Source organism: Aotus nancymaae, unplaced genomic scaffold (assembly GCF_030222135.1).
Source record: "Aotus nancymaae isolate 86718 unplaced genomic scaffold, 86718_ANA_hifiasm-v0.15.2.pri h1tg000032l_0, whole genome shotgun sequence".
NCBI lineage: Eukaryota > Metazoa > Chordata > Mammalia > Primates > Aotidae > Aotus > Aotus nancymaae.
The window spans coordinates 10,727,433-11,009,548 of record NW_026988445.1 but is presented as its reverse complement, the minus strand read 5'-3'; the positions used below and the strand labels follow the sequence as shown (position 1 = coordinate 11,009,548).

General features: G+C 40.2%; 1 protein-coding gene and 1 non-coding gene across 10 annotated transcripts; one reads left to right on the top strand and one right to left on the bottom strand.

Annotated features, from left to right (window-relative positions):
- Positions 1-94,044: 94,044 nt before the first annotated feature.
- DISP1 (dispatched RND transporter family member 1) lies at positions 94,045-258,917 on the bottom strand. 9 transcript variants are annotated; one of them, XM_064383541.1, is made up of 12 exons: positions 249,590-249,640; positions 247,873-247,990; positions 246,570-246,625; positions 237,852-237,947; positions 168,577-168,717; positions 153,581-154,106; positions 118,435-118,464; positions 110,121-110,244; positions 109,195-109,322; positions 108,740-108,837; positions 106,161-106,258; positions 94,045-97,652 (listed from the first exon to the last, which is right to left on the bottom strand). In XM_064383541.1, the coding sequence occupies exons 6-12, from the start codon at positions 154,087-154,089 to the stop codon at positions 94,068-94,070; spliced, it is 4,572 nt and encodes a 1,523-aa protein (XP_064239611.1). In that variant the 5' UTR covers positions 154,090-154,106; positions 168,577-168,717; positions 237,852-237,947; positions 246,570-246,625; positions 247,873-247,990; positions 249,590-249,640; the 3' UTR covers positions 94,045-94,067. The 9 variants fall into 9 exon arrangements, with proteins under 9 accessions (XP_064239611.1, XP_064239607.1, XP_064239606.1 ...); XM_064383537.1 differs by lacking the exon at positions 168,577-168,717; XM_064383536.1 differs by lacking the exons at positions 168,577-168,717; positions 237,852-237,947; positions 247,873-247,990 and adding an exon at positions 258,870-258,905 and having other exon boundaries at positions 249,590-249,679.
- Positions 182,506-182,609, top strand: LOC135277665 (small nucleolar RNA U13). The gene has a single exon (XR_010345268.1). It is a non-coding gene; the product is annotated as a small nucleolar RNA U13 (small nucleolar RNA).
- Positions 258,918-282,116: the final 23,199 nt, after the last annotated feature.

The following is a 282,116-nucleotide window of genomic DNA, read 5'->3' as shown; positions in this document are numbered from 1 at the left end:
AGTAGAAAACAAACAGAAGAGGCACATTTTCTTCTTTTGCCATAGAACCAATGCTGATGTTGAGTGCAAGTCACATTTTGTCTTACAGAAGAGGTGTCCTCAAAGAAGCTGAGATGAATGAGAATAACTGCCTCTCTGTGGCTATACTTCATGCTCTTACCTTCAGCTTCTCCAGCTCTTGCCCTTGTGAGCCAGGAACTTTCCTTCACATGCCACCTTTATTTCAGCCTGGCCTTTAAGACCTTCCATGATTTATCACCAACCTACCTTTTCAGCTTTATTCCCTACCACACCTCATTTATCAGCTGCTCTGGACTGAGTTCTGATTCAGCTGTGGATTAGTCATGTAACCTCGGCCATGTGATGCCCTTGCTGGGCCTGTATTTTCTCACGTAACAGTATCTATATCATAGAGTTCCTGTGAAAATTAAGTTGGCCAAGGATGTCAGGGCCTCTCAGATCTTTTCCTTTGTTTCCCTAAATGACCACAGAGAACACATATACCGAAGGCCTTCTGAGGGCAGTAGCAATTTTACTGAAGTTGTATTTTTTTATCTTAAAAGAAATCTATGTATATTTTCCATTCTGTTCCTTTTTTCATGTTTATTAATATAGAAATGTGTTTTTGCAAAAGGATTAAGAACATTTAAAATAAGGAAAGTGTGCCAAAACTACCCCATGGCGTCACACACTGCCTCCTCCAAGTCCAGCATAAGTCCAGGTCAGCTCCAGCAGTTTGAGGGGTACACGTGAGTCTGGGACTCAGCACTCCAAATGGTCACCTTCTTCCTCTCACTGGGCCTCTCAATCCTGACTAGACACACACACACACACACACACACACACACACACACACACACACACACTCTAGCTAGTCTCATCCCACTTTCTTGGGCCACTTCGAATCAATGAGACTGAGCTTGTCCTGCACCCAGCGATGGAATTATTTTCACACACACAGTGCAGGCCCCACTCTACCTCTTTCTTCTGGATTCTTCTCCCATCTTTGCACATCCATCCCACATGTTCTTCAAAATCCAGCCCACGAAGCTCCCTGGGATCCCTCTAACCCAAAGTCCCGTCTCCCTTTTATGAAAACTCTTGGCACTTTATCTGGTCTTTTAAAAGTAGCACTAACTACAACTTCTGTCTCCTTTGTTCTGAGCCTGTATGGCCACCTGCCCCTCTGGACTACAAGCTCCATGAGGAAAGACCTTGTCTTTTGTGTCTTGCCCTCACTGGCTGTAGCAGATCTCTTATGGTTTGGGGACCATTCAAGGCTTTCCCACCTACACATCTGCCCATGCGTCTTCCTTCCCATGGAATTTCTTCTCCCCATCCCTATCCCTCATCTGCCTGGTGAATTTCCTTGATTAACATGACTGCCAATCCCACATGACCCCAGTGGCAGACTTTCTGTCACTGAGACATGACATTGTGTTGCACCAGTGTGTTATGCCTGTGTGTGGACTACGTAGTTTGTGAGACCCTGCCATCAGGACCTTGTCTTGTTCATCTGTGTATCCCAGGCCCAGTATGCTGCCTGGCCCACAGTATGTGCTTAATAAATGTCTCATGGATGAATGAAGTATATTGGGAAGCCCAGCCTCCCTCATGTCAGCACCTGCTGCTATTAGACTTTTCGCTGGAGGGCCAGGGAGGATGAGGGCCTGAGAGAGCAGGATATCCATGGAGGTGCTGAGTGGTGAGCTGAAGACGGCAGGAGAGCACAGGCTGTCAGACACCCCTGAACACCATTTCAAATGGCTGGGTGTGGCACAGGGCTCCTGGGTAATGGGAAAGTGGCAGCCTGGATTAGCAACTAGGAGTGGGGCTAGAGTGGAGAGCTGAAGGGTGGGGAGGAAAACAGAACCCACATGCATCTGCAATGAATAAGGTCTCCTTGAACCTTTGCTAAAAAATACAGTAAAACAAGGCCAGGCATTGGGGGCTCAAGCCTGTAATCCCAGCACTATGGGAGGCCAAGGTGGGCTGATCACTTGACAACATGGTGAAACCCCATCTTGTACTAAAAATATAAATATGAGCTGGGCTTGGTGGTGCACGCCTGTAATCCCAGCTACTCAGGAGACTGAGGCAGGAGAGATTACAGGGAGCCAAGATGGCACCACTGCACTCCAGCCTGGGTGACAGAGCAAGATCCTATCTCAAAAAATAAAGAAAAAGAAAAAAAATACAATAAAACAAATGTATACTATGCTAGTAACAGGTATAACCTCAAATCAGGAAGACTGTGGGAAGACCACTCTTCCTCGGTTCCTGCTCTCCTGTCCCGCCTGCCGCTCAGCCATGGTTTCCCCCAGCTCTTGGGGTGTGTGGGGCACCCAGGACACTGAAGAAATCTCCTGGTCAGAGCACCCTGTAAGAACAGGACTCCTAGGGAAAGAGGTTTCCCAGTTCAGCTAGGGGCTGGGGACAGCGCCACCCCAGGGACCTCCCTTGGTTTGGGTGACCATCGTTACGACTCTGTTTTCCAAACCAAACCTGGGACATGTAAAATGGCAAGTGCAGGTGTATTTACAGGGAAACACGCTGAAACACAGACAACGCTCGGCGCAGGAAAGGAGTCTATCCCACAGGCTTTTCTAATCTTATTTAAAACCACAAATTGCAGGTAATTTTCCTAATGAAACACATTTAAAAAGCACCTTTTGTGGTCTCTGTATAAAGTGTATGGGGTCCTGTTCACTTCTACATCCTAGTCACTGTTGGGTTCAACACAAACTCTATTTTGAAACTTCCCTTTTCTGGCAAAGATCCAACACTTACTAAAATTCTTTTTCTTTTTCTTTTTTTTTTTTTTGAGACAGAGTCTCACTCTGTTGCCAGGTGCCAGGCTGGAGTGCAGTGGTGCGATCTCTGCTCACTGCAACCGCCGCCTCCCAGGTTCAAGCAATTCTCCTGCCTCAGCCTCCTGAGTAGCTGGGACTACAGGTGGGAGCCACCACACCCAGATAATTTTTGTATTTTAGTAGAGACGGGGTTTCACTATGTTGGCCAGAATGGTCTTGATCTCTTGACCTCATGAACCACCTGTCTTGGCCCTCCAAAGTGCTGGTATTACAGGCGTGAGCCACTGAGCCCAACTACTAAAATTCTTTTAATGGTCTTCTCTCTTCCATGGTTAGGCCCAGCAGCTGGAATTCTTTTTGAGGCTATTTTCCCAAGTCTTCATCGTGTCACAAGAGTTGCTGCGTTTATGACAAAAGGAAGACCCAATGGAGCCACGTTGGGAAGTGGGCACTGGGGAGTCCGCTGAGACGCTGGTTGCTAAGTGACTGCCCTGCCTTCTGCTGCACAGCCATTCAAAGCTGGGCCTCAGGAAATAAATTCCACATAGCATGCTCTGGGGTCACGTCAAAATAGTGGGAAACTGCCACAGTTCAGTCTCAGAATGGCTAGAGCTTTCTGTAGTTGAAACTGAGACTATTCTGGAAAGATCTGGAATATTGACTAGGGCTGCTGAAAACTTCAAAGAGAATCCCACTCATGCCAAATACAACTGACTCTGAAAATTCCTTGCCAACCACATGCACTTGCAGTGAATGATGTTTCAGAGAGTCTTGCTATTATGTAAAGCAAATGTGGTTTGAAGTTTCAAATCATGAAAGAACCACATTAACAGGACAAGAGACTGTGGAGTAAACGTTTAATGTAGTTAAATGCTCATGTACCACAATATAATGGATAAATGTGTCTACAATATTAAATCAAGAAATCGCATTCTAAATATATAAATTGAGAAGTATGAAAACGCCCGAAGAAATAACCACACGAATTGATGATGACTGCCTGAGAGAGTTCTGCCCAGTTCTTCCATTGGGAGCATCTAGAAAAGCTGGAGAAACCATTTTTTAGAATCTATTTAAAGACACTGGGAAGCTGAGTAAATAGGGCCAAGAGGCAAGAGAAGAAAGAAATCAAGATGACTACACTGCAGTTAAGACCGTCTATTCACCAAAACAAGACTGTCCGTGAATGAAAAGGGAAACCTTAGCGTGGAGGGAGATATTTGTAATACACGCATCCAAAAAGGACTCACAGGCAAAATCTAAAAGAACTTCTACAAATCAATAAGAAAAAGACCACAGAAAAGAACAATGGACATGACACTTAAGAATTTCACAAAAGGATATCCAATGTGCAATAAGGAAATGAAAAGATATTCAACCTCCTTTAGTCATCAGAGACATGCAAATCGAGACCACATTGCAATCCCACATAACTCACCAGAATGGCTAAAATTCAGATGACTGGCAGTACCAAGTATTGGCAAGGCTGTGGAGCGACTGAAACTCTCCCGCGTGATTGGTGAGAATGTAAATTGGCGTACTGTAAAGCAGGGGTCCCCAACCCCCGGGCCACTGACCAGTACCGGTCTGTGGCCCTTTAGGAAGCGGGTCACACAGCAGGAGGTGAGCGGCAGGCCAGCGAGCAAAACTTCATCTGTGTTTGCAGCCACTCCCCATCGCTTGCATTACTGCCTGAGCTCCGCCTCCTGTCAGACCAACCGCGACGCGTTAGATTCTCATAGGAGCTGGAACTCTATTGGGAACTTTGTGTAGGAGGGATCTAGGTTGTTTGCCCCTTATGAGAATCTAATGCCTGATTATCCCCCATTGTCTCCCATCACCCCCAGATGGGACCATTTAGTTGCAGGAAAACAAGCTCAGGGCTCTCACTGATTCAACGTTGTGGTGAGTTGTATAATTATTTCATTATATATTTTAATGTGATAATAATAGAACTGAAGTGCACAATGAATGTAATGCTCTTGAATCATCCTGAAACCACCCCACCCCATCCCCCGCCAGTCGGTGGAAAAATTGTCTTCCACAAAACCCGTCCCTGGTGCCAAAAAGTTGAAGACTGCTACTTATATTTTATTTTGAGATGGAGTCTCACTCTGTTGCCCAGGTTGGAGTGTGGTGGCACAATCTCAGCTCACTGTAACCTCCACCTCCCAGGTTTAAGCAATTGTCCTGCCTCCACCTCCTAAGTAGCTAGTATTACAGGTGTGTGCCACCACACCCAGCTAATTTTTTTGTATTTTTAGTAGGGATGGGGTTTTGCCATGTTGGCCAGGCTGGTATTGAACTCCTGACCTCAAGTGATCTGCCTGCCTGGGCTCCCAAAGTGCTGGGATTACAGGCGTGAGCCACTGTGCCCGGCTGGAGACTGCTACTTTAAAGAACAGTTAGTCATCTACTAAAGTTGAACCACACATGCCCTGTGATGCTGCAACTCTACTCATAGGTATATACACACTAGCAATCCATGCACTTATGCACTAAAACACACCTACAAAAACATTGAGAGCAGCATTATTTGTAGTAGCCAACATTGGAAACAACCCATGTTCTGTCAATCACAAAATAGATCAATAAATTGTGGTAATTGAAAGCCCTATAGAAATGACAATTAGCCACTTATAGCTACATGTAACAACGTAAGTGAATCTTGAAACAAATGTTTAAGTCAAAGAAGCAAAGCATAATGAAGACATACGGAGTGGTTGCAATTTGAGAAATTTTAACAAGGCAGAACTCATCTGTGGTGATAATGAGGATAGTGGCCACCTTTGGGGAAGAGGGGTAGCACTGGAGGGGGCTTTTTTCTAGAATGCTGGGTATGTTTCATGGCCTCACCTGGGTGACAGCAGCAGCAACACTTTTGATAATGCATCTTATCTGCGCTGATGAATCTGTTCACTTTTCTGTGAGGTACTAGTTTTCCATTTGAAAACAATTTTTAAGAATTAGGCAGATTTTTTGGCTAAAGGAATAGAAACAGGTAGCAGACTAATTCATGTAAAGCTTATGGGACTTGCTTCCCAAGATACCTTATTTTTGTCAGGGATGGCCTCTGATCTAAATGTGTTTCCACGCTCTGCTCCCGCCAAAGGAAAAACACAAGTGATTATCCTGGAGGGCCTAGGGAGATTGGAGCAGTCGGAGAACTGCAAGCTTTGATTACAAGTATTTGGTATTATTTAAAGTTGAACTCTGTGCATGCATTTCATTAATAATACTTAAAATAGGCAAAAACAAAAATAAATATGCACTTAGATAAAATTGAGACAGTAATTTCTGCCCTAGGCAGAAGATAGAGAATCTAGAAATAACTAGCCAGAATTCTAAAATTAAGCCGCCAACAAATAAAAAATATTATTTCAACAGGTGAATATACATACAAATGATATATGTACACACACGAATATATAATATATAGATTATATCATATATATTACGTAAAATGTTTTGCCCAATTTTATTTTTCTTAAGATTAAAGGCACTTTTAATTTATTTTACTTAGCAATTAAATATTTGATTTCTTCATGGCCACAATAACTTCCATTTAGATAGAACTTTTAAGAAATTAAACATTTTTATTTCACAGAAAATTCCATGGAAAGAACTCACTAAGGCTCCCATGGTCCTCTTAGACGCCACAGTCCAGGAGAGTCTGACAAGGTGGCTTTATTCCTGAAACTCAGGGACCTGATCCAACACGCTGGAAATTGTGTTTCTTTTCCCAGCTCAGGCTATTCACCTCCTCGGGCCCCTATTTTCCTGTCTCCTCCCCAGGAAGGTTGCGATAAAAATCAATGACATCATGTCTCATCAGGCCCCAGCCACCCTTCAGGAAGCAGGTGCTTTGGCGGAGTGGAGGCTGGGGTATTTTTCCGCTGTGCTGGCCTGGGTCTGCCGTTCAAGTAGCCCTAGGGGCCTAACACTTGAGGTCACCTTCACGTTTTTTCCAGTGACCTTGGCCATTAATGGGCTCCCAGCACTTTCCCCAGCTGCAGCTGTGTTACAGTGCCAGAGTCCTCCAGGCCTGCAGGTTGTGCCAAGCCTGGAGGGATTTGCAAAAATAAGTCACCAGTGGTTTCTGCACACTGGTCCCTGTGAAAACAAAAGAAGCTTTTGGAAGTGGGAACTAGGGATTGCCACTGGTGCTTCTAAGGAAGACATTCAGGCTTAGTTGTGAAACAAAGGAGAAGCTAGTGTGGGGAGTTCCTAGCTGGCAAGGGACAACCCCAACATGAGCCTCGGGCCAGGAGTTCCCCAGCTGGCTTCTTCTGGGCTTGGAATGAGAATGCGGAGTTGCCGTCTTAGCTGTGTATTGTTTCACCCCTTGGAGCCTCAGGGTTGGGTTTGTTATTTTCCCCCGGGATTAAAAGGTGCTAATTAGCACAGTTTCCAGCACAAAATAAATGCACGTAAACACCTGGTAGTGCAGAGAGTGAAACCATGTTGTAGAAAAGTGGACCATCTAGGTTTTCCTGGGTTTCACAGGTCTGCTTCTCGTTCCCCTGGTCTGGACACAGTTCCTTGTCTATGGGCTGAATCTAATCTCTTTGGAGATCAAGGCAGTGCCTCTAGAAATCTGAGAAGAAAATCAGTAAGCTGGGGTTTTCTCAAACATAGAATAAAATGAATACATTCTAAGTGTACATTTCAATGTCTACACCCATGTAACCATTGTCCACACTCATGTACCCACTACCTCAATCAACATATAGAATGTTTCCTTTACTCCAGAAAGTTCTCTCTTTTCCTTTCCTGCCAATCCTTACCCCTGCCCCAACTCAGACAGCCACTGTTGTAATCTATCAACATGGATTGATCTGGGCTGCTCTAGAACTTCACATCGGTGGAATCATTCAGTCGACTTTTTGCATCTGTCTTCTTTTACAGAACGTAATTTTCTGAGATGCTTCCAGGATATTATAATGTCAGTGAGTTTTCCTTTTTATTGCAGTGTGGATATACCACAATTTATCCAGTCTCCTGTTGAGGGACACCTGGGTGTTTTCCAGTTTTTAGCTATTAGAAATAAAGCTACTATGTCCATTCATTTGCAAAACATTTTGTGGACATGTTTTCCTTTCTGCTGGATAAATATGTAGGAGTGAAATTGCCAGGTCATAAGGTAGGTGTATGTTTTCCTGTTTTATTAGTCCGTTTTCACGCTGCTGATAAAGACATACCTGAGACTGGGCAATTCACAAAAGAAAGAGGTTTATTGGATTTACAGTTCCACGTGGCTGGGAGGCCTCACAATTATGGTGGAAGGTGAAAGGCATGTCTCACACAGTGGCAGACAAGAGAAGAGAGCTTGTGCAGGGAAATTCTCCCTTACAACACCATCAGATCTCATGAGACTCGTTTGCTATCATGAGAACATCACTGGAAGGACCTGCCTCCATGATTCAATTACCTTTCACTGGGTCCCTCCCACAACACATGGGAACTCAAGATGAGATTTGGGTGGGGACACAGCCAAACCATACCATTCTTCCCCTGGCCCCTCCCAAATTTCATGTTCTCACATTTCGAAGACAATCATGCCTTCCCAACAGTGACTGTTGGGAAGGCATGATTGTCTTCAAAATGTGAGAACATGATTGTCTTTGAAATGAAAAGTCTTTGAATCATGAGGACATGATTGTCTTTGAAATGAAAAGTCTTCAGTCATTTCAGCATTAACTCAAAAGTTCACAGTCCAATGTCTCATCTGAGACAAGGCAAGTCCCTTCTGCCTATGAGCCTGTAAAATTAAAAGCAAGTAAGTTACTTCCTATATATAATGGGGCTATAGGCATTGAGTAAATACAGCCATTCCAAATGGGAGAAATTGGCCAAAATGAAGGGGTTACAGGACCCATGCAAGTCTGAAATCCAGCAGGGCAGTCAGATCTTAAAGCTCCAAAATGATCTCCTTTGACTCCATGTCTCACATCCAGGTCACACTGATGCAAGAGGTGGGTTCACCTGGTCTTGAGCAGCTCCAGCCCTTTGGCTTTGCAGGGTACAGCCTCTCTCCCAGCTGCTTTCATGGGCTGGCATTGAGTGTCTGTGGCTTTTCCAGGCACACAGTGCAAGCTGTCAGTGGATCTACCATTCTGAGGTCTGGAGGACAGTGGCCCTCTTCTCACAGCTTCACTAGGTGGTACCCCAGTAGGGACTCTGTGTGGGGGCTCTGACCCCACATTTCCCTTCTGCACTGCCCTAGCAGAGGTTCTCCGTGAGAGTCCCACCCCTGAAGCAAACTTCTGCCTGGACATCCAGGTGTTTCCATACATCCTCTGAAATCTAGGCAGAGGTTCCCAAACCTCAATTTGTGACTTCAGTGCACTCGCAGGTTCAACACCACACGGAAGCTGCCAAGGCTTGAGGCTTGCACCCTCTGAAGCCACAGCCCAAGCTCTACATTGGCCCCTTTCAGCCACAGCTGGAGCAGTTGGGACACAGGGCACCAAGTCCCTAGGCTGCACATAGCATGGAGAACCTGGGCCCAGCCCACAAAACCACTTTTTCCTCCTAGGCCTGTGGGCCTGTGATGGGAGGGTCTGCTCTGAAGACCTCTGACATGACCTAGAGACATTTTCCCCATTGTGTTGGGGATTAACATTCAGCTCGTTGTTACTTATGCAAATTTCTGCCGCTGACTTGAATTTCTCCTCAGAAAATGGGATTTTCTTTTCTATCTCAATTTCGGGCTACAAATTTTCTGAACTTTTATGTTCTGTTTTCCTTATAAAGCTGAATGCCTTTAACAACACCCAAGTCACATCTTGAATGCTTTGCTGCTTAGAAATTTCTTCCGCCGGATATTCTAAATCATCTCTCTCAAGTTCAAGGGTTCCACAGATCTCTAAGCCAGGGACAAAATGCCACCAGTCTCTTTGCTAAAACATAATAAGAGTCACCTTTGTTCCAGTTCCCAACAAGTTCCTCATCTCCATCTGAGACAACCTCAGCCTGGACTTTATTGTCCATATCACTATTAGCATTTTCGACAAAGCCATTCAACATGTCTCTAGGATGTTCCAAACTTTCACACATTTTCTTGTCTTCTTCTAATCCCTCCAAACTGTCCCAATCCCTGCCTGTTACCCAGTTCCAAATTAGCTTACACATTTTTGGGTATCTGTTCAGCAGCACCCCACTCTACTTATATCAATTTACTGTATTAGTCCATTTTCATACTTTGATAAAGACATACCAATTTACAAAAGAAGGAGGTTTGTTGGACTTACAGTTCCATGTGGCTGGAGAGGCCTCACAATCATGGCAGAAGGTGAAAGACACATCTTACGTGATGGCAGATGAGAGAGGAGAGCTTTTCAGGGAAACTCCCCCTTATGGTATCATCAGATCTCGTGAGACTCATTTGCTATCACAAGAACAGCATGGGAAAGACTTGCCCCCGTGATTCAATTACTTTTCACCAGGTCCCTCCCACAACACATGGGAATTCATGATGAGATTTTGGTGGGGACACAGCCAAACCATATCACTGGTGAAAGAAACTGCCAAATCGTTTTCTAAAATAATGGTCACATTTTATACTTCTACCAGCTATGTAAGAGGTTCCAGTTGCTCCACACCCTTGTCAACACTTGATATGGTCAGTCTTTTGTATTTTAGCCATCCTATTGGGTGTGAAGTGGTAGCTCATAATAGTTTCATTTGCATTTCCCTAATGACTAATATGCTGAGTACCTCTTCACAAGCTTATTAGCTGTTCACATATCTTCGTTTATGGAGTGTCCGTTCAAGTTTTGTGCTCATTTTAACTGAGTTCCTTGTCTTTTTAGTATTGATTTGTAGGCATGTTTTATATACTCAGATACAAGTCTTTATCAAATATATGTATCACTATTATTTTCTCACACTCCGTGGTTTGCCTTTTCATTTTATTAACAATCAGCAAAGCTTTTAAATTTTTTTCTTTTCAAGATGGAATATTGCTCTGTCGCCCAGGCTGGAGTGCAATAGTGCCATCTTGGCTCACTGCAACCTTCACTTCCTGGGTTCAAGTGATTCTCCTGCCTCAGACTCCTGAGTAGCTGGGACTACAGGCATGCACCACCATGCCCAGCTAATTTTTGTTTTTGTTTTTGTATTTTTAGTAGAGACAGGGTTTCACCATATTGGCCAGGCTGGTCTTGGACTCCTGACCTCATGATCTGCCTACCTCAGCCTCCCAAAGCACTGGGATTACAGGCATGAGCCACTGTACCTGGCCAAAGCGTTTCAATTTTGATGAAGTCCAATTTAACTATTTATTTTATGGTTTGTGTTCTTGTATCCTGCCTAGGAAACATTTGCCTACACCACGATCACGAAGTTGTTTTCTTCTAGAGTATTTCTAGTTTTAGCTTTTTATGTTTAAATTGAGGGGAACTAAATGTACGGTCTTAAGGAGTTGTTCCAGCCTGAACAGCTCCTTCCCAGCAGAAAGGAACTCCTGGGGTACCTCCTATACCCCAGCAGAAAGGAACTCACAGCACTGAAAATATTTTTCTCGGCCTTCCCTCATCCCTTTTCCTTCTTAATGGGAGGAAGGAGTAAGAAGCTGTTCTCTCCAGCTGAAAGCAAAGGCATACCCTAGTCCTGTGTGACAGCTGATGGCAGCATCTTTGTTAAACAAATGGGTTGTCTCTGCCAAGAAGGAGGGAAAAAACAAGCATTAATTGAGCATCTTCTACTTCATTCTCTAGGGCTCCATTCTAGAGAATTTACCCAAATCATCTCATTGAATTCACATAACTAGACTACGTAAAGGGTGGTCACCTCCCCATTTCACAGATCAGGAAACAGACTCAGACTAGAAAGGTGCAACTTGCCTAGCTAGTAAGTGGTTCCAGTCTGGGTTTTGCCGATTCTTGCTGAGATGATGCGTGTGCCACACCTTGCACGTTGTTTAGCACCTACTAGAAGTGCAACCAACCCTAGCTGTTATTGCTGGCTTTTCTCTTGCTCTGTCTCCATTCCTGAGATGCGCGTAGCTACTCAGTGTTTGGGGTTGTGAAGAGCTGTAGAGAGCCGTATTCTCCTTCTAAGAATGGTAACTGAGCTGCCCCCTTGGGACTGTCCAGGGCCAGCCCTTAGCCCCCACGAGGCAGCAACAAAACCAACAAGCAAGTGTGTTTACTCTTCTGGTCTGTAATTTAAAATGTGTTTGATGCTACTTTTTTTTTTTCGTTTTAGGACATTCTGTATTTGCGATGAACGACCCCTGCATACATTATATCTTTCGGTAAAAACAGTGGTGTTTCAGTAGTGTTCCTAGCCAAGCTGCTTAACTCTCGCATTACAGACATCAGTGACGCCCCTTGGCAGGTAGTGTCTAAGATTAGATTTATCTGCTTATTTACACACTTACACTCTGAACGTTGGGGAAAGATCAAGGAAAAGACCAGACCACGAGATGGCAGTAGCACACAAGAGCTTTATTTGGATGAGGCTTGGACAGATTGCATGGAAGGGGAAAGTCCCTCATGGCAGGAGACCTTCCAGGGGCAGTGGCAGGGCCCCCACCAGAAGAAAAGGACAAGGACACTCGCAGGGGAGAGGAGGATCAGGGAGGAGGTTACAGGTCTAGGGATGTCACAGGTCTAGGGGAAAAGAAATGGGGCTGGGCACAGTGGCTCACACTTGCAATCCCAGCACTTTGGGAGGCCCAGGTGGGCAGATTGCTGAGCTCAGGAGTTTGAAACCAGCCGAGGCAAACATGACAAAACCCCATCTCTGAAAAAAAAGATTAAAAAATTAACCAAGCATGGTGGCATGTACCTGAAGTCTCCTCTTCTTGGGGGGCTGAGTCAGGAGGATTGTTTGAACCCAAAAGCGTTCATGGTGGGGAGCATCATGGTGAGGAGTCTCCGGGTTAGAGAACTCCAAAGGACAGCAGACATTTGGGATCTTTCGTAGCTAGCCCTGAGTTTCGTCTTATCTATGGCGAGTGGGTGTTGGGTGTGGTTTTACAAATTATCAAAGCAGGCAGGCTGTAAATGGGCAAATAATATTTGGGCTAATGTAAAGCAATTGGATGTTCAAGAATTTGAGTTTGGTGCTGGCAGGCTTGAGTTAATGGTCCTGGGCTGTGGTGCAGAGCAAACAGCATGGGGACCAATACGCAGGGGCTATCTTGAACTCCTTTATACAATCCGTTTATAACCTGTTTATAACCCGTTTATAACCCATTTATACCACATACCCTAAAGCAAATACCTAGCAGAGAGCATGCGGGACCTATTTGCCTGGCCTCCTTCAGTGGTATCACATTCTCCACCAGCACGATGGTTAATACGGTCGAGCCCTAGCGGCTGCCCAGTGAAGTCCACACACTACAGCCCAAACCAGATCAAGTCCTTAGTTGTCATGAAAATAAAGTGAGTTCCCACAGCCGCGCAAGGAGAAGCAGCAAGAGCTGCCTGAGCATCCGCGGAACCCTGGGAACACTCATCAGGGTCATCTTCAGGATCATGTCTCTGCGAGCAGTTCTCAGGCTTCTGCCGAGGGTCAGAACAGAGCTGAAGTCACAGGGCATCCGGATAAGCCCAACCTCAGCTCACAGAGGAACTGCTCAGCTGACAGATGACTGTGTTATCTCAGTGAAGCCAGATGACAATGTACTTGGTTTCTTTTATGAAACTTCTTGAAGATGAGGAGCATAGCGACTGGCCATAGGAAGTTGACAGCAACCACATGAGAGCAGTCATCGAAGCTGATCCTCTGACAACTACACAGGGAGTTGCCTAAGAACTCAACGTCGACCATTCTACAGTGGTTCCATTTGAAACAAATTGGAAAGGTGAAAAAGCTCAGTAAGCGGATGCCTCATGAGTTGACCGAAAATCAAAAAAAATCATCGTTTTGAAGTGTCGTCTTCTTTTATTCTATGCAACAACAATGAACCATTTCTCAATCGGATTGTGATGTGAGATGGAAAGTGGACAACCAGCACCGACCAGCTCAGTAGTCGGACAGCGAAGAAGCTCCAAAGCTCTTCCCAGAGCCGAACGTGTGGTGCTAGACTAAGACTGTTCTGAGAGCTGACCCTCCGCACACGCCTGCAGGAGCCCTGCTCTTTGTCTGCTGGCTCGTCTGTTTCATCTCCACATTCTCGGTGATCAGCACAGCGCTGTCTGGCACATCCCAGAAATGTTTGTAAAGGAGCGGGAAAGGGGCTGGGCGTGGTGGCTCACATTTATAATCTCAGCACTTTGGGAGGCCAAGGTGGGCAAGTCACGAAGTCAGGAGTTTGAAACCAGCCTGGCCAACATAGTGAAACCCTGTCTCTACTAAAAATACAAAAATTAGCTGGGCATGGTGGCGGGTACCTGTAATCTTAGCTACTCAGGAGGCTGAGGCAGGAGAATTGCTTGAACCCGGGAGGCCCAGATTGCAGTGAGCCAAGATCGTGCCACTGCCTCCAGCCCAGGCGGCAATGTAATCTGTCTCAAAAAAAAAAAAAAAAAAAAAAAATGGGAGAGAGGGAAAGGGAAGCAAGGAAGCCTGGACTGTCTGCTGTGCACCTGGGGCTGCCCAAGGAGTCGGGAGAGCAGAGGTTAGAGTGACGGCCATGATCAGTTCCAAGCTGAGAGTTAAACTTTGACCTAAGGACAGCAGTGAGATGTTGTGGAAGGGTTTTAAAGTGAAAAGGACATAACTAGATTGCAATTTTGAAGAAATAATCCTGCTACAGTGAGGAGGTTGAGTTGCAAAGATATTACCTGAGAGCAGAGGATATTAGTTAGCAGACTTTTTTTTTTTTCTTTTAGAAATTCAGGAGCAAGGGATGAGGGCAGAAGAAATGGGGCCCAAGCAAGTGGAATCCCAGGGCTTTGAACTGGCTGTGTTTTGAGGCCAGGGCTGAGCACAGGAATGGGATGCCAGCTGCTCTGGGGTTGTGACGTGAAGCACACAGGGCAGTCAAAAGCTGTGAAGGGGCCACAGCAGGCTGGAGAGCCCAAGGGGTGTCCACAGGAAGGACTCGAACAAAACCCACCCTGGACCTCAGTTTTCTCATCTGTAAAATAGGATAATATGGGTGCTGAGCTCACAGAGTCTGAAACCCATGAGGCACGCAACAGGCACTGATTACATGTTAACCTCTGTTATTTAAAAGAGAAGAGGCTGCAGTTGGGGTCAGTAAGAAGCAGGGCAGGTCAGGGTGGGTGGGTCGGAGGTAGAGCTAGGAAAAGCCCTGATTTCTGGTATGTGGTACTGGGCTCCCTCATCTAGAGGCATGGGGGAGCCGGTAAGGAAATCGGGCTGTTCTGCCTGAATGGGAAAGATCTGAAGTTGACTAGAAGGAGGGGTTGGAGTCAAGGATGGCCCCAGGATTCCAGAGCCATTCCTGAACACAGTGGGCTGACGAGTGGGCTGCAGATAACATGGTAACTTAGATCGAAGCCCTGATCCATGAGAAGCCAGCAGGCCTCTGGAGCTTAGGAAAGAAGCCCAAGCAGCAGGTGCAGCTTTGAGAGCCAATCAACACAAAGTGAGAGGCAGGAGTGGAGCGGGAGAACCTGCAGATGAGGAACCGCAGGTCAAGGACAGGACCCTGGAAAAAAAGGCATCGAAGGGGAGAGTAGAAGAGATGGTAAAAGTGCGGACAAAGGAGGGGAGGCTGGAGGGTGGGGATGGAGCAGAAAACAGCAGCAGCACAGACGCCAGGAGCCCAGCTCCAAAAGTAAGTACCCCTCAAATAACCATGTGGCGAAGGAGTGGGTGAATGGGTGGACGGTCATTGTCAAGTGCTGCTTGAAAACCCCATAAGAGAAGGTCTGAGAAGCATGCCCTTGGCTTGGCTCTGTGGAGGTCACTGATAAACTCCCAGGGATGTCAGGCAGCTGTTTGGGGAATGTGTGGATGTGAAGGTGGAGACAACGAGTGTAGACAACTACAGTAAGCCTTTGGCTGTGAAGGGCAGAGAAGCTCTAGGGTGTTTAGGAGGGAGACATGGGGTTGAGAGGCTTCTGTTCTAAGGTGGGAGAGCCTGGAGGACGTTGAAGTGCTCATGGAAAGGAGAGAGGAAAAAGCTGAGGACTTGGGGAAAAGAGGAGGTCCCTGATTAGGAGTGGATAAGAAAAGAGGCATGGACAAGGGAGTCCCCAGAACACTACAGGGACCCCACGGGAGCGAATGAGTGTGGAGTGAGGGGAGGAGAAGGGTGAGGCAGGGACTCTCAGACCTCTACGCAAATGCCATGGCTGTGTTTATAGTCAAGGCCATAAGGATGCGTCTGCACTTGGAAGAAATAGAAGCCAATTCTGAATAGGATGAAACTCCACATCTTTACAGAGCTGGTGGCAACCTCGTTGCAGTAAGAAGCGGTTAAGCTGTTTTGCATCTAGACTATAACTCATCCCCTTTTAGCACAGAGAAAACTTATTCATGGCTGAATTGCTTCCTTGTTTTATGTGTTTTTAGGAAACTTTCTTCAGTGGATATTTTCAAAAAATACAGCTGTGTGTGTGTGTGTGTGTGCGCGCGCGCACACACACACACATGCACATGGGTGCATGCAATTTCATCTTGTTTAAACTTTCAGCTGGGAAAATTAAGCCATACAGATTTGTAATGGAAAGAAATGCTCACTCTCATAATAATCTGATGTGGCACAGGAGCAGCCAGTGGATCTGTTACACGTTTTATGTGTGTTTGTCAGGCAGCGCATAATTGACATTACAGTGAACACTGAGGAATTCTTTCTCCCACCAGATCTCTCCTCATTAATTGCACTTAACTTTTACGGAAAAAATGTTCCTTGAAGTGTTCCACGATTTGAGTCATACTTGGAGTGAATCTTTTGGGGGAAAAAGTGAGCTAAAATTGCTTCAACTGTTTTTGACTGATGGGATGTTAGAAAATACACCACACACACACACACACACACACACACAATTTTTCTCTCTTCTTTAAAAGAGAGGGAAGAAAAAAAAACACTGACCTATTTTTACACTCACACAAGTCACTAACAGTGGAGCTGTAAACTCCAAACTTGGCAAGGCTGGGGCTGACATCTTTGAAGAGGCAAACGCAGCCAGCTCAAAAGAAAAGGACCACAGACATCACAAAAGTCTAAAATCCTGCATCTGAGCCCACAGAGGGAAATATTTCCTATCCAGAATTTCAGCAAACCCTCATTATAGGAGCCTCACTAAAACACTTCAGGGATGTTGCCAACCGCCATTTCTTTTCATTAAAAACAAGCTTGGAAAAAAAAAAAAAGAAAAGAAAAAAGAAACAGAAACAGAAAGCAAAGCAACATTTATCACCCAGCAGCAGAATGAGAAAGTAGCAAACTCCTAAGCCAGAACTTCACAGACCTAAGCTCCCGCAGGCACCTTCACTGACTCTGGAGACAACTGCAATAGTTTTTCAGGATTTATGTGGGCATTTAAATCTGCATTTGAAGACACAGATAGTACAATTCCAGGCACGGGGGAGCTGAATATCAAGCATGTGAGAGGAGTAAGGAGAACAGAAGATCTTATTCCCCACAATGTACCTTAAAATTCAAACACAGCAGAGCTCCCATTAAAAAATGGCTCAGTTGGCTGGGGGTGGTGGCTTATGCCTGTAACCCCAGCACTTTAGGAGGCTGAGGCAGGCAGATCACGAGGTCAGGAGTCTGAGACCAGCCTGACCAACATGATGAAACACTGTCTCTACTAAAAATACAAAAAATTAGCTGGGTGTGGTGGTGTGCACCTGTAATCCCAGCTACTCAGGAGGCTCAGGCAGGAGAATCACTTGAACCTGGGAGGCAGAGGTTGCAGTGAGCCGAGATCACACCACTGTACTCCAGCCTGAGTAACAGAGTGAGACTCAGTCTCAAAAAAAAGGCTCAGTTGGCTGGGCGCAGTGGCTCACGCCTGTAATCCTAACACTTTGGGAGGCCATGGTGGGTGGATCACTTGAGGCCAGGAGTTTGACAGCCTGGCCAACATGGCTGGTCTCTACTAAAAATATAAAAATTAGGCCAGGTGCAATGGCTCACACCTGTAATTCCAGTACTTTGGGAGGCTGAGGCGGGTGGATCACGAGGTCAAGAGATCGAGACCATCCTGGCCAACATGGCGAAACCTCGTCTCTACTAAAAATACAAAATTTAGCTGGGCATGATGGCGTGCGCCTATAGTCTCAGCTACTTGGGAGGCTGAGGCAGGAGAATCGCTTGAACCTGGGAAGCAAAACTTGCAGTGAGCTGAGATTGTACCACTGCACTCCAGCCTGGGTGACAGAGCGGGACTGTCGAAGGACAGCTCTAAGAAAAAGGCTCAGCTATACCCAAGGACAAACTGTGACGCCAAAAATCTCACATGAAAAAGTTAGACTTGACCTGGCTTACCCGAACGGGGTGAGCTAGGTCCATGCCATCTGTGGGGCTAGAGGAGACTTCCCCATATGCATGGGGTTTGGAGTGAGCGACACCCTCAGGAGACAAAGGGCCAGGAAGTCAACAGAGGATAGGGTTTGGAATCGCAGCACCCAAGTTCAACATCCAGCTCTGAAAATTACTGCTATTGCAAGTTACCTCTCCCAGCCTCAGGTTCTTCTATGCAGGGCTGTGGTGAAACCTGGCACAAAGTATGTGTTCAATAAGCAATTCCTGCATGTAACGATAACAGTAGTAGAGGCACCTGAGCCGCAGGGTCGCCTCTGCCATTTCTTTCTTGTGCTTCAGGCAACCCCAGCTTCTTTGGGCCTTAATTCCCTCATCTGTAAAATGGGGGTGATGATGATGGTGACAATGATGATAGCTACTCTGTCTAAATCACCTCCCATACATTCTCTGCTGGTTCTTGGGGAAGCTTCCATTATATGCCACATGAATATGTAATGTGTAAAACACATAGTAATTCACATTGCATAAGTATTTACACATTGCCAATGATGTGAGTGTGTCGGGGGTTCTCTCTTCCAGCAAGCCAACAGCAGGGCTCCCCCGACCTTGTTTGAATATGGGCACTGACAAAGACTCTTGGATTTGACCAAAACTTTAGGCTCCTCTGAGTCCTCTGCTCAACTAGGTATGACTGTGGACTTCAATCTCTGTCTTTGTAGAATCCAGTTTGAGCAAGAATCCTACTGTCAGTTTAGGAACAAGCACCCCCGTTGGAGTCCGATCGCCCTGGATGTCTCCTCAGCCTGGCCTGCCTGCAACAAGAATTCTGTTGTCGGTCTAGCAAAAATGCCTCTTCTTAGTAATTTTCCATCCACAGACACCCACTCTGCTCCTGGGCTGTGAATCCTCACTCGTCCCTGTTGGACTCAGTTGAGTTCAGTCTCTCTCCACACTGCAAGACCCCATTGCAGTGGTCCCGATAGCTACTGTGATCCCCCAGCAAACAGAGTCTGCCTCACCATTTTTTTGTTTGTTTTCTTTTGTTTGAGATGGAGTTTCGCTCTTATTGCCCAGGCTGGAGTGCAGTGGCACAATCTTGGCTCACCGCAACCTCCACCTCCCGGATTCAAGCGGTTCTCCTGCCTCAGCCTCCTGAGTAGCTAGGATTACAGGCATGTGCCACCACATCCAGCTAATTTTGTATTTTTAGTAGAGACGGGGTTTATCCATGTTGGTCAGGCTGGTCACAAACTCCCAACCTCAGGTGATCCGCCCACCTTGGCCTCCCAAAGTGCTGGGATTACAGGCATGAGCCACCGCGCCCGGCGCCTTACCGTCTTCAACAAGTACCATGAATTATTTTTTCTTTGACAGCACCTCAAAGTCATGGGGATCTTTGAGGCCAGAGTGTTCCACAGCACCAAATCCCAAGGTAGCAAGGGGCCGTAATCGTCATCATTGGTTACTGGCCCACTGGGTTTTGTAATCACAGGACCCAAGTTCAAAGTCCAGCTCCTGGCAAGAGCTGATCTCCTGGAACAGCCTCAAAGAGGCCCCTCCCCAGCACCCTCCCCACTGCCCTTCCCTGCCTTTGAAACATCCCCTGGCCTCAGCCCTCCTCCACATCCTCAGTTCATGACGTGGCCCTGCTCCAGCCCTGGATTTTTCCCAAAATCTCCCTCCACCTAGACCAGCTGCTTGTCCTCCCAGGAGGACCCTGACTCAAAGCCTGCGGCCAGGTCTGGGGGTTGTGAACCAGCGGGTTCCCTAATCTCCTGTTACAATCCATCTCGAACACATTGTCCCTGAAGCCACTATCATCCATTTCAAACAGAATTTATTAAGTGGGAAGAGACGCTCTGAGACTCTCAGGCAAATTCCGTTTCTTTGGCATGAAAAGAAAACAGCCACTCGGGGCAGCCTGGTTTCCATCGGCTACAGCGCCAAATGCCTCCGCCTTCTTTCCTGAGGGCCTGAGATCAGAGACAGCAGCAGAAGGCCTTGTTAAACTCAGGCCCTTCTAGTAACTTCCAAACCCTCCAGGGGTGTGGCCACCGTTGTTGAGAACAGGAAAATCTGCAGAGGATCTTAGAGCGAGCCTCTCCAAAACCAAGAAAGTACAATGTGCGGGGTATGCTTTTCGTTTCCTTTCCAGCCCTCCACAGGTACACAGGGAGCCTTCTAAGGCTGGCATAAGGGAGCGCGATGGGCATTCCAAGGAGCCTTCAGTTTACAGGTGTGCTCTAAGCACCTGCTATGCACAATGTCACAATGTGGTGTATTAGGCGCCATGAGGTGGGGCTGGGGAAAACCAGAACTCAGACTGTGCACGTGCACGTGCACCAACTGGAGAGGGAGGCAAACGGACGCGCCACAGTGAATTAGCCCTACTAAGCAGCCCCGTCTAAGGAAGCGGTGCTGGAAATAATGTGTGCTATATATTTACTGTAATTTAGTTAGTTTTTGCCAGAATCATGCAAGCTCACACATGCCAGGGAGAGGGACGTGAGTTAGCCCTTGAAGGGTAAGAAAGATTTAGACGCACTGGGGCTCCCCGTGGGCCCCTCCACAGTGTCAGGGCGTCCTCACATTGCCCCTGACCCAACAGGTATCTCACTCCAGTCTAGGGAGAAGGTAATCCTTGCTAATGCTTTCCCAAGGAGATGGAAGAAAGTTTTTCTCACCACCAAAACAGCAAAAGCTTCCCCCAAACCCCTTCCACTCTACAGCCTGGCCGCCTCTCTGCACCTGCAGCAGGGAGCTCGTCCGCCCCCCACAACCTCCGACGACCTCCTCGCCTTCTGCAAGCTTCCAAACCATCTTCCACTTCACAATCCCACTCCCTTTAGCTTTCAGGTCTGTTCAGCAGTGGCTGGCCAGGCCAGAACTGGGTATTGTGGGTGGAATTGTGTCCATTACAAAAGTCATTTGCTGAAGTCCCAAGTTCCTCAGAATGGGACCTCATTTAAAGATAAGGTTTTAGAAAGGTCATCATGTTCAAGTGAGGCAGCAGCGGATGCTGGCGTAGGCTTGCTCTGAGCTCTCTGTCTGCCTAAAGACCGATCCTCCAAAAGGACTGCAATTGTCATGAATCCCCTCCTGGGAAATCCATGAGCCAGGGGAGACTTGCATCACAGCAGAGAGGACTGGAGGTCGATGTCATGCCCAGGCTGACTTTGTCACAAGCTACCCGTATTCTCCCAGAGGCCCATTCATCTTTCCCCAAATCACTCATTCTCCCATCCTCCATCCCCTCTCCCACTCCCCTGTGAGTAAGGCACAGAAGCTTCTAGGTCTCTCACTGGTTTGGGGATATTCACTTTTCTTTCCCATGATGCCTCCATATGTGTAATAAATGTGGTCACCCTTCCTCCTGCTAATTGCCTGCTGTCAGCTTATTCCATAGACTCTGTCACAGAGCACTCAGAGGGTAGAGAGAAAGTTTCCCTCTTCCACAGAGACTTGCTGAGCCTCAGTTTCCCTATGAGGCAGGCATGCTCAGCCATCTCCTTTCAGGTTGGATATTTATTCTAAGGCCTTAATTTCAGAAATATACACATGAATATGAGAATATGCAGGGCTTTCAGTTTGAATATTCTAAGAATCTTAAGTGATGGGTACCTCTTAGTGGAATCGTTGTTCTGAGAAACCAATGGGGCGGGGAGGGTGGGAAGTGGTGTTTTATGGTCACTCTGGGATCCCAGGCAAGGTAATCCCAATAGAAGCTCAGGCTTTTGGGGCAGGCTTTCCCCACCCCCACCCCCCCCGTCTACGGATGGAAACATGAAGCAGATTCGCAGTATCTTCCAGGGAACTGGACAGTCTACTCTGGGGCCGGCTCAGGAGAGATGACCCCTGACTGCCTCCCAGGGGCTCGGCTGCGGCTGGACCCGAGAGCGCGGCCACTCTCCTCGCCGCCCCCAGGTGGCGCTGCAGGACCACAGCCTCGAGGCTCCTCCACCCCAGGTTCCCGCCCGGCCGCCCCGGACCTCCCTGGATTTATTCCCACCAGCGGGAAGAGACACCGAGAGGCCGATGCATAAATTCCAGGCCCGGCCTTCTTCCAGCGCTCCCAAACCTTCTGGAACCTTCCAAATCAATAGACTCAAAGGCATCTAGCATGTCCCTGCCACTTGACGTGAGAGGTGACACGGGTCTGTGAGCCTGGCTGCTGGAATTCACACTCAGCCGACACCCAGCTCGGGGCTCCTCCCCTTGAGCTTGTCCCCGCCCGGAGGGGCCTCTGTCCCACATTCTTCCCTCTAGAAAGCCTAGACCCGGCACCCACACCACACCCAGAGGCGCGGGCCTCAGGGGAGAAACGCTGTGAGGTGCAAGCTCACAAAACACACGACAAACACAACGCCAACAGAAACCACAAAAACAGTCTTCACAGATGGAGCCATCTGACTGGTGACACAACCGACACCGGCACCTGCCCCTGCCGTCCTTCCCTGTTCCCCCACACCACTCAGGGATCCACACCCACACCACACGCCACAGCACACACCACACACACACACACGCAGCACACACATACCACTCAGGGACCCACACACCCACCACATGCCACAGTACACACCACACACACACATAGCACACACACCACTCAGGGACCCCCACACACACCACATGCCACAGTACACACCCCACACACACATAGCACAGACACCACTCAGGGACCCACACACACACCACACGCCACAGCACACCACACAGAGCACACTGTATACCCACCACACACAACACACATCTATACACCACATACCACATAGTATACCAACTATACACAACCCACATACACACAAACCACACACACCACACACACATCTACACACCACACACGATATACTCACTACACACGCCACACACCCCACATACACAGGACATACCCACACACTCCACCCACACAACTACACACCAACCACACCACAATGTATACCCACTACACACACCATGTACATACCACATATATTGCACCACACACACACACAGCCCATATACACACCACACATACATGTCTACACACAACATACCACACAGTATACCCACAACAGACACCACATATACACCACATACATCACAACACACACACCACACACATTCACACCACACACACAGCACACCCAACATACACACCCATACATCTACACACCACACATCATACAATGTGTACCCACCACACACACTACAGACCACACACTACACCCCACATACACAACCACCCGTGCCACACCTACACATGTATATGCCACACACCACATAATATATACCCAGCACATAAACCACACACACACCACACAGTACATACCACCATATGCCACCACACCCCACACACTCACACCCATGCCACACCCACATGCCTCCACACCACACAATACCCACCAGACTCACCATACACCACACCTACAAACACCCACACTTCACACCACACTCACCCACTACACAGTGTATACCCACCACACAACACACCCACATACACCCAACACCTCATGCCATATTTACATACCACCCACCATGCAATATACCCACCACACACAATACACATACACCAAAACACACAGTATACACACACCACACAGACTGTGTGTACACACACCACACAATGTACACCCACCACACGCACAATCCACATGCACCACCCCCTGCACACACATGCCACAGGTCAGCCTGGAAGCACAATCACAGAATGGGACCCCGTGGTGACATCCTCGCTGTGTGGTCGCCCTTCCCGGGGAGAGTCCCAGGCCCCAGGAAGAGCCCTGAGCCGCAGCCCGGCCTGTGCTCACCTGCAACCCTGCCACAGCAGCACACCTGGAGGCAAGAAGAACTCTGGAATGTGCTAGAAAGCCAGTGAGTGCACACCTCCTCAGAGCTTTGTTACTTTTGTCAAGAGTTCCACGCTACTTTATGAGGTCGTGAAAAGACGAGATAAAAGCTGAAGGAGCTCAAGCTACATCTTTTATATGTGAAGGACACTCACTGGCCCCTGACCCTGGCTACTCCCGAGGGAGACTTTTCCTCCCTCTACATGGGGGCCTTTGTGAGCCAGGCACGGAGCTTTGCCTGGGCACCAGTCCTTCCCTCCCAGGGCTGTAAGGGTGGGATTCACGGCCCTGGCAGAGCGAGGCTGGGGCTTGCATTGGAGCCCGCAGGGCAGGAGACCCCAGAGATCCTCCCCAGGGCAGCACAGGGTGGGCGCTGGGGTCAGAGCCCTTGGCCTTCAAGCCTGGCTGCTCACGCCACTGCTGCTCAGCACAGCCGAGGTGGTGCGCGAATAGGAGAAAATCTGTACAGAGAAGTGCCGTCCTGTGCGCCAACCTCAGGGAATGGGCCCCCTGGAGAACTGGGAGGCTTGAGCTCAGTCCTGAGGCTGGGGGCAGTCCAATCTGTGAGGCAGCAGATGCTGGGGGTCTCATGGAGGGCTCTGAACTGAGAATCCTTTCCACCCCTAGCCCAGACTCAGGGTCAAGAAAAGAAGGGGCTCAGTGACCATGCATGAGCTCTTTCCTGGGTGCACAAATTTCATCCAGTTACATATATATATATTTAGACAGAGTCTTGCTCTGTTGCCCAGACTGGAGTGCAGTGGCATGACCTCAGTGCTCACTGCAACCTCCACCTCCCAGGTTCAAGTGATTCTCCTGCCTCAGCCTCCCGAGTAGCTGGGACTACAGGCGTGTGCCACCATGCCCAGCTAATTTTTGTATTTTTAGTAGAGACAGAGTTTCACTATGTTGGCCAGGCTGGTCTCGAACTTCTGACCTTGTGATCTGCCCACCTCAGCCTCCCAAAGTGTTGGGATTACAGTTGTGAGCCACCGCGCCCAGCCATCATCCAGTTATATTAAAATAGAAACACTCAAAGCCGCTTGGACCCAGCTGACTAGCTGGGCATTAACATGGTGCCTAGATAGGTAGGGCCTTCTTGGATTCCACTGTTGGCCCCTGTTTCTCAACAGTGCTTACACAAGCAACTAGGGATTGGCCCCCGAAATGAGGATTACTGGGAGTTGCAAATGATAACTGTCACCAAATAGGGTCTGGATAATTAGAACAGAGGATGATTAAAAGCGTGAGGAATCTTGGGAGTTTAAAGAGTCCGGCCTCTCTGTGGGTATAGGAATTCATTCTCATTCTTCAGGCAGGGATGATCGGCTTCTGTGTGAGCACTTCTAGGGACAGGGCACCTCCTTTTGGAAATCAGCCTGCTCTAGTATTAAAGAGTTTATTCTTCACTCCTGCATGGGACTTCGGCCTGCGGGTCTGAATTCCGCCTCTGAACCTCCAAAGGGGAGCCTTCCCCTCCCACCCAGCAGGTCACCCATGTCTCCATCACAAACCACTGTCTGCAAAGGAGCTGTTGAAGAGGGCAAGGGTGAGCCGGCAGCTATTTGGATTGAGGTGACCTGCCACACTCATTCCAGAGAAGTCGCCAGAGCACGTGGCCCAGGCTGGAGGGCAGAACTTTGAGTCTGGCCGAGTCTGTGCATTGACAGAATCCAAAAGCTCGGGGCCACAGAGGAGCGGTTCGCAGCTGCCGGACACCCCTCCCCAGGCGGAAGGGCAGACGTGGGGCCCGTGGCCCTCACACAGCATGCGTGGTCTCCAGTGGTGGCCTTGGACCCCTCCTCCCCAGTGGTCCACCATGCTACTGCCCCAGCAAGAGGCGAGGCTATCTCCCTTCCCCCTGCCTCGACTCATAGAAGGAGCAGCAGTCCTGGGCCCAGCCTTTAGCAGTCCTGGCAGTTTCTTCTTTCTCTTGGGGGAAGCCAGCAACCACACTAAAGCAGGGCTGATATGAGCACGTACGTGGGGCAGAAGCCTCAACTGTCCTCTCCCTGACCATCTCAGTCATCGTCCTTGTCCCAGTGTACCACGGCTGGCGCCAGCTCAGTCCTGCAACCCTCCTGCTTCTGCTCAGGACTCCACTGCTCGCTATTCCTGAGCCCCTCTGCTGGCTGCACTGCCCAAGCCAGAACCCAGCTGGGGGCCTCCCACCACCCTCTGGCCTCTTCTCCCCAGCCTCAAATGGCCCAAGCCCTGATGAAGGAATAAACGTGCCAGCAGCCAGAGCTGGAGAAACATCTGAACAAGGTCACAGATTGGACTTGATGGATGGACCCCCAGGTTTCCTGAAGGCCTCATAATTTTTTTTTTTTTTTTTGAGACAGTCTCACTCTGTCCCCCAGGCTGGAGCACAGTGGTGCAATCTCAGCTCACTGCAACCTCTGCATCCTGGGTTCAAGAAATTCTCCTGCCTCAGCCTCCCAAGTAGCTGGGATTACACGTGCCTGCCACCATGCCCAGATAATTTTTGTATTTTTAGTGGAGATGGGGTTTCACTGTTGTAGCCAGGCCGGTCTGGAACTCCCAACCTCAGGTGACCCACCTTCAGCCTCCCAAAGTATTGGGATTACAGGTGTGAGCCCCGTGCCCAGCCTGACGGCCTCATAAATATTGATCCCATTTCCTCTCTGACCTTCGCAGCTCTGCTGAAGTATTAGCATGTTGTGGGGTCTGGAGGGAGAAACGAGGGTAACAGAATCCATTGCGGCACTGAGTGCAGGGCCTTGTGCAGCTTGGAGCGAGAGTCAGATGGGAGCCTCGCCGTGCATGTCCCATCCCCTCCCAGAGCAGCTACAGACATTACCTCATCTCTCCAAGAGTCTCTGGGACAGGAGGGGGAAAGTGGCTCTCCTTCCCCTCCTCCCCCCACCCAGCCCCGTGTGGTGCCAGGAAGACAGGCAGAGCCTGGCAAGGCAGAGCAGGCAGCCCGAGGGTGCTCACAGGACAGAATAGAACCCACCCCCATACACGGCTCCAGAGAAAGGGTCCCCTGGAGCCCCAGCCAGCCCCTGCCTCTTGGGGAGGCAAGGTGGCCCTCTGGGGCTGGCGCCTGCTGCACCCTCCCCCGCACGCCCAGGGCAAGGGTCCAGGGCCCAGAGATCTGCTGGCCTCACCCCTGTTCCCCTGCCCCGCTGGCCTTCGTGTCCAGCCTTGCTGTGTGTCTACGTGGCTCTCCCTGCCCTCCTCTGTAGCCTCGGAGGAGGAGGACTGCTGGATTCATTTTGGTGTCTCAGAGCTTCTGCTGCAGGCAATGCCTTTTATAGAATAGTTGCTCAATGAGTGAGAAGTGAAATAATTAGAGCTTTGTAGTGTGGAGTGATGGGGAAGCACCTTAACCTTGCCTAGAACCCAGAAGTTAGACTCCAGGCCAGAGGCCTCGCCACACCCAGCCACACCTTTCACAACCTCAGCCACAGACCCGGTGCTAGGCACAGACGACAGACAGCCACGAGGGGTGCCGCGACACATCCCCAGCTGCCCTCGGGTTGTACACTCAGGGTCGGGCCGGCCGTGTCTCTCCCTGTGGATGTGGACTGGCCCACGCAGTAGGATGGAAGGGAGGGGTTCCTGGAGAGGAGCCCATCCTTGGTGCAAGACATCCCCTGAACTGGCCGGCCAGGGGGTTCCTTCCTTTCCCCGGGGCTATTATTGGTATTTCCGACTCATCTTCAAGACTGAAAAGGAATCTCTGAAAACCACAAGAAGGGGAGGGGGTATGGGGAGGGGCTCCCTAAGCCAACTCCTTCTGGAAGTCACTGATCTCCCAACAGGAAAGCTGGTCTTTCCTGTTTAGACATCGTGTCTGGCAAGAGGAAATCAAGACCAAAGTAACAATAATAATTACATAAACCTATGATATGCTAACATCACTAGTATCAAAAATGGTTCTGTTTGCATAGGGCCCGCCAGGCACACCAGGGCCCAGCCTGACAGTGGCCGCTATGGTCAGAGGAGGAGCTGTGGCATTTGGAAGGCTTGACTAGGGTTGGGGGTCCTTAAAGGCTCCCCAGGACACGCACACCTGGGGTAACCTTCAGGGTCAGGGGAACATGACTGCAGGCAGAAGGAGAAAGTAGCATGAAACATCAGAATGAGCGTGGGCTTTGCTCTCTGCCCAGGTTCAAATCGCAGCCCCAGCTCCTGACAGATGTTGGACCTTGAACTAGCTTCACGACTTCTCTGTTTCAGCCTCCTTGTTGCCAAGAGGGAGGTTATATCCAGCTCATATTGGATCCCTGTGGGAATGAGAAGCTAGTAGCACGCCTGACGCATGTGTCCCCAGCCTTGGACGTTTATGAGCCGTGCCGAGCCAATGCAAAGAAGCACATAGGGCAAAGGCACAAGCTGCATTTAAGATGAGAAGAGGAAGGTTGGGACAACAAATGACAAAATGACTTCGTTTCCAGTGGAAGAAAACATCTCAGACAGGGACCATTTGATTTCCTGGCTTTGCCCAGAGAATCCCTCAGGCCTTCAGTCAGTGCCAGCAGGAAGGCGTCTGCCCGGGGTGGCCTGCAGTGCCAGCCTCACACAGCCCCGTGTGGGTGTGTGCCCAATGCAGCTTCACTCGGACACGTTAGCCAAGAGCGGGCTCCACACCAGGCAGCGTGCTAGGCCTGTGTCTGTATATTCCCAAGGAAGGAGGAAAAGAGAATGTGAGTGGCTTCAGGGAATTCCCTGGCTGGGAGGAACAATCTATCAGTTATTCCTCATCTGTAGAGAGCTGTCATTTCACTTGCATTTGACAGTACCCCAGAGGGACTGCTAGTTAAGTACCAGAAGGCACCCCCAGGGTGTTAGGGTTGTGCACAGACAGTCCGGTCATTTGATTTTTCTTTTTTTCAGTTCCTTCAGCATGTTTCATCTGAAATCATGTTTATAAAATGAACCAATAAAGAAGGAAACTGAGGCCAGGAGTGGTGGCTCATGCCTGTAATCCTAGCACTTTGGGAGGCCGAGACGGGCGGATTGCCCGAGCTCAGGAATTCGAGACCAGCCTGGGCAACAAGGTGAAACCTCATCTCTCCTAAAATACAAAAAATTAGCCAGGTGTGGCAGTGTGCGCCTGTAGTCCCAGCTACTTGGGAGGCTGAGAATCACTTGGACCCGGGAGGTGGAGGTTGCAGTGAGCCGAGATCGTGACACTGCACTCCAGCCTAGGTGACAGAGCGAGACTCCGTCTCCAAAAAAAAAAAAAAGAAAAGAAAAGAAACTAGGCACACTGGGAGGAAGACTGCCCCAAATTCACACAGCAAGCAATTTACAAATCCGAGCGTGAACTTAGAGAGCTTGTCAATGGCCGACTGATTCAGGCATGTCTCCTGTCCATTCATTCTGCAGGGCTGCCTTGGCTGAAATTGCCTTTGCAAAAATCATAACTGAGACAATTATGACAGTGAAAGACAGCAGGCCTAACTGACTCCATCTTGCTTCTAACCTCTAAATGGTCCTTGTTCAACCCTGGACATAGGCCAAACCAGCTTTGCGAAGGAATTTATTTTATAGTTTAAATAATAGCCCTTCCCCAAAGGGTAAACTACTCTTATAAAACAAATGAAAGGTCACCAGCCACCAAGTCAGGAAGAGAAGGGCTAGAATTCTAAATATTACCAGCCATTATTCCAGAGGTCATAAGATTTGCAACTCCCCCAATTACTTTTGGAAGTAACGTCACTATTGTGAATCTAAGATTGGCCTTTTGAGATGACTTTTCAGGTGCATGTCTAACAACTGGATGGCCCCACATGGTCCTGCCAGCCAGTTCTGTGGCCCCCAACTGACTCAGCAGAAGAGAATAGCTTCGATGCCCTGTGATTCCATCCTGGAGCCAACCAATCGGTACTCCCAATTCACTGGACCCCTACCCACCAAATTATCCTTGAAAATTCGGATCCCCAAGTTTTCGGGGAGATTGATTTGAGTAATAATAAAACTCTGTTCTCCTGCATAGTTGGCTCTGCATAAATTACTCTTTCTCTATTGCCATTCCCCTGTCTTGATAAATTGGCTCAGTTTAGGCAGCAGGTAAGGTGAACCTGTTGGTCAGTTATGTGGCTTTTTAATCTAACACTTGTTTTTATTTAACTGTGTCTGATATCTTCATGAGACAATTAAGACGTGGAAAAAATGTGTTTACTGAACCTAAGAAACTGCAAAAACAATATATCTGAACAAAAAACTCATTGTTGAACTATAAATTTCAACACACTGCTGACAAACCAAGAGCCTTTTTAACAAGGACAGTTGAATAAACAAGCAGTTGAGTTTGGAGCAGAGACATTCACCCAGGCGCACACTCCTCATTTGCAGGCTGCCAGTGGACACGAAGCATCACACCCCCACCCACATCCATAAATACCCGCTGCCCCCACAGGACAAACGTGTCACACTGGCCCTGCACAGCCCATGACTGTGCTGTCATTTGCTGCTTCTCAAGCCCACAGAAAGCAAAATATCTCTTTCTAAAGAAAGAAGTGACCGCCAAGCATGGGGTATTGGAGACTTGCTGCTCCTGCAGCTGTGGTCACCACTCCAGGTGCTGTCTGTGCCCCAGGATCTCGGTCACCTCTGGTCACTCAGGCTCCTCTCCACCACCACCACCTCCCGACCCCCCATCTTCCACACACACCCTCCAAACCCTGCAAACCAACAGCTTCATTCAACACATCAGGGGCTCCACCAAAGCCAGGAAGTTTGCTCTCCCTTCACTTCTATTTTGGGAGCTTGGACTCAGCCCTGGAATTTTACAAGCCTGGGAGGAATTGGCTGGGCCTTAGCACTTTCCTCCTCTCCCCACAAAGCCCCTTTTCCTCCGGATCCCCAGGACGGAATGCGCAGCAGGACATGGAATATGCAGCACCCTTGGGCAGCAGGCGGGCTGCAGAAAGGGGACAGGCGGGAGGAGCAAGGCAGCAGCCCTAAGCTTTCCAGGGAGAGTCTAAAAACTTTGTGATTTTCTGCAGCAAAAGTGTAAGGTCTGTAATCTCCTCAGCTAGAATATCTAGGAAGACTCTTTTAGCCAATATTAGGGCAAAATAACCTGCCTTCTTAGCTGGGAGTGGTGGCTTACACGTGTAATCCCAGCACTTTGGGAGGCTGGAGCACGTGGATCACTTGAGGTCAAGAGTTTGAGACCAGCCTGCCAACATGGCAAAACCCCGTCTCTACTAAAAATAACAAAAATTAGCCAGACATGGTTGGCAGGCACCTGTAATCCCAGCTACCCTGGAGGCTGAGGCAGGAGAAGCACTTGAACCCAGGAGGCAGAGGTTGCAGTGAGCCGAGATCACACCACTGCACTCCAGCCTGGGCGACAGAACAAGACTCTGGTCTGTCTCAAAAAAAATAAATAAGTAAAATAAATAAATAAAATTACAGGTTCACGCCTGTAATCCCAGCACTTTGGGAGGCAGAGGCAGGTGGATCACGAGGTCAGGACTTCAAGACCAGCCTGGCCAAGAAACCCCGTCTCTACTAAAACTACAAAAATTAGCCAGGTGTGGTGGTGGGTGCCTGTAATTAAAGCTACATGGGAGGCTGAGGCAGAGAATTGTTTGAACCTGAAAGTGGAGGTTGCAGTGAGCCGAGATCACACCACTGTTCTCCACCCTGGGCAACAGAGTGAGACTCTGTCTCTAAATAAAAAAAATATTAAAAATAAATAAATAAATGAATAGACTACCTTCCCTAGAGAGAGGGCTCTAGACTGTAGAAATAAATTGTACCATTATTACTTGTTTATTACCCGCTCCCAAACTTATGTGTGGTTTCCAGTGGCCCAGGGATGTTTGTCTGACTGACTCTGTGGCCAGCACAAGGAACAGAGTACCTGGACTATGGATTAAGCTCATAGTGGGTGTGCAATAAATGTTGAATGAATGAGTGGATGGGTGGTGACGTGGGTGGACATAGAGCACTCCTGTGACTGCATCTCACAGCTGTATTGTCCTCAGACATGGCACAAAGGGAAAGAATAGGAACGGATCTATGCCAAGCACCCCCTCTACCAAGACTTAAGGGGTAAAAGTCTAGCTCCTTCTGACCAAAACCCCAAGCACACCATCTTCACATGCTTGCTTTAGTTCCATAAACCATGTCAAGTCAGGATGAACTGAATCAAGAGGGACTTAAGCTAGACATTTAGAAGAATTTCTGGTCACTCCTCTAACATGGCTGCTGTGTGGGTGACACACGTTACCACTGACGGGTCCCTACAACCACCTCAGGGGGGTCTAATGGCAGAACCTTTGCATTAGGAGACGTACCATAGCCAAGTTTATAAAACCAAGTATTTCCAGCATCCCAGATTCAGACCGACTTATTTTCTGCTCAGCAAGAATCATAGAATTTTAGAGCTAAGAGGAAGGTTTTTCATCTATTGACATTGGGGCTGGATAACTCTGATGTTGAGGGCGTCCTACATGTTTAACAGTGTATTTAGCCTCTACCTACGACCTACAGAAGCACCTGCTTCCCCTCAGTTGTGACAAGCAGAAAATGTCTCCAGGCATGACTAAATGTCTCTTAGGGGAATAAAACTGCCTCCAGTTAAAAAATGAGTTATAGAGAATTTAAAGAACTTTATTTTACAGATGGAGAAAGGGAGGACCGGAGAGATGGAGCGAGTTGCCAAATGCCACAGTAAGCAGCCCAGGACCAGAACTCAGGGGGCCAGAGAAAGCACCTCTCCTTTGTGCCATAGTACCCAGGACATGGTGGATGCTAGAGAAACGCCTGTTGGCTGAATGAATGCAACAGTGCACTCACCAGTGCTGCGGGGCCTGTTCTCGGGAAATAGGATGAGAACATTTTTCCTTCTTTATGGATGGTTGGGGCAAGATGAGAAAGACAGGGCTTTCCCCTTAGTGGAGACACCATCACTCCCCTGAGGACTGTCCCTCACTTGAGATTATAGGAATGGGTTGAAGAGTGAATCAAACCAGCTCTAGGTCCATGTATCCCTTTGCTCCGGGTCTCAGAGGTATTGCTTCAGTTAGAATAAAACTGGACTGCTCCAGAATAAAAAATCTGTAGAACTGTCTTTTCTCAGCACACCCTCCTGAGATCTCCCTCTTCCCTGTTTTATTGAGAATCTTCCCTATTTTTCTACCCCATGCCAGGTGTTTCTAGGTGTGACAGATACTTCTGTTTCTTTCCCATCATGTAGCGGTGTTGCCAGGGCACTCACAGGAACTTCATTTCCCAGCTTCCCTTGCACCTCAGTAGCACCCTGCGAGTGTTCTCAGCTGTGGCAGAGGCATGGAAGTAACAACGGGCACCTTCAGCCCAAAGGCCACATGGCGATGTCTCTTCCCCATGGTGCCTCCCTCTACCCACTGGCAGAATGCAAAGAACACAAAGGACTTACAGAAGGCAGGGCCTCGTGATGGAAGGAGCCTGGATCCCTGAAAGACCATCTGGATGGCTGTCTGACCAGGCCTGACTGTCAGGCCTGACACAGAGCTGCAGCAGCTCTCCCAGATGACAAGGTTCCTGGGCCTAAAATGAGCTCCAAAGCGATTTCTGAGTGTATACTTCTAAGCAAGGAGACTTGTGAACAAGCCACTCAATGGCATGACCTTGTTTTGGGTTATTTATGGTTATTTCCTGATCATATGCTAAGTAAGTGGTGGAGTATTCATGCTTCTTCCTTTTAGACCATATAGGGTAACTTCCCGATGTTGCCATGGCATTTGTAAACTGTCCTGGCGCTGATGGGAGTGTAGCAGTGAGGATGACCAGAGGTCACTCTCGTGGCCATCTTGGTTTTGGTGGGTTTTAGTGGCTTTTTTACTGCAAGCTGTTTTATCAGCAAGGTCTTTATGACCTGTGTCTTATGCTGACCTTCTAGCTCATTCTGTGACTGAGAATGCCTAAGTGGCTAGGAGTGCAGTCCAGCAAGTCTTAGCATTATTTTCTCCAGCTCCTATTCAAGATGGAGTTGCTCTTGTTGAAATGCCTCTGACATTACTCTATAGAGAGAACTCTTCAGACTTCTCAATCCTTAAGGGTTTCATTCTGGTCTATACATCAACCTCTGTGAGCTTGGTTAATGTGAGTCTGTCTCAAGAGGCAGACATATTCTTGGTGTGCCAACAGCAAGTTTCTTGGTATATGAGGCTGAAAGGCACAAAGTGGAATTATCAAATTCATTGAGAAGAGGTCCCTGTGGACCTTCCCTGAGTTCATCCTTCCTCTTCACTTTGTACCTCCACAAACTGATCACAGTAGTCTCAGGACTATGAGGAAACACACAGGTCACTGTGGGGCATGCTCATTAATGTGCACAGACAGACCTCAGAGCCTTCACATGCTGATGGATTGGACCTGCTTGGCTCTGGCCTCAACTCTGAAGGTACTCAATAGATGTTTGTTCATGAGCAAAGCACTGATAAATGCCTGATTTAGAGCTTTAAAAAAAAACCCAGAAGGTTAATTAAAAGGAGAACATGGTTTCAATGACTTGAAAACAGTGAGTGCAAGACAATTAATCAGTCTCACTGTTTTTGTACTCAATAAAAGTGTTTTAATTCGATTACTTCTACTTCTCTATTAGCTCAATAGAAAGAGAGTTTTACAATAATTCATTTATTCTAGAAAATAAAATATCAGACAAAGACTGAGCAAAAAAACAATAAAGTGTGAAGTGGTACAGGAGAAGGTACCGAGTTTCCACACAGCTGTGCTTAGAGATGGGCCATCCGTATACAATGCGCTGAGATCCAGCGATGCTAGTTCAGTACAACAGCATCACAATGTTCTGTCTGTTTCTCTGTCTGCTCACTAATGGGCTAATGCTGATCTTAGCCAGTGCTTGGAGTTTAGCCAGACTCTAGGTTTAAGTGATTTTTAAAAATCATCCTTTTATGGAAGTTCCATTTCTTTTCTTTTCTTTTTTTCTTTTTTTGAGACAGAGTTTTGCTCTTTGTTGTCCAGGCTGGAGTACAGTGACACAATCTCACTTACTGCAACCTCCGCCTCCGGGGTTCAAGTGATTCTCCAGTCTCAGCCTCCAAAGTAACTGAGGTTACAGGTGTCCACCACTACACCTGGCTAATTTTTGTATTTGTAGTAGAGGCAGGGTTTCACCGTGTTGGCCAGGCTGGTCTCGAACTCCTGACCTCAGGTGATCTCCTCGTGGTGGCTCATGCCTGTTGGGGTTGCAGGCGTGAGCCACGGCGCCGGGTTAGAAATTCCATTTCTTATGCAAAACCTTCTTCTAAGGCCTTCCCCATCTCCTTGGAACTTCACCCCCTCCCACTGACTCCTCTCAGCCCAGGTCCAACTTAAGCCCACATCACAGATTCTCCTCCATCAAGAGGTAAATGATGCCAGAGAGGAGGTGAGACTGAATCCTGGGGCCGTCTGGTAACTTGAAAATGCTGCTTATTTTTCTTCTTCTTTGTCTTTTTCTCTTTTTAAACAGAGACAAGATCTTGCTCTGTCACCCAGGCTGGAGTGCAGTGGCGCGATCACAGCACACAGAAGCCTCAACTGCCCCAGTTCAAGCAAGTCTCCCACCTCAGCTTCCTAAGTAGCTGGGACTACAGATACACACCAGCTTGCCCAGCTAATTTTTGTATTTTTTGTAGAGCTGGAATTTTGCCATGTTGCCTGAGCTGGTCTCAAACTTCTGGGCACAAGCGACCGCCTTGGCCTCCCAAAGTGAGGCCAAGTGAGCCTCAAGTGAGTTCCCAAGTGAGCAAAGGCATGAGCCACTGCTCCTGGCCCGCTTATTTTCATAATGGTATGTTATATAGTAGCAAGACTGAACAACCCATGTCTGCATGACAAGGATAAAGCTAAGGAATTCATCCATCTACAACCTGACCCTGATCTCTCATGCCTCCTAGGAGATGGCATGGAAACCTAGGAGGTGCTTCTTGTGCACCATGAGTGCAGTGCTATGCCCCAGCATCTAAGTTCCTCTGTAGACTCCTTTCCCAGACAAGCGAGGCTGCTATTCCTGCCTGAACCAAGGTTCAGGTGGGGCCAGCCTAACCTTTGGTGATGACTCAGGGAGCTGGGGCTGGGGCTTATGGTGGAGGACCTGAGAACCAATAGGAGTTGTAGTTTCAGCTTTGAAGGATGTAGCCAGGGGGTAAAACACCCAATCCAGCGTGGAGTCTCAACCCAGCCAGTCAGCTCTGGAGGATGAGTTGGAGTCTAGGGGGACCTCCGGGCCCTTTATGGGGTACTTTATGGGCAGATGAGCAGGATGGGACCTGACCTGGTCCTACTGTTTTACTGCCCCAGCCAGAAGTTGCCCTGCGGCTGGGCCTGCTATGACACAAGCCACAGCAGCAGCCTGGATGAGGGCCTTTTCCCACAGCTGCCCTGCTGCCTGGAAAAACAGAATGAAGCTGTTTCTCTTGTGTTCATATTCAAATTGTCAGTGCTGGTGTTTCTTCTCCAACTAGATCATGAGCCTCTGAACAGCAGAAAACATGTATTATTCATCTTCACATCAACCACTCAATAAATCTTTGTTGTGCAATAATAATTACATTAGCAGGAAAAAGATGACAACTCCCCAAGTTCCAGGCGTTTGCATTAATGATCACATTTACTTCCATGGACAATCATTGTCCATGAGAATCAACAGCTCTGTTTCAAAGATGAGAAAATCTAAGGGTCAGAGAGGTTAAGCAACTTGACCAGGTCCTCCCACTGGTAAGTAGCATGTCTTGGCTTTTTAAACCAAATATATGTGACATTAAAATCAGGGCTTACTCCACAAAGGAATCTTATATCCAACTCTGAGCAAAAGGATAAAGAACCAGGCTATCTGGGGAAGTAAGAGGGGAAGTTAAAGGGAATGTGTCTTTTGAGGGGAGGGTCTGAGAATGTATGAAAATAGCCGTTCCCCTGCTCTGAGAAATGTCTAGAGACAGCAGTAAAACAGCATGACAAAGAGGGCCTCTCCTTGTCTCCAGGCCCCAAACTGCCAAGGGATGGCTCATTTATGATCCAATTGAAAGTCACAGAATCATTTACCTTCATGGAAGAAACCTACGTACCTGGAAATGGCAGGAGTGCGGACGGGAGAGGCTCCAAGCCACATACTCAGTTGGTCCCCACTTAGTCAAAGAGGGATCAGCCGTCTCTAGTGAGCAGCTGGGGAGCTAAAAAAAAAAAAAAAAAAAGAGAAACACATTAGTTCTTGGAAACCCTTTGTGAAAATAGGAAGAAAATGGCCCAACTGCAAGGTGAGCCTCCAGTGGTTCTAATTCTACGTGGAGACAGAGCCAGATTCCTGGCATATGAGCCAGGCATAGGGACAGATGGCCCTTAGAACTCAGGACAGCACCCTGGGGTTGCCTAGGCCCCTTCCAGTATCATGCACACCTCACAACAACCCTAGGAGGGTTATGATCATGCATATATTTATAAGACCATATTACCAATAAAAAAAATCAGACTCAGAGCACTTTCCAAGGTCATGCAGTTCTTATCTGGAGACAAATTCAAGTTTACTGGTCACCCCAGCACTCTTCTGAGACAAAGCAAGGAAGGATGTGGATTTGGTGTTGGAATTAGAAAGGTCTTCTAAGGTCGCCTAAGCCACCCCACCCAGCAGAAATCTCCTGGGCCTTTGGCTGAGAGGCATCACCCAGTGATCTTTGCTTACGAATTCTAGTCCTGGTAGATTTGCCCACCAATACGGCACACACCGCTTTGGGATAGCACTCATGATACAGCGCTTGTCCTCATGCATTCATCAGAAACAGGAGCTCCACTTGAATCTAAGCTAACTGAGTCATTCAAAGGCTCAGACCTGACTGCAAAGCTCCAGGAGAATGAGAGGACAGGCATCAAAGACTCTGCCAAAAATGCCACCGTGTCTCTTATGAGAGAGATGCTGAGGGAGGCTCACTGGTTTGCTTCCAAATGGCCCCTGTGGTGAATGGGGCATGAGGGGTGTGTGGCTCCTGTGACAGATGGAGGACATGTCTGCAACATGGATAGCAGGACCGTATACATACTGACCAGATGGAAAGCACTCCAAGAAATCAGCAAGAGGCCAGGTGCAGTGCCCCACCCCTGTAATCCCAGCACTTTGTGAGGTCAAGGCAGGCAGATCACTTGAGGTCAAGAGTTCGAGACAAGCCTGGCCAAATATGGTGAAACCCCGTCTCTACTAAAAATACAAGAATTAACCAGGCGCGATGGCGTGCGTCTGTAATCTCAGCTATTCAGGAGGCTGAGACAGGAGAATCGCTTGAACCCAGGAGGCAGAGGTTGCAGTGAGCTGAGATCACACCACTGCACTCCAGGCTGGGTGACAGAGCAAGACTCTGTCTCAAAAAAAAAAAAAAAAAAAAAAAAAAAAAAAAAAAGAAATCAACAAGAGATTTCTTGTTTTAATCCCATGGAATAAATTTCTTTTTTAATCCCATGGAATAAAAAACCAAAGATGTGATAAGCAAGTCACAAAAGAGGAAAAACAAATGGCAGGAAAATGTGCTCAACTTTTCCTATATGCAAAAAGAATTAACAGAACAATTAGCTATTATTATTCATCCGTTGGCAAAAATCAAAAGGTGTTGGTGAGAATGTAGAAAAACAGGCAGTGTTTGAAAATGCATGCTAATACAGACGTTTTGGAGTATATTCTAGGGGTGTGTGTGTGTGTGTGTGTGTGTGTGTTTTGAGATGGAGTCTCGCTCTGTCTCCAGGCTGGAGTACAGTGGCACAGTCTTAGCTCACTGCAATGTCCACCTCCCGAGTTTAAGCGATTCTCCTGCCCCACCTTCCCAAGTAGCTAGGACAACAGGCACACGCCACCACACCCAGCTAATTTTTGTGTTTTTAGTAGAAATGGGGTTTTACCATGTTGGTCAGGATGGTCTCCATCTCTTGACCTCAAGCTCCACTCGCCTTGGCTTCCCGAAGTGCTGGAATTACAGGCATGAGCCACTGTACCTGGACAGTTTTTTTTTTTTTTTTTTAATGTGCAGGGTCTTGCTCTGTTGCCCAGGCTAGTGTGCAATGGCACAATCACGGCTTACTGCAGCCTCAAACTGCTGGGCTCAAGTGATTCTCCTACCCTTGCCTTTCAGACAGCCGAGACCATAGAGGAGCGCCACCCACCTGGCTGATTTTTAAATTTCTTTGTAGAGATGGTGTCTCATTATATTGCCCAGGCTGGCCTCAAACTCCTGGCCTCAAGTGATCCTCCCACCTCGGCCTCCCAGAGTGCTGAGATTACAGGCATGAGTCACCACAGCCAGCCATGTTTTAGCCGTGCTTATTAAAATTTAAAATATGTGTTCACTTAGACCTGTGCTGTTCAACATAGTAGCTGGTAGCCATGTGTGGCTATTTAAATATAAATTAATTAGAATTAAAACAAAATTAAAATTTCAGTCCTTCAGTTGCACTAGCTACATTTCAAATACTCAAAAGTCATAGGTGGCTAGGAGCTACCACATTGAGCAGTGCAGAACAGAACACTTCCCTCATTGTAGAAAGCTACTGCACAGCTCTGCCGTGCACCCGGAAATTTCACTTGAAGGTGTTCAACCTGAAAGAAATGATAACACATGTCCCCAAAATCACATGTGCAAATGTGTTTCCCAGAGCTCTATTTGCAATGAAATCAAATAGAAAAATTGCAAACAAGGACTACTAATGAGGGAATGGTTACTCATGGTACACTCATACTGAGGGATGGTACATAGCAGCCAAAAAGAATGAGGCAGTTTTCCATTTAACTAACGTAAAAGATCTGTAAAATGTATCATGAAGCAACAAAAAGCCAATTAAAAAATAATAGCATTGGTGGGGCATTGTGGCTCATGCCTGCAATCCCAGCACTTTGGGAGGCCGAGGCAGAAAGATCACTTGAGCCTAGGAGTTTGAGACCTGCCTGGGCAACATAGTGAAGCCCTAGCCCTACCAAAATAAAAAAAGTTAGCCAGGCATGGTGGCACGTGCCTGTAGTCCCAGCTACTTGGGAGGCTGAGGTGGGAGGATTGTGTGAGACTAGAAAGTCGAAGCTGTAGTCAGCCAAGATCATGCCACTGCACTCTGGCCTGGGTGACAGAGCAAGACCCTGTCTCAAAAATAATAATAATATCATCCCATATGTATAAAAATCTCGTGAAACAAAATGCCGTATTTCCTATGACTGGCAATCACCGCTGCCCCCTTCACATCATCCATGAGTCATTGTCCATTCACTCACATATATTTATTAAGTACCTACATATGTCCTGTCCTGACACCCTGATAGAGACTAGTCAAACAAGTCCCTGTCCTCGAGGAGCTTATGGTCTAGAATAGTGAGACACCCAATAAGCAACAAAGCAAATCAATACGACTGCTATGATGAAAATGAAGCTAGACAATGAGATACAGAGAAGAAGAGCCGTTTTAAATAAGATGGTCACCAACCCGATGAGGTGACTCTGAGCAGAAACTTGAGAACCTTGCAGAGGGGGCCATGTGGATACGTGTTGGGGAAGAGCATTGAGTCAGGCAGATAAACCAGCAAATGCTCAAGGTGGCAGCATACATGGGATATCTGAGGAACAGCCAAGAGGCCAGTGTGGCTGTGGCATCACAGGGGGACGCTCTTCTGCAGGGCCTTTGAGTGAGTGGGAGACCAGCTCAGGGCTTTAATTTTGCAGTCACTCATGCTGGCTGTGTGTGGAGGGAAATGACAGCAGAAGCTGAGAAGGTAGTACAGGGATCCAGGAGAGAGATGAGAAGCTGGTAGTTGAGTCAAAGGTAGAGCCAACAGATGACAAAATGAATGGCTTTAAGACTTGCTCTTTATTTAGTCTAGAAAGGGACAGAAGACATAAAAACAGAGTCAGTCTCTTGACTCAGTTCTGCTTCCTACAGCAAGATCAGTTCCTGTTATCATGAGTGAGGCCAATGTGACGCTCTGGAAAGATGTCAGTGATGAAATGTCTGATTTTTATTAAATTTCATAAGCAATCTATTAAATCACAGCAGAAACAAAGGTATGAATACTACCATACTGCAAACAAATTTACTCCCTGAGTTCAGTCAAGAACCAGCTAGAAGCCCACCTGGGGATCTAATAGCAAAAATTACTGCAAGGGACCCGGGCCAAAAGTTGATGTTCCCATCCTGCAATGCAGTCGGAGAGGCCGAGTAGCCTCTACATTCCTCCTAGGGATGCTGAAGACAACACTCTGTGAAGAGAACTTTTGAGAGACTCTGAAATGGTGACTGTCACAAAAAGCAGACCACTTCAACTCAAAAGTCTGTTTACAGATTAGGCCTGAATCCAAGCAAAAACCCAGCCCAGTCCTACCCATATATGGTCTCAGGACTGCCTGGGCCAGGGAAATGAGCAGCAGGTCAGCAGGCAGGATATTTAGATTCTGGTCCTAGGTCTGTTTTGATTTAATGCTGTGACTCAGTTTCTCCATCTATAATTGTAGTAACATTATCTTCCCTTTCCTCCCTTGCTGGGAGACAAAGGCCCCAGCTATACCCAAGACACTATTGCAATGTTTAGCAGGGAATTTAACAATGCTGATTCAATTGCTGTCTCAATACAGGAAAGACAGGATTGCATGGGGTCAGATGCAATTATTTTACCTTGCACAAGAGAAGTGCTTTCATTTTCAAAGCATTTCCTAACGATTATTATTGAAAAAAGGCAAGAATGCCCACTGCCGTTACCTCTATTTAACATTGTACTAGAAGACACAGGAAAAATAAAACAGTTTCTATTAGCATATGACATGATTATATATGTAGAAAGTCCAGAAAATCCACAAACTATTAAAATTGATAAGTGAATTTAACAAGATTATTGGAAAGAAGGTTAATATAAAAATTAATTGTATTTCTATATACTAGCAACAAAGAACTTGACAATTAAAAAACATTTAAAGTCATTCACAATAACATCAAAAAAGCCCATCAAATATCTAGGAATATGTCCAACAAAAGATGTACAAAACCTCTATGCTAAAAATCTGCAAAACATTACTGAAAAAAAAATTAAAGACCTAAATAGAGATACATACCATGTTTATGAAAGATGTAATACTTTTAATATGTTAACGCTCCCTAAATAGATCTGTAGAGCCAACACAATCATAAAAAGATTCTAACAGATTTTTTGAAAACTGAGAAGTTTTCTAACAGATTTTTTGGGAACTTTGAGAAGCTGATTTAAAAATTTACATAGAAACACAAAGGATTAACCAAGAATGTTTTGAAGAGGAACAAATTTGGAAGGCATGAATTACTACATTTCAAAGTAATTAATTTCAAAGCTATAATAGTTAAGAGAGTATGGTATTGGTGTAAGGGCAGACAGACAGATCAATGGAACAGGAGGCGGAGTCCAAAAATACATATGATATCTTGGTTGATGACCGTAACTCAGTAGGGGAAAAGGATGGTCTTTCCAATATATAGTGGCAGGGCAATTGGGTATTTGCAAGAAAACATAGGAGCCTTAACCTCTACTTCACACTATATGCAAAAAACAATTTAAGATTACTCATAGGCCCAATGTCAAAGAAACAAATAAAACTTCTAGAAGAAAATATGAATGTATATCTTCATGCCCTTGAGTAGGCAAAGATTTCCTAAATTAGACAAAATGATTAATCTCAAAGAAAGACCAATTTGTAAATTGGACTTCTTTAAAATCAAGAACTTCTGCTCATCAAAAGTACTACTTAAGAGGATGAAAAAACAAACCACAGGCTGGGGAAAGATAGTCTCGATACATGAAACTGATAATGCATTCATATCCAAAATATACAAAGTAATCCTAAAAATCAACATCAATCAATAAAAAAACAAACTCATTTAAAGATGAGCAAGTCACTTGAATACACATTTTACAAAATATTCAGAGTCAATGACAATACGAAAAGTGCCCTATATAATTACTTAGTTAGAGAAATGCAAACTAAAACCACAGTAAAGTATCACCATATCCCAGCCGGAATGGCTAAAATTAAAAGGATTGACAGTACTAACAGTTTGCAAGGAATGTGGAGCAACAGAAACTCTTATCTATTGCTAATGAAAGTGTAAATTAGTAAATGCAAACTTTTTGGAAAACTGCCTGTCAATATCAAAGAAAGTTAAACACACACGTGCACTATGACTTGGCAATGTGACTCCTAGGTACATAACTAAGAGAAACACATGCATATGACCACCAAAGAGGAAAGTATAAGAATATTCATAATAGCCTTATTCATAATACCCCAAAATTGAAAACAGTGTAAATATCCATCAACAGGTAGATGGATAAAAAATATGTGGTATGTTCACACAATGGAATACTACTCAGCAATTAAAAACTACTAATATACATGACATGGATGAATTTCAGAGACATTATCTTGAGCAAAATCCAGACACGAAAAGGTACATATTAGATGTTTCCATTTATATGATGCCCAAAAGAGAAGAAGAAAGAAATTTAAATAGTGGATACCACTGGTAAAGTTTTCTTAAATCAAACACAAAATGCTTAATCACAAAAGAATGCTTAATAAATTAAACTTCATTAAAATTAAGAACTTCTGGCCAGGTGCGGTGGCTTATGCCTGTAATCCCAGCACTTTGGGAGGCCAAGGCGGGCGTATCACCGGAGGTCAGGAGTTTGAGACCATCCTGGTCAACATGGTGAAACCTGAGAATCACTTGAACCTGAGAGGTGGAGGTTGCAGTGAGCTGAGATCACACCACTGCATTCCAGCCTGGGTGACAAACGAGACTTTGTCTCAGAAAAAAACAAAAACTTCTGAGGCCAGGCATATGGCTCACAGTAAGTAATCCCAGTACTTTGGGAGGACGAGGCAGGTGGATTGCCTGAGTCCAGGAGTTTCTAGCCTGGGCAACATAGTAAGAACCCATCTCTACAAAAAATTTAAAACATTAGCTGGGTGTGGTGCATAGTTGTAGTCCCAGCTACTTGGGAAGCTGAGGTGGGAGGATTGCTTGAGCCAGGGAGGTCGAGACTACAGTGAGCCATGATCATGCCATCGTACTCCAGCCTTGGTGACAGAGCAAGGCTGTCTCAAAAATAAATGAATAAATTAATTAATTAAAATTAAGAACTTCTCCTCATCAAATGCACTACCAGGAGTATGAAAATGCAAACCACAGACTGGAAGAAGATATTTGCGATATGCATAATTGATGAAACATTTATATCCAAAAGATAGGAAGAATGACTAAAACTCCATACTAAGACGGCAAGCAAATTCATTTTTTAAAAAAGGGTTTTAATGCAGGACAGAGTATATTTACTGACAATGGGAAGGGGACATTCTTCTAAGGTGAAGCGCTCTAAATCTTGATCTGGGCGGTAGCTACACTGAAGTAAATATATGCAAACACTCAGGCTGTTCGCTTAGGATTTGTGCACTTTCTACACTTTACTGTATATGTACTACACCTCAATAAAATACATTCTACCTCAACAAAAAGCAAATCATAATAAGAATAAATGTCAAAAAAAAGCCTACTTCCTGAATCAGCTTTCCCACACAGTGTCTTAAGCCATTCTCACGCTGCATGGGAAGTTATTAGGCACATTAGGTGAAAGGAAGTCCATGTTTAAATAAGTTGGGGGGAAAATTGTTGCAAGACTTCTCAGAGCTTTTTTACATTCATATTTTTGTAAACTATCATAGGAAAAGAGGGGAGTAGGCAAAGCTTCCTGATGCTATCTGGTCTCTCAGAGCATGTGTAACACAGTTGTTCTGCAGAACACGGTTTTGGAGATGATGATGTGAGATACTATGATTACAAGTATAACTCAGATTTCAAGAAACCAAGGGACTCATTATTTTGTGAGTGTGTCAGTTGGGTCTCTGTGGGAGGCAAACTCTAAAATGAAGTTAGAAATGCAACGATTCCCTTGTAATGCCTGCAAAAGGTACAGAGTGTGATGTAGGGAGGAGATGGGGAAGAGAGGAGGATTGGGCAGGAAAAGCCACAGATTCAGATGCAACCCCAAGGAAGTCTTGGCCAGCCCAAGGGGAAACTCCAACAAAAAACTGCCATTAGTGGAGTCCCAAGTTGGACAGAAAGAGCCAGGCCCTAAGACCCCTACCCTGTTCTGTCCTTGGCTGGGATCTTCCTGGGAAGAGCCTGGCCTCAGCTAAACACTGCCCCAGAGGGAAGGGCAGCTACTACACTTCCTGTGGCTGACAGGCAAGTCCCTTCTTGGAGGGAGATCCAGTGGACACGTTTCCATGGTTGTGGCAGGAAGCCTACAAGTTCTTCAGGAAAGATGAAATTTCCTGCTATGAAATTCTACAAAGAAAGCATTACATGAGGCTCTTAGAAGGAACAGTGAAAAATACAGGAAGAGACATTGGAGCAAGGCATGACTTGGTGTTTATCGTAGCATTTGTTTTTGGTTTTCTAATCCATTTCATGAGTAACCATATTGAGTAAGGGATTCCCTTACTATTAGCTGGGGTATATCCTGTAAATTTTGTATTAATCTGATAAAGTCCATCTTTCCTACAGTCCCTTCAGCACCCACAAGCATTCCTACAAATACAAAACTATGCTAGGAGGACTTAAATAGCAGGGCTGCTGGCCACATAGAATCTGGGCCAACAGTGGCTTCCTGACATCACAGCGGGGAGTAAATAAGTCCATGGGAGCCTCATGCTTTCCCCAAGCCCTGCACAGTCTCCAGTCTCCCCCACATGTACACAGAGGATCACTTACTGCCTGCAGCTTTCCAAAGGAAGCATCCACAGTCCCAACCCTCTCGCCTCTGAGTTCCATCCTCTGTCCTGATGAAATCTAATGAAATCCATGGTCTAAGTCAAATTACCTATGATAATCCATCAATTATCAGTGCTATGCACCTAATTTGGAGAAACAACTGGTATTCGAGAGGACATAAGTCTAATGATAACTAAGCATAGACTCATAGGGCACCAGGACAGCCACTGTGTTCTTCCTGAGTCCTTAAAGCTTTTGTTACTAAAAGTTCTGCGTTCCATGACTCATCATGGAAAAGATAAAAAAATCCAAATTAAATATATTGGTGTGGTAATATAAATTGCTAAAATAGTTTATAACCAATTTGGTTTGTCAAACCCATATTCCTGGAGAAACAATGAAAGCTTGAGGTATGTTTGGTTACCTGATGGGCCATTTAAACATTTTATAAAAGGATTTTATTTAATTGTCATTTTCAATGCATGTTTTCTGGTTGTATAAAAGCTCTTCCATGCAAGAGGGCTGATGTTACGTAATAGATTATTATGCTACCTGTATGTGGCATAATAATACAATAATAATAAGATGTAGTAGATTATTATGCTGCAGTGTATTTTTACCAGGTAAAAAAAGCTTTTTATGGTTCACTGAGGACAGTCAACCTCTTCATAATCTGGAACCTGAAGATTGGATCTTCTGAAAACATCAGAAGAAAGACTCCTTGCCATTCACACTGCAAAAAAACTTCAGGATCTTGAAACTTGGGTTCATAATCTCACAACTGAGAAGGGTTCCTTTACACTCTTGGAACTGTATACCTATTGGAAACCCGAAGGTAAAGCTAACCAAGGAAGTCTCTCCTCAGACAAATATGGCATCCTTGATGTGAATAGCTTTTCCTAAGATCATGGATGAAGACTTCTACTGTCATAAGACTCTGATCTTTGAATATTTTTTCCTTGCTTATGCCTCAATGAACAATAGAAATGAAAAGGGGGTCTGCTGCATGCACTTATGGGGTATACTTTTATCTGTGAAGGATTTTGCAGCCAGACTTATACATGGATAAACTTACACTTTGACCGACAAAAGATGAAGGCCCAATGTAGGTGAGAAACTTTAATGGTACATACGTTGCCTCATAGTCAGAAACAGTACACTGGTTCACTCCTCATAACCCACATCATGGATTAAAGGGAACATTGCCAGGAGGTCTTCACTCTTGTTAGGTCCTTCTTCCATGTTTTGGAGTAAATGAGGCAATGATCAGAGATGTATCCCTTATGGTAGGCTGTATGGCAGAGTCTATTGCGAAGGCTATATTTACACAAAAGACTTTCAATTCTCTTATGAAAGTTAAGCTAAATAATAGAGCTGGCTAAACAGAAAAGTGTCTGTGTATCTGCTGGCACTTCTGGCCCAGGGAGAAATACATCAAGTATGATAGAGATTCAGTTGCAGGGGATTCATGAAAACATCACTCAGTTAAGTGAGTAGACTCTTTAACTCATGCTTTGATCTATTTGATTTTAGGTGGTTTGGTTTATGGGAATCCTGGGAAAGGAGCATACTCCAAATCTTGGTATTATCCTCCAGATGGTCATAATAATAGTCTCCGTGGTGCACTGTATTCTCTCAAAGGTTTTAATGTTTGCATGCAGCCATCTCTAGAATGTTAAATGGTCTCTATTCAACTGGAATGACAAAAGCTGAAAGAAATGTGTGACCAGGAGGATACTGTAACCTGTGAATGACACGCTGAGACTGGAAACCCAAAATGGTGGCATTTGAGTGGCACTAAAGCCCTAAGTTTTGGTTGCCATCTCACCTAAGTGAGAACCTGGCCAAAAGGGGCATTTTTAAAAATAAAATTATGGGAGGCCATTGTTTTGGACTGAGCTCATGCACTAGGCCTCAATAGACCAAACCAAACAAAACTAGGGTCACTCATACCAAAAATGACATAATCAAACTAAGACTTTAAGGAAACACATAGACCCTAGACCAGAACAGACCAGATTTTGTTTTTCTCCTATAAACAGGACGTTCCAGCATAAGGAGATACCCTCTACTCAGTCCTTGTTCCTACATTTGCACAACTCACTGTTCAACTGTTTCCCAGTGGGTTTCAGGACCAAACACCAAGTACGTTTATGATGGCGATAGTAACATCAAGGACTAAAGTTTTGGTCAGTCTCTCAAAATGGAGAAAATGACCAAAAGGGGGAAATTGTTAAAGCAAACTAAATATGGCCTGGGAAGGACTCTGTACTTCTATGTTTGAGTCTTCGTGAATGAACTGCAACTTAACTTAATAGGCAGATGAGATTGAAACCCTAACTTAGGAGTATGTGCCCATAACAATGACTGAGTCTTGGCCAATCCCAGCAGCCACACTTCAACCAGTCACAGACTACTGAGTGTTCGAACCATGTTCAAATAAGGCAAACATCGACCTGTAACTAACCTAGCTGTTTCTGTACTTCACCTCCGATTTCTGCATGTTGCTTCCCTTTTTTTGTCTATAGATTTGTTCTGACCATGAGGCATCCTGTAGTCTATGTGAACCTGCTGTGATTCTGAAGGCTGCCCGATTGGTGAATTGTTCATTGCTTGATTAAACGCCTTTAAATTTAATTCAGCTGAGGTTTTTCTCTTAACATATTTCTGGACGCCACTGAAAGAGAAAAATCCCTGAGGGGTTTTCAAGAAGAAAACAAAAACATAACAAGAATTACACCACAAAAAAACCAGAAACTTACTGGCACAAGATTTCCTGTCTCTAAGATGGGACAGTAATATAGTCAGTCTTTACATTTTCCTGGGAAAATTGAATTCCCCAGAGTTCAACACCTGGCAAAGGATCATTCTTTTTTTATTTTTTATTTTTGAAATGGAGTTTTTCTCTCGTTGCCCAGGCTGGAGTGCAATGGTATGATCTCGGCTCACCACAACCTCCACCTCCCGGGTTGAAGTGATTCTCCTGCCTCAGCCTCCTGAGTAGCTGGGATTACAGGCATGCACCACCACGTCTGGCTAATTTTGTACTTTTAGTAGAGACAGGGTTTCTCCATGTTGGTCAGGCTGGTCACAAACTCCCACCTCAGGTGATCCGCCGGCCTTAGCCTCCCAGAGTGCTGGGATTATGGGATTATAGGGGTGAGCCACCATGCCTGACCTTTTTTTTTTTTTTTTGAGATGGAATTTCACTCTTGTTGCCCAGGCTGGAGTGCAATGGTGCACACTGCAACCTCCACCTCCCAGTTCAAGCAATTCTCCTGCCTCAGCCTCTCGAGTAGCTGGGATTACAGGCATGCACCACCAGGCCTGGCTAATTTTATATTTTTTAGGAGAGATGGGGTTTCTCCATGTTGATTGGGCTGGTCTCGAACTCCTGACCTCAGGTGATCTGCCTGCGTTGGCCTCCCAAAGTCCTGGGATTACAAGTGTGAGCCACACTGCTCCCCGCAAGACCATTCTTATGCAAATTAAAATCATTAGACAAACAAGGACTCAAAAAGTTTTGCACTGGAAAAGTAATATTTCTAAGAGTAAATAGAGGATATCTTCCAATATATAGAAAAGTAAACACAAAATGGACAAAGAAATGGCATATCGTAAAGATAATAAACTATGGGTAGGCATGGCTAACTGTAAACATAGTATCAGAATGTCTAATGTACCTGGTAAGAAAGAACCCTTAAAAGAAGAAGCATAAAGAAAAAATAAGAACGATAGAAAAATAAGGAAATACATAAATTATAGACAAATAAATAGAGCGTTTGGAATGGTAACTCGGCAGGCTTGTGGAATTTCCTTAATTACAGAGGCAAGGGTGTGAAATGTTTAGAAGAATTTATTCTACTAAATGTAGAACGAATGGACCATGAATCAAAGAACATGTGATTTTCATTTCAACACCAGATTACCTAATATACTCCCCAAACAATATGGTGTGCTTATTAGATTTCAAGGATTAATCCAAGATAGGCTCCAAAATGTACATTTTGGAAAAACTGCATATGAAGGAAAACCCAATAAACTACAAGTGTTCCTTTGTTGGCACAAGAAATAGGAAAACATATCCACAGCTGGAAAGCACCAAATAAATTAAAGTCTCTATGAGTTCCACCACCCAAAAATAGTCAGTGCTCCCATTTGGACGTCTTTCCTTCGGGGCGTCTTCAGGGTACATGAGGTCCATCCATTCACACATCTGACTAGGCTGGGATCCCACCAGGGGCACTGGGCCACATGATTTCTCATCTGCGGATGGGTGGTCACCTTCTGCATCTGTGGGACACCTGCTGACTGTCCACCATGCTGCCACTCCCCTAAGTGTTCATCTGGGGTCCAGAAGAGGAGTTGCCTCTTGGGGTGGGGATGAGCAGGTATTGACTAGAAGGGGCAGGTGGGAGTTTTCTTGGGAGCTGGCCTTGTTGGATGTCTTGATCTGGGCGATGACTATGTGGGAGTATACATCTGTAAAATGTCATTGAGCTGTGTACTTAGGAATCAGGCACTTTACTGTATGTGTGTGACTATTCAAAAAAAAAACAGAAAAAGAAACAGGAAAGAGGTGGGGGAGAAGAATGGGAGGTGGCAAGTAAAGGCTCTCTGGAAGAGTTTTGCTGTAAGGGAGAGCAAGGAAATGGGTCAGTGGCTCGAGAAGATGTAAGGGAAAGTTGATGAACCATGGGAGCTATTCCAACATGTTTCTGTGCAATTGGAATGTTTTGGAAGAGAGGAGATATTGATTACGAAGAACGGAGTGGCACAATGGCTGAGTAAGGAAGCTAGTAGAGAAATGCAGCTCTTGGCCTTTGATGGAGAGCTCCTCCATAGCAACAGGAGGGAAGGCTGTGAAGTAGGGCATACATGAAGGAGGGGTCTAGACAGGATGGTGAGAGCATGTGGCATCTTCTTCTGATTGTTTCTCATTTCTCAGTTGTTAATACAGACAGTAAACTGTCTGCTGAGAGTGAGCATGGTGAAGGAGGCGTGAAGGAACGACAGAAGCAGAGGTGTGACATAACGCTCTGGGGAGTGGGAAAGTGAATGCACTGGGCTTGCTAGGCGGCACTCAGGATCTGTCTGAGGTTAATGGTCATGAACCTGAGATGAGACTGCTCCACATGGTGGGTGCCTGCTTCTGCCATGTGCAGTTGCTGCACAGAGTAGGCTGGGATTTGGCTTTAACCAGGGGACTAACACAGAAGGGAGCAAGGGAGTTTCAGGTGTTCGGAAATGAGGGATTCTATTGATGGGCCCTGGAGCCTGAGCTGGAAAAGGAGGTAACTGAACACAAAGGTTGGGTGGCAACTGTGAAAAGATGGTAGAAGGAACGGACTATAATCCCAGTGCAGCCACAAAGAGTAGGCACCAGACGGAGTTATCAGGAAAGTGGTTGGAGATACAACTTTCAGCTGAGATTCAGTTGAGATTATGGAGAAGGTGCTTTAAGTGGTAATGAATGCCAGGGTCTAGGATACGCCCACTGGAGCATGGGGCTGAAGCTCAGTGGAGGCCAACATGAGTGAGGAGAGACGTTCAAGGAAGGGAAAGGTCAAGGTCTAAGAAAAATCCTCCCAGTGCTCATTCAAGAGCGGTGTTGAGATTGACGGTAATCTAGGTACTAAACATCAAGGAATGAAAGGGAAAAGCTCAGGGCATCTGTAAATGACTGTCGGGGGCATTTTAGAAAGTCTCTCTAATGACACGAGTTTAACTTCTGAAAGGTGTTTTAGGGAAAAGCAGCAGCATAGCGGAGAAAAGAAAACCCCCATCTTTCCTCTAGGTTTAGTGGGACGATCCCATTGAGTAGAAAAGATTCACCATGTGAGGGGGTTTTAGGGAACCAGTGATCTTGGGGGAGAGCAGGTTTCCATCAAAGCAAGGAGACAACGGGACTGCTCAGGGAAGAACATCTGGGATTTGGGGAGTGCTGGATGGTGATTCCCAGAAGGCACCGTGTTGGGAGTGTGGGAGATGGAGTCAGATAAGGGAATGTGCGGTGCTTTATGTGGACAAGAGTCCCCAGCTGAGGGATGTCCTGGGAGCTGCCGCCCTCTGAAGCCCTGAGCAGGCTCCATTCCCAGAATCTGGCCTAGGAAGCAAAGGACATTCCCAGCGACCCTGGTAGGACCCCCAAGCCCCTGCCCCTGCTTGGGCTTGCAGACCTTCCCCAACCCCACCAGGCTTCGCCTCCCATGCCACCCCCATTCCTGCAGCTCTTCCTTCCATTCCCCCCACACCTGGGAGAATGCCAGGCAATCCTCCTGTATTCGTCCATTCTCACGTTGCTATAAGGAAATATCTGAGACTTGGTAATTTGTAAAGAGGCTTAATTGACTTACAGTTCAGTGTGGCTGGGGAGGTCTCAGGAAACTTAAAATCATGGTGGATGGTGAAGGGGAAGCAAGACACCTTCCTCACAAGGCAGCGGGAAGGAGCCGTGCCAAGCAAAGGTGGGAGGACCCCTTATAAAACCATCGGATCTCGTGAGAACTCACTCACTATCACGAGAATGGGAGGAAACTGCCCCCATGATTCAATTACCTCCACCTGGTCTCTCCCTTAACTCATGGGGAGTTTGGGGATTAAATTGAAGATGAGATTTCGGGTGGGATGGGGCACAGCCAAACCACTCACTTCTCTTGTGGTCTTGAGCCACAGGCGGCTGCTCCTGGGAGCGTGGGTCAGGAGCCTGTCTCTTCTCATCAAATCCCTCTCACACCAGGATAAAGTTAACTAGAGAAGTTTCCATTACCCAATGCTTCTGAGGTTGACTGGCATAAAAACAGCAGAAATCCAGTATTAAAACCTTGTTTTAAGTGTGACGGTGGACAACTCCCTTCTCCCAGTTTCCTTCTCTGTAAAATAAGGTGATTTCCAAGGTCCTTTCAGTTCTGATTTTCCAAGCCAGTGAGTCCCAGGATCAGCCTGTTTGGGCGCTGTGGACACAGCCAGCTTCAGTGGATGCCTGATGCCTGGCCGCCTGGGACTCACAGCCCCAGGACCAAAGCCCACAGCCACCAAGTTTGAGAATCGGTTTATAAATTAAGAACAGGAAGCGAACGAGCATTTGTGAGCAAGGAAGGACGCTGGGGCAGACGCTGGGGCCTGTGCTGTGGACGCAGCCAGGCGCAGGACAGAAGAGGAGCCCCAGAGAGGGGTGGCCTGCCGTGAGCTCAGAACACACACCAGAGCCAGCGGCCTCACCTGCCAGGTGGGGAGGAAGTGTGAGAAGGAACTCAATGGGGACTTTATTGGGTGTTGGGCTAGGGACTGTTTTTGTTTGGAATCTAGTCATAAATTAATCCTACGCGTAAGCATTCACGAGGAGAGAACCCAGGAAAAATATTTCAAATTTAGGAGAGATGGAATAAATCTCTCTGTTTCCAAGACCCAACAGAGTTCTTCTTGCTCTCAGCCTCCACTTCTCTGTCTCTCTCTCTGGTGAGATGCCCAGGGCCTGAAGACAGGGCCCATTCTTCCAGGAGGGAGAGGAGGAGGAAGCAGGAAGATCGGCAGTGATCAAGGCCAGGGAAGGCAGGAGAAGCTGTGTGATTCCGCTGCACCGGCCAGCCCTTGGTCTCTGCCCAGACCTTCAAAAATAGAACCTGCCAGGCCCGTGAAAGGAAGAAGACAAATGTAGGAACACACATAAACACATTTTAAAGAGAAATGTGGAGAGAACAGGTGGCCTGGGAAGGCGGCTGCTGTGCAGTGACTCCCTCCCCCTCCGGGTCCCCCTCACAGGGCCCAGACAGCACCCATCGCCGGGAGCTAGACTGGGGTCTCGCAGTCCCGACAGCACATGAAAGAGTTGTGAAGAGGTGGACCACCAGCCAGGCGACTTGAGGTGGAAGTGGAAGAATTGTATGAGTGGCATGGGACCCCAACCAGGGGCTCTGCCCTGCCTCTGATGGAAAAACTCTGCCGAGACCCTAGGCCACTGCCCATAGGGGTCACTCCCACTTTCTTCTTGTGCTGCAAGAGGCCTAGGGGGCCTTCTACCCTTAGACAAGAGGCGTTTCTGCCTGAGACCCATGCTCTAGAAGGCTCTCCCTGGTCCTCCTCAGGCCACAGTCCTTCTCCCCAGGCCAAGAGTCCATAGGACCAATGAGATGTTCCTGCTAGAATCCAGGCACAGCCTTCTAGAATCTAGACCATGTTTGGTGGACCCAGGACCCCCACATTCTCTACCCAAAGGGCCCTAAGTCAGCTTCCAGGCCCTGCATGAGACTCTTCTCCAGGTCTGTCTCTCCCAAGGGATGGCCAGAAAGTAGTATTTGTGTGAATGTGAGCAGAGCTGAGACATGTTTATATGTCTCAGGACCCAGGGTGCTGGAAAGAGAAGCTGGGAAGAGAAAGAGGGGCTGTGGCCAGTGTTCCTCGTGCCTGTGGCTTCTGACACAGAGCTCCAGGGAATCGACAAGTCTAAGCTCCAACCTGGCTTTCCAGGTTGTTTTTTTTTTTTTTTTTTTTTTTTTTTTTGAGGCGAAGTTTCGCTCGTTACCCAGGCTGGAGTGCAATGGCGCGATCACGGCTCACCGCAACCTCCGCCTCCTGGGTTCAGGCAATTCTCCTGCCTCAGCCTCCTGAGTAGCTGGGATTACAGGCACGCGCCACCGTGCCCAGCTAATTTTTTGTATTAGTAGAGACGGGGTTTCACCATGTTGACCAGAACGGTCTCGATCTCTTGACCTCGTGATCCACCCGTCTCGGCCTCCCAAAGTGCTGGGATTACAGGCTTGAGCCACCGCGCCCGGCCTCCAGGTTGTTACAAAAGCATATTTGAGCCCAGGTATGGTGGCTCACACCTGTAATCCCAGCACTTTGGGAGGCTGAGGCAGGCAGATTACCTGAGGTCAGGAGTTCAAGACCAGTCTGGCCACATGGTGAAAACTGTCCCTAGAAAAATACAAAAATTAGCCAGGCATAATGGTGGGTGCCTGTAATCCCAGCTACTAGGGAGGCTGAGGTAGGAGAACGGTTCAAACCCTGGAGGTGGAGGTTGCAGTGAGCTGAGATTACGCTACTGCACTCCAGCCTGGGCAACAGAGTAAGACTCCATCTCAAAAGAAAAAGCATATTTGCGCTTCCATTTGTAATCCCAGAGATTTCAGAGGCCAAAATCAGAGGATTGCTTGAGGCCAGAGGTTCAAGACCAGCCTGGGCAACATAGCGAGACACCATCTTAACAAAAGAAAAAATTGAAATATTAAAAAAATTATTAATTAATTAAAAATTTTAAAATAACTATAGGCATGCTCCTATAGTTCCAGCTACTTGGGAGGCTGAGGTAGGAGGATTGCATGAGCTCAGGAGTTCGAGGCTGCAGTAAGCCATGATCTCACCACTGCAATACAGCCTGGGAAACAAAGCAAGAGCCTGTTTTCAAAAAAAAAAAAAAGTGTATTCGTGAAGAATGGAGAATAGAACACATTATATTTAATGGTTTGTTGACTTCTTATAACTTTTAAATATTTAGACACATGGTATGGGGGCCCCTCTGTGAGCCCTTGCCCTGAATACCTCAGTGTAGAAAAAGTCTGCTAGAAATGAGTAAAATTAGGGCTGTTTCTAGAGCGTCAGCCGCAACCTCTGTTAAAAGAAAAACTTCAGCCAAATTAAATTTAAAGGAGTTTAGCTGAGTAATGAATGATTCATGAATCAGACAGCCCCCAGAATCACAGCAGATTCAGAGAGACTCCAGGGATGCCCCATGGTCAGAACAAATGTATAGACAAAAAAAGGAAAGTGACGTACAGAAATCGGAGGTGAAGTACAGAAACAGCTGGGTTGGTTACAGGTTGACATTTGCCTTATTTGAACAGTTTGAACACTTCTCAGCGTGTGAGTGGTTGAAGTATGGCTGCTGGGATTGGCCGAGACTCAGCAGCTGTTACAGGCACAAGCTCCTAAGTTAGGTTCTCAATCTTGTCTGCCTATTAAGTTCGTCCACAAGGACTCAAATATAGAAGTACGGAGTCCTTCTCAGGCCACCCCTTTGCGTTGGTTACTCCACAAGCTCACTCAAAGTGCAGACTACGAGAAGGCAGATTAGCGTGTGACCAGAGCAGATGCAGACCTGATGGTGTCATCGTGTGCTCAGAACCCTTCAATGCCCTGGCTTCCAGGTGACATGCTTTGGTGTGGCATTCAGGACCCTTTCCATCCTCCTTGTCTCCTCACATTCACCCCTCACTTTCCACCTACACCCACCCAATGTTCCGCGCAAATGTCCTGTCCCCTCTTCCTCCCACGGTCCCCATGTTGATCCTCCACTCCTGCTCCTTCACAGGCCACTTCCTATCTGTCCTTCCTGAGCCAGCTGAAATGTCACCTCTTTTGGAGTGTCTTTCCTGAGTCGGACGCCCCTCTCTGGTTCAGAGCACCGCTCACCCAGCCCTCCAGTGGTTTCTTAGTCTTTCTCTCTCACAGGCAGTGGGCATCTCGGGAAGATTCTTGTCCTCTCTGTGCCGCTAGGCTGAGGGCCTCCTTGGTTAAGGAACAGACACGGAATTCAGTGGAGGTCCCTGACCCACCCTGCGGGCAATGTCCTTCCTCTCACAGCATTTGGGACCTAAGTTTCCTCAGGGAAGAAAGATTCTGTTCCTAATGCACAGGAAGCTGCCTAGTCAAGATGTTGGAGTTTCTGGAATGTTCTTGGGGTCTATCCAAGGGACTTATAAGCACCAAAGGGATTTTCATTGATTGACACAGGCTGGCGATGCCTGGAGTCCATCATGGATCCCCCACGCTAAGAAGCACAGCAAGACCCCAGGCCTTTGTCCCTGCTAGTCTCTCTCAACTTGACTTACCCAGACCACAGTCGCACTCCTGTGGCCTCAGAAATAGACTCTCTAGTCTGGAAGGGGACAAGATCTGTGAGGCTTAACTTGAGACCATGCCATATTATGGTCAGAAAGCATGGTCCACACCCACAGCCTTGTGACCACTCCCAGAGCCCCCTCTTCCACAGGGCAGAGACCTATTCAAGTCCCATTGTAGAGATGCATGAAACAGGTAGGAATGCAGAAAAATGAAAGAAAGAGAGCAGTTCCTGGCTGAGTGTGGTGGTTCACCCCTGTACTCCCAGCACTTTGGGAGGCCGAGGCAGGTGGTTCACAAGGTCAGGAGTTCAAGACCAGCCTGGCAAACATAGTAAAACTCTGCCTCTACCAAAAATACAAAAATTAGCCAGGTATGGTGGTGCATGCCTGTAGTCCCAGCTACTTGGGAGGTTGAGGCAAGAGAATCATATGAATCCGGGAGGTGGAGGTTGTGGTGAGCCGAGATGGCGCCATTGCACTCCAGCATGGGCGAAAGAGCAAGACGCCATCTCAAAAAAACCAAAGGAAAAAAAAAACATGGAAAGAGAGCAGTGCCAAGGAATTCCAGGAAAAGTCAGGAGACGTAAAGCTCTTCTGATGATTTGCCCAGGGCTCCGGATGGCCTTGAGGAGACTTTCTTAGACGCACAAAGGTCTGGAAGTTTTCTATCTGATGTTCCTTCCAACTTTTGAGACAAGCCTGACTAAAATGGTGAAACCCCATCTCTACTAAAAATACAAAAATTAGCCGGGTATGGTGGCATGCACCTGTAATCCCAGCTACTTGGGAGGCTGAGGCAGGAAAATCGCTTAAACCCAGGAGGCAGAGGTTGTGGTGAGCCAAGATGGAGCCACTGCACTCCAGCCTGGGCAACAGAGTGAGACTCTGTCTCAAAAAATAAATAAATAAATAAATAAAAATAAAAATAAAAAGTGTAGAGAGTATTCTTCCTTTACAAATCGTAAGCACTAGTCAGTGTTCTATGTTCCAAAGAACAGAAATTGGCTCTGTTAACATAATAGCGAAAGGTCAGTAGCTCACAGAAAACATGCCGAGGCAGGAAATAGTTGGGAGCGGGGGAATGGTGTCAGCCAGAATGTTGCTACAGCAGCCAACAGGACCATGCTAACTGTCCCGGGATGCTTGCCTTGACACTGCAGGGCACCAGCTGCTGAGCCATCAGACCCTCCACTTGGCCACAACCATCATTTAAAAAAGGCTCTAACCTGGAGCCTTGGTTTACTTCTAAATTCAGAAATAGTGGCAGTAATGTCCAGTTGGCTGTGTTTAGGGGGCATCCTCATAGTCAAGCTGCCTGGAGTTGGGAAAAGATATCTAGTCCTGGGATGGTTACTATTAGGTGTCAACTTGATTGGATTGAAGAATGCCTGGATAGCTGGTAAAGTATTGTTTCAGGGTGTGTCTATGAGGGTGTTGCCAGAGGAGACTGACATTTGAGTCAGTGAGTCAAATGTCCACTGAGGCAGACCCACCCTCAGTGAGGGTGGGCACCATCCAGTGTGCTGCTATCGCAACCAGAACAAAGCAGGCAGAAGAAGGTGGGATAGGCTGGCTTGCTGGGTCTCCTGGCTGCCTTCTCTCTCCAGTGCTGGATGCTTCCTCCTGCTCCTCCTGCCCTCCAGGTTCTTTGGCCTTTGGACTTGTGGACTTGCAACAGTAGTTTGCCGGGGTCTCTCGGGCCTTCAGCCACAACTGAAGGCTGCACTGTCAGCCTCTCTGCTTTTGAGGCTTTTGGACTCACACTGAGCCACTAGTGGCTTCTTTCTTCCCCAGCTTGCAGACAGCCTACCGCGAGACTTCGCCTAGTGATCATGTGAGCCAGTTCTCCCTAATAAACTCCCTTTCATATATACACATAACCTACAAGTTCTGTAATACTAATACAAGTCCCATTGAGCTTTTGTAAGGATCAGTAGAGTCATCTCCCAAACCTTAGGAATTCCCCCATACAGAATAGAGGCTCGGATGATGGACAGCCAAAGTCACAAATGCCCACTGTATTCATTTCTGAAGGCTGCCATAACTAGGTGCCACAAACTAGGTACTTAAACCAAAACCAAAGAAATGTATCATCTCACAATTCTTAGGTGCAAAATTAAGGTGTCAACAGGGCCACACTTCCTCTGATACCTATAGGGCAACCCTTCCTTTCCTCTTCCTGTTTTCTGGTGGTTTATTGGCAGTCTTTGACCTCACTTGGCTTGTAGCTGCATCACTCCAATCTTCATCTTCAGAAATGGTTCTCCCTATGTCTCTGTCTTCACGTGGCGTCTTCTTGTAAGGACACCAGTCACACAGGTCCACTCTAGTCTGGTATGTCTTCATCTTAATATAGCTAACTACATCTGCAATGACTCTATTTCCAATAAGGTCACATTTTGAGGTACTGAGGGTTAGAACTTCAGTGTATCATTTTGACCCACTGATATGGTTTGTCTGTGTCCCCACTCAAATCTCATCTTGAATTGTAGTTCTCATAATTCTCATGTGTTGTGGGAGGAACCCAGTAGGATGTAATTGAATCAGAGGGATGGGTTTTTCCCTTGCTGTGATGGTTTTATAAAAGGGAGTTCCCCTGCACACGCTCTCTTGCCTGCTGCCATGTAGGACGTGGCTTTGCTCCTTCTTCGCCTTCTGCCATGATGGTGAGGCCTTCCTAATCATGCAGACCTGTGAGTCCATTAAACCTCTTTTTCTTTATAAATTACCCAGTCTCAGGTGTGTGTTTATCAGCAGTGTGAGAACAAACTAATACACCCACCAACAAGAGCTTCCTGTTCTGTGTTTTTTAACCTTTTTTCACCCATGTCCCATTTTGACAATCAGAAAAGCTCATACCTTCTTTTCATTTTTTTAGAGAAATGTTAAGGGATTCAGTGACAACCTCAATAGTAAGTTGGAAGTCTTCTCCTAGTCCACTTTTGCAAACTGTAACCACCGCCCCCTTCAAGGACACACACTGCTCCTGTTAGAAGCAACCTCCCTCTTAAGTAATCAAAGCCCAGAAACCAAGGGCAAAACCAAGACCTGACCCAGAACTGCTGTTTTTGCCCACTGATCTTTCATGACATGCCACAGCCAATGGCAGAAACCACAGCCACACCAACATCTCTCAGAGACAGGAAAGTAAGAGTGAAAGAGCTATAAAATGATTCAGGCTGGGCGCGGTGGTTCACGCCTGTAATCCCAGCACTTTGGGAGGTCAAGGTGGGCAGATCACGAGGTCAAGAGATTGAGACCATCCTGGCCAACATGGTGAAACCCTGTCTCTAATACAAATACAAAAATTAGCTTGGTGTGGTGGCACATGGCTGTGCTGACTACTCGAAAGACTGAGGCAGGAGAATCTCTTGAACCCGGGAGATGGAGGTTGCAGTGAGCCAAGATCATGCCATTGCACTCCAGCCTGGCAACAGAGCGAGACTTCATCTCAAAAAAAAAAAAAAAAAAAAACTGACTCACTGGCTGAGTTCTTCCTCAAGCTAAGGAGGTTCTCCTACAGCTCCAGTGTCCTTCCCCAACCCAACAGGCAGCTCTTTCTATCAAAGGCAGGAGGCAGCTCCAGTTTCCTGGAACTGAGGGCAAGTTCTGATATAATCTGCCTTGTAGCCTCAGACCCTTCCCATATCAGGAAATTGTCTCTTTCCCAGACCCTACTTAATAACCCCTAATGTGCAACTGTCTCTATTATTAGAGGTGGCTTCCAAGGAACTCAGAAACTTGCTCGTGGGAGCACAAAGCGGGAAGGGTCCCAGTTAGCAGACCAAGCGCTGGTGCTTTCATCTGCTGCCAAGTGAGCTGGCCTTGAACTAGGTCTCCTAATCTTTGACATGCATCTCCTCATCTGTCATAGGTCTTACCTTTGGCATATTTATAGACCATAAAAGACATCAAACAACATAAAATGCTAAATGAAAATAAGGTATCCTTGTTGTTGCTGCTGTTACTGAATTTAGCACAAGAATTTCAAAGGACATGAGTCAGGCGGAGGGGTCCTTGGCTGGCATTTGACAGACCTCCATAGTGCTCCACCCAGAGCATCTTAATGTAAACTTACTTATATTTATCCTGCTGAGGATTCGTTACTTCCTGAATCTCAGAATTCATGTCTTTCATCAATTTGGGAGCATTCTCAGAAAAAGCAAAAGTATCATTGAACACTGTCCCTCTCCCAATCTCCGTTGTCTCTTTATGGTACTCTAGTTATATGTATGTTTGATCATTTTATAATATCCACCATGTTTTAATTTCTTTTTCATATTTTCCATTTCCTTTCTTTTTCTTCTTCTTTTCTTTGCTTTTTTTTTTTTTTAAATAGGATCTTACTCTGTTGCCCAGGCTGAAGTGCAGTGGCATGATCACGGCTCACTACAGCCTCGACCTCCTGGTCTCAAGGGATCTTCCCAAGGAGCAGCAAAAGCATGTTCTACATGGAGGCAGGCAAGAGAGGCTGTGCAGGGGAACTCCCTTTTATAAAACCATCAGATCTTGTGAGACTTATTCACTATCACAAGAACAGCACAGGAAAACCCATTCCCATGATTCAATTACCTCCTCCTGGGTTCCTCCCACACCACAGAGGAAGGGACTCAGGCTACAGGCACATGGCACCATGTCCAACTAATTTTTTTTTTTTGGTAGAGACAGGATTTTGCCATGTTGCCCAGGCTGGACTCAAACTCCTGGGCTCAAGTGATCCACTCACCTCAGCCTCCCAAAGCTCTGGGATTACCAGCACAGCCACTGCACCAGCCACCGTCTCCTTTCTTCTTTGCACCAAGTTTTGAGTAATATTTTCAGATCTATCATCCAGGCAATTAAGTGTCTCTTCTGTTATTTACTCTTTCTGTTGTGTTTTTAAATTCCTCTGGCTATTTTTTTTTAATTTTTAGAAGTATTTTATTTTTCAATTGACCTGTTTTGTTTTTTTAATATAGTAAGCTTATTCTTTTCTCGTATTTTCAACTTTAAAGTTTCTGTAATAAGTTTAGGCATATCTATTTTATAACCTCCATTTGATAATTTGAATATTTTATTTTCTTAAGAATTTAATTCTTAGTTGTTTTTGCTGATTCTTATTCTTGGTGGCTTATTTTTGTCATTTGAAATTTTGAGCTGATATATATTTTTTTGATATGGGGTGTCACCATGGTTTCCCAGGTTAGAGTGCAGTGGTGCCATCTTGGCTCACTGCAGCTTCTGTCTCCTGGGCTCAAGTGATTCTCCTGCCTCAGCCTCCTGAGTAGCTGGGACCACAGGCACAAACCACCAGGCTAATTTCTTGTATTTTTGGTAGAGACTGGGTTTCGCCATGTTGCTCAGGCTGGTGAGTTCATATTTATAGGCTTATGGGGGGACTCCTGGCCTGGGGTAAAATCATCACCTGTAGGAGGGGATTTCAGTCTGTTTCTGTCAGGCACCCCAAGAGATTGCCAACCACTGTTCATCTTTTAGTTTTTGTTCTTAGAGATTACAAGGCTACATCTTACTAGTTCTCTCATTTATTAATGAGTGAAACAGAATCTTTGTTCATTTTACTTTGTTTTTTTTTACACACATTTTTATTTTTTTGAGACTGAGTCTTGCTCTGTCACCCAGGCTGGAGTGCAGTGGCAAGATCTTGGCTCACTGCAACCTCCGCCTCCCCGGTTCAAGCGATCCCCCAGCCTCAGCCACCAGAGTAGCTGGGATTACAGGTGCCCACCACTCCCGGATAATTTTTGTATTTTTAGTAAATACGGGGTTTCACCATATTGGCCAGGCTGGTCTCAAACTCCTGACCTCAAATGATCTGTCCATCTTGGCCTCTCAAGGTGCTGGGATTACAGGTATGAGCCACCAAACCCAGCCCATTTTACTTTTTAACACTTTAAATAAGTGTGATTTTGTGTGTGTTCATTAACTTGATTCTTAAAGCATCAGAGAACTAGAAATAACCTAACTATCCGTTGTAGGGAAATAGATAAGAAAATAGTACATCCATACTAGTCAGTTACTGAAAAGAAAGGTGATCTATATATGTTGATATAAAACATTCTAAAAAGGTAAAGAAAAAAAGATGCAAAAGAGCCTTATAATTTGCTGACATATTCATTTTTAAATATTTATTATATATGTATATCTATGTTTATATTTAATTATGCATAAACTATGATTTTTTTTGAGACAGGGTCTTGCTCTTGTCGCCCAGGCTGAAGTGCAGTGCTGTGATCTTGGCTCACTGCAACCTCCACCTCCCGGGTTCAAGCGATCCTTGTGCCTTAGTCTCCCAAGTAGCTGGGATTACAAGCATGTGCCAGCACACCTGAATGATTTTTATATTTTTAGTAGAGACAGGGTTTCACCAAGTAGTCCAGGCTCGTCTCAAACTCCTGGCCTCAAGTGATCCTCCTGCCTTGGCCACCCAAAGTGCTGGGATTACAGGCGTGAGCCACGGCGCCTGACAGCTATGATTGTTCATCCATGAAAAATGTCTAGAAGAATGCTTTTGTTACTGGTAGTTAACTCTAGGTAATGAAACCAAATAGTTGCAGGACATTTGAACTGTTTGAATTTTTTAAATGAGAATCGTATTGTTTAATCTCGGGGTTTTTGTTTGTTTGTTTGTTTAAACATGATAAGGTAAGAGAAGAAACAAAGAAGACCAGTTTACAACTATGTCATGTATTGTTGCTTCCCACCTTCAAAACCAGCAGCCAAATATAGGAAGCGGTACCAAAGGAACATTTTAATGCATCTTGGAGAAACACCTCTTCCCCATGCTCCTACATAAGCCTGCCCCTCTCTGCCCCTGCATCTTTATCTATCATTGTATTAGTTCTTTCATCATTCTCCCCACAAGGTCTTGAGAACAGGAGTAAGAACAGGTAATCTCCCTCTTGGCAAAGAGGAACCTGAACCCAGAGCTAGCCCTGCATCCTTGGGGAGCAAGCCAGGTGCAGCTGCTGGGCTCCTCAAAGCTCTGCCTAGACAAATACCTCACTGGGGGCTTTAGGAACTTCTAAGAGCCTGCTTTGCCCCAGTTGGTCAACCGGTGGGGTGTCCAATGACTTTGAGGCCAGGGCAGGTCCTATTTCCAGTGTAGCCTCAGGAGCCCTTCCACTCAAAACTACATATCAGAGAGCTCGCAACATGTTCTAAATTCTTGCATAGATGCGAGGCATAATGCCTGCCTTCAGGGCAAAATTAACCCCCTGATCTTCTCCAGCTTGATCAGATGCCAGGAAAGACTGTCAAAACCAGCAGTCACAAACCGCAGCCCCTGGGCACGTGGCAGACAGGTGAGCACTCCATCTCCTCCTCTTCCCCAACCCCCAAGCTTGGCCTCCCACAGATTCATGTGGACACTTCTCCAGTCAAAGGAAAGCAGAGTGGTGAAGGTGGAAAAGAGTCTCAGGGCCCTGTGCCCCACCAGACTTCATGAAGAAAGACCTCTTAGAAAAATTGAGAAGGAACAAAATCTCTTGTTATTTCCATTTGGAGATTCCATTGCTGTCTGGCTTTTCGTGGCATTTGGACTTTCTCAAGGTGAAAGCACAGGAGTCATCCTTGATTGCTCTGGTCTCACCTTCAACAAGCAATTCCTCTTCAAGTGTCATCGGGGCTACATCCAAAGTACTTCCCGAATGTGTTTACATCTCTCCCTTTCACTACCACATCCCCAGGCAAAGTCACCTCTCTCTCTCTGAGTCCTATAACCAATTCTACCAATAACCAGCGGGTAATCAGAGGAGGTCACCGTGTGCTACAAGCCCCTAAAAACTTGCCAACATGGCTCATGCCTGTAATCCCAGCACTTTGGGAGGCTAAGGCAGGAATATCCCTTGAGGTCAGGAGTTTGAGACCAGCCTGGACAACATGGTGAAACCCCATCTCTACTAAAAATACAAAAAGTAGCCAGGCATGGTGGTGTGTGCCTGTAATCCCAGAAGTGCTTGGACTCAGAGGGTGGAGGTTGCAGTGGGCTGAGATTGCACTGCACTCCAGCCTGGGTGACACAGCGAGACTCTGTCTCAAAAAAAAAAAAAAAAGGCAAAGAACTTCCCAACAGCACTCAGAAGCCGCCCCAGCCCCAGCTGAGTATGTGGTCCCCATGATTGTTCTTTGCTGCTCCCTCAAACCTTGCCCCTCCCCTACCCCTTGCCCATGACTCTGCAGCAACACACAGGACCCCTTTCTGTCCCCCAAGTATGCCAACTGTGTCTCAGCCCTGGGGTGTTCTCCCTCCTCACCTAGCTGGCTCCTTATCCTCATCCCATTCTCAGCTCAGGAGAGGCTCTTGACACCCCTCTGGCCTCCAGTTGCCCCTCCATATGCATTGCCCGGTTCTGTTTTCATCAAAGCACTCAGCGCCATCTGCAATTAACACATTATTTTATTTACATGCATGTCTGGGTCCCCCGAGGAGGTAGGCTCCAAAAGAGCAGGACCCTAACTGGTCTCCTGTCTTGTTCACTCCATGTCCTCGACAGCTGGGATGCTGCCTGGTCACATGGAAATGCTACTAATGAATGAATTGTCTTTCCAGAAGTGGAAGCAGCATGATTGAAGCCATCCACATCCTCTCGCTGCTGGGCCAGGATCAGCGTCTCTGCTGGAGTGAGCTTTGTACCTGTTCTACAAAGTCAGCTGGCCCAGACAGGAGGCTCATCAGGGGCTGTGGCTGAGTCGCTTCCATGCAGGGCAGTTTTGCTGGTGAGAGGTCTTGCTTATGTCAGACACAGGCATACTCTCAGAGCAGGGGAAAATAGTGCACAGAAAATCATGCACTGGCTCTGGAAGCTTCTGTCCAGTGGAGCGACACACATCATCTCCACTGAATGTTCATTGGCCAAGCCAGTCTTGTGACTGTGTGTGGCTTCATAGGGCCTAAACGAATAATCCACCTCTTTCTACTTTTCTGCTTTTCCTTGTGTTTCCCATTTATTAATTTTAGAGTCAGAAAACTAAGCTATACTCGATAAAGAACTGTATGGCACCCCTCTTCACCCCTCCAAGACTCATGGGGGAGATGATATCAGATCTGAGTTTTAGGAAGGCCAGGAATGGATTCAAGGGGCAGGACTGGAGACAGGGAGACCAGTTAGGAACCTGGCCCAGCTGTCCCGGTGGGAAGGAAAGAAGAGGAACCGAGTCCCAGGGATCTGTTTTGGGCAACTGAGTGAACGGATTCCCTTCCCTGACCCGAGGAAGTAGCTGTTGAGAACCTGTTGAGAGATCCCACTAGGAAAGGTGCCTAAACCCAGGTAGAGACACCAGCCAACCCCAGAGTCAGTGAACTCAGCCCATGGGTGCTGTTACGTGGAAGCAAAGGGGCAGCCGGCTGGGGCAGTGAAGGCACGACCTGCAGGGGTTGAGGGGAGGTGAACCAGGTGGCGAGGTGCAGAATTGAAGGAGGCTCCTCTCCCAGGTCTCGGGGTCATGCAAGGGTAGGCTGGCCCCAGGAGTGAGGCCTCCTTAGAGCTGACATCTTTGTGCCTCATTCGCTTCACCCTAATCTCGGCCCAACCACAGAATGTGTCAGGCCTGAGACATTCTTCGCAGGGGTGCTGTGAGCACAGTCTCCTACATGCTGGGCTGAGACAGCCTCTCCAGGGCCCCTTGCTTGATGGGATTGTGGACACCGACTTGGTCTGCCTGGTCCGATTTCCCCACCACCTGCCGCCTCATCTGACCCTGAGATCTTGCCATCTGGATTCCTGTGTCCCCTGCGTGGTCTGTACTAAGCAACCTGGACTTCACAGCGTGCTACCAGGCTCCACACATTCCTCTGTGCCCCAGAGACCGGGCCTTGCTGCTGCTTCTGAGCCCCCGCTCAGACCCGGCTCCATCACAGTCACAGCCTAAGAGCTCTGTGCAGGCTGCTAACGGTACAAAGGACCCTCTGTGAATGCCAAAGAAAGCAGGCAGCTCAGGGCAGCTGACGCCAAGCAGGGCCCGGGGCCGTGCGCCAGTCCCCGTGCCGATCCATGTCAGGTGAGGCGATCACGGCATTTACACAGGCGGGCTGCCATCCTCTCCGAATCTGGAAATGGGTCTGCCTGGTTACAGGAAATTTTGTTTGAGAGGAGAAACACCCAGTCCAAAGCCACTGAGCAAAACATGTGGTTCCCGCTTTAAACACTGCAGGGACTATGTCTCAGTGAGGAGGAGGCCCACGCGTGGTGGGGTTGGGAGACTCAGGCACGGAGCCCAGCCACGCCCCAGCGAGCCCTCCCTGAGCAAGAGCTGTTCTGCCCCAGGGTGTGGGCTTCACCTTTGCCGGCACAGCGAGACAGGAGGTAAAGTCACCAATGGCCAATCTGGACAGTCCAGAGTGATGAGATGTGGACACACAGCCTCGCGCACCCTGCGCCCGGGGAACTTCTCTGTCCCTAGAACTGCTTCTCTGGACAGAAGGTGTGAGGCCAACAGAACTCCTGGGTCCTCCTCTTTTCGATGGCATGAATTCCTGGGCTCATCTCAGAGCCCACACACCAGCAGGAATCTCCCCTTCTCCATCCTCTGCCCTGGAGGGTGGCCGTCTGGAGGCCTGGGAGGAGGGAGGAGGCACTATCTTCCCACTTTGGAATTTGTCACCACCGGCTCCTGCAAACAGCTGGACAGCTCAGCGGGAAGACCCAGTGGTGTGGACACCGGGGCAGGAAAGTGCTGGAGAGGGCAGGGCGGGGTCGCTGGCGAGGGCTCCACCCTCAGGCCTGTGCCTGCCGACCTAAGTGAGAACAAGCACTCCAGTTTCGCACCCAAATGTTGCATTTTCCAAGACCACTCTGGCCTGTCACATCCCCATCCTGTGCCCGTATAAACCCCAGATCTTAGCAGGCTCAGACACACAAGCGGCTGAACACAGAGGAGCAGAGGAACAGAGTGACAGAGAGTAGCGGGGCAGCATGGCAGAGAAGGACGGGGTCCTGAGAACAGCTGGACTTCAGGGGAAGACCGCCTTCCCACTCCATCCCTCCTCCCAGCTCCCCATCCATCTTGCTGAGAGGCACCTCCACCACTCAATAAACCCTTGCACTCATCCTTTGAGACCACGTGTGATCTGATTTTTCTGGTACACTGGACGAGAGCTCCAGACACAGAAAGTTGCCACCCTTTGTCCATTGAGCTAATACACAAGCCATCTGCAGACGGCAAATCTGAAAGAGCCTGTAACACAGGATCACTGGGCTTCGGGAGGCACCGACATCCACCCCTAGATGCTGCTGTGGGCCGGGAGCCCAAAGCACTGGCCCTGGCCTCTGTACCCGCCTGTCTGCCTCTGCATGCTCCCCCTCGGGGTTTGATCTGTAGGGTGACCAAGCAGGCAACACCCCTATCGCACGTTCTTCGAGGGGAATCAGGGAACTCTCCCATTTCCCGCAGTCCCTCGGCCCTCCTTGCCCATGATTTCCTGGTGTGGTAGACACGGGGCCGGTGGCGGCGGGGGGACACCCCTTCATGCCCATGTGAGAAGGCCAGGACTTCTCGTGTGGTTTTGGGAGAAGAGAACCCAGCTGCTCTCTGGTCTGTTGGCCCCTGGGCAGCGCCTGGACCTGAGGTGGAATGAGCAGGTGCAGGAAGGGGCAGCACACCCGGCCCTGCTGATCCCAGGTGGCCCATTCCTGTCTCTGCTGCACGCAGCTTCTCTCGCTGACAGCCTTTCTTGCTGCTGTTTCTTGGCGGCAGCAGCTATAATTTCCCCATATAGTATCTAATTTGAACTTCCACAGGCCTCCTCCCCTTAAAATGCTTAATTATTATGTTCTTCTAAAATATTGAAGGGAATCTTCCCAGCCATATGAATTTTCCTGGAGGAGAAGAAGATAAACCAGCAATTAGTGCCATGAACTCAGGTCCTGGAAAGTCCATGTGGGTTCAGGGGACGTGTTCAGCCCCAAGACTCCACCTGGGAGAGCGCGCCTGCTAGGAAACAAGGGCATGCTGACTTGCCTGAAAGGCTGAGGGTGGCAGGCATGGCGAGGGCTGAAGTGCACCTCTGCCTTCACTTCTGCTGCTTCCGACGCATGCTTTTCCCTGGGCGCCTACTCCCCTAACAGCACAAAGCCACTTTTGCCCCCAAAGCCCGCCAGGCCACAGTGCTTGAAGCAGGGTTGGCCCTTTACTGCTTTACTTCCTTTTCCAGAACATTTCCTTTACCTTCATTCAAAAATCTCATTTTTTAAAAAGTTCTAGGTCTCCTGGTCACGTTACGTCATGCCTTGAGTCACTTGCCTGTGGGACCACACACGGCCCTCCCCTTGCCCTTGACTTCCTCCTGACTAATGACAGTCCCATTCCATCTTGGCCACACTGTCCCCTGAACATGCCCCAGGTCATGTCATGACTTGCCAAGGCCACCAATGACTTCTCCAAAACTAAAATGTCATTCTCTGGGCTCTGAACACAATTCTCATCTCCTCCTTATCCTGTACCCTCGGTCCCACTATTCCTACTCTGGGATGTCAGTGAGTCCTGCGCACATACACACACACACACACACACACACACACACACACACACACCTTCCATTTTCACCCCAAGTAACAAGCCTTCTCTTGATAAGAACAATCCTAAGATCCCCAACCAGCTTGGACTAGATTTGATCTAACTCCAGGGAGTTAGATGCTCTGTCCCAGCTTCTGTGCAAGTGGCTTTCTCTGTGCTTCTACCACATGGCTGAGTTGGAGAAAATCTAACCAAAGCGTGCACTAGAGCAACTTCACACGGCGCCACTTACCAATCCCTTCATTCCTGTTTGTTTAGATACCTGGCATTGAGCCCTAGTGAGAGAGGAGCTAGAAAGAAATTACTGAGGCAGACAGTAAGGGTCAAAGACTCCTCGGCGAAATTTCCCTTTTAACAAAAAGCAGCCCCCAAATCATTTCTTTTCTAACAAAAAGCAGCCTGAAAAATCGAGCTGCAGACATAGATAAGCAAGCTGGAAGCTTGCACAGGTGAGTGCCGGCAGCTGTGCCAATAGGAAAGGGCTGCCTGGAAGCTAGGCGTGTTCAACATGGAGGCTCCATCTTCTCTTTTCTTTGTCACCACGTGTACAGTAAAGAAGCAGGCAACATGGCGCCTGCCAGGTAGAGAACCATCTGCATAATGAAAGATTAGGGTGGGGCAGCCAGCTTTTTCATGCACTATGCAAATGGCATGCCTAGTTCTAACCAGTTTTTTGTGCCTTAGGTAAATGCACGCCTGGTCCGGCAAATCTTTCATGCCCTGTGTAAATCAGACACCACCTCCTCAAGCTTATCTATAAAACCCCTTGCATTTTGCCACAGACCAGAAAACCTCCTAGGGACGCCTCCCTCTACAGGAGAGAGCTTTCCTTTTTCTTTTTCTTTCACCTATTAAACTTCCACTCTGAAGCTCACCCCTTGGGTGTCCACGTCCTAGATTTCCATGGTCATGAGACAACAAATCTTGGGTATTTACCCCAGGCAATGACACTGCTTCACTAGGACCATAGGTCAACCTGGGCTGGCCTCCCATACGGGCAAGGAGAGCAGTGCGGGGACCCCACTGAATTCCTAGGGAGAGAGAGGTGATTCCCAGGCTGGCACAGGCTTGTGAGAGCAGAATGTGAGTATCCTGTCCCAACCCAGGTCAGTACTGTCACACTGGTGACCTGAAATAGCCTTGGTAGAAATATTTACACCATGGAAATTGGCAGATGCTATGAACTGGTCCTGTATGTATTCCAGAGGGCCACTGACTAGCATGTCATTGCCAGCACCTGCCACAGAGGCCAGAACCCAAGGCTATGTCACAGTGACTGCCAAGGTTTGGTGGGGACAGACAGCTGCCATGGGCCGCAAGGTAACTGAGACTTTCTTAGGGAAAGAGATCGCACCAGGTGCTACAGAGGAAACCAATCACTTTTACTTATTTTGTTTTAATTTTTTTGAGAGACAGGGTCCACTCTGTCACCTAGGCTGAAGGGCAGTGGAATGATCATGAAACCACCTTTGCAAAAATTTTAACAGTGAGAAAATTATGACAGTGGAAGAGATCTGATCTAACCAACTCCATCTTGCCTTTAACCTTCAAACTGCCCTTGGTCATTCCTGGGCATGAGCCAAGTTAACTCCTTGAGAAATTTAGTTTATAGTTTAAATGATAATACCCTTTCCAAAATTAACTGTCTTTGTAAAACTAACAAAAGGCCACCAGGTTAGGGGATGAGAGGGGCTTGAATTCTGCTAAGATACAGACGTAGTTAAATAATTACCAACCGTTATTCCAGAAGTCACAACATTTACAACTTGTCCAATTACTCCTGCAGATAACACCACTATTGTAGAACCAAAGACTGGCCTTTTGAGATGTCTTTTCAAGTTTTTGCTGATGGCCTCACCTGGACCAGCCTCTTCTCCATGGCTTCCACCCAGAAGTGGCTCAGGGCTCACAAGAGCGGTTTTCCACACCCCTGATTCCTTCCCCAATGAGTCAGTCTTCCCATTCCCTCACCCACTGCCTGCCAAAGAATCCTTCGACAACCCTAACCTCTGAATTTTGGGGAAGGCTGATTTGAGTAATAATAAAACTCATCTCATGTTTGGCAGCTCTATATGTATTAAACTCTTTTTCTGTTGCAATTCCTTGTCTTGATAAATCGGCTCGATCTAGGCAGTGGGCAAGATGAACCCATCGAGCGGTTATAATCATAGCTCACAAGCCTCAAACTCCTGGCCTCAAGCCATCCTCCCTCCTCAGCCTCCCAAGTAGCTAGAACTATAGGCACAAACCACTATACCTGGCTAAGTTTTTTGTTTTTTGTAGAGATGGGGTCTCGCTATATTGCCAAGATGGTCTCAAACTCCTGGCTTCAAGCAATCTTCCCACCTCAGTCTCCCAAAGTGCTGGGGTTACAGGTGTGAGCCACTCCGCCTAGCCTTGAATATTTTAATTCTCTCTCATGACCAATACAATGCAAATGCTTTCGATATTTCATTTTTTCTCATTAAGAGGTACTTCAAACAGCCCATCAAAATGCCCAAACTCAGAAATACTGTCTTATATTCAGATAAATTAATTGCACTTGAATAGTTAATTCCTGCTGATAGCACAACTTATGTCAGTGCTTTAAAATACTCTGTTAATAAGGCTGATGACATGCCCCCTTAAAAGTGTTACAGGAGGCCCCCTTAAAAGTGTTACAGGCGCGGTGGCTTACGCCCGTAATCCCAGCACTTTGGGAAGCTGAGGCAGGCAGATCGTGAGGTCAAGAGATGGAGACCATCCTGGCCAACATGGTGAAACCCGTCTCTACTAAAAAATACAAAAATTATCTGGGCATGGTGGCGCAGGCCTGTAGTCCCAGCTACTTGGGAGGCTGAGACAGGAGAATTGCTTGAACCTGGGAATCAGAGGTTGCAGTGAGCCAAGATCACACCACTGCACCCCAGCCTGGCACCTGGCGACAAAGTGAGATTCTGTCTAAAAAAAAAAGTGTTACACGAAAGGGATCCTGATCCAGACCCTAAGAGAGGGTTCTTGGATCTTGCACAACAAAGAATTCAGGGCAAGTCCACAAAGTGAAAGCAAGTTTATTAAGACAGTAGAGGAATAAAAGAACGGCCACTCCACAGACAGAGCAGCCCTGAGGGTGGCTGGTTGCCCATTTTGATGGTTATTTCTTGATGATATGCTAAACAAGGGGTGGATTATTTATGGCTCCCCTTTTTAGACCATATAGAGTAACTTCCTGATGTTGCCATGGCATCTGTAAACTGTCCTGGCGCTGGTGGGAGTGGAGCAGTGAATCTGACTGGAGGTCACTCTTGTGGTCATCTCAGTTTTGGTGGGTTTTAGTGGCTTCTTTACTGCAAGCTGTTTTATCAGCAAGGTCTTTATACCCTGTGTCTTGTGCTGACCTCCTATCTCACCCTGTGACTTAGAATGCCTTAACCCTCTGGGAATGCAGCCTAGTAGGTCTCAGCCTCGTTTTACCCAGTCCCTATGTAAGATGGAGCTGCTCTGGTTCACATGCCTCCGACAAAAGCAATAATGTGGTGAGGCTTATAATGTCCCTTGTCAAGACACACTGGCCTTTCTAAGGGATTTTATAGAACCCCTGGGTCTGGACACTGTGGCAGACCAGAAGTTGAGGCCTAAGCACAAGGCTAAGTGTCTCGTTCAATCCTCTCAACAAGCCTGTGAGGTGGGCACTATTATTATCCCCACTTTACAGATGAGGAAATTGAGGTCCAGAGAGGTTAAGAAACTGGGGCAAAGTCATACAGCTTGTAAGTGGAAGAGCTGGGTGTGAGTCTGGCTGTCTGTTCACAGAATCTGCACTAGAATCCACAGTCCAGGAGGACTAAGGAGGGGAGAGCCGGAGCAATGCCTGGGCCAGGAGGCCTGGAGGATGCTGATCTTAACTTTCACTTTCCACAGTAGGGTGACAGCATTTGCTTTCAGGAAGGAAGGGTCTGGATGTAAGGTTTAAAAATACAAGGACTTTGCCCCCATTCCCAGGGAGGAAGAAAGCAGCAACCAAGTTACAGGAAAAGAGGTAATCAGATCCTGTTGGCCACTTGGATTTTTTCAGCAGCTGCCACAGGGTGGGGCTTATTCACTCCCCAGGGTCATCAGAGGATTTGACGACTTCCTAAGCATATGCCTCAGAGCAGGAGCAAGGCTGCCCAAGGATCCAAGAGAGGATTGCTGCCAGTGACTCACTCCCAATAGCTCGAGGCCCGCGCCTCCACCCAGAATTGATGAGGGAATCAAACCAACCCAGGACACCATCGTCAGCCCCAGGAATGGAAGTCAGTACCAGAGAGGACTTGGGCCAGCGGAGGCTGTCCAAGCTAACGATACTTCCATGCCCTTTTCTGCTGCTTTTTAACCAATAAGATGGAACATCTTTGGTGTGGAAAGAGAATGTTTTGTCCAACTGTGCCCAGAGGCAGAGAAGTGAGCTCTAGGGCTTCCAGCCCAGGACTCTGCCTAGGCCGGGATCCCAGTGCTCCACTTACTCCAGGCCAGCCAGGTCTCAAGGCATTTCCCATGGGGAGTTTCACTCCAGTGCCCATTTCCCATTCACCACAGCCCAGAAGGAGCAGTTATCGATCTACCCCAAGCAGCACCTCCCTTTTTGCTTCAAGGCAGAGTCCCTGCTCCCCCATTCACTGTCAGTCCACAGAGGCCACTGCATTGCTTTGGGGGCTTTACTATTTCTGTGAGTTGTGCCATAACATCAGTTGCTTCTGTTCTCTAGTTGTTTCTGTTATACTTGTTGAATATGCATGAGAAGCAAACGACTGAAGTGTTCTGATCTCTCTGCCTCCTCTAAAAGCTTCATCGGTGGTGGTGTTTACATGAAAGAGTGAGCGAGGGTACAGGTGAGCCAATGAGCTTGGATGGCATCCCCTCCTCTAGACCAGTGGTTCTTTCCTTGCCTGCATCAACCCTGGACTTTCAAAAACCCTGATGCCTGGGGCACAGCCTGACCCATTACGTCAAGATCCATGGGGGAGGGACCCAGGCAACAGTATGTTTCAAGCTCCCCAGCCAAGGCTGAAAAACAGCACAGGGGCTCTGCTTCTGAAGCCACCTTTGCAAAAAGTCTATCAGTGAGAAAGACTGTAACAGTGAGCTGAGCTAACCTACTCCCCATCTGGCCTTTCCCTTAATTATTCCTGGGCTTTGGGGCTAAGCTAACATCGAAAGACATTTGGGTTGTAGTTTCAATGATAATAGTCCTTCGCCTAAATTCAACCACCTTTGCAAAGCTAATGAAAGGGGGGATGGGCAGAGAGGAGCCTGTTCCTCCTAAGATACAGACATAAATTGCCAGCCATTCCTGCAGATAACACCACTATTGTAGATTAGACTTTTGAGATATCTCTTCAAGTGTTTTGCATGTATGACACTGATGATTCCACCTGAACTCACCAAACCACTCTTGTGGCCCCACCCAGGAGTGATTCTGGTCAGGAGGACAGCTTCTACCTGCTGTGATTTCATCTCTGCCCCAACCAATCAGTAGCAAGCTAGCCACCCCCACCTCTGTCCCACACTGCCTTCGAAAAACTCCTGACCTACAAATTTTGGACGAGGACTGATTTGAGTACTACGTCCATCTCCCATGTGTGATGGCCAGCCTCTTGTCTATTAAACTCCTCTTTACTGCTGTGACAGGAAAATAAATCTTGGGATGCCCAAGTCACTAAGCTAAAGGGAAAAGTCAAGCTGGGAGCTGCTTAAGGCAAAACTGCCTCCCAATGTATTCAGTCATCTCTCTACTCACTGAGATAGATACACATATCTGATTGCCCCTTTTGGAAAGGCTAATTCAAAACTCAAAACAAAGCAGCCATTTGTCTCTCACCTACCTATGACCTGGAGGCTCCCTCCCCACTTCCTTTACTTCCAGTTACCCTGCCTTTCCCTACCAAATTGATGTTCATCTTAAATATATTGGTTGATGTCTCATGTCTCCCTAAAATGTATAAAACCAAGTTGTTCATTGAACACCATGTCCTTAACCTTGGCCAAATAAGCTTTCTACATTGATTGGGACCTGTCTCAGCTATCTGGGGTTCACACTGCAATGCCACGGTCTTTATTTGTGCAGTGGGCAAGAAGAACCTGTTGAGCAGTGACACTGCTCCAACATTACTCTGTATGTAAACCCCACACCAATCCTATTGTAGGGAAGATTGTGATTCTGCAGGGAGGAAATGGAGCTGAGATTCTACATTGCAAACAGGCGCCCAGGTGAGGTGCTGCTGCTGGCTCCACAGGCCTCACTGTGAGTAACGAGGCACTAGATTACTTGGAACTTTTTGGAACTGCCCTGCATACCACCCCATCTTGGCCTTCTCACACATTTTGTGGTTGCTTGATTAACCTCCCAGTAGACTGAGAGCAAGGATACTTTCTGGCTCCCCACTCACTGTGTGCCGGGTTGATAGCACAAGGTAGTGTTCCATTATTGCATGCATGCATGCATGAAGTGATTAAATAAATAGAATGAATTTCAAAATGTTCCAAAACATGGTCTGTTAAATGCTCCCAGTCCAAATAGACCCAAGTGCCTATTGCTTGTGGACTGTACCCAGTATGCTCTCCCTGGGACAGCCCAGAGCCTACCTGGCTGATGCCTGAGCTGCTGACCACATGAGGCCAGGAGCTTAGAGACTCAGAAGTCAGAAAGGTACATCCTGGACTGAAATAGAAACCAGGGGAGGCTGCCTGAAGCTTCCTAAGGAAGGGTGGGGCCACCCAGCCCAGATGGGAGAGAGAGAAGACCAGAGGTTAGGCTGGGGGTGGAGGAAAGGGCAGGGCAGGAGGGCTGGCCCCAGGGGAGAAGGGCCTCTAATGACGGCAACATCTGATCTGCCTCTCCTTCCTGCTAATCCTAAATCACAACAGTGTGAAATCTGAGCAAGTGTGAATGCCTCAGGCTCCAGCTGTTTTTCATATCAAGCCCCAGTCCTAGCCTGTCACAGAGAGAAGACCCCATGCTGAGGATGCAGCCATGAGAGGCCACAGGGTTGGGGGCTAATCCCTGCAAAGGGGTGGGGAGACACCACAGGCTGGGGGGACACCCGTGGGGAACCTGGCCTGGACTCTCTAGCCCAGCTGCCACCGTAGCTCTGGGTGGACGGCCCCATTGCTGCCCCTGGGGACCTCCAGTTCTGCCTTCCTGCCCATGTAAGCGTCTCCCGGCCTCTGGGATGCAAACCAGGCAGGCAGGGGATGGGCAGGAGCAGCTGCCTCCCTGGGAAACTGCGACCCTGGGGGAGTCAGCCAGTGACAAACCCCAGCCAGGCCTAAGCCACAGGCCAGGGAATCAGCTGGGGGCAGCTCAGTTGCTGGGACTGGATTACCCAGAGGAGATGAACAAAGGCGGCTTCAGAGGGATTACCGGGCACATTAGACGGGCTGGGTCATTAACCCAGATGGAATTGCTCTCAGGGAGGAAGTGCCTACTGGCACCAGTGTCTAACTGTGGCACTGTGCAGAGGCTGGGGCTCCTGTTACCTTCTCTGGAATTCACTCCTTGAATAGGGAGGGGCCTGGGTGGGACTGAGAAGCAGCAGGCTGGGGCAAGATACCTTCCTGCTGCCTGTAAGGAGAGACAGGACCCGGCCAACTTGCATTTTCATTTATCTCACCTCAGTGCACTGACAGGTAAATGTAGGGAGGCGCTGTTCAGCCTCAGAGCTGTGGGGATGTTGGCCTTGACCTGCGACACATGCCTTTTCGAGGTATCTTCTCCACCTTCCTTCTGCTCCCTGAGTGATGTTCTCTTAGCTCTGCTCCTCCTACTGCAGAGACCTCACCCTGGGGAACTGACCCAGATGCCAGACTGGCCCAATCTGATTGCCACTCTTGAAATCTGCAACTGAGACTAAAAGCCTGGGTCAGTTTGCTGCTGGCGCTGGGTGATACGGACCCAGGGCTGAGGGTACCATTTTGGAGTAGCCCCGATGGGCCAAGTGCAAACTGAGCAGAGGAAGCCAATCCAGAGAGAGAGAGAGAGAGAGAGAAGAAAGTGGACACAGAGACAGAGAGACAGCAGAGACAGATACCAAGGGAGAGATTTCTTGCTTCCAGCCCCTTAGACCGCCTGCCCATGGGTTTCATGAGGCACTGCAATTCTTCTCACAAAAATCTTTTTACTCTACTTAAAATAGACCAAGCTAGCTTCTGTTCCATAAAAGTCCATCATTCAGGGCTGAGTGTAGTGGTTCACGCCTATAATCCCAGCGCTTTGGGAGGCTGAGGCAGGCAGTTCATCTGAGGTCAGGAGATTGAGACCAGCCTGGGCAATATGATGAAACCCAATCTCAACTACAAATACAAAAATTAGCTGGGTGTGGTGGTGCACGCCTGTAATCTCAGCTACTTGGGAGGCTGAGGGAGGAGAATCACTTGAAACTGGGAGGCAGGAATTGCAGTGAACTGAAATGTTGCCATTGCATTCCAGCCTGGGAGACAGAGCAAGAGACTCTGTCTCAAAAAAAAAAATAAAAATTAAAAATCCAGCATTCAAATAAGGTTTGTTCATGGGGGTGGCCAAGGCCAGATTGCAGGATGGTGCCGAGCCCAGAGGCCAGGTCAGAACCAGGGATGTCCAGCCTGGATGGTGCTTCGTCTGTCTCCAAGGAGTCCTGGGATCACAGACTGACCTTGACTTTGGTCCTGATGTGGGTTGGGGCATCTGTGGTTCCCGTGAGGTCTACAGGCTGCCCCTTCCTTCAGCAATCTGTACTTCGTCTAGCCCATTGGCCCCAGCACTGCTCCCGGCCATCAGAGGAGCTTTTGGGTGATGAGACCTGCTGCCCCGACCCTGGCTCCTTAATCAGGGAGCAATTGCATTTGGCCAGGGAATAGCCCAGTATCCAGTTTCTGGGAAAGGTAGACAACATCATTTGAACCTGAAACATGCCAGAGGTAATCAGATCCGTCACAGAAAACAGAAGCCTGTAATTTATGAAGAAGAGCTTGGAGACAGGAACCACCAGCCCTCTCCAGTTGTCCCCAGGGGGTGGGGAAGATGCTGAGATGAAAAAGTCACCCCCCACCCGGCAGAGTGACCCTCTCTCACGGAGGAGGCGTGGGTCTGATACGTTGGCGGGGACAGAGGGCTGTGGGACTTCACGAGTTTCTGTTCCCACCAGGCTGGATCCGGACTTGATCCAGGACAGCTCCTAAGCCGCAGTGGCTGTTTCCGAGGTCCTGGAGCTCCAGATGGCTGCTGGGGGGTTCTGAAGACCTTTGTCATCCCTGATTCCCCCACGATAACCATGTTAAGTGCCTGAACGACTGGGCTTCCCAAAGGCCTTTGCGCTACTTCTGGCTCTTTTGATCCACCATGATCAAATCCTGACCAGGGGTGTGGGGGGTACCTTACCCCGACCCCTGGTCAGGATTTTCCCAGCTCAAACCTCGGTTTACTGGCCAATTACTTTCTTATGAGAACCCCAGAAGTTCAGAATTCAAAGATGTTGAGGGACAAACAGAAGTCGTGTTTATAAGGAAGGAAAAGAGGATGCTGGTGGTGGAGCTGTGGTCCCATCACAGAGATAGAGATGGGCTATTTGCAGGCCTCGTCTCTACATGCTGGTTTACTGGAAGGGAACAGGAGGGAGTGAGGATTTGAGGAATGCAGACAGGAGCTCACCTTTATTGGATTCCTACTGAATCCCATTTAATCCCCGAAGTTGGCTTATAAAGCATTACTGCATTCCTTTTCAGATGAGGAAACCAAAGCTTAAGGAATTGAGCTTCATGTCTGCGCTCACGGGTGTGTTCTACTCTACCGCCATAGGCAGACATGCCGGGTCTGGCCTCCGCACCTCAACCCCCACCATCAGCCTCCCATCGAGGTTTGCCGCACTCGTTCAGCCATTTAATAAGATTTACATACAGTCATGTACCGCATAGCGGCATTTCTGTCAATGACTGACCTCTTATGTGACGGTGACCCCATGAGATTATAATGGAACCAAATAATCCCTATCACCTAAAGATGCCACAGCACAACCCATTACTCTTTCTATATTTAGATTCATAATATTTACCATTGTGTTCCAATCGCCTGCAGTATTCAGTATGGTAGTGTGCTGTACAGGTTTGTAACCTAGGGACAATGGGCTGTACCCTCTAGCCTACATGTGTAGTAGGTGACACTATTTAGTTTCTGTAAGTACACATGATGATGTTTGCACAATGTAAACCCAAAATAACTGAGACAGGTCTCAATTTAGAAAGTTTATTTTGCCAAGGCTAAGGACACCTGTGACACAGCCTCAGAAAGTCCTGATGACTTCCTGAGGCTGGTGGGGTAGAGCTTGGCGTTATACATTTTAGGGAGACATGAGACATTAATCAGTGCATGTAAGAGGTACATTGGTTTGGTCCAGAAAGGCAGAACAGCTCGAAGTAGGGGCTTGTAAGTTGTAAGTAGATTTAAGGATTTTTGGATTGGCAATTGGTTGAGTTATTATCAATAGAAAGGAATGTCTGGGTTAAGATAAGGGGTTGTGGATGCCAAGGTTTGATCATGCAGATGAAGCCTCCAGGTAGCAGGCTTCAGAGAGACCAGATTGTAAATATTTCTTATCAGACCTAAAGACTGTTCTATCAGTAATTCCAAAAGGAAGGAGGGAATGATGAGGTATGTCTTGCTCCCACTTCCCATCAAGACTTGAACTAGTTTTTTAGGTTAACTTTGGAATGCCCTTGGCTGAGCACAGGAGTCTATTCAGATGGTTGGTGGCGCCTTATAATTTTATTTTTGGTTTACAACAATATCAAAATTACCTAATGATGCATTTTAGAATGTACCCCTGTTGTGAAGTGACACCTAATTGTAGATAGATGGAATAGAATGGAAATAAATGATGGAGGCAAAGGTGCAGAATAACAAGAGAGTAAAAGAGAAAGCGGGGCTGGGAAGAAAGAAAGGAGGAGGAGGTGGTGGGAACAGATGGCCAGGTGGCCCCTAAATCAGAGTGTGGACAGCTTATTAAGGTGTGACTCCAGGGCCTCTCCCTGACCTCTCACCTGCTGAAGCTGAATCTCTGAGTCTACTTTTCAACAAGCTCCTTGGGTGATTCTTATATGAAAGTTTGGGAAACACTGCAATCTAGACTGGGCCAGCCAAGGCAGCAGCCAATACCTGTGTGTGGCCATTTAAATGGGAATGAGCTAAAATTAAAGATTCACTTTCTCCTTCACAGGAAGCCCCATGTTAAGTGCTCAATAGGCACATGCAGCCGGGAGCTATCAGGCCCCGTGTCCATGTAAGGTGTTGATTCCCAGCCCTCCCCCGTTGCCTGGACATAGGAAGGGATATCTGTCCCACGTCAGGTAATTCTCTCTGCATCCTCGGAGGGGCAGCACAGGCCTGGTGACTGTGGATGTGGGGGGAGTCTTCCATGCGTCTAACAGTGCTGTGGGCCAGACTCCCAACTGTCTCCCCAGCTCCACCTGAGCCCCAACCCGGACCTGTGGTTCCTGATCACCTACAGAAAGGGTGGGTCGAGTGGCCACTACATTTCCTTAGGCCCTGCCCTGTGAGGTCTCTGCAGAACAGGGACCAGTGTTGGAGTACTTTGGGCAAGGTCATCTCTTATTCTTGTCCCCACCCACACAGGAAAGCTGTGGCTTCAGAATGACCAAGTGGAACCAGGCTGTGCAGTTTCCTAGCAGATGTCCACCTGGGGTCCCAGTGTGGTGTGTGGAGGGTGTGCACACTGTCACAGGCAGCTCTGTCCACAGGTGAGACTCAGAGGGGCTAAGGCGTGGGCTTAGCTCACGCTGGTGAGGAGTGAGTCTGCATTTGAATCCATGCCTAGCTGATCCTCAGTCAGTGCTCCTAGGACCCTGATTTCTCTCTTGTTTGTCTCCCAAAGCCTGGCCTCGAGGGGTCTCAGGTCCTGGCTCCAATCCTGAGAGCATCCTGGCCATGGGTCCCCAGGATCAAACGTGTATCTTACCCCTTCTCCCTACTGTGAGTCTGGAAGGATTCCTGGTCGAGACCTCCTTGATGATCAGTGTTAGTATGATATGGTTTCGCCGTGTCCCCACCAAAATCGCAACTTGAATTGTATCTCCCAGAATTCCCACATGTTGTGGGAGGGACCCTGGGGAGGTCATTGAATCATGGGGGCCAGTCTTTCTCATGCTATTCTCGTGATAGTGAATAAGTGTCATGAGATCTGATAGGTTTATCAGGGGTTTCCGCTTTTGCTTCTTCCTCATTTCTCTCTTGCCACCACCAGGTAAGGAGTGACTTTTGCCTTCTGTCATGATCCTGAGGCCTCCCCAGCCATGAGGAACTATAAGCCCAATTAAACCTCTTTTTCTTCCCAGTCTCGGGTATGTCTTTATCAGCAGTGTGAAAATGGACTAATACACAGGATATCCCTTCCTTCTAGTTAAAGAGGAGTACCTCATCCAGGAATTCCTGGTGCTAGGACAGCCTCCTGTTTACCCCTCTGCCTGCTCCATCCCGGGAGATAAGGAAGAGCCACCCATTCTCTCTGTCACACCAGTGCATGTTTCCTGCTGGACTCCAGGCAACTGCTTCCTAGCCAGGCTTTTTCCCAGGGGCAGGGGTGGAGGCCACCGGCTGTTTAGTTTGTGAGAAAGTATGGGAGATGGAGCTCTGGAGAAATACCAGCAGGTAGGGAGGTGGCAGGAAGGGGCCCTGGCCTGCCTGCGGTGTGCTGTGCGTGGCCCTTCCCTCTAGCACACACAGAAAGCTCCTTGGCTTTCCACAGAAGACTGGCTGCTTCTCTCCAGCCATGACCCCCTTCCCCCTGCACTTGATGGAAAGCCAGAAGCAGAGCCACACAAGAAGCAGATCAACCCCACTGGCCACCAGGCTGGCCAGCACTGGGCAGATATGAAGGGCTGGCTCCCGCTGGAGGCACCAAGACCTGGCAGTGGGCACCGTAGGGTCTGCCCATGAACAGCAAACTTTCTCCAGCCAGTCCAGTGCCTGCCTTTTCAGCAAACCCGATGTCATCAGACAGCCTCTAATCATCTTAGAAGCCTTGTTTCCAAAGAGACAGGGCACACCTCGTGGGCGTAAAAGACTTACCCCATTTCTCTTCCTCCAACCTCAGCTCCCAGATGGGTGCGATCCCTGTTGGGCAGGAAAACTTCCCTACCCAGCATCCACTTGTTTGTTTCTTAGTCTTTATGTTTGTAGAGATAAAATAAAAGATGCCTCTAAAGATGGCAGAGACCTAGGAAATCATCATTAACCCATAACACTGGCCTCACCTGACCTCAAATCCCCACACCAGGCTCCGCCCACTAACTCCCACGCTAGTCTCTCAGCAGGAAGGCCCAGTTCTCCTAAATTCTCCTGGGTAAATGGGAAGTTCTCCCAGGCCTTTCTCCTTAAGATGTGACTCCTCTAATGCACAACAACCTGCACGAGGGTCTCGTTGTATGTTTAGGCCTCTGAATCCATCTCCCATTATTCAAGTGGGAAAAGAGTCTAGGACCAGCCCAGCAGGCTGCGTGCACTCCAGCCAAACTTCTCAGAAATGTTCTTCCCCAGCTCCTGCATTAACAGATCATCTTAAGAAATCAAAGGACTTGAGGCCAGGTGTGGTCACTCACGCCTGTTATCCCAGCACTTTGAGAGGCTGAGGTGGGCAAATCACCTGAGGTCAAGAGTTCAAGACCAGCCTGGCCAACATAGAGAAACCCTATCTCTACTAAAAATACAAAAATTACCGGATGTGGTGGCACACGCCTGTAATTCTAGCTACTTGGGAGGCTGAGGCAGAAGAATTGCTTGAACTGGGGAGCAGATGTTGAAGTGAGCCAAGATGGCCCTGCTGCACTCTAGCCTGGGTGACAGAACAAGACTCTGTCTAAAAAAAAAAAAAAAAAAAAAATTGAAGGACTTGAAAGCTGTCTTCTCACTGTCTCCCTTCCCTCCCCTCAGTTCACAGTCTTCTTTTCAGATGGGCGGGCCTCCCAGGGAACTCCCTGGGGGAGTTAGGCACAGCCGCTGCCTCTCTCCCATCAGTTACGCATTTTGGCTGAGTTGTTTCCATGATTAGCATTTGCTGGGAAAGTGAATGTTTCAGAGGCTATGAGGTCAAGACATTATTACTAGGTATTTACAAACGAATGGAAGATGTAATTGCCTTGGGGCAGAATTTAAAACTCTTAAGGGAAATTCTGAACATGATTAGAACTCATTAACCTTAAGGAAATGAAGACACAGTGTTAGCAAAGAGGCCAGCACACTTTATTTCATAGCTTTCTCCATTCCTTATTTGAAGCTAAGACCAGTAGGGTGTTAGGAAGCTCTTCCTCTCCTCTTAGTCCCTGTGTTATATCGGTCATGGTTCTCAGTTGCAGACAATAGAATCTATCTAGCTGGTTTTCAGCAGGAGGACATTTATTAAGGACATCAGAAAACTCACTGAAATGTTGCAAGGACTGGAGGCACCCAAGCTTCTAGGAACAACTTCCAGCACCACATTGAAGAATGGTCCTGGTGAGGGAGCTACTGACACTGACAACCCCCAAATCACATGCATTTGCAAGTAAGAACCCTGATCCCTGCTTGTTTCATCACTTTCAAACCAAAGTCCATCTGATTGGTAGAAACTAAGTCACGTGTCTGCAGCCTTGCGGCAAGCGAGTCTGGAAATCCGTGTCTGGCCGCCATGCTGGGAAGGTAGATCCACAACATGGGGGAAGCCTTTGAAATATGGAGAGGCTGTTACAATGTGAGGGTACCCAGGAATGATCACAGTCTGCCACACACACAGAATTTCCCTTTCCACGAATCACTGTGTGAGACAGAAAGTCTAGATTCAAATCTGCCTTCTTTCTAGAGGCCTCTGTTCAAGGCCTTAGTTTTAGAGCATATGAAGAAACCTATAGAAAAAAGATTTTGATTTTGGTGTGACTGGAAGACTCTTTTATAGTCTTTGCAAGTTCCTTTAGGCTGACTGACGGCGCCATAGATGCTATGACCACCCCCGGGACCCGCAGGTACACCTCTGGAGGGCCTCCGGAATTAGAAAACCTGAAGTAGCTGGAAGATCATGAAAAATGGAAGAACAGTCAAGTCCTGCGGTGGCTAACTCACCTGAGGCATTCTTCTATTGTTTCTTATTCCAGTTGCAACTTCTCCCTGTTGTTAGAAACTTCGTGACATGACCGGCGAAATTCTTTGAAGTCTGACTCCTGTCTGCAGTTTTCTCTGCTTGGATTGCAGCTCTCTCCTCTGGTCGCATCTGTAACACCTGGCCCAAACGTTCAGGTGGGAGCTTGCTAAATAGGCGTGGGCTAAAATCTACCTCTGCCACTACACAGCTGTGTGATCTTCGAGGTGTTACCTAATTTTTCTTATCCTCAGTTTATGCATCTGTAAAATAGGGTAATATTACTGACTTCCTAGGTTGTCCGGGGCGTAAATGGATAATAGATAAAAAGGGACCACATAGATAGTAAACCCTCAGGATTCTGTCCCTTCTCCTTTCTGTTTTTTTATTTTTTATTTTTAAAGACAGGGTTTCACCATGTTGGTCAGGCTGGTCTTGAACACCCGACCTCAGGTGATCCGCCCGCCTTGGCCTCCAAAGTGCTTGGATTACAGACGTGAGCCACCACGTCCGGCCCTTCTCCTTTCTAATGATGTTTTGTACACGCCTGTGTTACAATACTTACACTAAAGTGTGCCATTTGGACATTTACCTATTTTTAAAATATCAGGCAGACAGCCCCTTCTCTGCTGTGTGGCCCGTTGCTTTCCTGCAATGTAAAAAAAATACATAAAATACAATATTGGAAAACATAAAGGAAAGCTAAAATCACCTATTTTCCAAGCATATTGGAAAAATTATTAAATAATGTTAAAATTACTCGTTCATTTGCAAGTAGTCTTGTATCTGACTCTATTCCCCAGAGGAAACCTTGCTAAAAGTTGTGTTACATCATTCTATTTTATTTGCAACTTATTTTTTTTCCCTTAACAATGTACCATGAATATCTTTACAGGTGACTTCATAAAAATCTACGTCGTTCTTTTAAAAATCTACCATGTATTTCATAGTTTTATTTAACCAGGGCTCTTCTGGTGGGCAGTGCTTGTTTCGAATTCTTGTGATGAGCACTCCCATATGTACACATGGCACACGCATATGCCGTTATTTCTGGAGAGGATACTTCTAGAAATGAGACTCTTCCATCACAGACTATAAACATCCACAGTGTTGTCAGAAACTGCCCTTTCAAAATATTGTGTTGATTTTCATCCATCCAAACAGTACCTCTTTCCCCCACATCCTTTCTGACACTGGAGGCCATCTATCTAAAATTCTAGACAACCATATAAGTTAAAATGGTAAGTCATCTAGAGAATAGATTGTCCGTTTGTATCCCTCCTTCTGCCGAGTGCCTGTTTATTTCATTTGCCCATTTTTCTATTGGTTCTCTTTTCTTTTACATTTGTATGATAGAGATGGTAATCCTTTGTTTGTGAAAGGTGTTGTAAAATAGATTTTTCTTCCAAGCAGTCATTTATCTTGTAATGATTTGTTTACTAGTCTGCACTCTTGGAAGGCAGGGGCCGTGTCTTATTCAGGCTCTAGTAACTGAGACAGTAGCTGGCTTATTGCAGGCTCTCAGCAGTGTCGGTTGGATTAATGAGTGAATCTATACATGGATGGCAGATAAATCAAGGGAACGTCAGTGTCCATTAGCAAAAACACTGAGTTAGGGGATTTTAAAATAAAACGTGTATTCTGGAAAATGTCAATTGTGTCTATCCATTTTCTCAAAGTTTCATCTTAAGTTCAGCTTACTGTAGCAGAAACCACTGCAGATCTTGGATTTTGCTTTTCAATTTCTGAGTATTATGAGACCCTCAAAATAAACATGAAACATATTATGTGACAAAACCCATAAGCATAAGTACCAGATTAAAAAAAAAAACTAGAAAAATATGTATCTACCTTGAATCAGAACTAAATAAAGAGAAATATGCTAGTGAATAATTATATCAGAAGAGGGGTCATACGGATGGTTAAAATTAAAGTGATATCAAGGAATCATGAACCATTTTTTGTAATGACTTCATCATAGTAGGTTAATATTGTGGAAAAAACTCTGGAATCCTACTGTAAAACTCAGGCAAGTGATCAAGTCCCGTAACCTCAAGCTCATCATCTGTAAATAAGGGAAACCTATCTGCCTCGACAACTTCAACAATCTGTCTATCCTTTCAGCCATTTACTCATTCATTTCTTCAGAATTTTTTGGCAGACAACTTATAGTGAAGACTGATTTAATTAATGTATTTATTTATTTCTGAGATGCAGTTTCACTCTGTCGCCCAAGCTGGAGTGCAGTGGTGAAATCTTGGTTCACTGCAACCTCTGCCTCCCGGGTTCAATGGATTCTCGTGCCTCAGCCTCCTGAATAGCTGGGACTACGGGCATGCGCCACCACACCCGGCTAATTTTTTTGTATTTTAGTAGAGATGGGGTTTCTCCATGTTGCCCAGGGTGATCTTAAACTCCTGATCTCAGGTGATCCACCCGCCTTGGCCTCCCAAAGTGCTGGGATTATAGGCATGAGCCACCCTGCCCGGCCGAAGACATTTAATTTAGGTAAGTATGCATGGAAAAGTGACTTGCACACTATAAAAAATATGCTACAATCATAATATGAAGGATATTCTTAAAAAGTCAGAGTGGAAAATACCTCTATGGTACCCCAAGAATGTAGTGAACGGATACACTGATATAGCTTTTGGAACATAAATAAAAACACCTTATTTAAAACACAGTGAGACAGACTGGAGTAGAATACAGTTTTTATTATATTTTATTATCAAAGTTCACAGTGAGACAGACTGGAGAATACAGTTTTTATTATATTGAAGTATTTGCAGCAAATCTATACATTGAAAACATGTACACACATTTATGTACTATGTAATATACACAGTATTTGAAATATAGGCAAACATATACATAGCATCTGTGTGACAGGGAATCAGCTGAGAAAAGATGACCTGCTTGAATGTTTGCAGGATGAGTTTTAATGAGTAGAATTGAATGATGTGATGAGGAGCATAAAAGCTATTGGATAGTAATAGTTACACAGCATACTCTTTAATGTGTCACATCTCATTTAACCTTTGCAACCCCATGAGGTAGGTATCATAAATATTATAGATGAGGTATTAGAAAATAGATGGCTGGTTTTGCTCTTCAACCCAGGTCTTTGTTATCAAAAACAAAGTTGGTTTTTTTTTTAATCCCTCAATTTTTTAAAGACCTTGGTGTTGCAAACAGGAGTGACTGTAAAATGCTCAGGACTATCTGAATCCTAGTTTTGTTTTTGTGTTTTTACTTTTGTTGTTGCTGTTATGTAAAGATGAGGGTCTCATTTTGCTGCCTATGCTGGTCTTGAACTCCTAGCTCCAGGCAATCCTTCTGCCTCAGCCTCCCAAAATGCTGGGATTATAGGCATAAGTCGCAGCACCCAGCCATGAATCCTAGTTTCAACACATTTGCCTCTTATTTTTAAAAAGCCTTACTTGTACAGTTATGTGCTTTGTAAATCCTTTCTTTTTGGAGAGCACTGATTTAGCTTTTTCAAGACAGTAGTTTTCTTGAAGGCAGAGGCTCTTGGTCAACAGAGGCCCTGCCTTTGTGCCCTGAATGCAGTGACTTTCAGTTGAATTTTGTCTCTTCAGTGTAACAAAGTGCTGATGAGAATGCCTGCTCTCTAAGAGTTAGTCTAGTGAGGGAGACAGATACATCATCGAACAGTTATCATCTGGGACAACAGATGCTGATGGTGAAACCTGGTGTTGCAGCAAAAACCCAGATAGTTATCTGCTCCTTACTCTAAGGGAATTGTGGCATGCAAGTAGGTGAAGTTACCTGTAGTTTCCTTCAGGATGGCCCAAACTGCTTAAAAAAAAGACTCATCAGCCGAATTCTCCCAAGACCCAAATATGACATGAAAACATAGAGAATAGGCCGGGTGTGGTGGCTCACGCCTGTAAATCCCAGCACTTTGGAAGGCCAAGGTGGGTGGATCACCTGAGGTTGGGAGTTTGAAACCAGCCTCACCAACATGGAGAAACCCCGTCTCTACTAAAACTACAAAATTAGCTGGGCATTGGTGGTGCATGCCTGTAATCCCAGGAGGCTGAGGCAGGAGAACCGTTTATATCCCGGAGGTGGAGGTTGCAGTGAGCTGAGATTGTGCCACTGCACTCCAGCCTAGACAACAAGAGTGAAACTGTGTCTTAAAAAAACAAAATAAATTGAAAATACAGAAAATAGAAAACTGTCCCTCCACCTCTGTGGGGCTGAAGGTAAATTCCCCCACTCCCATGCGGTTTGTAATAATCAACCCACAGATGAGAAAAATCAGTTTTTGTTTCCAGGATAGGATATGGGCCTAAATTAGTTTTCTGAATCACAGTGACTGAGAGGAAGGATTAAAGTTTCGTCTCAAAATTGGCTTTTCTGACCTCTGCTTCCTCTCGGGTGGCATCATGCAGAGGTGTGTCATTTGTCATGATTGGCATGGAAGCCACTCACTGAAGGAAATTCCCCTTTATCTGCCAATCAGAGCCCAGGGTCCTTTTCAGGGCAGGGCAAGGCAAAGAAATTCAAGTTGGGATCTGTGACAAAATTATTCAGCAATTCAAGATTGTTCGGTATATACCTAGTTCCATCCCACATATTGACGAGTAACACATGCACTATTCAGGAAACTAAAAGTGAAGAGAAGAGATCAAGCTCTAAGAAAGAACAAACACTGGTGAACTTCAGTCTGAGTGAGGATATCGTCAGAGATTTGCTTGTTTCACAAAGCCGTTCCTCAGATCTCTTTATAAACAAACTTTACTGGAGGGGGAGGAAAGCTTGTGGCTTCACACACCCCCATCGGTTAAAGCTACATTGAATTAAGCACTTGATTGCTGCCACAATAGAGAGAAATAGAAGTCACTCTGCAGGTGAGAGAGCTTCCCAAGATAGAATAATACAGCTAGTGGGAGAATCAGAAAGACCACATTGAGGACCATTTGAAAACACTTACTATTTTCCCATTCTCACTTAGTATTTAAGACATCTGGTAAAGTTCTGCCTAGAGATTATCCCATGGGACCTTTGTTAAAAAAATTAATAAGATTTGTCATGATCATACTATGTTGCAAAGACAATAACACTACAGTTTTTTAAACTCTAGAGCTTTGTTTTCTTAGGCAGGCTAAACAGACTCTTCGTAATCTTGTTTATATCATTGGTTTACTTAGCAAATCCTTTCCCCTTTAAATAGTGGAAAGATAAAAATCCAATGCATTGATCAAAAATGGCCAATTAGTGGATAGAGATTAAGTCAATTTTATTCTGTCACTTTGTCTTAAATTAAAACCAGCTCTTATAAGAACCTTATTGGATTCCAAAGAAAAATATATATATATATATTTTTTTTTGAGATGGAGTCTCGCTCTGTCACCCAGGTTGGAGTGCAGTGGCGCAATCTCAGCTCACTGCAACCTCCTCCTCCCATGTTCAAGTGATTCTCTTGCCTCAGCCTCCTGAGTAACTGGGATTACAGGCACCCACCATCACGCCCGGCTAATTTTTATATTTTTAGTAGAGACAGCGTTTCACCATGTTGGCCAGGCTGGTCTCAAACATCTGACCTCAAGTAATCCACCTGCCTGCCTCGGCCTCCCAAATTGCTGGGATTATAGGTGTGAGCCACTGCGCCAAATAAAAATATTTCTTGCTAAAAATAATCTGCCCTTAATTTTTTAGGAAGATGTAGATTACATTACAGAAAGTTATATATTAAAAAAAGATTTGAAAGGGTAGATGTTGAAGTTTAGCTATTCCAATTAAGAACACGGAATTGAAGTATTTCACCGTGATCGTCACAGGGTTGTGAACATCACAGTCATTAAAGGCAGCACAAAGTAAGTCAAGAAGTGTAGTCATTTTAGGTGTCAGGTGAGAGCAGCAGAGGTGTTGACTGGTATTCAAATGTTGGCTTAAATCCCTTAAGAAGGGAACCTGTTTTCTACAGCATTACACTTAATAATTTGGGCCACTGATTTATCTTCTTACTCGAAATAAAAACTATGTGGTTCTCAAGGTTACCTAAAACCATAAGAACAGGCACGCTAGAGAGAGCTCCTTCTTGAATTGACTTCTGAATACAGACCATTATTGCACGTCCCCCTCCCTAAAACTTAAAACAGCACTCACGTCCCCAGAATCTCAGGAAAGCATACTTATGTGCCACAAATGCCCATCAGGCTCCGCTGAGTTAGTGAACTGTGTCCTAGTTGGCGCTGCTATTGTCAACTTCATGTTCTAACTGATGGTTTAGAGGATCTGGTGGAAACTGTTGTTGATCCTGGTTACTTAATTGTTTTGTGTGAGCACCCTCTGGTTTACAAAGCTAACAAGAAGTGACATCTTTTCACACACACACAAATCCAAAATAATGGCAATGAAAACACTGTTAAGAAAAGGGCACAAGATTCCACTCATCAACCTTGAACATTCATTAATTATATTTTTGCTTTATATTTAATGCAAAGATATGAAACCTTAGTGTACAAAACCAAACATAATGAAAATGTCTAACAAAAAAAGTTGTAGGTTAATGTAACAATAATTGGAGATAAACTAAATGCCAGCCAACATTTCAGAATGATCCACTACGGCATACAGGATATCTGGATGTGATCGTTTCTTCTGCATAAAAAATAATCCCCTTGTGATTTCAACAAATTTCTATTTTTGTGGTTATGTTTGAACCTTATGAAAAAATCCCAGTTGAGTCTGGATTTTCTTAAAACACAGGTTTAATTTTTTTTCCCTTCTAAAACGACTCTCCTAATTAAAGTGAAAAGATGCAGCTGTTTTCAAAGACACTGTTTCCTGATATTTCATTCAGAAACTATCCTAACTGCTGGCAGAAAGATGGTTTCTATGTGAGACAATGGGAACTGGGAACATTTCCTAATCTCCTGTAAGATCACGTTTGTAAACTACTCTTCACATCACCCCATGCAAAAGTTTAAAAATTTAGAATGATTGAAGCTGGGGCATAGGTTACTACAATAACATTTAATAGCAGCTTAGCATACCTTTAAAGAATATTGTTCTAGACGGATGTGCATTTTACAGCAATTATACACAAGAAATGGATACACACATGAAGCTGTGTAGTTATTTCGAAAGCAGCTTGTCTCTGTGAAGAATTTCTTGCTCTTGGCCTATTCCACTTTTCAATAAAATAGGGATTTAAAAAGTAACCTTGAAGGGGGAAGTCAGGAACAAATTTGATAACTTGGACTCAAACCTCAAAGATGTGCTCTGCTGTAGTAACAGACAGTCTGTGAATTCTTTCCATAATCAAATAGTTTCCAAGTTACAAGTATTTCACAGACAGAGGAAAGAGCTCTTTTCTCTGTGTATCTGCTTTGCAAATTACCTAGAAGACCGGATGAAATTTTTTGTGAAGCAGTACTAGAAATAGTGACCCTTTGCTGCCCAGTAATGAGCTAAAAATAAAAAAAGAAAAATTTAAAACTTTCTAGCCCTAGCAAATAAATACTTTTTTAAAAAAGAAATCCATTTGCGAAAAACATAGTCAATTCAAAGTCCCAAATCTGGAGATGAAATAAATATGAAAAGGGTTCACTGCTGCATTCAAGTTTCAGGGTAATTAATGGGGAGGTGGAAGGCCCCTCCAGCCCCCTGGAGCCAGAGCAGGCACGGTGCACGGTAACCATGCCTCCCTGATGGAACCCAGGGAGAAGACATAGGATGCTCCCCCTCCTCCCTCTAGTCTTCATTTTCATCTCATATGACACTTAGCTTACCTGAAAGTCTTCAGGTTAGATCATCCGTAAAGAAATTGGCATTTTTTTATTGCCTTTAAATTCAATCTGTGTGCGTGCCCAACAAAAAAGTGCTTTTGGGCCACTAAATTTTCACATAACTTTATGGTTACATATTTCAGAGGGAAAACAAAGACTCTAGTGTTGGGTATTGTGAGTCCTGTTTTCAACTGTTCCTTCTCCACATGTCCCTTTATTTATCTAACAGAATTAAGTGTGATGGGAATGGACATAAGCTCCTGAATGTCAGTGTTAAAAAAATTAACTGGTTTGAAGAGGCAGCTTAGGAACAAAACGTGAGAAACATAACATGTGTGAGGGTTAGTTCCCTGTGCGCTGCCTCAGAGTTAGCTGTAATACTTGAGCAAAAGTTGTTTCCATCTCTATGTGAACTAGTGGGAGTGCCATGCAGACTCCTGGGGGCTGGTCCTCCTCCTTGCGATGTAATCAGAGTCTGTTTGGGAACTACAACTGCACAGGGCATAGATGCTCCATCCGTGTTCATGGGAAGAATAATTCCGTGAACTGCAAATGTTAGTGGGAGGACATGATCACTGTTTTCAAGTATCTGAAGGATACCATGTGGCAGAAAGATTAGAGATGTTTGTTTTCACTTCAGAGAACAGAATGAGGACAAACTGGCAGAAAAACTGCAGGACTACAGATTCTGGTTCAACCAAGGTAGACGTGTAGTAAGCTACTTACTGGTCACTGAAGCAAAAGCTGGGAAGTTACTTAAGAAAAATGAGGTTTAGTGGATGTGTGTTGGAGTCAATGACCCATAAGCTCCCTTCCTGCTCCTGACAGCTTTTCTTCAGGCCCTAGAATAATATGCAGATCTAACTTGGAAAACTATTCTTAGAAAATAACAAGTATAACTTTTGGAGGGAACATTGTATTTACAAATATTTCCACTGTTTTCTTCGCAGGACCAAATTGGAGGTAGAATTCCAGAGGGAAGCGGAATGCAGAGGAACACTTCCAGGATGGGGCTGGAATGCACAAAGGATCAGATGACACCCTGTGATGAGGGCTGTCATCTGAAGCATTATCAAGAAAGCAGGATCCAGCGGCTCAATTACTGTAGACTGATCTAACATGAGATACCCAAGTGTCATTTAAGATGCTGCCTGAAGGCTTAGCATTTCCAGGTGTTAGCTGCATAAGAAAATAATCCTCACGTGTCTTGAGACACTCTTTAACAAAGGAGAAAGAAGCCTTCTAAACATGGCCCCTTAGGGGCAGAGTTGGAAGTAAAGCTTCATACGAGTTCCCTTGCTCTGAATGCTCACCTGACCTGGATCTATCTTTGTCATCATGCAATGTATCTTGTGAAGAACAGAACTATTTCGCGTGATCACATCTCTTCATTCATGCCTTTCCTTCTGTGCCTCTAACATAATTGTGGCCTGACACAGATGATGCTCGTGGCTCCTGAGTTAATAGCTCTAATAACTGAACAACTGTACATTTTGGCTAAAGTGGAAAAGACACTGATGTGGATGTAAGTGTGGCTTCATGTGAAGTCTACTGAAGCAGGCACATGGGATGCGTTATTAAGGTGCTTGGCAATTGATTTTTCACATAAGGCTTCACCAAAAACGTACATTTTAATGTTTTTTAGTTCTTGAATCCCAACTTAAGTGGCTCTATTAAAATTAGAGCAATTCCTAGTATTCATGCTGAGCAATCAAAAATCCTGATTCCTGCCCACCAAATACTCTAGAATGAGTACATCAGGTGAATACGGTGGCCGGGGAGAACGGAAATGTCTAGGTAATTCAAACTTTAAATCTCTGATTCACAGCAGTGGGAGGGTCGAAAGAGAGACAATTATTTTTCAAGCTGGGCATAAATGTAAAAAACAATACTTTTTGAAAATACAAAATCCAATCATCATCCAATCCGACAACCTAATGCACTCAGCAGATTTGTAAGTTCGTTTGTTCCTACATAATATAAAAATATTCTATAACTGTTAACGTGAAACACGCTTGTTGCTCTATTTTCGGGCTTCTTTTCTAAGCCTCTGGATTTTACTTCCATTTGAAAAGAATAATTGAGGCACTGGTTCTGCACTGAATGCTGTATTTATTATAGTGTTTTTATTAACAAACTTTCACCAGAAAGTTCTGAGTGTGTTAATACAGCAGGCACATTGGCTTCAATGTTTGGCATTTGACAGTCCACAGAACTGCACTTCATTCTCACAATTCTGCCACAACTTTGTGAATTGTTTGGGCAGGACCTACAACCAGCCTCCCCCATTAAATGATTAAATATGACTTTTGGTTCATTCTGGTTTAAATGTTCTGAGTTCACACTTGCATCCGTCCGCGACAAGCTCAGCTCCACTTTCCCTCCTGGCTTGTTTTCTGTCTCTCCACTGCTCTCCCTACTTCCCACGTCTCTATTTTTACAGTGTTCCCTTTGTTTATTCTCGGGGTCGCAACACGTTTTGAGTAATGATCCAGTGCTTCCGCAGATAAACGACGATGGCGCTGCCATCTTTGGAAGATGCTCTTCTGTGCTCTGAAGACTGTGTACATTGGTCTTGCCAATTTTTTCTTGGGCCTGAATTTGCTGCGCTGGGTGGAGGTAAATATTTGTAGGCAGAGAATTCTGCATCCCAGCTGGCTTTACTCTGCCCTGCAGGCAGGGACAGGGGTGGATGTGCATGAGGGGGTGCACAAAGCCCTCGGCGGCTTGGTGTGTGACCTTCAGAGGTGCCACGCCGTTTTGGAGCTGGACAAAGCTGCTAGCAGTAGGAGCACACTGGTGGCACAAGCAGTCTCCCATCTGCTGGCAAGAGTGTGGGCCATATTTCAAGCATTTGTAGGCATTTGGGCAGCTACATCTCTGATTCAGAGAGAAGAAGTGACACATAGTGTGCTGTTCAAGAGAGGGCTGCAGCAAGGCAGAGCCAGTGTCATTTTTGGTGCTTTTGCTGAGCTCACTGTTGTAAGCTGCGAGCACAGGTATCCCTAAATTCTTTGCTTGGCTGTTGAAAAATTCAGAGCAGATGTGCGTTTCTTCATAAGTGGTCTTCTCAGAGGCAGTGGAGCTGTGGGAAGCCAGAGGTTCTAATTCATAAAACTCATGCTCCAGTTCAGATTTTGGGCCCCTAGGATCTAAATGATAAGCATTTATGGTATGTGTTTTGCTCTGTCCCTTGTCACTAGGACTTGTAGACAAGGCATGGGAAAAGGCACTGCACTGTAGTTTTCTAGGTAAAGGAATTTGACCACACGTACCCTGTGGTCCAAGGCACCGACACATGCACTGGAAAAAGAAGGTGGCAAAAGCCCAACTGATACACATGATGAGCATCATGAAGGTGCCTAGCTGGGTGTAAGCTAGAACGGTGGAGGGCATCATCATGGCCCCAGCCACGAAGGTGGTCAGGGCAGCCATGGCAATCGCAGAGCCCATGCGGCTCAGAGAGAAGATCACCTTGCCTTCTCGGTCGGGATCTGGAGCCAAGCGGTAGGCAACCCCATAATGGACGGCGAAGTCTACAGACAAGCCAACGGCAACTGAAATGGTGACAGATTCCAACACATTTAGCTCCCAACCCAGCAGGACAAGAGAACCGACAGTGACAAAGATCGTTCCAGCAATCGAAATGATGGCATAAAGGCTTATGATGATGTTCCAAGTTGTCAGCAGCATCACGCTAAATGCAACAGCAACTGACAGCCCCATGGCAATGAGGGTGCCATCGGAGAGACTATCCTGGAGGTCATAGAACTCCAGATTGCTGACAAACCAACCATTGCTGAGGCCTTCAGGGGCCGAACTCAGCTCATTGGATATCCACGAGTCCACCTCTTTATAAAACTGATGCATCTTTTCATAAGCCAGTGTGAAGAGGTAGGTACTCTGGAACTCTAACACCACTGCCCTAATAGTATCATTGATATCAAACCTTGGCCCTGGGGTTTTCTTATACAAATGGTACCCTGTACTCCTTTCCAGCTCCATGATAGCTCTCTTGATGCACAGTTCAAAAATCTCTTGCTTATAGGGGAAGCTCCAGTGGCTGCAGCACGGGTACAGGGCAGGCTCATCACAGTCCTGGTTCTCCATCCACTGTTTGAATGTCTCAATGAAGCAGCTGGTGAAGTCCTGTTCATCAGTCTGGTAAAAGAATGTTTGGTTTCTCAGTTTTTGACAGAAGTGCAAAATCCAGGCCTGGGAAGCAGGGCTGGCGATGTTAAAGCTGCTATCTAATGTCAGCTTCCCTTTGTTCTTGGGATTTAGTGGATTGCCGTTGTCTTCTGGGGACACGCCCCAGATTACTGTGATGGGCATGTGGAGCTCCTCGCCATGGTGAACACGTTCAAACATGAAAAGCTTTTTGTATTCAGCATCGTAACGCTCAAAAGGATGAGACGACCTGAACACCTGGAACTCGGATAACTCCAGCGAGGGCAGTTTCATCTTTGGATTTATACATACAATGTAGGCCCCACCTATGGTTAAGGCAAGGAACCAAAACAGCCAAAGGTAGCGAAACTTAATGACAATGCACGGCAACACCTTTTCAAAAAAAATTCGAGATGCTTCTGAAGCGGCAAAGAGTACTTTGTGGCACTTCTGGCAAGCCACTGTCCAGCAGCTTTTGTTATCGTATATTTGCTGCTGGGGCTTTTTGAAGCAAGTGAATATATTAAGAAGATACCGTTCATGCAGCACGACAACTGCGGGAAGCCACGTGACCATCAAAACATAATTCACCAATATAGCTGTCCCCGCATACACCCCAAAGCATCTGATTGCTGTAATGTTGCTAACATAGTTAGCGTAAAAGGCAGCAGCAGTGGTAAAACTGGTGACAAACATGGAGAGGGCAGCGTGCTGCAAGGTGATGCTTACTGTTTCTGAGGTTTCCGCATGAGGCTTATCAAATTTGGTGTAGTTCCAAACATCACACAGGACAAAAGCATCATCCGCTCCAATTCCAACCAAAATAATGAGGGCAGTGAGGTTCATAAAAGGAAAAAATTCGAAGTGAAATACTACGCGATAGAGAAAATAGGAAACAATCAAAGAACTGATTATTGCAAACATTGTCATCAGCGTGATAAACATGGACTTGGTGTAGACGCACATGACTAAAAGGACAATCACAATGGCTATGGCAGGATACACAGTATCCATTAGAAGATAATCCTGAAACAAACTGTGTTTGATACCAAACTCAATCCCGGTGATGGTAGTCACGCCGTCAGAAGAGTTCCAGTTTTCAAAGTTGTCCAAGTAAATGTTCATCATGCTCTCCCCTTTCTCTGTGGGAGAAAAAAGCATGCTGTATTTTAAAGCTGGTGTGGCATAGTCAGTTGTCTTTGGGGTTATAAAGTCTTTGTCCACCAAGTAATGGAGGATCTGGTACACGGCATTGTACTTGGTACATTTGCGGGGCACATTGGTGCACTTGAGCTGGTCCTTCCTTCTGGCTGCCATGTCCCAGCAGTCTGGTCCCAGAGTGCCATTTTGGTAGTGTTTGGCACAAGTCCGAAGCAGCTTCAAGGTATGAGAAACGTCTCGCTCGACTATTTTCTGACAGGACGATCTGTTGTTCAGAATGGCGATGTAGTTCCCCAGCGTCCAGCTGGGGCAGCAGGAGGCAGCAGTGGTCCTCTGGCAAAGATCGCCAAACTGGGGATGAGATCTGATCTGTAGAGACAGAGACAAGCAGAAGGACTTCAACTTAAATCCGTTCACCATCGTTCAAACTGGAAAGGTCTGAACTGAGGTGACCTCGAGGGACAGGGAAAGTTACAAAAGCTAAACAATTTTCCTCTTAAATTAGGAATCAGTTTGAATGCAGGGTGAGATACTTCCCCCAAATGGTCTCATTTACAGGACACCCTTTAGGTTACTTTCTTCTGATTAAAAACTACTGTTTGGGGATGACATGCAGGTATGAACAACTTCAACCAAAGCTAGTTTCAAAGGAGATCAAATTAACACCTATTTAGTCAACAACTCTTTTCAAAGTCACTTTAAAAAGCAATAAAGTGGATAGGTTGTGAAGCTTAAGTATATACATGTAAAGGATTATGAAAACAACCGTACAATTGATATATGAAACAAATTTGTGGTTTTGCCTAGGTTATCAGCATGAAACTGTTGGTGACTAAAGTACTGTATTTCAATCAACACAGTTAGAAGCAAAGATGATATTCCTTAGAGAAGCTGCTTTGGTCTGAATGTTTGTGCTCCTCCCAAATTCAAGTTGAAACCTAATTCCCAGTGTTAGTGTTAGGAGGTGTGGCTTTTTGGGAGATGACTAAATCACAAGGGAGGAGCCCTCATGAATGGGATTAGTGCTTTCATAAGAGGCCAGATGACACAGAATGTCCCATCTATGAGGAACAGGTCCTCACCAGACCGAATCTGCTTATTTCTTGATCTTGAACTTCCCAGACTCTAGAACTATAAGAAATAAATTTTCGTTGTTTATAAATTACCCAGTCTGAGGTATTTTGTCATAGAAGCCCAAACAGACTAAGACAAAAACTGTTTGGTGAATCAAAAGTGACCCCAGTAATATCAAAAGTGCTGATGTCAAGAAGCATAAAAGTTTGGAATAAAATTGTTTCCTGAAGTATGAGTAGAAGAGGGAAATGTTTCTAGATTAAAGTATGATTTATATCTGATTTTTAAAAATTGGTATATACAATAAAATAAATGCTTAAGAATTTAATTATTTCTTCCATACAGTTTATTCAAATTGACAAATCCTTCTTTTGAGAACTTTCTCTTTTGGTAAATGAGGGCCTACTGCATGTTGTGGACAGTATTTCATTTTAAACACTATTCCTAGAGAAGGCTTTCCGTCTTATGGCTGGTGTTATAAAAAACTGAAAAATTGTTCCATCACTGGTTTGCTAGATTATGATGAAGTTTATACCATTCCATCCTGTATACTAGACGAGTAGCCCCTCTTCTCTGAGGTGAGAATAAGAAATATTCCTCTTCTCCTGAGCCTCACCAGAGACTTCTCTTTAGGAGCACCAGAACTAAAGATGACCTGGTCCTATCAGTTTCTCTCATCTCTATTTACCAAAGGCTGCTCCAGGGAAGAAACTCCAAAGTTCAAAGAAGGAGTGAACATTTTTTTTTCTAGTAGGATTAAAAACACTCTTTACTTGGGAGGCCGAGGCGGGTGGATCACGAGGTCAAGAGATCGAGACCATCCTGGTCAACATGGTGAAACCCCGTCTCTACTAATACAAAAAATTAGCTGGGCACGGTGGCGTGTGCCTGTAATCCCAGCTACTCAGGAGGCTGAGGCAGGAGAATTGCCTGAACCCAGGAGGCGGAGATTGCGGTGAGCCGAGATCGCGCCATTGCGCTCCAGCCTGGGTAACAAGAGCAAAACTCCGGCTCAAAAAAAAAAAAAAAAAAACACTCTTTACCTAGATTAAACTAGGCTTTATCTATCATGCATTGAAATGTCTTCTCAAAGGAGAGGAAAAGCTGGCATGAATCACCTCTTTAGAACCTGGACTCACCCAAGAACCAAGTTACCTCTGCTCCCTGAACTCTGTCAAGAGACTTTCCTGGGACTTTCCAGGATTACTGTGGGGGTGGGGTATAGATGAAACAGGACTGGCCATGTGTTGAGAACTGTGGAAGCTGGGTGACCTACTTCAACAGTTCCTTATACTATTTCTCTACTTTTGTATATGCTGGAGAGTTTCCATAATAAAAAGTTGTTTGTTTTTCTAAAGATACTCTATTGAGGGTAAAGAAAATTGAACCCTAAAGGTTATTGTTCAAATGTACTACAATAATATTAACTTTAACAAAGGCTTCATTTTAAAGCTCATTTTTGAGGAGCAATCGTAAACATTCCATAAACTGGATAATTCATACTTGACAGTTTCCAGGTAAAAACATTCACACATTCTAACTTAGGGAAAACTGAGCCACCTAATAACAGGAAACCCTGGAATGGCATCTCACTGGTTTTCATGGCAGATTACCAGTTTCAACCTATAAAGAAGTAACATACAAACCACTAGTCAGCTTGATGAACTGAATGAAAGGTAATGCAACCCCAATGTCTGACAGTTTTCAGATAGAAGAAAATGAACTGTATCCATTGTGAAATTCATTATCAGCTAGAAGGAAAATACCTGTAATTGCTGAAATAACCAAATGCCAAAGATAAAGGACATGGAATTGCCAACTAAAACTGGGAGAGAAAGCACAGAATTCTGTCCTTGAATAACCTTTTCAAATAATAGCACATTTTTAAATGTGCATAGTTGACCAAAGATTAAGAAGTTAGATATTATAGGCCAGGCATGGTGACTCACATCTGCATTCCCAACACTTTGGGAGGCCGAGGTGAGAGGATCACCTGAGGTTGGGAGTTCAAGACCAGCCTGACCAACATGGAGAAACCCCGTCTCTACTGAAAATACAAAATTAGCTGGGCATGGTGGTGCATGCCTGTAATCCCAGCTACTTGGGAGGCTGAGGCAGGAGAATTGCTTGAACCTGGGAGGTGGAGGTTGCGGTGAGCTGAGACTGTGCCATTGCACTCCAGCCTGGGCAACAAGAGCGAAACTCCATCTCAAAATAAAAGAAGTTAGACATTATAAACACAGACTACACACTATTTTGATGGCTGCTATTAAAAACCAGTGCTAGTAAGTCACTGGGGAACCAATCCTCCAATTCAAAGGTGGTACTGATTGATGCTCAACCTTTGGGAAACCAGTTTCGAGAACTCATACGGGCTAAGAAGAAAGGACAGAGAAAAGACATCATGACTGGTGTTCTCTACCCTGAGTTGGAAGCCGGTACCCTGAATTTAAAGGAATGGAGTTCAAGGAATTATCTATACTTTTCCAGAGTAAAGTCATATGTTCTTGGTCTATTCATCCATTCAAAAAAAACTTACTAAGCATCTACACAAGATGAATAAGGCACAGTTGTTCTTCCTCTCAAATTGTTCTCAGTGTGGCAGGGAAATCAGACACAGGAATAAATAACTGTAACTCAAAGTGAGAAGTATGGTATTGTATGTAAGGGCTTATGGTGACCTACAGAGAAAGTACCCAAGTCTTTAAGTGTGATGTGGCAATGGCACTAACTTAATCACATGTGACTGAGATACAGACACACAGAAGCATGTATTACATTGTGGGGCTTAAAGAGACTGGAAAGCAGGTATGTCTTCATGCAGAACACAGATATTCTACCATATTCTTGGAAGGAATAATTTCAAAATCTTTGAAGTTTGTAAAAATAAAAATGGAGTTAGTGGAAGCAACTTCTTGTAACTCTCATGAGGAATATAGCCTTCTAATTCTAGTTATTCACAAAATGGATGTTTAAGGGAATCATTGTGTTTTTGTGGTTATAACATGTTTTTGCACACTTCCCTAGTTAGATAGTGGCAGGGGTGGAGTTGACTTAAAATAGAAGGTAAAGGAAGAGAAGAGAGAAAAAGAAGAAGCCAGCAGAGAGTTTTAAATGGTATCTTAACTTTTAAAACTATTGGCTGAGTTGGAGATATTTTAAGAAGCTGAGAAAAGAATAAAAGGGAGAAAAATTAAGCTCTTAATACCAGGTTCAATTGACTGCTGGACTCTCCTTCCCCACATAACAAAACTCCGTATGTATTAAATGTTTAAGGGGAGCCTAGAGAGAAAAGAAAAAGCAAGGGCTCTGTACTCCTCTTTAAAACAAGAATGGGAAAATACGTTTCTCGGATCTTCTAAGCTTCAGGGGTTTGCCAGCTGTCCACAAAAGTTACCCTAGTAAACAGAGTCTCTGACAACAAATTTCAAATCCCTTTATAAGCTGAGTCCTCAGAGCTCCAACTTCTACAATGTACAAAGACTATGGAACAAGTAAATGGTTTCCAGCAGAGTCAAGATTAGAGAGACTCACTTCTGGTTACTAATGACACCATTGTGTCCCTTAGGATGTCAAAGGGCAGAAAGAGGTAGTGAAGAAGAGCAGGGGAATCAACTGAAGCTCCTTTGGAAAGTGTGTAAGAAAACAAGCATTTCTGTTAGGAGGCAGACAACAGGATCAGAAACAGAAGCTATCACTTTTGGAAACCAATGCTGTCTGAATTATGAGTATAAATGGCATGTAATTTAAACAAAATCTGGAGTTTGAACTAAATGTGCTGTAAACACAGGCAGGCGACAATTGAAACATCTGGTCTCACTGAGATATTATACTAATTACCAGACGTTTTCTGGAGTCAACCCACCAACAATTAAGGTCGTCTGCTCTCTATCACTCGGTTATGCCCCATTTAACTTCATAGTTGTTAATAATCAAGTACTTCAGTACAACGACCAGGATTTGGGGTTGGGGGAGAGGAACAACTGCCAAGTAGTCTTAGGACAAGTCTGCTCAAACCACTGTAACAACTAAAAACCCTAACACTGTCTTGAACTGGGAGACTCAAAAAAAGGTACAGTAAAAATCTGAAAGCTGAAATGTTAACCAATAGTTATTACTTAAGTTATCAGATTAACATATTATCGCTATAAGAAAGATTTATTATTCCAGGTTCATAGCAGAGTTTGAGACTAGAATACAAAGGTGTTATAATTGGTAAAAACAGTATTTAAAAAGTTAAAATGATAACCATACTCTTTGAGGTAGACTTTTGCGGCTTTGATCACCTATTTATTCATTTGTTGATATGGATCTATAACTGGCCATACCAACCATTCATTTTGACATGTGTCTTGAGTCTGTTTCTCAAATTCTCACAAGAGGACCACAGTACTACTCTCTTCCTAATTAACTGCCAAAGTATAGAGATAATGCTCTTAGTTGATGACTCAGAAAATACGTACTAAAAACATGTAGTTGTACTGATCTTGCCAGGGATTACAAATTAAACTCACAGCTGCCCGATCCTTATCATCAACTCTGTAGAAAGACAGACTTAGACAAGCAGAGCACATCTATTCCTTTAGATTGTCTAAACTATGCACATGCAACAAGCTAAACCACTAGAAAGCCACATACTTAGATTTCATTGCTTTGATCTCTTATAGAAATGATGTTGTTATAATGTTTTCTTGCTACCAGCCTACCTATGTTTTGCAAATCAGCTGAATGTTAATATTGTATCTCTTCTAAGCACACTGTTAAGAATTTTGTACACAGCATCACACTTTTTCTTTTTTTGAGATAGAGTCTCACTGTAACACCTAGGCTGGAGTGCAATGGCATGATCTCAGCTCACTGCAAACTCCACTTCCCGGGTTCAAGAGATTCTCCTGCCTCAGCCTCTTGAGTAGCTGGGATTACAGGCACATGCCATCATGTCCAGCTAATTTTTGTATTTTTAGTAGAGATGGGGTTTCACCATGTTAGCCAGCCTGGTCTTGAACTCCTGACCTTGGGTAATCCGCCGCCTCGGGCTCCCAAAGGGCTGGGATTACAGGAGTGAACCACCATACCTGGACCCACACTTCTTTTATGAAGACTGTGGGGGAACTGTCTCCTCCCGCCTCAGCAGGAGGAAAAGCTGGGTTTCTAAAAAACAAATTTATTCACTTTGGGAGGCCGAGGCGGGTGGATCACGAGGTCAAGAGATTGAGACCATCCTGGTCAACATGGTGAAACCCTGTCTCTACTAAAAATACAAAAAAATTAGCTGGGCATGGTGGCACGTGCCTGTAATCCCAGCTACTCAGGAGGCTGAGGCAGGAGAATTGCCTGAACCCAGGAGGCGGAGGTTGCGGTGAGCCGAGATCGGGCCATTGCACTCCAGCCTGGGTAACAAAAGCGAAACTCCGTCTCAAAAAACAAACAAACAAACAAAATTTATTACCTTCTTTATATGACTTTTGTTACTAATTGTGAAATCCTTTTTCCTCTGGCTGCTGGGAGGTTAGAGGTAAGTTTGTGGCTCCCATTAGCAAATGTACAAGATTGTGGGTATGTATTATCATATGCTAAATCTCATCCTTAGCTTTATTATTTTCCTCCAATTGTTTTCCCTTCATGTGATTCATTCAACTTATTTATCTTATCCTTTGCATATGCTTTTTTGTAAACTACCTCAACATGATGATTTTTATCATCTATCTATCTAAATCATCATGTTGAGGTAGTTTACAAATATATATACATACATACATACACAGAGAGAGAGAGATGAAAGGATATACTACTTTTATTTATGAAAGCTATCATGGCATAGTGTTGCTCACTGGTTTTTGAATCTCAGAGTCTAACACGTACTCATGGAATAAACTGCCAGTTCTTTTAAGAAAAAAAGGATACTATTCCAGACCACAATGACTTTTTAAGCTTCATTTGTGTCGGAAATGGCATATACGGGAAAATAAATGGAGGCGGTATCTTCCTCACTGGAAGCATAAAGCAGGGTGGATAAAGGCAGACTCCGGAGTTCAACTTGGCTGGGTTCCAATCCTGGATGGGTTCCAATCCTGGATGTGCCCCTGACCACAAATGTGAACTCTCCTCAACTAGAAAATTGGCTATTTAGTGTTTAATTCATTAACACTGTCATGAGGATTAAATGAAATAACCTACTAAAGTATTTAGAACACTTCCTAGCACACGGTAAATACTCACTAAATATCAGCTATTAATTAACTGAGTGAATTCAATCACTCAGAGTCTTCAGGAAAGGGAAGGTCTGAAGATCAACCAAAGGTAGAAGAATGAAGACAAGAAGGAATAGCAGTTAATGAACTGCACTCATCCAAGGTCTGTAACCAGACTGGCTTAGCTTCTCTAAGCTTAATTTATCATCTGTGAAAATGCATTATAAATTCCATGGTCACAGATCCATTGTGAGTGATGTACAAGTACCTAGCATAAAGTCTTGCACATGGTAAATATTGCTACACATTTACAACTTTTGAGTTAACTTTCTGTATAAGAAGTATACTAATGCATGACAAGGAGAAATAGGTTCATAACCTTCAAATAAGGAACTGATAGCTGTAGAAAAGAAAATAGGACAAATAAAAATTGATCACCAATTAAGAAACTTTGGTCTGTTGATAGATTGTCTGTGGCTTTGGTCTATGTGAAAGGAAGATGGCACTGACAGAAAATCCTGATAACTTAATCGACTGGAAAGTCATTTTCAAAACGTGCAAACAGCCTCTTAGAATGAAGGATGGGGTACATCTAGGCAATCTGGGACCATCTAACTAGGTTACCTGGTTAAGATACTTAGTTCTTAGAAGGTACTCGTGTTAGTACAATGAGACTGTTGGTTTAGGTAATCTCTTCTTTCCTTTCTACCACTTATTTCATTAAGAAATTTCCCTGTTGATAGAACAGGTGACTGCATCAGGTTGTCAGGCTAGCTCTCAACAGGGCACAAGATTCGATTTTTAACTAACCAGTTATTTTACATTTTAGCGCTATGCTGAGAACACAAAGAGTTCCTTTTATGCCGGTTGCTATGCTCGGACAAGTTTATTAGTAACATCAGATAGCAGTTTCTATTTAGAGAAATCAACCCTGAACATATAAAATTGACAGCTCTTCCAAACCTAGCAGCTCACTACATTTTCTGGTGCTGACATGTTTTTGGCTCTAGAGAAGACTGAGAGACAGAGCGCCTGTCTTCTTGCATCCCGGTGTCTCCCAAAGCAGCAAGGTGTTTGGCATTCGGGGCAATCTGGATTGGATTACTCTCGCCAGTTACATAGATACTATATTTATGCTCTTTGATGTCCCATTTCCCAGCCTGCTCCCTAAAGTTCCCTTTGAGGTCACAGGCCCAAATGACCCACTGAATTGCCAGAGAGGCAGGCATTTAATTGCATAATTAAGATGCTGACAACTGCCTCAGGGCGGGAAATAGGGAACAATGAAACTAGGTTAGGAAATCAACATACAACAAAAGAATAAAAACAGTCTTAAATACTATACTGAAAAGAAATATTCTGTGAAATAACAGAAAACACTATCAACAGCCAGAGATCATGAATTGGGAAGAAAAAGGAAGATGGTATGTTTTAAAGTTGGGGAAGGAAACATGGACACTTTGATCCTGGGATCTGAGAGAATGCAAAGCTGGCCTGCTGGAGTTTCCTCCTCAGTAGGTAAGCCTCTTAAGTACTTCATCTGATCAGACAAAGGAGTTTCAATAATACAACCTTATTTGTGTTAAGGAGATTTTAGTTTTATTTTACATACCCTGGAATTATCTACATTGCACATTGATTTAATTGCAGGTAAATTCCATAATGTCTCCCCTCCAGATGAAGTAAATACCACTCTGGAATATCGGTCACCTGGTGATATGAAAAAAAGGAAAGAAAAGGTTTATGTATTTATTTCATATGACTCAGGATTCAGAAATAATTCAAACTGGGAAACCACATGGATGATTCATTAGCAGCAGGAAATTCTTTCCTTTGACAAATTCCAGGAGAAAATGTTAAAAGAAAGAAAGAAAAAAGCAATGCCATAATATTGTCTTAGCGCAAAGCCTTTGTCTACTCACTACAAGTTAAAATTGTATGAATTATATGGCAAGTCTATTTTTGATCAGACTATAATTAGGAAGGTAAATCCATAAGAATTTACAACAGGAAACTAATTGAATATATCCCTCTTAATTTCACAATACATCACCATAATAAAAAAAGATGCACTAGGAATACCAAGAATGGATTATAGGGATGTTCTCCCTGGCAGTTAACTCGAGAGGAGAGATGGTGGGTGACAAATTTAAAAGCACTAAAAACAGTCAACTAAGTACAGAATACTGGCCATATTCTGGTTGAGTACATAGTCTCTCTGGTATACTAGAGTCTAGAATAAATATTTTGAAACTCAGATTAACATAAAATATATTTCTGAATAAGTGAGGTTTTATGTTATACCAGAAAGAGCATGCATAGTCTTTAAAGTCAGATTAGGGTATAACCAGGTCCTGTCATTTACTAGCTATGTGACCTTAGGCAACTAACAACTTCTTTGAGCCGTGGTTCCTCATTTGTAAAATGAAGACAGCATATCTATCTCAAATACTTGTAAGAATTAAATGAGATAATAATAGGTACCCAACAATATTGTTTCTGCATTCTCAGAACAAAAACAATATGAATCACATATTTAAAAAATGAACCACATAAAACAAAGATTAATTTTATGTTAATTAAAATGCCTAATTGTGCTAACAAATCAGCTGGTAAATTTATGAATAAAGCTTTATTACAAAAGGTTTTATTTATGATCATGAAGTTTTGGCTATTATCTTATGTTGACTGATTTTGGAGAGCAAAATCCACCTGGTGGAAACGCAAACATTTCATTTACATAGAGCTGGTAATGGCTTTAGTCATGGTGGAATATACTTATGAGACAATATTTAGTGTTGACTACTGAAATGTAAACAAGACTATACTTCATGAATTTGGTAATGTTTTTCCTGGTTAAGATCATAACTAACAGATGTTGGTTAAGCAATAATATATAGTATCACTTTGATTGACAGAAATAAACCAGCCAGAATATGCAAGTAACCAGAGTATAACTTCCTAATTTTTTTTTTAAGAGAAGAGACAAAAAACGAAACATGTATTGCTTTCCAGGATCAGCATAAGATTCTGCCTAATCTTCTACTATCTATTACTATACAGAGTAAGTGATCAAAATGAAGACCCTGAGACTTGGTAAGCTCCAGAAACATCAACGATCCAATCAGGTCATCTAGTGTTCGATTAGGTGTTTTAATAAGACAGGAAAACATACATTTAAGAAGGATTTTCAACAACAACAGCAAAAGCTGAAATCAAAAGAACTTTAATGTTAATATTCACTTAATTAAAAATGATGATATCCACAATTCCTCAATCCTAATCACTATAGCTAATCAACGGCTTACATACTTCTATTCATTTCTTCTAGGCTGTGCCTTCCTTCTTCCCTGGAAGCTGCAGAGTAATCAGGCTGACTTGATGTTACAGCAAATTCTGGGTAGTGAATTTGTTGCCAATATTTACAGATCTGATGATTCCACATTATAATCTGGATTTCTGACCTCTGGCAAGTTCTTGCAACATTTGGGCCCTCATTTCTAGAAGACCATCTTTTGCTGCAGCTAGGTAGCAGCCGACTTCTTTATATGTGGCAGATGTTCCTTAGTGTTCCTCAATTACCATCACTTCTCTTGTCATACCTAGCTAGCTTTATTCATTTGTATTATATGCCAGGCCCCTGAGGCATTCAAACTTTGAACCTCTGGACTTTATTTTTTTCACCTCTCTATCTCTACTGCCTAGTGATAAAGCAGCGTACAGAAGGCTCTTAATATAGTATATGCTTTTTGAATGAATCAGAACTTAAAATCATTTTCTGATTCATTTTTGAATGAATCAGAACTTTAAATAATTTTTAAATAATTCAACAGATTATTTCAAGGTTTAATCCAAAAATATGTACCTATATTTGATCTAGAAATAAATAGTACAAGGAATTTTTAAAAAGAATTGAAATGCTGGGCAAGGTTGAGAATTTCATTATATATCTTCCTTAAAATGAGAAAACTCAAACATTACTTTTTTCATTAATTTTAATAATATAATAAATTCAGACTAGTGATTGACTAAACTAGAGAAGTAAAAGTTAGCTAAAATTTCTTTAGGTTCAACAGCAACAGTGAGGCTGTGTGACTAGGCACACATGACTATCAGTCTAGACTATGATCACGTTCAATTGTAAATGCTAGGAAACCACTGAGGTGTTTGCTCATCTACGAAGCCACTCACTTGGAACGTCGCAGAAAAAGCTGTCTTTGTGGAAGTTCCAGTCAACTTCTCTTTTCTCTCTTTCATAATGATCATCTGACCATCTATCATCCCGATGGCTGAAATGGAACAACAATTTGATCTTCGATAAAGTTCGAGCCATTTCAAGGCTGATAAGCATACTGAAAACAGGACTTCCTCAAAGCTATGACCTGCTTATTCCTTGATATTAAGTTGAAAGGATTAAAAGCAACCAACATTAATTTTCTCACTTCTAAAAAAAAAAAAATAAAGAAAATCTTACCTTTTCATCCTACTACACAAAACCTTAAAACACAATGAAAAGTTAAACTCAGTGGCAAAGATTTTTGAGCCATACATTTTACATTTAAACTTTTTGTTCAGGCAGTATTTGAAGAGGAATTCATTAAGCAATGTTTTGTCTAAAAGTTATATAAAAATAAATGATCCATTACCTTTTGGCTTGTTCATCGGCATATTTAAAGGGATAATTTGCTAATGTTGCTTTGTATCCTGTATTATTCACCATATTATTCCATGTGACCAATCTCTGGCCTATTGCTGTTCCTCTTGGTTCAAAACCCTAAGGCAAAATTACAAGCTCTCATTAGTGTATTTCATTTCAGACTAAGTATAGTTACAATAAAAGCTTGGGAAAGCAATGTCAAAGTGATGTATAGCTTTCAACAGAAAATACAGCTGTTCCTCATAATTCCTCCAGAGGTGACTGCATTAAAACAAGATGCCTTGTGATCACCTATTTGCTGTGACAAAACAGTTTGATTCTTTGGTATGTTACATGGCTAAGGAAAGAGGAAAAAAAGTATCAGAAGTTTATCTTTCCAACTTATGCCTAAGCATTTAGTAAATATTTATTTTTATCTTATGAAAATTATGATCAAATTATATCATGTTATGCATTGTTAGTATTTTTACAAAGAGTGTATCATTATCCTGGATCATATTTTCTTCATTATTCCAATCCAGAGAAACATTTACTTAAAAATGGACTCTGCTATCTGTTAGTAATACTGAAATTCCTTTAACTTCTCTGGCAGAAAACAGAGATAGCGTTAAAGACTTTACGAGAATATTTTTATAGAAGGCAAATTCTCCAACTTATTGCTTTTTAGCTTAAACATGGGGACCAAGAAGGAAACCTTCCAGATTTTTGAGGTTAAGCAAGTTCCTTGACCTTTGAAAAACCTGATAATACAGATAAAGCAATGTCTTTACTTTTCAGAAAGAGAATTGTTGTCTGCTTACTGATAGCTTGAGGTTTTTAAAGAAATGGGTTACTAAATAACATAATGCAACATGTATTAAAATACATACTTTTTGGAGATGATTTTAGGCTAAAGAAAACATAAATGCTACTTACCAGCAATGGATCAGAGAAGTCAGGAAGCTCTGGGACTAATATTCCAACCAAGGCACAGACCACGATAAACATGGTGCACATGCCCAGGACCCCCACCGGCCAGTCGGCTATCAGGGCTGCATAACTACAGAACACAAAGAAGTCACAAGGAAGGCCCTTTGCAGAAATATTTTAGCTACCTAACAGAGCAATTAGTTAAATCTTTGTATTTTAGAGCAAATACAGGTATTTATCAATAAAATATCTAATGGGATTATAAGTATTTGTATGTAATTGTAGTAGAAAGTTACAAGATCATTGTCTCCTCATTTCTGTGATAAAGTAGCACTTTATGCCCCAGGCTACTGAGAGTCAGAATAACGTTCATATATGACAAGTAACATTTTATATCTACATCTATGCCTGTGAAGTAGATATAAAATATACACTTCATTAGTGGAGAGAAAATTTTAACACAAGATCCATTCTCTTTGCCGTCTCTATCAGAACTTTTGTTTCTCTAGTTATTCCCTTTCTCCACACCTTCACTCTCGCAGTTCTTAAAGAACTGTCTATAAACAGGTTCATGTAGTGCAAATCTTAACCAAACCAAACACTTCCCATAAACCTGTAACTTTCCTTCCACCTGAAACTGCAGTGAATCTATCCACTAGATATGTGAGTTCCATGCGGGCAGAAATTCTTGTCTGATTCATTTAGTGTACTATCTTTCAGAACCTTTTAGAAGGTGATCAATAACTATCTATTGACCAAATAAACAAACACCCGGTGCTTGTACTCTCTAGCTACTACAATCTGGCTTTATCTCCTTCCACATGTGGAGAACTGTCTCTATTACCAAATCCTACCATTGGGCCCTCTCTTCCAGATGCGCTTCCCACACCCTCATTTGTTACCTCACATTGAAAGACCCGTTCCTTTATCCCTTCCATAAGGTCCGGGATCACATGTTATTATTTTGAACACTTCCAAGTCTTTTTTTTTTTTTTTTTTTGAGACAGAGTCTTGCTCTGTTGCCCAGGCTGGAGTGCAATGGCATGATCTTGGCTCTCTGAAACCTCGGCCTCGCAGGTTCAAGTGATTCCCCTGCCTCAGCCTCCCGAGTAGCTGGGATTACAGGCACCCACCACCACACCCAGATAATTTTTGTATTTTTAGTAAGGATGGGGTTTCACCATGTTGACCAGGCTGGTCTCGAACTCCTGAGCTTGTGATCTGCCCACCTCGGCCTCCCAAAGTGCTGGGATGCCAGGCATGAGCCACTGCGCCTGGCCGACACTTCCAAGTCTTTTTTTTTTTTTTTTTTTTTTTTTTTTTTTTTTTTTTGAGTCGGAGTTTCGCTCTTGTTACCCAGGCTGGAGTGCAATGGCGCGATCTCGGCTCACCGCAACCTCCGCCTCCCGGGTTCAGGCAATTCTCCTGCCTCAGCTTCCTGAGTAGCTGGGATTACAGGCACGCGCCACCATGCCCAGCTAATTTTTTTGTATTAGTAGAGACGGGGTTTCACAATGTTGACCAGGATGGTCTCGATCTCTTGACCTCGTGATCCACCCGCCTCGGCCTCCCAAAGTGCTGGGATTACAGGCTTGAGCCACCGCGCCCGGCCCACTTCCAAGTCTTAATATGATAACTGAGTGCCCAACAGAAGCTGACTAAACCAAACTTTCTTCGAAATTCAAAATGCATCCTGCAAACTTCTGGTTTCTTGAATCTTTATTAGAAGAAGAAAAGCAAGACAAAATACTTAATTTGTGGACCACTACTCTCAAATTCTCAACAATGTTAGCTCATTTGGCTGCTGCAATGGCTATTTCTGACTCATCTGAAATAGGATTCTTACTCATATATTTCTCAGTTATTTCTTCAAAATCATGCTAGTAGTTTCAAATAAGTCTGGTGGCTCTAAATATCAGTCTGAATAAAAGCTGCTATATGTCTCTAAGAATAGATTGCCAGTTTTTATAATCTGCTGTCTTAACTGTAGAGATCTGGCTTCGGGGGGATATTTCCTTCAAATTATAATTCTAATAAGGACATTAAAATACAGCATAATTATGCTTTAAGGGAGCATGTGGACAAGCATTTTTCACTGCTGCTCTTTTAAAGTAATCTTATAAGGCCAGACTGGGTGGCTCACACCCGTAATCCCAACACTTTGGGAGGCCGAGGCAGGCGGATCACCTGAGGTCAGGAGTTCAATACCAGCCTGGCCAACATGGTGAAACTCCGTCTCTACAAAAATACAAAAATTAGCCAGGTGTGGTGGCACATGCCTGTAGTCCTAGCTACTTGGGAGGCTGAGGCAGAAGAATTACTTGAACTCAGGAGGCGGAGGTTGCAGTGAGCAGAGATCACATCACTGCATTCCTGGGTGAGCAACATTCTGAGGAAGGAAGGAGGGAAGGAAGGAAGGAGGGAGGGAGGTAGGGAGGGAGGAAAGGAGGGAAGGAAGGAAGGAAGGAAGGAAGGAAGGAAGGAAGGAAGGAAGGAAGGAAAAGAAACAAAAATAAATCTTATAAAAATAAACACCTACACACATACATACAAGGCTGCCCTTATTCAGAATACCAGTTTCTCTTGTACTTTACATAAATTATCATCTCGTTCAATTCTCAAAACCACCCTTTAAGATGAAACTGAGGCACAGACAAGTTATAGAACTTATTCGATGTCACAAAACTAGGAACCTAGATAGTCTGGTTCTAGAGTCAGGCCTTTTAATCTCTGTGTTGTCATTTCTTTCTTTAGACACAAGAGTAACTAGAAACATTAGGAATAACTACACTTGCCACAAATGTCTGTTTCCTAACACTTACAATTAAAAATTCCCAGCCCTACTAGTAGTTAATTTCTCTATGCAAAATCATACAGGTTCCAAGTTTGAACGTTATTCACTACATTGCAAATTTTGGATTTAAAAACTCATTCAGGAAAAATGATGCCAGATAAGGCAGAATAACCTTTTAGGATAATTCTGAATATAATAAAGACATACAAATGACAATAAGTTGATTGTGGTTGTTCAAATGTAAACACCAAGTGACTAGAAGCTTTCACATGTCTAGAACACACCCTGTGCAATAATATTCTCCTCACTTTATTTCCTCTTCCACCAAATGCAAACTAAGATGAAAGTCACTAGTTTTGAAGCAAAGTCCTCTGTCTCAACAGCACATTTGAGACTACATTCATTGCTTCAGACTTAAAAAGAGTCCTTTACATTTTAGACCATTAAAATATCAGCCCTGTGAAATGAAAATGGCCCCAGGCTTACATGGTTATTCATTACATTTTATTTTAAATGGATCCATTTTCTCTCAAATGAATCAGAAGTTATGCATTTTTACTCACTAACATGTTATCAATAGAGGGCAGTAGGCCCCAAATTGCGTAGTATTCATACTGTGGTTTAATTTACCCATATAATGACTTTTTATTTTGTGTTCTTGAAAAATCTGCACACACATGTATAGCGACCTTCAAAACCCCATTCAATAATTGCTTTTCTTTCCTTTGAAAACATTTGGTTTTAATTTTACAGCAGTGCTACACACCATATACGTGCGCTGACTACATATGGAAACTTTATGGCATTAGTGATTTCAGCACATTTCTTCCAAACACATTTAACCTTACTATATTACAATTCTACTTCCTTACACAGCAGATGTTTCACACGCTAACCCTTCCTAGAGATAACTGTTCACACTTAAGAAATGGGATCACCACCTGAGTATATAAAACACCATGGGGGAAAGCCCAATCATTCTGAGTAAGTGTTACTCAAACAAGTGTTTCTCCTCAACACCACAAAATTGCTGAGGCTAATTCTACTCCTCCTGCTATCTATGTGAAGTATATATATATAGTATAGCTGTGGGTACCACATGGGAAACAGACTTGCATGTGCAATGTGAAATCCAGACAATGGCTGTAATATCAAGATAAAAATCTAATAAAGTAGGAAAATTGGAGAAGTAAAGGAAATTAAAAATGGCCTATAAATCTCACAAACATATATATATATATATATTTGATGATGCGCTATATATATATCTATATCCTGTACATAATTCTCTTTGAAAAGTGAACCACATGTGCAGAAGAATTTTCAAAGGAACCATTCTTTTAACTATACTGTATTCTTCTGCATATCAAATCCTTGTCTTTCGTCCACCTGCTCTAATATTGAAAATCTTTAGACACCACAATATAATGGTAAATGCAGCCCATCTCTGTAACACCTGGCTTACAGCAGGTAGTCATTTTCCAGTGAAAGACCAGGTGACAGTTTTCCTGGAGGCCCTACTGCTGTACTTACTAGCTGCTGAGGTTAGGGCCCGCTCTTTGCAGGGCATTGCTGTATAAGAGTTCACATCATTTTCTCAATAGGTTAAGTCTCAAATAGGAGACAGATCTGAAGGGCTCATTCTCCTTTTACAGAAGAAAAAACAGAAGTAACAGAGGCAATGAAACACGTTCGTGGGTGAACTGTGGATCTAAGTTAGCAGGCATGCTGCCTGGTATCCTGGTCCAGGTGTTACTGCCATGCTGGAGTTTTCACTGGTACTCAATGGAAGTCCCTCAAATACAGTCAGATGTTTTCAGTGACCTTATTATTGGATTTATTCTGGAAACAGATTAGAAATAACTGTTAAAACAAATAAACAAAGTATCTTATAGAGCCAACTTATGCTCAAGTGACATTAAAATGGGGGCCAATTTTAAGTGGGTTATTTATATTACAATAACATACCCCCATATAATAAATTTTCCTCTTAGCTTACAAATATTTGTTTCCCTTGTTCTTTGCTGCCTTCTTTTTTCTCTTCCCTCTGAGCAGAAAACCGTGTTTCAGATGGTGTAAGTCAGTGCCCCATACCAGAGGCTTCCTTTTCCTCAACCACCACTGGATCTTCAACCCCTTACAGTCTGGCTCTTGCTCTCATGACTCTTCTGAATTGCCCAAGTCAACTAACTATTCTTGGCTTTTATCTCCCTTGACCTGAGCAGTATTTAACACTGTTAGCTACCTCTTTCTTCCAAAATCCCTTCTCCTTTGCTTTATTCCTTTGTTTCCCTTAATAACTCTTATTCCTCTTGTCCTTTAAAGATAGGCATTTCAAAATGTTATTAAGTCATAACTTTTCCAATGGCACCAACTATCAACTTAGTGGGAAGAGTGATTGAAGTTTGAAAATTAAAAAAAAAAAAATATACAACTCTTTTTTTCTTGTGACGTAACAAATTCATCCAACAGTTAGCATTAAATAGTAAGGATGCAAGGCATCCTGGGAATACACAAATGGCAGACTTGGATCTTGCCCTCAGGGAATTTACAGCCTAATACAGAAAATAAGACAGGCACACAAGTATCTACAAGACAGGTTAAAAAAAAACAACAACGTGGTTTTTAGAGGGGTACAGATGAAACGTTTTGTGAATTCAACAAGGGAAGCAGTAAGTTCCAGCCAAGGTGCAAAAGGGGAATCAGGAAAGGCTTTGCTGAAGAAGTTGTATTTATATGCATATGTACTTAAAAGATATTAGAACTTTGCTTAATAATACCAATTTAATAACTGGGAATGAATCTTTTCAAAGTAAAATTTTTAGTTATTTGCAAAAGCCCTATTACTTATAGAAAAGTAGAAATTCATTTTCTTAATATGCCATATTCACTTGCATACCTCTTTCCCTTATTTTTTCTCTTTTATTTATTTTTGCAAAAATGAAAAGGGAATTGGATAAACAAAATATAATATATACATACAATGGAATATTATTCAGCCTTAAAAAAGGAGATTCTAATACATGCTACAACATGAATGAACCTGGAAGACATTATACTAAATGAAATAAGCCAGTCACAAAAGGATAAATACTGTAGGATTCTACTGATACAAGGTACTTAGAGCAGTCAAACCCATTGAGACAGAAAGCAGAATGATAGTTGCTAGGCCTGGGAGTAGGGGAAAATGGGGAGTTAATGTCTAATGGGTATAGAATTTCAGTTTTACAAGAGAAAAAAGTTCTGGAAATGGATGGTGGTGATGGTTATACAACAATGTGAATGTACATAATGCCAATGAACTGTACTCTTAAAAATGGTTAAAAGGCAACATATATGTTATATATGCAACACATATAAACATGTTATATATACAATGTATAAACACATATAAACATAACATTTAAAGCATATCAACATAACTATATATCATATAAACCTGTTATATAACGTATAAACCTATGTTATATATAACATATAACCCTGTTATACATATTATATATATGAGTGCTCTCTTTCTCTCTCTCTCTATATATATTTATTTTATTTTATTTTATTTTGAGACAGGGTCTGGCTCTGGCACCCAGGTTGGGGTACAGTGGTGTATTTCAGCTATGTATAAACTCTGCTTCCTGGGCTTAAGAGATCCTCCCACCACAGCCTTCTGAGTAGCTGGGACTACAGGCGCAAACCACCATGGCTGGCTAACTTTTTGTATTTTTTTGTAGAAACAGGTGTCCTCATGTTGCCCTGGCTGGTCTCAAACTCCTGACCTCAAATGATCTGCCTGCTTCAGCCTCCCAAAGTGTTGGGATTACAGGCGTGAGTCACTGCACCTGGCCTATTTGTATATTTTATCACAATTTTTTAAATAATTTTTTTAAATAGGAGAGTTTACTAATTAATATTTATGTAGTAATTTCACTTCAAAGAGAGGATAACTCCCTTGAGGCAGGCTTCAGTGTTATCAGCATCTGAACTTCTTTGGCAACTGAATTTCAAAGATCACTTAGAATTTCGCTTTTTTTAAAATAAAACAAACAGAGTCTTGCTCTGTCCCCCAGGCTGGAGTGCAATGGCACAATCTTGGCTCACTGTAACGTCCACCTCCCAGGTTCAAGTGGTTCTCCCACCTCAGACTCCCAAGTAGCTGGGATTACAGGGACCTGCCATCATGCCCGGCTAATTTTTGTATTTTTGTAGAGACAGGGTTTCACCATGTTAGTGAGGCTGGTCTTGAATTCCTGACCTCAGGTGATCTGCCCACCTCGGCCTCCCAAAATGCTGGGATTGCAGACACGAGCCACCGTGCCCAATTCACTTAGAATTCTTTTTTTTTTTTTTTTTTTTTTTTTTTTGAGACGGAGTTTCGCTCTCGTTACCCAGGCTGGAGTGCAATGGCGCGATCTCGGCTCACCGCAACCTCCGCCTCCCGGGTTCAGGCAATTCTCCTGCCTCAGCCTCCTGAGTAGCTGGGATTACAGGCACGCGCCACCATGCCCAGCTAATTTTTTTTTTGTATTAGTAGAGACGGGGTTTCACCATGTTGACCAGGATGGTCTCGATCTCTTGACCTAGTGATCCACCCGCCTCGGCCTCCCAAAGTGCTGGGATTACAGGCTTAGAATTCTTAAATGTAATGACATTATATCTGGAATTACAATGTGTAAGAACATCTGATGAGAAAATGCTTCTTTTCAGGAACTCTTATCTATTTAAAATTTTCTCTATTGAAAGATAAGCCTTAAACACTTTCACATAACAGAATACTTCCATTGGTAAAAAGATTTTTTTTTTTTAAAAAAGACAACTTCTCTGAAATAAACTGCCATGAATTCAAGTCATGGTAGTTGGCAGAACAGTATCTCTTTCCTCACTAAGAAAGCCACTGAGAAGCCAATCCACTGAGGAGGGAATGCAAAATAATTAGACAAATATAAATGTTTACACACAAATAGATTTTATTTTATTATTATTACTTTTCACACAAATAGATTTTATTTTACTATTATTACTTTTTTGAGACAGAGTCTCACTGTACTCCAGGCTCGAGTATAGTAGCATAATCTTGGGTTACTGCAACTGCCACTTCCCAGGTTCAAGTGATTCTCCTGCTTCAGCCTCCCGAGTAGCTGGAACTATAGGCACGTGCCACCATGCCTGGCTAATTTTTGGATTTTTGGTAGAGATGGAGTTTTGCCATGTTGGCCAGGCTGGTCCCAAACTCCTGACCTCAGTTGACCCACCCACCTCGGCCTCTCAAAGTGCTGGTATTATAAGCATGACACACTGCACCAGCCCTAGACACAAATAGAACTTAATAGGGTTAGAAATCTAGCTTAAGATTAAAACCACTTTTGGAGATATGGAATTCCTCAAGCAGCCAACTCATGGGAAATTTATTTTTCTTTCATAAAAATATGAATGAGGAAAGTGGAAAGAACAGCAAAGTATGGAGAAAATACTAGATGGGAAAAAGCATGCAGGTAAGTTTATTATTTAATAAGATAACCCAGATTACTTTACCTTTTTGGTAACTTGAAAGGTCTGGATGGTCTGAAAAAAAAAAGCAAAGGAAAAATGATCAAAAACAAAGCATCATAACATAAACAAAGTCTTTACATATGTACTGAACATTTTGCTTATCTCTATTACAAAGAATCCTGGAAGTGTTAAAAAAGACAATCTATTTGAGAGATTTTAAACAAGGAATGTTGGCCACTTTACATACTAGTAGAGAGAGCTCTAGTGGCTAGTCAGGAGGCAGAACCTTCCCAGACTCCGTATCACCCTCTCCTGATGGAATCATAGTTACACTGTACAGTATTCTTCTCTGAGATCTATAGCTACCAGATTCAGTCTTCTCTCTCGTAACAGGAATCCACATCCCTAAGTCTCCAATCTAAGCTGCTTCCTTACGTAGCAAAGATTCTAACACTTAAAAAAATAGGACATTAATACCTTCTTGTACTAGAAATATTCTATTCCCTCTTCAAGATACCAGCTGCTTCTCCATTTTTCAATTTCTTAATATTTAACTTCACAATCCACTTCAACAGCTAAGGGCTTGTATTTCCAATCAGCTCTTTCCCATAGTTCGTTTCATTATTCCCTCTCATCCTCTATACCTCGCCTCCCAGATATAGTATAAGCTTGCTAAAAAAACTCCAAACTCAGTCTCAACCTCCAAACTCTGTATTTCCACCAGATTTGTTTTTTCCTATTTACTGGAGAGCATTTAACAAATATTTGTTGAACAAATAAAAGTACACTGGTTATCGTAGTGTGGTCTAAAGACACCTGGGAGTTCCTGAGGCCCTTTCATGGGGTCTGTGAAACCTCCCTTTTCCAACTATAGATCTCTGTAAAGCCAGATTTTCTTCACATACTTCATATATTTCAATCAAATAGCATATTGCCATTGATTACACAAGCAAATATGAGAATCCTGCTATCTTCTAGTAAGCCACATGTCAAAGAGATTTGCAAAAATGTGAAACAATGATATTTATCTTGCTAAAGTTTTTTGTTTTGAAAAATATAATTATTTTTCACAAAAAAAGGTTATTTATGTTAACATGTAATGGGCTTATTATTTTTAATGAGTTTCATAATTTAATATTTGTCAGTTCCGATTCCAAGATGCTATATATCAGCTATAACACATGAATAAAAGCTCTTTGAAGGTTCTCAACAATTTTTGAAACTGTAAAGGGGTCATGTGACCCAAAGTTTAAGAACGACTACGCTAATATATTGAGGATATATAAATACTTGCTAACTGAATAATTGAATTACCTAGCTACATACTCTTTCCTAACATGAAATCTTTCACCAGACTGTACTATACTTGTAGGAAACAAAACAAAATGTAAAACTCTGTCCTCTAAATGTTCTTATTTAAGCTATTACTCTTTCAGTAGTTGGAACCTTACCTTGGAATTTCTTGAAGATTTAAAGTTCTCTTTCCTATTTTCTCTCTCCGTTTACATCTCTCACTCAGATACACGTATCCATTCTTAAAAAGAAACATTTGTCTAATTCCTAGTATATCCATGAATGAGACAAAAAGGTTCACAACTACGCAGAGCTAACATTCTAGAATGCACTTTGCATTAAAATGTTGATACAAAAAATGCATGTGTTCTAAATTTCAAGCTTTACTTACATGCCCTCATTATGGATTCTAAGCCCATTAAAATATCAAAACCAAGGAGATGGAACAATCTCAGAGGTTGCAAGCACTGAAAAGAATTTTAGGGACTATATATTCCAATTCCATTGCAGCTTCATGTTTAGAGATGAGCCTCAGTTTGCCTTTGGTCTCTCAGTGTCTTAATAGTGGAGCTGTAGTGAGAACTCAAGTCTCCTGATGCCTAATTTACTGCTCTCTGTCCTGTGAATATTGTCTGTAAAACCAAGGAAGAAAAGTCCTAGGGCAAAGATAAAGTATTAATCTCTTATACAGAAAAGAATTATCTTTTCTTTCGGCAGATGTGGAACTTAAAGTCTGAGTATCCACTAAGCACAGCATAAGAGAACATGTCGCTTTAAGAAAAAAGATGAGACTGAATATTCACAGCATTATAAAGGATAACAAAAATGCATTATTTTTATATATGTACAGTAAAATAATTCATTTTTAAAAATCTAAAAAAATACATTAGATACATAAAAAGGAACCATACCTTATTTGTATTCGTATCTTTATAACTAGTGTAACGTACGGTTTTTTGTGGATGTCAGTTCAGTACATGTTGGGTTAATTAATGGGAATCTTTCATTGCTTTTCTCATACTCAACAGCTTTGAAGTAAGAAGACAATGAATTTAAAAAAGGAGGAAGCTGAGGACATAAATATTAACATAGGTAAATTTTATTTTATTTTTCTTTCTCTCTTAAACACACTCTCTCTCTCTCTTCATTACTTCAGCCCATTCCTATCTGTCAATCCTAAACTCTTTCAACACTTTACTAAACTCTGTAAGTTTCTCTTTGTGCCTCTGTATCCTATAGTATAGGCTATCTGATTCAATGCTGCAGGAACCATTAGTTTGTTGGTTAATCAGAAAGGTTAACTAAAGAGAAACACTTTTTGAAATTCTATATACATTCCTTAAATAATTGTAACTTAAACATAAATGTCAATCTGTTGTTACATAAACCATAGACATGCTGCATTGTCTATGACTTCGAGTGTTTCAGGACTTAGAATACTTGTGAGTATCCTGGCTATACCGACTGTAATACACATCTAAATTTTGATGATTTTTTTCCCAAATCTTTTGCAATTTTTTCTTCCATGCCAATTCAACAGTAAAATTTTTTGTAGCAATTAACCTTTATCTAGATTTCCTAAGGCTACAATTTTCTTTTCATGAAAACAACTTTATCTTTTAGCACCTATATATAAATGAACTAAAACATTTAATCAGATGACATAATTACCAAAACAAGCCAACTGGCATGCATGGGTTTGGTAAGCACACTTGTCAAATGTTAGGGGCAGAGAGGGTGGCTGTAGAAGACAGCAGCTGCCTGACCTGCAGCACTCAGCTGGCCAGGGCCATCCAAGCGTGCATGGAGGGACGGTGCGTAGGGCAACTCCAGCGAGCTGCTGTGGGCTCAGCAGCTTTACACAGAGTGCACTTTCAGTGAACACATTCACATCTGAAGAAGCCATGAAGCACATTTAGTTGTTTTGGTGAATCTACAAAAAGACCCAAAACCCCTAAAACCTGTATTTTCAAATACAATTACATATTGATTTTTCAATATGAGTTTTATTGAGATATAATTTATATACCATATAATTCACCCATTTAAAGTGCACAATTCCATGGTTTTTAGTACCTTCATGAGTTATGTAACCATCACCACAACTATACATTGATTTCAAATTTTTTAAATTTAAATTATTATTTTTTTGAGACAAGCTCTTGCTCTGTCACCCAGGCTTGAGTGCAGTGGGCCAGCTCATTACAGTCTCAGTTTCCTGGGCTCAAGCAATCCTCCTATCTCAGCCTCCTGAGTAGCTGGGACCAGAGGCATGTGCCACCACACCCAGTCAATTTTTTAAATTTTTTTGTAGACGCAGGGTCTCCCTATGTTGCCTAGGCTGGTCCTAAACTCCTGGGCTCAAGTGATCCTCTCTCCCAGCCTCCCAAAGTGCTGGGATTATAGACATAAGCCACTGCGCCCAGCTTATACATTGATTTTAAAAGAATATGCTATCTGAACACCAGTGATGAAACTATTAATGAGCTATGAAAACAAACTTATTTTTCCAGAGAGTAAGGCACTGAACACTTCCTTGTATACAAAAATCTTAATTTTTCACTCCCAGTTTTCCACTTACGCATCCTTAAAAGTACATCTTGAATTTCCATGAGAAATTAAGAGATTTTGCTATCTTTATGCCTAAAATGATTCTCATAGCCATAATTCTGGAACATATCATACTGAGCAAAGAAATGGTATTTTGTTACATACATTTGGGTTGTAACAAATGTAAACACTCTCTTTCCCCCCACTTACCCCCTGCCACTAACTTTTTCTTTCAACTAAATAGAAATCCATGGATCAATGACTAATTTACTCTTTAGAGAGAAACAACTATAGATTCATCATAGTCTTTCTGCTTGAGTAAAGATTTCATGTTATGTTAAATTTGAGACAGTAAGTAGAGATTGTCAACATTTGTTGGAAAAGAAAAATTGAGGTTACCACAAAGAAACCTCCTGGGAAAACATTAGATCCCTCTGAAGTTTCTATACTAATGGGCGTGACAAACAGATGATGGAAACACCCAAACCACACTACAGGTAAAACCTGAAACCTGTTTAATTTCCAGTGTTATCTTCTTTAATTCTGCTTTTCAGTCTCTTACTAGAAACACCTGTGAAAGAAGGCAAGCAAGGGAGTCTACCACACACTTTCATAGATCAATAGTAGTCTACCACCATTTGTAAGATCCTTTGGAATTGTTACTTTTAATATCTACCTAATAAAACCTGCAGATGACTTTCACTCTAACTTCAGTCTTGTGTTGACAACAACTAGTAAAAGCAAACAAATCTAACCTCCGAGAGAGAAACTATCTTTTTCCAGCATTCACCTTTTAATAAAAACAAACCCAAGCAAGCAAGAAAATGTTCAGTGGGAACATTTTCCTGTTCTTGGATTAGGTTTTTAGCCTTTTATTCTGCTGGGAAAGGCCCAAGGAAAGATGACATTTGCATGTCCCGCCACACACTCCCACAGGCTGTGGTGTAGACAAGCTTGGGTCCCCAGAGAGTCCACAAGCTGCAGTGTCATTCTTTCTCTCCCACTCAAGAAACCATTTCTGTATGCAAGTGACTGACAGTGACATTATTTTAGGGCTAAGCTCAAATCTGTTTTTAAAAAAGCAAAGCATGTACAAACTGGGGTACTCATAACTGGTAATAAATTGCCCTTGGCACTTCACACTTGAGAACTGTTAACAGCAGTTGAGGACCTTGGCTATAGTACTCTGATGACCGGTGAACTGTGGTATGTGTACATATATCGGTCAATGAGACTGTAATGTTTTCAGAGGGAGGGAGAGAGGGAGGTACCAAGTGAAATAATCAAGATAATAGGGGTAGATACAGAGGCAAGGGAAATGTTTTGAAAAAGTAATAGAAGAAAAGAAGTTTGAAAGGGGTAAAGTTAAGAAACAAAAAATGTGGAAAAGCTACACATCGTCTGTTTCTTTGTTTTGCTCACCTTTTCTCTTTTAATAATTTTTGGAAAGAGAAGGGAGCTTGTAGAGTAAAGGAAGTGAGACTAGTGAAACACAATAACTTTTCCATCAGTCTAGAGAATTCTATTATTGACGTAACTGCAGAATTAACATCACAACTTACAAATGGAGAGTCTCAGGCCGGGTGTGAGGTGCATGCCTGTAAATGTCAGCACTTTGGGAGGCCCAGGCGGGAGGATCGCTTGAGCCCAGGAGTTCAAGACCAGCCTGGGTATGATAATGAGAGCTTATCTCTACAAAAAATACAAAAATTAGCTGGCGTGGTGGCATGTACCTGTATTCCCAGCTACTCACGAGGCTGAGGAGGGAGGATTGCATGAGCCCAGGAGGTCAGTGCTGCTGTGAGGCAAGATAACGCTATGAAGAACACATACTTTCAGCTTTACGGTAGTAACCAGATTTTTAAACAAAACAGTGCTGAAAGTAACATTTTAACCTCAAAAGTCACATTAGATTGTGTCATACTGTCTTTTTGTAAGAGGCTATTCTGCAAGTAGTAACTTCAGTTCAACACTGGTAAGTTAGAAAGAAAGTATTTGAAAATAAAAAAAAAAATCCATACTTTGATGACCATTCTGGATTCCCAAGAAAAACAAAGCCATTCTTCATATTAAGTATTTCCATGAAACATCCCTGGCACACTTGGGTTCCATCATGAAGATGAAACAATACCCTGCAGACAAGCTAAGCTTGACCTCTAACCCACTTTTCAAGCACCAGGGCTAAATGTTTATGATCTGTGTCAAGTGATTTTAAGGATAACAATAACCACAACTACTTGTGTGATGCATTTCCTAAATGCTTAAGAGCTGCTGTCTCAAAAGTGTTGGTCATCTTGATGTCTAGAACTGTTAAAACTGAACAAAGTGCCAGCTTCTTTACAAAATAAACTAGGAGGCACCAGCGAAAGGTGGAGTGGCGAGACTAACATGTAAAGAGCACTTTATAAATACTATGCACTTTATAAATGTTAAACAAAGAAATTTAGCATATATTGAATGACTATTTTGAGTATGAGAAAAGTATTTCTTTCTCTTTAAGAGAACAGCAAACTTAGAAATCAAAAGATGTGAAGTTAAAGTCTGGACCCTGGAACTCATTAGCTGAATAATCTTGAGTAATTCCTTTAATTACTCAGGATTTGTGAGAAAGAGATAATACTTTAAAATGAGCTGGTGTGGGTAATAGTTTTCTGTAAACTGTTGAGAATTATCCAAAAGAAAAAAGGTACTACTACCACATTATTATTTTTTCATCCAAAAATGGCATTCGAACATCACTTAGGAGTAATGCAAAAGACTCATGTAAAGCATAAGGTCCCTTTCTTTGTCAGCACTGTACCCCATTATGATTTACTTAACAGGATCAACTGATTCTTGCTACTAGCTGAATATAACATAAAAATCAATGTTGTCACACCCTCAAGCCTAATTACAATAAGAGAGTGTCAGAACTGTAAGAAACCCCAAAAGTCATCCCACTTAACACCTTCATGACATGAAGGAGAAAAGGGTCCAAGGTCATAGAGCAGAGCCAGGTCTAGAATCCAAATATTTTGTTTGACTCAGTCCTGTGCTTTATTGGCCACACACTGAAAAAGAAAAGTTGCACACTGATGCAGACTAGGAGGTATTGCTTGTGAACTAAAAAGGAAGAGGAAGGCAGAAATGGGAAGAGCTTCCTAATCGAAAGCAAATGGCACATGTGCACAAAAGGGCATATGCAAGGATGTCCACTGAAGTGGCTTACGATAATGAAAGTAAGTGAGAGCAACCTTAATGTTCACTTACTAGTAAGAAGATTCTTAAATAAATGGCAGCACATCGATGCAATAGGGGACTACACAGAATGAATACATATGCACATACAAACATATACATACACATATACTGATATAGAAAGAATTTTAAAGTAATAAGTTTCAAAATAATTCATACTGTATTCATATGAAAAAAAAACTAAATATTTTAGAAGCTCAGAAGGGAACTTGGCAAATCAATAGACCTGTTTGTACCAGAGAGGAAAGAAAAGGATTAGGAAAGAATCAAGAAGGAGTTTCATTTTGTATTTTTGAATTCCTCATGAGCACATGTTCATAAATTAGCTGTATAATTAAAAAGTGAATTGAATTTTTATAAAGGGTAATTGCATATGTATTCATTTATGTACATATGATAGAAACATTTTATTTCAAAATTTCTCACTGCTACATAATTTGGGGGAATGGGGCATCTTGGCTAACTCTAATCTAGATGAAAAGAATATTATACAAAGATCGTAAATTTCCAAAAACTTAAAATACATTTAATACAATCTATAGTTAATACTGTTTAATTCACTGCCAGTTTAAGTGACACCAAGTAATTTGATGACCATTGGAATCACCTGGGTAGCTTACTAAAACTAGGGATTTCCAGCCCCCTCCCCAGGGATCTGGTTCAGTAGGTCTCGAAATAGAGACTACACAGTCAGAGCTTGAACCACTGTCTTGGACAATTTGCCAGGAATATATATCTCTAGACAAGAAACAATTAGAGAACAATACAAGAAAATAATTATAACATACAGGTATAGTACAAACATTAAGTGAATGGGGAATAGGAAGATAATATTGGACCAGAGCAGTCCAAAGACTAGCCCCTGAAACTTGACATAAGAAACAGAGGAAAAGAAAACAAACCTTGTGTCAACACTTAGGAGCAAAGTCAGTGAGGCTTTACTATGACGGAGTAGTGAGGATGACAACTTACTGGATTAGGAGTTGCTTGAGGGGAAGCAAGAGACTGAAGTGGGTAATAGAAACAGGAAGCAGCTAAAGTTTTTTGAGTAACAACTGATAGGATAAAAACACTATTTTTGGAGGACTGATTCGGTAGTAATGTGCAGGATGAACTGGCTAGGGGAAACGCTAAAGGGAAGGAGAGCAGGTTAGGAGCTACTACAGTGACCCGTCTAGAATAAATAGAAAAAAAGGAAAATACTTAATCTTTTAATAATTCAGAAAGCCTCTGAGAATCTTATCAATATGTTAATCAAAATTAGAAGCATCTATTGTCATAAATATATATGGTATTACAAGAAAATAATTCTGGTGACATTTTAATATTTTTATAAAATTATGTAAGTACAATTAGAAGTGCCTAGAACTATAATTAATTAAAAATAATATCAGTGCCTACTGAAGTGAAGTCAGTGATAATTTGAGTTATGAGACAAATAAGTTGTTCAAAAGATTAGTCTACAGGTTGAGGATACAGTTTTATATGTACATTTTGGGACTTAATGTAAGCCTAATTCAACAAATATATTTTATTACTTTCATTAAGATGAGAAAGATACACACACATTTCTCACTTTCAAAATATTATGGATCTTACATAAAATACTAAAACCTTTCTGCATTTTCACTATAAACTATACAAATTGCATAAAGAGTTTGTGTGTTAATTATAACCTCAGTGACGACATATTTGCATTTCTGAAAGTAAGTTCAAATTATGTATCTTATATCTAAGATCTCATCTCAAATTTGCTCATTTATTCACAGGACAAGGCCGTCATCAATGAGACCAGCGATCACAGGCATAAACACAATCATAATTCATAAATGCGCAAATTCTCTTTTCCTCCAACATTTGCTTTGTTTCAATTTTTAGTTTGTCTACATTGTGTTCAATGCAAGAACTATTATTTTAGCTCAAAATTAAAAGAAACATTATTAATCTTTCTTAAGTTCACTGCCCACATATCTTGGATCATTTTGTCCCTATAAAATTACTCAGTATTGTACAAGGTTGAGTTTGGAAGGTTAAAAGTCACACCTGCTATCAAAAAAAAAAAAAAAAAAAAACTTGGATGGGGGGGTCAAAAAATAATAAAAAATCTACTGTATCAAACTGAATTCCAACAGTGTAACCAATACCTTGCAGCTGTTGTGATATCTTCATTTTACAGACCAGGAGGAGACACATTTCCCTCAAACTTCTATAGACATTCTTTAGTTATGCTTTTAAGGACAAAAATATATAGGGAAATTGATTTTTCTTCCTGATCTAAACTTTCTCATGCTTAATCTCTAACTTAAAATTTTAATTTTTTGTAACTCAAATCATTACGAAAAGCTTTAATAAAGGTCAAAGCAAAACTCTTAACAATCAGTTTTAATACAAATAATACTGATTTAGGAAAAGGATTTCTTCTCAAAATCTGAGATTAGAAAAAATAATCAACTAAACTTAAAATAATTAAACTGAGGAAATAATGAGACTTTTCTGAAAACAGAACAAAGCAAAACAAAACCAAGGGAAGTGTCACCATGCTGGGCTGCATGATCTCAAACTGTAGTAATGTTCTTGTTACACTTTGGCACTACGGCAACCAGGGAAAACTTTAAATTCATTGTATTCAGTTTGTCACAGTATAGATTCTGTTTGCAACTCCAGGATCTATTATATATGCCAGTGATACCCAAATACTATGTGACAACTTTTAGGAACAAATTCTAAGAATAATGTATTTTTTAAAAGACCGCAATGAGAAATCAGAGGACCTGTTTCAAACTGGGTGTTAATCTTGGGTTTTAACCTCTTTGGCTCCAATCTCCTTTGTAAAATAAGGAGAGTTGGATGAAATTATTTCTAAGGTCCTTTCCTGCTGTGAAATTCTATTGTATTTTCCTGTGGAATTTTAGATAATTCAAGTCACCACATATTTTAGTCTCCTGGGAAGTATTTCAACACTCTGGCGTGGCTAAAACTGGTGAACAAGCTTCCTTTAATCAAAATTCTATGTTAAAATATTTCACGTGAATAGGCAATAAAAACAATCCCCCCCATAAGGTAGGCAAGAACTAGTATTTTAAAATGCTTTGAAAAAATAATGCTGGCTCTTTATATTAACGGCTAGGGACAGACTTTTTAAATGACTAGATAAACGGCTTTTTAAAAAGTGCTCAAAAATGCTTGCTAGGAGGACAGGGCAGAATTCCCCATCTGTCTGCTTTAGATGAAGGTGGAGACTGATGAACGGGGTGACACCAATAACACATCTGTGTCGGCGCATGTCACACTGTAGAAAATAGTGCCAGGTTACTAAAGATGCTCATGTTGAGACTGCTCGGGAATCATCTAGTTTACCAACCAAGTGAGTTTGATCAGAAGAGCTAACATGAAAGAGTGCTGAAGTTAAAAGGGCTATTTAAAAATTCCCTAAAGTACTTTTCCTGAGTTTCTGATTTACTATCTCAGAAAGGCAATGTACACCCCTCTTTTTTCATTCTAAAAATTTTTCCTACGGTAGGCTTTTTCACTTAATGTTTTGTCCATTCTAAAATATTTAATTTTTAAAGGAAGAGGAAAGCTTTAATGAGGAATATATTTTCTGTTTTAATGTTGGTTTTGTTTTCTGATTATAAAACTAACACATTCATTTTCTTGAAGTATAAAAAAAAATGCAGATAATTACAAATGAAAAAATAGTCACCCATATTCTCACTACACAGATAAAACATTGTAACTCTTTGTGATCTATTTTCTCTGAATATTTTCTCCTTTTTGCCTAAATATAGAAATTGAATGTAAACAAAATTAGGATTATATTAAATGCACAAGGTATTATCACTTTGGATTAGCATCTTCTGTGTAATTAAAATCTGAAAACATGATTTTTAGTAGCCATATAATGTTCCATTATATTTGCCATTACTCACGCATCACACAATCGTACCCATACTACTATGTTACGTTAGATCTCAACTTGTTTCTCATTTATTTATAAGAATCTTGAATTAAAGCTAGGAAACATCCACAATTGTGGAAAACATTTTTCCTAGTTTGTGGCATTTGTTTTTTTCTTTTCTTGAGATGGAGTCTCACTCTGTCATCCAGACTCAGAGGTTACAGTCTCACTGTAACCTCTGAGTCCCTGGTTCAAGCAATTCTCCTGCCTCAGCCTCCCTAGTAGCTGAGATTACAGGCATGTGCCATTAGACCCAGCTAATTTTTGTATTTTTAGTAGACACAGGGTTTCACCATGTTGGCCAGGATGGTCTCGATCTCTTGATCTTGTGATCCACCCACCTCGGCCTCCCAAAGAGCTGGGATTACAGGCATGAGCCACCCCACCCAGACAGTTTGTGGTATTTTTTAAGATGATTTTCAGATAGGCATTACAATTTTTTCCATATTTGTAATTTTTCTTTGTAATTTCTATGACTGCTTTCACAATTAAAGAGTCATCCTTGATCCAGATGTTAGTTTTTCCCAGTTTCACTTACTTAATAATCTAGGTCAGCTCTATTACTGTCTGCTGCTTCAATTTGTCATCTTTGGTAAATTTTTTTTTTTGAGGTGGAGCTTTACTCTTGTCACCCAGGCTGGCGTGCAATGGTGCAATCTCGGCTCACTGCAACCTCCACCTCCCAGGTTCAAGCGATTCTGCTGCCTCAGTCTTCTAAGTAGCTGGAATTACAGGCATGCAACACCACATCCAGCTAATTTTGTATTTTTAATACAAAATTAATAGAGACAGAGTGGCCAGGCTGGTCTCGAACTCGTGACCTCAGGTGATCCGCCTGCCTCGGCCTCCCAAAGTGCTAGGATTACAGGCGTGAGCCACCATGCCCAGCCAAAACTCTGTTTTAAGGGGAAAATAGAATCTAAAAATTAATTTTCACAAAATATAGAGCATCCAATATTGTGAGAATAATAGCTAATCATGGCACACTTGTGCAGCTATGGGATTGAATTTCCAGAGTGGCTGAACCATCCAAATTGGTCTTGGTACAGGCTATATAGTTTCATGCCATCTAGTAACAGTTGTTCACTGAGGTTTAATTAAGAGTGGGGATGAATGTAGATTCTGAGTCGAATGGTCTTTCTAGAACTACAACAGTGGTTACAGAAATCTCTCGGTTAATTGGTGCCCATTTTGTCAGCCAGGTTTTGGGAAGCTGGGCTAGGAGAATAATAGGAAAATGGGGATCTATTTTGTTTCCTCATTTCCTGAAGGAGAGTCACATGTGGTTTCTTGGCTTTTAAGAAGAAAAGAATTCTAGTCTGACCCCATTTGAGAATGGGAACTAAGTGGAAGTCAGGAGCCCACTGAGTTATCAAGCGGTTTTACTTTATGAAAGTTTTATATGTACTATGTGGTCTGTTTCATTTGTCCTAGTATATCCATTGATGTGTCTACCAATTCTTTTCGAAGAATCACATTATTTTATTTTGGCTTCAAAATAGGCAAGTCCCAGGGCAGAATACATTTAGGAAATCCTAATTCTCTTTTCGAGAATGGGTTTACAGTGTTATTCTTGCATCTGTAGCTTGAAAACAATTCCAGCCAGTGAAAGACTAGAGGATTAAATGGGCCTCAAACAAAACATAAGAACTTTAATTCTCTATGGTGGGCACATGCTAAATTATGGTGTAGAACAAAGATCCTGAAGGGGCTTTCAAAAGCCTTTCAGTTCATTCAGAACAATTTCATAACAGGGCAAATGCATGAACACCAAGACTCCCATATGCTTTCCTTGTGCAGATAGATCTTTCTTACAAAGCAAACTCACATTCAATGCCAAATCAACTGAGCTTACTAAGTTTTCCCGGAACCTGACTTATGTCATAGGCTGAAGTATTTTGGAGGAAAAAGGCTTATATATGTAGAATCCAAGGGCTCTCTCTTGGCATAAATGGTCAAATCACCCTTTCTATTCCTTCTTCCTGGCTTAAATCTGGCTCTTTCATATGGAAAACTTAAATCTTTCTATAATCTTGGCTTGCTTCTAGCATACCATCTCTGACAGAGAGTTGGAAAAGATGTGTTACTACCTTTCCGAAGAAGGGTTACCGAAGGACAGCCCTTTATTTTCTCAGCATTATTAAATCATTCCTTTTGTTATCTCTTCTCCACCCTAAAATTTCAATTCACTAAGTACTTTTTGAACAGTAAAAAATAAAAGATAAAATTTCTACTCTTAAGTACTAAAATAGGAAGATGAGAGGCTTACAGAGATGCAACTGGGAAAGCAAATAAGGGAAGACAGGTGTGAGACTATGATCATGTCACAAAATACTGCGCTTCTCAGATTCTGAAATCAAAATGCTGCTTAATGTTGCCATCTTCAAATCAAGGGGGAATATTTCTACATATATATCTATTCCCCCTTGATTTGAAGATGGCAACATTTTGAAGATGGTAAGGTGGCAACTCAGAGTGGAACTGGGTTTATTAAGAAACTCTAGTAAGAGCAGACCTGAAGGGAAATCATCTCCCTCTTCCTCCAACTGCATATATCCTTCCCCTTACTCCATACCAGGAACACAAAAATTAATAGTATTGTCCCTGCCTTCCAAGTATATATAGACTGGCCAAGAAGGTGAAGGAAGTTTTAAGCTTGGTGGTCGGGGGATTTCTTAAATCCCTCATGTCATTCTTTTAAACCATTCTGATTTTACTCAAGTCTTCAGTGAAAGGCACTAAGTTAAACTGTTAGAGTTTGATGCATTTTTACATATGTACACATCTATGTAACCACCACTCAGATCATGAGATACAACTCTCCCAGCACCCCAAAGGTTCACCTGTGCCTCTTCCCAATCAATATCATACCCTGTCCCCAGAGGCAATCAACCTTCAGGCTTTTATCACCACAGATTAGTTTTGCCTAAAGAATCACCTTTTAAAGACATCCAAAGATAAAAGTTTAAGCAAAACCTTACATAGTCAAAATTCAGGTTAACTCAAGTTTATAAAAATACATAAAAATGAAGTCCTAGTAATGTTTTAGTCCTACTAATGAGTGACTCCTAGATTAGATTTAATTAATTTTTATCTCCTGAAGTTTCAGAAATACCTTTTTCAATGACTTATAAAGTATAGATCTTATATAACCTATAGAAGGCCTCTGATGAGCAACAAAACTCCACTGATCTACAACAAAACTACTACTGGTACTGCTATTTGTCATTATGTTACTTTTACTGCACTATTATTTTTTAAAATCCATACTATTCTGCCTCCCTACATTTTAGTTTCTTTCCAAGTTTCAGTTCTTGCCTGAGTCAACAATATCTAGCTATGCTTACTTAGGTGTAATAAACAAAGAAATGTTTCAGTGTAAAAATTACAAAGTATAATCTTTAACTCTGCTACTTTGGTTTGACAGAATATCTCTATATATCTATGTATCTATCCATCTCTCTATCCATCCTTCCATCCATCCATCCTTCCATTCATCATCCATCTATCATCCATCCATCATCCATCCATCCATTTATTTATTTAGAGACAGGATGTTGCTCTGTTTCCTAGGAGTGTCGTGGCCCAATCTGGGCTCACTGCAGCCTCAACCTCTTAGGCTCAAGTGATCCTCCCTGCTCAGCCTCCCAAGTAGTTGGCACCACAGGCATGCACTACCAAGCCCAGCTAATTTTTTTTTAAGAGATGGGGTCTCACTATGTTTTTCTGGCTTGATAGAATATTTAAATAAAGCTCTTCTGCAGGCTATTGTGAATATAAAAATAACCCTAATAGTGATAAATGTAGACAAGAAATAAAGATCTGAAATTTTAAAAAGTTGATGGGGGTAAGAAAAAAACTGAGTGATATTATGGAAATGAAATGACACTCATGTAAAATAGTTGAGGAGGCTCTGTTAATTGTGAAAGAGGGCAGAAATGGTCACAGTACACAGAATAAAAAGAAAGAAAAGCAGGCCGGGCATGGTGGCTCATGCCTGTAATCCCAGAACTTTGGGAGGCCCAGCTGGATGGATCACCAGGTCAGGAGTTCAAAACTAGCCTGGCCAAAATGGTGAAACCCCATCTCTACTAAAAATACAAAAAAAAAAAAAAATATATATTAGCTGGGTGTGGTGGCGGGTGCCTGTAATTCCAGCTACTAGGGAGGCTGAGGCAGAGAATTGCTTGAACCTGGGAGGCAGAGGTTGCTGTGAGCCAAGATAGCGCCACTGCACTCCAGCCTGGAAAACACAGAGAGACTCTCTCTCTCTAAAAAAAAAAAAAGCATAAGATCATGGAATGAAAAAGAAAGAAAACTATTTAAGAAAAGGTGGTAAACAGGGATTGCATGCTCCCGAACTAGTGAGTTTGTCAAAGGTGTCACTGACCTGGCATTGTAATGATGATAGAAGGAAAGTAATGATGATAGAAGTTAGACTGCAAGGTACCAGGAGGAAAAAGACCATATGAAGTCAAGGTATTAAGTATACTAATATATTTAAAATAACAACAGTCACCATTTACAGACTTTACTATGCGCCAAACACTGCCCTAAGCACTTGACATATAGTACAACATTTTAAAATTCTTAAAATAACCCTGTGAGGTAGGCATAGATTTTATAGATAGAGAAATAAAGCACAGAGAGGTTAAATAAGTCACCCAAATCCACATAAAGAGGCAGGATTCAAACCCAGGCAGCCTACTCGAGCGCCTACATTCTTAACCACTAGGCTATACTATAGCAAATATTTCTATTATTTTCATAAAGCAGAAGGTGCTGCTGCCCAAGTATGGGAGTTTAGAGAGTAAACTATGATTTGAATCAACAAGAGATAGAAAAAAACTTGAAACAAAGCCACTGAAAGAAATGTGCTTGGGAGTTAGCCATGAGGACGAAGTTGTGACAGAAGCATGAAATCAGAAGAGCTAAAGTCTGCACAGTTTCCATTTTCTTCCAGCAAGCAGTGCTTGTTAGCCTGGGAGCTGGAGCAAAGGCATCAAAATTCCTGGAGATGACAGCACAGAGCTTTAACATCTAAACTAATTGCAAATAATTTCTGCAATTACTACTAGCATTTCCGAGAACCCACTGAAAAACTCACTGCGTATCCTGCACCAGGTAAGGTGTTTAAGTACAACATGATATAAACAGGCTGGAGAAATTAGGTGGAATTCTTCCACAGGTTCTGTGCAAGGCAGCACTGTGAATACGCTGTTTCTATGATCTAAAGATGACCAGGGCAGCCTATGACACATCACTTACGCCCTCATGATTATTTGTGTGATCTGTGTGATTTCAGTTCTATGATCTCAAGACTGAACCTGCACAGCACTTACTACATAGTAAACACTTGATAACTGTTTCTCAAACCACTACTGAAACTAAAAAAAATTATAGTAAGAAAACACAAAAAATATTTCATTCTCTAGTGTTTGCACAGCATAGAATGGTAAGAAGAAGGCTTCAAATCAGACACACTTGGAAACCTATTCCAGGTTCTACCACTTATTATTAACTTTTTAATTAAACTTCCAAACACTGTTTGTTTGTTCATTTGTTTGTTTGTTTGTTTGTTTGAGACAGAGTCTCGCTCTGTCGCCCAGGCTGGAGTGCAATGGCATAATCTTGAATTACTGCAACTACCGCCTCCCGAGTTCAAGTGATTCTCCTGCCTCAGGCTCCAAAGTATCTGGAATTACAGGTGCCTACCACCACATCCAGCTAATTTTTGTATTTTTAGTAGAGACGGGGTTTCACCATATTGGCCAGGCTGGTTTGAACTGCTGACCTCGTGATCCACCCCCCCTCAGCGTCCCAAAGTGCTGAGATTACAGGTGTGAGCCACTGCGCCTGGCTCTTTTTTTTTTTTTAATCAAGATAATTTTATTTAGACAGAGGACCTAAAAGAGACAATACCCAAATTAACTTGTAAATGAGATTCTAAGAATTCTTCTGAGTTTCACAAAACTTTAAACTGGTTGTTTTTTCTTTTTTTTAAATTTACTTTAAGTTCCGGGATACATATGCAGAGCATGCAAGTTTTTTACATAGGAATATGTGTGCCATGGTGGTTTGCTGCACCTATTGACCCGTCCTCTAAGTTCCCTCCCTTTGCCCCCCAACCCTCAATATGTCCTGGTGTGTGTTGTTACCCTCCCTGGGTCCACGTGTTCTCATTGTTCAACTCCCACTTATTAGCGAAAACGTGGTATTTAGTTTTCTGTTCCTGTGTTAGTTTGCTGAGGATAATGGCTTCCAGCTTCACCTATGTCTCTGCAAAAGACATGATCTTGTTCCTTTTTATGGCTGCATACACCATTCCATGGTGTATATATATGTATCACATTTTCTTTATCCAATCTATCACTGATGGGTATTTGGTTTGATTCCATGACTGTGCTATTATAAATAGTGCTGCAATAAACATACATGAGCATGTGTCTTTATAGCAGAATGATTTATATTCCTTTGGGTATATACCCAGTAACGGGATTGCTGGGTCAAACGGTATTTCTGCTTCTAGATCCTTGAGGAATGGCCATACTGTCTTCCACAATGGTTGAACTAATTTATACTCCCACAAACAGTGGGAGTATAAAAGTGTTGCTATTTCTCCACAGCCTCGCCAGCATCTATTGTTTCTTGACTTTTTAATAATCTCCATTCTGACTGGCATGAGACAGTATTTCATTGTGGTTTTGATTTGCATTTCTCTAATAATCAGTGATGTTGAGCTTTTTTTCATATGTTTCTTAGCTGCATAACTTTCTTCTTTTGAGAACTGCCTGTTCATATCCTTTGCCCATTCTTTGATGGGGGTGTTTTTTTTCTTGTGAATTTGTTTAAGTTCCTTGTAGATTCTGGATATTAGAACTTTGTCAGATGGGTAGATTGCAAAAATTTTCTCCCATTCTGTAGGTTGCCTGTTCACTCTAATGATAGTTTCTTTTGCTGTGCAGAAGCATTTTAGTTTCACTAGATTCCATTTGTCAATTTTGGCTTTTGTTGTAATTGCTTTTGGTGTTTTCATCATGAAGTCTTCGCCCATGCCTATGTCCTGAATGGTATTGCCTAGGTTTTCTTTTTTCTTTTTGAGACGGAGTTTCTCTCTGTCACCCAGGCTGGAGTGCCGTAGCACGATCTCAGCTCACTGCAACCTCTGCTTCCTGGATTTAAGTAATTCTCCTGTCTCAGCCTCCTGAGTAGCTGCGGACTACAGGTACCCACAACCACACACAGCTAATTTTTGTATTTTTAGTAGAGATGGGGTTTCATCACATTGGTCAGGCTAGTCTCAAACTCCTGACCTCACGTGATCCGGCTGCCTCGGCCTCCCAAAGTGTTGGGATTATAGGTGTGAGCCACCTCACCTGGCCTTCTAGGTTTTCTTCTAGAGTTTTCATGGTTTTGGGTTTTACATTTAAATTTTTAATCCATCTTGAGTTAATTTTTGTATAAGGAGTAAGGAAGGGGTTCAGCTTCAGTGTTCTACAAATGGCTAGCCAGTTTTCCCAGCACCATTTATTGAATAGAAGATCTTTTCCCATTGCTTGTTTTTGTCAGATTAGTTGAAGATCAGATGATTGTAGATGTGTAGTGTTATTTCTGGGGTCTCTGTTCTGTTCTATTGGTCTATATTTCTGTTTTGGTACCAGTACCATGTTGTTTTGGTTACTGTAGCCTTGTAGTATAGTTTGAAGTCAGGTAGCATGATGCCTCCAGCTTTGTTCTTTTTGCTTAGGATTGTCTTGACTATACAGGGTCTTCTTTGAGTCCATATGAAATTTAAAGTAGCTTTTTCTAATTCTGTGAAGAATGTCAATGGTATTTTGATGGGAATAGCACTGAATCTATAAATTACTTTGGCCAGTATGGCCATTTTCATGATATTGATTCTTCCTGTCCATGAGGATGGAATGTTTTTCCATTTGTTTGTATCCTCTCTTATTTCCTTGAGCAGTGACTTGTAGTTCTCTTTCAAGAGGTCCTTCACATCCTTGTTAGCTATATTCCTATATATTTTATTCTCTTTGTAGCAATTGTGAATAGGAGTTCATTCATAAATTGGTTTTCTGCTTGTCTATTCTTGGTGTAAAAATGCTTGTGATTTCTGCACATTGATTTTGTATCCTGAGACTTTGCTAAAGTTGCTTATCAGTTTAAAGAGTTTCTGGGCTGAGAAGATGGGGTTTTCTAAATATAAAGTCATGTCATCTGCAAACAGATACAATTTGATTGCCTCTCTTCCTATTTGAATTCACTTTATTTGTTTCTGTTGCCTGCTTGCCCTGGCAGAACTTCCAATACCATGTTGAATGGGAGTGGTGAGAGAGGGCATCCTTGTCTTGTACTGGTTTTCAAAGGGAATGCTACCAGCTTTTGCCCATTTAGTATGATATTGGCTGTGGGTTTGTCATGAATAGCTCTTATTATTTTGAGATATGTTCCATCAATACTTAGTTTATTGAGAGTTTTAACATGAAGAGATGTTGAATTTTATCAAAGCCCTTTTCTGCATCTATTAAGATAATCATGTGGTTTTTGTTTTTGGTTCTGTTTATGTGATAGATTACATTTATTGATTTGCGTATGTTGAACCCTTGCATCCTAGGAATGAAGCCGACTTGATCATGGTGGATAAGCTTTTTGATGTGCTGCTGGTTTGCCAGTACTTTATTGAGGATTTTCACATTGATGTTCATCAGGGATACTGGCTTGAAGTTTTCTTTTTTTGTTGTGTCTCTTCCCGGTTTTGGTAACAGGATGATGCTGGCTTCATAAAATGAGTTAGGGAGGAGTCCCTCCTTTTCAATTGTTTGGAATAGTTTCAGAAGGAATAGTACCAGCTCCTCTCCTCTTTGTACCTCTGGTAGAATTTGACTGTGAAATCAGTCTGGTCTTGGGCTTATTTTGGTTGGTAGGCTACTAATTACTGCCTCTTAGTAATTTCAGAACTTCTTACTGGGCTATTCAAGGATTCAACTTCTTCCTGGTTTAGTCTTGGGAGGATGTATGCATCCAAGAATTTATCCATTTCTTCTAGATTTCCTAGTTTATTTCTGTAGAGGTGTTTATTGTATTGTCTCATGGTAGTTTGCATTTCTGTGGAGTCAGTAGTGATATCCCCTCTATCATTTTTTTATTGTGTCTATTTGAGTCTTCTTTCTTTTCTTTATTAGTCTAGCTAGTGGTCTATTTTGTTAATTTTTTTCAAAAAACCAGCTCCTGGATTCACTGACTTTTTTTGGAGAGTTTTTCGTGTCTCTGTCTCCTTCAATTTTGCTCTGATCTTAGTTATTTGTTGTCTTCTGTTAGCCTTTGGATTAGTTTGCGCTTGCCTCTCTAGCTCTTTCAATTGTGGTGTTAGGGTGTCGATTTGAGATCTTTCTAGCTTCCTGATGTGGGCATTTAAGTGCTATAAATTTCCCTCTTAACACTGCTTTAGCTGTGTCCCAGAGATTCTGGCATGTTGTCTCTCTGTTCTCATTAGTTTCAAAGAACTTCTTGATTTCTGCCTTAATTTCATTATTTACCCAGGAGTCAATTAGGAGCAGGTTATTCAATTTCCATGTAATTGTGTGGTTTTTAGTGAGTTTCTGAATCCTGAGTTCTAATTTGATTGCTGTGTGGTCTGAGAGACTGTTAGGATTTCAGTTCTTTTGCATTTGCTGAGGAGCATTTTACTTCCAATTATGTGGTCGATTTCAGAATAAGTGCCATGTGGGGGCAGTGAGAAGAATGTATATTCTGTTGATTTGGGGTGGAGAGTTCTGTAGATGTATATTAGGTCCACTTGATCCAGAGCTGAGTTCAAGTCCTGAATATCCTTGTTAATTTTCTATCTTGTTGATCTAATATTAACAGTGGGGTGTTAAAGTCTCCATTATTATTGTGTGGGAGTCTAAGTCTCTTTATAGCTCTCTAAGAACTTGTTTTATGAATCTGGGTGCTCCTGTACTGGGTGCACATATATTTAGAATGGTTAGCTCTTCTTGTTAAATATCTTACAATATTCTGGTTAAGCACATTCTATAGTATAAGCGAAAATTTAAAGACAATTCACAAAGATGAAGAATTGCTTTTCTTTTAAATCATATTTTTAAACAGAATCTCTTAGTTTAACTAAAGAAAACTAAAATATTTAATTTCTAAATTATGCAATACAAAATCGTATTTAAAACCATGTTGAATTTACTTCTCTTCAGATATATCTAGACACCTAATGATTAGGACCATTTCTACCTTCAATAATGAATATCTACACCTTAAATTTACAAATGTATATTCTTTTTATAAATGACAGGGATGTGCCAGTCTAAGGGAAAAAATAAAGCATGTGTTTCAAAATGACTAAAGTGGCTGCTCAAATGTCTTCGGATTATGGGCCCTCTTACTGCTTAATTTTCTTTGCTCTCTTTTACTTTTGTCTACTTTAAAGCCCATTTAAGCATTCAATGGCTACTGATTAATTCAGTGGGTAAATAATTTGCAGTTTTCACCCTGGAAACATTAAGAATATTGCTGAGAAGATGTGTTAAAAGACTGCAGTGAACAATGACAGAAATGTGCTGTGTGCATGTATTTATCAATCCCAGAGCCAACTCAACCAAAACTTTTTGGTAAAAGAAAAATAAGTATGTCTATCTGATGGAAATGCCACAGAGCACAAATGCACACTCATTAGATCTGCTGAATAGTTATCTTCATTAGCAACTGAAGAAAGCATTTCTATGTGATGCTACCTTCAAAAATAGGTTTTGTGCATAATGTACATGGTCTCTGCCTATCCTATATGAACTCAAAATCCTATAAATTGGAACAAACCTAAGCTGGAACAGATCAGACTTTCATGTAACAGCTTCAGTTCCAACTTAGGTTAAAAAGGAACTTTTCTCTTACTACATTCTCTTCCTAAGTAGCAGGCAAGAAATGATGCTATTTGTTATTTCAGTTAACAAGAAAGAAATTGTGTAATACAAAACTGGGCAGGAATGGGGGAAAGATCTTGAGGTGCCATTTCCTCTTATTAATTATTTCTTCTTAAGATGAGTTCCAAGGCCTAGCAGATCACTAGTTAAAGGGCAACTATTATGCTATTTGTTGAAAGGTGAAAGAAGCAGGGCATGGGAAATCTATTTTTATTTTTATTTTTTATTTAGACAGAGTCTTATTCTGTCTCCCAGGCTAAAGTGCAGTGGCACGATCTTGGCTCACTGTAACCTTTACCTCCTGGGTTCAAGTGATCCTCCTTCCTCAGCCTCCTGAGTAGCTGGAATTACAGGCATCCACTGCCACACCTGGCTAATTTTTATATTTTTAGTAGAGACAGGGTTTCACCACGTTGGCCAGGCTGGTCTTGAACTCCTGACCTCATGCAATCCATCTGCCTTAGCCTCCCAAAGAGCTGGGATTACAGGTGTGAGCCACCACACCTGGTCTGGGAAATTCATTTTTAAATACATTTTTATCTGCCACTTATCAGGAGAGAAAAGGGCAGTTCTAAAGGTTAAAATGTAACATGGCTCTGGTCCTCCTGTACAATGCACACCCCAAAAAAGGAATCTAAGAATGCCTTTTTTTTTTACAACAGTAAAAAAAAATAGTTTAGAGCAATTAGAAATCTGAAAAGGATGACAGGTTAATTAAAAATATTTTTAAATGTTTGAAAAGTAGCTTTGGTTAAAAAGAAACATTCTCCTTTAGCCTATGAAGTTACATTTGCATGGTTTAGTTGGAGGTTATAAAGCACAGTCCCATGTGTTACATTCTAAAGTTACACTAAATTATAAAGTACTTACCCTTAAACTCAACCCTTTTCATGCCAGACTGTTGCTGTGAGCCCTGTACAAAACATGCTTAATAAGAGCATAATAGTTTTCTTAATAAGATGTGAATAATAATCATTAATATGAGATCCAAGAAAAGCCCATAAGAAAGCCAGAAAAATCTTATTAAACTTAACTAATTTAAGAGCATGGAATACTGGAATGAAGTCTGCAATCCTCAAGCCCAAACACTCACCAAACACTGATGTTGCTCAGTAAGAATCTTAAGCTTTGGGAGAAAGAGGTCAGATTAGGGTTAAAAAACAAATTAATATAATTTGGAGCTCAATGTAGAGTTTAACCCTATGCATTACGGAGAAACATGTCAACAATCAAACAATACTTAATAAATAAATCTTTACTAGGGATTGCTTTATAAGGAAGTAGTTTTGGTTTCTGGTAACTTTATGGTATGGCTGACCGCAACAAACAAAGAAACCAGCCCAAACCAAAACCAAACGAAGTTCTAGACTAATACCTAAAAAAAAAGACCCAGAATATATAACCTTGTTACAGCTCCTCATTATGTATAAGTGGAAACGAAGACAGAGTCATTAGTCAGATTTCTGTCTAATGTGCTGGGGAGAAACTCCGTCACAGTAATATGCACTGAGACCTGTCACCGTGTTCCTTCCTGTCCAGGGCTAGGGGAACTCTTCCTCCATGAAGTACCCTTTCCTCCCCCACAACACATACTCCATCCCTCAAAGGGAAACTTTCAATGCCAGGTCAAGGAATTTGGGGAAATTGGAAGATTTCTGAGCAGAGGAGTGACATAATGAAAGCAGTGTTTTAGGAAAAGGGAGGTGGGCAGGCCCGAGTGACCACAGACACACAAATAGGGTCCAAAGGAATGAATGTACTAACTGTCCATCCTTGCTTCTCACTAGACACAACAAAATTGTGCTTGGAAACAGTAAATTGCTTACATTCCTGTAGAAAGCATTATACTTGAATCTCAAAGTATTTGGTAACTATTAGAATCCTATACCATGCAAATAGGGAAAAGAAACTGATTTCACTAAACTAGCTCAGCAAATTTACATAGAATAAAGGTATCAAATTTGCTCTTAGATTCTTTCATTTCATTCTGCTTTCTAAATTCAAAAAAATGCATATGAACAAAGAAAAGACACAAGTCTTATTTAGGAGCTGAGAGTTTATCCACCAGTTTAAAATCTACTGACTGCTTTACAGTCACTTACACTAGATTGGTAAATGTCCTGGGGGTGGTCTGAGTTCAGCAAACAGAAAGAGTTATTTCCTTGCTGGCTCTCCCTGCAGGAGACTGTCCTTGGCCCCTCTCCGTGTTCCCCTAAAGTATTGAATATCTCATGCAATTTATTGAACACTGTACTGAAAGTGAGAAACAGAATGGTATGGGTACTTGCCATCTACATACACAGCTGAAAGCACACTGGGCCTGAGCCCAGGAAAAGATCAAAATTCAAAATCTGAAGTACAGTTTCTACTGAATGCATATTGTTTCTGCACCATTGTAATAGCAAAAAAATCATAACTCAAACTATAAGTCACAGACTATCTGTATTTAATAAATGCTTTAGGCTGGGTGCTGTGGTTCATGCCAGCATTTTGGGAGCTTGAGGTAGGCAGATCGCTTGAGGTTGGGAGTTTGAGACCAGCCTGGCCAACATGGTAAAACCATGTCCTGATAAAATGCAAACATTAGCTGGGCATGGTGGTGGTGTGTCTGTAGTCCCAGCTACTCGAGAGGCTGAGGCGGGAGAATTGCATGAACCCGGAGGCGGAGGTTGCAGTGAGCTGAGATTGCACCACTCCACTCCATCCTGGGTGACAGAGTGAGGCTCTGTTTCAAAAAAAAAAAAAAAGCTTCACAATGATTACACAGCATTCAGAATTCATTTTAGGGGAGCAATCTTCTTGGACTAACTACAGTGTATTGTGATGCCTTCTCTGGCCCGTCTCCAGACAAAGGGGACTGCCTGCATTCCCCAGCCCCCACACCCCACCCCCACCACTTATTGCCATGTTTCTGGTGCCTCCAGGCCTCCTGTTCCCACATTTCAGGCAGTTGCATGCTTGTTCATTTATTTTATTTTTATTTTTGTATTTTTAGTATACACAGGGTCTCACTGTGTTCCCAGGCTAGTCTTTAACTCCTGGGCTCAAGTGATCCTCCTGCCTCGGCCTCTTCAAGTGCTGGGATGACAGACGGAAGCCAGCTTGGCCTGGCCTCTTGTTCAATTTTGAAAAGCCCCTCCCATCTCCCATGACACTTTCTCTTAGCTCTCCTATGACTCCATCCCCCTCTTTAGGACTCACATGACCCTCTAAACCCTGATTTTGGCATTCAGAGAGTTTGGTTATTTTTGCTGAAATCATTCTTCACCTTCTAGAGTATAAGCTGTTTGATGGCAGTGACCAATCTAACTTCACGAGGTTTTTGTTGTTAAGTTTTGTTAACTTTTTGCAAAAGAAGATGTATCTTGAGATTTCTTTTTTTTTTTTGCAATCATTCATTCATTCAACAAATATTTATTGAACTGTGAATGGCTCCCAGGCCCTAGGCTGTATTTCAAACTCCAAAATACCAAATAATCAGTTGAATATCTGGTTTGTGTTTAAAAAAAAAAGAGATAATTTTGTAGAGTCAATTTTGCTGAAAAGAACACAAAATATTATAGCAATCAAAACTGTCCTTTAAATGTTAAGTTTTATAAATTCTTATAAATAACAATCCACTTAAGTTTGGAAACAAGATGCAATAGATCACAAGTGTCTTTTTCCTGGAATTAGACATGTAACTGATCCGTAACAATGCTTTTTTTTTAAGTCTGATTGTTTGCCAAATGTTTTACAATCTTTGAAAAATTTTTTTTCCAAAAAGAGAAAGAGAAAACCTAAACCATTTCTTTTTTTCTCCTTTACTCTCCATACTATCTGCTAAACAACCGGCACTAATATGGAAAGGGGATAATTAAAGAATATATTTGCTTCATTCTAAAATGTTATATTATTAATTTTATGAAATAAAGAAGGCATTGTTTTCTGACATTCATTATTAAGGTAAAAAAATGACCAAGGCTCATATTCTGAAATGTATTACAGAATGTACAATGTGTTCCTTCAGGCGCAGCACACTCTAAAATCTCTTCATTTATAATAAAAGAAGAACTCTCTCAAAGAAGTCCTTCTAAAAAATAGGCCTTCATTCCATCTGACTGCCAAGCTGACTGCCTTTGGCAAGCAAGCCTGGAACATTTAAAATTTTATAAACATTATCCTTTTTTAAAAAGTTAATTTGACTACTTTAAGGAATATCAAAATAAATCCTGGTTTGACTGAAATCAAAATTAAATCTTACCAGACTTCTTCTAAAAGTAAATATCATAATCAGATTATATACTCAGTGTAAAGTAAAAAGGCTCTGAGTTCTGGGGGCTAAAGAGGCCCATTTGTTCTTAACAACCCCTTTTTCTCCTCCAGAAGGCAAAGTGACCATTTTTTTCCACTTGCTCTTTCCTATAGGTTGGTCATGTGAGGTATGTCATTTATAAATAAGAATGAAAAGGAACACATCATGTCTTTATACAAACCAGGATTCAGTAATAACTTCATTTCTAAAAAATACCAACAGGATTAAGCAAGGCATGCAACAACAACAACAACAACAACAACAAAACTTAAGAGAAAGTGAAAGCGCCAAAAATAGAGAACAAAAGGGAGATTAATATTTGGTATCAGGCACCGTGCTAAATGCAGGATAGCTACTGTTACTCTCATTTTACACAGATGTTCTTACTACTTCATGTCGTACAATGAGGAAAGGAGAGGGAATTGAGAAAAGAAAAATGAATTATAATGTAGCAACAATGATTGTTTCTAGAGGCTAGCTATACTCTATCCTGGAGAAAAACTACATTTTTCCATTTATATTTTAGATCTACTTACAATTGCAACTATAAACTACATAAGATGATACTTTTTGACTCATAAAGATATACAGTGGCTTTTGTGAAATGTAATTGTGGCCTCTAGAAGATTTTGAAGGATATTGCCTACTTGTTACACAATTTTTTTGCTAATACAGGACTTTTAGTGCTTCAGATTTTTGAAGAGATATTTTGTCATTTCTCTGTTATTTAGTAAACAAAATACAAGCAAATCCTAAGTTGAATTATGTCAACAAAAAAAGTATTCACCGTCAAATAGTGCTGTTATTCTATATCATATAAGTTTCATTTGCTGCCATGAATGTTGAAAAGGGACCTCAGTTGTTTTAACAGAGCCAAGAAAGGTAATCCTGTTCAATAAAACTTTCTGCAATGATGGAAACGTTCTCCATCGATGCTGTCCAATATGGTAGCTACTAGCCACATGTGGCTACCGAGTACTGAAAATGTGACCAGTATAACCAAATAACCGAATTTTTGATTTTATTGGCGTTTATTGAAAAGCAAATATCTAAAGATTGCAGTTTAGCTATTCCTTCTTGCAAAAGACACTTATCCAGAAATTCTAGAGAGGTAATAATTTATGTAAAAAATAAAGAGAAATGATTGTTTTAGTATTAGTAATCTTTCAATGCTAAGAGAGGAAAAGAGGAGAATATGAATTTGTAAAACTATATAGTCTGGTTCTCGTTTTGTATTAATATATAAAACTTGCCTGTGCCTCTGTAAAAGTACTGGTATTTAACTTCTGTGCTCCAGCGAATACAACAGCTATTCTGTAAATACCCATCAAAGATGATAATCTATCTATGGTCACCCTATGCTAAAATCTAAGTGTCTTACCTTGTCCACATTACTCCCACATCTCTGAAGTCAGGAACCAGACTTTGCAGTTTCCACCTGTCTCCAGCACCTAACACTTATTAAGCACATGCTAAGTAGGTGAATCACTAACCCTGAATTCCTCCATTCATTGCTGCCACATCTTAGAGAAGCATTTGAATGGACTCTGGGCTATCTGGGTAAAGCAGAGACTGTGGGATCTGTGTGAATGCTCGGGGGTCATGCCCCAGTGTTGATGAAGTGTTCAGAGTGATTTGTGGCTTAAATTTTCTGGCTAACAAAATAATACAATCAACAGGGCTAAGGAAAAGGGAAAGGGTGAGTCACCATAGGCCATGTGTGGCGAAGTAAGACACTTTGGGAGATGATGCTCAGAGCTGTGATTTTACCCCTGGATGTCATGATACAGCATATACAAAGAAACAAGAACTCTGGTGGTAGAATTCTTGTTTTTTTAATATAATTCAAGAATTCTCATTTCTTACTTTTTTTTTCATTTTAAAAGAGGTCCCTTCACAGAAAATAACTAATGTCTTAAGGAGAAACCAAAAGAAAACCTCTGAAAAAAGTACGTCAGAAATTAGAAAATGAATGAAGAAATAAAGAAGAAAGGAAATGTAAGTTACAAAAATTATACAGCCATAACATATAGGGGTGGCTGGGACAATATTTAGTTAACCTTAAGGGGCTAAGCTAGTCCCAGGGCTCTACAGTCCCCTCTATGCCAAGCATTCTTAACTCCATATAGCTCTAATTCCTCTAGTGCGTCACAAGAAACATTCAAAATGGCCATCTGTCTATGAAATCACTTTGGATAAATAAAAATGCATTTGGCAGGTACCCAAAAATATCACAGGTTCCCTATCATGATAATGAGTCTGTAGCATTGCCAACTGTCATTTATGGAGTCCTTCTGTTACAATTAAGAATATTTCTTTGCAACACCAAATTAAAAGGTAGGTGTAGTTTAGATTAGAACTCTGGTGTGCTATTTTTGGATGCAGAACTTTTTATTTATTGTGCAATAATACCATTACTCTTTCACTTTAATATGGCAGTAAGAGGATCCCAAATGAGTAACTCAAAACTTGCTTCAACTAGCACACGTGGAATGTGACTGGCTTTTTGAGAGGCATTTTCCAGCTCTCTGGAGGATAAAGAACAGATCATCAAATGGACTGTGTTCAGGATTTAGACTGGTGACACCCACAGTGACCTTCTGGTCCCACAATCTTGTTCTCTTTATCTTTCTTACATGTTTTAAAAAATATTTTAAGGCTTTTCTTTGGAAAGCTTTCCCTTCACAACTTTCCTCCGCTTTCCATGTTTTGCCTCCTTCCCTTCATTAATTTCTAGTCATCCTTCAAGGGCCACTAATGTTCTATTCTTTTCAGTCCCTAACGTTGGTAACCTACAGGGATCCTTCCAGGGGATCCTTCTTACCTCTCAACTGTTAGAGTTATTTATTGTTTCTACTGCAAAAGAAATGTCTTATTATTATTATTCCACTTATTTTATTTTTTAACTCCCAAGTGATTCCAAAGATGATCAGTTAGGTTTAGGACTTGTTAGTATAGGTCTTGCCTCATGGTGAGGAGAGACTATTGTCAGCCTTTTAAAATTCCTTATTGTTGCCGGGAGTAGTGTCTCATGTCTGTAATCCCAGGACTTTGAGGGGCGGAGGTGGGCAGAACACTTGAGGCCAGGAGTTCAAGACCTGCCTGGCCAACATGGTGAAACCCCGTCTCTACTAAAAACACAAAAATTAGCTGGGCATGATAGTGTGCGCCTGTAATCCCAGCTGTTTGGAAGGCTGAGGCAGGAGAATCGCTTAAACATGGGAGACGGAGGTTGCAGTGAGCTGAGATCATGCCACTGCACGCCAGCGTGGGTGACAGAGACTCTGTCTCAAAACAAACAAACAAACAAACAAAATAAAATAAAATTCCTTATTGTTCTCAATTAGACATGTTAATTAATGGCTGAGTAATGTATATAAGAACAGGAATCTACAAATACAAAAGCATGAAGCTTTAAAATGAAATCTAAAGCTTTAAAATAAAAGCTATTTAAGCTACTTAATATTTGGCAATAATTAAAACAGACATATTAAATGTGATCCTTGCAATAATCTTAATTCCATTTTATTTTACTTTTCTTTCTTTATTTAAAGACAGTCTCCCTCTGTCTCCCAGACTGGAGTACAGTGGCACAATCCCGGCTCACTGCAACCTCTACCTCCCGGGTTCAAGTGATTCCCCTGCCTCAGCCTCCATATCTGGGAGTACAGATGCGTGCCACCACACCTGGCCAATTTTTGTAATTTTAGCAGAGATGGGGTTTCACTATTGCTGACCAGGCTGGTCTCAAACTCTTGACCTCAAGTGATCGGCCCATCTTGGCTTCCCAAAGTGCTGGATTACAAGTGTGAGCTCCTGCACCCGGCCGTAATTTTATTAATTGAAAGACTAAAAAAGAATTAAAAAAATACAGACATACACACAGATGGTTGATATAATGAATCTTTTAGAAAGATTTATTTGAGCTTAAGAATCAAGAGGGGATGTAATGCAGTCCACTATATGTAGCAATTGGCCTAGGTTAAAATTATGTTTTCTATCTGATTAATTCTTTAAAACATTCTCGATGGCTTAAGTGCTTCATAAACAAATAAAAACTTTAAAAAATACTTTCAAATACAAACAGGTGGGCCCATTCGTGGTATAGGTGCAAATAGCAATAAAAATTGATAGCACTTAGGATCTTCCATCACTATATAATTTTACTCTAAGGCAGTCAATGTTTAAAATACCCTTTAAGGTAATGTGAAGTCATAAATACGTCTTAAATATTAATTGAATAATATTTCATTAAGTATTTACTTGATGTTATCAATTTTAAAAAAACTTAAAGATTACATGGCAATAAACCACAATAAAGAAAACCAAAAGGACTTAAAGTTCCTGGTAGAGATCAACCTCTAAAACCTTTGTTACAGTAAGTTCCTGAAAGCGTTGTGTAGAAAACGAAAGGTGGGAAAGCATTGTCCAACATCTTCATTTTCAGAATTCCTTACCAAGGACATCCTGCGCGGACTTTCTGAAACTGTCCTGTTCTCCCATACATAGCAGCTCTATCCAAGAGCACATTTGCTTCTACGGATATTTTATTGGTTGGGGAAAGGATGAGATAGTACCTCACTTAGTGCCTTGCCTATAGCACAATTTTGCAAATATAATGCCTGCTGGCCTGAGTCTAAGTGCTTCAGTGTTCATTCTAATATAACCCCCACCAGTATTGCCCTCAGTGCATTGTCATGTATTACCCAGAGACCTCATTCTTTCAAAGCTCAAGGGACATCACTCTTTCACTGTTACTGATACTCTGTAGTACTCTCTGGAAGCTCAATGTCTCAGCTCTGTTTACTTAGTTCCCTTCTTCCCCACTTTAGTGAATGGCATTACCATCAACCCAAACAGTTGCTCAAGCCAGGAAACTGAAAAGCAGTTGTGATTCTTCCTCCCTTCACCCCTCTGATATCCAATTATCCAACAAATCTAGTAGATTCCACCTCCTAAATCTCTCTAGAATGAATTTATTTCTAAATCATGGTTCAAGTTACCACATTTCTCACCTGAACTACTGTAATAAGCCTTCTAGTGGTCTTCATATCTACAACAGTCCTGACCCAATTCAATCTACTCTCCACAACGCAAATGATGAAACTTCCTAAAATGTTTCTTACTGTGTTTCTTTTCTGCTTTAAAATTTATAATCTCATATCAATTAGGATGCCTACTCTTAAAAAAAATCAGATAAAATAACAAGTGTTGGCAGGATCTGGAAATCTTGGAACTTTTTGCACTGCTGGCATAAAATGGTGCAGCCACTATGGAAAGCAGCTCCTCAGAAAGCTAAAAACAGAATTACCATATGCTCCAGCAATTCTACTTCTGGTCTGGGCATATACCCAAAAGAACTAAAAGCAGGGACTTGAACAGAAACCAAGTTCATAGCAGCATTATTCACAATAGCCACAATGCCCAAAAGATGGAAGTGTCCATCAATGAATAAATTGATAAAATATAATATATAAATACACAATGGAGTATTATTGAGCCTTAAAAAGAAAGGAAATTCTGACACATGCTGCAACATGAATGAACCTTGAAGACATTATGCTGAGTGAAATAAGCCAGACAAAAAAAAGACAAATACTGTATGATTCCACTTATTTGAGGGGTATAGAGAAGTCAAATTCATGGAGACAAAAACTAGTGGCTGCCAGGGGCAGGTGGAGTATAATTTAATGAGTATGGAGTTTCAGTTTGGGAAGATGAAATAGTTCAGGACAAAGGCGGTAGTGATGGTTGTACAACAATGTGAATGTATTTAATGTCACTAAACTCTATACTTAAAAATTATTACAATATTAAATTTTACGTTATATATATTTCACCATAATAAAAAAAATCACAAAAAAATCACAAATCTATAATGGGTCCTCATTAACCTCAGGATGAAGTCTAGTGATTGCATTAATGTGGTTTACAATACCCTTCAGGACTTAGTCTTAGTATACCTCTCCTCTTGCTACCATTCTCTCTTCCACTAGGGTCCAGCCATACTGACCTATGCTGGAGCTGAGCTCATACCACCTTATAAAAGTATTTACATAAACTGTTCCCTCTATCTAAAAGACAAGCCTCTTCAATTCTCTCCATTTGTAACTTCTTCATCTTCAGCTCTGTGTATTCCTTCTTGATAGTACTTACCACAATACTGTAGCTGCTATTTGCTTTAGTGTCTCCCTTCCTACTAGTTTAAAGCTCTATGAAGGCAAAAGAATGTCTCAACTTGTTTGGAATTACATCCTCAGCGCCTGGCACATATAAGTATTCAGTAAACTTTGTGGATTATATAAGCAAATGTAGAAAATAGGAGAGCAATCATGAGGCACAATAAGGTGTGTAACATACACAACTGGACACGTACCATTCCTCTGCAGGCATCTTTAAAATATTTTATGCCTATTACAAACAAATAACCAAAAGGCTCAAATTCTTAAGATAAAATTCTAAATATAAAAAATTTCCTTCATACTATTCTACCTTCTTCTACAACTCTTTTTGATGGACAATTATGGCAATTTTTAAGTCAGTGTTTTTCAAATTAAGTATGGAAGTATTTTTATTTCTCTCATAACTTTTAAAATGTAAACATTGTATAGTTCAGCCACAGCCTTTACTTCCAAACAACTTCTCCATGGGTCTCAATTCCCTTTTAAATAACATACTCTTTTTCCAGAAGGCAGTTAGCTTTTCATCATTCTTTCTCTTTAGATAACATATAAAGACAAATCCTATAAGGACAAGTCTATGCACCCAGTGGTCACACACAATCCATGTGTAAGTCCACCGTGATTGCAAAGGCTCTGGTTCCAACAATGACCCCACACCAAGGGTAGTGACGAGCTCAGCCCTGCGTATCAGTTTGTTTTTAATGTCATTCTATTTAAAGTGTACACAAGGATCTCACTGCTTTCAAATGAGGTCACTGAGAAATGCCAAGTCAAAATCCTGAAAATCTTGGTACAACCTTCCATATTGAAAGAATTGGTTATTTGTCCATAGTTATATAACATTCTGATTTTTTAAAAGGAGGTATCAGCTTCAAAATGCAGAAATATCTATCTTATTTCATACTTTGCAACCATATAATTTATTATTTGAAACATCAATATTTATGATAATTTAAAAATCAACTGTTCACACAGTTTGATTCAAAATGGAAAGAGTCTAAAACTAGTCATGTAGCACAATGTTGTCAGGACAAATATTCTAAGAAATGGCTTTGGTAAATGTGGTGAATTTATCATATCCCTATAACTAAAGACTCTCAAACTCTCAAATCCAAAATGGAAAATGTATTCAGAAATTGCAGAAACATGCTGTGAAGAACTCTCCTCTTTTCCCTTCCCCACTCTTTCTTTCTGCTTTATTACCATGTTTCTCTTCCTCTCTTTAAAAAGAGTGAAACCAGATAATCTCAACAATGTTCCAAACCTGATAAAGGTGAAAAGTATTTATCACTTAATCCCTTTCTGGATCTGACTCTTTTTCTTTTTTTTTTTTTAAACTTTTTTTGTAGAGACAGAGTCTTGCTATGTTGCTCAGGCTGGCCTTGAAGTCCTGGGCGCAAGCAATCCTCCCACCTCAACTTCCCAAAGTATTGGGATTCTGTAATCCCTGCAGCCATGAGCTGCAGCACTCAGCCCTGACTCTTTAATCAAAAGTGAATTTGCTACACGCATACAGTGGATTGCTACTCAGCAATAAATGGAAAAACAAATACATACAACAATTAGATGAAACTCAAAAACATCATGCTGAGCAAAAATTGCCAAACACGAAAGAGTACACACTGCATGATCCCACTTACATGAAGTTCTAGGAGCAGGTAAAACAAATCTATAGCGATAGAACTCAGCAGTGATTGCTTCTGGTGAAGACAGAGGGAATAACTGAGAAGGGGCATGAAGGAATTTACCTTCTGGGGTGATAGAAATGTTCTACATCAGACCAAAGTGTGAATTACACTTTTGTGTACATTTGTCACCACTGATCAAACCGAATAATTAAGATCTGTACATTTCCCTGTATGTAAATTATACCCTAATTTTAAAGAGAATGCTCTTTTTCTAGCTAATTAAACTTTTTTTATTACTTAAAAATGTGAAATAAGACTCATTTTCTACAAAGTACTTAGTATTTCCTAAAATATATTATCATATTATCACTGCTCACCTGTACTGAATGCAACTTAACTTACCCATGGAAAAAATAGCTGAAAATCATGTATATAAGAAACTATGGGCTGAGGTGGAAATAAGCACTGGCAACGTTATCCATTTTTCCAGTACTTTTCAATCCACCAGATCTAAAAATGCTTTACAAAACATATTTTTAGAAGTCCCATGCTACAGTTTGCCAGTTTCATCTGCTATGAAGGGAACTGCTACTTTCATTTGATCTCAGTGTACTACATAGTCACCAAAACGCACGAATAGAAATTGTCGAGCACAGCCATAAGGCACCACAAAGAAGCAAGGGTTTTTTTGTTTTGTTTTGTTTTTTCACTTCTTTCTGATAAATGTTCACCGCTATCAATAACAGTAAATAAAGGACTGTCGCTTGGGTCGTCTCATCATAAATATCCTTCCCATGCACAATAACAGAAATTGCTAACAATAAAACTTCCTGTTAAATTTTATAACTCAAGGTCTAGCAGGAGTTCCTAACCAGTTTGCAGAAGGGAAAGGGGAAGGGAGGATTTGACTAAGAAGTCAGTGGATAAAATAGATATACTGTATTATTTTATTTGCATTTTTGTTGGTGTCATATAATACACAAAATATGCATTTTCATAGGGTTTCTTTCCATGCCACATTTTTCTCCTCTCCTTTCAGAAAAATAAATGCAAGCAGTCATGTTCATGTGGAATTGGTTGAATGCTAAAAGCAAAACTTTCAGACCACTTACCTTATGTTGGCAATGTGCTGTTGCACAGGCTGATGCTGAAAATGGTCAGGCCACGGATGATGCAAGCAGAAGGATGGAGAGGGCTGAAGACAGCACGTAGTCTGATACACAGGTGAATGATTTGGACAAAGAGATGCAGAATACTCGGAGTGTGGCTGCATGCAACACGAGGCCAAAGCAGAGGGTGCTGCAGGGCCAGCCTCGGGATGGCACTCTTGGTGACTGCTATGGCTAGTCAAAGGGTGATGGTACGGGCAAGGATGGCAGCATTGGGATAACATCTGAGGCGTTCTTTGGTTGTCTAAAGGCAGTAAGGATGATTTAACTGTGCCGTTAAGTTGCAGGCATCCATTTGGACTCACTTTTGTTCTTGTTGCTTCTTTGGGTGTGAGCTGCTGGGCTGCATGGTCTCCATCACAGGGGGTGAGGGGATTCAGGTTAGCAGCACCGGTTGTGATGCTACTATTGCTCAGAACCACAAAATCATTGTTTCCATTGCTCATAGCCATGCTCCAATTTCTTGACCCTAAGAAAGAAAATCACATAAAATTCCCCAGTTATAGTCAGGCAGGCAAATGTGTAGGAAAGACAAGTATGATATTTAAAAATAGCTCCTTGAAAATGAGGGTTCTTGCAGAGTTGTGAGACAGCAGTGGAAATTTGGCAGCATCTGTGATGGACCCAGCAACACAGTGGCACTCCTCTTTTTTCCTCCAGCTATTTTATGCACCTTAAGAACCCTCTTCTATTCCCACTGATCACTTTTCTCCTGCCCACCTCTCCTTTCAGTGCCTTTCTTCTCACCCCATCCTAGATGCACAAGTAATCAGTTAAGAACTAGACCATTTTGCATAGGGGAGGGGAGAGGATACAAAGAGCATCCTTCAGCTTTTCAACAATATCATGCTTGGCTTGCATATTCTGATTTAGGAGTGACAGGAAAAATGAAGGGCCATTCTGAGGGCAATTAGTTGTACAAGGTTAAAATAATTTGAATAATCTTAAGAATGTTTTATATCTTAGAAAAATCTCAAGTATATATGATTTTTCTTCTTATTCAAGTCAGAGAATAATAAATTAAAACCAGTCAGGAAAGCTAAGAATTCTAGCAACCAAAATATCAGATGTAAAATTCTACGTAATATAGTACAGGTAACACTGCTTGCACATTAGAAAAATAATATTATGGGTGGGATTTGCTTCAAATGAGATTTTTTTCTTACTTTCTTTTTCCTTCCACCAAAGGGTTGAGGCCTTCAATATAAAGGAAGATCCCAAGATGCTCAAATTACCAGTACAAGTGTGTTCAATCAACCAACAAAACAAAAAGACACAACCTCCTTATCTCCTTGCCCACTGCACCACCCTCTGAGCAACATACACCCAAAATCTGGAAATTCACAGTAAAAAACAAATTGGTCATCAAATGCTATTAGTCTATTCAACACACACATGAAAGCCAACAACAAAAAAAGAAAACTGTAATTTGGCTCGCTAACCATTCTGACTTGCCATTCTCTAAGTAGACAAAACAGCTTCTGGAGGAATCTCTCTCCAGTCCTTCCCCACCTCTGGCAGACACACAGGTAACCAGAAGAAATCATCTTTTTCAGTCTGAGTACATGGTAATCTCACTGGCAAACCTGGATCTCCCATGAGGATACCTATGTACATTTTCACCCAGTGTGTAAACTACTCAGCAGGGGCATTTGTGAGCAGAGCATGCCCACACTAGGATGTAAATTTAGCATATTTACCTTTCAGACAAAATTGCTCAAACACCCCCCCACCCCTCCACACACAAATTCAGTTAAATAAACATCATGCAACAGGAATTTCTTCATAAATTGCTTAGAGGAAAGACAAAGCAATTAAAAATATCTAAAAATATAAATAATCAAGTAGATGTTACTTCCCTCATCAGTCTTACATCACTTTTGAAATGGCTTGGCAATCTCAAACCTCCTTTAATAATGACCATTGATACAGATTCTGAATTGTAGTAAATACAGTTGCTCTCTCCTTCATTAAATCACTTCCCAATGTATCCAATGTAAAACAAATATCCAATGTAAAACATTCAAGTAATATACCCAACACAGAGTAATAGTAGTTAAATGTATTATCTAAACTAGCAGGGAGGCGGGGTAGATATACCGACTGGAAAGAGCATTAATCTGATCCAGGAGGCAAGAACTCTACTCATCCCATCATTTTCTAAATGTGCCATCTGAGCAAGATCTGCTCATTTACACTTCAGTTTACTGAAGAATATAACTTTTCTTTTGTTAACAAAAGAAAAACATGCAAATGTTATGAAAAAAATAAAGAACATTTAAAGACGCATTGGACTTTTTTAAAAAAGTTAATTGAAATTTAAGAGGTTTAATTATGTGTTAGATAATGTAGGAAACAATCACTAGATGAGATCAATGCCATTATTTCCCAGAATTAGAAACTCTCATTGTACAAGCACTCCATTCAAAGAAATTACTGAAGGCACATGCTTTTCTCCAATCTCCACCTGTACCTCAGCTAAGCTGTCACAGCTGATGGGATCTGCTGGGTTAAATGGGAAAGTCAACAACTCTTCCTGCCCTTTCCATAAGGAGGGTGGAAGGAAGAAATACTTCTAATCTGTTGGTTTGTTTTTACCATCCCAGGTCGGTTAATATATCATCTCAAATAGTCTACTTTTTCCTAAGTATTTAATTCAATCAATCCTACTGATTCTGATCACAGATGTTGGGTAAGTTATGCTAGTGAGAGCATCTAACAACAATAAATGACTTAAGTGAAACTGGCTGATATGGTTTGGATCTGTGTCCTGCCCAAATCACATGTCGAATTGTAATCCCCAATGTTGGAGGTGGGGCCTGGTTGGAGGTGATTGGATCGTGGCGATAGATTTGCCTCTTGGTGCTGTTCTCGTGATAGTGAGTGGGTTCTTGTGAGATCTGGTCGTTTAAAAGTGTGTGGCACATGTCCACCCTCCCCCACCCCAACTTTTTCTTTCTCTGGCCAGCTTCCCTTTTACTTTCTGCCATGATTGTAAGTTTCCTAAGGCTTCCCCAGAAGCTAAACAGGTGCTGCCATATTTCCTGTGTAGCCAGCAGAACCATGAGCCAATTAAACCTCTTTTCTTTATAAATTACCCAGCCTCAGGTATTTCTTTTCTTTTTCTTTTTTCCTTTTTTTTTTTTTTTTTGAGACAGGGTCTCGATCTGTTGCCCAGGCTGTAGTGAAGTGGTGTAATCTTGGCTCACCGTGACTTCCGCATCCCAGGTTCAAGAGATTCTCCCACCTCAGCCTCCTGAGTAGCTAGGACCACAGGTGTGTGCCACATGCCTGGCTAATTTTTGTATCTTTTGGTAGAGACAGGGTTTCACCATGTTGGCCAGGCTGGTCTCGAGCTCCTGACCTCAAGTGATCTGTCCACCTCAACCTCTCAAAGTGCTGGGATTACAGGTGTGAGCCACCGTGCCCAGCCCAGGTATATCTTTATGGTAGTGTAAGAACTGAATACACTGGCCTTCAGACAGAATCCCATTAACCTCTAACTTCCTTCAAAGATCTCTGAAATCCCCCCTAGATCCGCCTCAATCTTCATGTTTCCCTATCTTCTAATTAAATGTTTATCCCTCAAGAAAAAAAAATTATTTTTCTTTGTAACCAGAATCACAACTATCATCTTTTATATTTATTACAAATGTATCATTTTGTAGTTATACAAGAGTTAAATAGATTCTTATATGCCATCCAGGGACCTAATCATCATTTATAACATTTTTTTTCCACCTGGTAAAATGCAGTTCAAATGCCAAAAAGCTGACTTACAAATGAATTTTTGGAACACAACCTATTTTGTAACTTGGGAGACTTTTTGTAATGAAGTAGGAACTAATAAAGAATAATTTGAACTCTGACTTTGGCTTGTATTTGAAGCAAGTCACATGAGTGTTCTCTGATTCCACTTCTTTAATCATAACATGGGACCAATCAATTTGACCTCATAAATGAGTAAAAACTACAAGTAAAAATATTAAGAAGGAAAAAAAGAAAAAAATATTTTATAAAATGTCTACGGATTATTTAAGTTCAATGGATGTATTTGGGTAGGTGTTCAGGTGACCAGCAGAATAGGAAAGTATTTTACTCTGATGTCAAGAGTTGACCCTGAGGATCATCCCTTTCATCCCTTTTTCCCTTCCTTTTTTTTTTTTTTTTTTTTTTAAGACAAGGTCTTGCTCTGTTACCCAGGCTAGAGTGCAGTGGCGTGATCATGGCTCCCTGCAGCCTAAACCTCTCGGGCCCATGCAATCCTCCTACCTCAGCCTCCTAAGTAGCTGGGACCACAGGCATGTACCATCATGTCATGCTAATTTTTAATTTTTTTGTATAGATGGGGTCTCCTATGTTGCCCAGGCTGGTCTCGAACCCCTGAGCTCAAGAGATCCTCCTGCCTCAGCCTCCCAAAGTGCTAGGATAACAGGATGAGCAACCATGCCCAGCCTCCTTTTTCTTTAGAACAGAGACAAATGAGGAAAAAATCCAGTCTGAACCTAAGATGGAGTGAACTAACAGGAAAGAACACAAGATAGAGGAAGTATAAGTATAACAAAAAGGAATGGAATAAGGAGTTCCTGAAAGAGAGTGTTAATACCCTCACATTTGTCAAACTATTGTGCTAAGTATAATGGTATATGATTACGAATGCAGTGATAGTAATATTTATGGTGACAGTTTAAAATTGATTTTGGATAAAATATAATGAGTAACCTTAAAAGACAGCTATGTTGAGGCTGTGCACAGTGGTTCATGCCTGTCATGCCAGCACTTTGGGAGGCTGAGGCAGGAGGACTGCTTGAACCCAGGAGTTTAAAACAAGCCTGAAAATATAGTGATACCTTGTCTCTTAAAAAAAAATTAAAAATTAGCTGAGCGTAGTGTTGCTTGCCTGTAGTCCCAGCTACTTGGGAGGCTGAGATGGGAGGATCGCTTGAGCCCAGGAGGTGGAGGTTGCAGTGAGCTGAGGTTCCACTGTACTCCAACCTGGGTGATAGAGTGAGATCCTGTCTCAGAAAAGAAAAAAAAAAATACAGCTATGTTGAAATCACCTGTTCTCCCACCCAGGGCCATAACACATAGGGGCAGGCAAAAAAAAAAAAAAAAAAGCTATTATTGAAGTAGTGGCTTGAGATGTGATGGGCCCATGCCAAGATATTTTAGTGCATTTCCTGCTGTTCGTGAATATAACATACCAATATCAATAAATTCAAAGTCTCTAATCTCATATCCCCTATTTTACCTTTTTGGCCAGCATTTTAATGTACAGAATGATTTAGCAGTTTTGGGGCTACAAAGTCTTTGACCAAAAACCATCCTTTGATTAAATTTAAAAGTATACATTTCATAGGATTACTATGAGAATGTAAAAATGTTTTGAAAACCATAATGGGCTACGTATTTATAATGAAAGAGTTTTATCATCACTGCTTGATTGAGTAATGAGAATATAAAAACATGTGGAATGATGCTTCCTATTTTAAAACCATAATTATGCTTTTAAATGGAAACAGATATTTGTAGCTTAGAAGAAACAGCATGGGTAGGTCTGAGTTTGAAAGTTGACCCTAATAGTTACTAACTTTGAGAACCTATATCAAATTACTTAAACTCTCACTCTAAGTCTTGGTTTCTTCTTAGAGTTAAATTTGTTTGAAATGCAAATTAATGCAACTTTAAGAGAGCAATAGGGCACTACTTATAAAAATTTAAGGTGCCTTTATCTTTTAACCCACAGTTCTACTAGGAATTTATCCTTTGGATATACTTGAACAATGTGTAAAGATGTTGACTGCAGCACTGTTTGTAACAGCAAAAACTAGAAACAATTTATTACCAAGAGGGTACTTATATTTCATCATACCCATATTTGAGTATTCTGCACAACAAAAAGGAATGAACTAGGTCTGGATGTACTGCTCTGAAAAGATGTCCAAAGAGCATCATTATGTGTAAATAAAACTTAGCTGAAGAACAATCAATCTGATATAAATCCATCTGATTAATAATATATAGAATTACATGTGTGTGTGTGTATATATATATATGAAACACTATACACACACAAACACACATAAGAGATTGCTAATACCCTTGTATATATAACACTGTGTATGTATACATATATATATATATATATACACACCCTTGTAATACCCTTATATATATAACACTGTACACATACGCGATTTCTAGGAGGACATGAGAAAATGCTGACATTGTTTCCTGCTGGAGAGTTAGACTGGGCCACTTGAAAGAGTGGCAAAGATTTTCACATTTTACTTTATGTACTGCTTGCAACTTTTATTACATATGTTTCTTTTTTTATGATAATTAAATATTCCTAAAACCACATATAAAGTAAGGTGACTGAGAGTGAACAAAAGGTAATTATTACTAAATGTAATTATTACTAAAATGTAAAACAAAAAACAAAATTATTTTACCTTAAAAGATAACTAAACATTCACTGGATACATTTTAAGTTGTTTATCTTTTGATGTAGAACTGCTATTTTACAATGATGCCCTACACAATATATCAAATAACTGGATAAAGCAGGAAAGAAAGGGAGCTAAGGAGCAAGAATAGATGAACACAAACTATTTAGACAAAGGGTTTCGTATATCTTATCTCCCAGCTTCCACATTTTTTAAAAGACAAACAATTATTTGTTGGCCCAAAGGCATCTATGAACCAAAAATCCATGACTAATCCTGTAATCGTTAACACAGACATACAGAGAAGAAATATAGAGACAATTCAATCATACTGAAATGTAAAGAGAAAAGTGTCATCAGAGTTCATGTAATTGGATGGTACTAAATAATGACATCTGACTCTCGTTTGGAACTTGGCAATATACACCTATAAAATAAATGGAAATAATAATGCTTCAGACAAAAAGTTGCATCTCATTGAAAATGCTATCAGGATTATGATAATTTCATTTTGTCAACAGACAATCATATATAACCTAAGGATAGAAATACGTCCTGAGACATGCATCATCAGGTGATTTCACCACTGTGTGGTCATAGCACACTTACATAAACCTAGATACTGTAGCCACAGCTAGGCTATATGGTATAGTCTATTGCTCCTAGGTTACACACCTATACAGCACGTTACTATACTAAATACTGTAGATAACTGCAATGCAGGTAAGTATTTGTCTACTACACATACCTAAACATAAATAATAAAAAATTATGATAAACATACCTAAACATAAAAAAGGTAGTGTGTTGTTCTACAGTGTTACCATGGCTAGGCCATAGGAGTTTTTCAGCTCCATTATAATCTTACGGGACCAATGTGGTATATGTGGTCTGTCACTGACCAAAATGTCCTTATGTGGCACATGACTGTATCATACACCAAAACATGTTAATGACACACAATTTGTATAAAGGATGCAATCTAACTAGATGGCACCCAGAATACAAACAGCCTTAAGAAAACCTCATAGCAGCTACTTGGAATTGGCGGTCAGAACTGCTAGTATGGCCAGAAAACTGCCAAGGTAAAATATAAATGTACTGTTGAAGAGAATTCACAGACCTGTTCCAATTACCACAGTAACCACTTAGCAAAGCCGTCACTATCCTTAACAAACACAGGGCTCACATAGCCTGGAGGAACATCATTTTCATCCCCATCAACAGTTAGAATTGTATGCCTCTTTGGCATTTCCAAAGCACTTTCTCACAAATGATCTCACTTGAGTTGATCCTCCTAATAGCCCTCTAGAAAAACAGGGGTGGCAGGCATTACCACTCCATTTTGCAAGAGAAAACAACAAAGAGATTCTAAGTAAGGTGCTCAAAGTCACATACTGATGACAAATGGTGAAGCTAGGACGCATGATGCCAAGGTTTTGAGAGCTTTCTGATAAACTGCATTCTGTAGGCTCAGATGATGTATTTCAGAGTAACTCTTTGCTTCACCAGACTCCTAATACCAAACTTAAGAATAAATGGCAAGACTGTATCACAAATAAGATCCCTTGTTGTAGCCAACCATGCTTCCAAATACAAAGTTCATCTGGAGATGCAGTTAGAACGCAGATTTGATACAGTACATCAGGGGTGGGGCAACAAGCCTCCAACAACGTGCCCGGACTGCTGATACCTGGAACACACTTTGCATAGCAAGACAAAACCACAAACTAGGTGGGGGGACTACAAGAGAATATGCCTCAGTTGTGCCAAGATATGTACAATTAAAGCAGAATGAACAAAAATAAGTAGGGAAATGATAACAGTTGACAGAAATAAAGGCCCATTTTTCTATTTAAGGCAGAAAAATGGAACAAATTTAACAACAGAGGTTCTAATTGGTAATCAAGTTTAATTATGGCTTATATCATGACTCCCAAACTGTTTTGTGCATGTGAATAACAGCTGTTAAGATTTTTTATCTTTTTAGTGCAACTCATAATCAGACTGAAGCACTCTGCCTAGTTAACTGAGACACATTTTCTTTCCCCCTCTCAAGTGGCACTAGATATCAAAAGACAGGTATATAAAGAGACCTTAAGTCTTTTTTCTCATCAGGTATAAAGGCAGGACTTGTATCCATTATTTACCAAACCTGTTTTAATATGAAATGGTTCCTCTACAATTGCTTCAGGCTTATCCTAAAATGACGGACTAATTTATGATTACTGGTATGATGTTGGCCTATTAATATTAATATTTGGGAAGCCGAGGTGGGTGGATTATGAGGTCAGGAGTTCAAGACCAGCCTGGCCAACATAGTGAAACACTGTCTGTACTAAAAATACAAAAATTAGCCAGGCATGGTGGCACATGCCTATAATCCCAGTTACTTGGGAGGCTGAGGCAGGAGAATCGCTTGAACCTGGGAGGTGGAGGTTGCAGTGAGCCAAGATCACACCACCACACTCCAGCCTGGGCAACAGAGAGAGACTCTGTCTCAAAAAAAAGAAGGAAAAAAAAAAAAGGAAAAAAAAGTTTAGTGCTATGGCCAGAGAAATAAATAGGCGCTCTAAATGTCAGCAGAAATTGATAAAGAACTATAAGCATTTCTGCAACGGGGCTATATTAAAGCCAAATCAGATAAGTTTTGTCTCTAAGAATATTTTTCCCTTCAAAGGGCTATTAAGATGTCTTTTTAAAATCATCTCACTATGTCAAGCCACTTTTTTCACAATACCCCATGAATATATTATTAAACCCATTACAGAGAAAACTGAGAGTCAAAAATGTTAAATATGTTTAAAGTAATCCAAATCACATGATTCAATGTCACACCAGTATGACTCTAAATGTAAGGCTTTTCCACTACCTCAAGATGTCTCTAGAGCAATGCCAAGTCCAACTAGCTTTTATAGGACCACTAGAGCCTACTGATATAAAATTCTGTCTGAAGGTCCGAATGGCCTATGAATTTGATATTTCCCAAGATAGCTTTAAAAGGTACAATTCAGCATTCAAAAGTGTCAGAGACACAGTTCACTAAATTAAGGAAAGGTGTTATTCATCCATATATCATATTTTGCAGACTTGAAAAAGCAAAGCAATGGATTGATCTTTGTTGTCATATAGTATATTGACTATTTAACAATAATATCAATGTGACCTGACAGAAAAATCTGTATCTTTAATGAAAGCATCAGACACTTTTAAGGAACTAGAAGGATGATCTTAAATAAAGAACTAGAATCTTCTTCCCCTCTGAGACAAATTACATTTTCCTATTTTTCTTTAAGTTCATAAACTTTCTACTATTAAGCTCTCCTTCATGAGAGTACTTATAAATTGCTTCACCAAATCACTTATAAACATTTTATATGTTGCAAAGGACTATACAAAAATAAGGTGTTAATTCTAGTATTCCCCTTAAGCATAAACTGCGATAAGCTGAAAGCCATTTTCACAAGGAAACAAATAACATTATACATTTGAAGATCTATACCACTAAATATATATTTCATAAGAGCCTACTAGGTATTAGTTAGCTTTCTGCCACACTATGAGAAAGCAAACTGATTTCCAGGAAATATGAAAATGAAGGATTACCATTCTTTTACAATGAGAACATACTGTTCTTAATATTCAATTTATATTATTAAGTAGGTAGTTTCAACTTATGATGATGAGCACCACCTTTGAAAATGAAATACATCTAACATTTTTAGACAACCTCTGTTAATATGATTGCATACATGATATATATTGATAGAGGCACTAAGATATTGGATAAACTGTAAATGTTTTGTTTCAATATTCATGGTATTTACAAACAGCTTAATGATACAGAAGAAAAATTAAAGTTTCCAGATAAAGTTTCCCCCAGAGTTACAATAACAAAAAATATGAAAGTAAAATAATTTTAATGATATTACAGTATATCTGCCATAGCCCTACATTTGGAAAGAAGTATCACAGCTAGAAATGAGTTAGGTTGTAAAAGCAGAAATTTACATATGTAGGGGTGAGTGATAGAAATTTCACGGTTGTAGAAACACGAATTTCATTTTTCTCGTTTTGTTTCACATCCAATGTTCCTTTGGTCTAAGTGGGAACAGAAATGTGGGTATAAAATGAAGTTTACCTCTTTCAATCTCAGATAAATGATATCAGTGATATCCTCCATTCAGCATGAACACTTATCTTCCATATTTCAAGAGCACTTTCACAATACTGCAATTATTAAAGCACTTTTCAGAGATCTCTTTTCCAGGTTCATCCACAAAAATTATCATTCCATGCAATGTTCATCACTTATCTCCACACTCATGTTATAAGTACTATACCCATAAGCATCAATGCTAGAAAAAAAGAGGTAGGGGAGGCTTCTTATATCTTTGCATTTCTATTTCAGATGAGTTTAAATTCCATTAAGCTGCACTAATGTCTTTTGAACCCTAAGTTTGGAGAATTATGTGAAATTGTATAATCAAAAATATACAAAATAAAACTAGAGAAACTTTCTATAATCAGGGATGTCAACCAATGGTCATTTAAAAAAAAATTCTACAAAATTCTCCTATATAAGTAGTTATCTAACCCCAAAACCAGCCAAAACATTTGTCTAGACTCTGCCACAAGTCTTCATGTATGCATTAAATACAATGAATATTCATAAAATTACAAGTCTATCACAGCAGTCTCATCCCTGGCTGCACATTAGAATCACTTTGGTAATACTAAAAAAAAAAAAAATTATAGTAAAAGGGTCCTGGCCCTAGAGGTTCTGATTTAATTCCTATTGTAGTGAAGTGTGGGCATTAGCATTTCTTAAAGCATCCTGGGTGATTTTAACATGCAGTCAGAGCTGAGAGCCACTGATTTATACTTTATATAATTAATCCTGATCAATTTATAAGAGCAAGTAACTGCCACTCAAAATATTCAACATTCCGAAAATACTGCTTGAAATGCAGAATATTGCTGCATATTAGAAAACAGTTGGACCTGGTACTCTAAGTTTAAACTATCTTTACTTTTTTTTATTGCTGCTGTTACAATGAAGAGATTTCGTCTGCAGTACTTCTTAAGTCGGGAGGGTGGGGACAAGGGTGCAGCAAGGAGAAAGCCTTAATAAGATACTAGCATAAGCAAGACAACAGTGCAGACTTTATATAGAACAATGTTGTGGAAATGTGAAACAAGTTGCAATATAGCGCTTATGTTTTTTATCTTTTGAAGAAAATGTGGGAAGTAGCTAACTTGACCAATGAGTTTATTTAACACTCAAGAAAAAGTACATCCTCAATGTCTGGTCAGTCTCTAAAATGAAGGCTCAAGATCCTCCAATAAAAGAGTGTTCCCTAAAGTTCCATGCCAGGAAAAAACAGATTTCTGGTGGCATTTTAAGCATCTTAAACTTTCCAATTCTAGGGTTAGACAGCCTCCAGATACCAGGACTGTTATTTAGCCTCACATCTCCACCAAATAAGAATTACAAGATGGTTTGTTAATAAACAGGATCCTTAAGATGTGATAGGTGTGTCTTTAGGCCATGAGATTTCCTTTGAAACTATTTTGTCTCAACTAAAATCACAAAATGGGCGGTTTTATATCTGAGCAATCTATCTGTATCCCTATAGCTCTTCCCCAGTAGAAACAGGATCATATTACTGAGCTTAACAAATGTTGTTGAACACATCACACGCATGTCTAAAAGATACCATGAATGCTTAATACTACACACATCTCAAAACCTCAAAACTTAGCAGCCCAAAGAAAAAAAAAATATCACAGAGGTAAATCAAACTAAGAAAATTTTACTCCCACACATTGTTAGGCAAAAGAATGTGAGAGAATTTCAAAAATGTCCTTCATAAAGCCAAAAACTGAGATCAATCACCACAAAGCACTTAAAAGTTGTTTGATTTAGATGGTAGTGTGTTGTTTTTTAATACCACACTTAGAATTATCTAAACTTTTCCCACAAATGTTGAGTATCTAATACCAGGCCCCACTCCCTGCTGTTTTGTGAAGTTTGAGAAGTAGCAAATCAAATTTCCTAGAGCAGCTCCCCAAATGGGTTCTTCCCTGCAGAGTCTAGCAAATAATGTCTTATGAGTATCCTTTAGTCTACTGAGCAACCTGGGAAACATCACTCAAGGTATTTGTATAAAACATAATTAAAGATGTCCTTTTAGGTAAAGAACTCTGAGATTTGATTCAAGCTTAGAAAAACATCAAATTTATAAAGATTTTATTCTTACTTGAATTGAATCAGTAAATTAACTCTTAAGAAGAGCCTAGGTACAACTTTTATAAATCTTTCTCTATGCTTTAAATGATTACTATAAATGCTCATAAATTCTGCTGTTTGCTTTCCTGTACATATTAGATGAACTGAAATTACATTTACTATGGATGTAATTCTTGTTCGCTTAAAACGTTATTAAATTATATTTTTCAGTTAAATGTCCTTATTTAGCAATCATTTTAGCAAGCACCTACTGTGTTCCTTATAAACAGTTTTCTTGGAATCTAAATATGAGCCTGTAATACATATAAGCCTGTTTAATGGTGATTAAAATAAGAGAATAGAAATTAAGAGAAGAGAACAAAAAGCCACCCTCTTCGCCAAGTCTAGCTTTTCTAATTTATTTTAGTTGCTCTGTCTTACATTCTTTTCCAAAGGCTGACAGGCTAAGGAGCTCATGTGTCTTGATCCTAAACAACTCAGTTTTGCTTCCTGTGTTAGAATGTAATCAGGAATTACATTTTTTCAAAAATAAAAAAATGTTCATATCATCTATATGTCAAGGCTGCCCATCACCCACACTGAGTTATAAGAATCATTCAGCAAGAATTCTCAGATCCAGTCCCAGAACTCAAAGCAGTTAGAACAGAAGGTAAAGAAGTGATGTATAGCAAACACTGAAAAGCAGATTTCCCCAAAAGACTTAACTGGTTCAATATAAACTACAAAGGCAAGTAAGATTAGATTTAAATTTTAGATGAATTCATTTGATAATACATATTTCCCAGACTGAAGCAAGGTAAACATTTATTTTCTAAACTACTTTGTAAGTCAATCATTTCAGACACTTAAACATTACACATTTTTTCATAATCAATGCAACAGTTCATGATCACATTTCTAAAATTCAGGTCTAAGATGTGAGCTATCTGAAGCATAAAAATATCTTTTTTAATACAAAAACAAAAAGTTCCAAATAATGTAAAATCAATAATATATCCCAATATCGGATACTTCGGTAATGAAAGCAATCTAACAATCTGTTAGACTGAAGACTAAAAAATACATAAAATAATGCAATAAGACAGTTTTAACATTTTAGAAAGTAGAACTGTGTCACCAGATATTAAAACCATGGGAGGTAGAAAACTTACTACCTACAAGTGAAACACTCATAAATTTAGAGCTTATTTACATAGTTTAGTGATTTCCCAGCCATCAAAGGGAACTACAGTTTTCTTAATTATAAATATTATGATCTAAATTAACCTTCTTATGGGTAAAAAGGACATATTTCATTCTTCTCCTTTCAACAAGAATACCTATTTGTAAAAATTTCTAGCAAAATTGTAAAGTATGTTCTTTATTTCTTGCATTATGATTGAATAAAGGCATTTATGGTCAGTAATGTGCATGAAATATCTCAGTTTTCACTAAATTTTTCTGTTTAATTTTTAAATGTATTACCAAACATAAAGATATTTCACAAGTTAAACTATTTTGAATTTTTCTGCCAGTTACAAATAAATTATCCATTCTCATTTTAAGCAAAAGTTATTACAGTAAATATATTTTGACTTTAGTGGTAAATCCAATCATAATGTAGTCACTATTGTAGTTACCATATAATGCATGAAACATTTAAACAACTAAAATATAACTTGAAGTCCTGTACCAAGTTGTGTATCTGAAATGAACTTTGATAAGAATTACTTGCTGTTGAAGTTTAGTTCACAAGAGAGTATCTTCACCAAACTACTTTCTTTATAGGAGGGAAGATGCTAATAATTTTCTATTTTCTTATAATACTTAATTCACAAAAGTGGCTCATGTGATTCCTACAACTCTACCTTTATTTTTCTATCACCTGGTAATAGCCAGCACACATTTTCAAAATTTTCCGATTTAGATAGTAGTTAAATAAGAATCTCAAAGTACAAAACAACAAACTTCTTTAAAGCTTAGTTTTCCTTCCAACTTCACAAAGACATGACATTTTAATTAACTTAAGAAATTGCTGACCTTACCTTACTGTGCTAGAATATAATTTAAATAAACTTCACAAGATTTTAATGTGTTAAATGCCAACTGCTGTTCAAAGTTTACACTGAAAAAAACAGTGAGCTAGAATTTTAAATACAATCCTAGAAACAAAGTTCAGCTTTAAATAAATTCTCGTAAAATAACAAATTCACACATATTTCTCACACATATTCACACGGCAAGAGTAAATGTATTACCTTTATGTTAAAAGAGGGAACTTCTCTGGCTCAGTTTGGTGCAAATGACTGCAGTAGCAACAGCGGTAACTGACTGCAGGAACACAGCACAGCAGAAAGCAACGAGTTGGCAGGAGCAGCTCCACAGAGGGGCAGGACAGACTGAATGACAAGCACATGCACATTGCTTTGAATTAGGCATGTTAGGGGCTGAAACTTTCAGTGTTTGCTCTCCAATAGGACAGGAGAGTTTTTCTCCTACTTAACCCCTTGGGGCAAGGTCTTAATAATGGTAACAGCTGGCATACAGAGGGGCTTGATCTGAGCACAAGGTCAGCAAGCCAGGATATGAAGGTGACATGTAATTTCTAGCCTTTTCCTGCTTCCACAGGGAAATTGCATGAAGGACTGTTTTTAGTTATAACGTCCTTTGATCTTTTGGATTTTAAGTTACTTAGTAGATTAAAGCCATGTTAGCTGATATTATTTGCTTGCTTAGCCGACTTAGGTGTTACAGATTCAGTTTTCTAACACACAGTGCTACTACATTTAAAATAACACAAACAAACACCAATCTGCATTTATTTCCACGTTCCAGGGATTCTTGTGTTCTTTCACAAAATGGCTCGAGAGCCTACTTTTAAGACAGAAAGTTTATGGTTTTAAAAAGAGCCAGAATCTTCTTTTAAAATGTTAGAGCAGTAATAAGTGTTTTTCTTCAATTTTCTTATACAAAAGCAGCAGTTAAATAAATGTGACACTACTTTTTATAAACGTATGGCCCTCATGATGTCAGTATTTAAAATCCACAACCACAACATAAAAATCTCTTAAATACCTGCAAACAAATGTTTTAATTTTACAAATGACATCCCTTAGCACAAAATGATAATTTACTGAAACCATGATAATTTATTGTGAATTCTGTGAAATCTAACTCTTCATGATTTTGGTAATAAAAATGTGTATCCAATTATTTTAGTAGGAAGTACTGATTAAATATGAAGAGAACAGTTTCAAATATTTCAAAAGCATAAACAAAGAAAAAAACCTAAAATTGGACTTCATCAAAACAAACTTTTGAAGATCAAAAGACATTATCAAGAAAATGAAAACACTCACAGATGGGAGAAAATATTTGCAAGTCATGTATCTTAAGAGTCTAGTATTCAGAATATATATTTAAAAGCTCTTACAACCCAACAATAAAAAGACAAAGAATCCAATTTAAAAGAGGTAAAGTGTTTGGATAGACACTTTTCTAAAGAAGATATACAAATGGCCAATATGCACATAAAATATGCTCAGCGTCATTAGTGATTTAGGGAACTACAAATCAAAACCACTTCTAAGTGATATCTTATTAGATAGCACTTCACATCCACCATTCTATTATCAAACAAACAGAAAATAACAAGTGTTGTCAAGGACATGGAGGAACTGGAACCCTTAAATACTGCTAGCGGGAATGTAAAATGCTTTAGCTTCCGCAAAAAACAGCTTGGCAATTCCTCAAAATATTAAACGTAGAACTACCATATGACCCAGCAATTCCACTCCCAGTACACTTGATCCTCATTATTTGTGGATTCTGTATTTGCAAATATGACTATTCATTATAAATTATTTGTTACCCCCAAATAATCCCCACGGTGCTTTCACAGTCATTCAGACATGTGAATTGGCAGAGTGGTGAAAAACGTGAGTCACCCAAACAAGACTACCCTCTTGTGTTTGGCTCTCATACTGTAAACAAGTCTCCCTTTTGCAGTCTATTTAGTGCCACATTTTTCACATTTTGTGCTCTTTTTTTTGGTGATTTCACTGTTTCAAATAGCCCCCAAGTGTAATGCTGAAGTGCTGCCTTACTCTTTCTAAATGCAAGAAGGCTGTGACAGGCCTTGTGGAGAAAATATACCTAGTTAGGTAAACTGCTTTGTTCAGGAATGAGTTATAGAGCTGTTAGACATGCACTCCATGTTAATGAATCTGCAATAAATATAAGATGTTTTTAAAAAGAAACACACACAAAACAAGGTTGTATATTGATCAATTGATGAAAATGTGACCAGAGGTTTACAGGAACCTAATCCTGCATTTCTCCTAAAACCAGTAAGTCAGTATTGACTAATGCAGTGTTTGCAGTGACTTTATGAACAGAACTACCACAAATAATGAGAAGTGACTGTATATATCTGAGAGAAAATACATGCATACAAAAACCTGCACATGAACTCTTCTTCATAACTGCCAAAAGTAGAAACAACCTAAATAAATGTCCATTAACTGATGAGTGGACAAACAACATGTGTACATCTATTCAACGGAATATGGTTCAGCTATAAAAATAATGAAGCACTGATACATGCTACAACATGGATGAACCTTGAAAACACTGCACTAAGTGAAAAACAGAAACAAAAGGCCACATATTTTATGATTCCATTTATATGAAATATCCAGGAGAGGCAAATCCATAGAGACAAAATGTAGCTTAGTGGTTGCCAGGAGCTGAGGGGTGGAGACAGAGGATGGGGAATGACTGCTAATAGGCATGGACTTTATTTTTGGATGATGAAAATGTTAAAGAATTAGATAATGGTGATGTTTGCACAATCTTGTGAATACACTACACCGAAATGTATACTTTAAAGTGTTAAATTTTTAGGTATGTGACTTATATCTTAATTTAAAAAATAAGGAAGGTATACAGTTTCAGTCATTAGACCAGTGGTTCTCAACTTGAGTGTGCATCAGAATTCCCTGGAGGGCTGGTGAAAACAGAGATTCCTGAGTCCCATCCCCCAGAATTCTGATTCTGAAGGTCTGGGGTAGGGCTTGAGAATTTGCTTTTCTAGTAAGTCCTCAGGGTGATGTGGCTACTGCTGTTCTAGGACCCATGTTTTGAGAACCACTGTATGTCTGAGCTACCAGAGGGTAGGAGAGGTAACTTTCATCTCTGTATCTCCTAAATTCACCTAAAACAGTGCCAATCTTGGAAGGAAAAGGACTGGGAAAAGGAAGAGTGAAAAAGGACAAAAAGAGTTACTTGAGGAAATGTATTAAAGGAGTCAGTCCCTAAAATCTCAGGGTATGCTGATTTCATGTCATATGTATGCCAAATGCTGTAATACCAAAAATTCCCATGACTAAAAGGAATTCAAGAATTAAAATAAAAGTGAAGGTATTTTAAGATTCTTTGATCATCTGACCAGTGTTTTGGTTCACTTTATTAAAGCAGCTAATCCTATTTCACCATGTCTGTCCTTTCAAAAAACGCAAACAAAGGTTCTAGAGTTGTTGGTCCTATAAAGAAATCCCTTAAATAAAGTGTCATAAAAACCAAAGACCTGTAATCTCGAACTCAAAAATATGTAAATTCTTATTTACATTTTTGGCAAAATTACAGATTTGTATGTCTAATCACTTCATTTAAGCATTTGGGGTCCATGTAAAAATACACAATTTAAAGTATACTTTTGATATTATTGTCACATGGGACACATAATTATTTCATAAATAATAAAGATTATTCCCAATTACTTCAATATGTTTCTCAATATATTATTTAGAGTGAAAAGAAAAGTGCTAGTGACCTTATAGTGTTCTAATATTTTCTGAAAACGGTATCCTTTTTTTCTTAGACCACACTATTTCAGTACCTTTCTTTGTTATTAGGAAGACAAGGGCATGGGGGAGGGAGAAATAGACCAGAGCCGGCAGGAAAGGCACAACACTTGGTACTTTTTAAAAAGTGATAAAACATCTGCTGATTAACAAACTCTTTCCCAGCTGGACCTAGTCAAAAATGCAATTCCGGATTGTTAACATTTATTAACATTTAAAATTCTTGTAAATTTATCTTTTTTTCTTAGCATTGTGTCGAACAATTATGAATAAGTAAATTGAGGTATATTGTAGACACTGCTTCAGCAGGATTTTTCTTTAGTATGGTCAAGTCAATAGGTTAGTAATTTGGAAGTGCGATTTCAGAAGAACTAATCACATCAAAGTTCTGAGGATAATATTCTAATTGTTTTTTGGTGTTTCCAGAGTGCAAATTGTTCCGTACCCTCTGAAAACTTCCGACCAGAGCATTATGCTGCCTGAACCATTCATAGGCCCCTGCTGGCTCTGAATTCAGTGTTTATGAATTTGGATATCACTGCAAATAGATAAGATAAACCCTAATTTTACTACTCAAATCTGGATTATTTAAGAAAAGACCAGCATTCAAAGTTGAATTAGTAAGTCTGGAGCAAAGACCATATTGCAAGCAAGGAATGCTAAAATTCCTCCCCAAGAATTTGGAAATATGTACATCTGTCTTATATATTCCTCTTACCCAACAACAGGCATTTCTTAGGCTTCTTTCTTATCTCATTTCCTGTTGAAAATTCTACCTCTAAAATCTACACTTTTTACAAAGGAAAATTTTATGACCTCGCTTGTCTTCCATAGTCTAACATCTTCACCCTTATCATGACCTCCTGGCTCTAGAGTCTTTATCCATGTCTTTTCCGATTTTTACTTGCTTTGTGCTTAGTTAAGATCTCATCCTCAGCATTTATTTACTTCATCAGCATTCCAGCCTTTCAAAGAGCTCCACTAAACTTGCTCTCCCTGCCCCTCTTTTTTTTTCTTTCTCTCTTAGGTTTAGAAATGTTACTGAAAAAAGTCACCAGACAAGGAAGCAGGGACCTAAAACAAATGCACACTCTCAACTCTGGAGGGCTTACAATGCGGCTGTGATTCATCCCATCTATCACAGATTCTCCACTGGAAATCCCCATAGGGATGGCCAAAAATCTTTCCCATGCTCCCTACCTTAACCTTCTCAGCAAATGATGCCACCTATTTTATGGGAAAGAATGAAACTATCTGACTAGGAGTTCCTTTAAACACTACCACCTGTACTTCAAACTTTTTCTGGAACTTGTCTCTTATCTCTCAGTGTCCAACCCTCTTTCCTGCTTATTAATTGCTGTATTTATACACTGTATCTTTGCTTCCCAATAAAGTAGCCACAAGCCACATGTGGTGACTTAATTTTAAATTGATTCACATTAAATGAAATTTAAAAATTTCAGTGTTCCAGTTGCACCAGGCGTCACATTTCAAGTGCTCGACAGTTACATGTAGTTCATGGCTTCTGAATCGGGCAGTACAAATAGAGAATATTTTCATCACTACAGACAGTTTTACTGGACACAGATGCTCCAGATCTTGACTACCATGTTTCTTTACTCTGTCTCACTCTGCCTCCAAGTTCATCTTCATTTTTCTGCCTTTGTCAACTTGTTCATTACTTACAAAAAATGTTTAGTTTTCTCTAACTGGAAAATTCCTTCCCTTGGCCTGCTAGTCCTCAGGCTACTTACCTATCTTTTCCTTTCCTTTGCCAGACAATACTTAAGCCTTACCCCATCTTATTCCTTCACTTCCTACAATCTTATCTACCATCTAATATAACTGTTTCTTCAAAAACAAAACCCAGTGGTCCTTTCTCAATATTCATTTTCTTTACATTTCTTCATTTACCAATTTTGTTAGTAAATATTCTTTTCTCTTTACTCAGTTTCCATTATTCTAACATTCTCTACCTCTTTAACCACTATTCCATTTTCTTGACAGATCCTCTTAATTCTGTTATTCTAAATTTTGAGCAATATCCAGTGGTCTTGTCCTTTAAACTTTCTGCTTTATGGATTCCTGTCTATACTGTCACACTCAATTTCTATTATAAGTTCCATTTCTGCAGCTTCTACTCTTTAAGGACATTTCAATGTATATATCCTGCCAGCAGCTCTAACTCAATAATTAAAAAAATAATCTTATCATCCTCAAACAACTTCTTGATTTTCCTATTTCTATCCACCCTTTCAGTCATTTAAGCCCAAAATTTTCATTTAAATATTAATTTATTGACCACCAGATCTGTGCTGCATCCTGAGCTAGGGCAGGAGTCATCTTTGACCTTTACATCACTGTATACCCTTGTTCATTCATTTCCAAGTCCTAGCCGTTGTCACATATGACCATTCTTTCCATCGCCTCTGCCACTTTCTTAGATTAACTCCCCTGTGAACTACTACAACAGCCTAATAGATGTGACCCTGTCTATGGTCTCCTACCTTTTCTATCTTATCTAAGCAACGTAGAGCTTCTAGGTGCATCATATAGGAGATAGAGCTGATCAAGCTGCTCTTCAGTCCAAAAAACACTCATGGCTCCCCCATTAGTTTAAACATCTTAGCTGGCACACAAGATTTTCCATTATCTGGGGCCTTTCCCCTCCCACTCACTGCCCTTGCCAAACAGAATTTACTTTACTCCAAACAAGCTTTCACACACACCCTCACACCCTCAGTACTTGTGCTAGTCTTTCTACCAGCAATAGCCTTTGTTCACATTTCCAGCTTCCATAATCCCATCTATTCTTCATAACACACAGCAAACAACATGAAACCTTCTCTGATCATCTAAGCCAGAAATTTTCTTTCGATTCTAAGTTATATATATGACCTGAGATCTCTCTTATGATTCTTAGCACATGTCTTTTTAAATCCTCATCATTTATATATCTCTTTTACCCTCTTAATCTATCTGTAAAGGGACAGGCTCTATTATTATCATTTTTATGCCTGTTAAGAAAAGGTATAAGGTGTATTATACATGTGTTAGCTCAAATAGTTATACTCAACAAATGTTTATTGAATAAGTGACATTTTATTACTAGTTATTACGTATATCCTTTATTAAGCAGAATAAATATAGTATTGAAATGTAGCCTGCAAAATAATATTCAGCATACAAAATCCTATTTTACTGCTGATTTATATGGGCCCCACAATATGTTGAACTATTCTCAACTCTTAAATTCTGAATACTAAACAGCTAATGAATAATAAGGAATGATAATATTTAGCTTTTCAGCCTTTTCTCCAAACCAGTAGAGGTTGCTCTAGAAGCTAACATGCAAGCATATTCTTGGATAGCTTTTAAAATTTTATTTTTTGTTTTGAAGGTAGAATTTTTCCATGGCATCGGTAGAAATATTTTTAAATAAGGGAAAAAAAGTTTTTACCTACGGTGAGCCATTAAATATAAGTCTGTAGCTTAATTGCCAATTAATTTTTTTTTTTTTTTTTTGAGACAGAGTCTCTGTCTGTAGCCCAGGCTGGAATGCAATGGCGTGATCATGTCTCACTGCAACCTCCGCCTCCAGGACTCAAGCAGTTCTGTCCCTCATTCTCCCAATGAGGCACATAGGCCTGACTAAGTTTTGTATTTTTAGTAGAGACACGGTTTCACCATGTTGCCCAGGATGGTCCTGAACTCCTGAGCTCAGGAGATTTGCCCGCCTTGGCCTCCCAAAGTGCTAAGATCACAGGTGTGAGCCACCATGCCCTGCCCAATTAATCTTATAGTAGCAAACATGTTTTCTGTGATAAAGTGTCCTGGAAACAAGTGAATCTGGGAGATCTTAGTTTTTATTCATTATGATCTTTGCTTCATTTGATTATAGACTAGAAAACCATATGTATTGTATCACTAATACAGAAAGTATTTTGGTCATCTAGAAATAAATTTACTTAATATTAATTTATATGCTACCAAAAATTTTAATAGAGATCAGAAACTGGGGCACATATTCTAAAGCAAAAATTATAGAGGTCAGTACATTTCAGAGAAAAGGTAGTTTTTCATTTTTCTGTGAAGAAAAAAGTCTATTTATTGCTTAAAAATAGGCAAAAATTCCAACCCTCCTTAACCCAACCAAAAAATTACTATTAAGAAAACTTTTTAAATGTGGAAACTAACTCAAGCGGGTTAGTTTATTACAGATTTCACATTGGAATTTAGGGGAACATTTTGTCTTTAACAAGAGCTTTTCTCCCACACAAAGTATAGTGTTATGTTTTCGAGGAGAGAAGGCTCATATTTGATAGTTTTATATCAAAAACAAGCTGAATCACTTCAGCCATAACAAAATAAGTAGACTGTAGATCATCTAAAAACATAATCTGTGCTTCACTATGATTTAAAAGCAAAGCACAATAAATCCATGGGCTCTGGAGAGTTTCCAAAATATTTTTGGTTTGTGATACAGCATTTCAAATGTAATATTTTACTTTTACGGTAGAGACTCTTGGCAGGAGATCTACTCCTTGAATGAAGACCACTATATCTTTAATCTAATCAGAACGTTCTCTTTAACATTTTCAGTTGTATTTTGTTACCAAACTCTAAATGAATCTACATGAATGTGGTATGCATATATTAAGAAAGGTTATAACTAATAAACTGAAATTTTCTGTAAGATATCAAATATTTAGAGAAGGTTATATTTACTTTATGTCATGAAACAAAAATCCTTAATTTTCCAAAAGTTAAACTTTGTAGGAATATAAATATCACCTGCATACAAACACCTGTCATCACTGCTAAAGGATTAACTATAACTTAGATTATAGTAACATTAAGAAAATTACACATCACATTCCCCAAAATAAAATGAACTTGTATGGAAAAAGGGAAATGAAAAATCAAATCCCATTTTATTTATACTTTCTGTAATATGTGGTAATATTTTTGGCAAGGAAAGAACCTTAAACTACCCAAACTCTAATATAGAAAGCATTAGGGTTAGTAGGGTTAGATATTTCACTAATATAGAGGGAGTAGTTTTATATGTTGAAAACACGTGCATTAGTTATTCAGAAGTTCAAACAGTTCAAAATTATGTCATGCTATGTCTAGTTCAGAAATTTGTTTATACGAAATAAAATTCTGCAAGATGGTTGTAAAAAGATAAGAAATAAGGTAATGACAAATGCGCAGGAGTACAGAGATTTATCTGTATCAGAATGTAAGAGTATGAGAAATATGCTAGAATATTTTACTTAGGTCTCCTAAAAAAACCCTTGAAAATATACCAACACAGATGTGTTGTTAGGCTCAAAACTTAAGCCTGGCTGAAAAAGTACATTTATAAATGGCATACATTAGAAACTACAAGTAAGTCGTAGAAGGCAAAAGCGTATCCTACCATATTTAAGGGCAATATGTCATTAAGCTCAGCAAATACCATTTCAAAAAGACTGAAACAAAACTCATCACAATTGATTGGCATGCTCCACAATCAGGCTCTTCAAGACTAAGGCTCCTTTGTCATATTTATTGCAAACTCCAATGCTGAAAGCCTAGACAAGTCCTAGCTGACCATTATCATCTCTAAACGGTAGACTTTCCTGGGCTGTTAGCCAGAATGAACCTCCTGGGTGTGGATCAGTAAATGCTCCAGTTCGTGTTGTGAAGTGTGAACACAAGAAGGCAGCTGTCCCAATGTCCATATCAAGCAACCATATGTCTGCCATAAAGTATGCTACTATGTTGTGGCATACCCGAAAGACTCAGAATGCTATAAGTGGGGCTACAGAAAACCTGCAGCAGTCATCGGAGGCACCTTTAATCTTACATATTTTAGAGAAGAAAAATCCAAAGGTTAGCCTGTTCCAGGCACTCAACCTAGGATCATTACACTTTAGACAAAAATGAAGGGGGTAAATATTTAAAGTGAATTCAAACATTCTATTCTTATACAACAAAACTCACTATCTAATCTTATAATGAAAATTGCCATGAAAAATAGGTTATAAGTGTTGGTTCAGGCACTGAATTTGTAAAGAAATACCAAAGGAGATGGGCATTCTAATACTTTGGCGACAAAGCATCAATGACAACAAAAAAGCAAGTATACACAATTACTGATAGCAGAAAAGTACTTTATTTACTAGCAGGTCATTGTATCAGAGTTCTGAGTTATGTTAGCAACAAGATGACTTGTGCCTTAAAAAGAAACAGAAGAGACATTTATCACAATGCTGTTAGTAATATTCAGTACATAGACCTTGCAAAGATCTGTCACCAACGTCTTATACTACAAGAGAATGAAAGATGAAAGAAAAAGTTGAGGAGCTGAAAAAATGAAGAACTAGTTAAGTTCTTTGTTGCATTTCTAAATTAAGGCATCTGCCTTGGTTAATCACCCAACACTATTTGCTTTCCTGGATATCTTGGTCAATGACCAAGAGTTCTTATGACCTAAGTATGGACTCTACTTAATATCTTCAAGTCACATTCCCTTACTCATACAGTCAAGAGAGCCCTCAATCACACTGAAGGAATGTTATGCACTCCTCCTTCCCATCCCTATGGGATATTAGGCAATGAGCATTCATTCCTTCCTGTGCCAACTGTAATGGCTTGGTAATACATGTCTACACCCTGCTGTCTTTGCAAGGAGCTAGCCAAATCCAGCGTCAAGAATCAAGCTCATATCCCCTATATAGAAACAAATGGAATCGACATAAGTCTCTAAAATAATCCCTAATCTTGCATAAAGCTAAAATGTACCATTTATTTAGATCAAAGAAGCATAACTTTTGGAAACAACTGCTTTTCCCAATCTCTAATTATAATGGAATGATAGTTACTGTTGATACTGATACACTGACAACAGCTACTCAGAGACAGTGTCCAGGACAACCACAGCTGAACTCAGATTTTAGAAAGCCAGGAGCATATGAAAAATGCTCAGTCATTGTTATTATGATCTTTTTTCCCTTTTCTTCCTTCCTTTTTAATGAATGAATGAATGAATGGCAGAGTCTTGCTCTGTCACCCAAGCTGGAGGGCAGTGGTACAATCATGGTACACCGCAGCCTCAAACTCCTGGGCTCAAGCACTCCTCCCGACTCAGCTTTCTGAGTACCTGGGACTACAGGGGCACACCACCATACCTGACTAATTGTGTTAATTTTAATTTTTAGCAGGGATGAGGTAATGCTGTGTTGCCCAGGCTGGTCTTGAACTTCTTGGGCTCAAGAGATCCTCCTGCCTTGGTCTCCCAAATTGCTGGGATTTTAGTTATGAGCCGCCACACCTGGCCTATGATTCTTACTTATTCACACCTTTTGACAGTGCCAAAAACTAAGGTTCACAAGATCTCTCACTATATCTCTGGGGAATGGGGGGAGGGAGGGAAGGGCGGATAATGGTCTCATATCCATAATAGTATTTGCAGTGCCTAGTCTCACAGTGATAAATGACTATAATCTTTTCAAGAGAATAAGTGGAAAAAAAGAGGGAGGCAAGAAGAATGAAAAAGGAGGTAAAGTCATGGTAACATGTCATCTTATTTCTAAAGACAAAGCCCCTTGAACCGTTCCAAAGAAAACTTACAATCCAAATTAATAATAATGTACAGACAACACCAGGTCACACACAAAAAAAATTTTCTGAACCCAACTTCAAAGCATAAAATGAATATCCCTTAGGTGCAATATATTTTGGAAGGCAATTAAATTTGTATATAGTAATATACACATTTATTTCTGGATTTAAGTATTATATTTGAAAAGTTCAACTGAGCATTTGTATGTCTCCCTAAAAGAGTTTTTATTTTTAAAAAGTTTCTTTTAAAAACTTAAATCCTGGTCCCTTTGATCCAGACTAACTTCAAACAAAGAAGCAAGGAATTTCAAACAACCCAAAGATTTTATCGATTTCCTTCGGATCACCTAGCATTAGAGAAAACCTATGTAAGCTTCGGTTAAAAAAAACCCAACAAAATAAAACAGTATGAGTTATATAAGCAGACCCTACCCATTTTTTTAAATTTAGAATGTATTTGAAAAAGATGAACTATTCCTATACTTAAGTACACATTTGGAAATAAAACAAGTTATCACCACTTGGATTTAGAGTGTATCAAAGAGTTTGAATCTCAAATTTTATAAAAGTCATTGCAAAGATAAATACTAATTAGAGATTCCTATTTTATATTTTATTTACTCCATTTTTTTTTCTTTTTTGTAGAGACGTAGTCTTGCTATGTTACCAAGGCTTATTTCAAACTCCTGGTCTCAAGAGATCCTCCCATCTTGGCCTCCCAAGGTGTTGGTATTACAGGTGTGAGACACCGTGCCCAGCCTCATCTACTCCTTTACTGAATGTTTAGTGCTAATACCTTGCAACTTTATTTTTTTGAGACGGAGTCTTGGTCCATCACTCAGGCTGGAGTGTAATGGCGCAATCTCAGCTCACTGCAATCTCTGATTCCCGGGTTCAAGTGATTCTCCTGCCTCAGCCTCCTGAGCTGGGATTACAGGCACGTGCCATCACGCCCAGCTAATTTTTGTATTTTTAGTAGAGACAGGAGTTTCGCCATGCTGGCCAGCCTGGTCTTGAACTCCCGACCTCAAGTGATCCTCCTGCCTCGGCCTCCCAAAGTGCTGAGATTACAGGTGTGAGCCACTGCGCCTGGCTTGCTACTTTTTTTAAAGACATAAAGGTAAGTAGTAAAAGCAGAGAGTAAAGAGAAAAAGGAAGCCCATCACAGATAACATCTTATTGCTAAGCTAATAGAATTATTACAAGGGAAAAAGAGTTCAAGTAATTTAGATATTTTATGATTCAACTTCTTTTTCAAATAAACTCTAACTTGGAAGTTCATATTCTAGATCATTTGGGTCTAAATAGTAACATCTCTATATTGATACATACAAGCTAGCATTCTGATATACATAAAAGCTAACAGTCTTATCTATAAAAATAAAACTTTATTTGCTTAATTTGTAAATATTCTATAAAATAATTTAGTCTTAATATCATATTTCATTTCTAACTATTGTATAGGTAAATCTTTAAAGAGAATACAAGCAACTACCAAGAGTGCCAAGAAGGTGGGGTACAGGCCGTACTTCTCACACCAAATAAATCTAATTTACTAAGCTCCAGTCACTAGTGTTTTACTCTTGTCCAGAACTTTAAAGTATAATTAGAAGTTTTTTCAAGTACACATTTCTTGATTTTGTTTTCATGTTAGCATTTCTGCTATAAATACCTAGTCATACAGGTTGAGAGTGCAAATTGTCTCATATCCAAGATCACATCCCTGCTTTTGGCAACTATTCTTCATTCTTGCTCCCACTACATCACACATCAATACTCAGACATGAAAGCACATCCCTATCATTCTGCCATTTTTCTAGCTCACATTCTTTAGTGAAACTTCAAATAACCAAATAAGTTCAACAAAAGTTTACTTAAACTTAAGAATATACTATGATTTGCTTTATTATTCTGCTGGTTAATTCGGCCTGACAATAAACTAAAGTTAAAAAGAAACACTTTGATTAATCCATGAGTCAACCCCCTATAATTAACCTTTAAGAAACCCATTTAAGAAAAAGATTTCAACAAATAAGAAACCAAGGCAAACAGAAACAGAGGAGAAAAGAATGAAGAAAGGAAGTAATAGAAGGCAGACAGTAAAGGAAATGTGGGAAAAGGAAAACAGCCACAAGGTGATATCAAGTATCAAGGGGATAAATGTATGACATACACATCAAATAACGGGGAAGAACATAAGCAAAGCAGAAACTAAGGCAATCTGAGGGAAAAGTAGGAAACTAAGGGGAGAGGATAAAATACCACACTGAAAACAGGTAAGTCAGAAGAAAAAGCAGGTGGTTTATGCTGCAAAGTAATCTGGCTTCTAAAACAATTTATTGAGAGAAAAATACATAAATGGAGCAAATTGCTACTCGATGCAAACCTACAGATTAATTGCCAAGATATGAAGATATGATTAAGCCCTCTTGCAAGCAGCGGTTCTTCTTTAAGTTGCAACTTATTTTTTTTCTTATAACCTCAAAACATTCATTATAATTCTGGACACACAGCAAGTAGGTTAAAGCACATTAGGAAGAGCTTATGAAAAATAAAGTACTTCTGGGAATTCCAGAGACAAGAGTCAGATTCCTTTGGTCCATGGTCAAAGATCACATGAGTGCTGGCTGCTGTGACCACATACTCAATTCCTTGCTATTCTTTAAGTTAGCACCCACAATCTCACTCCCTCATTAAAATCATCTCCTCCTAGTCCACTTGTAGTTCATAAGCAAGATGATTTCGTTTTCAAGCTGGTGTGTGAAATATGCCTTCCTCAAACTTTGTTACTATGTTGGCACATTATCAGTCTGACATGAAAACAAATGGATGAGAAACAGTGGCTCATGCCAATAACCCTAGTGCTCTGGGAGGCCGAGGCAGGAGGATCACTTGAGGCCAGGAGTTGGAAATCAGCCTTGGAAACACAGCAAGACCCTGTCTCTATAAACAATACACACACGTGCGCGCGCGCGCACACACACACACACACACACACACAATTAGCTGGATGTAGTGGCATGCACTTGAAGGCTCAGCTATTTGGGAGGCTGAGGCAGGAGGATTGTTTGCATGATCCCTGGAAATTCCTGAGAGTTTGAGGCTGCAGTGAGCTTTGATTGCACCACTGCAATCTAGCCTTGTTGGACAAAAGAGCAAAACTCAGTCTCAAAAGAAAAAAAATATTTAAAAATTTAAAAAATCATCTCTTCCATCTATAAAAGAAAAAAAAGAAGGGTACTAGAAGGTACCCTTCCTTTAAAAGTTCCTTAACCCTTGCTCTACACAGTTTTATACTTGAAGCAAAGTAAATCCCAACTTCTCCCAGTCTCTTTGGTGCAAAGATACCTTTGTTCCCTAGACAATACAAATTGGAAGCAGCAACAGGCTTTGGTTTACAGAAGATTCTCTCTGGTGCTATGATATCACTTACTTTATACTAATATATAATTGGCCTTCATTCAGTCTAAGGATCAACCAAGGAACAAAGTGAAAAACAGGTTTCAACTAAAGCTGATATAACACAAAGTGATAGAGCCTTTCAAATTATCTAAGCTAATCATCAGAAAAAAAAGAAAACACAACTTGAGAATATGGCATTTTACCAAGAAAAGAAAGCCCTGAAGACAATTACTGTGAATTTCTTAAAGATACGTATGTTGCTCATTTAAAGAAAACAAATACTAGAGCTTGCCTAGGAAAAAAGTCAGCCTAAAAGGATACCATTTCATTTATCTCAATACAGATACCCCAGTGCCTATCAGAAGGATTCCAAAAGGTTCAAAATAACCTCCCAATCACTCTCTTACATAACCCCTGGCCAAACTACCCTCAAAATGAGTCATATACATCATTGCCTAAATGCGATTTGCTCACATTGCTCCTTTTCACTGCACGATCTCCTATGAGAGTGACAAAGCTGAATCCTAGATATCTCTTCAAGGTACACCTAAATTTCCTTTCCATTGCTTAGACTACTTTGACTCAGAAGTCATTCACTCTTTTGGTTACCTAACAACTAGGTACTACTGGATATACTGAATATTCGCAGTATCTTAAGAGCTTTTTTTTTTGGTAGTTAAATTAAGGCTATAATTGAACAAATTGTGTTCACACATTCTCAAAAACAAGAAATGATTACTTACACCTCTAACATTTCAATCAATTTCACTATATTTTCTAAACTCACCATACCTTTCCTCTGGGACATTTTTTCCTACTGAGTGCACCATTTAGTATTTTTTAGAAAGGTTATGTGAATGGTAAATCCTCTTATACTCTTATTCTACATGTTTAAAAATGTCTTAATTTTGCCCTCATCCCTGTTTTTTTTTGGAGACAGGGTCTTACTCTGACCCCAGGCTGGAGTGCCATAATGTGATCCGTGACTGACTGTAGCCTTGATTTCTCCAGCTCAGGTTCTCCCACCTCAGCCTCCTGAGTAACTGGGACTACAGGTACACACCACCACATCTGCTAATTTTTGTATTTTTTATAGAGACAGGGTTTTGCCACGTTGCCCAGGCTGGTCTTGAACTCTTGCTCTCAAGCAATCCTTCCACCTTGGTCTCCCAAAGGCATGAGCCACCGTGCCCAGCCTCATCCTCGAATAATAATAGTTTAGAAGGATGACATTAGGGATGCTACAGAGCCAGGAGACAACCTGCTCAGTTTCTGGTCACTAAACTGTTTTTATCCTACTTTTGCTCCTTAGTCCACAGCTTCCAATAACACCACAGCCCCAGGCAGAACTGGCAGCTAACTTTTTAGTGTCTATTAACGATGATGGAAATCAGGCTGGGGGAAGGATTCTCCTGGCTTCCACTCCTTCCTTCAAGAATTGAGCTTGGTTCTATCCCCCATCTCCTGAGAAATGGCTGAGGAGTAGTTAAGCAACTTTCTGCTTCTGGGCAGAAGCTTGGCAGGCTCAGAGTTCCAGCCAACTTATCACTTTCTATTTCTGGTCACTTCTTGGTCCCTAGAGATGTTTGTCTTGATTTTGAGGCTAGGTATGTCGTTTTAGTTTTCTCTTTTATATTCTTTTGTTGCCATGAGGGATATGGTGTTGAAACAAGACCTTCATGGAGCCACCTGACTGGAACTCTCCTGTGTTTCTCCTTGACACCAGAGTGCTCGGCACGGTGCCAACTACAGAACAGTCAATAAATGCTGATAATTAACTTTTACATGATAAGTTCAAGTAAATGTGCATATATGCAAACATGTCAATGGGGTCCTAAAAAACAATAAAAGAGAAATAACACATTCATAAACAATCCTAGTGGCATATAGGTTTTACTCGCTTTGATTTGTAACAACCATATTGTCCATCTTATCAAAATGAATGTAATAATATCCTGGGTATTCATAATGAGCTTCAAACAGTTGTAATCTTTAGAAAACCAGTGAGCTGATAGGTATAAATCACTAAACACAGTGTTGACACATCTCTTTCTGACTTCCTCTGTTCTCTACATACAATACACTATTGAATTAGAGAATTCAATATATTATTGAATTATAGAATTCTAAAAAATGTTTATCTTGAATCAAAAACTGAAATGAACATGAATCAACTTGAGTAGTTTTGACTCATGCAGCCCAAATCATCCTTAGAAGTAACCCATCCCAAGTCTTTTTTGTGGAAAGTGTATATTCTAAGGAAGAATAAAGTATATCCCAAACCACACCAGGATACAATGAACTTGAAAAGTGTAGTATATCAACATCACAAAGAGAAAAATAAATAATCTCCAGGAATTCTTTTTTTTTTTTTAAAGGAAAGAGTCAAAGAGTAAAAACTAATCAGGGTGTCTTCTGTAGTGATCAGGAGAATATGATCTTTGCTTCTGGAAAAGGCGTCTACTTATTTTACACCAAAATATTTATGCTATAAAGTAAATTCATTAGGTTATTGATTTCAATTAAAATAATGTTTAAGAACAACCAGGCCAGGCACAATGGCTCATGCCTGTAATCCCAGCATTTCGGGAGGTTGAGGCGGGCAGATTACGAGGTCAGGAGTTCAAGACCAGCCTGGTCAACATGGCAAAACCCCATCTCTACTGAAAATACAAAAATTAGCCAGGCATAGTGGCAGGTGCCTGTAGTCCCAGCTACTCAGGAAGCTGAAACAGGAGAATCACTTGAACCCGGGAGGCAGTTGCAGTGAGCTGAAATCGCGCCACTGCACTCTAGCCTGGGCGACAGAGCAAGACTCCATCTCGAAAACAAACAAAGGAAAAGAACATCCAACTGCCTTTGATTTAATTATAAATCTCACACAACCTCTTTTTTTTAAAAATGTTTTTTACAGACAGGGTCTCACTCTGTCATCTAGGCTAGAGTGCAGTGGCATGATCATAGTTCACTGTAACTTCAAACTTGTGTTCAAGTAATCCTTCCACACACAACCTCTTTGATTGATAACTTTATCTTCTAAGAGACTCAACATACCAAATGAAAGTGTACTGTTCTGATTTGAGTTTTTTTGTTTTTTTTTTAACCTACTATACGCAATAAATTGACTTTGTACTTTTCAGTTACTTTTGGGTAAACTGGTAAAAATGAGTTCTTCCGCCCATGAAGCTGAAAGTCTAACATTACTCCACCAAAGCACAAACATCTCTATTTTTTAAAAAACTCTGTACATCCAATGATTAATCATCCCTGCAAAGTCATACTAAATAATCAAATCTTTATTTTATTGTATTTTATTATTATTATTATTTTGAGATGGAGTCTTGCTTTGTCACACAGGCTGGAGAGCAATGGCACAATTACAGCTTACTGCGAACCCTACCTCCCGGATTCAAGCTATTCTCCTGCCTCAGCCTCCCAGGTAGCTGGGATTACAGGCGTGTGACACTACACCCGGCTAATTTTTGTATGTTTAGTAGAGACGGAGTTTCACCATGTTGACCAGGCTGGTTTCAAACTCCTGACCTTGTGATCTGCCCACCTTGACCTCTCAAAGTGCTAGGATTACAGGAGTGAACCACTGTGCCTGGCCATAATCAAACCTTTAAATCATTCAGTTTACAGTTGGAAATAACCTTGGTAGTCATCTTTTCCATAGAATCTTTAATCTCACTTCTTTTACCTGCTACCTGATTTCCCTCCTCCAGCCCAGTGGTTCTTAAATGTTAGCCTAAGGATATTAGAATCCCTTGGAGGGCCCACTAAAACACAGGTTGCTGAGTCTCCCTTCTCCCCACTCCTCATGGGGAAATTCCATTTGAGTAGTTCTGGGTTGGCCCTAGAATTTGCATTTCTAACAAGCTCCCAGATGATGCTAAAGCTGGTAGGTGTGGAACCACACTTCAAGAAAATCTCTGCTCTAGTTTCTTTCTCCTTTTGCTGCATCCTGTTAGCATTAATAAAACTCATTCTACTTAGACTAGACATTCATGACCTAGGGCTCTCATACTAAAGCTAACACTACTGAGTTTAACATGGAAGCCTCTCTGATTATTAGAGTCCTCATTTATCCTGAGCTCATCTCTTGGCCAACCTAGCAAACCCGTTCACAATTCTTGCCTCCACAACAATCCTGCCTCAGTTCTCCCTCTGCTAGAAGGCTCTCCTTTTCTGCAAACCCATGGCCACTATTTTCTTTATCAGTCCTTATTTATGTACTCATTCATTCATTCAATAAATATTTATGAAGTACTTGCTATGTATTAGTCACCATTCTAAGTGGTGTGAAAAAAGACCAAGGTCAACATCTTCCATGATTAACCTTAAATCAACTCCAAACACCTCATGACTTTGTTACTCGAAGTAAATATATTCAAAAATATATTTACTTTTGTTTTGAAAGTAAATATATTCAAAAATATAATCAAATGACTAGAAATTATTTGTTAAAATACGAGTTTCTGAATAAACTAAAGATAAATTATCCTTTCTAAATTTATGTAAAGTATCATATTAAGAGAGAAGCTGTCAGAAACAAACTTTAGTTTCTTTTTAACATCATGAATACTAATGTACTTGATCTAGACCCCGAGAGAGGGTTCTTGGGTCTGAGTAAGAAAGAATTAGAGGTGAATCCATAAAGTGAAAGCAATTTTATTAAGAAAGCAAGTTTATTAAGGAATAAAAGAATGGCTACTCCATAGGCAGAGGAGCCCAGAGGGCTGCTGGTTGCCCATTTTTATGGTCATTTCTTGATTATATACGAAACAAGTGGTAGATTATTCATGCCTCCCCTTTTTGGACCGTATAAGGCAACTTCCTGATGTTGCCATGGCATTTGTAAATGTCATGGTGCTGGTGGGAGTGTAGCAGTGAGGACGACCAGAGGTCACTCTCATCGCCGTCTTGGTTTTGGTGGGTTTTGGCCAGCTTCTTTACTCCAGCCCGTTTTATCAGCAAGGTCTTTATGACCTGTATCTTTTGCTCACCTCCTGTCTTATCCTGTGACTAAGAATGCCTCAACCTCCTGAAAATGCAGTCCAGCAGATTTCAGCCTTATTTTACCCAGCCTCTATTTAAGATGGAGTCGCTCTGGTTCAAACGTCTCTGACAACTTTGTATCCACCCTAGAAGTTAAATAGTTTAAACAAGGAAAAAGTACCCCAAAGCACATCAATCTTTTTTTTCCAGGAGTGGAAATAAATATGCCATGAATCTGGTATATTTTCCTTCCTTGTCTTCTTATAACTTAGTATCCATTTTAGAGAGCTCTAAAAAGAGTTAAGGGTCTAATAAAGATGCCACTGTTTATATGTTGAATATATTTGCAGTATCTTCCTCTCAAGTTTTAAAAAGAGTAATTGCTGGTAATTAGTTGATCCTAGGTAGAAGGAAACAAAAATATTTGAGGGCAGGAAATAAGCTTTCCTTCTTGGTGTTTCTGGAGTTTACCTAGCAGGTGCTCAAAAGTTAGATAAATGGATGAAACCACCCACTGCTTGTTAAATTTTTTAGATAACATATTTTTACAGATGGCACTATAGCAATACATAGTTAATGGTAACATTTTATGCACTCTTGAGTAAATCCTCAAAGTCCTATGAAAATATTTTTAAATTTGCTTTTACTCATGCTTAATTTTTAAATAATATTTATTCATATTCTAGAACAAGTTTGAATGAAGTCATACAAGTTATCCAAGACTAATAACCTCATAGAATAAATGAAATTTATTAATGATAAAGGAAGTTTTCAGATAGACCCAATTAAGTCAATTTTATAATTTTATTAAAGTTTGACAGAAGAGTCCATGTTAGTGCAATAAAGTTTAATGGAAACTCAGTTTGGTACTAAAAAAGTAGGCATTATATGCAATGAAAGTATAAATTATAAATAAGAAATAGTCTTATAAGAAATTTGAATTTCCTCAAAATTAGCCAACATATACTTACAATCAAATTTATACATTCAGTTAAGAAGACAGCTACAGTGATGCTATATATTATTTGTACAGTCTGCATTTGAAAAATGAATTTATTCTTCTAAGCCAAAGTTAATGGTTGTTTGAAAATGAGGCTCATTACATGATTCTGCAAATGTACTCTGTAATAACTAACATTACCACACAGCTGTATAAACATATTTACCATGACATATTCTTTTCCCCAGGTGTATGTTTTCCATTCTGAGCATTACTAATACGCATCTGAGACTAGTCTGATTTAGAACTAACATTTAAGGGAAGAAATATTTCTTAAGAAATATTTTAACTATTTATAAAATAATATTTTAACCCCAAAACACTTAATACATCATAGTCCATCTTATTTTTTGTGTTTTTATGCTCCACCTTGTTCTTAAATGGTTTTATGATAGTTACTTCTTTCTCATTTTAGATCTGTTAATAACAGAATCCTCACTTAAAAAGTCAATAAAATCAGTCCTGAAATAAATTATCTGATTTATATTTACCAGCAGGCACATTTGCAGCATGAGTAGTTTTTATGTCTTTCTAGTAACAAATATAATTTTTGATAGTAAATATATACAAAAATATAATCAAATGACTAGAAATTATTTGTTAAAATATGAGTTTCTGAATAAACTAAATTATCCTTTCTAAATTTATGTAAAGTATCATGTTAAGAGAGAAGCTGTCAGAAACAAACTTTAGTTTATTTCTAACATCGTGAATACTAATGTACTAAATGCTACTGAAAACGCCTATAAATATGTTCCTATATAAATAACACCTTTGGTATAGTTCAGAACAAATGGCTTAGTAATGACCTATCATGATGTAATAGTGAAGACTCAATTACTACTTAAGAGCAGAGGCTTAGGAAGCTCACACAAATTTTCTATCTAACAAGTAATTCAGACAATTTTGGAGATTATCTTTTAATTCTGGAAATGTAAAATACATTAAAAACCTCACATTGGCAGGCACTGGTTTTAAAAGATGTCTAAACCTTTACATAATAGACAAGAGAATATCTTTTCAGCTTTTGTCCAATATCTATTACCTTCATCCTTCCTGACTAGGGAAATGAATAAGAAGACTATTTTTCTTTTCCATAGAAGGAATTTGAGTGGTAGGAGTACACAATTCATATGCTAGGTTTTATTTGATCTAAGTAAGGCTGCCACACAAACACCAAAGCAGATTAAAATAAAAATAAAATGTATTTAAGCACAAATTTGATGTTTATGCACTCTATTGCCTCCTTCTGAAGAAACACCCAAACATAAGTCTCCCAATGCACAGAAGTAGTTCTCTTCCCTAGCCTCCGAGCAAACATCTCGGAAACTGGGAACGGCTTAGGTATCTCCTATATAAAGAATTTAGACTACTAATCTTTACCATACTTGGAAGGGAATGTCAAATATCTATGATACCATCTAATTTTACGTAGCATAGATTAAGGTCACACTACATCTAAAGTTCTTAAACAGTGATCACAAAGTCAGCTTAAACAACATGAGCTCTTTAAAAACAGTCTGCATAACTCTGTTTTTCCTCTCATCACAAAAGGAAAGAAAAAACAGGCAATTTGTTATATTAAAACAGATATCCCAAGTTATCCAATATCCTAGTAAATATATTTACATTTATAAATTTAATATTTACTTTTTATAATACTTATTGAGACATACCAAAATACCCATTTCTTTGCTCATTTTGATTCTTGTATCTCACACTTTCCTTCTGGGTTCAATTTCCTTTTAGTGAAGTGTATGCTTTTATAGCATTTCTGACAAAAATCTATGAGTATTGGCCAGTGGCTCATGCTCATAATCCCTGCACTTTGGGAGGCCAAGGCGGGTGGATCACTGGAGGTCAGGAGTTCCAGACCAGCCTGGCCAATATGGTGAAACCCTGTCTCTACTAAAAATACAAAAATTAGCCAGGTGTGGTGGTGGATGCCTGTAATCCCAGCTACTCAGGAGACTGAGGCATGAGAATCACTTGAACCCAGGAGGCAGAGGTTGCACTAAGCAGAGATTATGCCACTGCACCTCAGCCGAGATCGTGCCACTGCACCCCAGCGCAGGCGACATAGTGAGTGAAACATCGTCTCAAAAACAATAAAAAACAAAAAAAAAATCAGTAAGTATTATACATCCTCGGTCTCAGCAGGTCCCCAAATCTCTTTTTTTTTTTCACTTTTACTCTTAAATTATTTCCCTCAGTACTTTAAAGATATTATTCCATTGCCTTCTGTCATCTATTAGAAGTCCATCGTCAATCTTCATTTTCATTCTTGGTAGAAAAACCTCTTTTATCTCTAGTCACTGTTAATACTTTCTTTTTCTCTTTCAGATATCTATTTCCTACCTTTTCTTGGTTCCTCCAATCTGTCACAAATCCTTCATCCTCAAGTTTGGCTCATGACCTACTTCACTAAGAATACAGTAAGAATATACAAGCAATCAGAAGAGAGCTTCCACAACTTATCACCATCAGAGCTATTCACCTACCAGCATCTGTTCGTAGGTTAATTTTCTGCAATCCTGCATGTTTCTAGAGATAAACTGTCCTCACTTCTAAGAATAATCCCTCCATTTGTGTACTGTTTCACTCCTCTCATCTACTCAAGAAGACCATCAAATAATTCTCGTTTTTCTCATTCTCCCTCTCTGTTGGATCATTCTCAACAGCATACAAATTTGCTTTTATTTTTCCCATTTTAAAAATAACATAAAACAAGTAAAATACCTTTCTCAGTCCTACAGCTCCCTAGAAATAGTAGATAGATTTCCCCACAAAGTACCTAACTTTAGCTCCTGCTCATCACTCTGTTCATGTATTAGTAAAGATAACAGTTAACTTGATGGGGATCATACTGCAATCAACTGAAAACGTCACTGACTTCACTACCTTCCTCTTGATCTCCTATCTCTAATTTGTTAGATAAGTTATCAACCTGCCTTAAAAATCTGTTCTGGGTATTTTGGTTGTTGCTATTTTAATTTCAAGCCTAAGTACAGTTAAGTTTCAGTCTTTCAGACTATCCAAGTATACAGTTTACAAATTTGTTTAGGATCATTACTTTTACACATCGGAATTAATCCATTACTCAATAGGATCTCCAACAGAAAACAAAACAAACAAAAAACAGAAGCACTGAAAATCAACAAATTAAATATGCAGTAATGTCAAAACTACTCATCAACTAGATTTCCTTTTTTATGTATCTCATCTACTGACATAGACAATCCAAATTAACTGCATCATGTGAGTGGGTATGTATGACATAAATCATTTCACATACATTGTTTCATTTTAATCCTCATTCGTAGCAAAAGAGGCAAGTACTATGATTATCCTCTTTTTATCAATAAGGAAATTAAGGCTTAAAAAAGTTGTCCCTACTTATACAATGAGAAAGTGATAGAATTGACATTCAAACCTAGACAGTCTGAATCTACAGCCTAAATTCTTAACCACTGTACTATACTCAATCTGAATTCTACTGGTTAATATTAATAAGGAAATATATCTGATGATTTTAAGAACTAAACTACCTGTATTTTACTTGTTTTAATCTTACTAGCCTCTTCTTGAGTAATTTTAGCTAACTTTGGACATATAATATAGTTTACTTCCAAACCTTATTTCCAGCCTCAACATTTCCCGTGATCTACAGAAAGAATTTGCTATCTTTCTACTGGATATTCTACCTGAAAATAGCGAAAATACTTTCATCACAGCTATAGGTAGAAAATTATCTTTGATTATTCTTTCCTTCACATCATGTTCAGCTGGTCATAAGGCCCCGTCTATCTATTCTACCCTCAAAATGTCTCTGGAATTGTCTCACTTCGCTCTTCCTCTGAGTTTCTATGCTTCAGCTACACTTCATTTCTTAAATGAGCCATGCTTTTCCAATGCATTACCTTCACACATGCTGTTCTCTCTTCCTGAAAAGTCGTTCCCCCTCTTCTCTTCACCTAGCTAACTCCTGGTATTATGAGTTGGATTATGTCCACCTCAAATTCACATATTGAAGTCTTAACCCTCAGTACCTCAGAATGTGACCTTACTTAGAAATAAAAGCTGTTGCAGATGTAATTCATTAAAATGAGTTCGTACTGGAGTAGAGTGGGTCCCTAATCCCATATGACTGTTGTCCTTATAAAAAGAGGAAATCTGGGCACAGACAAGCATATGGGGAGAACACAATGTGAATGTGAAGGCAGAGATCAGGTAATGTGTCTACAAACCAAGTAACACCAAAGATTTCCAATAAACCACCAGAAGATTAAGAGAGAGGCATGGAACAGATTCTCCTTCATGGCTCTCAGAAGGAACCAACCCAGGCTACACCTTGATCTTGGACTTCTAGCCTCCAGAACTGAGAGACAATAAATTTCTGTTGTTTAAACCACCCAGTTTGTCATACTTGTTATGGCAGCCCTAGCAAACTAACACCTAGTTGCCGCTCAGATTTAAGCTCAAATGTTACTTGCTCCAGAAAGTCTTCCCCGATTCCCCCAAAATGAACTATCTCTTACCTCCTTCATTTATCAGCTCTCATAAACACTCATCACTTTCATTTACAGCATTTATCATATCATGTAATTAATTATACTAATACTTATCTCCTCTACTAGTCTGTAAAGTAGATCAGCTCAGGTACTTGATTAGGTCTCCCTGTATTACTGTGTTTGAAGAACTGATCCCTATCTGAAGTGATGTTAATCATTTATTTAAGCACTTACTGTATTTATTACTTGTCTCTCCTTCCACAGAGCATAACCCTAGATTATAGAACAGTGCCTGGCACATAGTTGGTGTTCAATAATTATCTATCAAATGAACTAATGCATAAACTCCAATAGAAGAACCCATGTCTGTTTTGCTCACTAATGATTATATACTCAGTTCTTAACATATAGAAAGCTGGTCATATAGAAAGCAATAAATAATTATACATGTTGAATAAATGACCCTATTTGATAATGACAAATATTTCATTATAAGGAAGTTTATCACTTAAAAAAGTCACTTGTAAATATTAACAGTTTGGAGATTATAACCTTCCATATGCTAAACTAAATCTTTTTTAGTTACATCAATTTACTTCTACTTTCCAGTTGATATTTAGTATTTCGAAACATATGCCAACAAAACAACTTGAAAGGCACAGCTTTAAGCTATGACTGATTTCAGAATGATTTAACTTCACAGAATAAAGATACAAAACTTTTCATTACTTCCTTGGTTAAGGTTTCTGCTCTGAAATAACAAAATGAAAAAGTACAAGTGTAAAAGAAGTTTTTTCAAGATAATGAAATCAGAAATTGTCTTCATTTTATTATATATTGCTGCAGTAATGCTGGCAACATTAAGTAATTTTTAAAAGATATTTTTACCCATTCTCCCATGTCTCTTAACCTAACAGGCATTTCCTGTTTCTATGTTTCATGCAGTCTCTATCCCAAGGCATACATAGTTCATGTAGTTTTACTAAAACGTGGCTCTATGAAAAAAAAAAAAAATAGTTGTATGGGGAAAATGATAAACCAAACCAATGAAAAATTTACATTTGGAAGAAAAACTGTATCACAGAAGCCAAAAGATATTATCCCAAGTACTACTGCTTGTATTCTCTCACCTTTAATCAGAACATCGCTTGAAAGAGTTCCCTTTAAACAGGAGTCTTAAGGAACTAAGGAAAAGTACTTACTGGAGGAAAACAGAATCACCTATCATCAATCAGTTCAACAGACAAGGTGTACAAGGTAACTAGATACCAAACAAAATCCTGGATTTCAAAGGATTAAACATCAATTTATTTAATACTAGCCTGCTTAGATTTTGAGGGCTCTTTCTTCCCCGGTTCTTGACATAAAACACATTGACCTCAAAAGAATCCCAACACCTTTTCCCAAAATATGCCATATACTGTAATTAAAAATATAAAATGCACTCCACCCAAATTATAAAGTATATTTTTAAAGAGTTACAATCTAAAGGTAAAAAAAATTTATCTTAAATGTTTCAAGGCAACGTTCCCAACATAAAAAAATGATAAATGTTTGAGGTGATGGATATGCCAAGTACTTGGATTGATCATTGTACATTATGTGTATAGAAATATCACTAGGTACCCAATGGATATGTACAAATATTATTTGTCCATTTAAAAAAATTTCTGAATAGAAAAAAGTAAACATCTAAATAAACTAAGAAATCTCTTCAGAGCCTTTCAAATTAAAAAAAAAAAACCACACACACAAAAATGACATAACCAGTTACTCAAGATAAAGTTGTCACTAAAATAACAAAAAGAAATCTTGCCTTTTAATTGTTCTGTAAAAGGTGATATTGTTGATGTTTAAGAAGATTTAGTTACTCTCTCAGTATGTGGGAGAAAATAAGAATTTTCTAAATACTTTCTGGTTTGTCTGTTATCTTCAACGTGTATCAGGATACATTCTGATAAATGCACTACATAACTCAAAATTTAAAATAGCCTCTCCCATTACTTTGGGCATTCTAATTCCACAATTTTTATGTCACCCCACCCTCAGCATTCCCTTGCTCCAGAAAAAAAATTTACTTAAAGTAAAACTTTTTACCCCTTTCACCCAATAAAAATATCAAAGAAATTTTACTTAAAAAAAAATCTTTTTGTTAAGATTGGCGTCTTCAATTTATGTAGTAGCTTAAAATTTTTAACTTTTTAAAAGATGGTTTGTTCAATATAGATAATGTATTTAGGGATTTGCTCTGTCTCATTCACATCCATGCAGTAAGTAGCCAGCCTATATTTCATATGTGATGCTCATTATAATTGGATAGTACATCTAAAATTAAACATTACTAGCAAGCCTTCTTTCCATTACATACTGATCACTTAGAAGTGAACTCAGGAAATTCAAGTAGGGCTATGTTGTGATATTTCAGGTAATTTTGTAAAGCTAAGCCATCTCCTAGAAATGTTCTTAAATGAAACAACTAGTATGAAATGCAACCTGCTCCTAACAGTCAGGCAGATCAATTTTGAAAATCTACCTAAAATTGTGAACTGAAACTTCTACAGTCAACATTTTAGGGATGTGAAGCCAAGAACCCAGAAGGGTCCCAACCTGAATCCAGATTTAATATCAGTGACTGAAATAATGAAATGATAATGGTAAAGCAGTGCCACCTGTCTGCTAATGTGACCTCTCTACCCTGTTCCAATCTGCCAAATTAGGACAAAAGATCTGTTACCATTCTCAAAGACATCAACATTTTGAATACAAAAATATTTAAAACCAAAACAATGTGATACTTATAAATTACCTAATTCAGGAAATATTATGCTTAAAACTAACATAAATATGTTGAACTATGAATTTAAAAGTAATGAAGAAGAAAATACTGACGAGTTTCTTTAATCTCAACTGCCTGAAAAATGCCCAGATATTCTGGCTACAATCAGAACAGCCAATCAGAAGGATGACAAACAGGCAGGAAACTAAGGGCTTGTACTTCAGATATTCAAACAAGTATTTCAAAAATGTGCCTGCCTTAACAGGCAACATTTTCAGAGGGTAACACACACCAGCTTTCAGTTTCCAATTTCCCACTAACCTGACATCAAGAAAGAAACCTGATAACTTGGTATCTCTGAAACGGAACCTTCAGCTTCTATGATTATTTTCCCCCACTCAAAATCCTTTTTAGCTGGTTTTAAAAAATGTCTCACCCACATACTTTGTGTTTATGTAAAGTTGTACATTTATCTATAAACAAACCCTCCCCAGAAATGACTGCAGTTAAACATGCCAGTGTCCAAAGAATTCTGAGAGATGCATTACATCAAACCAGAAATTCCCATAAGGAATCATTTTGAGCAACTAATCCTCTGCCTCTAGGTAAACCAGATTAATTCCAAATGATCTCTCTCGAAACCCTTAAGTAAACATGATGTTTCAAATCACTTGTAGCTACTTTCAACTCTTTTTTGGCAAAGGATTTTTGTTTCTAGGCTTTCTAGGTCAAATCACTGGCCCTATGTAGGCGAAGATTGCCTTGAATCACTCTTCTTCAAAGGAAATACAACATAAATGGTCTCTCAAAACAGTTCTGACATCAAAGTACAATCTGGCTTCCTATACCTTCAGAATTGACAGGGTTAGTCTATGCAAGTTAAGGAACTTCAAAGAGCTGGCACCTAGCCAGCCACATTTGTGCTCAGTTGTCTTCTATACCAAGTTAATCCTCCTTAAGGAAGAAATGTAGGTATTCTTACCAGGGAGATCTAAACTTTATCTTCATAGAGTCAGTGGAGCTTTATCTGAAAATAAGTTTGGGGCTTTGGCTGGTTTTTGCAATGTGATTTTAAAGCACATAGTAGATGCTCAATATAAACATTTCATGACTACAGGAATGTCTGAATCTGACAGCATATGAAACAAGCGCAAACTAACAGGTGTGGTAGCTGCTCCTATCATCGGTATTACTGCCCAATAAACCTCAAAACATTGCTTCTCTTGCTGTCTCTGTCATTCTCTCAGCACTCACTGTTGAGACTTTCTATAGCCTACCTCTCTGTGCCATTAGCATCAGAAAAATGTAGAAGAGAAGTATAAAAGAAATTTGTGTATGATTTCCATTATCTGAGTTGGAAAGGTGTCACTGAAAGGTCTTTTCCCTCATCTCCTTGTCTCCCCATGGCTGATATGGAGGAACTCTGAATGCTATATTATACACATCAGTTTAAGCCTATACATCTTCCAAGTTGCCCTGTGAAGGAGTTTTCAAGCTTATTCACATGGCAAAGCACCAGAAAATCATGATGCTCTTTATATTTAATTCTGTTATACATATTAGGAATAATCTCAGTAGGGGAAAGTATTACTCTGTGTGCATGTAAGTGTATATATATGTGTATATATACATATTACATTGTATTGTTATTGATGTGTGTGTGTGTGTGTGTGTGTGTGTGTGTATCTAAAAACAAAAACCTCAGCCAAGGGAACCAAGGGCCTGTGTATTACAACAAAAGACAATCTTATAATTGCATATGATCATTTCAAGGTCTTCCATCAATAACAATATAATGTAATTGTTTGTCTTGCTATTGATGTTTACTAACAGAAAGTAACAACAGATATAAACAATTTATAAGAGAAAAACTAAAATTGAGTAAATTCTATCCATCTAACTTATTTTTCAGTCAACTTGGAAAAAATTACCTTTACTGGGATTAGCAGAAACACAACAGAGGCAGCTTGTGGGATACCACAGTGCATAGATGCTTAATTTGAGAATCACAGCTATGACATAATCAGGAAGAATAAAAGAGACGGGTAGCTGCACCCTAAACACAGCCCTTAAGTATTCTCCTACCAACTGTCTGTGGAGAAGCATTTTGGAGGCCATGAACAGCCATGGCAACCCCTTCTTCCTTAGCTTAGGAAGAAAGAAACTCTCCTAGACACTCCAGAGACCCTTTCAGAGGATGTGCAAGATAAAAAATATTTTCATAACAATATAAAGTCATTAGGTGCCTTTTTTTCACTCTCATTCTCTCACAAGCATTCATTGGAATTTTCCACAGTCTACATTATGTATGATATTACAACATACTGAACATAAAAGCAGATAGGAAAATCTAGCTGTCTTCTATTAAATCAGACAGCAAAGAGATCTGCAAACAATGCAAACCAATATCACTATTCTATACTTTTTTATTTTGGAAAACATAGTCATTTTTCATCAAATGTTATTTACGTTAATGCGCAATAGGTTGATTGTATTTTTAAAAATTGATAAATGTGCTTTTTAAAAATTCTGTTTTGGTTAGGTGCAGTGGCACACAGCTGTAATCCCAGCACTTTGGGAGGCTGAGGCAGGCAGACCACTTAAACTCAGGAGTTTGAGGCCAGCATGGGCAACATGGCAAAATCCTATCTCTATCAAAAATGCAAAAAAATAGCCTGATGTGGTGGCATGTGCCTGTAGTCCCAAGCACTTGGGAGGCTGAAGTTGGAGGATCACTTGAGCCCAGGAGGCAGAGGGTGCAGTGAGCTCTGATTGTGCCACTATACTCCAGCCTGGGTGACACAGCAAAACTTTGTCTCAAAAAAAGAAAAAATTCTAATTTCTATTATCGTAAAGATATATATATATATATATATATATATATCTCATAAACAAAAGCTCTATGAGGCCCTCAATCAATTTTAAGAGTATGTGTAAATGGTTCTCTCTACAGACCAAAAAAATTGAGAACCACTGGCTTAGGAAGGTTGAAATTACTAGAAGACTGAAAGGATGATACTAGCAAAGCCACATAGATGTGGCATAGATGAGACTCCTGGATGTGGGCCTAGGGTGACACCTAAGCAGCCCACATTTCTGCAGTGCCTGGGTGAATTAATCACTTATACTTAGAGCAACATCGCTATAATAATTTTTTAAAATATATTTTGAAGACCAGACCTTTTATTAATTGGAACTAGATCAATTTACTTAATGTAATATACTAATTAACCACTTAAAGTTTGAGCTCCCTTACATTCTGATGTTGAGGGGAAGTGGGGATCTTTTGTTGCCATAGATACTTAATCCCAAATGAAGGGTCTCCAATTCAAGCTAAACTATACTGGATAATCACAAAGCTTCTAAATATCAGATATCCTGGAAACATCCTGAAAAACATATTTTTATTTAGTCAAAGTAGAGAACTATCAACATCTGCCCTCAACATTTTTTCCCAAAAGAAAGTCATCATTTCTATGCTACGTAGTAGCAGAATCTAAACTTCTGTTTTCTTTCCTTCGTGAACAAAGTATTCCTGAGCACATACCCCCAAATATATGTTATAGAAATGTACTTCTATATCAAAAAATTAGGTAAATTCAAATATACACACAAATTAGAAATTTTAAAAGGCTAGATGAGTGAAGCAAATAATATTTTATAATTTATTAAAGTTTCCAAAACGTTCAATAAAACATTATTTGTTAACTATTTCTGTAGTAGCATAGTGAGAGCAATGTTATTACACATTTTTTCTTTCTTTTCTTTTTTTTTTTTTTTGTTTTTTTTTGAGACAGGGTCTTATTCAGTTGTCCAGACTGGAGTGCAGTGGTGCAATTAAAGCTCACTGTAGCCGTGACCTCCCCAACTCATGTGATCCTCCCACCTCAGCCCCTCAAGGAGCTGGGACTACAGTCATGCACCACCATACCCGGATAGTTTTTGTATTTTCTGTAAAGATGAGTTCTTGCCATGTTGCCTAGGCTGGGTCTCCAACTCCAGGGCTCAGGAGATCCTCCTGCCTCAGCCTCCCAAACTGCTAGGATTACAGGCATAAACGACTGCTCTTGGTCTTCTTTTTAAATCTTGATCTAACCCTTAATGATGACGTGCTTTGCAAGTTTGGTTCTAATTTCAGTTTATTTAGGTACTTAGTTTTAGTGGCTGTCACAATGGGAAAAAAAAAAAAACTCACAATAACATATAGATCCAAAACAGAAGCAGAAGCAACACATCTTTAGCTGTATTGCTAAGTCATGAGGTTTGTCTTAATGTGCTAAGTGTTAATTTAAAATGTTTCAACTGCTATTAGTGGTGACTTCAATAGCACTTCAAGGTACAATATGCATATTGAGTGAAATTAATCATTAATAATGAGCACATATTTCATTAGTGGGAGAATGAGGACTGAAAGGCAGAAAGTATGATTTCAAAGTCAGTGCAACAAAGACCCTTACTACTCAAAGTGTGGTCCACAACCACTGTACCTGCTGGGAGTGCTGTGAATGCAGATTCTCAGTTCCCTCTCCAGGATCTACTGACTCCAAATCTGCTTTTTAATAAAATCCCCAGATGATTCATATGCACATTGCAATCAAAAAGCACTGTTCTAGGACATGTGTATACAGGCTCCCCTCTGTATCTGTGGATTCCAAATCCACGTATTTAACAAACCCAGATAAAAAATAATTGAAAAAAAATTGCATCTGTACCAAACATGTACAGACTTTTTTCTTGTCATTATTCCCTAAACAATACAGTATAACAACTATTTACATAGGGTTTACATTACATTGGGTATTGTAAGTAATCTAAAGATTAAAGTATACAGGAGGATGTGTATAGCATCCTCAGTATTATATGCAAATACTATGCCACTTTATATGAGAGCCTTTAGCATCTGCAGACTTTGATATCCCAGAGAGGTCCTGGAACCAATCGTACACAGATACCAAGGGATGACTGTATATACTGTATACATGCATCACCTGAATGTCTAGTATTTAAGAATACTAAACACATGTTTACAGGCATACACTAGAAAATTCAACTTCAAATGGTCTGAGATCTAGACACTTCTAAAAGCAAAAAATGACTTATAGTTGAGAGAGTCAGAGATGTACATTTCTTTCCTTAGATTTTAATTGTAATAGTTCACTAGAGAGATACAGTCTGTACCAGTAAAGCTTTCCATACAAAAGCTTTCAAAAAATTATGATTTATTATAATCTTAGACTCTTATATTGCATTTCAATGTAAGAAATGGTCACTGTACTTTCTACAAAACTGCTACATGCCCCCAAAATATGAACTATTCAAAGGCATGAACTATGTCTTAGTTATTTTGAATCATTAGGAAAGAGTACAGTGCCTCGGTACATAGTAGCAATGCAATTGATATTTGCTAAATGAGTATATGAATGAATACAGTTGGCTCCCACTTTGTGCAGGCATTGTGATAAACATTTCATATATATTTTTTCTCATCCCCACAACAATCCCTAGAGGTAGGAATCAGAAGCTCAGAGAGGGAAAGTAGCTTACCCGACATTACATACCTGATAAGAGGCTAAATTTAAATTCAGGGCTGAATGACTCCAAAGCCCCTAGGTAGTTCTCAGTGTTCTGAGCATAGGTAAAATGTCAAAAGCATCTGAAAAGCTTTTAAAAAAGAGCTTCCCACTTTTCTGAGTACAGTTTTTTGTACTGCTCTGACTCTTAACGCCATGATGTTTCACATACTCACAAAATAAACAAAAAAGTAAAACCAGGATGAACCCACAGCTGAATACAAGCAATAACAAATGATTCCAACTGTATTGCAAGTGAAGAACCCAGCCATATTGTAGAGGTGATAAAGAAATAACTAACCCTAATTAACTCTAGATAACAATGTTTGATGATATGGTAAAATGAAAGATGACTGGCTTTTAAAAATAAAAAATAAAAAATAAAATAAAATGAAAGAAAAAAGAACTGTACACAAATATTATCCTGTAGTTAGTAAACTTATTTCTTACAGAGATACAGGCTAGTAATTCTGAAATGGTGTGCATACATACACTCACAAAAACCAAATATATATATGAACATATTAGTATATACGCATATTTCCTTGCTTTGCCCACTCAAAAAACCTAGAGGCAATGACACCAAGGAGCAGGAAGCACACCTAGCACTCAGACTTGGTTTCTAAATACCATTCTTCAATAAAAGAAACCAGAATCCCAGGCAATAGCAAGACCCTGCCTCCACCAAAAATTAGAAAATTAGCCAAGTATTGTGGCTTACACCTGCAGTCCCAGCTACTGGAGACTCAAGGCAGGAGGATCACTTGAGACCAGGAGGGAGAGGCTGCAATAAGCTATGATTGCACCATTGCACCACAGCCTGGGTGACAGAGTGAGATCTTTTCTCGAAAAAAAAGGGAAGAAAGAAAGAAAAAAGGAAAGAAATCAGGGACTCTTGGAGCTCTAGGGTAGGTACAGAGAAAATATAAGATAAGCCTGGAAATTTTTGGGGTACTTCGAAGTATGGAAATGCTCAAGAACATGTGAAAAGGACACCAAAGCCAATTAAAAGGAACTCCCAATGGCCAAAGATGGAACAATTTAAACAAAAACATAAATTAATAATAGTATTGGATTATAACTCATAGAATAAAATAAATATTCATGAGGCCCTACTTACATAAATAAATGAGGAAGAAGAAATGGTTCTTCCTTACAGTAGCTTTCCAATTATTGAATGTAGAAAAATATAGAAATTTAAAAGTCATCATTAGACAAATACCATGGTAATTATCGTAGGCAAGAATCATCAATGGATGCTAAAATCAGTGAGCAAAAGATACTCACTGCTTATGAAAGGAAAAACAGTAACTTTACGTAGTAAAAACTGGGCAGACACCTTAACTAAGTGGTCAAAGTCAACATCACCAATACGACATATAAACACCACATTCCCCCAATATGATGCACTGAGATTTACACAGCATCCCTTCTGTAGGCTGCACAGCCAAAAATGCATAGCCTCTATCTTAATATGAAAAAACATAAGCTTTACCCAAATTGAGGAACATTTTGTAACAGAAACCTGAAAAATTCTCTTCCAAATTGCCAGAGTCATGAAAAATAAAGACAGACTGGAAAACTATCACACATTAACAGATTGGAAGGGACTAAGGAGAAACGACAATTTAGTACAGTTGGGATCAGGATTGGATCTGGGCCAGAGAAAGGATATAAGTGAAAAAACTGGCAAAATCTAAATTAATAGAAATACTATAATAACGTTACTTTCCTTGTTTTAATAATTGTGCTATGGTTATATATTAACATGAAGAAAAGCTGGGAACACAGGAACTCTATGTAAGTTTTCTGAAAGTTTAAAACCATTTCAAAATAAAAAGTTTTTTTAAAAAAAGAGTCCCTGGGCCCAGGTAAAGGAATAAGAATTTCAAGAGAGACAGCCCAAGTGATTAAAATTCAGTCATCTGGCAGGAGTTTGGGAACTTTATTCAGCAGTAGTGGTTAAAGAAGAGAGTAACAGATCCAAACAGTAATTATCTACTGAGAGTCAATTATAGGACAGGCACACTACTAGGCTACCAAGATGAATAAGGGAAGATGGGTTCTGGTCTTCAAAGAGCTGTCAGTCTAGTAGCTTTCCTTAAAATCAGAGCCCCTCTCACCTTATAAAATGTAAATGGAATGCCTTCTATTTTTGTACAGGTGTATTTTGTCTATTTAAGCAAACACAGTATACTGTCAGTTTTCCTTGCTTAAAGTATAGAATTGTAACACTACACAGAGTACACTTTCAGAGGCTAGTATATATTTTAACAGATCTTTTTGCAAGCATGCTTACAACCATATGTGTGTAATTAACAAACCTGTGTATGCTTATGCCTTTGCAACTCTTTCTTACAATTCTTGAACAGTTTGTGTCAAAGCAATTTTATTTATTTGTTTATGGATGGATGGATGGAGTCTTGATCTGTAGCCAGGCTGCAGTGCAGTGGCGCAATCTCGACTCACTGCAACCTCCACCTCCCGAGTTCAAGTAATTCTGTTTCAGCCTCCCGAGTAGCTAGGACTACAGGTGCGCACCATCACACCCAGCTAATCTTTGCATTTTTAGTAGAGACGGGGTTTCGCTGTGTTAGCCAGGACGGTCTCAGTCTCCTGACCTCGTGAATCATCTGCCTCAGCCTCCCAAAGTGCTGGAATTACAGGCGTGACCGTGCACGGCCATCTTTATTTTGAAAAATGTGGAAATTGAAAAAAATAATGTTTCTATAAAAACTTTGTATATATGCACATTGTTGGTGGTGGTGGTGGTACTGGCACTTCTTCTAAATTTTCTTTTTAGGTTAAATTTTGATGCTTGGAATTACTGGGTCAGAGAATATGAACATTTTTATGATACTTAAATTACATTACCAAATTGCCCTCTAAATCCTATGCCCAGACAAATCTGGGCCTTATCATGTTTAAAAACAAAAAACATTAGTTAAAAATACATGAAATTATTTTCCTACCTTACTTGAACTGGCATTTCTTTAATTACTAGTACTATCTCATAAGCTTCTTCGCTACATGGAAATTACATATATTCTAAAGATTGATCTAATCATAATTTACATGTGACAGATCTCAAGATTCTCTCTGAAAATTTTCTTTTGCAAAAATTTGTTTTAGTTTCTCTAATACTTTTTAATATTTTTCAGTATATGTTAATTTCTAAGCATGTATACAAATACACTCTGCTGATATTTAATATAATCTTGTTATCAACATTTATTTCCAGTAAGTTTAGCCTGTCATAGAAGATAAAAAATTTACATAACTACATCATTAAATGCTTTCTTTCTTCTGTCAAATTCCATTGAAAACCAAGTCAGAAAAATGGAAAATGACCTAAAAGAAAACATATAATACAAGAAAATTTAAAACTGGAACAACAGAAACATACAGAGAATATTTTTCTCTACTCGTTCATAAAGTTACAAAGAGAAAAATTAAATTTTAATTTTTTTAAAATTAACCTGCAAATTTACAATATTTCTAGACAAAAATACTTTAAAATGTAATGCAGAGAAGAATCCACCAAACTTTAATTTCCTTCTCCTTCTGCCATTGTATTAGAGTTCCTCTAAATGTTTGCCATTCCCAGATTACTAAAATAGAATGAGAAACTACTCCTTTGTAGTGCAGATGACTGGCATAACCCTCTAGTAGTAAAGAAAAATTCTCACACTTTCAAGGAGGAATTAAATTGAGAGGCTGAACAATAAAAGTTGAGACAAAATCATTGAAAAATAAAATGATTATTCTTTGCAATACACAGTTATTTTATTTTTATCTTACAACATGAATATGAATATATATGGTAAACAGTCCATAATGAAATAAATTAAGAAAACCTAAAACATCTCCATGTCCATTTCACATAGAAATCAGGTAATTTCTCATATGGTCATAGAGTATTGCTTTAAAGCTTTGTCAAAGTTCCAATTCTATAGAAAAGAAAATATCTATTTTTCTAAATTTTAATTGTTAAAGTCCATACCCCTCTCCACCTCAAAATTTCCCTTTTGTTGGTCCAGTCTTGTTAACTCCCTTTTTAAATGTTTCAATTCAATAAAGTGGTCTTAAGTTATGCGTACATGTCAAATACACACACACAGACATATACATAAATATATATGAAGGTACTTAACAATTGTTTTGGCCTATTCTCTTTAGTATAAGAATATCTTTATGTCCCTTCCAAATTCAGAATTAAAGATTGTCAAGGCAATATTTTTTCCCTTAAACCAGAACTAAAGGCATAAATGACCTGTAAAAACCTTCAAGAAACTGAAACAACTGAAAATATTATGTTGCTAATTTTACAATCTCAAACTCTACCTGATGCCAGTAGGCCCTTGCCAGCAAATCCATTATAAAACCAAAAGTGTGGCTGTTCTCTCACAATGTAGAGAGAAATGAAGAAAGAAAAAAATGAAAACACCCATCTGAACATCTTGTTATTAATACTTCTTAAAATCTATTAGTGTCAGCAACTGAAGTGCTACTTTATCAACAGTTCTAAAAGATATTGACAAGGTCTGCTTTAGAGATATACAGTCTGCCCATCAAAGTTAAAATTAATTTTCCTATATATAACACTTTTCTAAAACTCTTCCAGACCTTTGTTTTTTTGGAGACAGGGTCTTCCTCTGTTGCTCAGGCTGGAGTACAGTGGTGCAATTACAGCTCACTGCAGCCTTGAACTCCTGAGTTCAGGTGATCTTCCTGCCTCAGCCACCAGAGTAGCTAGGACCAGAGGCACACACCACCACACTCAGCTAATATTTATATTTGTTATAGAGACAAAGTTTTGTCGTGTTGCCCAGGCTGGTCTTGAATTCCTCGCCTCAAGTAATCCTCCTGCCTCAGCCTCCCAAAGCACTAGGATTACAGGCATGAGTCACCATGTCTGGCCCAGACATTTTATTTTAAGATGACTAACTACCAAGTTACATGTAGTCTTCTCTCTCCACACAGGAAATCAACACTTTCCACCAGAACCATCTTTATTCTTAGGTGATTCATTCAAAAAGAAAAATGTTGCCCACTCTTTGAAAGACTTAAATTCTTACCTGTGACAAACAGCCTTCCATGAATAGGAATCTGCTGCAAAGGCCTGTGCAGACTGCATTCCCTAGCATCAAAAGGTCATTGTAGAAGTGATTTTATTTTATTTTTATTATTTTATTTTTCGAGAGGGGGTCTCACTGTCATCCAGACTGGAGTGTAGCGGTGTTGATCACAGCTCTAGAAGTGATTTATATAATATTCACGTGCTTTCTGATTACAAAAGTAGCACATGCAAACTGAAGGAAAATTAGACCACACAGAAAAACACAAACAATGAAATAACAATCACCCGTGATCTCAATGTCCAAAATACCCTCTTAACATTTTGGTGTATATACATTTCCAGGCTTTTTTATATGCCCATGTCTGTTTCTCTTTTTAAGATATAACTGAGATTGTACATCCTGCTTTTTCTCCACTTACTATCATAACAAACACGTTCTCAAGTTAATTTAATCTCCATAAGTATAATTTGTAATGGGTACAGATATCTCATAATTTATACAAACATTCCACCTATGATTAAACATTTTGATTGCTTCTGATTTTTGTTATCATAAAGAAGTATTTCAGTCATGTATTATCATGAATGGTAATCCCTTTGATGCAAGACTTTTTTACATACTTATAGTTTCCTCAAGAGTCCTCAAAGTGGAGTTTTTATACATATTATAAAGTGTTTTTCTTTAATGTTATGCTCCAGTTTCAGTATAAGGTAAAAGTGTTAAAGCCCCTAATGTATTACAGGACAGACACTCTAACTGATCAAAAGAAATGAAGAACCAGACCAAAAAAAAAAGTGCCAAATAAACATGCATTAATTAAAATGCTTCCTTTATTTATACCTCCAAAAGCACGTATTTGCACTTAATCTCCTTACACATAAAATTGCTATTAATACTAGACAGCAGACCTCAGGTTTCCTGAAATTAATTTTTAAGAATACAGAAGCTCTCTGGAAGATCTTTTTAAAAATTAAAAGGAAATTTGAAGGTGCTGCTCTCAAAAGTAAACTTACAAAACATATAGACATGTTATATTTCTGTAATACTTTATGTTTGCAAAAATGCTTTATCCATAAAGTATTGTAGTTGATTGTTATTGCCCATCTTTCACATAGACACTTATACTGAGAATATTTTATGATTCACCTTAAAGCTAATCCCTGAAGCTCTTACCATATACAGAACCTGGGGACTTGGAGATAGTAAACCCTCAACAAATATTTAATTCATCGATATGTGAAAAATACTTAAAACATTAATATATTAAGCACTTCAATTGGGGGGTATACTGTTAAAAAGAAATTTAACTGTATTCTAAATAGATTCCATTATATACAACCAATATTACTAAGCTCACCTTCATTCACGATTTTAGGCTTTAACTTTGTGTATAACAGTATAAACTTCGAATCTGTACTACAACAGGATCTCAGATTTTTCAAAGAATCATTAGGGTGAACAGCTATGGGCAAAAAATTTGGGTGACCAGTACTTCAGTGGATAGTTTCTGCATCTTCACTCTCTTCTTTTAAAAAGCCATCAGTACTAGCTCCAATTGCTCTGCACTAGTTCACCAGATTATTTTCAAAGACTCCGTAACAATGTCTCATTGTCTAAAGCTGTTTCCAAATAGTCCTTCAAGCACTGCTTCTGTTCACACTGATTTTAAGGAACTTTAGCTTACTATAATAGTCAGTGGCTTCCAATGGTTCTTTCCATATACCCTAAATTGCCCAATGGGGACTACAGAGTTCTATGGGATCTGACTCATACCTACTTCTCCAGCCTTATCTGCCATCACCACTCTCCCACTAGAACTCTCTGCTCCATTTCACTGGCCTCTCTTCAGCTTCTATTGGCTGTGCTCCTTCCTACAACATCTGAGGGCTGTTCCCTTGGGTTAGACCATCCCTTCTTCACTGAGTTCCTGCTCTTTTCCTCAAAAGACCAGTCCCAAGGCTCTTCTCAAGGAGCCTTTCAAGACCTTTCCAACCAGCACAAACTCCCCTATTAGAGGGATTCACAGCACTTGTCTTTCAAGACACTGATCACTGGTAAAATTTACATTTGTTTGGGTGATTAGTTGATCATCCGTCTGCCCTGCTAGACTCTAAAGTTATATACAGGCAGGACAATGCCCATGTTGCTTACATTTTATTCCCAGTGCTAGGCAATTCTGCATCCTAAACACTATAAAAGGCTGATATGGTTCAGCTCTGTGTCCCCACCCAAATCTCATCTTGACTTGTACTCCCATAATTCCCAAGTGTTGTGGGAGGGACCAGGTGGGAGATAACTGAATCATGAAGCATTTTCCTCCATACTGTTCTCATGATAGTAAATAAGTCTCATGAGATCTGATGGTTCTATAAAGAGGAGTTCTCCTGCATAATCTCTCTCTTTTGCCTGTTGCCATCCACATAAGACGTGACTTGCTCCTCTGTGCCTTCCTGCATGATTGTGAGGTCTCCCCAGCCATGCTGAACTGTACATTCATTAAACCTCTTTTTCTTCCCAGTCTTGGGTATGTCTTTATCGGCAGTATGAAAACAGACTAACACAAAGACATTTTGGATAAGCTATTTATTCCTCATAACAAATTGGAATGAAGACATTATTATCCCCATTTTATAGATGAGGTAACAAGCTCAGAGACGTAAAGCATCTCTCCCAAAGCCAGAGTCAGGAAGAAGAAGAGACAGAACAAATCCATGCCACTCTGAGTCCACAGGCCTGGTTCCTTCTCTCTTTTTGATGTTTTCACAACATGTTCATATATTCATCTTAATTTGCATGCAATATTTCAAACATAAGTTGAAGAGACTAATATGAATACCCATGTACTCTCCTCTCGGATTTATAAAATCTTAACATTTTGTCGTATTTGCTTTTTTTTCTTCTTTTAAAATGAAACATTACAAGTAGAGTGGAGTCTCCCCAAGGAATGTTCTGGAATCCTATCCCCTTTCTTTCTTCTAAATAGGTTGTTATCATTATCCCGAATTTTAATTTTCATTCCACGAATGTCTTACACTATTACTACATGTGTAAGCATAAATAATGCTGTATCATTTTGCATGTCTTCCAACTTTATACAAACAGTATCAGACCATATCTATAATTCTGCAACTTTTTTGCTCAATGATGTTTTTGAGATTTATGTTCATATACAGCTCTACTTTGTTCTTTTGAACTGCCCAATTTTATTCCACAGTATGAAGACATTACAATTTCTTTACCTCTTCTTTTTTGATGAGCATTTAGGTAGTCTTGATATTTTACAATTATAGACAGTGCTGCAGTGAACCTTTCTGTCTCCTTGTACATACGTAGGAATGACTCCCCTGTATTTCACAAAGAAGTGAAATTTCTGGGAAGAAGGATATGTGCATTGAAAATGCAAAACTTCACCAAAGTGTTGCTACTCTAGCTTCATTTATATTTTACATTTATCTTTATTGAAGATTTAAGAGATATATCACAGTATATACTCCAGAAACTGAATCTTATTCTCCTCTTCCACCACCATGACTGACCATAGCCATACCTGACCACACACAATTAATGAAATAAAATGAATATCCAAATCAGGGAAGCAAAAAATAGCAGTTAAAAATGTATTAAACATTTTTCTGTGGCAGACGTCCTAAGAATTTTAAATAAATAATATCATTTAAGCCTCATGACAACCATAAGAAGCAGATACTATTATTACCTGCATTTTGTCATCTGACAGATCAAGTTTCCCTTAGCAACTCTCCTTTTCAGAATTTCCCTGGCTCTTTGTACTTATTTTTTTTTCTTCCAGGAAAACTTTAGAATCATGTACATATCTTAAAATACAATAGTGGCAAGAGTTAAAACTCATTTAATGTTAATTCGTAACATGCATCTAATAAATGTTTTCTGATGATATTTTCTTTCTTTCTTTCAAGACGTAGTTTTCCTCTTGTTGCCCAGGCTGGAGTGAAATGCACAATCTCAGCTCACTACAACCTCCACCTCCCAGATTCAAGCAATTCTCCTGCCTTCAACCTCCCAAGTAGCTGGGATTACAGGAATATGCCACCATGCTTGGCTAATTTTTTTTTTTTCTTTTGTATTTAGTAGAGACAGGGTTTCACCACATTGGCCAGGTTGGTCTCCAACGCCTGACCTCATGATCTGCCCACCTCAGCTTCCCAAAGTGCTGGGATTACAGGCGTGAGCCACCGTGCCTGGCCTTTCTGATGCTATTTTCTATCTAAAATTATCTTTGTCCCTCTTAGAGGTCAAGAGAGGCTCTGATTCTCCATATATAAGAGGAAGGGTAGAAAAGACAAAACAAGAGTTATAATAATTTGTAGTATATTTTATAGTTTAATGTCTTTAATACACACACAAAAAGTACAAGTGTATATAAAAACTGAATTGGGGATAATATTTAAAAATTTTTTTATTGTTTTTTTGAGACAGAGTCTTGCTCTATTGCCCAGGCTGAAGAACAGTGGCACAATTTTGGCTCACTGCGACCTCCGCCTCCTGGGTTCAAGCGATTCTCCTGCCTCAGCCTCCCGGGATTATAGGCAAAAATCTAAATTTAAGGCACATCATGAATTTAACGCCCAAGCTAAACGACTCACCTACCCCATCCCATTATAAGCCCCAAATTCTCTCTCATTTTTATCCTCTACTTACCTCCTCCCCCAAACTGGTAAAGTAATGGTTTCCTTTGACCTAATAATTATCTAATTTTCACTTAAGAGTTGTAATAATAGTAGATATTAAGAGGTGGTAAGAATTCTTCATGAATTCTTTAACAGTCTCATTTTAAAAGCTAGAAAAGATTAAGAAAATAAAATCCTTCTATTTTTCTTTATAATTATCTCATCATCTACAATTTATTTTGTTCTTTTGTAACCTGAATCAACTAATCCTTAAATTTATCATCAGCTTTTAGACGAGTTGCTCATGGTTTCTCCAAGCTTTGCTAGCTCCTCAAAGTGAGAGAATTCCCTTGTTAAAATGTGGTGCTTGAATCAGGTCGGTTACAAAAGATATTAATCTGGTAGTGCCATAATGAAAAAAATAAAAGCTTATAACAAGAACAGCTGACTATAACACATACACCTAAACTGAGAAAAGGGCTAGTATTTTGTTTTCTCCATTCCAAAGACACTCAAATTGTTACTGGTATTTTTTTCACAGTTTTTTAAATGACTGCTATTTAAAATTTATATAAAGAACAACTTTGTTAGTGCTATGTGAAACCTATGACTAATAGGCTTCTGGTAAATATTTACATCCAAAAATATTTTTCTTTTATTAGTACATGTGATCTAAAACAAATAAATAGACTCTTAAGACCATAGACATCCCTAATGTTGGAAAATTACAGGAGCATTTACACTTATTTGGGGTTACTGAAGGCTCAACAGCCTTACAACTTCACAAAATGCAAAAGTCTTAAAAATTCACAAAATGCAGAAGTTTATTTTTTCCTCTTTTACATAAAAATTGTAATTACACTAAGCAATTCATATCTTGGCAAAAGAAAGGTTCAAGTCTTAAGGGCATTATGAGAATTTCTTAACTTTGTTTTTGCATGGAAACAGTATTTATCTTGAACTGGTGAATATATTAACTGTAATTAGCTTGCTGCTAAATATAATATATTTGCAAATATATATATATGAATCTTTTAAAAGATTTCTAAAATAAAATAAATAAAATCTTTAACATTATGTGAATCAAGAATATAGGCAATTGAATATTTTGATCCCAGGGAAAGCACCTCTAAACTTTAGCTTCAATATGCTCCTTTCTGTATCTCTGTTATTACTGAAGAATTTTAGTATATTAGAAATTATCAGAGTAGAGTCAATTCACAGCCGGATCATCTGTATTTTTCTTCTATGGGAAATTCTACTAACTGACATCACTGTTGTAAGTTCATGTCTAAAAAATCATGAATACAAAAAGCTATAAATAAATTTATTAAATCTCTTTAACAAAAAAAAGATGCTTCATGTAACAAATTAATTAATACAACAATAAATGAAGGAAAAGTTAATAATTCCTCTCCCAAATTCTACTTCATGATATAATGAATGTTATTAGCCTGGTTATTTCTCTAGGTTCACTCAAATATATACAAATATCACATCCATAAACATATGCATATATAAAAATATACACACACACACACACGTAGAGTTTTGTTTTACTTTTTCATGAGATAACACGTTACTCTGCAACTTGCCTTTTTCACTTCTGTTATGGCTATGCCTTCAATCAGTAAATACAGAGCTATTCGAGTCTTTTTTTTTTTTTAAGAGATGAGGGTCTCACTATGTTGCCCAGGCTGGACTCGAACACCTGGGCTCAAAGAATTCTCCTGCCTCAGCCTCCCAAGTAGCTGGGACTATAGTCAAATACTACCATGCCTGGCTAATCCAGTCTTTTCTTAATACCTGCAAAAACATTACTCAGTATAGACACAATATAATTTAGCCTTCTCCTAATCATTCACCCTCCTCTTGATAGAGGTTCAGACCCTTTCCAGGTGTTTGCTCCAAACTTGACACTGTTAAAATTCCCCTTTCTCTTTGAAACTCCCTCTCACTAACTCTCTGCAACAACCAACTGGCCTGAGCATTAGGGAATAGAGAAAAGCTTAGTTTAACCAATTTTATATTTAACGCTGCCCCTCAAAGCCCTATATTTTAATATATATCATTGCCTAGATAAATCTATACCAAGAGATTGCATATTATATGGCAGTAAGAAGTCAATTATTTACAACAAAGATACACTGACAGAGAACCATAAAACCCAGGCTCTATTTCTAGCTTTGCCACTAACTATTGATGTGATGTTGACAAGTTACTTAACTGGAGGTCCATTTCCTCCTCTGAACAATAAATTGCTTGAACCAGATACTTTCTAAAGTCCCTCCACACTGAAGTCAATGATAATATATTGTTTAACAAATGCAGACTTTATGATAGCCCAGAGAGGGGAGTCTACTAAAAGAACCTTTGTGTAACTTGCAACAAAGGGTTTCCTAACAAATTAACCACATGAACAATATTAAAGAGAAAGTATTTTAACAACTAAGAAAGCAAGCCACTTAAGTACCTCCATAAGAACATTATAATTACCTATTTACAAAGAATATGCTAATCACAACTATAATGGTCAATTCATTGACGCAGTATGTCTAAAAATCTCATTATTATATATGTTTGACTTAGTTCCAATTATTACATACCTTGAAAATAATAAAAATGATTTCTTTTAAAAATGTAGTAAATGTTCAACAATCATCAAGTAAGTTGGGCTCTGCTTCTGCCTAAGCCATTCAGTCTCTAGATTAAGTTTCTTCATCTCTAAAATTAAGAAGTAAACCAAAAGCTTCTAAGATTCACTGATTCGTTCATAGATCTTTACCAAGCATTTAAAATGTGCCAGTTGCACATAATAGATGCTCTGTACTAGGAATACAATTGTGAAAAAGAAACATGAACACCACCCTAGGCATTGCTAGGATGGTATAATTCTAAACCATTCTGCACTTCAGATGGTTCTCTAATCTAAACTGGTCCTCCTTTTCGTTGGACTGAATTTAATTAAATTTTACTATATGTCTTTTAAAAAAGATTCATGTATTTTTTTGCAAATATTCTGCTGCATTCTTAAAGACAGAAGAGAGTATTAGTTTTCACTTCAGGTGGCAAAGAAGCTTGCCAAACTGCAACTTTATAGGAAATGAGTGGCAATGAGTTATTTAATATCCATAATTACCTTTAGGTCATATGTGTTATTAAAATATACCTGGATTTTAATTTGCTTCATCTTTATCTTAAAAACATACAAAGAAGAAAGAATATAAAACTATCCCAGGAATATCATGTACTGATCATATTTCTGAGGCCCAATTCTCCTGTAAAAGGAAACAGGGAAAATAAAAGAAGCCACAGAAAAGGCTGAGGGTGAGGATAAAGGGAGTGATAGAAAAGAAATGGCATTTGCTCCAGCCAAAAGAACTGGAAAAAGTACCCCAACAGTTCCTCTGCTCACCCTCTGCCCAAAATTCATTTATTTTCAAAGGAGGAAAAGAACAAGCAGGGAGAGCCAGACATCCACCTACTGAGGTCAACACTGACCCTCAGTTACCTGAGGTGGCCAGTTTCCTTTCCCTTAGCTACTTTTACTAACTGTTATCTGAGTTGTTGTGTCTGTACTCCTACAAGAAGATACCACATGACTGTAAAACCCAACAGGGGGCCGGCCCCTAAGGGAAAATTCAAGGAAAACAAAAACATAACTGGCTAAAAGTGCAAAGACAATTTGGGAGATATGCCAAATATGCCCGTCTCTTATAGTTAATATTCTGTGTATATATATAAATCAGTAGTAGTAGACTGATGTTAGAATAAATTCTAATTATAGAGATAAACCAAAATAGGGAACAGGGAATCTATGATATGACAAAACCACTTTGCCCATAGAAAAGTACTTTCTAAACAACAATTTTTAGATTTTACCTTTAAATGTCTACACTTAAAAGATGCAGAATATATCTTTGCTTATATATACACAACTTTGCTTTTAAAATTTTAATCTAGGAAAGAAGACTTTGTATAAACTGCAGCATTTCAGCTTTTCTTTAAATAGGAAAGGCTTTTAAGATCGAAGTGCTTTAAATGTTTGATTTTTCTATTAATTTTAAAAGACCCACTCCCTCTTAAAAGTATGGGAAGAGGCAATTTAAATGTTTCTATACAGGGTTAAAGATGTCATGCTGGAGAACATTTTCTTTAAAACAAAAAGTAATCAATTCCCAGCCAGTTTTGTGGAAAAGTCGTACTAATATAAAACTAACCCCTTTTCCAACTTTTTCTACTTCTCTGCTAGTATGATTCCTGACAACTTATACATTGTGAATTCTATACCATAAGTTATAATGCATATGATACATTTAATATAATTTAGGTAACTAGAAAAAGCAAAGACAGAAAAGGATAGAGCCCTTTTAAAGCAAGTTTCTAGGAATAAAATAACAGTTTATGAGCAAGGACTTGTTAGTTTTAATTGTATCAGAGAGAAAAATAGACCATGTTTCCTGAGGTTTAAAAGACAAAAACAACAAAACAACAAAACAGAACTATCTCAAGAGTTAGCGTCATTAATAGCTATACTAAATTGTAAATCTATAACCTTTGAGGGCATGGGTGAATGAAACCCTACTGTTTTTCCCCAGATTACTCACAGAGTTAATAATATAATTTGGGACTGAGTCTTAAGGTTATCAGAAATTTCTAGTCATTTGCTCATAAGTTACCTTCAAGCATTCTTGTTTATAGCAGCTTAATAACAAGCAGCAGCAAAGTGGAAATTCTTTTTGCCTGACAGCAGGAGGTATAGGAAGAGAATTCAAATGAAGAACATATTTCACATTGCTGGAGCTGACAAATGTGAAAAATGTGCCAAACTCTGCAAGCTACAATTTTCATAATTAGAAATGCTGAAATATTTTCAATAGTGTTGCCCATATCAAAGTTTTTTTAAAAACAAAGGAATTATTTTAATAGATCAATTTTATCATTACTTATGACTTTTTCTTATTGAAAAAGGATCTACTCTTCATATTAACTGAATTTATCGGGATTCATATTTAAATGGCGAAAAAATGACAGTATTCATACAGAGTCATTTCTCATGTGGTTCAAAAATATATAATAAATATATTGGCAAGAAGAGAGCTATTTACTCAACAAAGTTTTATTCAACATCTACTAATACCTAATGCAAAGCATTAGCCACAGCAGTGAGAATATATACTAAGATAATGCCATAACTATGTATTCACTCATTCATTCAAATGCTTAAAACACATATCAATTACTTAATGCCAAGGCTTGGGACAAGATACTAGGGATACAAAACAATACCATATAGCCAGGTTTCTCACTGTTGGAAATGGGAGTTATGAATATGGAGAGAGACCAGAATGAACCCTGGAGTGCTGGATTTGAACTGGAATAGTCAATATGAACTCTTAGTTTAGCTATAAAACTTTAATTTAGACATACACACATTTCCGAGCTTGGTCCCTGAGAGATCTGAGAGGGTCTAAAGAAAATGCTATTCGTAGCAATGAGCATACTAAGCACCTAGATCTTGGTTTTAAAATACCATTCTCCATTAAAAGGAACCAGGGCATCGCAGAAGAAACATTGACTCCTGGGTTGGGACAAGGTAAAGTACAGGAAGGACCTAGAATATCTTATTACACCAAAAAAGATAAAAATTCTCAAAGAATGTTGAAGACAAAGCAAACGGACAAAAGAACAGTTTGTAGGGACTCCCACTGACCAAATCTGGAATACCTTAAGCATCAAAATAATTAATGACAGTAATGGATTATAACTCATTGGATAAAATAAGAATCTATGAATTCAAACTAATGTAAATAAAAAATTAAAAAGGGAAGGTCTTTCTTATAGTAAAATGCCAACAAATAAATGTAGAAGAATCAAATGATAGATGCTAAAATTATTGAGTATAAGTTTCATAAATGAAGGATGAAATATTTACAGTTTCAAAGTATCTCACCACAGATTTTTTTTTTTTTTTTGAGATAGGGCCTCATTCTGTCACCCATGCTGGAGTTGAAGACCAGCCTGGGCAACATAGGGAGACCCTATTTCTATAAAAAAAATTAAAAATGAGCCAAACATGGTGGCACACACCTGTAGTCCCACCTACTTAGGAGGCTGAGGTGGGAGGATCACTAAAGCCTGGGAGGTGAAGGCTGCAGTGAGTCATGATAGCCCACTGTACTCCAGCCTGGGCAACAGAATGAAGTCCTGTATCACACAAAAAAAAAAACTATTGAGACAATGGACAAATTCGAAAACAAACTGGATTAGAAAATATTGTATACTTTAATGTACTAGATTTTGATACATTTACCAAGTTTTATTACAGAAGAGAATGTTCTTGCTCTTAGGAACTACATACTAAAGTGTTTAGGGGTAAAAGGGTGTAATGTCAACATCTTATTCTCAAATGACTCCGGAAAACATTATATGAATATAAAAACTTTAAACTTGGTTAACAATTGATAAATCTGGGTTAACAGTATATGGGATTTCCTTGTACTAATCTTGTAACTCTTGATTAAGTTTTAATCTATATCAAAATAAAAGTTACAAACAAATAAAGCAACACTATAGTTAAGTCATTCATGCATGCAGTCATTCAGTCAACAGTTAAGACTTTACTGCATGCCAGACAATGGACAAAGAGGTGGTAAGCAGAACACAGATTCCTACTCTTGATGACATCCCAGTCTTAAAAGGGTTACTTAGCCTTTCAGAAAAATAAGTCACAAAATTATCTTATTACTACTCTTTTTTAATGCAGCCAATGTCTTCATGAGAAAAATGTGCTATAAAAAAAAACCATTTTTCTCATGAAGTAGTCAACATTTTCCCCACTGTACCAGAAGTTATACAATAAACATTCCTAAAAATAAATGAATCTATCTTCTGAGAAACACATTTTTGCTTTAAAAAATATGAGTTGTTAGTATGGCCTATAGTGTAATAACATTACTACAGCATTCATTAAAAAAGTATAACTTGCTTTATATTACATATTATTTTAAAATGCAAGTTTAATAATTTATTGTGCTGATTTGAAAGATGCTAATGATCAGAAATAACAAATGATGAAAGGTGAAAACGTTTGTTAGGTAGAGGGCCTTTAGGTGTTAATTTGAAACAAAGATGATAATACTTAGAAAAGAGGGTTTCAGAAAAGAGGTTAAGTGACATGGTTAGCAAGTGATAGCAAAGGGATTCAAGTCCAGGTTTGTCTAACCTAAAAGCCATGTTCTTAAACATTAGATAATCTCCTTCTCAAATAAATATGAGGATAATCTCAATCATGTGCACATACTACTAGATAGCCACTGAATAAATAGTGAACAAAACCAATAATCCCTGACTTCAGAGAATTTAGAGTCTAGAATACGTAACTGACTGGAACAATACTGAAGAGTTTGAAATAAAGTAACTGTAACCACAAGTGACTTAAAAATCTCATAGATGGGAGGCCGAGGCGGGTGGATCACTAGGTCAAGAGATCGAGACCATCCTGGTCAACATGGTGAAACCCCGTCTCTACTAATACAAAAAATTAGCTGGGCATGGTGGCGCGTGCCTGTAATCCCAGCTACTCAGGAGGCTGAGGCAGGAGAATTGCCTGAACCCGGGAGGCGGAGGTTGCGGTGAGCCGAGATCGCACCATTGCACTCCAGCCTGGGTAACGAGAGCGAAACTCCGTCTCAAAAAAAAAAAAAAAAAAAAAAAAAATCTCATAGAAAGAGACTCAGTTAAAACAGGAAGCCACCATAAAATATACAAGAGAACTTATAGGCTAAATATTCCAAGCCACATGGTTATGTCTGAAGAACACATCAATTCCAAAGAGAGGTGAGTCGGCAAAGGAAACAGAGAAAAAGAGAAGGATCATCCCAAAGAGAAGATACCCTGGCCCTAGGATAGCCATATTATGATTAATTGTTAAGTATGGCCTTAATGTAGAAAATGATGTGGTCTGGTGCCATTAAATATCTTAAATTTCTATTTTTATCAAAACAATTCATTTGCAGTTCTACAAGGCATATAATGGGGACAAAAAGTGGTCCTCTGCTCCACTTTTTTCTAGCAATCACTTCCAACTACTTCAGCTATCTTTAACATGCCTGTAACTGCTTTTTAAAATTTAATATCTCAGGCATTAGGTATTGGCTTCTATGACGTGGATTTAGCGCTCCTGTAGTATTCGTCTTCCCTGCTTTCTCAATGTAGTCACACTACAATTGTTGGTTAAACCAATATTTAGTGTTTTACATTATTATGACTATCTAAATATTATTCCCAAGTGAATCACTTAAAGAATAAATGGGGCCAGGCATGGTGGCTCACGCCTGTATTCCCAACACTTTGGGAGGCCAAGGCGTGTCAATCACCTAAGGTTGGGAGTTTGAGACCAGCCTGACCAACATGGAAGAACCCCATCTCTACTAAAAATACAAAATTAGCCAGGCGTGGTGGTGCATGCCTGTAATCCCAGCTACTTGGGAGGCTGAGGCAGAAGACTCACTTGAACACAGGAGGCAGAGGTTGCAGTGAGCTGAGATCATGTCACTGCACTCAAAAAAAATAAAGAAGAATAAATACATTTCCTTTATTGAAGAAAAGTTTCCTTCTGATTAGCTGCCTCTTTTTAAAAATTTGCTTAGTTTTTCTATGCCTCTTCTCAACAAGATACAAGGGTAATTTCAGGCGCAATGTCTGAAGACCTACTATGTGCACAGACTGTAATAGACACTGAATAAATAGTGAACAAGACCAACAACATATTCCCCAACATCCCAAAATTTACAGTCTAGGTTATAGAATCAACTAGGAGAACTAATTTACTGCAAACTCTATCTGGAACTCTTTCTACTAGTCAAATATTCACTTGATGACAGTTTCTTTTGCTGTGCAAAAGTTCTTTCATTTAATTAGATCCCATTTGTCAATTTTTGCTTCTGTTACAATTGCTTTTGGTGAATGAAATCTTTGCCTGTGCCTATGTCCCGAACGGTATTGCCTAGATTTTCTTCTAGGGTTTTATGGTTTTTGGTTTCATATTTAAGTCTTTAATCCATCTTGAGTTAATTTTTTGTATAAGATATAAGGAAGGAGTCCTTATACCTTAAAAAGTATCCATTTTAACTTTCCATTTTCTGCATATGAAACACAACTAGACTTTCTTTGGGGGCCAGTATAGATACTATAGACAATAGTTCTCCCAGTACCATTTATTAAATAGGGAATCCTTTCACCATTGCTTGTTTTTGTCAGGTCTGTAAATCAGATGGTTGTAGATGTGCAGTCTTATTTCTGAGTTCTCTATTCTGTTCCACTGGTCTAAGTGTCTGTTTTTGTACCAGTACCATGCTGTTTTGGTTACTGTAACTTTGTAGTACAGTTTGAAATCTGAAGTCTGGTAGCAGATGCTTCCAGCTTTGTTCTTTTTGCTTAGGTTTGTCTTGGCTAAATGAGCTCTTTTTTGGTTCCATATAAATTTTTAAATAGTTTCTTCTAATTCTGTGAAGAATGTCAACGGTTGTTTAATGGGAATAGCATTGAATCTATATACTATTTTGGGTAGTATGGCCATTTTCATAATATCGATTCTTCTTGTCCATATGCATGGAATGTTTTTCCATTTGTTTGTGTCCTCTCATTTCCTTGAGCAGTGGTTTGTAGTTCTCCTTGAAGAGGTCTTTTATTTCCCTTGTTAGCTGTATTCCTAGGTATGTTACTCTTCTGTAGTAATTGTGAATGGGAGTTCATTCATGATTTGGCTCTCTGCTTGTCTATTGTTGGTGTGTAGAAATGCTTGCGATTTTTGCACACTGATTTTTGTATCTTGAGACAGTGCTGAAGTTGCTTATCAGCTTAAGAAGTTTTTGGGCTGAGATGATGGGGTTTTCTAGATATAGCATCATGTCATCTGCAAACAGGGACAGTTTGACTTCCTCTCTTCCTATTTGAATACTCTTTATTTTTTCTCTTGCCTGATTCCCTGGCCAGAACTTCCAATACTACGTTGAATAGGAGTGTTGCAAGACGGCATCCTAGTCTTGTGCCAGATTTCAAGGGGAATGCTTTTAGCTTTTGTCCAATTCCAAAGTCTATAATCTTAATTCTTCATTCTATATCACATTGTTTTTCTCTTTTTCATTTTTTTTTTTAGATATGTAGTCTCACTATGTTGCCCAAGCTGCAATGCAGTAGCTATTTACAGATGTGATTATGGTGTACTACGGCCTCAAACTCCAGGCTTAAGGGATGCTCCCACCTCAGCCTCCTAACTAGCTGAAAGTCACACTGTTTTTAAGTATCAGTTAAGACCGTTTAAAATCCAAAATGAATCCAATCTGGTCTGATTTGAATAGAATGATGACTGGTGATAACATTTTGAATGTTTCTTTCTTTTTTTTTTTTTTTTTGAGACGGAGTTTCACTCTTGTTACCCAGGCTGGAGTGCAATGGCGCGATCTCGGCTCACCGCAACCTCCGTCTCCTGGGTTCAGGCAATTCTCCTGCCTCAGCCTCCTGAGTAGCTGGGATTACAGGTACGTGCCACCATGCCCAGCTAATTTTTTGTATTTTTAGTAGAGACGGGGTTTCACCATGTTGACCGGGATGGTCTCGATCTCTTGACCTCGTGATCCGCCCACCTCGGCCTCCCAAAGTGCTGGGATTACAGGCGTGAGCCACCGCACCCGGCCCACATTTTGAATGTTTCTGAAAGTTCTATTACTAATATAGGCCTGGCACGGTGGCTCACACTGTAATCCCAGCACTTTGGGAAACTGAGGCAGGCAGATCACATGAGGTCAGGAGTTTAAGACCAGCCTGGCCAACATGGTGAAACCCCATCTCTACTTAAAATACAAAAATTAGCCAGGCATGGTGGCATGCACCTGCAATCCCAGTTACTCGGAAGGCTGATGCAGGAGGACTGCTTGAACCCGGGAGGCGGAGATTGCAGTGAGCCGAGATTGTGCCACTGCACTCCAGTCTGGGTGACAGAGTGAGACTCTGTCTCAAAAAGAAAAAAGAATTATAATAAATATAAAAACATATTGTACACTTAATTCAATATTCTTGCCCAAAATCAAGTGCAATCAATGGATACTGTATGGTAGGGAACAGTTGGTTTCCATGACACCAACTTCTAAAATTTAGGGGCAAATGCCTAATACTTTGTTTTTCCTTAATACCCTACTATGTGCCTGTATCCCACTGTTGTATGTTTATCATCAAGCTCCTACCTATACTAGCCCTAAAAGAAAGTCTAGTTGTCTCAATGTGGAAAAGGCCAACTATCTGCACTTGCTCAGGCACATTATCACTAATTTCTTGTGGGAAAAGACAAACACTACCTTCAAGTTCAGAAAAGGAAAATGAAAAACAGTAAGCACCCATACTTAGATTAGCAAGGAATGACAGCAACACAGCCTGGAACTATTAGTTTCATCTGGGCCAGAAAGACTCTTAAAACAGGAATTTTTAGCTGCAGCTCTGCTATTTGCTGAGAATTTTGAAAGTTGAACACTGATTCACTAAAAGTAGAATGTGTCTATGTAATTCACAGTAACATGTAGTCCCTTGCAGCTAAAGGTTTATATATCTAATAAAGGACTACATGTCAAAATAAAGTTCTCAATATTTCCATTTGCACTCGATAAAAAATAAATGACAGTGATACAAGCTCAAAATATTCCCACCCTGGGGCTGCCAAGCTAAATAATTTAATATCTTTCTGAACAGAAGAATCTTTTCCTCCAGGACACATTTTTCAAAATATTAAATGTTCTGTTAGTTTAGCTCTCCTCTTGCAAGCAGCTGCATTATTTTGTTTTTGAAACTGGAGAATGATGGTCTTGGCTCTCTTATAATTGGAGAAAAATTCCAGTCGCATTAGATAGGAAGCATTCAAATCACATACCTCTATAGCTTATAAATTATAGTACTCTTAAAATTATGTGAAATTAGAATTGGTAAAATTATCTTCAAAATTTGGGAAGAAAAAATTTTTTAAATAAAGAGGAGGGAAGCACTTCACACTGCAAAATTAAGCTAGTCACCTCTTCAAATTTCATTTCATTAAGCATGTAAGCATTTAGCAACCAAATCAGATTAACTGTGAAAATCAGAAAGCGCTGGTATAATGAAGAATTGGTCCTTGACATAAGAAGTATGGTGACATAGCTGTATCTGCTAGTACACAATAACGATTTCCATGTGCTAACCCTGCAAAGGTTAAGACTCATTATTGGCTAAAATATGCTGCTTTCTAACTAGTTCAGTTTGTTGCTTACATATATATTCTTCCTAATGAAGATAATAAGTATTTCCATTTAGGAACATAATTTTCAGGGCTTTCAAATATTGTTTAAATCTTTCTTTTCTAACAGATCTTAACTAGCTCCCAAGGCCTGGAACTCAAGTGTTATTTGTCCCTGCTTTCCTTTCTACAAAAAGGTTTGTGTGAGGAGAGGTGTAGAGGGAATGGCAGAAGAAAAAATAAGAGTGCACAAGTGAAAGGTCTTGATGTGGCTCCTCATCATACATGATGGGACCCTCAAAAGGTGGTACGCGAACACTAACTCAGGAAGATTCTATGACAAGTAAAAGCTAGTTTATTGTCTTCAAAGTTCTTTGCTTTCCTTTGTGTCTAGTAGAAGTTTCCCAGTTAAAAGGATGTGGGGATGAGACCCCAGTTCTTCTTGGCAACCTTATTCCCACTAGTAGTATTGAGACTCCTCTGAGGAGTCCCAGAGCTCCCTAGACAAGTTTGAAAATGATTCAGAATGAACTATCCCACTTCCCCAAGCAACACAAAAAACTGCTAGGTCTCTAAAGGAGCCACTCCACTATTCCCCAAAATCTTGTTCATCCCAAGCAGTTAGGTATACCCATTTACCTCCTTAACATTTGGGTTTCAAAGCAACGTATTCTGGGTGGACATAATATCTGCCATTTTTGATGGGAAAAAAGCAAAACACTGAAAATTTAGGCTCAACTATAGGATTCCCAATTAACCAACTGAAAGGAGGACACTGAAACTCACCAGTTCACCACCTTTAAAATAAAAGAATGAGTGTCCAAATAGTATTCCTTAGTACCCAGAATTCAGAACTATCTCCAAAACAGTGACTCAAGAGCCCTAGGGATATGGTTTTGCTATGTGTTCCCAACCAAATCTCACCTTGAATTGTAATAATCCCCACGTTGCAAGGGTGGGACCAAGTGGAAGTAATTGGATCATGGGGACAGTTTCCCCCATGCTGTTCTCGTGATAAAGAGTGAGTCTCACAAGACCTGATGGCTTTACAAGCATGTGGCATTTCACCTGCTTGCACTCATTCTCTCTCCTGCCACCCTGTGAAGAAATGCCTTCCACCATGATTGTAAGTTTCCTGAGGCCTCCGAAGCCATTCAGAACTAACCTCTTTTCTTTATAAATTACCTCGTCTCTGGCAGTTCTTTACAGCAGCATGAGAATGAACTAATACATCTAGCTTCTATGATTCAGCCTTGTTAAGAGGTCTGTGAATCAAGGAAACAGAGTTATGAAAAATAAAGCTCCTGTAGTTTTTCCCCTTTATAGTCTGTGGCCAACATCTTGCCATGGTGTTTTCTTTCCAGAGCAAATTTTATGTTTCAAGGCACAAAAATTTTGATGAGAGTTTCTTTTCTCTTTTTATTAATTGACAAAAATGTAGATATTCATGGAGTACACAGTAATGTTTTGATACATATAATATATAGTGATCAGATGGGGGTAGTTAGCATAGCCATCATCTCTAACATTTATCATTTCTTTGTGTTGAGAATGCTCAATATCCTCCTTCTAGCTATTTGAAACTATGTATTATTGTTAACTATGATCATCCCGCAGCAATATAGAACACTAGACCTTATTCCCCCTATCTAGTTGTGATTTTGTATCCCTTAACAAACCTTTCCCTATCCCTCCCTTTCCCCTATCCTTCCCACCCTTTGGTATTCTCTGTTCTACTTTTTACTTCTGTGAAATCAACTTTTTTTAGCTTCCACAAATGAGTGGGAATATGCAATGTTTAATTTACTATGGGCTTATTTCACTTAACATAATGTCCTCCAGCTCCATCCATGTTGCTGTGAATGACAGGATTTCACTGTTTTTTATAGCCAAATAGTATTCCATGGTGTATATATATAATACACTTTCTTTATTAATTCATCTGCTGTTGGACACCTAGGTTGATTCCCTATTTTGGCTATTGTGAATAATGCTGCAATAAACATGGGGGTGCAGATGTCTCAGTGATATAACATTTCCTTTCCTTTGGATAAATTCCCAGTAGTACAATCACTGGATCGTATGGTGGATCTATTTGTAGTTTTTTTTTTTTTTTTTTTTTTAGGAAACTCCATACTGTTCTCCATAGTAGCTGTACTAGTTTACATTCGCACTAACATATAAATTCCCTTTTATCCACATCTCCACCAGCATTTGCTATTTTTTATCCTTTTCATAATAGCCATCCTAACGGGTGGGATGATACCTCCAATGTGAACCTGGCAGTTCTTTTCTAAACAGCCAAAAATCATGGCCTTCTACCAACTTCATTACTAAAACACAGAAAACAAATTAACAGAGACTAAATAAAAGACTCTCTTTTTTCTATGAAATAACTAATGGCATTCTAAAGCAAAATTTACTGTTTCCGCAGACTCCATTTATTGCTTCATTGCACATACTACTATTTGTATATGAATACATTTGGTGTATATATACAAATATGTTTGTTTTTCTCAAATAGTCATTATTCACTATTGTACACCCAAAGCCCAGCACATGCATGGCACTCAGTTCACTTCTGTTAAATATGTATTTGGCATTGTGTTATCTATACTCTACATGCTAACCCAAGGTTCATCACTAGTGGTTAAAAAAAGGAAAGGGGAATACACAAGGTTTGTGTTTGTTCATTTGGTTTGATTATTCCCCTGTAGAGCCAAGGTCTTAAAAATGGGCATTTTATTTTTGAGGTCAGAATTATCAGTGCAAAGATTAAAGCAGTGCTATTTTCAAAGGAATAGTTTCCTTCTTTAGACATTTAAACATGAACAAGATGTGCAAAGAATGACTTCCTGGGTTATCTGCTTTTCCTAGAGGAGTTCTACGTTTTTCAGGCTGTCACGATGATTCATGTGAATGATGATTTTAGTTAAGAAAACAACGTTGGTGCCAGGCACGGTGGCTCATGCCTGTAAGCCCAGCACATTGGGAGGCCAAGGTAAGTGGATCACTTGGGTGCAGCAGCAAGATCAGCCTGGGCAACAACATGATGAAACCCAGTCTCTACCAAAAAAAATTTTTAAATAATTTCTTAAAAACCCCATAAAACAACAAAAAACAACTCTGGCTCTTTGGCCAACTAGAAAAATACATACTAAAAGTCTAATGACTGTTCTGTTATAGAAGGCTTTAAAAAAAAACCCAAATGCTGTCAATTTGGAATCTTTTTCTAGTAAATTTATAACTAATTTTAAAACATTATTTTTCTACTAGATAATTAGCTTCTAAAATACTGAATGCTTTGGTTCCATGATGGCTTGGGCATTTCACATAGAAATAGGAAAAAAATTAAAACGAGAAATATTTACCTTGTTTTAAATTGAGCTAGCCATTTGTTAATGAATATCTGAAACTGGGAAAAAGAACTTTCAGGGAATGCACAATACAAAAATAGTTTTAAAAACAAAGTTGTTGCTTATAAATATTAAAACATAACACCGTAATCTAATATTATGATACAAATCCAGTGTATATGCTGAGTAATACTTTTTCTTGCATAGAAAAGTTCCCTAATACCAATAAGGTAAATGGCAAAGAGGCTCAACAAACCAGCTGGGAGAGAAGGTTTGCTACCTCCTATCAAGCAATGGTTCTTAAACTCATAGAATTAGTGAAATCCTCTGGAACCCTGTAAAGAACTATGGAACCTGTCCTTTTAAAAACGCACATTTGGCTGGGCATGGTGGCTCATGCCTTGTGATGTAAGCACTTTAGGAGGTCTCAGGTGATGCACCTGCCTCCACCTCCCAACGTGCTTGGATCATAAGGCATGGAGTTTAGTAGAACTCCATCTCTACTAAAAATAGAAAATTAGCCAGGTGTGGTGGTGCATGCCTGTGATCCCAGCACTTGGAAGACTGAGGCAGGAGAATCGCTTGAACCTGGGAGGCAGAGGTTGCAGTGAGCTGAGATTGCACCATTGCACTCCAGCCCAGACAACAAGAACGGAAACTCTGTCTCAAAATAAATAAATAAATAAATATGTATAGTCATAAAATTTTGTATCATTTCAGAAATTAGTAGGTCCTCTGAAGGACATTAGAGATCTCAGGTTAAGAGCCCCTGTGGCAGAAATACAGAGATATAGGCACATGAAATAAAGAGTGGCCATTGGGCCTGTCAGATAAAAGAATAGGAGTCGGCAATATTCACAATAGCAGAGACATGGAATCAACCTAAACGTCCATCAATTACAGATTGGATAAAGAAAAAGTGGTACATATACCCATGGAATACTATACAGCCATAAAAAAGAATGAGATCATGTCTTCTGAGGGTACATGGATGGAGCTGGAGGCCATTATCCTTAGCAAACACAGGAACAAAAAAACAAATATTGCATACTCTCACTTATAAGAGGGAGCTAAATGATAAGAACTTATGAACACCAAGAAGGAAACAATAGACACTGGGATCTACTTGATGGGGGAGGGTAGGGGAAGAGAGGGGGCAGAAAAGATCACTATTGGACACTAGGTTTAATGTCTAAGTGATGAAATAATATATACAACAAACCCTCGTGACACATTTACCTATGTAACAAACCACATGTACCCCCAAATCTAAAATTTTAAAAAATTAAAATACAGTGGAAAAAAAGAATAGGAGTTGGAAGATGGAAAATTTTAAAAGAATAACAACAACATGGGGTAAAGTGGAGAAAACAGAGGGTTTAAAAAGAGAGAACAACGGAGTTAGTGAAACAGAAAAAAAAGGAATGGTTAAAAAACTAAAGAGAAAGGCAAAAACAACAATAATCATAATCAACAGGGTTAGCAGGAGAGAAAAATGGAGAGAAAATGCACAAGGAAAAAAATCTACTTATGTTGAACTTTACTGCTAGCATTTATTAAGGGTTTCTTGTGTGCTAATAACATGCTAAGCATTTTTTATGTAACTAACTTAAATTTCACGTAAACCTTATGGGGCCTAACATTTTACAGCTTAAGAAACTGAGCCAGAGAAATGTTTGGAAAACTGTTCAATAGCCTAAAAAGTGACAGAGTTCGGATTTAAACAAAGCTAGCCTCTCAGTCTTTTTTAGCCATATCCACTATACATCCTGTCTTTCTAACATTCTAAAAGGCATCTCTAGACCTCTCCTGTTTGTGTTCCTTCTGAAGACAATTTGCTGATAAGGAATGCAACACTAGAATAAATTGTATTTCTTAATAGATACGGTACCAGAATCTAAATTACACTCAGATTGAGATCCAAAACTGTTATGATCTTCATTCCAACTGAAATGGTACCTTTATTTGGGTTTTTAATTTTTAGAAATTTCATAATTTCACCTGTCAAAATATTTAATGTACATGTACATTAGAATATTTTCAAAAGTATACACAGAAATATGGCCTGTAACAGTCCACTAGTATTTGCTAATACTCACTAAAGTACTTCAAATTCCACAGCCTCCTGCTAAGGTACATGTTTGTCAGATTGGTTGCCAGCTGTTTTGTTTTAGTTATTTTTTTACAATACTGTTTTGTTAAAGCTGCCGTCCCAAATCATGGATACATTTTTTTTTAGCTACATTGATCTTGAAAGCTTTATGTTATACAGATTTGATCTACCGCACCTCAGTGTGGTTTTCATTTCAACAGCCATTTTTTTTTTTGTACGAATACTAGGTTTAGAAGTAACTTCATTCTTCTCAGATTTTCAGTAATTGGTATTTTTCACATGGTTACTTGCGCAAAAAATATAATGTATGCTTCAAAGCAGGGTTGCCCCTTGACAATGTGTTTCTCTTTTATAAGTGAATGGTTGAAATAATCTTGTCACAGGTGTGGAACAAATAGAGAACAGATGCTTGGATCAAAAATGCACTAATCTGATCTTATAAAAATACAAATTTATGACCTGATACAAAGAACTGAAAGAAGCATTCAGAGAAAATAACACTAGAATATTAGTGCTGAAATGACCGTCATTTTATTAATATGCAGTATAAACACATTCACTATTGAGGACCACAGATGGAATACACATTAAAAGCAGAAAATATACAAAAAGATGCACTCCAAAAATGTTATTTTTTTACCTGCTTCGTGGTTAGTATTATATAAGGATTTGGTGAGGTACCAACAAGCACTTTGGGACATAGTTCACGGGAAGTCAGCATAAAAACACTATTTAAGTATTCTCATCCCATCCCTGTATTTAGAAAAATGCCTCAGTGAATATATAGAGCTCTGATATAAATATTTCCACATTACATAATGGCAAAAAGATCAATCTAACAAGAAGAGCTAACGATTGTATAGATCAACGAGACAGAAAATTAACAAGGACATCCAGGACTTGAACTCAGACCCAGAACAAGTAAACTTAATAAACATTTATAGAATTCTCCACTTTAAATACACAAAACATACATTACCACCTCACACCTATTCCAAAAGTGACTACATAATTGGAAGTAATTCACTCCTCAGTAATCGCATAGCATTTCATAGGTTTAAATGAAATATTGGTTGGCTGCTTGTTTGTTATTTTCTTCCCTTATTCCTTCCTGTCATCATTAAGTATAATTATTGGTATAAAAGAGGTTTTCAATACCCATTACTAAACTGCATTCTAGCCTGGGCAAGAAAGCAATACTCCCATTCTCTCTCTCTCTTTCTTTTCCTTTTTCTTCCTCTTCTTCATTCTTTTTTTTTTCTTTCTTTCTTTAAAAAAAAAAATAAGTATAAAGTAATATTCTCAAGGTCATGCAGCCAGTAAGTGGCAAAATGCTTGCCTTTAGTCATTAAGTTTTTCTGTTGAGAAATTGCTGGTTTCCAATCACATACATTTTTCTAAAAAAAATAAATAAATATTTCCACATTAATGGAAGACAACTAAGTACACTGGTATACATATATTAGCCCTTTGCATGTTATTTATATTTATTTGTTCATATGTGTGTTTCCCCAGTCTGTGAGTTGCTCACAGTAGATATTATATCCTATTCTATGCTCAAACCCTGGCACAGTGAGGTGCTAAATAAGTGTTTGTTAAATGAAATAAGATATAGTCTCTGTCCTTAAAGAGCTTGCAATCTAGAGCATCTGTAAGTCTAAACAGCTTAACTTTATCTAATATTGGACACATTTTTAAACATAATTTATCTGTATATAAAGCATATAAACTTTTGCCACTCCATACGCAGAGTATAAAAATTAAATATCCTACATGTTTTTTGTTTTTTTTTAAAAGCCACTACTGACTATAATTTTTACTTTTTTGTAATTTACTCTCCTATTGTTTGTAAAGTTGATTCCTTTTACCCTGAGATGCTAATAGTTGCGAATGCATGTTGACCATTTTATACTACATGACTGGTACCACACTGACTATTTTATGTGCATTCTCATTTAATGCTCACAATCACTCTAGGCAATAAATACCACACTGTCCCACTATCAGGTATGCAATTTAAAAAACAAACAGATAAGTGGAACAGAAGACTATAGTAACAGAACAACGGAGAACAGGATACAATGGAGATGGTATTTCAAATCAGTGGAGAAAGGATAAATCAGTCAAAATAATGTTGGAATAACTAGTTATCCATTCAGAAAAATAAAATATAATTAGATTCTAAAATATTCTCCAAATAAATCTCAGGTGTACTAAAAATTAAAATGGAAAAAAACAATAGGTTCACAGAAACTGGGGGAAAAAAGAGAAAAAAATAACAAAAGCCATAAAAAGTAGTAAGAAGCTATATTTTCATAACCTTTATTTGTGACAAAAAAGTCAGAAACCATTAAAAAAGAGAAAGATGGACAAAACTGACTATTCACAAGTTTTAAATTCTACATAGCTCTTTCCTTTCTTCTATTTTTTTAACCATGGGGCTAATTTATTGAGAAAAACTTCCTCCTTCTCCCTTCCTTTTCATCCTTTTCCCTTCTGCCTGGGTTGCACAAGGCTTTTGGGGATGGGAGTTGGTGTGTCTTGGAGCAAGAATCTGGGGCCAGGTGCAGCCAGGAGATTCATTACATACAAATAAATGGAGCAAATAACTAAATATATTAACTTAATAGAAGCCAGGTTTCCACTGCAAGAGAAGGGAATTGCAAACATGGAAAGGGAAAAGGCCAGAAAATAAATAATCTATTGGACTGGATTGGAATTGGAGGTATAGGTGTAAACTTATTGTTATTTATAAAGATGGTTTGATCTAAAAAATCACGTGTACTATCTACCTTCCTGTGTGCATATGCACATACACATTTTTATATGTGTAAATATAAGCTCTGTCCACTGACAAAACCTAAAAGAAATGATGTCTTCATAGCAATAAGCACATCTAGTATTCACATCTTTGTTTCTAAATATCATTTTCCACTAAAAATAAACAGGACCCCGGAGTGAAATGGCTCAGTACAGGGCTAGACCAGGGAAAGTATAAGATGCACCTAGAATATCTTATTATAACAGAATTTAATAAAGTTTTCAAATAACTATAAGACATGTCAAAAGGACACAATAGTTAACTTAATGTATGTCATTTCCACTGGCCATGCTTGGGATAACATGAGCATCAAAATGCGTAAGGATAATACAATTTTACCTCTGTGGAAAGAATGAGATGAGATGTCTGCATACCTAGACAAAGACTGACAGAATATCCTTATTAGTGGTCAAGCTGTATTGGAAACAGGGGAGGGAAATACAGCAGAAACCACTTTAGTGGCATTTTTTTTAATCATTATTTTATATAGTAGATATAATAGTTACACTCTATAAATACTGTTGAGAAGCTACAAAAATTAACACAATGGAAACTTTGTAGTAACATAAAAAATTAGTTATAGTGAATTAAAGAAAAGATGTTTTCACTAAGAACCTGGCTATTCCTCAACATGTATACATGTGGACAAGGACTGAAAGTCCTGCTATTACATAAACTCAAGAGTTTGAAAACAGAACTCCATTCATCACAATGGAGAATTAAAAAACTTCCCTTTGTCCTGTATTCCAGTTCTGGTGGAACCATAAGCCTTAGACTCATCTTTACTTCTACCTCCATGCTCCCTCCCCATCCAATTCATTCTGTCTCTAAAATGCCATCAAAACTCTCCTCTTCCCTGCTTTTTTGATATGCAGAACTGCTATCCTACTTCTAGTCATTATCAACTCATATTCCCTGTCTTTTTACTCTTTTCATTGGAACCTCCACACTGTCACTAAAGTTGTCTTTCTGTACAAACATTTTCAAAACACAGATAAAATCCATAGTCAACATACATAAAAATTAACTCAAAATGGATTATAGACATAAATGAAAAAGCTAAAAACTATAAAATTTCCAGAAGAAAATCTAGAAAGAAACCTTCAAGACCTTAAGCTGGGCAAAGATTTTTATAGCACACAAAAAGCACAAGCCTTGCAAGAAAAACAACTGATAAAATGAACTTCATCAAAACAAAAACGTCTGCCAAGGACATTAACTAGTCACTAAAAAATCCAGATTCACTGTGAATTATTTTGAATATTAAAGTATGTCAAGTGACTAATATATTTCCAAAAATTAAACTCCAAAATAAATTTCTACCCAAAAAGTTATCATAGAGGGGGAAAAAAGTAAATTATCTTGTGATAGAGGTGATATTAAGTAAGCTGTCCTGTTGAAGTACAGATAGAGCCAAAACACACAATACCTACACGTAAACAAATCAGTTCACAATCAGAATAAAAATAATTCAAAATGACCTAAACATATTGCTCAAATATCCAGAAACTCATAAAGCACAGGATTAAGAAATATTTATTGTGCTAATGTAAACTGCATTGCAAATCTACATAGTGTTTCCAAAGCACTTGTTGAAATAGATCTAATATTTCTGAAATTTTTGTCTCTTACATGGAAAAAGTACCTAACTCAAAACAACTTTGAATAAAAAATATGCTAAGATTTATTTTAAAGAGTCTTTTAAAGCAATAGTATCTATGGTTAAATGTCAAAACAACATATAAATCATTAGATTATATTTACTATCCATCTAATAATTGTCTTCCACTTCTTTTTTTGCTTTAGGGTGACAAATGAACTGAAGAATCCATTTTGAATGCACTTACAATACTTCACTGTGCCTTTCTTCAGCATTTACCAAGAGCAAAGTGAATTTATCTGAATATTCTTTAGAAGAAAAATCATTTTTGCTAAACTCTTTAGCACTGCCAAAAACTAGCAATGGCAAAGAACACAATTACGTTTGCACCAACCTAGTATGTTAAGTGGAGATTTGACCTTTTCAACACTACATAACAAAAAGTTATTTTACCTTAATAGATAAATGATAATTAGCAATTTTCCTGAAATTTAGAGTCCAAAAATTAAAGCATTCCATTTTATTAAAGTCAATTGGCTAAACCCTAACTGTTGAATTTGAAGTTTTAATTGTTGCCTAGCAATTTCTGTCCTTTTTTATATTGAAAATACCTCTTTATGGTCTACAACTAAATTGAAGCAATTGTTGAAGACGCTGGGGAGTTACTCCAAACCTCACTTTGCTTCACAGTATCTTATACTACTCACACAGAAGTACAATTATCAATACAAATCTCATTGTAATTGTTCCATTCTGTTTCCTTGTCACATGGCACAATGCTGCATAATGCATTTTTTGCATTCAGAAAAACTCAGTGTCTCACTTAGAAACAGCTTTGAAAATTGGATCGTGGCCTATTTGTAATTGATACTAAAGCTTAAATACCTTTCCAGCAAAATTACACTAACTTCAAAATACTCAGGGATTAACCATTAAAATGTTTTTGTTTCGGTTACAACACTAATGAACACCAAATGTTAGAATTTGTTCTAATGGTCTAATACATGAAGGATTTTCTTAAAAGGAAAGGCTGGATCAGCTATCTATCATATAACTAAAGGCAGATTAGTCAGTACTGATATAGATAATACTTGAAAGATTTAATACTTAAGTGTACAATCAAGCACAAAAAGCTTAATTCAGAAAGTCTGCTAAATTAGACATTATTTTTTTCCCATAAAAATACCAAACTCCTGTTTTCTAAGCTACACTTGAAAGTCTTGTTTCTTTCACTCCTTACACAAGCCACTTAACCTTCAACCTGATCTCCCCATTCCTATAAAATGAGGTGATGCTACCATGCTTTCTTGTATCACAAAGGAATAAAAAGAAACAAAGAAAGCAAAAAGGAAATTAAGAGAACCTCAACACATGGGGTCTATTAAAGCCTGGTAAGAACAGCTGATATGACGGAATTTTAGGAAACAAATGTGTAAACGCTGATAATAGAGACTATTTGATGATCATTACATTTGGCATTGCACCCCATCCACAATGATGGAAAGTAAATATTTAACAAATGGTAGATAATACTGATAGAGTGATATTTAATGTGCCACCTGTTAAACTGGGCAATTTATAATCTCTAGTATTCACAACTCTTTAAGGTAGTGTTTTGTTTAGGCCACTAGGTAGACTAATCAGCTGTAACAAATAAATACAAAAAAACCAAGGGCTTAAATAAGATAGAAATTTATTTCTCTCTCACATAACAGTGCAAGAGTAAGTGGATAACCTAGGGAAGGGAGAGACAGCTCTGCTCCAGGGAACCCAGACAAGCCAGTCAGTTCTGCCGTCTTCATCATTTGGCATCCATCTCTGGCTCCAAGGCTGCTGCTTTAATTCTTGTCATTTCCCAGCCAAAGAAAGAAAAGAGGACATCCAGGACAAATGGCTTTTTCTTTAAGAAGATGACAAAAAGTTGCCCACACCTCTTCCTTTCACATCTCAATGGCCCAAACTTATTGGGCCCAATCTACCAGCATCTACCTGGGAAATACAGTTAGACTTGGGTAGTCACGGGTTAGCTTAAACTTCAGACAGGACTAGAAATTTTATTTCTGAAAAGAAGAAAAGCAGAATGGCTACTGGAGTGTATTTGGCAGTCTCTGTCATAGGTAGGTAGTATAATCCCTATTAAAGATAAGAAAATTGAAAATCAGGGTTACTTGCCTAAGGCCACATAGCCAGTAATGATTAAGCCAGGATTCAACTCCATCTTCTATCTTTGGATCCCATACTATTGCTGAGTAACTATATATATATATATATAATTAAAAAAGAATATATATGTATATACACACCATATATATGTATATACACACTATATATATATACACACTATATATACACACATATATATAAAAAGAATATATATGTATATATATAAAAAGAATATATATGTATATACACACACGTATATATATTAATGAATATATGAATATATATACGTGTGTGTGTATACATATATATTCTTTTTTACTTTCTGCTCAACTGGATGATTGAGCAAGATTATATATATATATATTTTTTAATTTCTTGTTCAACTGGATGATTCTAACCAGTCTTGGGTGTCCTCCTTAATACTATTTGTTTTATTACAAATCGTCCTTCTTAGGTGGAAGGGACCTTGATATTTAATTCTAACTCTCTCATTTTACACAAAGAGCATCTAAAACTCAGAGATTAAATAAGTTGTTTAAGGTCCCACAGCCAGTTACTGAAAAAAAGGGCAAGTAGAGAGCCTAGGTTCCTGATTTTCATTCCAGTGCTCTTTTCACTACCCTGTTCTATCTTCTAGTGAAAATAAAGTTCGTCCTGTCATAATTATAGTCATTCCCAGATGTTAAATGGTTTAAAATAATTTTTTCTTCCAAACGATAAGAAAGCACTAGTTCCAAGCGGACATTAAAGTTTGGTCACACATGACTACTTCTGTACATTTACTGAGAATTCATCAAGTAATGTTATATTTGGACTAACATAAAGCTACAGGAAGAAACCTTCACAGTCACAGTAGTTTCTCTGTATGTCTCTAAAACCTAGCATGCTCACTTACAAACATCATGAGAGCAAAAGAATTTAAGCCTGGGTTTTTTTTTTTACCCCAATTATGTTTACCTTCATTTCGTGGTAACTAAAAGATTCTGGTACCAAGTGTGCCCTCAGAAAATGAAACAATTTATTCCTCCTATCTCAAAAGTCAAAATTATTCATATTCCACTTCAAGCTCTATTTGCTACTACTATCTTAAATACAAAATAGAGATCTAGAAAGTCTGTTGAACTAATGTTTAAGTAAATGCCAAGGTTGCCTAAAAGTAGTATAAGAATTCATCATTGCACACAACTTCCTTCCAGTTTATCTCCTTCCTACTCTGAAACAAACTCCCCACTGAGATGATTCCAAATGCAACCTGCTATTTTGCTTTTATACAAAATACATTTAAAATCATTTGGTAAAAAAATTTAAATATTTCTAAAGAACAAATTATTCACATTGTCCATATCACACAGCATACTTATTAGACTAATGTAATTATTCACTGTGTCTATATCATATAGCATAGTAGTGTTCATCAAGATTGGAAAATCAACTGTATTACCAAAGACTTTTTTAAAAAAAGAAAAAGAAAACCTCAATACAGAGTGAATATGATATAATAGTGCATATTGTCCATATCACATAGCACAGTAGTGCTCATCAAGATTGGAAAATCAACTGTATTACCAAAGTATTACCAATCATCAAGATCGGAAAATTAACTGTTATTACCTCATATAACCCTATTATATGATATAATAGGGTTGTCTTCTAGTCTGAATGAATCAAATTTAGTGTAAGAGAACCATTAATTATGTCAAGTATACAAATATAATCCAATTAAAATTAAAGAGTAAATGGCCCTTTCAAAATTTGAAATTACCTTTTAAATGAAGCTGCTCTGACAGCTTGGTACATGACATTCGAGTTACTAAATATAATTCAAAAGAAATAAGATGATGTCTGCTCTCTCAGAAATCTAAAAAAGGAAAACATAATATATATTTAGTCTAAAAACAAACACTGAATTCCACAAGACCAACAACATTTGGAATGTTCATATCCTATCAATGGTACTTACTGTCAAATTATATACAAATAATTATATATTAAGCCTAGATCAAAAAATAAAAATACCCACCATTAACTGAATCCCTACTGTGCACTTGGTGCTGCACTAGGTACTTCACATGCATTATTTTGCATCCTAACGACAACTCTAAAAGGTAAGTATTACTCTTCTTTACAGCTTAGAAAAAAACAGAGTCACATAAGTTGGGTAACTTGCCCAATGTCTCACAGCTCATGTGTAACAGAGCCTGGATGAATCAAATAATTCACTATCAGGAAAACTAATTTGAAAGGTATATTTAATCTACTAAAAAGAATTATAGGGATACTATCTGAAAATATAATCTTATCTATCATCTATCACCACAGGAATGCTGATTTACATACATAAAAATATAAACAGGGTACTACTTTTTAAAGCAGTCTGAATTTTCATGTATAAGCTTAGTGTGCCCTACCTTGCTATGACTGAATGTCTCAGTAGTAGGACCTTGTGTACTCTTTTATGGTCTAGATCATCTTTCCCTGGACCCAACCCGAACTCCTATTCTGGCTTCTCCATTCAACTGCTATTCCTAAATTCCTCCCTATCTGTCCAAATTTTACTGAAATATTTTTCCTTTCAGGGTCCCATCTATTATCTTGTTTCTTTTTATATGTGGCAGAAATACAACTAAAAGAGAATCCCATTGTAACCTCCCTCCCTCTTTACTTTTAGGAACCAGACCACAAAGAGTTAGCTTTATCTATCCAACTACAGGACAGGACAGGGTGCTATGCTCTGCTTATACCTTTTTTATTTTTTTTTTAAGATGAAAAAGAATCACCAAACTTCTAAGGAATGGGGGTAAGCAGAAGAAAAATGTTTTAAAGTTTTGAAACTTAGAAATAAATAAGTAAATACCATTCTATGAGATGCTGCAGATACAGTAGTACACAATAGACAAAGTCTTGTACTCACAGAGCTTACAACTTAAAATCTGTGCCTTAGTGTTGTAGTTGCTCCAAATGATACTTAAGACTGTACCAAGGACACTGGGCATTTAAATAGCTCTTCAGAATTTTATAAAATGCTTTCTTGGCATCTCATTTAAGCTTTATTGCAACAACCTTGTAACAAGCTATAACAGAAATTACTATTCTCTCTTTACTAATAAGAAAATAGATTAAGAATACCTACATTTCTTTCTCAGTATGACACAAATAATAAGAGAAAGAGCCAAGGTTCATGCCTAGGTCTTCTAGCTCCAAATCTACTATACTAATAGTCTCTGCATAAAAATGAACCTGGCTTCTGTCAAGTTAATTAGAGCTCAGTGCCTAACATCTGAAGTGAACACCTCGTAACCCATACATCATATCATAGTTTTACACAGTCATGGCAAAGCAATGGTCATATGAGGAAAGCAATTAAACGGATCTCAATTCTAAAGAACAAGGCACAGCACCAGGCCTTTCCTACTCCCTTCTCCTCAAGCCAAACATCATTTCCTATACTCTCCACAGCAAGTCTTGCCATGCAGTTTGAATATATAACTAAATTATTCAACAGTATGAGAGCTCAAAAATTAGTTTATAGTAATAAATATGTAGGGTTCTAGAGGGTGGTTGTGGGGCATACAAACATTTAATACCACTAAATACCACTGATCAGAACCCACAGAAATGTCTTTAAACAAAAAGTAGAGTGTGCAGAAGAACCTACTTAATACCCACCACTTTTGCTACACTGATATGAACTCCTGTGAGGTTATACTTGTGACTTTTCTCAACTCTTATTACTTTGTTAAAAGTCTATTCTCAAAGACAATCAGAGATCTATCCCAATCTGTCTATTACAGACTGTGGAAGCTATAATTCTGACTACTCAGTATGCATTTCTAAACTTCTTTTCTGATTAAAACATCAGTAGCGACAACAAATAAACATCTACCCAAACACAGAAACCCCATTGCCTCAATTCCCTCCTCCAGCTGAAGAGAAGGGTACAAGATTGTTTGGATTGTAATTTTTAAGGTGCATTTGGATTTTAATTTTCAATTTATTTAAATTTAAATTTGAAATGTATAGTCTAATTTGACTTACATTTATTTTCTCTTTTTCTTTTTTGAGACGGAGTCTCACTCTGTCACCCAAGCTGGAGTGCAGAGGTGAGATCTCGACTCACTACAACTTCCACCTCCCAGGTTCAAGAGAGTCTCGTGTCTCAGCCTCCCAAGTAACTGGGACTACAGGCAGGAGTCACCATGCCGGCCCAGCTGATATTTTTGTATTTTTAGTAGAGCTGGGGTTTCACCATGTTGGTCAGGCTGGTCTCAAACTCCTGACTGACCTCAGGTGATCCGCCTGCCTCAGCCTCCCAAAGTGCTGGGATTACAGGTGTGAGCCACCATGCCCAGCCTTCATTTTAATTTTAAATTTGACTTAAAATTAAATTCAACAATATCCAAAAGAAGTCAAATTAGCTGAAGTAATCCTGCATTTTAAAAGGTTTCAACTAAAAAACTTCTATGTGAAATACTAAAGTTTTTTATATTAATGATAAAATAGTTCTCTATCTCTTATGATCAGTAACCAAAACTCAATGTTATTATAAAAATTTCTTATACCTTAGCATTAGAAATTTTTATAAAAATTAATGACTTGATGATTTGATAAATTTATCATTACAGACATAGACCTGTCGGAGAGAGTTAAAAAACTTACACAAGGTTATTAAGCCAACAAGTAGTAAATCGGGACTTAAACTTGGAAGCTTAGTTGCCACAGGGCCTGTGATTTTTTTTTTTTTTCCACACGGAGTCTCACTCTGTCCCCCAGGCTGCAGTACAGTAGTGTGATCTTGGCTTACTGCAATCTCCACCTCCCGGATTCAACTGATTCTCCTGCCTCAGCCTCCCAAGTAGCTGGGATTACAGGTGCCTACTTTTTTTTTTTTTTTTTTTTTTTTTTTTTGAAATTTCAGTAGAGACGGGGTTTTACCATGTTGGCCAGGCTGGTCTAGAACTCCTGACCTCAAGTGATCCACCCACCTCAGCCTCTCAAAGTGCTAGGATTACAGACGTGAGCCACCGCACCGGGCTGCTAAGTGATTCTTACCCACTCTACTTTTCTGCCTAATTGGTACCTGGCACACAACTGATACTCAATTGGTTACCAAATGAATAATGATCAATCACCTGTTTCACAAACTTTAGAGTTTTCTCAAAATGATATTCAAGGTCCTATATGTCCTAGCCCCAATCTTATCTTCCCCTACTCTCTAAATGCATCCCATATACTATAACCAAACTGGTCCCTCAAACACATGCTGCAACTTCCCATCCTGTCTCACTCTTCCTGTACTGGGTACTTTGTCCCCTACACCTCTACGCCTCTACAAATCCTCTGTAAGTCCCAGCCCCAAGTCATTAAGTATAAAGTTTTCTCTAATCTCTTTGTCTTGTGATGATGTCTTTCATATGAACTACTATTGGGTTGGTGCAAAATAACTGCAGTTTTTACCATTAAAAGTAATGACAAAAACCTAGTATAAAGCTTATTAAATTCAACAATTCCAAGCTGTAGAGTCTTTATGCACAGTTCCTTATTCTATAAGAAATAAAAACTTACAGCTATTTCTAAATCTACCTAGCATGAAACATAGTTCCTTATACATCATAGGCGTTTATTATATATTTAATTTACTGAATTTAAGATATACTTATCCAAAAATAAACGTACTGCCTCTGAAATAATCTCCTCATTTTTTATGTACCATTTTCTAATCTATGATTCCATATATGTATGTGTGCATACATATAATGCCAAACTATGCAATAGTTAAAACAGGGTAGTAGCTCTTATCAGATAATAATGCTGAAATTCTCAATATTGATAGAACCCAATTTTTACAAGAACCATTAAAGAAGTGTTTTACATTTGCACAAAGGTCAGCATATTAACGGTTCTGTACAACTAATACATACACATATCCTGCAGAAGAAAGAACCCAGGAACAATTTTAATAGTAATCATATATTTAAAACATTCCAAGCATTCAATTCCAAAAGATCCATCAGTCACATGTGCCACCATAACAATTTAGGTAGTTTCTTCACAAATTTAGATACAATTCTTTGGGGACTAGGCTCCTTTCCCATTATCCCTAAAACAAAAAGAGACCAGCTCTAAATAAATGCAGCAGTCACAATCTCACCAACACTTAAGTCACTGTCATCTCTGAAAGACAGCCACCAAATACCAATCACACTAAATGATTTTACGAAATAAATAAATGGCCTATCAGCCTCAGCTAAAAGCGAACTGCTAATGGCAGAGACTGTGTTGGGAAGACTAACCAAAAAGTACTATAGAAATCTCTCCATTGGGGTGGAAGGAGCCAAGCACAGTGGCTCACGCCTGTAATTTCAGCACTTTGGGAGGCCAAGGCGGGTGGATCACTTGAGGTCAGGAGTTTGAGACCAGCCTGGCCAACATGGCTAAACCCTGTCTCTACTAAAAATACAAAAAATTAGCTGGGCATGGTGACACACGCCTATAGTCCCAGCTAATCGAGAGGCTGAGGAAGGAGAGTCGCTTGAACCTGGCAGGTGGAGGCTGCAGGGAGCCGAGATCACACCACTGCACTCCAGCCTGGGTGACATGATGTTTCAAAAAAAAACCAAGAAGGTGGAAGGAAGGACAGAAGGAAGAAAGAAGGGAGGAAAGAAAGAGGAAATAAAAAGAAGGAAAGGAAGGGGAAAAAGTTCCAAAATCCATACATAAACTGCACAATCTTCTTTTCATTGAAATGACCCCAAAAATAAAAATAAAATCTACTTTCAAAGAGTTCTTTGAAAGAGCTGCTTGATTTCATGGTCAAGTTATGTGGTTTGTAAAACTTGAAGATATTCAAGTCAATGATAAACACCAAATCACATGACCCACTTAAGGAAAAGTCAGGGAAAACATCATCTGGAGTTTATACTGGCTGTGCAAATGAATGTACTTAGTCATTACTGAACATCACCACTTACAAAGCAAGCAATTGTTTCCTTTCAAATCCTCATTGTTTCTATCAGTGCTAACAAAATTATTTCCAAAAACACTAAATCAATACCACCTGCTAAAAAAAAATCCCTCAAAACATTAAACTTAACCCATTAAAAAATGTGGGTTAAGCATCTTTTCAATTAAAATATTATTTTAAACAGTGTTTATCAGGTAAGCAAAGCAAAACACATATATCCTATGTAGGTATTCATATAAGAGCATATTTTAAAAATATAGAATATAGAAAATACTGCTCTAAAGTTATTTTCTATTTCTTGGCTGGGCACTATGGCTCACACCTGTAATACCAGCACTTTGGGAGGCCAAGGTTGGTGGGCTACCTGAGGTCAGGAGTTCAAGACCAGTTTGGCCAACATGGTGAAACCCTGTCTCTACTAAAAATAGAAAAATTAGCTGGGCACAGTGGTAGGCACCTGTAGTCCCAGCTAGTTGGGAGACTGAGCCAGGAGAATAGCTTGAACCCAGGAGGTGAAGGTTGCAGTGGGCCAAGATTGTGCCACTGCACTTCAGTCTTCAGTCTAGACAACAGAGCAAGACACTGTCTTAAATATATATATATATATATATACACACACACACACATACACACGTAGTTATTTTCTATTTCTGAATGCTCTCCTAATATTTATTGCTGAATGAAGAGAAAGAAAAAAATAGTACAGGCACCACTTTTAATAATGTATAATGATTTCTTCACTTACAAATGAATTAAAACACACATGAAAAAAAAACTCTCTCTTGTACAAATTATTTTTTATAAAAAAGGAAGAACTATTTTTAGGCCCAAGATGTTTCTAGAAACAAACTAAAAACCCCACTCAGGCCTGGCGCAATGGCTCATGACTGTAATCCTAGCACTTTGGGAGGCCCAGGTGAGCAGATCACCTAAGGTCAGAAGTTCAAGATCAGGCTGGCCAAAATGGTGAGACTCCCATCTCTATTAAAAATACAAAAAAATTAGCTAGGCATGGTAGTGCACACCTGTAATCCCAGCTACTCAGGAGGCAGGAGAATCGTTTGAACCTGGGAGGCAGAGCTTGCACTGAGCTGAGATCAAGTCACCAAACTCCAGCCTGGGCAACAGAGTGAGACTTCATCTCAAAAAAAAAACAAAAAAACAAAACCCATTCAAAGAAAACTGATGAAGTAAGGTTACTATCTCTTTGAAAACTATTGATACCCGTTAAGAAGCTAAGTCCTAAGAATAAATTTTGTAAAATTCCAAAACAAATATGTTTTGGCATTTTCATGGTAATTTCAGCCTTAATGTTATAAATTTTCATAGAGCATCTGCGACCTAAACTTTACAACATGGCATCTCATGCACAGAGCAGGTAATCTTTGGTTTTTGTTTATCTTAGAAAAAGGTACAAGGGCAAGGGAAGACAATACTTAATGTCACATTAAAAATCTGTTCTCAGATTATCTTCTTCCTCAAGAGGGCAGTCAATATAAACCTTCAGTAAGGGGAGTTTTCAAAAGTGCTTTTGGAAGTCATCTTTTGCTTCTTCATCAAACAGTTTATTTCTTATGACTCTAAATGAATGAGTTTTATCAGTTACTAGGAATTTATTTTAAAATACATTTTTAAAAAATCCTCTCCCAATTCCCCCACCCCACAGGTTCAATACAAAATACTCCCATCTAGCACAATGACAATCTGGACTTTTATTTCTGGCAATGCAGCCCCATGGCTGGAGATCACCTAAAAATGTTGTATTAAGTGCTTAAAAAATTTTTTTTAACGTATGGAAGAGCCAACAATAAAGTAAGAGAAATGTTCCAAGGGCAGAAATAATTTTTTAAAAAATACAAGTCTAGAGAGGTGAGTTAGTGCCCCTGGGGAATCTACATAGCCCTGGTGGAATGAACCTGATGTGGGAGGGGAGCTACAGAAAACAGGGTAATAGGCAGCGAAACTTGAGGGCCTACACAAAATGGAGAGCCTGAGCAAAGACCCTCTCACATAAAGTTCCTGAGGGGGGTAAATTAAAAAACAATTCATCTTATAACCAACAATTCATCTTACAACCGATACACATGAAGGAATGGTCAGGGGAAAAAAAGGCTAAATGCATATGGGTAAATCTAAACACTGTGTTATTTCTGGGGCTGAAAGATCAAATCCCAAAACTATAATATCTGATAAAAAATAGTTCTTGTTAGAAGGAGGTTCAGGATAAGGATAAAAATTGCATTTACATTTAGACTTTGTTAAGTATGCATATTAACATTTCTGTGGTAACCACAGAGAAAAAAAGAAATAGAATAGAAAACTTTCAACACAGTTCAAAGTGGGGGAAATGGAGTAAAAAATCAAACAAAAGATAACAAGAAGTATATGATATGGTAGAAACAATTTAGGTTTTAGAGTCAGACATTCTGGGCTCAAATCACAATTCTGCATGTATTTCTTCTAACCACAGACAAGTAACCTACTTTTAAAATTTCAGTTTCCTCATCTTTATAAAAGGAATAATAATATACACTTTTTAGTCTAGTATTTGAGTTAACATGCAATACAGTCCTAAAACAAAGATGCACAGACACCTCTTCCCATTCTCCTCATTTCATGACACTGAAGTATGCTCAACTAGTGAGGAGGTCATTGTTTTAAGCTGCTGGATCACACTATTTTCATCCTGAATATCACAACTATTACACAGAATTTTCCTTGACTTTCTATGTATTCCTTCCTTATTTAGGATTAAAAAGCTTCTAAATCAAATTATATGTAGTACCTCAAGTTTATTATTCCTAAACTATGCTTAAATATGTTTAGATTTTCACAAGAATAAGTTAAATCTAACACAAATGCTCCTTCCACACCAAAATGCCAAAATTAACAATGCATATAAAACCCAGTTGCTGCTTTATTAGATAGCTAACTACCCCTGAACCCAGATCTAGAAATAAAAGAATGATTATTAATTATATAAACTTAAAGATATATAACTCACCTCTATTAATTAAAATCTGTCAAAGTTAAGAATGAGCATGTAATCAAAATTTGATAAAATAACATCTTGTTGCATGAAGATTATTTCATGAGTTTAGAAATTGTACTCCCAAAATTAAAGTGTTCAGTAAAAGCTGAGTAAGTCAAGTATTCCCAGTAACAGTGTTATAAAAGTTGACTCTAAGAACAAAAAAATGTGAAAAATTTAATTCAATAACCCACATATGGATGATCCATTCCCCTACCCCTTTTTATAATTCTCCAAGGCCAATTTTAAATTCTGAGTGGAATTTTTCTCTTCAACACAGGATATTTCCAGAATTCCACCATCTGTAAATTTACAGAATAAAAATTATGTATCTAAGACAAACTTCAAATGGCAAATTTGTCCCCCAAATTATAATATAATCCAAAAGAAATACTGTACATGCTTTAACTATTTGTCTCTACCGGTACAGAGGACTAACTTTAGAGCATATATGCCAAAAAGTCATCAAGGTAACACAATCCTTTTACCTGAAATAAAAATGCTGAAAGCAGAAAATGTCTTGCAAGAAACCAACTGGCAACCACTAAAAGTAAAGATGAAAGTTTTATTAGAATAGAAATGGAAAACCTTGCATATATACACACACTCTAATAGAAAATGACACGGGGGAATGTTATACGTAGAAATCTTAAATAGAGGCTGTATTATTTATAAAACAGGAGGCATCAGCTTTATAGTAAAGGAGTTAAGAGCTAAAACTCTGAAGTCAGATTGTCCAAATTCAATGGTTAAAGATATTATATTTCAGTTAGTAGTTCCCTCATAGGAGTAGATAATCTCAATGCCCATCACACAGCATTCAGCAGATATAGTAACCTAAAGGCCAATACCAAACAATCACAAATCATTAAAAAAATTCTTAAAGTATAGGCCAGGTTCAGTGGCTCACGCCTATAATACCAGCACTTTGGGAGGCTGAGGTGGGGGATCACTTGAGCCCAAGAGGTTGAGGCTGCAATGAGCAGTAATCATGCCACTGAACTCCAGCCCAGGTGACAGAGTAAGACCCTGTCTCAAACAACAACAAAGTATGAAAGTATAGGAGACTACTAATCTGTGCAATTGAGCCCAGAGCTCAATTAGTCCTCTTAAAGGACTAATGGAATATTTCTATAATATACCACTGCTGAAGTGATCTTGAGGGGCAACCATGAGGAATAATCAACCGTAGTAAGAAGAAAAACCCAGCCTGGGCATGGTGGCTCAAGCCTGTAATCTCAACACTTTGGGAGGCCAAGGCGGGAGGACAGCTTGAGCCCAGGAGTTTGAGACTGATGTAGGCAATGAAACAAGACCTCTGTCTCTACAAAACAATTTTTAAATTAGCCATGTGTGGTGACACACACCTACAGTCCCAGCTACTTGAGAGGGTAAGGCAGGAGGATTGCCTAAGCCCAGGAAGTCAAGGCTATAGTGGGCTATGATCTCACCACTGCACTCCAGCCTGGGCGACAGACCAAGACCCAGTCTCAAAAACAAACAAACAAACAAACAAACAAACAAATCAACTATTTGATAAGCACAGCAATTCAATATGACCACACATAGTTTAACTGCTGAGGGGGTGAGGAGGCTGGGATAACAATGTATTAGAGATACAGGTTATTTAGCTGGGCACAGTGGTGGCTCATGCCTACAATCCCAGCATTTTGGGAGGCTGAAGCCTGCAGACAGCTTGAGGCCAGGACTTTGAGACCAGCCTGGCCAACATGGTGAAACCCCATCTCTACCAAATGCACAAAATAATTAGCCAGATGTGGTGGTGGGCACCTGTAATCCCAGCTACTCAGGCTGAGGCATGAGAATCGCTTGAACCTGGAGGCAGAGGTTGCAGTGAGCTGAGATCACACCACTAAACTCCAGCATAGGTGACAGAATGAGGCTCCATCTCAAAAACAAAAGAAGAAAAAGAGGGATACAAGCTATTCCAAATGGCTTGGTTCTCTCAGGTTCCAGTGAGTAAAAAAGTATCTATTGCAGAAAATTATTAAAGTTCAGTTTTCATTTAACTTCCTTTTTAAATATTTATTAATTGACAATATAAATTGTATATATTTATGGTATACAATATGTTTCCATATATGTATACATTATGAAATGGCTAAATCAATATATTTGACCTTGACAACCTATGAAAATCTAGGCAGTTTCTGGGAAAGTAACACCCATGTCTAAAACCTCCAGTTGGGAATGAAAAGGAAAGACTCTCAAGAATGCTTGAATTCTTATACCACCCCCACACCCCCACATTCCCCACCCCTGGGGAGAAACTATTTGAGACCGAACTGTTAACTGGCAGCAACCACCATCAGCATCACCTGAACAAGCTTCTAGGGCAGCAATCTAATAACTACTCATTTGGTAGCCACTAATTTACTCTTCATTTCAAAGCAGCCTTTTTACCTAGGTTTAAAAAGAATGAAACTAAAAAAAATTTTTTGCAGCAGCAGCCGATGGAAATGCATTCATCATTACCCTCCATTATCCTTTTCAGCTGGCAGTAACTTGTGGTTGTAAGGCAAAGAAAAAAGAGTTTGGGTGATTTTAATCAAAGCTTGGATTCTAGCCCTGCCCTGAAGCATGCTGTAATATGAGAAAGGTTCCAGTCTCACATTCCAACAGAAATGAATTTTTATGTGAATAGTCCCCCTCCATCAACTGCCACCTCTCTTTTTGTTATTGTTTTGAATTGATGCAGCAAATATTTTTAAAGTATCTGCTACTTTCAACTACTTGAGATGCTACATTGATTATGGTGCCATCCTTGAAAAAAAATTAATGAGTTACATTAAACATTTGCTTATTATTGCACATTACATTTAAACAAATGCTTAAAGTGGAACAAATGGAAAATAAAACACTTTTAGAAGTATGCAGATATACAAACAAAATGTAGAATCAACATTCTGCTTACCTTCTCTAAAAACTACTTTAGGTATAGGCACCAAATCATTAAAGGTGCTTTTGAAATGTAGAAGAAAACATTGTATAAGCAGAAGCAAAAGGGCTTTAAAATATGCTCCACCATTTACAAGTAACACAAGCTTAGACAAATTACTTAATCTCTCCAAAAGTGAAATATAAACATCTACCTTATATAAGGGTTGTTGTAAGAAATGGGCAATATATTAAATGCCCAGTGCAGTGTCTGGCATATATGATTAATAAATAGAGGCCAGTATCATTAGAGGCATTTTCAACAAGTAGGACACATTTACTGGTGACTTTTCCTCCTTGGTGAAAAAAATGTATCATGTCAATAAAACTTGTTACTGTTCTGAAAAACAACATAAAATAAGTTTCATAAATGAATATGTAACTTAATATATAAATTAGAAGTATTTATCTTATAACAAGTTGGGAGATGGGAAACTGCAACTAAGAGGCATATAACATTCATCAGAGAGTACTTAAACAAACAAACAAAAAAATGTAATGAGATTACCGAGGACCTGGAGAGGGAAAAAAATACAAGAAGTAGCTATACCTATTTGTCAAGTTGAAAAAGATCCTGTCTCCTCCCATTTTTCTTCCTCCTCTTCTCAACTCCTATAGGGAAGAAATATGTTCTCGGATACTGGGAGTCCAAAAAAAAAAAGGAAAGAAAAAAACGTGAAGTAACAAGGTAAACAAGGAAGCAATCTACATATATTAAAACACTTTGCTAATTCTTTAGACGAACAGGACTTTGTAGTTTTACATCTTCACTTTGAAATACATATACTTTTTTGCTGTTTACTTTTTTATTTTTATTTGCATAAATTTAAGGGGTCCAAGTGCAGTTTTGTTACATGGATATATTGTGTAATGGTGAAGTCTGGCCTTTTTGTGCAACCATCACCCAAGGAATGTACATTGTATCCATTATGCAATTTCTCATCCGTCACCCTCCCACCCTTTCCAGTCTTCAGTGACTATTATTCCACATTCTACTTCCACGTGTACGTGTTATTTAGCACTTATAAGTGAGAACATGTAGTATTTGACTTTCTAAGTTCTTTCACTTAAGATAATGATCTCCAGTTACAGCTATGTTGCTGCAAAAGACATGACTGCATTCTTTTTAAAGCTGCACGGTATTCGTGTGTGTGTGTGTACACCACATTTTCTTTAGTCATTCATGATGGATGCTTAGGTCGATTCCATATCTTTGCTATTGTCAACAGTGCTGCAATAAACATACTAAGTACAGGCATCTCTTTGATATAATGACTTATTTTCCTTTGGGTACATACTCAGTATTGGGATTGCTGAATCCCAATACTTTTAGTTCTGGGTAGTTCTACTTTTAGTTCTCTGAGAAATCTCCATATTGTCTTCCACAGAGTTTGTACTAATTTATATTCCCACCAACAGCATATAAGTGTTCCCTTTTCTCTGCATACTAATCTACTTTGGGATTAGGTCTATCAGTCATTTCACAATTTATTCTGAATTAACTTAGATAATTCAGACTAGCTAACAGTTATGAGAGAAACAGATCTCCTTTGGAAGACAGGTTAAGGGACAAAAGAAAGATAAATGGATGATTTTAATGCATGGGCACTTAGGAGATGAGAAAACATCATTATCCAAGGAAAAAATAACACAGCAGGGAAAAGGAGATTTTAAGAAGGTACCAAAGACTATGGAACAAATATAATGATCAACACTCCACTCACTCTCATATTTTAGAGGCAATAATTTGCCAGCATGTCTCACTGAAAATCAAATGCTGCTGTAGATTACCAAAACTTACCAACTGTAGAATTGTGAAATAGAAAACCTTATGATTTGAAACACTGAGGTCTGTATGTATGAAGCTATTCTATCTCATGATCAAACTGTATTAAATCATTTGTAAAAATCATTATCATTGAAAATTCAATGTTTACATAATTCTATCTTTAAAAAACCAGTTGGAATTACAAGGAAAACATTCTTCCCCTGAAAGCCTCTGTCAAGCTTTGCTGAACTTTTTCTACTTATAAATGTAGAAATACAGCCCAGCATGGTGGCTCATGCCTGTAATCCCAGCACTTTGGGAAGCTGAGGAGGGTAGATCACAAGGTCAGGAGTTCAAGACCAGCCTGGCCAACATGGTGAAACCCCATCTCTACTAAAAATACAAAAATATTAGCCAGGCATGGTGGCGGGCACCTGTAATCCCAGCTACTCAGGAGCCTAAAGCAGAGAATTGCTTGAACCTGGGAGGCGGAGGTTGCGGTAAGCTGAGATCGTGCCACTGCACTCCAGCCTGGGCAACAGAGTGAGACTCCATCTCAAAAAAAAAAAAAAAAAAAAAGCAGAAATACATGAATTTCTCAATTTAAATTTAAAACCTAGCAAACTTAGTATATAAAATGATATAGAGGTTTTGTCAAGCTTGAAGTGTTCCAGAAAGAACCCTTCCTAATACATCTTCGAGCACCGCAAAGACCCCTGAGAATGACAGGTAAACACACCAAGTTACTCTGAGTCAAATGCAAATTCTACCAACCTTCACAAGTGAAATGGTTTCCAGGTCTGGTTCAGAAATAATTATACTACAAAACTGAGGCAGATACTCTATGCATCTATGCATCATATCTAGTAATCTCACTACTGGATCTTGAGCCCAAATAGGTCATTCAGTCCTGTATAGTCCATTTTCACACTGCTATAAAGATACTACCTGAGATTGGTTAATTTATAAACAAGAGTTTTAACTGACTCACAGTTCTTCATGACAGGGGAAGCCCCAGGAAACTTACAATCATGGTGGAAGGTGAAGGGGAAGCAAGGCATGTCTTACATAGTGACATGGTGGCAGAAAAGAGAGAGAGCTCAGGGAAAATTGCAACTTTTTTTTTTGAGATGCCATCTCACTCTGTCACCCAGGCTGGAGTGCAATGGCTTGAGCTTGGCTCACTGAAGGTTCTGCCTTCCAGGTTCAAGCAATTCTCCTGTCTCAGCCTCCTGAGTAGCTGAGATTACAGGTGCCCACTACCATGCCTGGCTAATTTTTGTATTATTTTTAACACAGACAGGGTTTCACCATGTTGGCCAGGCTGGTCTTGAACTCCAGACCTCAAGTGATCTGCCCACCTCAGCCTCCCAAAGTGCTGCAATTACAGGCATAAGCCACTGAGCCTGGCCAAAAAGTGCTACCACTTTTAAACCATCAGCTCTCAAGAGAACTTCACTATCACAAGAAGAACATAGGGGAAACTGCTCTCACGATTCAATCACCTTCCACCAGGGGGTGGAATGTGACACATGGGGATTACAATTCGAGGTGAGATTTGGGCGGAGACACAAAGCCAAACCGTATCAAATCCTTAAGTGCTTTCACAACTTAAGACGCGTCATCCCCAAAAATGTCTTTTTTAACCAATTATCTTTGGAGCTGGCATCTGACAAAATAGTTTAATTTTATTCAAATAGTTTATTATTTTTTTTACCCAAAACCTGAAGGGAAAAACCCTTTAAAGAGAAAAGTTACTTCAAATGCTTCTGCTTTCCATTCCCCTTCCCAACCCCATCTGAATAGTTATATTCCAAAGCAAAAAAAAAGAGCAGGAAGACTAGTAAAATTAATTGGAGATAGCACTCTAGTTAAGAACATCATTTCAGTTTGAAGAGATGGAATCTGCAATGTAATACAGCCAAAAGGTGCATAGTTCATTCAAAAACAATAGGCCTGCTGATCACAGAGGTAGAGAAGTACTCCATACATGGCCAGAGACATGTACCCACTTAGAAATGATAAACTTGAAGGCAAAAGCATGCCAAAGACCCGTGGGATGAATAAGCGTATTTCTGCATTCACAAAAAATAAAATAAATTTTAAAAAACGAAAATATAAAAAACCTATGGGAGTAACATAAAGCTGCTAGAATAATCGACAGAGAAGGGGGACAAGGGGATCGCATTCTAGTGATATCTTGTAATAACACCCTCAGCCAGTTGCCATGATATAGTATAACAAATGCTATAATTTCTTGAGTACTATGTGGCAGGCATTATGCTAAGCACATTATACACATTATATTGTATTTCCTGTAATGACTATGTACTATAGTTATTACTATGCATATTTTGCAGATAAAGCATAAAGTTCAGTAACTTGCCTAAGGTCTCTCTCAACTGCACTGAGATTGCAAGTGAGCAACAAATGACAGTTATTATTATTACCATAATTCGGCTCAAATGAATGCCTGAAATCTGGCAACCTTCTAGAATATCCATTTATGTCCTATAATGTTCTGTCCCCCAAAGAGTCCTTAAAATTCTCTGCTGGAGGGTTTCCAAGCACTTGGGTTCGAAAAGCACCATGGTTTTCTATCTTTAACTTCCTCCAGAAAGGAAGCCTTCTCAGTAACGTCTCTTGGTCCATGCGCTCCCTATCCTTAAGGTCTTTTGAAATATCCCCTATGAATCACCCAATGGCTAGCTTGTGCTAACTTGCAAAATCTCTTTCAGTCCCATGGGTATCACATATCACTATGTGCCCCAAGTAGTTATGTAGTCTATTTAGATATTTTATGATATGTCTACCTCTGCTCATCCTTCCCCTAATGTAACTGAATAGCCTGAGTATCACTTCCATTCTCATAACGATCAATTCATACTCCCTTAAATAGACTCAAAATCACCCTCTCTACAGAAAATCTGCCCTTCATTAGCTTCACTTAACTATAACTACTTTTGTAACAGAAAAGGGACTGGATTGGAAACAAGGAGATCTGGCCTCAAATTCTGGTTTTTTACTAACTATGGTACTTGGGTAAATCATTTCACCTTTCTGGGACCCTTTTGGTGAACATAAATGAGAGGAATCAGACTAAATAAGCACAAAATTAATTCCCAGATATAAATATTTAAGCAAAAAGATTAGCAAGAGCATAAACTTTTAAAAACAGCAAAAAAAAAAAGTTACAAAATTGAAAAAATTTTTAAACACCTTAAATTTTAAAAATATATACACCATTTAGCTGGGTGCAGTCACTCACACCTGTAATCCCAGCACTTTGGGAGGCTGAGGCAAGTGGCTCATTTGAGGTCAAGAGTTCGAGACCAGCCTGGCCAACATGGTTAAACCCCATCTCTGCTAAAAACACAAAAATTAGTCAGGCATGGTGGTGGGTGCCTGTAATCTCAGCTACTCCAGGAGGCTAAGGCAGAAGAATCGTTTGAATCTGGGAGGCGGAGGCTGCAGTGAGCTGAGATCGTGCCATTGCACTCTAGCCTAGGCAACAGGTCAAGACTTAGTCTCAAAAAAAAAAAAGGTGTGTGTGTGTACACACACACATATTTTATATATATACAGATGTGCATATATACAGATGTGCATATAATTATATTAAATATATATATTAAAACCACAAAAAGAGAGTAACTTTTAATTTCAGAGAGTGGAAGGGCCATTAAATTGTCCATTTTCCATTCTTTATTTGAGATGAATGAAAACCCAGGTTTTCACTGTTTTTAAATCCCTTAAAAAGTAACTGGGCTATGAATTTCAATACTTTTATCAGTCCGTTCTCACACAGCTTTAAAGAACTACCTGAATGGGTAATTTATAAAGAAAAGAGGTTTAATTGGCTCATGGTTCCACAGGCTGTACAGGAAGCATAGCTGGGGAAGCCTCAGGAAACTTACATTCATGGCAGAAGGCAAAGAGGAAGTTGGTGTGTCCTACGTGGCTGGAGCAGGAGGAAGGACGAGCACAGTGGGAGGTGCTACACACTTTTAAACAACCACATCTCGTGAGAACTCTATCATGAGACAGCACTAGAGGGATGGTGCTAAACCGTAAGATTCCACCCCCATGATCCAATCATCTCCCACCAGACTCCACCTCCAACACAGAGAATTACAATTCGACATGAGATTTGGGTGGGGACACAGAGCCAAATCATATCAATATTCTCCTATTCACTACGCAGTATTGTATATGCCACATATTAGTTTATTACACCAAAAGTATTTTAAATGCTGTGTTGGATAGCCTTATGTGTCAACATGCTTAGGTTATAGCACCCAAGTATTTAATCAAACGCCAATTTAGGTGTTGCTATAAGCATATTTTGCAGATGTAGTTAGTGTCCCAATCAGTTGACTTAAGTAAAGGAGATTACCTTCTATAATGTTAGGACTCATCTAATCAGCTGAAGGCCTTAAGAGCAAAACCTGAGGTTTCTCAAAGAATAAAGAATTCTGCCTCAAAACTACAGAATCAACTTCTGCCTAAATTTCCAGCCTGCTGGTCTGACCTACAAATTTTGTACTTGCCAACTCCCACAATTACATGAGCCAATTTCTTAAAATAAATCTCTTTAAAAATATATATACATATATGTGATATTGGTTCAGTTTCTCTGGAGCACCATAATTATACACTAACACAGTGAAAATCAAACTGGTACTATCTTGCTTCAAGCTCCTCCAGGTCACACACACAAGAGGTGAGAGGGATTCCTCTTCCAGCCCCCTGCAGGTAACAAAGGAGTGCATCATCTGTGCGAAATTTAAAAACTATAATAAAACCAACTAAAAGTCTTTCTGCTGTATTATCACCAGGAGCTGGCAATTCGAAACCTCAGTGCTAATACTCTTTGCAACTATAACAGACAGCTCCCGCCTAGTATGTCACTGCTAGTGGTCAACTTCCCCCACCCCCATGCAAATCATTTATTCAATAGCTCTTCTATTCCTTAGGCTCTTAAAATAAAAAATAAAACTAATAATAACAACAAAGGTTAAGGGCAATTGGTATGCTTTCTACAATATTTGCCATTGTGAGTCATAACCGATCACTTTAATAGAAAAGTTTATCTACAATGTAATGTGACGCCTCACTCAAAGCAAAACTGAGTCTATTTATATAATCCAACAAATTATGATTTAGTATTAAAAGTATTTTAAAAATAATAATAATCTAAACAAGAGGTTCACAGTCATAACTGCATGCCTAGAGACTGGAAAATTTGCCAAGATTTATGGGATCAGATTCGGCAGAATGGACAGAGCCCTACTAACAGCACTGCAGTGATTCATCCCCTTTGAATCACTCTGAGGTCCCAGTCATCTTGGTCACTATTGGAGAAAAGGTCTAACTCACCAGAGGAAAAGGATAGAAAATGATACTAAAAGCAGTCAACCCTGTGTGAGTCAACCTTGTTAAGGGCTATGCTCTTCATCAGAGGCAGTGCAGCAGCTGGACCATAAGTTAGCAGATCAACACTCTTTGGTAGTTCCTTGTCCAAAAGCTGTATTTCCCAGCTGTAACAAATCTTCTTGATTCTATCAAGTGGCAGGAAATGGCTTTCTAACTATGGTATGCAGATAACTGAGAATGTACTATATAATAAGAAAATTGATAACCAAAGGGCATAGAACCAACAAGTTCAATTTAGCAAATTACTTCATATTTTACAAACTAGTGATTAAGGAAGACAAATGTCTAAGTATGTGTATATAAAGACAGTGTTTTGGTTACAACTATTTTGATAGTTCTTCTAATACAGACACTGTACATATTTCACTGTAGCAGAAATAAATAGTGAATCTATAAGAATAACCAGTAATTCACTGTACATAATGGAAAACTGCCATTATTGGTTAAACTGTAAAATACATCTAAAGCCTATGGAATAACAAAAATAATTTATCTAACGAGAAAGCTAAATTTACTAAACAATTAGAAGAAAGAATACAATTCCAAAGATTTTCCAGAACACAGGGCAATCAAACGTCAACATACCATTCATATGTATAACTAGCCCGACTTGCCCAAGAAGGCAGGTGCAATTGTATTTCAACAATGAGCATTTCCTCCAACCATGAACTAGAGTCTAAAGACTTGCATGCATTCTCAAGTGCTTTATTTCTCAAAAACCATGGGAAAAGGTGGAAGAAAAATAAAATCAAGCCTTATCAGATAAACAGTATTGCCTACTTAAAGAAATAAAATTAAGACATATACAGAAATTAACATGGCAGTTAATTCAATTGCTTTAGAGATCAGTGTCATCTCTTCATTTTGTAGTTTGAAAAATTATTCAATATGCTCGTTTACATGTTAAGGCACTGTTTATGTTTAGGTCTTGTTTTACACTTGTAAATACCAGCAGTCCTCCTAAACATAAGGACACTGTGTATTTCACTCAAGCACAGATATTCAAGGCCCTCAATAATTTATAAGCTCGCAAGACACTGCAGTCTAATAAATACAAAATATTCTAGTTTTCCTGAATTAGTTCAACTCAGACCACCAAATCATACCTAAAAGTTACCTGTATTAATACGGTGATTTTTAAAAGAAAATCTTCTAACATTTGAAATGTGAAACATCTGAAACAAGCAAAGCAATCATCACATCTCACCCTCCACCAATGACAGTGTTATGATTCTTCCTAGCTACCCTGCCCACTTTGTTGCAAAAATTCAATTCACTTACCATCCACTTAACAATTCACTTACCATCTACTTAAAAGCTAAGTGAGTCTTCGTAATTACATTGAGTGAGATACTATATAATGTAGATAAGGAAGCACATATTAATCAAATCCACATAAATACAATGTAAATAATAACTAAATTAATAATTACCCTTGGTAACAAAAATGAGCCCACATACTAAACACTGGTCACTAGGGAAAACTAAATGTGTGTGTATAGATCTTGGGTTATCAATATTTTTAAAAAACACTGACAATGGCAAATACTTTTATATATATGTTTATATTTATATATATGTTTTACATATCTATATGTATATATATATATTTCCCTTATCGCAGAAATAAAAAGGAACAGTAAAATCTTAAGAACTGCTAGTAATTTGCTTCACCCTGACGTAAAACTGCCCTTACTGGTTAAACTAAAAGAATGAACCCAACAAAATAACTTTTAGAAAAAATGTGTTAGAAAGTTAGGCAGAAAAACAATGAGCTGCAACTGCAAACATTGACAGCACTGGCTTTCCATGAGATCATCACCATAATTCTAAACGCATTTAGTTCAACCCATAACAAAGGAAATAAGACAAGCTAAACTCTGCAGGGTAGAGAAGAGTCCAAAAGGAAAACTGGTTGGCTTTCTTGGGTGAAGAGGACTTTCAACTACTATCAGTTTGACAAAGAAACGCAGAATCTGGGTGAAGCAAGAGTTCAAGCGGTCCCTAGGAATGTACAATATTTTTCCGAAATCCACACGCGCGGAGCGGGATACATTTCTTAAAAATAAATAAATAAGTAAATAAAAATAAATTTTAAAAACCAGCATGAATTGCAAATGAAGCAATAGGAGTTCAGCATCCAATAGGTGGCTGGTCATCTTTCTGGTTCGTTAGGTCAAGACGCCCTTCTCACCTACGACCCTCAGAGGACTGACTCCCTCCTCTCTAACCTCTCCCTGGAAGCCAACCTTTACCATCTCATGCCACTCTCGCAGACAATCCGCCAGGACCCGGGACACGCCCCCACGAATGACTACTTTCCTCGGAGATGCATCTCTGCCCCGTGTCATCCGCAACCTCCTGTCTCAGGGCCTCTTTGGCTTCAGGGTTCCCGGTGCCTCCCTCCCCAGCCCCTCACGGCTGCTCTTAGGGCTCTCCTGGTTCCCCGTTTTCAGTCCTGGCCCTTCTCCCAAGCCTGGGGTCCCGGCTCTCCCTCCACACGCGCGGGAGGTGCCGACTTTCCCGTCCCTACCCGGTCTCCCAGTCCCGCGGCGCCCGGCGGCAGCGCGCCGAAAGGCATCCACTGAGGAAACAAGTGCCTGCAACGCTCCAGCTGCGAACTCACCTCCAGTCCGGACTCTCGGATCCTGGCCCAGAGCCGGGCTTCCGCCTGGCGCGGTCCGCGTCGCGAGCGGAACCGGAAGTCCCGCCCCCCGCCCGCTCCCGGCTCCGCCGGCCTGGCAGGACGACTGCTATGCGGGAGAAGGATTGCCAGCGCCCGGCAGCGGGCCACGGCCGACGGGCGTCGGGCATGGGATGAGGGCGGGGGGCTTGGCCTGAAAGGGCGAGGTAGGCGCCAAAAGAATCCTCTCTCGCGCTCCTGCTGTTTCTAGTGTATCCATCGACCAGTGTGCAAATGCTTGACCAGGCGTCTATTCTGCTCAAGCCCAGTGAGGCACAAGATGACTCAGACACTGACCTCTGCCCTCACAATCTTGCTGAAGGTTGACATAAGTAAAAACAGAAGTAAATCACGCCGCAAGACAGTGTTTCTTCTTTCATCATTCAGATTATTATGGCCTGCGAACAACCCGGCACTGCTGTAGGGGCTGGGGATAGAATGAACAGAGCCTCAGCTCTCGTGGAGCTTACACTCAGGGCGAGAAACTAGCCATAGAATAAATCAAACAGCAGCCGCTCCCTCGGGAAGGTTATGCACAGAAACACAGATAGAAAAGCAATGAAACCATCAAGTGTTAGAGGCACTCTGGTGGTGCTGTAGGGAATGGTGCTGTGTAGGGAGCGGGACAGAGAAGGCTTTCTAGAAATAATGACTCTTCAATTGAGACTGAAGTAAATGATGAATAAGAGTTAAAGAGCAGGCAAGGTGGAGAAGGGCATGCAGAGGAGAAGGATGCTATGGAGTGAGAGCTTGGCTTGCACAGGTAGCTGGCCAGGAGTTTAGCAAAGTGTCAGATAAAGAGACAAGGCCAGATCATGAAGAACGTTGTGCCTTGTGCTTAAAATTTTGGACTTCAGAGACTCCTTGCAACGGAATCAGTGGGATCATCTAAGGGAATAGACAAAACAAACAATGAGTCATGGGGGGATTGTCCTAGTCATCAAAGAAAATAATGACTGGGGGACTGTCCTAGTCATCAAAGAAAAATAATGGATTATGAATGGCATGCTTTCTCCTTGAGGGTGCTTTCTCGAACTGCCATACCCAGATGTAAAGGCAATAGATGGCTACCACAACCCTATAAAGGCAGGACCACAAGGGATCATACCCTTCAGGTTGCCCCATTGAGCAAATCACCCCAACCAACTGATATGCTAAGTGAAGTCACAGGGAACTATGGAATGGGCCAAGAAGGAAGCTTCAATACCAGCTACAGTAAAGAGGAATGTTGCATTTGTTGTTCGTTTGTTTTGCTTGCTACTAGTGTTTAATACTGTCTTGCACACCAAGCAAGAGAGTGCCTTTTTAAAAAGAAATGCTATAATACATATATTTCCCTTCTTTTTTTGTCCTTTTGCCAGCAAAAGGCCTACGTTGCAATATATGGTGATAGGATTATAGTAGAAAAAGGAATGGCTATCATGTAGAAATTCTGTACTTAAAGGACAGAACATCAACTCTTAAGTGAAGTAAAATGTCACAGCTTTGGGTTTTCTCCCATCGAGAAGGTTAATACGTGAAATAACCTTTTGTGGTGGTACGTGAAATAACTGAATCGCACAGTGGCGAGGTTTATTTTTGAAAGGATGGGAAGAAAAGAGTGTGTATGTGGTGTGATGTGTGTGTGTGTGTCCACGATGGATGCCAAGAAGTAGAATATAATAGACACTCTGTGAAATGTTTCCTTATAGCTTCCCACAATTCCTTTTTTTTTTTTTTTTTTTTTGTAGGAATGGCTGTGGAAGAAGGAAGCCCTTTTATGGGTCACATATGCACAAGTGACCATGTCCTAGTGTGACCAGCTACTCTGGCTTGTGGGATACCAGGATGCTGGACTTTTCGTTGCTTAAACTGGGATAGTTTTGGGAAAACTGAGACAAGTTGGTTGCGCTACCATGTCCCCTGTCTACATAACAGATTAACTCAGACGAGGGCATATCCTAAACCAGACCATTTAGACTCTTTGCCCCAGAAATTTTAAATGAGGCAGAAACACAAAGAGAATATAGTTACTCGTTAGAACTGAGTCACACAAATGGCAGTTCCCTATAGAAAAGATCTATTAACACCTTTTGCCAAAGACCCAGGACCTGCCCTGTTTCCTTTGGTTACAGGAGATATCCCTGTATAATTCCAAAACTTTTTCTTTTTTGGCTAGTCAAAGACGATTGCTGCTGCTTGCAACCAAAATAATCTTAAGGAGGGTGTTTATGTCCAATCCCTGCTTAAGGTAATGTGCTCCAAGAGCCCCTTCTGAATGGGCAGTCAGCTTAATGAACCATACTCATTGCCACAGCAAACAAGACCAGCTATGAACACTAAACTCAAACAAGCCTAGAAAGTCTCACATGCATGGATTTTGCAATGCACTTACAGGACTCCACTCTTGCATGCTTAATTAAAATGTTGTCTAAACCTAGAATTAGGTTAGGCATGAGTAAGTTGTTCAAAACTGATGGGAAAAGGGGAAGAGCAACAGGAATGATGAAAAGGAAATCAGGGTAAGGAGAGAAAGATGGAAAAAGAGAAGACTTATCTGAGAGGTGATCATCTTAGTTCCCTTCTTTTCAGTGTTTGATTCCCCACTCCCTTATGAGATCCAGCTAAATGTTTTGCCCTTAAGTTCTATGAAAATTCTGTGTCCTTCCAGTAAATCCCCCATTTTGCTAAGAATCATTTTAGTAAGTTTCCCCTCCTAGCAATCAAACCCCAAGACATCAGTTCACAGGATACAAGGTTGCCTGCTCATTCTATAGCATCTGCCAGAGCTCTGGAGCCACTTTCTCTCCTCAGTTTCAAGAAGAGGAGCAGGATTTGCATACCTCCATGGCTGTCTGGTCCATTCAGGGAAACTCTCACAATTACCATGGGTTTGATGACTTTGCTATTAAAATCACACAGGTGGGGAGAATCATGCAATCAGAGTGTAAAGCTGGAAGGAGACTTTGGTAACCATGCATGTCAACAGAGGAAGAAACTAAATGTCCTTCCAGCTAGGCATAGTGATTTTCCTAAAGCCAAATAGTTCAGTAGTCCCAGAGACGGGACTAGTTGGAAATCTCCTCTCTCCCAGTCCCGATGTTCCCAGTTAACTAACTGACCTTTGACTGTAGAAAGAGTGCAACACCTAAGGAAACTACTGTGAAATCCTTAAAGTGCACTATTCAGTCTCCTCTCACTCAGCTCCTGATCTTTGTAGTTTACCCACGTCAATGGCACCAGCCTGACCGCAGAACTCTGAGAGCGATTCAGAATCCATTTGTGAGTGACAGTAGATCATGGATAAACTAATCTGAATCAGGAGAGAAAACTTCAAGGAAAATTGTCCTACTTTTTTTTTTCCATACTCACCAACTGGCTCAGACGGGTAGATGGGTTAATTAACAGAGCTAATAAGGTCAGTTATTCATAAAGTTTATTTACACATTCTACATTCTCTTTAGTTCATACATAGATATTTGTCGTTTCCTGATTTTTTTTTACCACCAACATAAACATCGATATCATTAGCAGTTGTATCTAAAACTATATCCTCATACTTTATAATTTAGTGCCAATTTACTAAATTACTACTAAATCCTGTAATATAGAAATTTGTGGTAAAATCAACTAGTGTATACTTGGGAGCAATCATAATAGCATACTCCCTGCTATATTAACCATTTGGCATAAACTTGCATTAATTACAGATTATAAATTGAGTGATAAATAAGGTCAGCCAAGGATCTCCAATTAATAATTCCTAACTCTTCTGCAACTTATTAAAGACAAGATATTTTCTACGAATATCTTAACATCTCTTAAAGTGAAAAATTAATTACTAAATTTATAGTGCCGTTTCCTTCCTAATGATGTGCAAGTCTTACTCACCATCATCATCTCCAGAAATTTGGTACTGTTGCCCAGGCTGGAGTGCAGTGGTGCTATCTGGGCTCACTGCAATCTCTACCTCCTGGGCTCAAGCTGTCCTCCCACCTCAGCCTCCCAAGTAGCTGGGACTACAGGCATGCATCACCATGCCTGGCTAATTCTTCTATATATATATATATATATGTGTGTGTGTGTGTATACACATTATATATATACATATTTTTTTTTAAGAGATGGGGGTCTCCTTATGTTGCCCAGGCTAGTCTCAAACTCCTGGGGTCAAGCGATCCTCTTCCCCAGCCTCCGAAAGTGTTGGGATTACAGGTGTGAGCCACTGCACCCGACCCAGAAATTTTTAATCTTCCCAAAATGATACTTTGTATTCATTAAACAGTAATTACCCATTTCCTTCTTCCCTCGGGATTTTGATCTAATTTTATGTTTGTATATCCTATAAAAATATTTTTAGCACTGATTCATATCTTCTTGAGGTAAATAAATTTCTAATTGAAATAATATTGTGCCTTATTTAGCTCTTTTCTCCTGTAGAATCCAAATAAAACATATGATTTCCACAGGGATGCATTTCTGCTTCAGACCTCTTTAAGAGCTAAACCAATGGAAATTCCATGTGTAAAAGAAACGTAACAGGGAGACTTAGCATGATACTAAAAATCTGGGTGGATGTGTAAGGATTTTTATACAAGGTAACACATTTGAACTCCAGTCCTGCTTGTTTCTCTGCAAAAGCAATGAGCGTTCCACATGTTTGATTGGTGCACAAGCCTCACTTTGTTTTCGTCCCAGGAAAATCAAAACTAAGCAGAGATACTCCTGCTAGAGAAAGCTTCACCTGCTAAATTCCACAGCGACTAATAAAACAAGCCTTTGTTTTTCAGTAAAAATTTCACTCCATGGTTGGTAACTAAAATAGACCCACAGCTCTAATCCTAACTTGGAAATCTCACTAGTAGGTAAGTAACAGAATGAATTTTCAGTTCTGGGTCTCAGTGACAAGGAACATATTTCCTAAAACAGAATTAACTACAGGCTGGGAATATTGAGGCAAAACTTTTCCTGTAGAAACAATGGATGCATGCCTTAAAGGGGAATACACCTTCTCTACATGCTGATTAGTTAGTGAGAAGTCACTTCTTTTATTTTTAGCATTATCTTAAAAACTTTTAAAATCGAACGATAAAGCACAGGTTGATTATATTTGCCTTGAGTAGACATGGTAGAACCATAGCAGGTTATTTCTGATTTCTCTGTATTTTTGGCCTGAGAGGGACCTTCTCCACATTGCAAATACTCACTGCCCAGAAAGAAAATGCCCTGCTCATAGAGTTATCAGATAAAATGTAGGATTCTCAGTTAAATTTGAATTTCAGATTATTTTGTAGCATAAGTATGTCCCAAACATCACATGGGATATACTTATAGTAAGAAATTACTCATTGCTTATCTGAAATTATATTTAACTGGGTGTCCTGCATTTTTATTTGCTCAACCTGGCCAAACCCTACTTGCACACAAGTAAGGTTCTTTAAATATTTCTAAAGGAAAGTTTCCTTAAATATAATTAATCAATTCCCATAACCCCACCAAAAGTGTGAAAAGAACATTGGACTGTCAATATACTATATAACTACCTAGCATTGTATACTTTTATTATTTTGTAATAAAAAAACAGAAGCAAGACCAAAGTCTGTGGTGAGTATTAAGAATTAAACAGCAAGTGTGTAAGAATGAATCAGAGAAACTGATCTGATTTCCATATGGCTATAAGATTAGTAACTTACGGATCGGGTGTTATTTAGTATGATAGTCTAGGACTTTGCTTTCTGAGTGAATAAATGCCAACTAATATCTTCATGTAATTACTCTTGAAGTGCTTTTCTGTAGATTTTTAAAGTCATGTCTTCTTTGTATCAATTTTTTTCTGATGGCAGTCAAATAAGAACTTTGGTATTGGAGGAGTACAACCCAAATAATGTTGGAGAGATTTATGTGTCATTGATGAAAAATGGAACATTGAGATTACATTTACAAATAAACATGGAGAGATTGCTGACTTTTCTCTCCACACCCCCATCAACATTCACTCCAGCAGAGCCAAACTGTGTATAGTTTCTGAGACATCACTGCTGCCCTGGGGCAAAGTCTTGCCTACATATGTCCTCTATGCTTCCAACTCTTGAGACCTCAAAGTGAAGTTCCTTGCAAATGACCTCTCTCCACCCAGGTCATACTTTTTCAACTAAACACAAAGGGTCACTACTGAAACCCAATTTCCCAAATTCTCTTTGTTAAAACACCTCCTTCAATTTCTTCCTGCAGTCCCTCTCTACATGGGAGAGAGATCAATAACATCAAAAACAGACACCGTATTATCCTTATTCGCTTTATTAGCCTGTTGCCCAAAAGAATGTTCTTATTCTTCTTCAACTAAGTAACGGCTCATCCATCTGGTCATTTAACAAGCATTCCAAGAGTGTCTATTGTTCTAGACCCTGGGGATACATTGGTGAACAAAAGAGACATCAGGCCGGGTGCGGTGGCTCTCGCCTGTAATCCCAGCACTTTGGGAGGCTGAGGCCAGCGGATCATGAGGTCAGCAGTTCAAGACCAGCCTGACCAACATGGTGAAACCCCATCTCTACTAAAAATACAAAAATTAGCCAGGCGTGGTGGTGTGCGCCTGTAATCCCAGCTACTTAGGAGGCTGAGGCAGAGAACTGCTTGAACTCAGGAGGCGGAGGTTGCAGTGAGCAGAGATCGCACCACTGCACTCCAGCCTGGGCAAAAGAAAAAGACTCTGTCTCAAAAGAAAAATAAAGAGAGATAACAATTCTTGCTGTGATGGTTAATTTTAGGTATCAACTTGATTAAGAAATACCTAGAGAGCTGGTAAAGCATTTTTTTAGGTGTGTCTGTGTTTCCGTTAGTATATTGAGTGGTGAAGATCCACCCTCAACATATGCAGGCACCGTCCAATCCTCTGGGGGCCTAGAGATACGCAAAAAGGCAGAGCAAAGGTGAGTTCACTCTCTCTTCCGAAGCTGGGATACCCTTCTTTTCCTGCCCTGGAACATCAGAACTCCAGGTTCTCTGGCCTTTAGATGCTGAGACTTGCACCAGCAGCTTCCTGGGTTCTCAGGCCACTGACTTCACTGGTTCTAAGGGTTTCAGATTTGGACCCAGCCATGCTACCTGCATCCCTGGGTCTCTTGCCTTTTCAGTTATCCATCACCCACTTTGCTAATTCCCAATACTGAATTCGCTCTGTTACGATAATTAATGTGGTTTCTTTTTGTTGATACAAGGAGCTAGAAGGTAACTTTCCTGAAGTCACAAATGATGTTTTGTCACTTACTGCAAGAAGTTAGAATGAAATCTAGCATAAGATAGAGCTCAATAAAGATTTGTTGAATAAATCATGAACAAATGTCATATCTGCTCACTGGCAAAGTAAATTCAGACAAATTTCCTGGACACTTAACACCCAACTCCAACCTTCCCATTAAGTATTCAGAAAATTGCCTTGGCTTGCCTTGTCAGAGCCTTGATACAAGCAGCAGCCTCCACCCCTCACTCCCATCAACCACACAGAGGGAGTCTGTGCCAGTCAAGAGAGAACACGTGGAGAATGCAGGCAGAACAACCGCGTCCTTAGGCAGGCTGCCATTAGTCCCCGGAGAGTTTAAAACAAGAAGAGAGTGTTTGGGTTCAAATGATTTACTCAAATCATTAGAGATTGGCCCGCTGCCCATCCAAACTCTGGCAAAACATGAGCCACGTTCTGACAGGGATTCATAGCAAGACACTGAGTGGCTTATTTTCGTTTGGTCAGAAAATATAAAAGAACATCTCTCTGGGAATACCTGTGCACGAAGGAAATACCATACCACATTTTAAATGCTGGATTATATTTCTACTAGAAAATTTAGTTGTAATAAAAATGAAGCAATGATACTTGAAAGTAGAACAAGGTTACACAGAGCCTTGCATGCATGAGCATGCAATAAATATTTGCTATGTTATTCTATTGCCACTCTTTATCAAAGTTCTGATTTATGATGAAATCATTCTAGAGACTTCAGAATGCTTTGCATCCCATAGCAAACAAATAAGAGATAAAATTTTGACACAGTATGTTTTTTGATGTGCTTTTCCATCTGTCTCAATACAAACTCTCCTGTTTGGATTATTATAACAGCCTCCAGACTGGACTTCTTGCCACTAGCTCTGGGCCACACTCCGCATTGCTATCATTTATTCTTCTAAAACTCCCTTAGTTCAAATCACAGTTTTGTCTGTTACTATCTGCATGATCTTAAGTAACTTACCTAACCTCTCTGTGCCTCAGTTTCATCATCTTACAATGGGGATGATAACAGTCCTTACCTCATATGGTTGGTACAAAGTCTAAATAAGTTAATGTACCTAAAATCTTAGGACAGTGCCCACCACATTGAAACTGCAATATAAGTGATAGCTATTATTATTACAGTTGGAAGCACTAGTTGGCTTCATGTTGCTCATGGGATAAAATCCAATTTCTTAACAGATGTGGATTTTCCTACTCAGAACCGCCAGTTATCTTTTCAGACTCATCCTCTATCTTTTCCCTCTCTGCCTCTCCTCCAAATTACCTATGTTCTCACCTTTTCTGACAAAATCTAGTTTTCTCTTAAGAGCTTCCATGAAACAGACCTCCAACAACCCTGTCTTTCCAATCACTTCTAACTGAGTTTCTTTGCACCTGGAATGTCTTCATTCTGCCTTTTCAACTGATACACTCCAACTCAACCTTCAGGACCATCACAAATGTGACCCTTTGAAGCCTCCCAATGCCCTCCAAGAGGAGATAATGAGTCTTGTCCTCTAGGTTCATCCAAGACTTCATATCTCTGCGGTGTTAATGACCATACTATATGCTATCATTTACACATTTACATAGCTGTCTCTTCCCACAGTAATTTACGTTCCTGGAGGGCAGGAAATATACTCAAAAAGGTGACTATGCTTTCCAGTGATTGACATAGTTTGTGTCTGATAAATGGGAAAGAAATAAACAAATCAACACATGAATCAATGGGGAGAAAAAAGCCATTCAAAACAGGCAGAAAGAATTGTCTGTTATTTGAGATCTCCACACAGAAGTGAATGATGATCTTCCACCATTGCTTTAATGACAAGTGGGTGAGAGTTTGGACCAGACGACCTAACTTCTGACTCTAAAATTCTAACAGAATCTGGAATAAAGTTTGTATATGTGTGTTAGTGTACTTTGCTTAATATAAATAATATAAATGAACTCCAATTGGACTCTAATGTTATTTTATTTTACAACATTCAATTTTTAAATGAAGAAGATGTATTTAAATACACACACGCACAGTATATGTAATACATCAAAAATTGGTTCTCTGGCCCATGAATTAAAGTTCACAGAAGAAGGAAAAGTTCACAGAAGTTCACTCACCTTTACTTGTATTATATATAAAGGGTCATCCTTCAATTTAGACAATTTGAAAAATGCAAATTTAATCTGTTCCTATTCCAAAAGAAAGTCAAATACAGAGAAATAAGAATGATAAAATGGTAGGTTACGAAAGGCAGGTGCTATAAGGAGAAAGTTAAAGAACTGCCAGTGGGACTACCAAAAAAAAAAAAAATTGACAGTAAGGTGAACAGAGAGTGATCTTAGATGACTCAGGAAAGCTAACTGTCCAAACGGTTTCAAATCCAAAATTAATGTGTTTATTTAAATAATATGTGAAATGGAAAAATTTGAGCAGCGAAACCACTAAGTTTTTCCTTGACAAATTTGCAGCATACATAGCTAGAAAAATACCTCTTTTCACTGAAGAAAAGTCTCCCTAGTGCAGGTTTGAGTAACTTTACATGTCAGTGTAACATGAATCATTTCACAGACACAGAAGTGAAAGAATAAGCCTGAAAATAAAATCACTTCCTGTTACTTTAACAAAATAAATACATGTTTGAAATATTAAAGTCATTCAGTCTTGATGTGAAATGTAGTTTTTAAATAACAAAAATCATTGTTTTGGCCAAATCAACATGAAACACTTAAAATATTCCATTACTCAACCAACGCAGTTTTCACCTTCCTCTTCCTGTGTGTTGGTAGTCTAAAGAGAAAGGTAACTTCCTTGCTATTTTTTAAGGTCCCAAATAGATCTCAGTTTACAAAGATAGATAATACTCTTCCTATACTTTCTAAACATCAGTTGGTCTTAAAAGCTGAATTTCCCTCAAACACTCCCAGAATGCCAGCATTCGCATGTCCTTCGAAACATCAAAAGCTATCTACCACGGGCTTTTTGAATAGTTCATCCCTAGTTGACCAAATAAATTCGTTATGATTGATAATAACCTTTTCTTGACAGTGAACACATATGACAATAAAATATAGAGTTTTAAATAATGAAAGTCTTTAAACCAAAGTGTCCAAATAAAAAGTATAGTATTACCCAAAGCTTTAGACCAGTAATTTTTCTACAATTTTTAAGGGGAAGAAAAATTTGCCTTACATTTCATGTGGCATCCAGCCAGCAGATCTAATTGCAGATTGGGAAGGGTGTATGTAACTCATAAGTGAAATGGGAGGCAGCCACCTTTGACTAAAGCTCATTATAATCTCAGGTATCCTATCCTATTATCCATGAAAGTATATTTATACTTTTCAGTTCACTTGAGGAAAGTTTTATTTCAAAAATATGATCCCTGAACCTTTGACATGTAAGCCAATAATGACTTTAAATACTGCTGGGACAGGAATACTGAAAAAAGGTAGGTTCCTTAGACAAAATTATGGAACATAATCATCAGCCCTCTCATATTTCCTCCGTGTTCCCACCGCTTGTTATGGTATTAAAAATTGAGGTGGAAGATGAACAGGTCTTAAGCATTGATCCTCTCAGGAGTATTCTTTTATTTTCTTGGAAAATATTCATTTTAAAAAAAGCCTTTAAGAATTAATTAAACGAAGCATTAATAGTGGATTGATATATGGAACAGGAGGGCCTCAGTTTACCAGCACAGTGCTATGGTCCCAGGCCCTTCCACTCTTCCTCCTGGGAGGTGTGAAGCCCTGCAGAGCCGCTGTGTCCCTTCGCCCATGTGCTCTTCCCCTTGTGTCCTCCTCTTCCTTCCCACCTCCCCCATGTCCCTGCAACAGCTCCAGTGTCACCGAACGTCCTGAATTCCTACCTGAGAGTGAATGAATAAAAACAGATGTGCTACTTTGGAGAAAAATTACCTCTGGCCAAATCATAAACTAACTGAAAAGACCTGAAAGGATCAACCTAAATAATGAGCCCTTTATCTGGTCCTCAGTTAAGGTGAATTCAGCACGTGAATTCAGCCAGTCTACTCCCTCCTCCTCATCAAACCCCTGCATGTTTGCTGAAGTAGTTACCCACCTACGGTTCACATCAGACATCTTTCCCTTGTCCGTTATGGCTTGGCTGGAGAGTCTTTTGACCTGAATGATTTGTGTGAGCCTGCCTCAAAAAATTCAATTCTGGCAAATGAACTCAGACTATTCACAATAAATAAACCCTATTGTTTTGGGATGGATGGCTTTCTGTTCTTGAACAGCTATTTTCTAGTTTGATGCTTCAGAACCATCACCTGTGCCCTTCCCTGCACCTGCCCCTGCGGCTTTCTTGTACCACCAGCATTAGACTTTGCTCTTGGACTCCTTGTTTACCCGTAGGTCAGTGCTTCTTGCCTTTATTTCAGAAGTTTTCCCTTCTGAAAATAGGATCCACAATATGCACCGATTCTCTCAGGAAAAAGCACAAGCTCACATACGCAATTTTACATGCAATTTCAGCATGCTCGTGGATGATCCTGTCGGGTCCATGATCCCTTATCTTGGGAAACTTTGATGAATTACATAGGCAAAGTTAACACAATCTATTAGAGACAAAGTATACCCTGCCTTTATAAATGCATATGTAAGCCAATAATGATTTCCTTTTTTCCTCACCTCTAAAAACAAAATGATGTAGGGAAGGTACAGGCATGGAAAAGGAAATATAAACTATTCATGACATTTTTCAAAAGAAATTATAATTCAAATTATGTTTTGGATAATAGAAAAATGGAGCCTTAGGCAAAAATTATAGACCAAGTTCATTAGGGAGCAAAGTTTGTGGGACTCTTTTTTTTTTTTTTTTTGAGACAGGGTCTCTCTCTGTTGCTCAGGCTGGAGTGCAGTGCTATAATCTCAGCTCACTGCAATCTCCGCCTCCCAGGTTTAAACAATTCTCTCATGCCTCAGCCTCCCAAGTAGATGGGATTACAGGTGCCGACCACCACACCTGGCTAGCTTTTGCGTTTTTAGTAGAGACAGGGTTTTTGCCATGTTGGCCAGGCTGGTCGAAAACTCCTGACCTCATATGGTCCCCCTGCCTTGGCCTCCCAAAGTGCTGGGATTACAGGCTTGAGCCATCACAACTATCCTGTGGGACTCTTCTTGAGAAAACCACACTGTCTAAACTAATCCAAAGTCTGCTAACCTTAGGATACTTTCAAGATGTATAGAGTCAAAGATTCAGGCTTCTCTTATTGTAGCTAGAGGAATGCGAACTAGTCTATAACTTTTGCCTAAGGCTCCATTTTTCTATTATCCAAAACATAATTTGAATTATCATTTCTTTTGAAAAATGTCATGAATAATTTATATTTCCTTTTCCATGCCTGTACCTTCCTTACATCATTTTGTTTTTAGGGGTGAGGCAAAAAGGAAACATGATCAGGATAAGAAAATCCAATAGCATTTGTTAAATACCTGTGGTGTCACCATTTATAAGTTTCAGAGAGAAATTGTGTGACAACTCAGGTTGTTGAAGTATAATCAAGTTAAGATCATTCTCATGTAGAACAAATCCTGAGATGTGAAGAACTTAATGATGTCATTATAATTACTGAGGATTATAATTAATTTTGGATTATAAGTGTCCCTGAATTCGACAATGACAGTTTAAGTGTGGTTTGGCTCTTTGTGGAGACATTTTTACATTTGTAGATTGAAATATAAGGAATATAGTATTTTTAAAGTACTTTCAAAGCCTTCTTGATAAAATCTATTATAAACCCCCAAACCGTTAGTTAAGTTACTTTGAATCTGCAAATTCCTGAGTAAAAGGAGAGTAGATGGAAAGGGAGAGAAATAAACAGAAATGCTACAATTTTTAAAAAGTGGCATTTCTGGCTCATCATCACTGGTCATTAGAGAAATGCAAATCAAAACCACATTGAGATACCATCTCACGCCAGTTAGAATGGCGACCATTAAAAAATCTGAAGATGATAGATGCTGCAGAGGATGTGGAGAAATAGGAACGCTTTTACACTGTTGGTGGGAGTATAAATTAATTCAACCTGTGGAAGACAGTGTGGTGATTCAAGGATCTAGAAATAGAAATACCATTTGACCCAGCAATCCCATTACTGGGTGTATACCCAAAGGATTATAAATCAATTTATTATAAATATATTCACTGTGGCACTGTTTACAATAGCAAAGACTTGGAACTAACCCATATGCCCATCAAAGATAGACTGGATAAAGAAAATGTGGCACATATACACCATGGAATACTATGCAGCCATAAAAAAGAATGAATTCATGTCCTTTGCAGGGACGTGGATGAATCTGGAAACCACGATTCTCAACAAACTGACACAAGAACAGAAAACCAAACACTGCATGTTCTCGCTCATAAGTGGGTGTTGAACAATGAGAACACACGGACACAGGGAGGGAAACACAAACACACTGGGGTCTGTTGGGAGGTGGGGGGCTAGGGGAGCAATAGCAGGGGGTGGGGAGATCGATAACATTAGGAGATTGATAACATTAAGATAATATTAGGAGAAATACGTAATGTAGGTGACGGGGGGAATGGAGGCAGCAAACCACCATGGCATGTGTATACCTACGTAACAATCCTGCAAGATCTGCACATGTACCCCAGAACTTAAAGTAAACTAAAAAATTTTTAAAAGTGGTATTTCTGTTATTCAGCATTTTTGAGCATGCATACATTCTTACTACTGAGCATTAAAAAGAGCTTTAACAACATGTTTGCAGATTCAACTTGTAGCCAGATAGAGTACAGTGAAGAATACCACTGTGGGACATAACTCTGGAACCAGAGAAGAGATGAATTCCTGTCCCTCACAGCTGCCTTATTGGAGCTTTATGGCAGGATAAATGGACTGCTTGTCTTAGGGAATAAGGGACCAAGGACCCAGGGGCTGCTCCAGATTTGGTATTAAAGGAGGGAGGTCCTGGCAGTGATCTGGTTAAGAACAGAGCTAAAGAGCATCTCCTGAAGCTGTTTCCAAAGTGAGCCTATGGTTTTCTCTTTAATTATAAAAAGTACTGCCCATAGATTGCACATATTTGGGATAGCTTGAGGAAGGGTGATGGAAGCTATTGTATGGGGCGGTGTCATTAAAGTCCCACTCTGGAGCTTCTATTATACCTGCTACTCCCACCCTCCTGTTACTCCCACCCTCCCCATGCTCCTCTCAGAAATACCTTGCTAGCCTCCCTTCCCTGGATCTCTTGCCTGAGCCAGGCAGTGGTTCCTGTTGTTCTTTATTGCCACACCCTTCTCTGCTTCCTGCCCTTCAGTGAGCCTCATTTCACTGCCAGCATCACCTCTACCTACAAGACCTGATGCGGGTGACCAGTCTTCTGAGTGGAGTTAGCTTACTGGAGATTTCCTCACCGTGTCATCAGGGCAGCTTAAGATTCTTCATTAAGACCCCTTAATGTGGCCAGGGATAGTGGCCAGGCATGGTGGCCAGGCGCGGTGGCTCATGCCTGTAATCCCAGCACTTTGGGAGGCCAAGGCGGGCAGATCATCTGAGGTCAGGAGTTTGAGACCAGCCTGGCCAACATGGTGAAACTCTGTCTCTACTGAAAATACAAAAATTAGCTGGGCATGGTGGTGTGCACCTGTAGTTGGGAGGCTGAAGCAGGAGAATTGATTGAATGTGGGAGGTAAAGTTTGCAGTGAGCCAAGATTGCAGCACCGCACTTTAGACTGGGTGACAGAGTGAGACTCTGTGTCAAAAAAAAGACCACTTAATAAGTACAATTATTTCAGAGGAGTTTCGGTGACCAACCCTCATGGTGATAAAAGTGGCTCACACTTACTGATTAGTTTCAATTAATTTACTCTTTCAAGGGCTTTGCATTAATATACTCATTTAATCCTCACAATAACTAGATATGAATTTTGCTCATTCTCAAGCTTTGTAATAAAGAAAGAGTGTGTATTCTTTTGAGTAGCTTCATTCATTCCACATTACTTTTTTTCATTACTGTGTAGAATTCCAATGAGCAAATGAAAACAGGATTTCCTAGCTTAGGTTTATATGAAGACTATTGTGTTAACAGCTCAACAGAGCAACATAGGTTTTTTCTGTTTAATTCCAGCATGACTCATGTTTGAGTTGCTGAAGTTCTTTAGACCTTTTTTTTTTTTTTTGAGACACGGTCTTGCTCTGTCGCCAACGCTGGAGGGCGGCAGTGGCAGTGGCAACGGCACAGTTATGGCTCACTGCAGCCTCCCCATCCCGGGCTCAGATGATCCTCCCATCTCAGCCTCTGAAGTAGCTGGGACTACAGGCACATGCCACCACACCCAGCTAGTTTTTGTATTTTTAGTAGAGACAGAGTTTCGCCATGTCTGCTAGGCTGGGCTTGAACTCCTGAGCTCAAGCAATCCTCCTACCTTGGCCTTCCAAAGTGCTGGAATTACAGGCATAAGCCATTGCACCCGGTCAGAAATATTGTCTTTACACTTTTAAAATTAAGGTTTAACTGGAAAAAGAAAAAGAAAACATTTAGGGTTAAGAATACTTGTTTGGATTGAGAGTTAGTGGGGGAATCCTGAAGCTGTTCTATGAGCCCCCTGAAGTTTTAAGGTTAATAGTAGATATTAATAAAGTTTAGCCGGTGGCTCACGCCTGTAATCCCAGCACTTTGGGAGGCCGAGGTGGGTGGATCACGAGGTCAAGAGATCGAGACCATCCTAGTCAACATGGTGAAACCCCGTCTCTACTAAAAATACAAAAAATTAGCTGGGCATAGTGGCGCGTGCCTGTAATCCCAGCTACTCAGGAGGCTGAGGCAGGAGAATTGCCTGAACCCAGGAGGCGGAGGTTGCGGTGAGCCGAGATTGCGCCATTGCACTCCAGCCTGGGTAACAAGAGCGAAACTCTGTCTCAAAATAAATAAATAAATAAATAAATAAATAAAGTTTAGCAAAAGATATCGAAGAAAGATCTTCAGAAGCTGATGCCATAACTTAGGGGACAGGAAAAAAAGGAGTTAAACTTCTTCTAGGTCAGATTTCCCATTCTCTAGAAGTTAAATTTCCGGTAACTCTTCAATCCTAACTGTTTTCATACGCACCAAGAAGTGTGCTAGAGATTAATTCTGAATATGTCTGTTTAACCCAAACTTGTAGATTTGGATAAACTGACACTTGACTTAAAAACTTGGATGGTCAGCTTCTTCTAGTTACCCCTTTTAAGTCCATAATTTGCAAGAGAATGGAAAATAACCCCATCATTCCTTTTTTAGAAAAGAACAAACAATATATTCTCATTAAAATGTCAGCAAAAATGTATAATTCTCTTTATTCTTGCAGGAGTTTCCCCTTGTTCAAATTAAATAAACATTTATTGAGCATCTATTGTGTGTCATTCCTAGTAATAGGTACTGTAAGTACATATAAACGAGTGAGAGACATTTCCTTCTACTGAGGCACTTAAAATTGGGTAAATAGGTGAGTTAAAAATACAAAGAATCTGGCCAGGCATAGTGGTTCATGCCTGTAATCCCAGCACTCTGGGAAGCTGAGGTGGGTGGATCACCTGAGGTTAGGAGTTTGAGACCTGCCTGACCAACATGGTGAAACCCCATCTCTACTAAAAATTCAAAATTAGCTGGGCATGGTGGCACATGCCTGTAATCCCAGATACTTGGGGGGCTAAGGCAGGAGAATTGCTTGAACCCAGGAGGCGGAGGTTGCAGTGAGCGGAGATTGCACCATTGCACTCCAGCCTGGACAGCAAGAGCGAAGTGAAACTCCATCTAGGAAAAAAAAAAACCCACAAAGAATCATAATTAAACCTGCAGAAAATGAGGACTATCAGAAAGGCATGCACGCACAAAAAAAAGTGGCAAGGGAACCAAGAGAAAAGACTGAAAAAATCAAGTTTGGAACAGAGGAAAACTTTTATAGAGAATTTGGTAATGGGCCTGGGTCTGCAACCCGGGTTTGGGCAGCTGCAGCTGTGCACCAGAGGTTGGGGCTCCGACCTGCTCCTGTGCCCCAAGAGCACAGGATGCCTGGGTCTGCAGCTGTGGCTTGGGTGGCTACAGCAGCATCCTGGAAGGTCCTGCCCCAACTCAGAAGGGGTGGGCTTCCCATTTGTCCCTGGCTCCTGCTGGCTCCATGGAGCATGCAGCCCTGGCTGCACCTCCCTGCTGCAGCTAGCATGATGGTGGCAGTCACTCCAAATGGCCTGCCACTGCCATCAACTGGAAGTCCAAGATCAAAGTGTTGGCAGGTTTGGTTTCTCCTGAGATCTCTTTCCGGACTTGCAGACGGCTGTCCTCTTTTTCTCTGTGTCCTTACGTCACCTGTCCTCTGTGTACATGCATCCCTGGTTTATCTCTCTCCTTTTACAAGGGCATCAGTCCTGCTGGATTAGTGTCCTGCCCTCATGACCTCATTTAACCTCTTTGCCTCTGTAAAGGCCCTATCTCCTAATACATTCTAAGGTACTGGTGGGTAGGACGTCAACATATGAATTGGGGATGGACACAATTCAATCCATAACAGTTATTTAGTAACCTTCTGCTTATCATGAGGGAAGGGATCCGATTTTGTCCATATCTCTGCTCCACGTGCCTCAGTCCAATGCATGGTACTAAACATTTCTTCACCCACTTTTTGTTGATTTAGAGGGAGAGTGCAGACTATGGAGGTTGAAGTCAGGTGATGGAGAGATTTAGATGCTAAATATAGGAGTCTAAATGCTTAGAATAAAGAATGGAGGTGGGGCTGTATGGTGAGAAGTACTCTTCAAGAGAATTACTTTTTCAGCAGTGGAGAGGATTTGTTAGATGTAAGAGGAAAAGGAGGCAGGAAAGTCTATCACTGTGGCCCACGCCAGGGGCACTGGAGACTTGTTCCAAAGCTTGGATGTGACAACTGATTAGGAATGAAAGCAAAGCAGAAGCAGTAAAACAAACAAAAACAAAAGAAACCCCTGAGGTTTGGGTTTTTAAACTTAATTTATTTATTTTTAATTAACAAAAATAATTAGGTGTTTTTGTGAGGTAAAATGTGATGTTTTGATCCATGTACACATTGTAGAAAGATTAAATCAAGCTAACCTATCTATCACCTCAGCAATTTATCTTTTTTTGTGAGATGTTAAAAATCTATTATTTTAACAGTTTTGAAATACACAAAACATTATTATAGATCACTGAAACTTATTCCTTCAGTCTAAACTGAAACTTTGTACCCTTTGATCAACATCCCTTCCCTTTTCCCATACCTCTCCCCGCCACCAGCCTATGGTAACCATAACCATCTTTCTGCTCATTGTTTCTATGAAATTTACTTTTTTAGATTCCACATATAAGTGAGATCACCCACTATTTGACTTTTGTGTCTGGCTTATTTCCCTTAGTATAACTGAGGTTTTTGAGCTTTATGACTTTAGAGAAACAGCGATGTTTCCATTCAAGTCAAAAGGTGGTGCTCGGGATGAATATGATGAGTTTGAGAAGCAGTTCAGCTACATGGATGCTACCTGGGAGATTTTTCAATATGGGAAACAAAAAGACAAGTGAGTTAGTTTAGTTCCTATTGCAATAGAAAGTTCAAAATGTGGGTCTGTTGTCCAAGAAAGAGCCATAAGAGTAAGCTGCATGGTGGCCAAAACTTTGTTTTATTCACTCCTGTATACTCAGCTCCTAGTCAATGTCTGACACACACATAATGCTCAATAAATATTCGTTGAATAGATGAAATAGGGATTGAGGAGTGATCTGTGTTGCAGGCGCTGCAGTGAAAGAGATGGTTGTTAAAATCAAGGACATGAAAGGGGAGAAAGAGGGGAAGCAAGGAATAAGGCCAATTTAGTCCTACTTGACTTCAAATTATTTCACTGCAAATCATATGAAACACAACAGGTAATGCTCAAAATCGAATAGAGAAAAATCAATCTCTGTACCTCCGCAAAAAATACAGGCATTTGGTGGGGGAGAGGCTGGGGAGAGCGGGGTGTCGATAATGGGTTATCAAATAGCAACACCTAGTGATCAGTTCTGAAAACAACATGGGAATTTTTCAATGAGTTTTTTTAGTAAAGTTTTTCATTGAATTCAGACATGCAAAAAAGAAGTTATCAAAATTGACCAGTTTTGCAGGTGGGAGTAACGATGATAACTAATATTTGCATGACACTTAATAGCTTATAAAATGCTCTCCTATACTTCATCTCATTTGGTAACAGATGAATATTGTAGAATAAAGTTGAGGTTGATGTAGAGAAGATGGTTGGGGTCTGGGCTGCTTCTCATGATTGAATCCAGCACAGTGGTGGGCAGCCAAAGAGGAAGGTTTGATTTCTGACAGGTTTTACTCCAATAATTTATCATAGAGTGCACACAGGTCCTCCATCTCTGCCTTTTGTTGCAGAAATGGTGGGTTATAAGCAGTGGTAGGCAAGAAAAGGGGGATTTAAAGAAGTATCTGTAAGGAGAGCCATGCAGGTACACACACACGAATACAAACACATACACACATATATATGTGCGCACAGACACACACACAAAAAAAACTTTCCTCCTCTACCCACAGGTGAAAACTTAATCCAATTTGTCAGCCCCTCTGTTGATTTCCATTTGAACTTCAGTAACCTTTTTAAATTTTCCTACTCTCAGTCCTTGAATCCTGATCTGCAGAGCCTGATTACTTCGGGATTTGAATCCCAGTTCCAATACTTCCTTACTGCCTGACCTTGAACAAATCACTTAATCTCTCTGTGTCTGAGTTTCACCATGTAAAAAATGGGAGTAATAACAGAACCTACCTCCTGGGTTTGTTGTGAGGTTTAAATGAGTTAATGTATTTTAAGCACTTAAAAATGCCTATCCTATCCAATAAGTGTTAGCAATTATTTTTCTATCATCATATTCTAATTATTTATTTACATTTTATGTCTTTTTCCCTGAACTTCAGTTGCTTTTTTTTCCTTTTTTTTTTTTTAAAGAGATGAGGTCTCACTATGTTGGCCAGGCTGGCTGGTCTCTAACTCCTGAGTTCAAATGATCCTCCTGCCTTGGCCTCCCAAAATGCTAGGATTACAGGCATGAGCCACCATGCCCGGCCCCTTGAGTATGGAATATCATTCATCTCTGAAACCCTGACACTTAGGTATGGCACATAGTAGGACTAGGTAAGCAGTAAGCTTCAGAGATTTCAGAGGATATCTAAACAAGTTTCCTGGAACATGCTGCTGTTTAAAGCAGGTCAGATTAAGGGACTCAGGCAGGTTGTCCAGTCTAGAGTTCTCAGATGTCCCCAGCTTGTGAATGGGCAGTCTTGGGTAGGCTAAAAAGTCAGAAAAGGGATCCACTTAAAAGAACTAAGGATAACATGGGTAAAATGACTCAGGGTTCAGGAACAGTACAGAAACTTTGAAGTCAGAATTGGAGCAAACCCAAGGCTGGGCTCCCACTGCATCTTTCCTGGATAGCTTTGACAGTCTTCTAAGTCTCTCTTTTTTCAATTCTTTCTCACTCTGTCACCAGAGTTAGCATTCTAACACTCTGATTATGCCATTACCTTGTTCATAAATGTTCAGTGGCCCACTGTATCAGCCACTGTCTCATTTTCAAACCCCTCTTCTATACTTAGCTTGATGCTGCTGGGATCAGGACTTTGCAAACCACTTCGTTTGCCAGCTGGCTCCAAGCTAGACTCTGCCAAGAGAGGTTGGTAGAGGGAGACTGCAACTCTGGGGAAGGAAGAAGGAATTTCTTTCTGCTTCCTGTCAGTCTCACCCTAGTAATTCTTTTTCACCAAGCAGCAGCAATTCATTTAGTCCTAGTACCAGCACTTGGTTCCACTTACAGAGCCAGCCTGATCATTGTGCCTCCTTCAGAGACACCAGTACCAGCCAGTCCACCCTCACCATGCTCAGAGGTCCAGGTCCCAGCCCCACAGGACCTTTCCTTTGAGCTCAGAGACACCACCACTCCGAAGTCTGAGTTTTATCTCTGCAAGGTTCTTCTTCCAAACTTATAAGTGTTTTTGTTTTGTTTGTGTAACATGAAACTTACCACATTAACCATTTTTAGTGTGCAGTTCAGTGGTGTTAAGTATATCCACACTGTTGTGCAGCCAATATCCAGAACTCTTTTCATCTTGCAAAACTGAAACTCCATACCCATTAAGTAATTACTCCTCATTTTCTCTTCTTCTCATATTACTCCATTTTCACACTGCTGTAAAGAACTGCTTGAGGCTGGGTAATTTATTAAAAAAAAATAAAAAGTGTAATTGACTCACAGTTCTGCATGGCTGGGGAGGCTTCAGGAAACTTACAATCATGGTGGAAGAGGAAGCAGACACGTCTTACACGGCAGCAGATGAGAAAGGAGAGCAGGGGAAACCGCCACTTAGAAAACCATCAGATCTTGCGTTAACTCACTCACTATCACAAGAACAGCACGGGGGAAACTGCCTCCATGATTCAATCACCTCCCACCAGGTCCCTGCTCCACACCTGGGGATTACAGCTGGAAATGACATTTGGGTGGGGACACAGCCAAACAGTGTTACCCCACAGGCCCCTGGCAATCACCACTTCTATTTTCTGTTTCTATGATTTTGACTACTCTAAGTACCTGATGTAAGTTGAATCATACAGTATTTGTCTATTTGTGACTGGCTTATTTCACTTAGCATAATGTCCTCAAGGTTCATGTACATTAAAGTATATGTCAGAGACTCCTCTCTTTTGGAGTTGAATAATATTAAATTGTAGGTAATTAAAACATTTTGTTTATCCATGCATTCATTGATGGACACTTGGGTTACTTCCACCTTTTGGCTCTTGCAAATAATGCCTCTGTGAACGTAGGTGGCATAGTGTGGTTCTGTGGTCCCGCCCAAATCTCATGTTGAATTGTAATATTCACGTGTCAGGAGAGGGGCCTTGTGGGAGGTGATTGGATCATGGGTGTGGATTTCCCCCTTGCTGTTCTCATCATAGTGAATGTGTTCTCACAAAATCTGATGGTTTAAAAGTATGACAATTCCCCCTTCTCTGTCTCTCCTACCACCATGTGAAGACCTATCTTGCTTCCCCTTTGCCTTCTACTATGATTGTAAGTTTCCTGAGATCTCCCCAACCACGTGGAACTGTGAGTCAATTAAACCTCTTTTCTTCATAAATTACCCAGTCTCAGGTAGTTCTTCATAGCAGTGTGAGAATACAATGTGTGTACAAATATCTCTGAGTCCCTGCTTACAGTTCTTTGGAATATAAACCTAGCAGTGGAATTGCTACATCCTATGTAATTCTATTATAAATCTTTTTGAGAAACTGCCATACTGCTCCATACTTCCAAGTTTTAATAACTCCGTATTCTTCTATTTGTTTCCGAAGTCCTAGAGAACAAAGCTTCTCCCTGAAGCTGCTTCCTTTGTGATACCATAGTTATTTTCAGTTCTCTAATACCTATTTAACATTTGTATTAAGTTGCTGCTTTTAAAATAACAGTTGTGGTTAGTCTTCTTTGGAGATTAATTTTGTGGGAGGTAAACTTTACAAACTAATATTTATAGAGTATTCAGATTGCATTATAACTGGACATGAGGAATAATTAACGGTATTCTGATTGGATTCTGAGAGCTGTGTCCACTATTACATGACAAATCAAGGGCAGACTCTTCAGCACATCATTTGAGGACTTCTCATGCACTGGGCCACTCCCACTTGGCCCCAGACCAGCTTTCCAGCCTGATTCTTCATTCGCCCTACCTTCCTCTCAAATGAGATCTCTTCCCATTCTCCCCACAGAGTCTTCAGCCTGCTCGCCCTATTTCCTCCTCTTACATAGGAACAGCAGAACAGATGACTAGGTGCACCTGTTAGGTGCTGGACACTGTGGTAAGCGCTCCCATGTGTGTTGTTTCATTTTTTACTCAGAGCGACCTTATGTCTTAG

Bases quoted from the DNA above. Each gene is read 5' to 3' on its own strand.
- DISP1 (XM_064383536.1), bottom strand. From the start codon at position 249,627: ATGGGAGGAGACAGGATCTTTTTCAACTTGACAAATAG. The intron at 108,838-109,194 runs GTAATGGATCAT...GTTCCATTTCAG, and splicing joins GCCGATGAACAAGCCAAAAG to CCATCGGGATGATAGATGGT. The intron at 97,653-106,160 runs GTATGTAAAATA...CTGTCTCTACAG, and splicing joins GCAATGTAGATAATTCCAGG to ATCAGATCTCATCCCCAGTT.